General features: G+C 47.4%; 5 protein-coding genes, 1 long non-coding RNA gene and 2 other non-coding genes across 12 annotated transcripts; 2 read left to right on the forward strand and 6 right to left on the reverse strand.

Annotated features, from left to right (window-relative positions):
• Positions 1–13,973: 13,973 nt before the first annotated feature.
• Positions 13,974–32,554, reverse strand: LOC137750573 (uncharacterized). Its single transcript, XR_011070484.1, has 3 exons — positions 32,475–32,554; positions 18,468–18,566; positions 13,974–14,084 (listed from the first exon to the last, which is right to left on the reverse strand). It is a non-coding gene; the product is annotated as an uncharacterized lncRNA (long non-coding RNA).
• Positions 32,555–54,729: 22,175 nt separating this feature from the next.
• Positions 54,730–54,802, forward strand: TRNAQ-CUG (transfer RNA glutamine (anticodon CUG)). The gene has a single exon. It is a non-coding gene; the product is annotated as a tRNA-Gln (tRNA).
• A 7,481-nt stretch (positions 54,803–62,283) lies between these two features.
• SNAI1 (snail family transcriptional repressor 1) lies at positions 62,284–68,505 on the reverse strand. Its single transcript, XM_068524625.1, has 3 exons — positions 68,360–68,505; positions 67,088–67,615; positions 62,284–63,295 (listed from the first exon to the last, which is right to left on the reverse strand). Exons 1-3 carry the CDS (start codon positions 68,439–68,441, stop codon positions 63,111–63,113), a joined length of 795 nt encoding a protein of 264 aa, XP_068380726.1. The 5' UTR covers positions 68,442–68,505; the 3' UTR covers positions 62,284–63,110.
• Positions 68,506–82,650: 14,145 nt separating this feature from the next.
• Positions 82,651–98,631, reverse strand: RNF114 (ring finger protein 114). The gene is made up of 6 exons (XM_068566093.1): positions 98,468–98,631; positions 94,250–94,400; positions 92,080–92,186; positions 91,645–91,759; positions 86,002–86,109; positions 82,651–84,480 (listed from the first exon to the last, which is right to left on the reverse strand). The coding sequence occupies exons 1-6, from the start codon at positions 98,605–98,607 to the stop codon at positions 84,415–84,417; spliced, it is 687 nt and encodes a 228-aa protein (XP_068422194.1). The 5' UTR covers positions 98,608–98,631; the 3' UTR covers positions 82,651–84,414.
• Positions 87,506–87,640, reverse strand: LOC137750845 (small nucleolar RNA SNORA70). The gene has a single exon (XR_011070625.1). It is a non-coding gene; the product is annotated as a small nucleolar RNA SNORA70 (small nucleolar RNA).
• Positions 98,632–109,748: 11,117 nt separating the features above from the next.
• On the forward strand, positions 109,749–120,584 carry SPATA2 (spermatogenesis associated 2). Of its 2 annotated transcripts, none has more exons than XM_068524584.1 (3): positions 109,749–109,878; positions 115,797–116,244; positions 117,211–120,584. In XM_068524584.1, exons 2-3 carry the CDS (start codon positions 115,909–115,911, stop codon positions 118,435–118,437), a joined length of 1,563 nt encoding a protein of 520 aa, XP_068380685.1. In that variant the 5' UTR covers positions 109,749–109,878; positions 115,797–115,908; the 3' UTR covers positions 118,438–120,584. The 2 variants fall into 2 exon arrangements, with proteins under 2 accessions (XP_068380685.1, XP_068380686.1); XM_068524585.1 differs by lacking the exon at positions 109,749–109,878 and adding an exon at positions 110,024–110,196.
• A 2,766-nt stretch (positions 120,585–123,350) lies between these two features.
• LOC137750316 (interferon lambda-1-like) lies at positions 123,351–124,343 on the reverse strand. Its single transcript, XM_068524712.1, is given in 3 exon segments — positions 123,351–123,502; positions 123,505–123,938; positions 124,285–124,343. Coding segments are annotated over 3 exon segments (645 nt in total).
• Positions 124,344–136,975: 12,632 nt separating this feature from the next.
• On the reverse strand, positions 136,976–209,526 carry SLC9A8 (solute carrier family 9 member A8). 4 transcript variants are annotated; one of them, XR_011070537.1, is made up of 18 exons: positions 209,441–209,526; positions 208,848–209,002; positions 207,366–207,544; positions 201,612–201,692; positions 186,569–186,627; positions 181,110–181,193; positions 175,926–176,027; positions 174,774–174,808; positions 168,952–169,095; positions 163,453–163,591; positions 161,839–161,944; positions 154,307–154,423; positions 151,969–152,051; positions 149,094–149,205; positions 145,494–145,714; positions 143,240–143,386; positions 141,528–141,930; positions 136,976–140,211 (listed from the first exon to the last, which is right to left on the reverse strand). XR_011070537.1 is itself a non-coding variant. In XM_068525170.1 (17 exons), the coding sequence occupies exons 2-17, from the start codon at positions 208,880–208,882 to the stop codon at positions 141,823–141,825; spliced, it is 1,752 nt and encodes a 583-aa protein (XP_068381271.1). In that variant the 5' UTR covers positions 208,883–209,002; positions 209,441–209,526; the 3' UTR covers positions 136,976–141,822. The 4 variants fall into 4 exon arrangements, 3 of the variants coding, with proteins under 3 accessions (XP_068381271.1, XP_068381272.1, XP_068381273.1); XM_068525170.1 differs by having other exon boundaries at positions 136,976–141,930; XM_068525171.1 differs by lacking the exon at positions 208,848–209,002 and having other exon boundaries at positions 136,976–141,930; positions 209,441–209,522.
• Between the last annotated feature and the right edge of the window lie 71,096 nt (positions 209,527–280,622).

Below are 280,622 nucleotides of genomic sequence, written 5' to 3' on the forward strand. Positions count from 1 at the left end.
GAAGCACGTACCTGAAATACCCCAGTAAGAGCACGGGATGGGAAGGCAGCACTGGGCAGGGAGGGCCTTTCTGAGGAGGTAACTCCAAATGTGAAGAGGAGATTCTGTGCCCAGAACCTGGCAGGGTGGACAGTTCCCGGTGAAGGGAACCACAAGAGCAAAGGCCCTGGGGTGGGAAGATGCATGTCACCCCAGGATGGATCAGTGGACACATGGCTGTGCTGTGCCAGGCCCTGTGCTGGGCACTGGGGAGGCAACACCTGATGAATGAATAAACAGACCCAGGGCTTGCCCAAATCCAGCTGCCTCTGCTCTGGTTTCAGCAGCTTGGTCACAGGCCTCTCCCCATACACTCTGGCCTCATACACAGCCTGGCTGGAAATTTTCCAGTCCCATCTCTGGCTGGAAAGGCCCTTGCACAGCCCCAGATATCACCCCCCCAATCTGGCTTGAGCCCACTTTTTTTGTGGCTTAAACACTGGGCCAGAGTCCACGTGGCTTATCCAGGGGTGTGGGGTGGAGAGGGAAGCTGAGCTGATATCTGACTTCCCTGGGCCGGGGTGGGCAGGAGGTTCCAGGAATATCAGGCCTTTCCTCCGAGGAAGGCAGTGATCTGGGGGCTACAGAAGCCCCCACCCCACCTTTGCCCTGGGCTGGGGTCCAGCCTGGATGAAATGAGATCTTTCTTAAAGGGTGACAAGGTTGGCACATCCAGTCATGAACAGCACACAGAGTGAGGACACATCTGTCTTGTCTGTCTGACTCTTGCTCATCCAACAAATATTGTGAGGGCATCCTCTGTGCCAGGCACTGGGGATGCAGAAATGGACAGGACAGAAAAGTCTCTGCCGTCATTCCAGGCATGGGAGACAGAGAGTAAAGAAATAATGAATAAACAAGATAATTTCACAACTGGATCAGGACAATAAGAACAGTACAGTGATGGAATTCCCTGGCGGTCCAGTGGTTAGGACTTGGCACTTTCACTGCCGGGCCTGGGTTCGATCTCTGGTTGGGGAACTAAGATCCCACAAGCCGAGCGGTGTGGCCAAAAGAAAAGAAAAGAAAAGAACAGTACAGTGAGCTGATGTGGTAGACAGGAGAAAGGGTGGGAGCTGCTTTACATGGGTGGTCAGAGATGACCTCTAAGGAATGACATCTGAGCTGAGTGCTCATTGGAGAAAGAATTGGCAGAGGGAGCAGCTGGTGCAAAGGTCCTGAGGCAGGCATGAGCTCGGTGGGAGAAAGGAACATCAAGGAGGTCACTGTGGCTGGAGCAGAGTATGTGAGCGTGTTGGCGGTAGGAGTGAGGAGGATGAGATGGAGGGAGACCTCTCAGACCCTCAAGGAGAGCTGTGATGGGAAGAATGATAGTGGCCTCCTCATGGGGTGACGTGAGGGTTAAATGAGACAGTACAAGAAAGTGTCTAAAACACAATATGAGCGATTATTATTACTATTATTATCAATCACCAACATCCTCCCCAGGTCTGGGCCTTGGGACCATCCTAAGAAGGGCTGTCCAATCTTTCAGGTTCTATCTGTGGCTTGTAGCATAGCGGTTGCCCCTGTTGGCCCGGTTGCCCCCACCAGGGCCTGTGGGATGGGAATGAACACTGCCCGGCACAAAGTGATGGCTCAGCCAGCTCCAGGAGTCCCTGAGGGGCACCCCAGCCTAGAGCAGTGGTCTCCCCTCCCAAGGAGCCATACCCTGGCTGCCATGCCCCGGCCATTCACAATTTGGGGGTATCTCCCCGAGCCTGGTCTAAATCCTAGTACCCCTGGGTCACCCTGAGCTGATGATCTGACCTTTCTGAGCCTCAGGCGGGGCCACCACCTGCCCAGGCCAGCCCTGCGCCCCACCCTCAGCCCCCGCAGTGGCTCCGGCGCCCAAGCCATGGGTTCTTTGGAATGTGATTATTTTTCTTCCCAGATAATTCAGGCCAGAAGACGGGGCTGGCCACTTCCGGGCACACTGTTCTCACTGCCTTCCTGACCTTTCTCACTCCACAAACTTGACACTGTGGTCAGAAGCCTAAAGCCAGACCCAGGAGCCCCCATGCCTCCCCCTCTTGCCCAGGGCCCTGATCAGCACCCAGCTCTGGGAATCTGACTGTAAACACCCAGGACCCTCAGCTGCCCCTTTCTCACAAACCCCACCTGAGAACATGCTTACCCAGCCATGGATGTCAGGGAGCATTGCACTCTACAGTTTACGGGGTGATTCCAAACCGTAGAGCTCCCTGGAGCTTCCCAGTTAACCCAGGGACACTTCAGCATCCACGCTTCCACATTCATTCATTCAACAAGTATTTAATGAGCACCTACTGTGTGCCCAGTGGATACAGCAGGGAGAAGAACAGGCAGAAACACGTGCCCTCATGAAGTTGACATTCTGGGTGTGGTAATGGTGTACGGAGCAGGGAGAAACAATAAACAAGTGAAAATTCAATTATGTAGAATATTGGTTGGTGATCAATTCTATGGAGGAAACTAAAGCAGGGTGGGGAGCGCTGGTGATAGGAGTAGGGCAGGGAAGCCCTGATATTTGAGAAGGTGGTATTTGAATACAGACTTGAAAAAGGTAGGGAATTGAATCATGTGGACACCGGGGGGAAGAATCTTTCTGGCAGAAGAAACAGCCAGTGCAAAGGCCCTGAGGCAGAAGCATGCCTTATTTATTGGAGAAACAGCCAGGAGGCCAGTGTGGCTGTAACAGAATGAGTGAGGGGGAGGAGGGAGAGGATGAGGTCCAGGAGACAAGGGACAGATCATGCAGGGCATTGTAAAGATTCACCTTTTCCTCTGAGGGAGATGGGAGCTGTGTAGAGGAGAAACAGAAGTGACTCGGGTTTCCACGGAGTCCCTCTTGCTGCAGGCCGTGGTGCAAGGGTGGAACAGGGGACCAGGGAAGAGATGGAGACAGACCCCAGGTAGGGAGGTAGGGAGGAGAGGATGGGACCACCCTGGGCATACCCAGGAGAGCAAGTAAGAAGTGGGTGGATGCTGACACTGTGTGTCATTGATTAGAGGATGTGTGTTTTTTTCACATGGTGTCTCCACTGACCCCATCCTTCCCAAAGGCCCTGAGGTGGTGGGAGAGGCTAACAATGCTGGGTGACCTTGGGCTGTTTGCTGGCCCCTGAGCCTCAGTCCCCTCCGCCTGACCACAGGCCATGACTCAGAGCCCTGAGTCCCCCCCCAAAAACCCAGCCCCTGGAGGAATACTTTAACCCCCCTGCTCACTCGCAGCCCAGGACCGGATCCATTAAGCTGACGTCCTGTGACATTTTTACCCAAGGCCAGTGCTTCCTGTGAAACTATAGATATGTGACCCTCAAGCCTGGCAGGGCAGTGACCCTGGGGGGCTCTGAGCCAGGCCCAGGGAGGCAGACACCAGCCAGGCAGGGCTGGATCTGCAAGGGCTGTGTGTGGTGGTCTCTGCACCCACCACAGCTCTGTTCAGATTAATCACAAAAGCGGCACCCGTGACTGGACACTTGGTACAGCCAAGCACCTTCCTGGCCCGAGTTCCTGGAGGCCAGCACGGCCCTGGTGCGGGAGGAGGGGGGTGGGCAGGGACCCTGAGGCTCAGAGAGGGATGCCATTGGCCCAAGACACACAGCTGGTAGGTGGATGATGGGGGCTCGAATGGGCGTCTGAGCAACTCAGGATTATCTGCTCCATGGCCGGGCTGCAAGTCAGTTGCAGCTGCTGCAGTCCTGACCCCTGGGGGGCCCTAGAGACGGGTGCAGGGGTCCTTGAATCTGAGGAGCAGCCAAGAATGCCGTGTGTGTGTGTGTGTGTGTGTGTGTGTGTGTGTATGTGTGTGAATGTAGGAAAAAAAATCCAGAAGGAAACCCTCTAGTATTTTAACACCCTCACTCCAGCCAGTTCTCCACCAGGGGCTGCCCCCTCCCTGGGACGCTTGGCAGTGTCTGGAGACATTTTGGTTGTCACAACTGTAGGGGTGCTACTGGCATCCGATGGGTAGGGATCAGCGGTGCTAACCATCCTACAGGGCACAGGGCACCGCCAGACCAGACAGCCAGCCAATCCACAATGTCAGTGGTACCAGGGCGGAGAAACGCTGCTCCAGCCTGTGTGAACACTGGGGGTGGCGGGTGTATTTCTTCCCTTTAGCTTGTCCTATTCCTTAAAGAGAAGTGATTAAGAGTATGGACTGTGCAGCCAGGACTGGGGTTTATATCGCATCTCCCCAGCTGTGTACCCCTGGGCAAGTGTCTTTATCTCCCTGATCACTAGCTGTGCCGTGGGGAGCACACCCACCTCCAGCGGCTGTGGGAAGATTCAGTGAGACGATGTCTGTGGAGGGGCTGGCTCAGTAGACCCTCACTTCAGGAGAAGTTAATGTTTGTGTCGTTAGGAAAAAATAATAATAACATGCCCAGGGGCTGGGCCAGCACGCCACATAAAGTCACTCGGGTCGCCCTGACCCAACGCTTTGAGGGAAGGATCGTTTTTTATCCCTTATTTGGCAAATGAAGAAATTGAGGGGGCTTCCCTGGTGGTGCAGTGGTTAAGAATCCGCCTGCCAATGCAGGGGACACGAGTTCGAGCCCTGGTCCGGGAAGATCCCACATGCCGCGGAGCAACTAAGCCCGTGTGCCACAACTACTGAGCCTGCACTCTAGAGCCCGTGAGCCACAACTACTGAGCCCGTGTGCCATAACTACTGAAGCTTGTGCGCCCAGAGCCCATGCTCTGCAACAAGAGAAGCCACCGCAATGAGAAGCCCGCGCACCACAACGAAGAGTAGCCCCCGCTTGCAGCAACCAGAGAAAGCCCACGCGCAGCAACGAAGACCCAACACAGCCATAAATAAATAAATAAATACATACATAAATAAATAAATAAAAAGAAATTGAGGTACAGAGAGGTTAGGCAATTTGCCTGATGTCACACAGTAAGCGGCAGAGCAGGGACTGGAACGCTCGCTTCAGGACCCAAGTCCCCACCTGCCAACCACTGGCTCTCTCACTGCCTCTAACATCAAGTAAACGGGATTTTTCAGTTGAGTTTTCCCAATTGTCTTCTCTCGAACTTGGGATGATTAAGTCTTCGTTGGAATTCAGATCACTGCTAAAATGACAGGCGCCCCTTGTATCTGGCCACTACCCTCCTGCCTGGGCCCTAGACACCCTGCTTTATGGTGGATCCCAAGAGAAGGGCCAAGACCCCTGGGAATTTCACGCCCCCTCCTGTCCTGAGCCGACTTCAAAACCCTCCTTGTTGTGAGCCCTGCTTTGATTTCAGGCATTTTATGGGCATGAAATCCAAGCCTTGGTCCTTCTGAAGATATGGTGTTCCTCGGGGGTGTGGTGGTCTTGTAGGGCCGTTGGACAGGCCACGGGGCAGGGCTTGGGCTTTGAAAGGATCTGAGGGAAAGTCTAATCCCGCCTTTAGGATCTGGGGCCATGTTCTGGGAGAGCAGGACCACAGGCGCACTCCTCTTAGCGAGCACCTATGGGCCAGGTGCCCTGCCAGCCCGGGGCGGGCTTCATCTCATGCACTCTCCATAGCGGTTTCCACGAAGCCCGTGACGTTCCCCCAATTACAGATGGGGAAACTGAGGCTCAGGGAAGAGCAGCCACTCAACCATCACTCAGCACAGAGCCAGGTTCTAGGCTCTTTCCCTTGCATCCCGCCACCTCCCTCATTCCAGAGGCCACAGTGAGAGGGACTAAGGGCAGACAGGTGGAGAAATTCCCTCCCAGCGTCCTAGGCTCTGGGCTCTGACGGAAGGTGCTGAGAGTTATTTGGGTGGACAGTCTGCGGAGTGTCCAGGAAGTGGGGACAAGCGCTGGCTGCAGCATATCTGAAAGGCATCAGCATCATGGGTGGTGAGGTACCCAGAACCTCAGCCCCCGGTGTCCAAGCTGGGTGTGGACATGAGTTTCTGGAGATGGGGCGGGGGGTGGCACCTGCAGAAACTGATTTCCTTGTCACTTTAGCTGGACGACTTCAACGTCTCCTCACACCCACTCCCTCACTGGCTGGATGGCCTCTAGCTCCCTCCACCCCGAAGTCCAAGCAGGCACCCCAGTCTGCAAACCCAGTCATAAAGGATGAAGGCAAACAGCCATCTGGCCACACCCGACTGGCCCTGGACCGCCCACCAAAGCTGAGCTGCTCGTGGCTCATCCCTCTGTTCACTTGATCATCCATACAAGGAACCTGTACGTATTTCCTGCAGCTGCCGTAACAAATTGCTACAAACTTGGTGGCTTGAAACAAGAGAAATATATTCTCCCATGGTTCTGGAAAATTCCAAAATCAACGTGTCAGCAGGGCCATGCCCCCTCTGAAGGCACTAGGAAAGAAACTTCCCCTGCTGTTCCAGCTCATGGGGGCTCCCAGCGTTCCTTGGCCTGCAGACGCGGCCCTCCAGTCTTGGCCTCCATCTTCACGTGGCCTTCTGTGTGTCTGTGTCCTCTTCTCATAAGGACACAAGTTGCTGGCCTAAGGGCCCCCCAGTCCAGTATGATCTCATTTTAAGATCCTGGACTAATGATATCTGCAAAGATCCTGTTTCCAAATATGGTCACATACTGAGCTTCCGGGTGGACGTGAATTTGGGAGGGACACTATTCAACTCACTACAAGCGCCTACTGTGTGCTCCAGGCCCTGGGGACAGAGTAGTGAACCAGACAGGGCAGGCTCAGCCCTCATGGAGTTCCAGTTCAGAGGTGGGCTGGGGAGAGACAGAAGCAGATAATTACAGAAATGGTGGTGCAGTAAACTCCACCAGGAAATATTGGACTCGGGACACGCACGGCCAGAGGTGGAGCCTTCGGCTGGGCTGGGGCCAGACCATCAGCATCCCCCCAGCCGACTGGCTGCATCCCCCAGGTCTGTGCAGTGGCCTTCCTCCCCCTTCTTAGTCCCCTCATACTCGACCTGGGGGGCCTCAGCTCAGGACTCACCTCCTGGGAGCCTCCTTGACCCCACAGGTGCCCACTCTGGGCGCCCAAGGACCCCTAAACTTCTGCCCAGCATCAGTAGGTGGTAAGGTTGTATTTTTTTAACTTGGGATTCTTCAAGTCTATTTATTTACAAAAAGAATGCTTTCTGTAAACAAATAATAATAATAATTGAAAGCATTGATAGAAAAATGCAGTGACTTTCTCCCCTCCATAAGTCCGCTGTCTGGAAATTATCTGGTAGATGCACTCAGCATAGTCAATGGTACACAGTAGGTGCTCCATAATGTTTGAATACATGGATGGCCAATGCTAGGCCCTGGAGACAGTGAGATGATTAAGTGACCGCCCCTGGCCCCCAGGAATTCACTGGGGTACAATCTCTATGCTGCCCAGTCTAGACTGGGGCATACAGTTGGTGCTCCATGAATGCTGGTGGTGGCTGGGGAGTTGCTTGTGGGGTCTCCTCCATCTTTGCTGCTGTCCCTGGCGAGGGGACCCCTTAGTGCAATCAGGGCGAGGTGTGGCTGCAGGGATGTGGGAAATTCCAGCCCGTGGCCTCAGGGAATTTCCTTCTGGGCCTCCACTCCTCCAGGGGCCAGCTTTCAGCATCCGGGTCTTCTGTCCACAGCTGCTGCCCAGACATCAGGAACTTGCAAGGTAGGGTCCACTGGTCAATCCATGAGCACTTATTGAGCACCTACTGTGAGCTGGAGGCCATGCTACCTGCTCAGTGGTAAATAAGACCAGCCCTGTCTCTCCCTCATGGAGCTTGTGTTCTAGGTTGGGGGACAGACACAGACAAATCAGTAAGATATTGGGACCCAGTGCCAGGGAGAAAGAAGGCAGAAGGGTTCAGGGAGCGGCAGATATTAAATAAGGAGATCAGAGCAGCCTCCTGGAGGAGGTGACATTCGACAGAGAGTCAGAAGGGGAGGAGGGAAAGTTAGATGTCTGGGAAAGAACATTTGGGAAAAGCAGAGGAAAGGCCTGTGGTGTGAGGTTGCCTTCAGGTCCAAGGAAGAGGGAGGAGCTGATGTGGCTGGAGCTAAGGGTGGGAGGGCAGGAGGGCGGGAGGGAAGGGAGGCGATGGAGTATGTCCCATGGGGCCTTGTGGCCGCTGAGAGGACTCTGGCTGTTCTCTGGATGAGGTGGGTGGGAGCCGTGGAAGGTAAGAGCACAGAACAGACTTGATCTGGATCTCACACAGGGTCCTCATCCTCAGCCCTATTAATGTTGGGGTCAGATCGTTCTCAGTCGTGGGGCTGTCCAGGCACTGGAGGACGGTTTGGCAGCCCCCCGGCCTCCACCCTCCAGATGCCACTAGCATCCCCTCTGCCGGCTGTGACAACCAAAATGTCCCCAGACATGACCACACGTCCCCCGGGGGTGGGGGGCAAATCGCCCTGTTAGCCTGCAAGGAGAGATTATCAGGGAGCGAGGCGGGAAGTGAGGAGACCTGTGAGGGTGGGTCTGCGACAGTCCAGCCAGGGAAGCTGGTGGTGGGTGTTGGGGAGAAGCCGTTGGCTCTGGATCTAGTTTGAAGCAGGAGCAGACAGGAGGTGCTGACAGGTTGGATGGGGGTTTTCTGGCTGAGCCACTGGGTCCAGGAAGCACGGAGGCGGGAGCTGTGTGATCTGTGTCGGGTGGGAATGGAGCTGGGTCTGGACGTGTGGGTCCTGGGAGTCATCAGGCTGCGGGCCTTGGTGGAGCAGGAATAAAATACCAGAGCTCACTGAGGGGGAGGGTCAATGAGAAAGTCCTGGATTCGGGGACTTCCCTGGTGGTCCAGTGGTTAGGACTCTGTCCTTCCACTGCAGGGGGCACGGGTTCGATCCTTGGTCGGGGAACTAAGATCCTGCATGCCTTGAGGTGCAGCCAAAAAAAAAAAAAAAAAAAATCCGAATATAAAGAAAGTCCTGGATTTGGCTGCACGGGTGCAGGGAGAACTTGTCACAGCCTCCCCTTACGAAGCACTTTATGCTGGGCCACCCCTTACCCACGTGATCTCATCTGATTCTCACAGCAGCCTTTCAAGGCTGGAGCCCTTGGTAGCCCCAGTTACAGATGAGAACGCAGGGGCCCAGAGAGGCTGATTGACTTGCCTGAGGTCACACAGCAAGTCAGGCATAGGGATGGAGAGGAAGCCAGCCCACCCCGAGGCCCAAACCCTGGTCTGCATCCAGCCCCTGGTGGCGGGCTGGGTGGGGGCGGGGGTGGCTGTCGAGGGGAGGGAGGCTTTATTTTCTAACTTTGCGGTTTTCTTTATTTTCTAAAGTTTCTGCAGTGAACATGTTTCTCTTTTGCATTCAAAGGGAAACAAAACCAAGAAAGGGGTGTTTTGACTTGTCTTTTTTTAGGAGAGATTCCTTGTGAGGTTGTTCCCCCGCTCACCCCGCAGAACAGCTGACTGGCTCTGGGTCTCAGTTTCCTGTCGGCAGCATCGCTGGTGGGCTGACACAAGGAAACAAACTTCAGGGAGGGCAAATTAGCGCGACTGTCAGAAGAGTAAATAGGACTCCTCTGAGATTCTTCTAAGAGCTGATCATCTAGAAAATACTTGCCTAAAAAAAAAAAGGAAATACTTGCCTAAGTCCCCAAAGACATGGATGGGGGTGGGGTCCACCTCAGCGTGGTCTGTGGTAGCAAAAACAGGCAACAACCTAAAAGTTCATCAAGGGGAGCCTGGAGAATAAGCTGAGGTGCCTTCCCATGGTGGAATACTACGCAGCTGTGAAAAAGAACAAAGTTGCAGGGAGGTGCCCAGGATATATTGTGAAGAGCCTGGCGCTGTACAATGTATATCTTGATACTATTTGTAAAACAAAAACAACATAGGAAAACAACATAGGAATGAGAAGAGATGTGGACTTGTTTGTGGATTCTCAGACAACCCCTGGAAAGTACTGGAAGACGCTCTTAACAGGGGCAGGGCTAAGGGTCAGAAGCAGGAAGAAGTCTTGGTTTTATTCTTTTTTTTTTTCCCTCCAGTTATTATTATTTATTAATTCAAAATAGTTCAGGCCAACAAAGAAAACATAAAGACTAACACCCTCACCACACAACCCAAGAAAGACACTGTGGAGAGAACTGCACCCCAGTAACCGCTCCCAGTTACTTTCCTCCCGGCTCACAGGAACTGCTGTTCTGAACCTGCAATTTATCCTTCCCACGAGTGTCTTCACTTTGCTATGCACTTAGCACCCCTTGAATTTTAACTGAGTTTTGTACTTTGTTTTCTGTGTGGGTTACCTTTCCCCTCAGGGATGTAGAAAATTAATTTAAAAGAAGTTTTCTTGCATTGTCACCCCTCCAGATTGCTCCTGGAGCTTCGGTTTCCTGGAACAGAGGGCTGCACCCCTCGTCTGGGCCCCTAGAGGCCCGGAGCAGAGCAGAGGAGCTGGCGGTGGAGCACATCAAGTCCTGGGCACAGCAGCTCCAGCTCACTCGCCGGGCTTCTGCAGGCCCGGGGCGTGGAGCCAGCAGGCTGGAGCCAGGCGGCCTCCCGGGCCTCCTCACAGCCGCTTTTGATAAAGTCCCTCTGTGCACAGGGTGGGGGGGCCCGGCCGGCTGGAGCCAGCTCACATCTGGAGGCCAGCACAGGCCTGGGGCAGCCGGCGCGGCTGACAGCGGCGCCACCCCGAGCCACACGCCCGGCACTGGGTAAACAGCCCCGCGCCCACCCAGCAGCTCACCTTTCGCCCACAAGGCTGCCTTTCTTCTCGGACCCAGGACGAGGCCACCACGAACATTCCTCCCGGCACAGGGCAGAACGGGCCGCTGACCTCGAGGCTGGGCCGAAATCTGAATCCAGGTGCCGGGCAATGGAGATGGGGGGAGGGGGGAGCGTGGGAAAGCACCTACTATGTGCGGGGCACTGAACTCATTGCAGGCTCACTGCTGCCCTGGGAGGGGAAACAGGTGGCTGAGAGTGTGTGTACTGGAGCTAGAAGACCTGGGTTCAAATCCCAGCTCCAGCTGTGTGACCTTGGGCAAGGCACTCAACCTCTCTGAGCCTCTGTTTTGTCCTCTGTAAAATGGAAATTACAATAGTCCCTCCCTCAGCAGGTTATGTGAATATTAAAGAAGTTACCCTGGGAATTCCCTAGTGGTCCAGTGGTTAGGACTCTGCGCTTCCATTGCAGGGGGCCCAGGTTCGATCCCTGGTCAGGGAACTAAGATCCTGCATGCTGCATGGCACGGCCAAAAAATTAAATTAAATTTTATAAAAGGGAAGTTACCCTCAGTCAATTGCTCAGAAGAGTGCCTGGCTTATAAATGCTTGATACTATGACTTCTCAGTCACTCATTCAACAAAGCTGAACTCAGGGTGTTCTGTGCTGGGTATGAGGGTTAAGATGGTGAAAAACGGGGGATTCAGCCCTCACTCAAGGAGCTGCGTCCCTGCTCAGCTGTCGAGGCTACCGTCCAGCCACCCAAGGGACATCCAGGGCCAGCCTGGGCTCCAGGCCAGGGCTCCACACTCCTTTCCCTAGGGATCACAACCCATTGCCTGCCTGGGGGCAGCAGGCCGGGGTCCTCACCTCATGTGCCAAGAGGTTGGTGAGTGGGGGCAGGAAGCAGCCACATTACCTGACTTCAGACCAGGTGAAGCCTCTCCAGTCACAGCGAGTTCTGCATTTTCCTGGCAGTGAGGCCCTCACCGTGTCCTGCTGCCTCCATGACGGGGCAGGGACAACAGCACAGGTACCTCCTGACCCTCCATGTCCTCATCTGCCAGAGGGGCAATAGCACAGGTACCAGTCATGACGTGGAGCTGGGGAGGCTCTGTGAGTGAGGCCACGGGAAGGGCACAAAGCCTGGCACAAAGGAAGAGGTCTGAGTGGAAGCCAGGGTGGCTTCCTAGAGGAGGCTATCGTGCTCCCGGGGGGTGGGGGGGGGGGCGGGGGCGGGGAAGGAGAAGCAGGAATCAAAGGAGGCTCAGGGAGAGAGAAAGACAGAACTGAGCACCTGCAACGTACACAGCCCGCACTGCCCAGAAGTTCACGAGAGCCTGGTCACTGTTCCAGCAATCGGCAAGGTCTGTGCTCTAGCCATCCTCATTTCACAGATGAAGAAACTGAGGCCCAGAAAGCAAAACTAACTTATTCCCTCAGGGACTAAAAGCCAGAGTAGAATTTGAACCCAAGAGGCCATAATGCCTCCCTCCCTCCTGCTCTCCTTCCTCCCTTCCTTCCTTGGGTCTTTACTGCGCCCCCAACTGTGTGCTGGATTCACAGACACAAGCAAACCCAGGGTCAACCCTCAGGAGCCCCCGCCTCACATCTCTGTCAACCACCAACCTGGAACCGTCCCTTGCCCCTTCTGGGCCTCGGTTTCTCTCCTCCGAGCAATGGGTTCAACTGCTACAGCCCCTTCTGGCCCAGCATCCTGACTCAGGGCAGTGGGGATGAGCGGCAGCCAAGGCCGGCTGGCGGGGGCATCCCTGCCCCAACCAGGCAGGGTGGGGGTCCTCCACCTGCTGCCACCCCCCAGTCCCCCGTGAACCTGCTCGCCAGGCTGGAGCCAGCCGCCATCTGGAGCGACGGGCTGTTTATGGAGCCAGGCGGCGGCGGCCCTGGCCCTGACCCCGCCAATCTGGAAGCGATTAGCGGCCCAGGCTGGGGAGTATTCAGAGTTCCCGTCAGTGGGTCGGGAGCCCCCCCAACCCCACACCCTGCACCACCCGGAGCCAAGGCCGCTCTGGGGGTCTCCGAGGAGCCCCCTTTCTTGCAGGGCACTCCAGCTCGGACCTGCTCCAGGGCCTAGAGCTCTGAAAACCGGCAGCGGGGAGGCTGGGCCACACACAGGCCAGGATGCGGGGGTGGATGGAGAGCGTGGGCGGGGGGAGAGCTGGGGCCTTCCTGGAGGAAACCTCGAGCAGAATTGCTTTCTGGCATGTTTGGTTTTGAATATATATACAAGTGCACAGAGGAAACACACACACAGCTCAAACAGCACAGAGGGTGTAAAAAGCATAGAGCTAGAAGTCAGTGTCCCTCCCCTCCTCCCCGCAGGTCCCCACTCCCCAACCAGACAAATCGAATGTTTTCAGTGTCTAGGAGCTCCTTCTGAGGTGGTGTGAGCGTCTACACACACATCTATCTAGTTATTCTTCTTGCCTTTTTCTGCAACCGGCAGCCCACTTTACGTTCTGTCCTGCCACTTCTCCCTTGGATTAATCCATATTTCTACCACTACTGCTGCAAATAATCATAATGTTAATATGATTGCTGATTAATAATGGCAGCAGGGCTTCCCTGGTGGCGCAGTGGTTAAGAATCCGCCTGCCAGTGCAGGGGACACGGGTTCGAGCCCTGGTCCGGGAAGATCCCACATGCCGCGGAGCAACTAAGCCCGTGCGCCACAACTACTGAACCTGCGCTCTAGAGCCCGCGAACCACAACTACTGAAACTCGTGCGCCTGGAGCCCGTGCTCCGCAACAAGAGAAGCCACCGCAATGTGAAGCCCGCGCACGGCAATGAAGAGTAGCCCCTGCTCGTCGCAACTAGAGAAAGCCTACATGCAGCAACGAAGACCCAGCACAGCCAAAAAATAAAAAAAAAAAAAAAATAATAATAATAATAATAATAATAATGGCAGCAAAGGTTTCTAGAGGACTTATTATGTGCTGGGCACAGTTCCAGGTACTTTACATGGATTAATTAATGAATCATAAGAGTGAAGTGCTCCTATTGGGAAGTTCTATCACTCTCATCATCCCCATTTTGTAGATGGGGAAACTGAGGCGCAGAACGGCAAGGCACCTGCCCAGTGACACACAGCAGTGACTGGCAGAGCAGGGATTCAGGCCCAGGCAGTTGGGCTCCCAGGTCTGTGCTCCGAAACCCTTCACCGTCCAGCCTCTCCCGAGGCTCCAAAATAGTCCGCTGTCTGGATGGATCTGGTGGTTTTGACGGGGCCTTGGGTGATGCACCACTGGGTTGTTTCCATGTTGGGCTGGTGTTAAATGTGCCGTGAACACCCTCGTGTGAGGTCATGCCACATGGAACTGGGGGGAGGTCCATTCTCAGAAGGGCCTGGCCAGTCACAGGGGTGAGCAGTGCAAGGGCGGAGGGCCACTGCCCAATTGTCTTCTGTGGCGGACGGAGGTGATGCTGACCCCTGATCCAGTTCCCTGGAAGAAGGGAGGAAGCCTCAGCTGCCACATCCTGGGCCTGTTTCCAGGGAAACCCAGGCCCCACCCGGCACATCCAGGGTTCCTTGGTCTGCATGAAGCCTGCCCTCCTGTTCTCCTCTGATGGGTGGACAGGACTCCAGGCTCCCTTCCAGTCTTCCCGCCTCCAGCCTCACCCCTCCAGTCCCAGCTCCATGCTGCAGCTGGAGCAAACCTTGTAAAACCTAAATCAAGTCAGGCCTCTTCCAGCTCAACCCCCATCACCCTCCCTTTCCCTCCCCTCCATCCAGGCCAAGCCACAGGTAGGTCCCCAAATTGCCATGCCCACTCACCCGCAGGCTTTTGCACAGGCCGGTCCCTGCCCCTGGGATAGCCTCCTCACCCTTCATCTGGCTAACTTTCTCCTCATCCTTCTGGTCTGAGCTCACAGCCTTCCCCAAACCCCGAGACTGAGGTAGGCAGGGCCTCCCCTGATCCCTGCTGCCCGGGCCCCTGTGAATCTTCGCTTGAATCACACTGTTGTCTGATGGCTGTCTCTCCTGACAGAATATCAGCTCCAGGAAGACAGAGATTTTTACATGTTTTATTCGTTTCGGTATCCCCAGAGCCTAGAGCAGAGACTGGAGCACAGTAGGTGCTCAAAATATTTGTTGAAAGTGTGAAGGTATGAATGAATGAATGAGTCAGTGGGGAGCAATCTGTCAGCAGAATGCCTGTCCTGAAGTGAGTGGGGTCCAGGCCTAGCCCTGAGCGGAGGGGGAGGGGAGTACAGCTGGGAGGGGAGGAAATACAGAAGGGTTTATAAAGCACCTACACTACTCGGCACTTTCTCATTCCTTGGGCCTGCAAGACCCATCATACAGATGAGGAGACAGCCCCCTTCATTCGCTCCACAAACCCATCCTTCAGTCTCCAGACCCTGGGCTGTCACCCTCTGCAGGGTGACAGCAGAGAACAAGCCAGGCACAGGCTCCGGTTTTTCAAAGCTGGTGGGAAAGGCAAACCCAACAGGAAGTGGAACAGAATGAACCAGAATTAGTGCCTGGGCACCTGAGCGACACCACTCCAGAGCCAGCCGCTGATGTGAACCCTGGCACCACCCGAAGTGACCTTGACACAAGTGACGGCTCTCTGTCCCCTCTTCTGGGTGTTCAATGACAATAATGATCATAGCCAGCACTTACGTGGCGCTTCCTGTGTGCCAGGCCCTCATCTGAGCACTTTACGCAGATGGCTTGTTTATTCTCACCAGTCCTCCAAGGGAGGGACTGTTAGCTTTCCCATCTTACACGTGAGGAAACCAAGGCCCAGAGAGGTTAAGTGACTTGCCCAGGGACACACAGAGGTAGGCCCAGGAAGGTAACATTGTGAAGTCACACACAGGGTCACAGATGTCAAATTCAGGATGAAGTCACCTTTGGAGGGAGGGTGGGGTCTCCCACGGTCTCCGCATGTTTCATTTCTCTCTTGGAGGTGGGAATGTGGCTGCTCATGCATTATTTCTGGACTTTTTTCGCAAGCAATCCGCAACAGCACGTAGCCACACAGCCACATTACGTAGAGTGACTAACAGTGGACACGGGGCTGACCTTTGACCCAGCTCTGTCTGACTCGGGGCTGAAACCAGCCTGGGTGAGGGGGCCCCTCCCAGCCCCCCTCAGCCTCTGGGCCCTCCAGGCTCTCAGTGACGCAGCTGTGGCGGCGTTTGGCAACCCGAGCTGCCCGCAGTTACGACAGCCCCAGCATCTGCCAGCAGGGGCGGGGTGGGGGGAGCCCCAAGCCTACCCCTGCCTCTGCCAGTTCGGTTGACCCCTCCTCCCAGCAGCCCCTCTCCTGGCTCCACCTTTCCTCATAGTCTTCACCAGCTGATATCACAATTGCTGACAGCGACCAGAAAGTCAGCGAGCGCCTTGAGGGCAGGACACCTGTCTGTGCTGTCACCACTCTCTCCCCAGAACCAGCATACAGCTGGCCCTCAATAAGTACTTGCTGAACAAACAAATGCAAAACTGGATAAATGAATTGCAACCCCTCCCTCCCTTTCTTCTTTCCTTCCTTCCTGCCTTCTTTCCACAGATAGTTATTGAGCACCTACTATGTGCCAGGCTCTGTACTAGGCACTGGGAGACACAATGGTGAATGGAACAGGCAGAGATCTCTGTCCTCGAGGAGCTGATGTTCTAAAGAGGATGCTGGGACTTCCCTGGCAGTCCAGTGGTTAAGACTCCGCACTTCCAATGCAGGGGGCGCGGGTTTGATCCCTGGTTGGGGAACTAAAATCCCACGTGCTGCGTGGCGTGGCCAAAAAAAAAGAAAAAAAATTTAAAAATATATAGAGGATGCTAGTCACCAACGCAGTCATCCTGCAAACAAAGTGCAGAACTGCAGCTGGAGAAGGCGCAGGGGGATGAGGCTCTGGGTGCCGTGGGCACCTGTAGCAAGTGGCTGGACCTCTGGGGGGTGGGAGTGTCTCCTGGTGGAGGTGTGACCCTGCAGCGGCTCATTGGGCAACGCAAAGTTTGCATCTCCTCAGGAGGCTCAGCGAGGACAGCCGCGGGAGTGAGTGGGACACACGTTATACAAGAGGAAACCCTGGGGCGCTGACCCTGCCCTCCCATCCCGGAAGGGTCTCTGAGGAAGTGACGCCCTGAACACAGAGCCGGATCCGTGGCGACCGCGAAGACTCTTCCCTTCCCGGCAGAGGCACCAGCCATGCAAAGGCAGGAAGGCTGCCACACCCCTAGGAAGCTGGAGGCTTTGCACGGGATGCCCCCCTCTGGCCTGGCTTTCTCCTTTTGTGGAAAGGGAACAGTCCCCCGTCCACCCCCACAAGCAGGGATGCTGGTAGGTTCTCTGGGAGCCATTTATGGGCTGGGCAAGGCACTTGATCTAAATCCTACAGGGTGAGTTGTTTTCTCCCTGTCTTCCCCGCTAAGCTGTGAGCCCTGTGGGAGAGGGCCCAGCACAGCCTGCACACAGTAGGTGCTCAGGGTGCGTCTGTGGATTAAATGAGCCAGTGAGTCTCAGATTCCTCATCTGTGTGATGGGGTAATGCTGGTGTGGCCAGGGGGAAGGAATGAACTTCTCTTTACAGCTGGTATTGTTTCCTCTCCCCAGTTCCTGGTGGTGGGTCAGGCCTCTGTGGACCCCCTCGAGTCCTGGAAGATGACCGTGTCTGCGGGCTTGGGGAGACGGAGATGAGAGTGTAGACTGAACAGCTCTCCAACTCCAGACTTTGAGGCAGGATCCTGAGGTACTTAGAAGGAAATGACAAGCAGCCTCATTTACAATTGAAGGAAACTGAGGTACAACAACAAAATAATAAAATCTAATGCTTACTGAGCTCTTACTCCAAGCCAGGCACAGTGCTAAGCCCTTTGACCCAAGTTCTTTCATTTAATCCTCCCAACGATCATCACTGTCGGAAGCTAATACCGTGACCCCTATTTTACAAGTGTGGAAATGAAGACTCGGGAGGTAAGTCAAGACCATGCCTCCTGTTAATGGGGGATCTGGCTTCAGAACCCAGAATCATAAACCTGGCACTTCCTGAGGGGAGGTGGGGGTAGGAGGGAAGGGATGGGGGACACCTGGGAGAGATGGACGATAAGCCCTTGTCTGGGGTCTAAGGGCAGCGGAATAAATAATTGCAAGAGTGAGGGAACCAGGGTCAGTTCCATGTTCTTCCTACCCTGAATGGCCCAGGGCAGTTTGGAGAACCCCAATTCTAGCCCACCCCAGCAACCTAGAATTTACTCTGCTTCGTTCATTCATTTATTCATTCATTCCATCATTCCGTCAACAGAAAACAAAATACAGGATGACACAGATCAAACATATCCCTGTAAACAATAAATGTAAATGGGTTGAATGGGTCTATTAAAAAACAAAGACTCTTAAATTAGATCAAAAATCAAAATCTCTTCATTTATTCATGGGCCAAATATTTATTAAATGCCTAAAAGATTCAAGGTCCTGTTTTAGATTCTAATGATAGAACGTAAAAATAAAATTTCTGTTAAAGAAGGAAAAACACTGGGAAAAGGAGATCCAGGGAGAGAGATCTGAAGGTGCAAAAACTGTGAGGCTGCAATGAGTCGGAGGATGGAGGAGCCGAAAAGGGGCCGGTGTGGTTGGAGAAGAGCACTAGTGAGCAAGCGTGGTGGGGTGAGGCAGGCAAGGCCTGCCAGGTCAGGTCCGGAGAGCAGAGGCAGCACCAAGGGGGGCCAAGATGCAGAGGAGCCGGGTCCTGCTTACCTAGAGCTGTGGGGCAGTGACCACTCCTCACTCTCCCAGCAACCCCACCTGGGACTCTTGACCCTTCCCCCACTGAATACAGCCAAGATGACCTCGCCCAGCCTCCTCCCCGGGAAGAAGACTTACCATGAATTGAAGGCCTACTGGGTGCCAGGCTCTGCCATGGGTGGTTTACGTGCTTAATTAGCTCATTAAGTCCTGCCATCAGGTTAGTTTTCTCCCATTCTGCAGAAGAAAAAACTAAGCCTCAGAGAGGTAGAGTGACCTGCCTGAAGCCACACAGCCAGACAATAGCAGGCCTGAAGTTTGAACTTGGAGTATCCAACACTATGGTGTGCCTTCTTGGCGCTGTATAGCTGCCTCCCAGGAAATGGCAGTGGAGAGGTCTCAGCTGGCTGTGTCCTCACGTGGGTCCCCTGACCTCTACGACTTCAATTCTCCATCTGGGAACCCGCATGCCAGGTCAGTGTCGAGACCTGGATGACTCCCTCCCTCCGGGATGTGGAGTTCCAACGTGCTGAGCTGGCGCTTCTGATTCCACCCCCACAATGACTCCATTTGACAGAGGAGGAAACTGAGGCTCAGAGGGGGAAGTGATTCTTCAGGGTCACGGCCTTGGGACTCCCGAGGGCCTGGGACTTTTGCTGAGTCTATTCATTGGATGATAAGAATGGGGACCCCCCCAAGGATGCAGAGACTTTGGGATGGGATGGAGGGACAGGAACAAGGACACACAGGCAATAAGAGAGAGCAGGCCTGGAACCCAGCTCCCAGCCTCTGCCCCTCACTGCATCCTGGGGAAGGCGGGGGCCTGGCCCCTGGGTCCGGATTATTTCCTGAGAAGGGGGAGGGGCCACGGGAAGTCTCCCCCCATCACCCCACTCAGGTCCTGCCCAAACAGGAAATGCCAGGCAGTCCCCCCACCCACACCCCAGGGCCGTGGGAAAGCTTTGCCTGGGATCCAGTGCTTCCAGCTCTGGCCCAGCCTCACTGGGGATCTAGACCCTAACAGGGCCTGCGTGACCTTGGACAAGGTCCTTCTCCTCTCGGGGCCTCAGTCTCCCGCTCTGTAGTCACAGAACTCTGCCACCTCCCGGCTGTATGACCTCAGACAGGTGGCTGTGCCCTTCTGAAGCTCAGCTCCCTCTTCTGTAAAGTAGGGGACAGTACACACAGAGTGTGCTCCACCCACGAGCCATTATCACCCCAGGCAAGGGTGTGACAGGGGAGGCCTTTGGAAAGATCCCTATGGCCCTCTGGGAAAGATGAGGCGCTTCCTTGGACTCAGGACCACACCAGGTACCTCTCTGCACCTCACTTTCCCAATTTGTAGAAGAGGCAGAGCCATGGCACGGGCTGAATCACAGGGATTGAATGCCAGGAAGGGGGGGCAGGGGGGAGGGGGCGGTTTCAGGCCACAGGGGAAGGTGGAATGAGACAGATTCAGGAGAGGTGCAGATGCTGGCTTTGGGAAGCCTGGAGAATGCGGCCTCCTGATTATTTACTGCTCTTTCCCAGTGAGAAAAGGCAGCCAGAATAGTGGAGGATGGGATGGGGGACAGGGCTGGACCCCATTTCTTGGGGACTTGCAGAGCTCTAATAGGGGGCAGGGTGGGAAGGGAAACAGGCCTGGAGCAGGGTGGCTCTGTTGCTCCTCCTGGTCCTTCCAGGCAGGAAGCAGGTGCTCCCAGCTGCCAGGCCTTGGATGGGTAGTTCCCAGAGCCTCCTTCTGAGCAAACCATGACTCCATGGAGTCAGTTGAGGCTGGCAGCTCAGAGAGGCACAGCAACTTACCCTAGGTCACACAGTAGAGTTGCCACCACTTCTTCAGACCCTCCCTAGACAAGGTCAGGTCCGGAGAGCAGACCCAAGGTCAGGTCCGGAGAGTCCCAACTATGAACAGGAATGAAGACCCCTGCCAGTTCCATGCTGGGGGGCAGCCTGAGCCCCAGACCCTGAAAAGACTTAGGGAAACTAAGGCACCAGAGAGGTCCTCTGGCTCTGAGGCACCAAATGTGCAATGGGCTTCTGTATTTGGGCCTCTCCACCTTCCAGTGCCAGGTATGTCCTGGGGCAGAAGAACCTGGGAAACGGGCCCAAGCTCTCTCATACCATCTTACAACCAGTGCCAAATTACAGCACCTCTCAGAAGCTGGCTTCTCTGTTGTAAAGTACAGTAGAAGGTGTGGTAAAGAAGAGAGATACCGGATATGAAGCGTGCCCAGAGCATAGCTCAGTAAACTGGGGCTATAGTAGCTATTATTGTTAGAGATCTGTTACTTAATCCCTCTGAGCCTCAGTTTCCTCATCTGTAAAATGGGTTTAATAGTTCCTACTACAGAGTCCCACTGAGGATTCCAAGAGTTATCCCATGTAAAGCACTTACCGTGTGCCTGGCTCTTTTCTTCCACTTCTATTCCAACATCCCAGTGCCTGACACATGGTAGGAGCCCAATATGTCTTAGCTGTATTATTATTATTTACTGTTATTATTATTATCGCCCTGACTCCAGCTGTCTGAGATCTTGGGCAACTCACCAACTTCCTGCCTTGCTCAACTTCACTTTCCTCCTTCATAAAATCAAAATACAATAGCGCCTGCCTCCCAGAGCTGGACGAGGATGCATTCCTGCATTCCACAAACACTTATTAACCGTTTTTTTAGGAACTGGGGATATAGCTGGGAACAAAACAGAAAAAAAAAAAAAAAAAAAAAAAACCTGCCTTCATGGAGCTGACATGCACATGAGGCAGACAGACAACATAAATTGGTATTTTATATAGTGTGTTAGAAGCTGATAAGAGCAGGGAAAGGCAGTCTGAACACGGGCTTTAGTAGTTTTATGTGGTGAGGCTGGATGAGAACGATGGGGAGGGGTGGAGAGGGTGAGGGGAGGCCACGCTGGGCCTGTGGGCTGCATGGGGGTGGGGGGGGCTTTCTGTGTGGGGTGGGAGCCCTGGAGGGTTCTGAGCAGGGGAAGGATGTGGTCTGACCCAGGTTCTCCAGCAGAGAGTGTACTATAGGTGGATAAGGGGGGGTATGCAGGGGAATGAAGGGGGATCCCAGGAGATGGGGGGATGCAGGGGGATGGGGGATGCAGGGGGATGAGGAGGGATGCAGTGGGATGAGGGAGGATGTGGGGGGGGATGAGGGGGGATGAGGTGGGATGAGGGGGGATGCGGGGGGGGATGAGGGGGGATGGGGGGATGCAGGGGTATGAGGGGTGATGCAGGGGGATGGGGGATGCAGGGGGATGAGGAGGGATGAAGTGGGATGAGGGGGGATGCGGGGGGGGATGAGGGGGGATGGGGGATGCAGGGGGATGAGGGGTGATGCAGGGGGATGGGGATGCAGGGGGATGAGGAGGGATGAAGTGGGATGAGGGGGGATGCGGGGGGGGGATGAGGGGGGATGGGGGATGCAGGGGGATGAGGGGTGATGCAGGGGGATGGGGGATGCAGGGGGATGAGGAGGGATGCAGGGGGATGGGGGGGATGCAGGGAGCCCCAGAGGAGGTCGCTGCAATAAGAGGATGGGGCTGGACCAGAAGGGCAGCAGAGGAGGTGGGGAGACATGGTAGAATCCTGGGTCTGTTTTCAACCACAAATCTTCCTCAGGTGGATTTTCATCCCTCTTTGGCAGCTGAGGAAACAGAGCCTCAGAGAGAACTGGTGAGAACCCCAGGATTCCAAAGCCAGGCCAGGCCCCAGGAGGCCACGAGGCCTGGGAAGTGCTGCCCAGGGCCTTGGGCTGTGGCCCAGACAAGCTGGAAATCCTTGTCTCTGGGGCCACCCCTTGCCCAGACCTGCCCAGAAGGAGCAGTTGAGGGGCGCAGACCCTCACCCTCTGCTCCACAAACCTCTGTCAAACCTGCTGCCTGGGACATGGCTCCTCCACTAGGATGCCTGAGGATCGTTACCATTACCATTAGATAAGCAAGAAACTATCAGTACAAATTACATCAATAAACTCCATGTTCTAGGATGTTGAAGTAGATATTATCATGAACCCCAGCTGAAAACTGAGGACAGAGTTGGGGGGGCGTCACTGCCTGAGGTCACACAGTGGCAGGATTGGGACTCAGACTCCCAGATCTGCGGTTCCAGAAGCTGAGCTCTTGTCAAAGATGTAGAATGAAACAGGCTGTCCAGAGATTCCAGTCAGCCCCTCCTTGTGAGGTAAGTGGGGAAACTGAGGCCTGGACAAGCTCAGGGACCTGCCCTTAGCCACGCAGAGACCCCAAAGCAAGTCTGAGAGGCTGCTTCCCACAAGCTGGGCTGCTCTGGGCCCTGCAGGAAGTGGCCAGGGCTAGGACAGGCCCGCTGCTTTGATCAGCTTTACGAGCCATGGCTGTTTACGGAGGCCCAGGCCCCCACCCCCTGCCACCTGGGACTGGGTCTTGTCACCAGCACTCGGGATATTAGGAGTCCCAGGAGAGTCTGCCAGCCGGGGTCTTGGCCCCATTTCCTCCAGCCTGGCCCTTGCCCTGCCCCTTGGCCTCAGCCCCTGGGAACAGGGCAGGAGGGTCCCCTCAGGCCGGATCCCCTCTTGGAGGGGCCTCCTGGCAGTTCCTCTGCAAACGCAAAACGAGCTCTCAGTCCCACCTCAGGGCCTTTGCCCTTGCAGTGGTGCCGGCTGCCTGGAGCCCACCAGCCTTCCCCAGCCGCTCCTCCTCCAGGTCACCTCCCTGTCAGAGAGGCCTCGCTGACCCCTGTCTAAAGCAGCTCCCACCCGTCACCCTCTAACACAGCCTTCATTTAATTCTTCATCGCCTGTATCACCGTCTGGAGTTTTTTGTTTTGGGGTTTGTTTGGTTTTTTTTTGGCCACGCTGTGTGGCTTGCATGATCTCAGTTCCCCGACCAGGGATCGAACCCATAGCACCTGCACTGGAAGCGCAGAGTCCTAACTACTGGACGGCCAGGGAATTCCCTGGAAATTTTCTTGCTCGTTCTTCTGCCTATGGCTTTTCTGCCTTCTCCCCCCAGGACAGGGACCTCATCTGTCCCACTCACTCCTGTGTCCCCAGCACCCAGCATGGTTCTGGCACACAGTAGGTGCCCAGTAACCTTTTCTTGGGTGAAAGAATGATAAACTCTTTTAGGGGGCTGAGCTGTGGGCAGCCTGAGGCCCCAAAGCATTTCTCAGAGCCTCCCATCCCCTGCCCCTCACATGTGCCTGGAAGATTCACTGGCACAGACGCTGCACACAGAGGGGAGTTTTAGCCTTGCTTTACAGATGAGGAAACAGAGGCTCAGAGAAGTGACATGACTTGCCCAGTGTCCCCAGCCTGAAGGAGCAGGGCTGGGATTCTATGCCGGGTCCCTCTCCCCCAGCACCCCTCAGGCCCCTCCCACATTCTACCTCCCCATCCTCCCATCCCCCTCTACCCACCTCACCCTGGGCCTGGCTCACGTCTGTGATGGCTCCTGACAAAAGCATCAGAGGACAGATGTCCGACCAGCCAGGCCGGTTCTGGGGTGGGCATGGGGACACTCCCCGCCCCCTGGAGTGATGTCGAGAGATGACAGTGGACACCTGCTCCCACACCTGCCCCTGCCTCCTCACCCTCATTCAGGCCCTTCAAGTCCCCCAACACCCACAAGGCTACAATGGATGGTTTGTTCTCAGAGACCCCAGGACGCCCGATCCCCACCCCCTCGGCTCCCCGCCTGCGCTCTGTGACCTTGGACAGGTGGACCCCTGCCCTGGCCTAAGGAGAGAGCAGCAAGTGGGAGTTTTCCATCTTTCTGCGCACACACTCTGGCAGGCCGCCTCCCCGCTCACCCTGGCCAGCTGGGGAACCACAGGGCGCAGGGGTGGGGAGCGTGTGGGCATCTGCTGAAGGCAGGCTGGTTCCAGTTTTCACAGAGTTTGCTAGGCTTCCCAGCAACCCTGGAGGCAATCTGTGATCATCCCTTATTCCAGCTGGGACAACGGAGGCCCAGACTCAGAGAGGGCAAGGCACTTGCCCAAGATCACACAGCAAGCAAGACCAGAACCCCACTGTGTGTGTTTTTCCTGTTCTTCTAACTTGTCCCTCCTTGGTCCATCATTGTCACTATAGCTGAAAACTATACTTGCTTTCAGTTTGGCTGAAAACTTGGCTGAAAACCTACTATGCATCAGGCATTTAGCCAGGTCCAAATTCATTGAAAAATACTTATTCAGCAGATATGGATTTGTCAGGCACGGGGCTGGGTTTGGGGATAGAGCAGAATGAGACAGACAGGACGGTCCTCAGGGGCTGACCTTCCAGTGGGAAGACAGAGAATTAACAAGCAAGGGAAGAAACCAACCCGATGATTCAGACGTGATAAGGGTGACAAATGGAAGAGACTTTAGAGTGAGGTCGACTGCAGGGCGCTCTGAAGAGGAGAGTTTTGGGCTGAAACCTAGAAAAGGAGGAGTGGCCAAGTGAAGAGGAGAAAGTGGGTCCCAGGCAGCTGGACCCCTGAACGCCAGGACCCTGAGGTGAGGGAACAACTGGTGTGTTTGAGGCACAGCGAGGCAGGTGAGGGGGAGGGAACCAGGAGGGGGGATGTCTGAGAGTTGGAGGGGGTCATTCACGGCCTGGGAGACGGACGAGGGGAGAAGCGGCGCTCACTACCCAGAACAAGATGGGCCTCAGTTTTCTCATCTGAAAATTAGGTTCAGCTGCTCCTGTGGTTACAAAAAGACCCCGGGCCTTTAAAGAGGGTGGGGCCTGCCATTCCTGATGACTGTGGGGTCATGAGACCCCCTCCTGCTCTGGGGGGACCCTTCTTGTACCTCTCCCTCCCTGACTTAAGAAGGGTCAGGGGACTTCCCTGGTGGCGCAATGGTTAAGAATCCACCTGCCAATGCAGGGGACACGGGTTCGAGCCCTGGTCCGGGAAGATCCCACATGCCGTGGAGCAGCTAAGCCTGTGCGCCACAACTACTGAGCCTGCGCCCTAGAGCCCACGAGCCACAGCTACTGAAGCCCGCGTGCTCTAGGGCCCGTGCTCCGCAACAAGAGAAGCCACCGCAATGAGAAGCCCGTGCACCACAACAAAGAGTAGCCCCCGCTCGCCGCAACTAGAGAAAGCCCTCACGCCAACGCAGCCAAAATTTAATTAAATTAAAAAAAAAAAAAAAAAAAGAAGGGTCAGGCAGAGGAAAGAGCCTGGAGCAGGAGGTTCTGGGTTCTGAGATCTTGGGTGAATTGATGGCCCTCTGGGAAGCTCAGTTTCCCCATCTGTAAAATGGGCACAGCCCTGCTCCCCACTTCCCCAGGCCGGTGGCCAGGTTTCAGAGGATGGGCTCGGCACTCAGCAGGTGCTCCATTTAACAGGGCTCTGATCTCCTTCCTTGGGGGTGAGGTGGGGCATTGCTTAACCCAGTGGAAGCTCAAACCTGCTAGGCAGCTGGACCTGTGAGCTCAGGCCCTGTCCTGCTTTGAGCTGGCAGGTTCTTAGCCCTGCCTCAGGCCCAGAGAAGCAGCTCTTCCACCTGCCTGCTGGGGTGAGTTGCCAGGTTTGGGACCATCAGAGTGGTCACCCCTGAGATCCAGGGTTGGAGAGGCTCCAGGGCCAGTCATTGCCCAGCCAGACAGGGGCCTGGGAGAACCCAGATTCCCAGCATCCAAACTGCCCCATCACACAGACGAGGAAACTGGGGCTCAGAGAGAAGTGACTTGTCTGAGGACTCAAAGAGACAGGGCTTTTGTAACTTATTCCACAAATAATTATTGAGCTCCTACTATGTGCCAGGCCAAAATAAATGAGCAGGGATCAGACAAGCTTCACTTCTGTGGCCTTCACAGCCCCATGGGAGAGATAGACATTGAACCCTTCAAGAATGGTGTGCACCATGCTTTGCAGAAATGCCTGGGTTTGAACCCCGTGTTGTCACTTGACAGCTGTGTGACCTTTGGCAAATGACTTAACTGCTCTATGCCTGATTCCTCATATATAAAACGGGAGATTATAATAGCACATACCTCATAGGGTTGTTCACAGTTCTTACATAAGGAAAATGCTCTCTACAGCTATTGTTTTCTCTCTCTTTTTTTTTTTAATCTTTTGGCCATGCCGCACAGCATGCAGGATCTTAGTTCCCTGACCAGGGATCGAACCCGCACCCCCTGCATTGGAAGCGCAGACTCTTAACCACTGGACTGCCAGGGAAGTCCCAAGCTATTGTTTTCTGTTCTTTCATTTTACAGAAATTTATTGAGTGCCTACTACGTACCAGGCTCTGGTCTGGGAGCTGAGAACACAGATGTGACCAAGATGACATATTCACTGACCTTGTAGGGGTCTAGTCTGAGCCCAGGTGTCTGACTCCCAGGCCAGCAGCTTCCAGCCCCACCGCCTCCTCCAGGAAGCCTTCCATAATGACCCTGGCCTGCTGAGAGCTGCCTCGCTCTGGGATTCTGTAGGCCAACTCTGACACCGGCCCTGCCACCCACCGGTGCCCAGAGCCACTCATCCAGAGCTGGCGCCTATCTCAGGATGGAGGGGAGGGCCTAAGCACTGGCAGGATGTTTTATCCATCAAGGTCCTGACAGATGCCAGGAGACGGGTGGGGTGGAGGTGGTGGTGAGAAATGACTTTTGCAGGCAGGACAGTGCCTCCCCGTCCCGGTCTGGCTCTCCCCCAGGCAGTCCTAGCCCTCTATCACATGGGTCCTCCCCTAGGCCCGGCCACAGGGAACTGAACACAGAGAGGCCTGGGACTTTTCTAGGGCACATAACAAGCTCCCAGTCTCAGCCAACAGGCAGAGACCATAAACTGAGGGCCCTCGGACCAAGCCAGACCCACAGAGGGACAGAGGAGTCATTTCGGCTCCCACAGGGTTTGAAACAACTTCAATTCCTTGCCCCAGATTTCCATCAAAATCCAGACTTCCCATTTCCCATGGCAATGGGCCGACTTTCCCGCATGACAGTGAATCCTGCCCACCACAGTCCCCACCAAGCCCTATTGCCCCACTCTTCACTCATTTAAGTACCTGCCTGTGCACTTATGTGTCTATGTGTGCACGTGTGTCGTCACTGCACACACATTTGTCCCTACATACTCTTGTCTGTCTGTGCCCACATGTCTACCCTGGAGCACACACTTACCCTTTTGTACGTGTGTGTCATCTGTGCACACAACAGCACGCGGTCTCCTCCCATGCTCTGGTGTGAGCTAAGTGTGTGTAGTTGCCCTCACCACACATGTGCACTAACTCAGGTCTGCCTTGAGGTCCGAGGAGGCCAGAGCTCCCCATGGCCCCCAAGTTGCTCAAGTACTCCACTCCCAGGCCTGCAAGTGTCCACTGTACCCACTCCACACCTTCCATGGGGGCTTCTGACTCCACAGGGACCCTGTGAGGCCTAGAAAGGGTAGGTGAGCTGAGCCCTGACCCTCGTTCTGCGCCTGAGGCCTCCTTCTGCTGCTCTGGGGCTACTTGGGTGATGGCGAGGAGCGGGCTCGTGTTGGGGGGACTCAGCCTCCTGCCCTGGGGATCAGACTCAGCCCTCCCCACCCCGATCTGTCTGTTGTGATGCAGGGGCATTGCTGCTGCTCTGGGGTGTGTCTGCAGGCAGGGTCCTGCCCATGGCCTTGCACCCACAGGAACCCAGACACTTGTCACAGACCATAAAATGATCACAGGAACACAGACTCTCCTATACACTCATGCACACACATACCCCCAAATACACAGCAGACACACAACACTCAACACATACCTGACACCTGATCAAAAAAACAGACATGTGACACCCATACCCAATCACACAAAATCCCAGACACACAACACACATACACACTGCACACACCCACAGACACCTATGAATACAGAAGCACAAACAGCCCCAAATCAGACACACAATGCCAATGCACAGACACACATAGATACACAGAAATATACAACACCACACACAGACACACATCCCAGGCGCCCACATCACAGACACGCACTCACACGGGCACCTGCCATTCAAGGCCACCCCAGCTGACCCACACTGCCACCAGCACCATCGGGAGCTCTGTCCCTCTTGTTCCCTGCTGCCTGGCATCTGCCTCCTCCAGGAAGGCTCCCCGGATGGCACCCAGCCTGCCCATCTGACATAACCCCACATCCATCCCTCCCCTCTACTCCTCCAACAGTGGATTCCCAGGCTGTGCTTGCAACAATTTATCAATTAAACATTTTTTTTTCAGGAGCTCCCTGGTGATCCAGTGGTTAGGACTTGGAGCTTTCACTGCCAGGCCTGGGTTCAATCTCTGGTCAGGGAACTAAGATCCCACAAGCCATGCAGTGGGGCCAGAAAAGACAAAAAACATCTTTTTTCACACCTAACAACAGGATTAACTGGACAACAAGGGCCCTCTCTCCACACCCGATGACCAGCCCCAGTGGGATGCATTGAGAGGGCAGGGCTAGAACCAAGTACCCAAGGACAAAGCCTGGTTCTGCCCACCCTGCCCTTTATATCCCTGTGCCTTGGTTTCCCCAGCTGTGAAATGGGGACAGTAAGAGTTGCTGTAAGAATGAATGAGCTGATTCCCATAAAGGCTCTGAAAAAGGAAGGGATCTCGGTACTCATTGCTATTGTTGGAGTGGGTGTTACCTCCCTCTTCAGAGGCAGCCCGGGTTTGCAGCTTTTTCGGGGATCCTCCATCATGGCTTCCCCTTTTGGACTTCTGAGCTCCCCATGGGCAGGGATGGTGTCTATCTTGCTCCTCACTGTTTCAGCTAAGTAAATGCTGGTGGAACGAATTAATACATGAGGGAAGGAAGGAAGGAAGGAAGGAAGGAAGGAAGGAAGGAAGGAAGGAAGGAAGGAAGGAAGGAAGGAAGGAAGGAACCAGTCCCAGGCCCTGTTACAGCTGGCCCAGCTCTGGGAGGCAGCGGGAAGACCATTTGGCAAGATCAGGCCCCAGAGAGCAAAGGCTTGGACCAGAATACCGGCAGACGCATCTCAGGTGGTGGGGTTTGCTGCTATAAATCTGTTGGGAAAGACGAAAATATTCTTAGAAACACTTAAATTGCTTGAAATGCATGGAAGACTTGTTCTCCTACCCCATCTCTCCTACTGTCCCCTTGGTTATCTGCTCCAGCCACATTGGCCTCTTGGTTGTTCCTTGAACACACCAGCCAAGTTCCTACCTCAGGGCCTTTGCACTTGCTGTTCCCTCTGCCTGGAATGCTCTTCCTGACCCTCAGATAGGTGTGGGGCTCCCTCCCGCACCTCCTTCAGGTCTCTGCTCAAATGTCACCTTCTCAGTGAGGCCAGTCCTGACCCCCCTCCATCCCACTGCTGAAAGCAGCCCCTCCCTGTTCAGCTCTATTTTATGATCTGTCCTTTGGCTGCCACTCCTCTCCACTGCTCTCACCACTACCTGATGCTATTCTTTGGTTTGTTGCTGGTCTCCCTGTGAACTCCCTGGGGCAGGATCTTGCTTTATTCAAAGTTGTAACTCCAGCACCTAGAACACTGCCTGGCACATATTAGGTGCTCAATAAACATATGTTGCATGACTAAACAAATAAACACAATAGAATACAAAGGAATGGAAGGTCCTGGAACAGACTGGAACACGCAGTAGAACGGAAACTGCAATGAAATGGACCTGATACACCATGACAACTCAACACAACGCAGCAAAGCCAGGCTGACCCTCAAGGCCTCAACAGTACTGGACGGAAGAACCAAAACCACCTCTTCAAACTATTATCCAGACCCCAGTGGGAACCATCGGGGGCAGGTGGCTGAGAGCTGCATTTGGACTGGGGGGGGTCTTACCTCACTGCCTCTCCCCCCAGCTATCCTGCTCTGAGGGCTTTTCCGCCCACTAGGTCCCTGTTCCTGTCCAGCTGGACAGGTCAGGGGTGGTTTCTGGTCTGGGCACCAGGGTACTGGCTCCTGTCTGGGGTGATTCCTGCTGACTCACTGGTCACGGCTCTGGACAGGATCCCATGGGCCTGATCATGTTGGAGGTGGGGGGACCATGGCCAGAGGGATGAGACACCAAGTCTTTTGTGTGTGTGTGTGTGCGCGCGCGCGCCTGGGGAGTTGGGGGTTGGGCTGGCCACAGGCTGCTTCTCCCCCTCACTAGTGGTTTCTACTTCACCTCTCCTGCCTGCAAGGCTCTGAAAGGTCCTGGCCCCCTCCCCGCAAGCTACCTCCCAGACCCGACCAAGGCCCTGGTTAGCCTCCTGGTTATGAAAGAGAAAGAGAGAAGACTTAGGGTCGCCCCCTCTCCCCAAAAAGCCTCCATGGGGGAAGGCTGACTGGTGAGAAACTGCCCTCTGCCCAACACAGATTCAAGCCTGACCTTGAAAACCCCAATTCACTTGTGGGGCGGAGTCCTGGTCCAAGGCTTGGGCCTGTCAGGACAAGGGTGATCTAGGGGGACCCTGCCTGTCTGCCTGGAGGGTTGGAGGGGTCCTGATTCCAACTGAAGCATTTTCCTGGCAACTCCCTCTCCCTAGCCTTCTCCCTAATCTGTCTCTGAGACAGGACAGTTCTCCCCCTAAATCTACCTGTAATCTGGCCATGTCTCACCACTTCTGTTGCCCCTCTTCTTAAGATCCTCCAGGGGCTGCCACCTCGCTCAGAGCAAATGTCAAATCTTCACCACGGCCTGATTATCTGCCCACCCCGTGCCCTCACTGACCTCATCCCACCACGCCTACTCTGCTTCAGCCACACTGGCCTCCTTGTTGCTCCTTGATTATGTCAGCCATGTTCCTGCCTCAGGGCCTTTGCACCTGCTGTTCCCCCTGCCTAAAACTCTTTCCCCAGATACTCACATGGTCCCCTCCCTTATTTCCTTCAAGTCTCTGTGGCATCACTTTCTGAGAGAGAACTTCCTTCACCCCCCACCCAACGTGGAGACCGCTCCCTCTGGCATCCTGGCTCCACCACCTGTGCCTGATTCTTCCCTCCTGACCCTTACGACAGCCCATGTTACTGCATATTCATCAGTGCTGGTCTGTCTCACTTGGTGGCATGACAGCTCCATGAGGGCAGGGAGGTTGCTGCTCTGTTCATTATTATATCCCACGTGCCCAGAACAAGGCCTGGCCCACAGCAGGTGCTCAGTATCCTGGGGGCAGATAAATGAGTGAATGGATGAGCTCGAGGAATCGGGAGGGGAAGGAGGAAGAGGACACTTGAAAGCTCAGGTGGTCAGGGTGAGCCTCTCTGAGGAGGTGACATCTAAACTAAGCCTGGGGTTGAGAAAGAGCCGGTCCCTTGAAGTGTTTGAGGCAGAGGAAATAGCAAGTGCAAAGTCCCTGAGGCTGGAACCTGATCTACAAATTCAAGAAACAGAAAGAAGGTCATGAAGCCGAGTGTAGTACGTGTGTACATGGGGGACGGCGGTTAGGGTATTTAGGGACTGAGTTTGTTGCCTATAACCCAGGACGGGGGTGCAAGGATCCCACTCTGACACCGCAGGACCCCCTTCGTATCTGACTTGCTCCCGACAGATGGTTTTCTCTCCGTCCCGCCCAAAAACAGCCACAACTGGGATCTCAGCTCTCCGCCCACTCCCCAGGCTCCCCTCCCCTCCCCCTGTCCCCACCCACCTCCCCCCTTTCCCGTGGTGCTGGCAGCGCCGGGAAACTGTGACTCAGGAGTCTGGCGGGAGAGGGGCCTCCCTCCCCCAACGTCCGTCCGGCAGGCAGCCGGGCCGGAGCCAACCCTGGCCGACACCAAGGGCCCTCCCGCCTGACGTCCGACCGGGCTTGGGCCAGGGGTGTCCCCCCCAACCCCGGCCGCGCAGACACTCCACGTGGATTCTTGCTGGCAGCAAGAGCGGGAATAAGAGTGGCATCCCCAACCATGTATCCCTCCCAACTGCATGGGGGGGGGGGTTATCCCCACGTTCCAAGGGAGGAAACTGAGGCTCAGAGAGGCTGTTACGCTTACCCAGGTCACAAAGCAGAACTGGCAACCTGGGGAGGCAGTGCTGGCAGTGGCCGTGCCTAGTTGGCAAGTCTGGGGCAGGAGGCTGGGTGGAGTGTAGACAGACCGTGCACTTCCCCGGGCACCTCCCAGGCAGAAGGGACCTTGGGCTGCAGACCTGACCTTGGATCCCAACACCCCCCAGCACCAGAATCGGGGTCTCCCTTCTCTCACTAACCCTCCAACCCACACACACTCACCAAGAAACAGCCAGGCCAAGAGTCCAGGAAGGAAAATATCCAGCAAAAGGGACACTGGGCGCTTCCTGGGGTGCCTTTACGCCCCTCCCCATTTCCTCATCAGCAACCTCCCACCCATCAGCCAGTGACCTCAGCCGGACATGGTCACTTAATTTTGCAGAACACAAAACATTTTTCCCGGCCTTCCCCAAGGAAGGCTGTGGTGGGTCAGAGTGTGGGCTTCATCCAGTTCCTGACTGTCTGGGTTCAAACCCCAGCTCAGCCTCTTCTTAGCTGTTCGACCCTGGGCTGGTGCCTCTACCTCTCTGCACCTCAGTTTCCCCATCTGTACAGAGGGGCTTACAATAGAACCGCCTCCCAAGCCTGTTTTTCGTGTGGAATGAGTCGAGGCACACGGCGAGTGCTCAGTAATTGTTCCTGAGGTTCTCCGAGTCTGCAAGCCTGGGTCTGTGCCGAGCTCAGCAAAGAGGCTTGGGGACCCCCGCCCCCATGCTCGTATTGAAAGCTCATCTGTGAAACTTCTCAGTCACACTCTCCATCCCGTTAGAGTTATATGTCCAAGTTAGATTTTTATTCTCTGGCGTCCACGTAACAAGCCGAGTTATTATTATTTCTGGCCTAAAATGTGCTGTGGTTCTGGGGGAGTAATGGACCCAGGCTACGTTCTCTTCTGATGAGGTGGCGTCCAAGCATTTCTGGAAAACTGTGCACTGTTTTCCCATCCGAAACATTCAGCGTCACCATGGACGTGGGACTTGAAGGTAGACGCCGCTTCCACCCCTGGGCTGCCCAGCCCTTCCAGCCCCTCTGGAGAGGAGATTCTGGGAGTCCCTCACTCTCTTCTGCTCCCAGCCCCACCCAAACCAAGAGCATGGGATCTCAGGGTTGGAGAAACCTCTTCCCCTTCTGTCAGAAAATAACAACATTCATAATGATAACAGCAGGGGCAGGCTTCTTATTCCATCCTTAAAACTACCATCTGAGGGAATTTGTCTCCTTAGCACCCTTGAATGGGGAAGTGGAGGCCCAGAGAAGTGAACCGGCTTGCCCTAAGACACACAGCCAGGAATGAGCAAGGCGGATTGGAATCCAAGCAAGTCTGATAGAGAAACGCTGCCTTTTACGGCTTTCCTTAGCTTCCTCTGTAGAGGGACCGGAGACACAGCCCTGTTCTTGCTCTCCTTCTCCCTCCTGTTTCAGCTTGGGTTCAAGGTGGTTTGCAATCCAACGGGCCCAACTTCATCAATTCTTATCAGTGTGACCTTGGCTCATGAATTCCACTTTCTGCGCCTCAGTTTCCTCATCTGCAGAATGGGGGCAATGCACAGTCTCCCTCATTAGCATGCTGTGAGAATTCCCCAAGGTCATGGACACTAAAGAGTGCTGAGCTGGCAATTCCTCAATAAATTAAGCATAGAATTACCGTATGACCCCAGCAATTCCACTCCTAAGTATATACTCAAAAGAATTGAAAACAGGTGTTCAAACGAAGACTTGTACACAAACGCTCATAGTAACACTAGTCACAATAGACAAAAAGTGGAAGCAAATGTCCATCAGTTGAGGGATGAATAAACAAAATGTGGTATATCCATACAATAGACTACTATCCAGTAGTAAAAAGGAATGAAGTACTGATCCATGCTACAACATGAATGAACATGTGAAAGAGGCCAGACACAAAAGGCCTCATGTTGTATGAGTACATTCATATGAAAGACCCAGAGAAGGCAAAGCCATAGAGACAGAAAGTAGGTTAGTGGTTTCCAGAGGCTAGAGGGAGGGGGGGAACGGGGAGTGACTGTTTCATGGCTACAGAATTTCCTCTTGGAGTGATGGAAATGTTCTGGAACCAGATGGCGGTGATGGTTGCACAACAGCATGAATGCACTAAATGCCACTGAATTGCACACTTTTAAAAGGTTAAAATGGTAAATTTTATGTGTCTTTTACCACACACACACACACACACACACACACACACACACACAAAGTGCTTAGCCCAGTGCCTGGCGTACAGAAAGCATCCAGTGAAAGTTAGCCAGGATTATTATCTTATTTCAAGAGAATCTCGTTGTACTCAGGGCTTGGGTTCCAGAGTTGGCTTGTGAAGCTTAAATCAAGTCAAAACTACAATCCACAAAACCCAGGACCTGTTTTCCCTGCCATCCATCAACGGCTCCCATGCTTGGATCCTGTGGCCACATTTTCCATGCCATTTGGCAGCCAATAGGTAACTCTGGGTGATTCTGCCCAGCTGACATTGCAATTATGGGAAAAGAAAGACAGTACATCCCTATACACGGGATAAATAGAGACTCTGATGCCACATAGTGAAGAGTATTATAAGGAAGAATGAAATGAGGGCTAGTTTAGCCAAGGTCATCAAAGAAGGCTCCTTGGAGGAGGTGACTCAGGGAGCCAAGAGGATCTCTGTGATCTGCTCAGCCCTGCATGATTCACCCCCAACTCCCTCAGCCCCACCAGGCTGCCCCTGGTTCACCGCATTCTAGCAACACATTCTCTCAGTCACCTGGCTTGCTCTGTTCCCAGGACCTTTGCACGTGCTGATCACTTTGCCAGGAGCCCTTTCCCCACATCTGCCCCCGACCAGCTGCTTCTCACTCTCTGGATCTTTTCTCAAACGTCACCTCCTCCGAGGGGCCCTCCTGGACTGCCCTGCCTCAAGGGGTCCCCAGCAGTCATCTTCTGTCACTTCCCCCTGCTTTATTTCTAGCCTAGTACTCTTCCCACTTGAAATTATGTTTTTATGTGTCTATTATCTGTCTCCCCTGTTAAACTATCAGCTCCATGACAGCAAGGCTTTTGGTCTGTCTTGTTTTCTGGTGTATCCCCCTATGCCTCAAGCCTAGAACCATGCCTGGCACATAGTAGGTGTTCAAGAAATATCTGTGGAAGTAAAGCACAAATAAATGAATGAGTGAATGTGTGAGTGAATGAATGAAAGAATGCCTCTTTGCAGAGAGGATGGGGCTCTGTCCAGAAAAGGGCCAAGGGTTCCCCAAGGGCGTGCAGTGGGAAGAGAGGTGACTCTAGTGGTCCCCTCTTGGCTCAGGACTTAGCCAGGGTGTCAGTGAGGCCCTGCTTGTTGACGAGGGGCTGTGGCCAAGGTAGCTCTGGTGACCGCAGCCCCATCTGTCTTCCTCCCTCTGGACGCCCACTCTGCCCACACAGTGTGGGAGCTCTGCCCGCCCAGCTCCCCAGCCCACGTCCTGGCTGTGACAGCCTCCAGCCCTGGGTGACCCACAGGGACTTCCCCCAACAGGTGAAGTCTGGGGCAGGGAGAAAGTGCTAGGCAGTTACCAGTCTGACCTTGTGTTCCCGAAATTGCCATCCAGGAAGTGAGTAGCGGGTGAGAGAGTCAGTGCGGCTCTACTGAAGGCCCCCCCAGCACCCCGCCGCCCAGTGGCACTTGAGGCCCGGCCCTCAGTCAGGACGCCCAGTCCGAGTGACCCTGGGCGGGTGGGCACACTTCCCTGAGCCTCCAGTTCCTCATGAGTAAACGTGGGTGATAATTCTCACCTCACAGGGCTGTGTGAAAAAGAAATGGGGGCGTGTGAGCAAAATGCCTCCCACAGGTCCTGCCGTGGGGCTGCACGGGATATACTTACACTAATAGATATTGCATGGGATAAGCTTATACGAAAAATGTATTTGCTGTTTATCTGAAATTCAAATTTAGCTGGGCATCCTGGGCTTTTTGTTGTTGTTATGGATCTTGTTTTTGTTGGTGCTAAATCTGGCAACCTTAGCCAGGCACGAAATGTGTTCAGCGATATTCACTGAATGAACCAACGGAGCTAAAATATATTAGCTGAAAGCAGAAACAAATGAGGGAGCGGTTGAAAGCTCTGTTGTACAGGCATTATTATTATGGTTGTCATTGTTTTCTCACTTGTGGTTCAAAAGTTCCTGCCTCTGAGAACATTCCTGCTCCTGTCCCAGGCTCAGGCTGTTGGGGGAAGTTGGGACCTGCAGAGCAAAATGACTCACCCAAGGCCCTCAGGGCCTGTCGCTTCTGAGGCCAGGCCATCTGCACCCCCAGACAGCGATGAAAAAACCCACCCCAGCTGGGCACACGTGACCCCTCTGAATCTCAGAACAGCCCCACCAGGCTGGGACAGCTGCCCTCCCACGGTGCCGATGTGGAAAGTGAGGCTCCAAAAGGTGAAGGAATTCGTCCAAGCACACGGTGGCACCTCCTGGATGCTGCTTCTCATCCCGGGGCAGAACCTGGGGCCCAAGAACCACAGCTGGCAGAGCTCCAGGCTCGGCTAGAACTGTGAGTCCCACGGCCCCATGCCTGCCCTCCCAGCCGCCGCTGGACGAGGAATTACTCAGACCCGGCTTAACTTCATGAAGGAAATTCCTCCCCCTGGCAGCCTTCCCACAAATCCCCAGCTCCATGGCCGGGAACTGCCTCCCCCAAGGCCCACTCACCTCCTGGCAGCAGCAGCAGATGTGGAAACCCAGGCTTGGCTCTGAGCTGGCAGACAGTGGGTGGCGGGTGGGGCTTGAGCCAGACACGCTCCACCAACGCAGCCAGCTCTGCATTTCATTCAGTCATTCAACAGACAGAGGCCCAGGCACCAGGCCCCTTTCTTGTGTTGGCTGGGGGGAAAAGTGGGTCAGATGATGAATGTTTAAAAAGCCCAACACACAGCAAGTGCTCAGGTATCTATCCTTCTCCTCTGAGCACCTACTGTGTGCTTGGCACCAGCCATAGGCCTGTTTGGCCTGTGAGGGGGACAGGATCACACCAGGAAATCAGAGTGAAGACTAGGAAGCTGCTGGAAACAGCTAATGCCCTCAGAGCCTATTCTATGGGGCTTGGGGTCCCGGCGTTATCTCACAGGGTCCCCGTAGCAACCCTCAGTGGTAGGACTGTTACTATCCCTGACACTCAAAGCAGGGCGAGACGACCAAGGCTCACAACAAGGATTAGCACTCGCTTTGATATCTCCCACATTTAGGGAGAATGAGCCGTTACTGAGGTAATAGCCATTACCTATTGAGTCAACTCCCTTCAAGGGGTGATCATTTGTTCATTCCACAAATATTTAGTGACACCTACCATGGGTCAGGCCCTGGGGACACAACAGTGAATAACACAAACAAAGCGAAAATTTTATACAGTACTGGTAAGAGCACAGGGTCTGGAGCCAGATGCCTGGGCTTTAAGTCCCAGCTCTGCCACCTACCAGCTGTGTGACCTTTAGCAAGTAACTTGACCACTCTGAGCCTCAGTTTCATTTTCTGAAAAATTAACAAGAGTAACAGTACTCACCTCCTGGGGTTGTGAGGATTGAATGCATTTCTCCATGCAAAGTGCTGAACTCAGAGCCTTGTATACACTAACAGTTCAACACATATTGAGCCTTTTTCTTTTGAATCTCCTTTTTTCAGATGAGTAAACCAAGCCTCAGAGAAGTTACAGCACCTGCCCAGAGTGAAAAACTAGTTGAGGTGAAACTTGAATCCAAAGAGCCAAAGGACTTAGAGGCCCCCTCCTTCAGGTCCCCAGCCTCAGTCCACTCCAGTTCAGAGGGGTCCAGCTCCCTAGCACCCGCCCCACCCGAGGCACAACTTTTAACCGTGATCTTCAAGGCCCTCCAAGGACACCCTCGTGCAGTGTCCCATGAATCACCTGCATTTGAATCTCCACCGGGTGTTCATCTCCACCGGCCCCGCCCCCAGTGTGCAAACATGCCTGTGTCCATGCAGGGCCCTGGGGTCTGCATTTTAATAAGTGTTGCTGATGGTTGCTGTACTGGGGCCTAATGCAGCCAACTAGGCCAGGAGCAGGGCTGAGATGGAGGTCATCCAGGCAGAGGTGAAAGCATGAACCAGATGTGAGGTGGGCTGGAGTAAACAATGTTTTATTTCAGACAGGAGGGAGGGGGTGGGGAGGAAGGAAGGAAGGAAGGGAGTGAGGGAGGGAGGGAGGAAGGGAGGAAGGGAGGAAGGAAGGAAGGAAGGAAGAAAGGAAGCAAGCGAGGAAGAGGAAGGAAAGAAAGAAGGAAGGGAAAAGAAAGGAAGAAAGGAAGGAAGGAAGGGGGAAGAAAGAAAGAAAGAGAGAGAGAGAAAGAAAGAAAGGAAGAAAGAAAGAAAGAAAGAGAAAAAAGGAAAGGAAAGGAAAGAAAGACAGAAAAGGAACGAATTCTCATCTCGCCAAGCTTGCCCAAACTGAGTTTGAGGCCAGACCACAGGGCTCTCATTTCTCCCCTGATTTTTCTGCCAGAGGCAGGAAGTGTTCTCCCTCGGGATGATCAGAAATAGCTGAGTTCAAAAACTAGGCTGGGTGAGAGAATTCCAGGCTAGGGGGAGGGATTTACACCAAAGAGCTCTGTGGAGTCTAGAGGTTCAGGGCACAGCCGCTGGCGCCAGTCGGCCTGGGTTCAAATCCCTGTTCTGCTCCTGCCTGGCTGTGTGACCCTGGATTTGGCCTCAGTTTCTCACCCACAAAGCAGGAACCATAATGGTACCAGGATTGGCTGCATCTAGGTACTCAGATTTCATCCTCAGCACTTGCTTTCTCTCCATTTTTCCTGCCTCCATTCTCATTCAAACTCCCCGCTCATAGAAGCAAGATGAACTCCATGCTCCAAGCTTCCACTCAACCAGCAACCTGAATAAAAAGCACTTCATTCTTTTTGGTTCCAGCTAAAATCCCAGGCCTGCCTCTCATTGGCTGCGAGGAGGCAGTGCTCTGATTGGTCAGTGCTGGGTCACATGCCCTACCCCTAGGAGAAGCGTTGGCTCCACCCCAAATCCCTGGACTGGGGATCAGAGGAGGGGAGTAGGTGCTGGTTAGGAACCAACAAGAGACGTCCCCAATAGGGGCCCATAAGGGATAAGAATTCAAGAGAAGGAGGACTTAACACATGTTGAGTACCTAGCATGTGCCACTTTATTTACAAGATCCTGTTAAGCTTCCTGACAATCTCTTTTGGAAAATATCACCTTGGGAAGGCTTGGAGAGGTGAACAGACTGGGCCAAGGCTACCCAGAGCCGGCCTCAGCTCCTGATCCCTCCCCCTCCACCCCTGCCCCTCTCCCATCTCAGCCTCCAGGAGAGGAAAGGTAACAGGGATGACTCATGGGACATTTGCCTTGAGAAGAACAGTCCCGTCCATCTCCTCATCTCTGAGCCTGGGGGGGAGGGTAATCACCTGAGGCCCTGAGAGGTTCGGGCACTTGCCCAAGGTCACACAGAGGGAGAGGGGAGCCAGGGTCTGGACCTGGTGCTGCCTGAGTCTAGTCAGGGCCTGGAGGCAAGGCTGGCTCCTGCCAATGGGTTCAGGACAAGGGTTGGGGGAGCCAGGCCCCCTGAAGGTGGCCTGGGTTTGAACCCAGCTCTGCCCCTTAACCCTTGTGTGACCCCAGGTGAGGTGAGTGCTTTGGTTCTCTGGGTCTCACTTGCAAAATGGCCCTAAGCCCAGGAGACACTCCGTGGGGTTGTCAAGCTGATGCTTACAACTAGCACTTACTGAAAAGCTGTGTCCCGCGACTCTGGGGCCCCAAGCCTGGCTTACACAGTGTGGGACCGGCCGCTGCGGTGAGCACTTTACCCGGATTAAACTTCGTGACCGCCTGGAAAAAGGGAGGTGCTGCTGTTGTTGTTGTTATTATTACCTCCATTAAGAGAAACTGAGGCACAGAGAGACATGACTTGCCCGAGGTCACACAGCCAGAAAAGGGCAGAGCAGGGATTTGAACCCAGGCCACTCTGGTTCCAGAGCCCACCTCTTAACCATTATCCAGTGCCCTGCACGCAATCAAGGCTAGCTGCCATTACTGTTTTTGTCACTGTTACTGTTGGTATCTGCCTAGCTTTCTGCAGTTAGGGTCCTACCCTGAGAAGGAGGGTACGTCCAAACTTCCCAGGATCCCATCCCAAATGCCCACCCTGCTATGACCCTGCTGGGGAAACTGAGGCACAAAGCGGGCATGTATGGTGCCCAAGGTTGCACAGCCCTGGGGTCAGCTACAGCTTCTCAAGGCAGCCTCCCCCCGAGCCAGCATCTCCTGGACCACTCCGCATCTCTCTCTCTCTCTCTCTCTCTGTCACACTCACACACACACACACACACACACACTCCCCATGGGGCAGGGGCTGCCTCCCCCGCCTCCCTCGGCTCCACGCTGGCTGCGGGACATTTGTTACTGTGTCAGTTCCAGCTCCCGCCCTGATGGGGGGCCGACAGGCAGGGGGCTTCCTGGCGGCTCTGGGAGGGAGGAATGCGCCCCCGCCCCCAGCCCCATATGGCCTCCATCCCGGCCCATCTGCTTCCCATTGCCTGACGCGGCCACTGCGGGGCCGCCAGAGCCCGCCCGCAGGGGTGCGAAGTTTATGTGGCCGGGCCCGGAGCCGGCGGTGACAGGGCCACACACGCTCGCACAGACACACACCGGACACCCCCCACCAGCCCTGATGCGTGCACGCACACAAAATCCATCCTTCCCTCCGCCCCCAAACACACCCGTGTTCTCACGCTCACACCAGCTAACAGCAAAGACCCCCAACCTGAACACTCCAGAGACCTCCAAATCCCACACGAATACACCAGAGCCCCCCACCAAACCCTGACACACACACAACAATCCACTCCACTCCCAGAACTGACCCGCTGACAAATATACACACAGACTCACACATGCAACCACTCTACACTCCCCACTCACTGACACACACCCCCCACCCTCCCAAATGTGTCTCCCGCACAAAGACACACTCACACCTACACACACACACCCTGCCCTGACCCAGATGACACCCAGATGACAGCGACGCAAAACGGTGACTCACACACAGTCCCGGGTCCCAGAGAGGCCACCAGGCACAGAATGGCCGCTCCCCTCCGGCCCTGTCCCACCCTAGCATCTCCCAAACCTGGGAGGTGTTACAAGGGCCCAGACCCCTGTGCTGGCCATCTGACACCTACCGTCCTGCCCCATCTTCCCTCCTGGAAGCCTGCCGAAGTCGGACCCAGGGGACTCCGTATCCGGTTCCTTTTCTAGAACACCTGAGGCTGTTCCCACCAGACTCACCTGGGCTCCTGGGCACCTGGACCATCTCCAGGAGACCTCATCATTCACCACCACCTCCAGCGGCCCACGGTGGAATTCAGGGGTCCATGAACCTGGACTGGGAAAGAAAGGTACATCTTCACTAACCAACTGAAATTCAGCATTTCCTGCTCTTACAGGTGGACTTGGGAAATGAACCTCAGCAGGACCGTGGCTTTGTCCCTCAGAAATCACATGCTGTTCCACATCCCTCTACAGTGTCTCAGAAACAGCTTTTATCCTCTTTTCAACTTCAAAATTACCCTAGTTATTAGGCCCGATCTTATCATTAAATTCATTAGCAAAGAAGTACAGCTGTCCCCGTATCGAACATTCGACTAGTTCAATATAACTGGTTTCTTTTAATCCTATACACTTTAATTTATAAATTTAAATCTAAATTTACAAACATAAAAGGGGTCCATGGCATGAAAGCAGATAGGAGCCCCTGAACCAGGTTCAGGTACTGTATTATTTCACATTTTTAATATTATTATAGCTTTTTATGGTTAGGAACACAGTGCGTTTGGGTAGGTTGCCCAGGATCACACAGCTCCAAATGGCTGAGCTGGGATTTGAACCTGGGCAGCCTGACTCACCTTGAGCTCTATGCTATCGGGACTGTGAAAATGCAGGGTCCGTGCCCCGCCCCCAGGGAGAGGATCCCAGGGTCTAGGAGGCCCCACCAGATACACTGCCCAGCCTGGGGACCCTGGGAACGTCCTGGCCAGCCCAGGGCAGATCCAGCCGGCTGCCCCAGCCAGAAGGGAGCCTAGCTGCCTTTACAACGTGTGAGATTTCTCACCAGTGGCAATGACAGGAAGAGCAGGCTCCCAGGTCCCAGCCCGCATGCCACTGGGGCTGCTGCAGAAGTTGAAAATGAGCTTCCCTCTGCAGGGCCCCTGGAGGAGGGAACAGCCGGTGGGCCCTGGACCCCTCTGTCCCCTGTCCCTCTATTCACCTGACCCTCTCTCTGTCTGCCTGCCTGCAGCTCAGGAAACCTGTCCCCTACAAGCCAGAAACGGTCACCAGAAAGAAAAGGGAGGCTTTCTTTGTCCTCCACTGCTTGGCTCTGTCCATTCATTCATTCCTCAGTCATCTATTGAGCACCTACTCTGTGCCAGCCTGGGAGCAGAGGCTACAGCTGTGAACAAAATTCCCATCCTGGTCGAGCTCATGGGCAAGTGGAGGTCTCAGACAAGAAATACGTGAACAAAAAGATATATAATATAATAACAAGACATAAATCAGGGCCGGGGGCAAATAGAAAAGCCCGGGGTGGGAGTGTGTTTAGCTAGTGGTCTGAGGAGGCCTCGTTAAGGAGGTGACCTTTGAGTAGAGGCCTGGAGGAAGCGGTGGCGACAGCTGTGGAATATCCAGGTGGAGGAAGGAGCAGATGAAGGGCCGCTGCCATCTGGCTGCCCTGAGCTCTGCTTTCTGCCTTCTTCCAGTCTGACTCTGAAACTGGGCATTCAGGAGCTTGCCTTCTCGCCAATTCCCCCATCCTGGGGTCACCTCCCTTCATCCTCCCGTTCCTCCCTCCCTCCCTCTCTCTCCTTCCACCCTAAGGGCCCAGGGTGTTACATAAGCACCTATGTAACTATTTGTTTCCCTCTTTCAAGGGAATGCCTCGTCACCCCCACTGGAGTGGAAGCCCAGGAGTCCAGAGGCTGGGGGTCCTGCTCCTTGCTCTTCCCCAGCACCTGGTACAGTGCCTGGCCTGTGCCCATTTGACAGATGAGGAGACTGAGGTTCAGAGCAACACCTTGGCTGACTCAAGCTTCGCCACGGAGGCTCTGCAGCTGGGGACTCAGCTGTGTCAGACTCCAGGTCCTGGGCCCATAACCTTAATCTGATGGCCTCTTCTTCAGGGACTGCCCTGATTCCAAGCCTGTCTCCCGTCTCACCGCAGGCGGTGGGGAACAGCCCCCAAATCCAAATGTGCCGCGGTCTCCTGAATACCTCAGCCTCAACTTGTGGCTGATGAAATCATAAAGTTTATGGTACCCATAAATTACTAGTTTTGTCCAGGGCTTCCCATGTGCTGGACACCATTGCATCTATCAACGCATTTAATCCTCCCACCCACCCTAAGAGGGCAGGGCCCATTTTATGGAGGAGGAAGTCAAGGCACAGAGCAGCAAGGCGCCTGGAAGGGAGGAACAGCCGGCGCGGAAACGAGCAGAGCCCAGGCGCACGGCGCTCCCCGCTCCCTCCACCTGCCGACCACGGCCACGGGCAGCGCGGTCCCGGGGGGCCCGGGGAATGCGCGGGGGCGGAGGGCGCCCGCAGAGCCCGGCTCACGTTTCCGGCACGGCCGGCAGCCCCCTCCGCCCCCTCGCCGCCGCCGCTGCTGGCGGCCCCCTCATTAAGGCGCCTTGCCTTCCACCTCCGAATTTTCCACGCAGGGTTAGCCTGGCGACGCGCTGTCTGCGGGCCCCATGAAGGCCGCCGTGTGCTGCATTCGTCTCGCTGGGGGCCGGCGGGGGAGGGGGCCGCGGCCTGGAGGGGCGCCCGGCGGCCCGCGGGCGGGGACCTCGCCTGCTCCTTGCAGCAAGGGCCCCCTTCCCGGGACGGGACGCAGCCTCGAGAATTCCACATTCATAAATATCTATTTCCAAAAGGCAAACAACAACAAAAAAACCCAGCCGGCATTTATGGAGCCCTGCTAAAAGGACCAAGCGAGCTTCAGAACCAGCACGTCCCATGAGACCCTCCTAGCAAACTCAAGGTGGAAAGGCTTTTCTGAGCTTCGTTTTTGCAGGAGAGAAAACCGAGCCCAGGGAGTTGAAATAAACTGACCACGGTCACACAGGAGGGTGTGGGATCACTTGAATGAATCCGAGCACAGCTCAGGCTTCTCTATGGAGTACCTACTATGTGCCAGGCACTGTTCTAGAGATTGGGATATAGCTGTGAACAAAACACAAAACTTCCTACCCTCCTGTGGCTGATGTTCCAGTAGGGGAGCCAGACATTGGCAAATAAACTCCTAAAATAAAGTGTCAGATGGTGGTGAGTGCTGTGGGGAAAGATCAAGCAGGAAGGGGGGCTGGGGAGTGAATGTGGTGGGGAGGGGCTCTGTGAGGGGGGTGGGGAGTGCATGAAATGGTCCATAATAGGATGGTCAGGAGAGGTCTCTTTGAAGGTTGGAGTCATGTGGACTTCCATTAGATAATGGAAGGGTGTTCCAGGCAGGAGAAACAGCATGTGCAAAGGCCCTGAGGCAGGAGCATGCTTAGCCAGCATTTCTTGATCATTTACTATAGGTATCTCTCATGCATTATTGTTTTCCTTTCCTTTCAACCACTCTGGCCAGTCCAGGAATCTACATAATTCTCTTTTTCTAGCTGAGGAGATTGAGGCTCAAGAGATGTTAAGAGGCCTACCTAAGGTCCCTTAGCAGGTCAGTGGCCAAGGTGGGATTTGAACTAGGGTCTCTTGCACTCATAATGATGTGGCACATTGATGTGACATGGGCAAAGGCAAGTCTGATTCTCCATCTTTTAGCACAGGGACTGGCCAGGGCAGTAGGGGAGGGACAGAAGGGAGGAAGAATTTCAGAACAGTGTCCACCCTGCATCCATTAGTGGTGGGATTCCTCCTGGTGGCTCATTTCTGTGTGAAGATGCATGCAATAAATAATACCTAGATTGTCTCAGAGGAGGGCAGCATCTGGATGAGTTTGTCTGAGCCTCCTGCCCCTGGTGCTTACAGGGTCCTGCAACCTGCAAGGGAATTCAGAGGGCAGAAGGACAGAACACTTGGTAAGTGAATCTCTGTCCTTCTGCCTGCTTTGTTTATATCCACGTTTGTTTCAAGGGCATACACACACACACACACACACACACACACCCCACACTACCTTCCATTTCTGCTGTCAAGAGAGGGCTCGGGTATCCTGGGAGCTTTGGGTTTCTCAACCATGTCCACATCTGAGGAGAGTGGGGTCCTCCCATGAAGGGTCCCCCAGTCCTGACTCCCCAGACTACACGTCAGTCTCAGCCAGCTTCTCACTGGCTCTCCAAGCATCTCAGAACCAAGAGGCAACTCTTGACCAGTGACCCTGGCCTACTTTACATTCTCCCCCAGCGACACCAGCCTCCTCTGCATTATCACCTCCACTGCACAACTTCACTTTTCCCTCTCCATGCCAGCCAGGATGCCAGCGGAGTTATTTTGCTCTACCCGGACTTCCCCTGGGCATTCTTCAGAATCGCTGCGCTCATCAACAATATACCATGTTTTTTTTTTTTTTACTCCCATCACTTAGGAATTCATGCCCAGCTCTCCGAGAGTCACCTGTGTCACCCAGCTACTCTCCAGCCATCCCCAGATTTCTGTGTGAGTCAGTCCATCACTCAGGAAACCCCCGTCGGCTCAGACCTCGGGGGTTACTCCTTTTGCTCCCCCATTTATACAGCATTGCCTCCCCGACGTCCTCCAGTTCCCATGCTTATCTTTCCCACTTGACACACCCGGGACCTCACAGCCACGCTCCATGATTCTCCTTTTACTTCAAGATGTGACCAAGGTTTGGGCCGACATAAGCCAGTGTCATGCCTATTTCTCCATGTCCCCGTCACAGTCACACACCCACCTGCAGAAGGAACACTCCTGTATCCCGCCCTCACACACACTTGCTCTCAGAGGAGACCCAGCTAATGGCTGACTTCACCACCCTGGCCTTTGTCACCCTTTCTCTGTGCAGTGGGACCCTCCTGCCTGCCGACGTCCTAGCTTCTGGGGTCCATGCTAGCGTGACTCCCCAGCTTGCCTGTGTCCTTTTGGGTGACACTGCAGATGACGGGGACCCCGTATCCCCAGTGTACCTGCGTCACTGCTGCAATGATCCCCTAGCTTACATATGAGCAACTGGTAGAAAACAAGACCGTTACTGAATCACCCTCTTCCTTCACACCACCTCTCAGCCTCCCAGTGTCTCTCGACAATTTTAAACCATCTTTCCCTCCTCATTTGGTTTCTCGCTGTCTGGCCACTGCCCCCTCTTCTGTGCTCTGCCCTTTCCCCGCCTTTGCATCCCTCTGATGTCATCCATCACTGCTTTTGTTCTTCCTCTCCGGAGGCCAGGCTTTCCTCTGTGTTTTCCCAGGAAAAGGGCTACAAGCCCAGCTCTCTTTTAGTGGCCCCCTCTGCCCTGCCTTCCTCTTCCTCCCTCTTTCCCTCTGTGTCGGCATCTCCTCTCCATTCTTCCTACGGCTCCAGCCTCTCAGGGAACACGTTGTCTCTATTCATCTCTCTCTGAGTCCCTGTCTTAGGTTCATATCTCTTTCTTCTCTTTTCTCACGTTCTAGCAACTCTCTCATCATTTTACTCCCTTTCTACCCTCCCCTTCTCCAACCTCCCGAGGCCCCCTTCCTCCTCCCCGTTCTTGCTCCCTCCATCTCTTGCTCTTTAATCCTTTCCCCCATCTGTCACTCACCCACCCCATACCCCAGGTCTTCTAGTCCCCTGTGCTTCTTAGTCCCCTTTTCCAAGTCCCACCCCTTGTTCTTTCAATTAAGCCCATCACCTTATTTCCTTCCTCCACCCCCTGACTCTGATCCATCTCCAGATCCATAGATATCTTTATGCCCTTTATCTCGCAAATTTATATTCACCCTGGTCCTCCCTCCACCCATCTTTGGCCTTTATCCAACCCCACCCTGACTTTCATCTCTGCACCAGCTCTTTTCCCCATGAGCTCCATCCCCTCATGAGCCAACCATCCCACTCTGCCTCAACCTTGTAGGGTCTTCCCCCCACTGTATGGTCTGTCTCCCAGCCCTGCTCAGACCCCCTACTAATTCCACATCTTCTGCCACCTCCCCTTTTGCTCTCTGTCCCTGGGCCACCTTTCTGCCCTGTCCCTTTTATCTATCATACCAGCTACACACTCTCCTCTCCTAACCCCATGTATACATTTCAGCTCAGTACTAAAATTCCTGAGGGTTAAAATCTCTGTTTTCTGAACGCCGACTGAAGCTGAGTATCACCACCATGGAATGCATCTGAAAGGCAAGGGGGAATGTAAAATCCTATTGGACAATTTAAAACTGTCTGTCCATTTTATTATTACTATGATTAGTAGTCAATTTTAAACTTTGAGCTCATTGGGAAGATCAATTTCTCTCACGCTGTCAGCTGCTCGGGGACCCTTTCCCTGCGCCCAGGGCACAACACTGAAGAGATGGGCCCTCTCAGCAGACACATGGAAGGCTATCACTGGTCTCTGGGTCCAGGGCCATGAATTCCCAGACACACTTTTTCATAATGTGTTCTCAAGATGGAACTTTTTTACCCAGGATTCACGATTTGGGCAAATTTAAAACGTCCTTCCTTTTCAGCTACTGAAGTACTTGCATGAATAGCAATAACTATAGCACGTTGCTTGTACAGCGTTGTAGCCTGAAGACAGGAAATAGTATAGAAAGTATGTACCTAAAGCTCTTGCAGGATATCCATGGTTCTGCAGTTTGATCGGCAAGGACAAAGGATCATGTGGTTCCTCATTTTCTCTAAATCTTCCTTCATTTTCTAAATATGCCCAAATAAGATTTTTTCCTAAAAGAGGAAATGAAATAACTGAAAACTATTACATTCTTAAAGGTTATATTCTTATTATGAATTTTATGATTTGTTATGAAAGCTAGCAAACCACATAATGGTACAAGTAGTAGAATTAATGCTACTGCTCTGTTGCTATCGTTTAATTATTTATAATCATTTGCTCGAGAAAAAATGATGTTTCATCCAAAGTTATCACTTTTGTATTAACCATCTATTTATTTCCTTAGTTTTGATTTCTTTGAACCTTCTTGTTTTTAATACAGTTGACCATGTTCACAATAATTATTAAAATAGGACTGTGTTTTGCTCCTTTATAGTAAATATACATTTATATTTCAAGTGATTTATAGACTTTCAACCAATAGAGCCCACAAGAAGATATTCACTCAACTGTCCTGTAGTGACAACTTTTAAATTTTGCCAACTTTTAAATTTTTATTTTTCTAAGGCCTGTAGGCTTTTGCCAATGTTTCATGATGACTTTTAGAAGCAACCAGTAAAGTGAAATACAAGCCTTGTTCATATCCCTGATGAGGTGCGACACTGACAGCATGTTCACATATTGGCAGGTCAGGCCAAGTGTGGCTGAAAATAACCGAGAGAAAAGCGCTTGGTTCTTAGGACAAACAAGGCCATTGTAAGCGTTTGCTTATGAAGAAACAGGAGTTTCTTGAAATAATTCTCATCTTTAACACCAGAGGGACACAGCTATAGTTCTCTCTATTCTTTATTCTATTTTACTTATTTTATTTACTTATTTATTTATTTTTGGCCACGCCTCATGGCATGTGGGGTCTTAGCTCCCCGACCAGGGATCGAACCCACACCCCCTGCACTGGAAGCTCGAGTCTTAACCACTGGAACACCAGGGAAGTCCCCTATTTTACTTATTTTAAACAATGCTCGGTCTCATTTACCTTTGATCATCGACTCCCACCCTCATCCCCACTCTCACTAATATTTCGAGTCCCAGTGTGTCACCCCCTTTCAGAGCCTCCTCAGCCCCTAGACAGACATGGAGGAGACATGCACTTTCCCAGCACGCGCTCTACGGGCCAGGCTCTGGTGTGGGTCTCGGAGGAGGCAGGTGAGGCCATAACGGACCCTGCCCTTCAGCTCCTCCTCTGTCAAATGCAGTGATTAGTTCTGATCACTCAGAGCTGCCGTGAGGATTAAGAAAGATAATCCATGTGAGGGGACAGGGTGATGCTGGTACAGGGTCACCTAATCCCCACATTTGTTCAGACACAGACCTGCTCCCTCAGCTCCACTGCCACAACAAATCAAAAATCTGATATTCCATCGAACTTGTCTGAATTTCATTAAAATAATAATAGTAATAATAATACCTAATTTTTTTTTCCAGCCTTTATTCCATTTTACCTGCATTCGAGTATTCAACCGTCATATGAACCACCTTACAGATGGGGAAACTGGGACACAGACGGAAGTCCCTTGCCCAAGGTCGTGCAGCCAGGGAGTGGCAGAGCTGAGATTTGAATCCTAGCACTTGCACTCTAAACCACAGTGATGAAAATGATAGCAATAAAACTGCCAGCCAGTGTTTCCAGCGTATATTACAACTCTCTTCAGTCTATCTGCCAAACATATCTGATAAAGAACTTGTATCCAGAATTTATAAAAAACTCTCAAGATTCAATAATAAGAAAAGAAGCCAATTTAAAAACGGACAAAAGATTTGAATATTGTATATCTTCACTAATTAAGATCTATTGATTGTAAATAAGTGCGTGGAAAGAGGTTCAATGCAAACTAAAACCACAACGAGAAACCAGTAAACACCCAAGAGAATAGCTAAAATCTAAAAGACTGGCCGTACCAAGTGCTGGTGAAGCCATGGAGGCGCTGGAAGCCTCGTGCACTTCTGGTCGGAAGGCAAAAGGGTGCAGCCTCTTTGGAAAGTGGTTTGACAGTTTCTTAAGTTAAGCATATACTCATCATTCAGTCCAGCAATTGCACTCCTGTGTGTTTACCCAAGAGAAACAAAAACATATGCCCACACAAAGACTTGTCCATGTCTGTAGCAGTTTTATTTGTAATCCAGCCCTCAGGTCTCTTCCATAGAGGCCACCAAACACATGTCTGTATTAATGCCTGGAATGCTCTAGAAGGGCCTCTACCTAAAGGAATTCTTTCCTGCCCCAGGCCCCATTTTTTTTTTTTTTGCCAACTTTTAATTTTTAATTTTTCTAAAAAGTCTTTTTGAGGACAAAAAGATTAGATAAGGACCTATGCGGTTAGACAGGTCTGGGTTTGAATCCCTGCTCGGCCGTTATCACCTGAGGGGCACCTTGGGCAAATGCCTCCTTCCTCTGGGACTCAAGTCTCCTCATCTTTAAAATAAGGATGTGATAGTGAGCGCGTTTGCATCTCCCAAGGGCTGTTGTGATAACCTCATTCCTGGGCTCTAGAACCGGCTGCTCCACCTTGGTGAAGATCCCGGAGAGCCTCTGCCCTTCCACAGGCCTGGGAGAGGAGGGAGGGAGTGAGCGAGAGAACTCAGCCTCCCTTCCTCCGAACTCCTCTCTGGCTCCCTAGTACCATACTCTCCGCCAAGGTCATCCACAGCCTTCTTTAATTAATTCACCACATATTTACTGAGAGCCTGCTGTGTGCCAGGCACCGTACCAGGTGCCGCTCCTGCCCGCTCAGAGCTGCTGTCCGGTGAGAGAAGCTCACTGAGAAAGGAGGTGGGACCAGGGGAGGGAGTTGAGGGGGGAAGGTCCGTAGAGTGCAGGGGGCTGTCCATTTGGTTGCTGGTGTGAGGCATTGCATCGCAGGTCAGGACTCGGGCGAGGAACACCGAGGCGGGGTGGGGGCTGTAGCGGAGATGGCTGGGGGAGGGTCCGGCAAGAAGACAGTTCTAAAGACTTTCTCCATCTTCTCTCCACCGCCCTCTTTTCCAGCCAGTAGCGCTGGAATCCCTCCTCTGCTCATCGCCTCATTCAGTCGCTCTCCAACCCCACCCAACCCACGCACAAAGACACCTCCCACCCATTCTTCCTCAGCCGACTCTCCAGGCGGAAGCCACAGCCTGCAGGTGCCTCCTCTCTTGTCTCCCACTTCCTTTCAGTCCCCTCAGTCAATTTCCCACCCACAGCCAGGGGGAAGTCTCTCCTCCGCATAAAATCCCCCTGGCAGCTTCCCATGGCTTAGAATAAAACCCAAACACCTGGCCTACAAGGCCCTGCGGGGTCGGCCCCTGCCCACGTCTCCCACCCCCTCTCCCATCTCTCCCCTCCAGCCACACTGAGCTCCTTGTCACATCATGAAGACACCAAGCACATGCCCACACCAGGACCTTTGCACTTGCAGTTCCCTCTGCCCGCAGCTTCCTCATCCCCCTGAAGTTCTCTTTGCCTGGCTCGCTCCTGCTTTTTCACCGTCTTGGGACGGCCCCCCAAATACCTCCACAGCCCTGACTAAGCTGGCGCCCTCCTGCTGTCTCTCGGCACCCTGCACCCTTTCCAGGCAAAGTCACTCCCCTCCCTGGACTGTCAGCTCTCTGAGAACAGACCTCGACTATCTGTTCACTGCCTGGAATGGGGCCTGGCACACAGTAGGCGCTCCGTGTACGTGCTGAATGCAGACGGGACTGAGCTCCAGTCGCGGACGCTCACGTCTGGAGCCGCAGACCTTCTGTAGACCTGCCCTCTGCTCAGAGAGAAGACCCAGATGGCAGAGTCAGGGCTGAGGCCCACCGGGGGCACCCCAGCCTCCCCTTCCCAAGGCAGTGGGCCCCGCCAGCAGAAATCCCCCCCGCCTACGGGCAGGGCAGACCACCAGTTCAAATACCGGTGCCTGAACAGAGTTACCACATGACCCCAAACTCGTTTATTTCCCAAGAGACTAACTTATCAAAATGTGTACTTTATACCTGGCAGTTGATTGCATGTCAATTACATCTTGAGAAAACTCTTACACTCATACACACGCACACACACACCTTTATGCACTAAAATGGCTAAAATAAAAACTAAGAACCCATAATAACAAAACGTTGGCAAGGATGTAGTACAGCTTGAACTCTCCCATAGGTTGCTGTGGTCCACACAAGACCTGCACAGGGATGTTCACAGCAGCCCTCTTCATTAGAACCAAAAAGTGGAAACAACCCTCATGTTCGTCAACGGATGAAGGATAAACAATATGTGGTATATCCATCCGTGGAATATTACAGGGTCATAAAAAGAATGAAATACTGACACATGCTACAACATGGATGAACCTCAACAACCATCTGCTAAGTGAGAAAAGCTAGTCACAAAAGGACACGTGCTGAATTGTATGATCCATTTATATAACATGTTGAGAATAGGCCAATCCATAGAGACAGAAAACAGATTAGTGGTTGCCAGGGGCCAGGAGAGGAGGAAATGGGGAGTGGCTGCTCATAGACACGGGGTTTCTTTTTCCGGTGATGAAATGTTCTGGAATTAGATGGTGGCGTTGGTTGCACAACCTTGTGCATGTACAAAAAACCACTGAATTGTACCCTTTAAATGGATGAATTGCATGGTATGTGAATTATATCTCAATAAAGCCGTTGCAAAAAGAAAATCCTGGGGCCACCAATTATCTCACAGCTGTGTGCCCTTGGGAAAGTCCCCTGTGCTTTCTGAGCCCAGGCTCTGCCTCTCTCACTCAAAGGATTGACCAACTCACAGCCGGTAAACAGCCCTGCACGGTAACCATCCAGGCTCTCAGTGAATAACGGCCCCACCAGGGCTGGAGGATGGGCTGCTCATAGACACAGAGGCCGAGGATGAATTCAGCTCACGGGCAGTGCCCGGGGTGGGGGAGGCACCCGATGACACCCAGACATCACCCTGCAGCCCTCGAGAAAGTGACAGGGTGGCTGTGATCACCATGCGTGACTTCCTTCACCTGGGGACATTGCCAAGTCTTGAATGTCGTTCTTCTGTGTGTGGGTGTGTGTGTTTCTGTTTACAAAGAAAAACACACGCTCATTATAGAAAATTCTGAGATCTATGAAGAGTTCTTCTGTGTGTGGGTGTGTGTGTTTCTGTTTACAAAGAAAAACACACGCTCATTATAGAAAATTCTGAGATCTATGAAGAAGAGAATTGAAACCTCAGCAACTCCGCCCTCCAGACAGAACCACCGTTGACCCCCCAGGGCACACACATCCCTCTCGGTGAAGGCAAAGATGGATAAAGGTGGAGGAACTTTTTACCCAAATGGGACCGTACTTTTTTTTTTTCAGGCTGATCTGTGAGCCGCTTCTTGCACAGGTCGGCTCCTTTTCAAGTCAACCTGTGAGCATCAGGTTTATCCATGAAAATATTCATTGATTGACTGTAAATCAAGAGATGCTCACCGGGGGGAACAACAATAACACAGCAGTGGAAAAGGTTAAAAATTATGAATGAAATGCCCTCCTCTTCACCAGCACCTCAACCTACCCCCAGAGACAATCACGATGAGCAGTGGGTACACTTCTTACAGATCCTTCTTTTTCTTTTCTCTCCTCTCCTTTTTTTTAATAAATTTATTTATTTTATTTATTTATTTTTGGCTGCATTGGGTCTTCGTTGCTGCGTGCGGGCTTTCTCTAGTTGCGGCGAGCAGGGGCTACTCTTCGTTGCGGTGCGCGGGCTTCTCATTGTCATGCCTCTCGTTGCGGAGCACGGGATCTAGGCGTGTGGGCTCAGTAGTTGTGGTGCCCGGGCTTAGTTGCTCCGCGTCATGTGGGATCTTCCCGGACCAGGGCTCGAACCCGTGTTCCCTGCATTGGCAGGCGGATTCTCAACCACTGAGCCACCAGGGAAGCCCTTTTTTTTTCTTTTCTTTCCTTTCTCTCTTTCCTGTCAACAACTATTCAGTGAGGACTAACCACTCATGCATTCATTCATTTCATCATTCGAGAAACATTTGAAGTGCTTTTCGTGTGCCAGACATTTGTCTTTCTCCACTCACATGCTACCTACACAATATATATTTTAAAGATTGTATGGACATTTATAGTAGCTGCAAAGTTCTCAGGATACGCAAGGACCCCAGTTAACACATTCAGTCTCCTGGTGCTGGACATTTGTGTTGTTTACGGCATCCTGTTATTCTGAAAAGCTCAGGGTGGAATGTGTTTATGTACTTTTTATTTGATGATTGGGTCAAAAGTTGAACATGTTTTACTGATGTGCAAAATGAGGGCTAGAGAGGGCAGGGACTCATCCAGGGTCACAGAGTGAGGTATTGGTGGCACTTGGATCCACAAGGCAAGGACCGAGTTTCTTAGGAAATCCCCTGCCCAGCCCCAGCTCATCTCCCTAAGGTAAAAATGGGTTTCCTTGGGGGAGTCCCACCCTAAGCACCCTCCTGGGTGATACATGGCGCTCCTTTCTCCTTGCTGTCACCTTTTCAGCACATCTAAAATGTTTTTTCAGGCCACAGCACCAGCTAAATAGAATTGGGTTTGGGAGCACTGGTTCCCCTCACCTGAGGCCCTTCCAGCTTGTACCCACAGAGGGATGGGGGACATAGGACTTCACAGAGAGTCTTCAGCTCCCCTGGGCCCTGCCACCTGGCCACTCGAGGCTCCAGGGGAGGGATTTCCCTGGTGGTCCAGTGGCTAAGACTCTGCACTCTGAATGCAGGGGGCCCTGGTTCGATCCCTGGTCAGGGAACTAGATCCCACATGCTGCAACTAAGAGTTTGCATGTGGCAACTAAAGATCCTGCATGCTGCAACTAAAGATCCTGCATGCCGCAACTAAGACCTGGCGCAGCCAAATAAATAAATATATTTTAAAAAATAAATAAAAACTTTGCAATACCTTATTTATTTTATTTTTTAATTTTTTGGCTGCATTGGGTCTTCGTTGCTGTGCGTGGGCTTTCTCTAGTTGTGGCGACCGGGGGCTACTCTTTGTTGCGGTGTGCGGCCTTCTCATTGCGGTGGCTTCTCTTTGTTGTGGGGCACGGGCTCTAGGCACACGGGCTGCAGTAGTTGTGGCTCATGGGCTCTAGAGCGCAGGCTCAGTAGTTGTGGCTCGCGGGCTCTAGAGCGCAGGCTAAGTTGTTGTGGCACATGGGCTTAGTTGCTCCGCGGCATGTGGGGTCTTCCCGGCCCAGGGCTTGAACCCGTGTCCCCTGCATTGGCAGGCGGATTCTTAACCACTGAGCCACCAGGGAAGTCCCAATAATAGCCAATGTTTACAGAGGCTTTCCTCTATGCCAGGCCCGAGGCCAAGCAATTTATAAATATTCATTCATTTAATCTGTACAACAACCCCCAGAAGGAGGGGCTGTCCTTCAGATGAGGAAATGGACACAGAGAGGTTGAGCAACATGCTCTAGGTCACACAGCAGGTAGGCCATGGAGGAGAAATGTGAACCTAGGCAGTCTGGCTCCAGAGCCTTATACCTGTATGACCTAAGGTTGTTATGCGGATGAAATCAGGTAATCTGTGCAAAGCAGATAGTGAACTGTCGTGAGCTGTTTATTGTTGTTATTATTATCATTGTTATTATTATTATTTGCCTGACTGGTTGCTCTTTGCCTCACTGAGTCTTTATTTCCCTCAGTTGCTGAAAAATCCGGACGAGGCATTGTCCTTGCCCCCGCTCCCTCATTCCCAAATATCTCTCCACTGCATCCTTTCCTCTGCCTCATCTGACACCAAGAGGGTGGGGAGTCTGTACTGCTGGTTTTGCTCCCTACACAGCTGCCCATGGGATCTTCCCAAAGAATGTATTCATTCATGTTCCTCCCCTGCTCAAACCCTCCCGCCCCTCCTGAGTGCCCCCAGGGTACGTCCAAAATTGCCCCCCAGGGACTTCCCTGGTGGTCCAGTGGTTCAGAATCCGCCTTCCAATGCAGGGGACCAAGATCCCATATCCTGCGGGGCAACTAAGCCCAAGCGCCACAACTATTGAGCTTGCGTGCCCCAAAGAGAGAGAAGCCCGCGTGCTGCAACTGAAGACCCGACGCAGCCCCAAAATAAAAAATTAAATAAATTAATAAAAATAAATCTTAAAAAACAAAATTGCCCCCCAGGCCTACATGGCCCTGGTCCTAATCCCAGCAGACCTCTCTCACCTGGCTCCTATCCCCCTGCCCCTCTCACACAGTAACTTCTGAGATCTGGGGTGGGCAGAGATTTTGCCTAAAGACCTCTCTCTTCCAAGAACCACAGAGACAAAATCCGACTCCTCAGATCTCCTCCTAAGGGTCCCCCTCCTCCAGGCCAGCTTCCCAACTCTCCCTCAGGGTTTGTTGGGTGAATAATAAAAAGTTCCCAAATCCATTCCAGGCCCTGAGGAAGGCTTGTCACACCCTTGGCTGTAACCACCTGCAGGGGGTTAAATTGGGTCCCCCCCACCACCACCCGCTGTCACCAAAAAAAATATATGTTCAAGTCCTAACCCCCAGATGTGTAAATATGACCTTATTTGAAAATCATGCTCTTGTAGATGTAATCAAACTAAGATGAGGTCATACTGGATTAGGGTAGGCTTTAAATCCAGTGACTGGTGTCCTTATAAGAAGAGTGGGTACACACTCAGAGAAATAAAGGCACAGAAGAAGCCCACGTGAACATGGAGGCAGAGACCAGTGATGCAGCTACAAGCCAAGGCTACCGGGAGCCGCCAGAAGCTGGAAGAGGCAAAGAAGGAGTCGCCCCCTAGAGCCTTGGGAGGGGGTATGTCTCAGCTGACACTTGACTTTGGACTTCTAGCCTCCAGAACTGTGACAGAATAAATTTCTGTTGTTTTAAGCCACCCAACTTGCAGTAGTTTTTTATGGCAGCCACAGGAAACTAATTTTTCACCCAACTGTGGGCACCCAGAGTGGGTCTAAGGCCCTAGGTACAGAGGGAAGTCGGACCAAACAAGCTCTTGCCAGGTGGGTGGTCCTGCCCTCATGGAGCTCCTAGTCTGAAACTTCTCCTGGTCTTCAGGGGCCACACAGGATACCCCACCCCACTGGGTACCGTTGGGGACTGAACTCTCTTTTCCTGGTCCTACACCACCCCTCTATCTATGCACACCTTTGGCTGGCTACCTGGCTGAAGAAGGATGTGTGGTGTTTCTAGAAGACATGTTAAAGGACAGAACGGGCCCCTCTACGTGAGAGAGTCTAGGCAGGCGAGTGTAGTAGGTAGAGACCCAGATTCTGTTCTACTTCCATTTAAAAAGTTTTAATTACACCCACCCCAAAGGGAGAAGGAACAAAATGACAACAGTAATAAAAGAACTCAGGGTTTCAATCCCAGCTCTGCCACTTACTTGCTGTGTGACCCTGGACAAGTTACTTAACCCTCTTTGGGTCTTGGTTTCCTCTTTCTTGAGTCAGTTGTGAAGGTTTAATGAGTTAATCTATACGAGGCACTCAGCACAGGGCCTGGCACATAGAAAGTGCCCCATGAGAATGGTGACAACGTTGTACTTCCTAGGGGCACACATATATTCATTCATCATTCATTCAGCAAAGTTTTACGGAGTGTGCTCCTCCTGTGAGAGAGACGAGAGGCACCGCGAGACTGCGCTATGAACAAAGCAGACGAAGTTTCCACCTGCGTGGAGCTGCCATTCTAGTGGGGAAGAGAGTCAACAGAGAAACTGTGGATAGTGAAATACATGGATTGTCGGATGGTGACAAGTGCTATGGAGAAAACAAAACAAAACAAAACAGGGCAGGGCATGGGGGCTGGAATGTAAAGGGGAGAGGGATGGTGGGGGAGACCAGCCACGTGAGCTTCTCTGGGGGCTGAGTCTTCCTGGCAGAGGAACAGCAAGTGCAAAGGCCCTGAGGTGGCAGAGGACCTCTCGTGACTGGAGGAAGTGAGGGGGGTAGGGGAGGGGATGAGGCAGAGGTGACGGGGCCGGATCGTGCAGGCCCCTGTGGGCCAAGGTGAGGACTTTGGCTTTTCCTGTGAGTGAGATTGGAGCCATATGTGCATGTAAATATTTATTGTTTTAATCTAGAAGATATAAACTAAGCCCTTCACAGTGGCACGCTGGAGACAGTAAAGGCATCAGGATAGGGTGTGTTGATCACAGATCACTTGAGCCTCACATCTAATCTTTTCATTTTTTCTTTTTCAATGAAAGAATAAATTTCCCTAACATTTGTGAAATTGACAATTTGAAAGCAAAAAGGAGCAAGGAGGACCCAGACCCCTGCTCGCCAGAGTACCCCCCCATCCCAGCTCAAGGGACATCCATGAGTAAGCCACCGGATCACTAATGGGGCCCAGATGTGCCCAGAGGTGGCCCTGGCCGCAGACCTGCCTGCCTGGACACTTGCACGGAGACCAGCTTTACAGCCAGTTTATTTCCTGGACTCGTTTTAAAGAAAAACCCAGGGGAGGATCTAAGGGCCTGGCCAGACCCTGCTCCTCCCCACCCAATCTTTCCCAACCCACAGCTCTGAGCTGCTGCCCAGACAGAGGAGGGTAGTTCTTCCCTACGGTAGAAAGCAAACCAGTAAAAATAGAAGGAATGATGGAGCTAGAAAAATCACCATTTGGCAACCACCATAATAATAATTGATTTAGGCAGAAAACACCAGCGAGGGCTAAACCTCGTGGGCGGAAGTTTGAGGAGTAACGTGATATTCACATGGCCCTGGAAGGTCTCCCCACAAGATACGGATTAAGTACAAAAGGGGAAAAAGAGGGACTTTATCCAGGCGACACCTGGCAGACACCACCTTAACCAAGTGATCAAAGTTGACGTCACCAGGAATGGGACAAACTGACGTCATGTGCCCCATGATACGTTGCACTGAGAAGGATGCAGCCCCACCGCTGTGGTTCTGCCAAAAGTGCACAGCTCAGATCTCATCATGAGGAAGCATTGGGAAAATCCAAACTGAGGGACGTTCTATAAAATACCTGGCCTGAACTCTTCAAAAATATCAGAGTCACAGGGGCTTCCCTGGTGGTACAGTGGTTAAGAATCCGCCTGCCAATGCAGGGGACACAAGTTCGAGCCCTGGTCTGGGAGGATCCCACATGCTGTGGAGCAACTAAGCCCGTGCGCCACAACTACTGAACCCGTGAGCCACAGCTACTGAGCTCGCGTGCCACAACTACTGAAGCCCGCAGGCCCCAGAGCCTGGTCTCCGCAACAAGAGAAGCCACTGCAATGAGAAGCCCACGCACTGCAATGAAGAGTAGCCCCCGCTCGCCACAACTAGCGAAAGCCTGCGCACAGCAATGAAGACCCAATGCAGCCAAAAATAAATAAATAAATTTATTAAAAAAAAAAAAGTCAAACTCACAAAAGACCAAGGAAGGAGCTGTTCCAGAATAAGAGAGACTAAAGAGGACAAGTAAATGTAACGTGGGATCTGGATCTCTCCCCACCCCCTAAAGTGCTACGGAGGGCATCACTGGGGCAGTTGGGGAAACTTGATTATGACTGTGGATTGGATAATAGCATTGCACCAACGCTAAATTTCCCGATTTTGATCATTGAACTGTGGTCATATGAAAGAACGTTCTTATCCTTAAGAAATACCCGCTGAAATACTTCGTGGTAAAGGGGCATCATGCCTACAACTTACTCTCAAATGGTTCAGAAAAAAAAAAAGTGGGCATGTGCGTATACAGAGAGAGAAAATGCAGACTTGCATTTGATAAAATGCCAATCAAAAGATTCCAGTTTATTGTACTTTTCTTGCAACTTTTCTGTCAGGTTGAAACTATTGCAAAATCAAAAGTTTTAAAGAAATCTAAAAAGCCTGGCTCCCTGCTCTCTCCTGCCTGCCTCCATCCACCCCATTCTACCTCTGCACCCGCCTAGAGATGGATTTGATTGTTTTATTGTAAATCCTTCCAGAGTTTCTGTATGCAAATACAAACAAGAATGAATAACATGCTCAATTCCACCCTTCTTCCCACAAAAGGGAGCATGGTCTGCATGTTATTTTTTTCACTTAGCTAAATGTGGCTGAGTGGGGGCTTGTCCACATCAGAACACAGGAACCATCCTTCTTTTTATCCCCACCCCCGCTACCGGGTCCAACATCTCCTTTAAATAATCCCTAGTAACTCGCACCCACCAGCGCTCAGGTGTGCCTGGCACAGCGCTGGAGGCGCAGCTGCTACAGATTCTTCAATCCAACCATCCCCCGAGGCCTCCACCCCTCTGGGCCAGGACAGCAGTCATCCCTCTGCCTTGGGCCTTTCACTGGCTCCCAGCTCTGACTTGGCTAACTCCATTCTCCACCAGGATGGGGGGAATCAGTGTAAAAGTAAAGCAGGCCTCATGGCTCCCCTGCTTAAAATGTCCCCGTGGCTGCCCTCTGGGCTCAACAAAATCCAACTCCTCCTCACCACCTGCACAAGTGCTGCAGGAGCTGGACCAGCTCATCAATCCCACCTGGTCCCCCCCAGCCTCTCTGCCACCCTGGTGTTTTTCGGCATCGTGGCAAGCTTATTCCAGCCCCGGAGTCTTTGCACTTGCTGCTCCCTCGCGAGGCTGGAGCTCTCTTCTCCAGGTCTCCGCTGGAATGGGCGCTGGGCTGCAGCTCTCCTGCCTTATCGGAGGGTGCCCTACCCCATCACTCTCTAGTAGGCGCTCTCTTTAATTCCATCTTGGCACGTCACTGTAGGAAAGCGGCTTAATCACTTGTTTGTTTTCTGTCTCCCCTGCTAAAACATTAGTTCCCTGAGTGCAGGGACTGTCTCTCTGTTCAGGGCTGTAACCCTGGGGCCTAGAACAGGGCCTGGCACACACGGGGCTCATCAAAACCGATTGGATGGACATCCTTTTACAGTCTCCGGGGAGGAAGGCGCTGTCATCACCCTATTTTAGAGGCAGCAACTGGGGGTCCGAGAGGCGGAGAGCCTTGCTCCAAGGCCTTGCGAGTCAAGGGCATGAGCCTGGTACCTGACTCCCAGAATGATCAGAGCCTCGTGCACCCACGTTGAATGCCAGCTGGGAGTTTCCATGAGGCCCATCCCTCTGGGAGTGTGTGAAATCAATTATTCATTCACCATCAATGTCAGCACCTACTACGGGTGGATGTATGACACCCAGGGACGTGGGACACAGTAGGCCTTCAGCAAATTGACGCCCAAGCCCCCAGCCCCCCACCGACTCCCTAACTTCCCTTCAGGGAGGCCAGCTACAATTTGGCGATTGTTAGAGAACTTTTTTTTTTCTTTTGGGAGGAAAGCTGCAAGTCATTAAGGGCTGCTCCCGGCCTGCGGGTCACCATTTCCTGTTTAGAAGAAAGAATCATCTCTCCTTTGGAACACGAAGCTCCCCCGCCCCCGGCCTGACTCTGGGGCTCTGGGACGCCCGCTCAGCTCCCCGCAGGAAACTGGCACCTTCGGCACCTTTTGTGCTCAAAAAGGACACTCATTTTCTCCTGGCCCCAGGAGGGCCCCAGAGGTGAGGTCACCATGACAGCCTGCCGGGAGTGAATTATCTCAGCCCAGGACGCAAGCTGACCGTCTTCCCGTCCTGTCCTGTCCTGTCCTGTCCTCGAGCAGGAAGCAGAATGACCCCTACCCTTTGGCCCGGCTTCTCACCCTCCCGACTCCAGCCAGCCAATTTCCTTGCATCAAAGGCCATTTGGTACCCAGGGGCCAGACAGAGGTGTGGGTCTGACAGGGAGGCCGGAGCGGGGCCTGGAGCCCTTGGAAACAGGAAGGACGTCCTCTGTCCCCTTCTTGCTCATTGCATTCCACTCCCTCATCTGGGAGCAGCGCAGCTCCCTCCCCAAAAGACCTGCAGTGCTGGGGAAGGCCCCACAGCAGGCCTAGCTGCTAAGACCCAGGAGCCCGCTTCTCGCCCTGTGGGCCTGGTGGGCTTCAAAACGGGAGCACGAGAGGAGTAAGCGCCGCAGTGTAGAGACCACTAAGAAACCTGCACACACAGCCCTACTGCTCACTGGCCCACAGGTGTTTCCCAACCTCCGCATCGGACAGGACATCCAGGCTCGGAGGAAAACCCATCTGCACAAACAAGGTCCCTGACAAACCCAGAGGTCCAAAGCCATGTGATGTTTAAGAGGCCAAGATTTAAGGCTGTGTCAGGAGTATCTGAGCTCCACGAATCCCTGCCCCCTCCTCCCTCCCTAAAGGCCCTTTAAAATACCCACTCCACTATAAAACCAAGTAGACTTTTTTATATATAAATTAACCACTTTATTGAATATCAATAAACCATACATATAACTATACAAAACGTTTCCTTAGTACAAAATATCGCTTGCAATATAAATACCAGTGTACCTTTAAAAATGTAAACATCTTCCTCCCGGGCCCACCTGTCAGGCCCCCGAAAATAGTTCTGGGAGACACATCAGTGGAGCCGAAGCACCCCACTTGGGCCCCGGACAAGTGAAGGCAATTATTCACAGTCCCTTTGGAGACGTTGTTAAATTGCCCGTGAAACAGGTGCCACCATGACAAACAGGAGGCTGAAATAGCTGCCCAGGCCCTGGGGCATCCTGGGGTCTAGACGCTGTCCTAGTGTCAGGGACCACCCCCGCGAGTGCACCTGGGGGTGGATGTTTGCATAGTTAGTTGCACCTTCTGGAGGGGGTGGCCTGAGGGTTCCTGTAGGGGAGGCTGGGGTCCCCTGAGTGGGGTGGGAGCTTCTCATCAGTCTGCTGGCTTTTGTCCTGGAGCTCAAAGCAGCTGTATCCAAACAGCTCTGGATACACAAACCCACGCAGAAAGGCCAACTCCAGAACACTCTGGAGCAGCGGCTGCCAGGAGGGGGTCTCTGCTGCAAGCCACTCTCCCATCAGCCATCCACAGAAAGGCCCCCCTCAGAGCCCGGTGAGGCGCTCAGAGCAGAGGACTGGGAAATGGTCCTCAGAGTCCTGGGGGGCCAACGCAGCCAGAAGGCGGAGCTCAGGAGGGAACTCTGCGGCAGTGAGAAGGATGCCAGGTCCTTCCTTCTGGAGTTGGGGGAGGCCACTGCATGGTGGGGGGAGGGCCCGGAGAGGCGCAAGGAGCCTTGAGAGTCAGCGGGGCCCCCCTGAGCAGCCTGACTCTTGGTGCTTGTGGAGCAGGGACATTCGGGAGAAGGTTCTGGAGCACGTCTTGCACTGGTACTTTTTGACATCCGAGTGGGTCTGGAGATGGGCCCGCAGGTTGGAGCGGTCAGCGAAGGCGCGGCTGCAGTGGGGGCAGGAGAAGGGCTTTTCGCCTGGGGAGAGAAGACAGGAGGGAGCTGAGTGAGACTCAGCCACTTGGGAGAACAGCTGATGTCTACTGAAATCCCCACCCACCCCCGGCTCACCCCAACCTTGAGGAACTCCTGCGACCCAGAAAAGCCAGGCCATACAGTGTCCAAAGGCCTGGATTTGGCAGGGAGCGCTGCTGCTTCCCACCGTGTGGCCCTGAGCAAGTCAGCTGGCTTCTCTGAGCCTCCATTTGCTCATCTGTAAAATGGAGCTGTTCATCCCCCACTCACAGAGGCTGGTAATTGAGAGAAGGTTGAATCAAGTACTTTTCCTGCCCTGCCAGCAGGAAGTGCTCAACAATGACAGTGATGACAACTGTGTTTGCTGAACACTTTGTGCCAGGGACAGTGGAAGCATTTTACACTATCTCATTTAACCCCACCTTTGTCCTGAGTTTAGAGATGGTGAATCTGAGGCACAGGGAATATGCAGCGTCTCAGCAAGAACCAAATAGCCCGACTCCAGCGCCCTTGATTTTAACCACTACACAGACTGCCCCTCAGTTAAGGGGGCTGTAATGGGTGTTCCTTATTAACCCCTGGATTTACTTCCTCTTGAGGACAAAGCTTAGGAGTCAGCCTTAAAGCCCCACCCCACCCCCATCCCCCAGCAGGTCACTCCTTTATCCTGCTTCCCCATCAACTCGGATCACACTCAGGGTAGTTTCAAGTCTGTCCGTCCCCCAATCAGACTGAGTCCCATGAGGGCAGGATCCCACCGCCCGCCCGACCCCGAATCCATTCCAAGCTTCCAGCCCAAGGCCCAGAACCCCCAAGAGGCTACAGAAACCTTTTACCTTATGACTTATTTTTTTTAAAAAACCCCACCTGTGGCCCTCATTCACCTGCCCGGCCAGGCTGTATTGAGAAGAGTCTTGCACTCGGGGCTGGGTACACAGTGAGAGCTCAATAAATGCTTGTACAACAATAAGTCTTTTTTTATAAAGGTCTCAAAAGAGCCTGACTCCTCAATCACCACCAGAAAACACCATTCACCAACTTTTCATAATTCCTGCCCCAATCAAGAGACTGTAACTCACATTCCAGAAACGTCAAATGCTGTGTTTCGTTTTTTCCTGGGGCTGCAGCATTTCCCAAATAAAGTCAGAAGGGTAACGCATTAAACAAATACTAATCAGGCTCCTACCACAGGCCAGGCACTATTCTGTAATACTGAACAGTCTTTTCCAGAAGAAACTACATTCTCCTATCCTTCCATTCCCAGCCTTATATGCCCCTAGGCCAAGGCCCTCTAGTTGAATCCCAGTGCTGGAATTGAGAGCTGGGAATGAATGAATTCCAGCAGCCTTCTGGGTGCCTGGGGCGCTGCGCTGGGCAGGGAGGGCGGAGTCCAGAAGTCAGATGCCTGCGGCCCACTGTGGAACCACGTTCATGGGCTCAGTCTCCTGGGGCAGGTATACAAGGAAACAGGCCACCGGCAGAGGGCCGGGACCTAGCCAGAGGATTGGGGAAGGGACACCTGAGTAACCTGCTCTGCCGTTATTGAGCTGCCTCTGCATACCAGGCCGGAAGGGTTTGATGACTGCAGTCTACAAGGTCCAAGGGAAGTTCCTCCTCATTCACACACTCCTTTGTGAACTCAGGGCCCATGCTATGCAGGTCTGGAAAAGGGGAAGGAGTCCTGTAATCCCCACTGCCCCCTCACCCCCTTGGCCGAGGTGAAGGAGCCCTGGCTCCAGCCTATGGGCTGTGACTTGGGAAAGTGACTTCCTTCTCTAGGCCTCAGTTTCCACACCTGTAAGATGGGGTTTATGACGGCACCTCTCTCTTAGGACTGTTGGTGGATTTACTGCCTTGACACAGGTGAAGGAAGCCCTGAGCACCACGCCTTCCCCCACCTCCCGCACTGCCAAGTGCTCAGTGAACGTTATCTTTATGTTTCTTATGATTAGACACAAACCTGAACAAAGGGGCAGGCTTGATGGGATGTGAGGGGTGCAGCAGGAGGCAGTAGACCTCCACCCCTCGCGGATTCCCCCTCCCCAGCCCAGCCACGTCTTTATGGTGCTCCTGGAGTGTGAAATCGGCACCAGACCGGCGGGACAAAGGCCGCCGAGGGGGGCAGTGTACATGCGATACTCCCTGGATTAAAGCGGCCTGACACACTGCGGGCCAGCAGCTGCGGCCCGGAACAGGTGCTGGGCACCGCTGCCCCGTGCACCTGCTCCACCCCCCAGCCCCGCCTCCTGGGCGCACCATTAAGGCACACAATGGGAGTTGATGAGGATGGCACTGGTGCATTTCAACAGGCTTTTTGTGTCTGAGCCATGCCTTTACATTAAAATAATGTCCGAGTGGGAGGGGAAAGAAGCTGAGGGGCCCAGGGGAGCATCTGAGGGCTTCCACTCCTCCCAAATAGAGACCCCATCAGCTGGGCAGGCACCCAGGACAGAGGACAGGCAGTTGGACCCCTCCATGTTAAAATCAGGGCTGTTTGTGCACTAAGTAAGAGACATGGGTAGCAGCCACAGTCTGCAAGCTGTGGAGGATGCCTCCCCCCGCCCCCCCCGCCCCCCGTCAGAGTAATGATGACACCAGTAATGCCTGCAAAATGCCAGGCTTCACAAACCACCTCACTGACCCTCACGGCTCACTCAGAGGTCAGCCACCGGATGAGGAAATGCCACAACTGAGTCTCCAACCTGGCCAACCTGACCCCCAAAACCAACAGTCATGACCCTTGAACCCTCTTCTCCCTCAGCAGACACTCTCCAAAGAGCAGCCCCAAGCAGGGTTGCCTCCACCATTCATGTTCTGAAAAGGTGGAGTGGCTACCTTTTCTGTATTTCCAGAAAGCTAAAGACTAGAACAGGCTCCATTGCATAATTTTCTACACATTCAGCATTGCATTTTTTGAAACATCAAGACATAATTGTGTTTTCTGCCAGCAAAGGTGTTCCCGGGTCTGCATGATAGGATTAAGATTATGTCTTCAGCAGTGTGAGTCGGGGTGGGGAGAGCAGATCTGAGAACCATGATGATATTATAAAGCGATTAAGGAGCCACTGAATCTAGACAACCCCCTATGAAATGCTACCATAACCCACCCTGTAAGATTATATTATAATCGGAGAGGCTCAGAGCGTTAAATCACTTGCTCAAAGACACACAGCATGGAAGCAGAATGAATACCAACTATGATTTTTGTGTGTACTGATCATGTACCAAGCACTGTCCCAGGTGATTTCTGTATGCTTTCTTTCATTTAACCAGAGCAAAAACCCTACAAGGTGTTTCTATGCTCATTTCACAGAGGAGGGTACTGAGGCTAAGAGAGGTGAAACAGTAGCCCAAAGTTTGGGGAAGATCCCAAAGCAGGATTCAGAGGCAGGTGGGGAGTCTGACAACATCCTGTCTGGCTGTGGGGGGAGGCGGGTGGGGGAAGGTGGAGCAGGGTGAGCCCCTTCACACCTGGCCCCAACAGCAAGGTGTTGGTTACACCTTTCCCATACCCAGCTCCAACCCATTTGGCTGAGGAACTGAGCCTGCAGAGGGACTTGTAAAAGTTATCTCCTTAGCCCATCTGCTTAGCTGATGAATGAATGAATGTTTCTGCCAAACTTTTCAGAGCCAGGCCCCTGAACTCTTGAGCTAGGAGTCAGGAGACTGGGCGGGGGTGGGGGGTGGGGGGCTCAGTTTCCACAATCTGAAAATAACAGCAAACCCATCTTACAAGAGCTGGTAGCAAAGGCAGTGGGACAGTGAGAAGGGCAGCCAGCCTGCAGGGGTACTCACCAGTGTGGGTCCGGACGTGGCCCTGCAGCAGCCAGGGCCTGGAGAAGGCCTTCCCGCAGGTGCTACAGACGCAAGGCAGCGTGTGGCTTCTGATGTGCATCTTAAGGGCACCCAGACTGATGTACTCCTTGTTGCAGTATTTGCAGTTGAAGGCCTTGCGAGACTGGGGGTCCTTGGCCACGGAGAGCCCAGCCAGCTGCTTGGGCAACTGGCCCAAGCCTGGGAAGGCAGCATAACCCTCGGCCTCCAGGGAGGAGGCTGAGGTGGAAGAGAAGGACGAAGGAGCCGGTGAGGGTGGGCTGGGGGGCTGGGAGCCTTTCCCGCTGTCCTCGTCAGACAGGGAGGTCAGCTCGACGGCCTTGGGGATCTCCTGGGGCAGAAGAGAGGCCCAGCCAATCGGCTGGGCTTGGGGTGCCAGGAGAGAGTCCCAGATGAGCGTAGGCAGTGAGGCCGTGGGATTGAGGACCTCAGGCGGCGGGATGGCTGCCAGCAGGTGGGCCTGGTCGTAGGGCTGCTGAAAAGTGAACTCTGGGGGGAGACAGGGAAAAGGGCAAGGTCAGGGATTAGATTATTCAGTCAGTCAGCAAACATTAGCCTGATGTGGGCCAGGGGCTGAGTGGGGCTGGCACTCAATGCTTAGTAGATGAATAAAAAAGATTCATGACCAGGACAGACAGGTTCCTGCCCTGGCAGAGCCCCCTCCTCAGCCAGGTCACCTGGTTCTCCCATCTCAACCTCCAGATCTTACAGGAAGGACCCCCCCCTTCCCCAGCTCCAACTCAAGGAGGTCATTCTCAGGTCTCCTTCCTCCTGCGGTGCCCAAGTCCCCAGCCTGAGGCAAGACCCCCAGCTCCCTGGCCCCTAATCTCCCCAGCTGCCGAGGCACCACCCCGTCCCCCTTCCATACACATCTCTTCTCCCACCCCCTCCCCCAAATCCTCTGGACTCCGGACTCTTTCCAGCCCCTGGCCGGCGTCTATCCAGACACAAGCCGCCTCCTCTCACTTCTGTGCTCTCGAGGCGCCCGGCTTCTCGGCGGTTAATTAGTCCCCTCAGCCCAAGACCACCGGCCTCTAAAAGCCCTCTCCCAATCTCCCGGATCCACCTGCCCCGGCCTATTCACACCCAGACTGTTATCTTTTGACTCGACTTTGGCCCCTCGACTTTGGCCCCTCGATTTTGTCCCCAAGCGCCCTGCCTCTCAAGTGCCCCCCATGTAGCCTTCGCCTGCCTCCCCCAAACTCCCTGGGGTCCGGCACCCCGTCCACTCACCTGGAGAAGAGTCGTGGAGCTCGCTGTAATTGGGTCTCCGGCGGGAGCAGGCGGACTTCCTGACGAGGAAAGAGCGCGGCATGGTGGCCGAAGCACCGAGGGTAGCCGGGTCGTGCTGGGATGCCAAGACCCTCCAACCGCGAGGCCGTACAGCTGCGCTATACGTGGATACTGGCCGCCAACTCCCTTAAGTACGCCAGCCGCGGGTGGGCGGGGCCTCCTACGGCCGCGCCCCTTTGTCACCTCCGCGCCAATCGAGGCGCGCCTTCGCTGGAGGCCACGCCCCAAGCAGGTGCGCCGGGGTCTGGCGGGGCTCGCGCCGCGTGGCGCTGGGAGCCGGGAGGGGCCGCTCGGGCGCTGGGCCTAGGGGATGCACTCATCTCCCGGCTGCGGGCTGCCGGGGGCGGGGCGCCGGGAACCCCGGACTAGGCGGGACCCCCTTCGGGACCCGAGCTCCAGCCAGCCCGACGCGGCACGGTCGCCCGCCTCTGGCGCCCCCTGGCGCCGCGCGCCGCGGGTCTGGACACCTGACATTCCGATACTGCCACCGCCTCGGGTTTGGGAAGGGCGTGCCTTCGCCCGTAAAGTGACTCGCAAAGAGCGTGGGATTGACAAGGGACAATACACAGTTCGGGGACGGAGAAGAGCAGTGGACTTCTGCACGTGGTTGCTGACTGTGCAGTGCCACAGCCTTTTTTGCAAAGCAAACGGGCATCATCTAGGAAAATGCATTCGTTCCCTCAGTGTTTACTGAGTGCCCACTAACATGCCAGGCACTGTTACCGGAGCTGGGGGTACAGCCCTGAACAAAACACTCGGGGTCTCTGCTGAAGGGTAGCTCCCCGTCCGGCGGAGGAGACAGACGAAGTAAACAGACAATTCCAATGCAAAGGGAAGTGTGCTTTGATGAGGGGAGACCACAGGGCACTGTGACAGTCAAGAGGCGGGTCACTTGACAGGGGGTCGGGGGGGGGGGTTGCCACTTACCAGAGGAAGTGAAGAAATACCGAGGGGAAAGGCCTGAGGTTAGAATCAGTAACTATTTCAGAGCCACTGAGAGCAGCTCTCAGGGCTGGGGGTGGGGTGGGCAGGGCTGATGGGTCAGATCTGCCGGGCCTCCAGGGCCTGGAGGAGTTTGGACTTTGCCCCAAGGGCACTGGGGAGCCAAGGAAGAATTTTCAGCTGAGGAGGGACCTGTTTAGAATGGTTGAGAAAGAGTACTCTGGGCAGGTGGGAGAAAGAAGTGGGGAAGGGTGGGGCTGAGGTGGTCTCCTCACTTGTCTGGGGACATCAACACTGTGCCTAAAGGACCTAATGCTGGGCTCCAAGGGGGGCACTGACTGATTCATTGTGGGGTGGGCCCAGGGGAGGGACACTTCATCCTCAGCTCTCCTGTGAGCCCACCAACTTTGAGGGCCATGCCCCGCCTGGAGTGGGGTTGTGGCACAGAAATAAATCCACAGGTCTTGCCCACGGGTTTCCACCTGTGAAGCAAGGACGATGAAAACCTGTAAGTCCCTCCACTCACCACCTAGAATGAGGGCAGGGACAACTGTCTGTTTTGGTCATCAGGTACTGGGGATAACAGCTGTGAACAAGACAATCCTTACCATGTTCTAACTGGTGAGGGGAGGGTAAGGTAGGGGAGACAGGCCATGCACAGTCATTACGAAGAATATAGCCTCTTCTACATCTGTTTACTTTCAATCACGATTTTCCACATGCATCCAGAGGGAGGAGTAAGGCTGTGTCTCTCTGCTCAAAACCTCCCATGTTCCTATCTCACCCAGAGTAAAAACCAAAGTCTTCACCACGGCCCTCCACCCTGCTGATCTGACCTCTGCTGATCTTGTCTTGAGCCACCCTCCTCCTTCCCCCTGCACAATGATACCACCCTTCTTTCTGTTCCTCCGCATCCCAGCCCTTGCCTACCACAGGACCTTGGCACCTGCCGTTCATCTTCCCTGCCCCCTAAATCTCTCTCCCCAGATCTTCACCATGTTGGCTCCTTTTCTGTCTTTGTTTCAGCATTAACTTCACCAACTGCTCAGCCTCATTAGTAATGAGAGAAATGCAAATTAAAACCACAGTGAGATACCATTTCACACCATCAGAAAGATAAAAATTTAAAATTTGGTCACTAGCAAGTGTTGAGGGTGTGAGGACAGCAGGACTTTCGTTCCATGCTGGCGAGAGTGTCATAGGTACAAGCCACTTTGGAAAAGTTTGGCATCAGCTAATAACAGGTGACTCTCCTCCTAGCAATTCTACTTCCAGGCCAACTGCATCCCAGAGGTTCTCAGCCCTGGCCGCAGATTAGATTCCCTCAGGGAACACCCTAGCCTGGGCCCCACCCCCAGAGCCATCCTGATTTGATTAGTCTGGGTGGGACCCTCTGGTATTAGCATTTAAAAAAACTCCTCAGGTGATTCTAGTGAGCGGCCAAGGTTGAAAACTGCTGCCAGCCCTAATCCCAGAAGAAACGAGAATATTCATTGCACCGTTGTTCCTAATAGCAAAACAAAAACAAAAACAAAAAACAAAAAAAGTGGAAACAACCCTAATGTTCTAATGTTTATCAAAGGATTAATAAACTGCAGTTCATTCCCATAATGGAACATATACAGCAATAAAAACAAACTGCAACTCCATGCAACAACAGGGATAAATCTCAAAAACATAATGTTAAGCAAAAAGAACCAACTCACATGCATACAGTTAGTTGGATTTACATAAGGTTCAAAAGCAAGCAAACGAAACCCTTTATTGTCTAGGAATGTATATGGAGGCGGTAAAACTATAAAGAAAAGCAAGGAAATGTTTAATACAAAATTCTGGAGAGTGGTTAGCTGGGGGAGAAGGTGCTTCTAGAGAGTTCTTGATAAAGTTGTTTTAAGCACAGAAAGATATTTATTAGTAGTCTTGAAACTGTACAGTAGACAATTTAAACACTTTTGGTAAGAATGATATATTTAACACAAATTTTATGTCACCTCAAGGGAGGCTTGCCTGATCATCCCAGCCACACTGCCCCACTCACAACATCACTGTTTATTGCATTACCCTATTCAATTATCTTCAAAGCTCTTAGTAGGGGCTCAAGTACTTGGTGAATGACTGATTACTGGCTGTACCTCCTCCTGGGTCACCCTGTGCGAGTTACCCAGTCTGTCGGAGCCTCAATTTCCTCAACTGTGAAAGGTGGGTGTTCTGTCTCCTGGAGATGTCGGGATGGGCAGAGTCCAGAGGCTGGTACTCAAAACACCATTGCCTGGGCCTGCCTCTCTCCATTTTCCTTCTGTCGGTCACCTGCGCCCTGGAGGAGGTGTAAGGTGGGGGAGGGGCCTTTCTCAGATCTGGGCTGTCCCCTCCCTTCCTATTGAACTGTCCCGGCGGTTTCTCCTCCCGGGTCACCCTCACAACCCTCCCTCCAAGAGGCGGCGGAGACTGCGAGGTGGGAGGGGGCTTTGGGCGAGGCGAGGCCCTGGGCGGCGAGCCAGCTCCCGGAGGTGCGGTCCCGGCCTCCTTGCAGGTGAAGGCGAGGCGACACTTTTGATGCTGCGGTGTCAGGTCCTCCCGGAAATGGACTGGCTCTGCGGCTAGGCTGCAGCGGACCCGGCCGGCCCAGCCCTGCCCACGGCCCTACGCCCCGGGGCGCGGCCCTGCGGCGCCCTCTGCTGGCCGTCACGTGAGGCCGGGTGCACACGCCTTTAACGAGGATGAAAACTGGTACAGCTGCCTTGGAGAGCAGTTTGGGAATATCTAATACGGCCAGGAAAGGCCTCTGAGAGAAGATAAATTTGAATAAAGGCCTGCATTTTCCACGGGTGTCCATCCCCCACTAAAAGAACAATAACTAAAAATGTGATTTACAACCCAACCAAACAAAATAGCGTCCCTCCATCCCAGATCTCCATTTCCCTCTGCAAAGGTAACTAAATACTTTTACCAGTGTCTTGTATGACCTTCCAGAGATGGTTTTTATAGAGACAAGGAGATATATGCATATGTGAATATAATATGTACCTCCCTTTTTTATGTAACACAAATGGGAGCCTATACGCTAGCCTACTTGCTTTCCTCCCAAGTAACTATACTGCGTGTCTTGAAAGTTGTTCCAATCAAAGTTGTTCCATATCAAAGTTGTTCCACATCATCCACATGTAGCTCCCTTCATCTGTTGCAGGGCTGCAGACTTTTTCATTGCACGGATTATACCATAATCACACAATTTATCTAACAAGGGGACTTGTGATAGGCATTTAGATTAGAATATAATTTTTTGCTACTACAAACAAGGTGGCAATTTCAATGAATGTCTTGTACACACATCTTTGACCTGAAGTGTAAAGATATGTTATAAAAAATGTTGAGGGAATTCCCTGGCGGTCCAGTGGTTAGGACTCTGCGTTCTCACTGCCGAGGGCCCGGGTTCAATCCCTGGTCAGGGAGCTAAGATCCCAAAAGCCATGTGGTGTGGCCAAAAAAAAAAAAGGTTGATACATTTGTCCAAATGTCCTCTAACGAGGTTAAACTAAATTATACTTACCAGCAGGGAGGTGGGGGCCCTTCTCAAAACCTGGTGGAGGCAGGGTATTGTCAAATTTTTTTTATCTTTTCCCATCTGATAAGGGAAAGTGAGATATCCTAGTTACAATTTGCATGTACATGATTGAAGCATCTCTTACATACTCCAAAGCCATTTCCTTTTCTCCATGTCCTGAACTATCCCTGTGAGTCTGTCCTTTGGTCACTGAGTTGATGAACTTCCTAACTGATAAATACTCTTTGTATATTATGCCAACTGGCCCTGTTGATTATTAGATCATTCATCGGTGAGTGGATCAATCAGAGCGGATCAATCAGAGTGGATCAATCAGAGAGTTAATCTCGACCGGGAAGAAGACATTGTCCATGGGAATTTCAATGAATGAATCAAGGCTCAACCTCCACCCTTATCCTTGATTTAAAAAAACAAAACCTCTTGAGTGTCTCCCACTTGCCTGAATGCAAATAGTGATTCAGCCTCGGGCCTTGACTCAGAAGGCGCTCTGTCACCATCCCAGGATACAAAAGGCTTTCAAGGGAAGTTTTTGGGTCCAAGTCCATTGGGCGTGGCCGAGTTGGGGGCTCCAAGAAAAGATGGATAAGCCCTTTTTGTTCCCATTTACTGAGCACCTGCTGTGTGCCAGGCTCTGTGCAGGAGCCTCACCCACACAGGTGCCCCTTTAGCGTCCCCAAGTGGTATTTGACGCTCCTGCACTGGAGCCAAGGCCCACATAGGACCAGTTGATACATTACAGTGCAGGCAGATTAGCCACCTGTCAGAAAGAAGGAAACTCTAGATGTAATGGACGTGGAATCATATCTAGACATGAAGTGGTAAAAAGCAAGGTGCAGAACAGCATGCGCAATGTGATGCCATTTGCATATAAAGAGGGAGAAATATGTGGGTATTTCTTAGAGACACAGAAACAACCATTGGAGGGAGAACTAGAAACTGGTCACAGGGGATTGTCTCTGAGGAGGGGATCTGGGTGGCGGCCGGGCAGGAGTGGGAGGGAGGTTCTTTACTATCTGCCCTTTCCTGTGTCTTAAATTCTTTTTTAATCATTTGCAAGTATTAACCTCATTAATTATTTTTTTTGGGATGGCCATACCTCGCTGCATGTGGGATCTTAGTTCCCCGAAAAGGAGTAGCACCCGTGCCCCCTGAAGTGGAAGCGCAGAGTCTTACCCACTGGACCGCCAGGGAAGTCCCTAATCTCATTAATTCTTTTTTTTTTTTTTAATTTATTTAATTTTGGCTGCATTGGGTCTTCATTGCAGCGAGCAGGGGCTACTCTTCTTCGCTGCGGTGCGCAGGCTTCTCATTGCGGTGGCTTCTCGTTGTCGAGCACGGGCTCTAGGCGCGCAGGCTCAGTAGTTGCAGCGCATGGGCTTAGTTGCTCCGTGGCATGCGGAATCTTCCCGGACCAGGGCTCGAACCCGTGTCCCCTGCATTGGCAGGCGGGTTCCCAACCACTGCCACCAGGGAAGCCCTAACCTCATTAATTCTTAATAGGGTAGCAAAAGTTGTCCATCATGGAGGACCTGTTAAATATATAACAGTCCAATCAATGGAATATTTTGCAGCTGTTGAAATGTTGAAGCCTGTCTATGTACATATAAATGCTCCAAGGCTCCCATCTCTCTCATAGGAAAAGCCAAAATATTCACACCACCATGAGGCTCTGCGGGACTGGGCCCCCTGTGGCTCCTCTGAATTCACCTCCCCGACAGGGCTCCAGCCACAACGGACCACACCAGGCATGCGCCAGCCTCAGCACCTTTGCATGTGATGTTCCCTTTCTGTGGAATATCTCCCCCTCCCCCCACCCAGACGGCCACCAGGCTCAGCTCCTCACCTCAGGGAAGTCTCCTCCGGCACCACTTCATCCCCCACCCCCCCAGCCTCTCACACTCCTTACGCCCTCTCCTTGTCTGACTTTTCTCCCCAGCACTCAGCATATATCTGACATCATGTATATTTTACTTATTTTACTGACTGCCCTTCAGACCAGAGGTTAGCAAACTACAGCCCCCAGGCCAAATCCAACCTGTGGTTTGCTTTTGTATGACTCTTGAGCTAAGAACAGCTTTTAGAGACAAACAGTTGCTATCAATTTGAGGAAAGGGAGTTCTACCTGGGCAGGAAGTATCTGTCTCCTTCACTGCTGTGACCTAAGCCTGGTTTATAGTAGGTGCTCAACAAATATTAGCTGAATGGATGAAAGAACTCATATACTTTTTTTTTTTTTTTGGCCACGCTGCGCAGCTTGCAGGATCTTAGTTCCCCGACCAGGAATTGAACCTGGGCCCCCTGCAGTGGAAGCGCCGAGTCCTAACCACTGGACTGCCAGGGAATTCCCACTTTTAAGTGAAAAAAATTCAGGTGAACAGAATATCTCAGAGGCTGCCTGTTGTGCAGAACTTAATAAATTATAAGTTTAGGCCCAGACTGTACAATTAGACCCAAGAATCTGGTTACTTCTGAGGAGGGAAGCAGCCAGGGGTGGGAAGGAGATTTCTTTTTCTCCAAACCATTTCTGAAGGGTATGAATGTTTTATTTCAGATGCATGTGTCACCATTTCAAATAAAATAATTTTTCATGAAAAAAAACCCAACCACAAAACCCAAGCAAATACTGACTGCCTGCCGCTGAGACCCAGTTTCTTCATCTAGTAAATGGGGGTAAATAAGTAGGGTGACCAACCATCCTGGCTTGCCCAGGACCGAGCGAGTCCTGGGACGGTCCCAGGCAGCTGGGAAGAGGGGGTCTCCCTGGGTAAAAGGCAGTTGTCCAAGGCCTTGAGGGTGGTGGGTGGATGTGTGGGTGCTGAGTGGCGCCCTGAAGCTAGACCTCTCCACACCTGCTGGGCCGGCATCCCACCTGGAGGTCCACTGATGTTCCAGACCTGACGCAGGTCCCTGGATCTCGCTAAGGTGCAGAGCGCATCTTGCCTGGCTAATCATGCGTTTGCCAAAGGGGCTGACATCCGTTATCTCGCAGACTATCTCGAGCGCACTAATTTGCCTTGGCAGCCTCGCCCCTCGGACTGCACTGATATCGCCCTGTTATCTCCACTTCCTGACAGAAGGCTGAGCCTGTTTCCAGGTAAGGCCCCAGGGCCTCCTCTCTCCCCACCTGTGCCCACCTTTCGCACCTGGAGACCTTTGTGCATCTCTGGACCACTGAGTGTGGCAGATATTGCCAAGGAGGGGAAAGTGAGAACAAACTATTTCCTTAGGTCAAAGCTACCTTAGTCTCGGACTCAAAATAAAATCCAAACCCTGCTCTTGGCTCACAAGATGCTACCTAACCTGGGGCTCATCTCCTCCTCTGTCCCCGCTGTTCACCTGCTCCAGCCTCAGTGACCTTCCTGCTTCCTCTTCATACAGGTTCTTGCCCATAGCAGGGCCGCTGCCCTTGCCGTGCCCTCTGCCCACGATGGCCTTCCCCAGAGCTCTTCTCAGTTCATACAGCACCTCCCAGATGCTAATGTCATCTCCCTTGCCCACTGCCGCCACATTGGCCCATATGACCCCCACAGCAAGCCCTGAGTGGTAGGCAAGATTATCAGCCTCTTTTTATAGATAAGGAAACCGAGGCTCAGAGAGGTGACATGCTAACATGCCCAAGTCACAGTGAGCAAGCGATGGGATGTCCCTGGCCTAGCAGGCTAGGATATTGTAATAAATCAGCCAGACACAAACAAGCCCCGATGCTCAAGGAGCTCACAGGTGAGGGAGGAAGAGTGGTAACGGGCAATTCGCCAACCCCGAGGGACCCAGGTGAGTCAGAGGAGTGAGACTCTGACCAACTCCAGGCTGAGGTCACAAGGATGGGCAGGTGAGAAAGGGAAGTGAGAAGACATTCCAGGCGGCAGTGACCGCTGACCACCATGATTAAGAAGCCCAGGGGCAGACGAGTGTTCCAGGATGAGAAATGAGTTCAGATGGCAGAGGCTCCGGGGCCAAGAGAGCCCCAGGCCCCTTGAGCCCACCTCCCCCATGAGGCTCCAGCCACAACAGACCACACCAGGCATGCTCCGGTCTCAGCGACTTGGCATGTGGTGTTCCCATTCTGTAGAATATCTTCCCCCCAGATGGCCCTTGCAGTTTTTGAGATTGCCAGTCTTTTTTAAAATTAGAAATGTTCAAATGGAGTTTAGAAAACTATGGTTTGTTTTTAATATTTTTATTTAACACATTAACAGTTTTAAGACATATATGCACATTACTGCAAAGCACAAAGGTGGGGTCCCGCCTAGCCCTACCACCTGTGGTTGTGTGACCCTGGATAGGTCCCTTCCCTTGAACTACAACTACCACGTAGGTTGGGACCTAGAACCTGGAAAAGCCACCCCAGAAGCCCTCCTCACAGGCACGTGTACACAGACACAGACACAGATACACAGACACCCAGACACACACACACACACCCTCTATCTTGATTTCACCTGGCTGTTCTCACTGATCTTGGAGATAGGGTTGCCAAATAAAATACAGATACCCTATTAAACTAGAATTTCATATAAACAACAAGTAAGCTTTTAGTATCAGACTGCATGGAACAGAATTAATTCTTTACCTGAAATTCAAAATTAACTGTATCTCTTGTATTTTTATTTGCTAAGTCTGGCAGCCCTACTTGGAGACTGGCTCCGACCAGCACTTAGAGCACAATCTATATAACCAGTCCCCTGCTGATGATGGGCAATGAGGTTGCTTCTCATCTTCTGCTTACAATAGTAAGCAACAGTCCCATGATAATCCTTGCACAAAGGACACTGACCTCATCTACAATTGTATCTGTAGGGTGTGTTCCTAGAAGTCGCTTAGTCACTCTCTGCCTGAATTCCTGTGGCCAGGCTGTCAGGGCCTCCATGCCTCAGACCAGCTCCCTCTCAGTCTCCCCGGAGAGCAGCAACCCTTCTCTATCCCAGTCTCTCCCTCCACCTTGTTCTTTCTCCTTGTCTCTCTCCATCTCTGTCTCTTTCCCACTCTGCCTCTCTGGGAGTCTCTTTCTGACTCTGTCTCTCTCTCTCTCTCACTGTCTCACCTTGGGCATGTCTCTCTCTGTCTCCCCGGACTCTGCCTGCCTCTGTCTCTCTCAGTCTTTCTCCCTATTTCTGCCTCTCTCAACCTGTCTCCATTTGACCCGGCAGCTCTGTATATAAAATGCTTAGATGAGCAGGCAAGACATATTTGGAAGGATGCTCACTCTAGCACAGTCCATAACAGTTGTGAAAATTAATAAAGGGAAAGAAACCTCACTAAAATGGAGGTGGGAGGCCAGAAGGGGGAGCTCTCATGCATATGCCACTAGAAGTCAATACAAATCCCAACAGGGGATGTACCTTGCATCTCTGGCAGGAAGTGACGCTATTTTAGTAGTACCAGCAGGAGGAAGAAAGATTTTCTCCTTGCTTGACAATAGCTCGGCCATTGAGAGACTGTCACAATGCAGCCAATGACAAGGCACTATACTTTGAACTCCCAGTTTCCTCCAATGGACTTTTTGTTTATAACAGCCCCTCCCAACTTCCACTTCTCCTCTATAAAAGAGTTTCCTCTCCTTTGTTTTACCAGACTCGCATGTGGTTTGCCATAGCTGCATGTCCCGATTTGCAATTCTTTGCTGCTCCTGGATAAACTCATTTTGTTGGTAAAATAACTGGCTGTATTATTGTTTTAGGTTGACACAGTCAAACTGGAAACAACCTAAATACCCACTGATAAATGAAGAATGGTCCATCCTCACCAGGAGCATCATGCAGTCATTAAAAATGACACCACAATGACAGGAAGGATGTTGAGAGATAGATCGTGGCGTGAAAAATGCAGGTTATAGGCCAGAAGGAAAGCATTTGCCCATTGTAAGTTTCAATCAAAAATATGGTGATCCAAGGACATGTAAGTATTTCATTGAAGAAATGATCACTGGTTGTCTGTGGGGTGGGATGAGGAGTGGTTTCCACTTTCTTTTTCAGATTTTTCTGCTTTACCTGTCTTCTGTTATTTTTTAAAACAATAAGCATTATAATTCTTAACATTATGCATATTTGCTTTATCATTTTATTTATGTATTTATACACAGGCATGTATAATTTTCTTCTGAACCATTTGAGAGTAATTTGATATGCTCTTCTATGCATATCTCCTAAGAATAAGGACATTCTCTATGTGACTGTGGTGTAATTATCAAAATCAGGAAATCTAACACTGATAAAATACTATTACTTGTTCCACAATCCATAGTCAAATGTCAGCAATTGGCCCATTAACATCCTTTAGGGCAACCCCTATCCCATCAAGAATCCAACCCAGGATCATGCAGCATTGCAGTTGGTTGCTTGCCTCTTTAGTCTTCTTTAATCTGACCTTGACATTTTTCAAGAGTTTCGAAGAATGTCCCTCAGTTTGGATGACTTGCCTGATGTTTCCTTATAATTAGACTCAGGTTAAACGTTTTTCTGCCAGGAACCTCGGAAGTGCTGCGTCCTCGAGTGCATCCCATCAAGTCACCCACGGTTTGTCCCATTATCGGGGATACTAAGTCTGATCCCTCAGTAAAGAAGGTGTCTGCTAGGTTTCTCCACTACAAAGTTACTAATTTTCCCTTTGTAAATAATTTGTGGGGTCATCATGTGAGACCAAACAGATAGCCTAGATGATTTTTATAAGCAGAAGAGTTAGCACTAAAGTCTTGTAAGAACTGAGCTTGTCCGCCTGGTTCTAACCATCAACTGAGCGGCTGCCCCACCCCAGCTGCAATAGACGTGTTGTAACACTAGCCTGTGTACAGAATAGAATTTCCTACCCTAGCCTAAGGATGCGTTTTACCTGAGGCTCTTTTTAAAAGATACAGATTCCCAGGCCCCACCCACATCTGCCAATCAGAATCTCTAAGAGAAGAGCCTGAGAATCTATTTTGGAGCAACTGCCTCCCAGGTAATTCATGTCTTCAGGGCAAGTTTGGGAAACACTTCACTTAATAGTAGTACTTAGTCATCAAACATTTACAGCTGCTAGCTGCTTGGGTGAGGCTGAGCACTGCTGGGTGGTCTCAAGAATGGAGGAGAAAAACAGTAGTGGCACTGGTAGCTCACATTTATTAAGCACTTATTTTGTGCCAGGCCCCGTTCTAATGCTTGACGTGGATTATTTCAATAGATTTCCCACAACTCTGTGAGGAAGACATGTTTATTAACTCCATGTTACAGATGAGGAAACCAAGGCACAAAGAGATTAGAATAAGTTGTTAGAGGGAATTCCCTGGCGGTCCAGTGGTTAGGGCTCTGCGCTTTCACTGCCCAGGGCCCGAGTCTGATCCCTGGTCGGGGGACTAAGATCCCACAAGCTGCATGGCGCGGCCAAACCAAAAAAAAATTGTCCAAGGTCACACAACTAGTAGTGTAGATGCTGGGGACTGTGCAGTGTGCCTGAGACCATGCGTCTATTCACACCTCTATGCTGTACCACCGAGTCGCTCCTGTTCTGCTCGGGCAAATTACTCACCCTTTCCCTCCTCCACTCCATCATGTGTGTAATGGCAAGGCTGGTTAAGAGGATTCAGTCAGATTGACTTTTCTGGAGTATCCTGAATGACTGGTTTTGGTCACCTTTCAGGAGAGAAAGGAGGGAGGATTAAATAAAAATTATTTGAGGGCAGGCGCTGTGTCAGGAACCCGGGATGAGAATGATTATCTATTGTCGTTATTCCTGTACTCATTAACGCCCAGCTGAGCCTCATATGGGACATTCAGCAGATACCGCGGAAGGCCAGGGGATATTGAGAGAGGAAAAAAGGCAAGAGAGCTTCCAGGGATCACGTCGAGGGCCTGGGCAGGTCAGGTCCCCACCAGGCAGCAGCCATCTTACCTGCACCCGGTCTCGCCCCCTCTGCCCGGCAAGTCCTGGCTCCTGCGCTTCCGGTTTGAGGACCCGCCTCCCCGCGCTGGACAGCGGGGCCAGCTTCTTTCAGGCTCTTTTCGCCACCGTACCGGCCCCTAATTCCGGGCTGGAAGAGTCGCCATGGAAAGGAAGTATCATTGTAAAAGGGCTCCCTTTAGTTCCATTTCAATTCTAGGAATATTTACTGAGTATACTCGGGGTCAAGTATGGAGGACAGTGGTGCACGAGACAGGTATGGTCCTTGCCCTCAAGAGCTTTACTAGTGTGCGAGGCAGCCATTAAAACAAGTAACTGCGCAAATGATGATTTAATGACAAGGTGTGAGCTGCCTGGCATATAGCAGATGTTCAGGACATTATTCTGCTAATATACATTGACTGGGGTTTCCAGACTTAACGGATAAAAATACAGGACACCCAGTTAAATATGAATTTCAAACAAACAACAAATAATTTTTTAGTATGAATATTCCTGGTGTTCACTTCCTAACTTGGGGAAATTACACTCCCATGCAATATTACAGGAAAGGGAGAAGGCACAGGTGGAGAAGGGATAAAAGGTCTAGATGCTTCTGTAACCCTTTGGACTTCCAGCTTCTAGTTTCTTTATAACGTAGGAGGTATTCACTATTTATGAAATAGCTACCATTTATTAATCCCCTACCACGAGCACTTAACAGTCTGTAATTATACATGTGATTAGTGTATAAATCCCCAGTGGCTACCACAATCCTGGCTCATAATGGGTGCTTAGTAAACACCATATATGCCTGAATATAAGGAAATCAAAAAAGTCTTTTGGTCAAACTGAATGTGAGAGCTTTTACCACTGAAGATGAAATACTTCTAATGCCTACTTATTTTTAATTATACTATATTTAAAACAAGTGTAGAAATATATTGTCTAGTCATACATTTTAAGAAATAGTTTGATCCACATCCATCTTTGACATCAGAGTAATTGACAACATCAGAGTAACTTTTAGAGTCATTTAAGTGTCCCAGGCACGTCCTAGTCCTACTTGAGTTGCTTGAGAGCTGGCACTTCCTGTATCTTGTGCATGATGCTAGAAGTCTTACCCCAAGGCCTAGGTACCCATCCCTAAAACATCTGATTCCCCCACAGCTGCTCCTCTTGGAGTCTTCCCTTCAATTCAGAAAGATAACTCCACCCCCCAGTCATTCAGGCCCCAAACCTTGGTGTCATTCTCTCATGGCAACCCCTCTCTTGCTTTCACACCTTACCCTCAAAAAATATCTGACGGAATCAGACAACTTCAGCACCCATGGCTACACGGCCCCAAGCAGCCGCTGTCTCCTGCCCGGAACCGCCAACAGCAGCCTCCCTGGTCTCTGCTTTCCCTCTTTCCCCGCTGTTGTCCCTTCTCCACATGTAGGAGACAGATCCTATTAAAACCTATTTAAATTGGGAGGGGGAAGTATTTTCCAGATGTCCTACAGCCAGCGGCAGAGTGCAGCACAGAAACACGCCCATGACCTCAGATCTTCACGTGTGGAACCCTCTACTATGATGTCTCAGGGCTGCCGCTAAGGCACCTGAAGTCGTTTCATGGAACATGGCCACTTCTTGCCTCACGGGAGCTCCCAACATGGGGGGCGGGGTTCGGCGGGGAAGGGGGTTTGTTCTCCAGACAAGACAGGTCCGGTGAAGCCTGCCGGCGAAGTGTCAGAGCTGAGATCAGAGCCAGATGGGACTCACTCGTGACAGACAAGACCTTCCCCTTAAAAAGAGCAACAATCTTCCAGAGGCCCCCCCAGGCCCAGACTTCAGCAAATGGTGGTTAATGAAAACAGGCATTACAGCTTACCAGTTGGATAAATTATGAAATTTATTTATATTTCACCTTTTAAAAGCCAGAACATAACAAATGTCACTTTCTGGAAAGTCGTCTTATTAGAAATACATGAAGTGCACTTAATACAAGGAACTCAGTTTCTTGGTATCACCAGTGAGACCACCATCATCAGGTCCCGCAAATGAAGGTTTTGTCAAATTTCCCTCTAAACTTAGACTGAGATGAACTTCTTCCAGAAATTACAGTGAAGAAGCTGACCACAACATCGGGGCCCTCCCAAGCAACAGCACATTAGAAAAAGTTACTTTGCCCCCAAAGGGCCCATCTTTGCTGGGCCCTGGGCATGTGCAGCTCTCGCTGGCAGGCAGCGCGAGGCCCACAGCGCAGTGCACAGGCCCAGAGCCCCTTGTCATCTGAAACCTCAGCCACTGACCATAAACAATGTCCATATTCAGACAAGAGGTCTAACAAGGAAAAATGAACCTAAAACCCAGATGCCTTTTGGTGGATCAGAAGCTCTGCTCCTACAGATTAGACAGCGCTTAGCCTTGTATTTATTAACATTCGTGAAACAGTCGAACTTCAAGCTTCCGGAGCTATTAGCAAAGCAAGTTTCCAGTGGACAGTTTCCATTACCGACTGCTCCCAGGAAGTGTGCTGTGCCTTCTGAACAGCGTGTCTTGTCAGAGACAGCAGCGGCGATGCCAGACCTCCCCAACCCCTCTGCTTTAGAAGGCAGGTCTTCACACACCAACTTACGTGTTGAAACCAGTTTTATAAGGAAACCATTCGTGATAGAAAAGCAACACGCAGTTTAATCTAAATTACCAAATAAAAGAACTAGTATCCACTGGAGCGCCCAGACTTCTCATTCATTTGAGGACTCCTTTTTGTGCTTCAAGGACAGGAACATAAGCAGGCTCCCCAACAGAGAAGCAAACATAACCAAGTCATTGAAAAATACTTCATTAGTTTGAAAATCAGAACCAAAGAGCTATGGCCCTCCCACCTCACTCAGGTGACCCTCCTCCCCACTTATGGATAAATGGAGTTTAACTTCCCTAAGCCAGAAACACTTACTTTCACTAAAAATATGTGGTTACACCTTTATCCTAAAAAGGCACCATGCAGGCATTTAAGATTGAACCAGTTACTCCTAAGGGTGTGCAGGAATGGTAGGAAAATATCACTAAGCAAAACTTCCAGCACCAGAGCATGTTAAGTCCAGAACATTCACCCCAACAGGACGTGTGAAATGTCTCCCATGAGGTAACTCCAGCTTCTGGCAGCTGCTGCCAAGGACCAACTAACAGGAACTTGCACAGCACAGAAGGAGCTCCATCACTGATCAGATGCATTATTGCCAGAGCTCACACACCCCGGGGACAAGGAGAGGAGACGCTTGTCTCATCTGTGCTATTCATGACCCAGAAAAGGTCCTGGCTGGCTCAGAGGACCTGAGAGGTCAACTTCGAACACGAGGCTCAAATGTGAAACAAGGACAGGTGGAGAAGCTGGGTTCCCTTCCAAAAAGGAGGGAGAAGCTGCAGGACGTGGCTGAGGAGCAAGACCAGACATGTGACAAACAGGGTAAACAGTAGGGGAAGAGCCCAAAGGAAAGGAGGGCTCTGATCTGGGGACCTGTTCCCTGTCGGAAGTGACCCTGTCCTAATACCACGGCTCACTTCCAGGTCTGTTGTACGTTTAGGTGGAGGAGTCACACGTTTCCCGCTGAACACGTAATGGAAGCTCTGGAACACGAGCCCCAGCAGAGCCTGATCACTGGTCGATGATGGAGCGCTGCAGCACCTGGTTCATCATGTCCTCCTCATCCACGTCGTAATCCTACGGGCAAAAAAGACGCTCAGCCTCAGCCAACTGTGCGCAGCTGCAAGAACTCACTTTCAGTCAGAGAAGCAGGCCATGTGAGCGGTGGCTCTGGAGAGGGGCCAGAGGCCAGGGGCCAGCTCCATGGTCTGCGATGCCGGCTGCATGACTCTGGGAAAGTGCTTGATCTCTCTGTGCCTCGGCTGCCTCATCCTGACGATGACCATGATGACGGCTCCCTCAGACGGGAGGGTGGGGACCAGAGAGCACCTGAGTGAAGCCTGGCACAGACCAAGCGTTCAGACCTGGAGCGCTCCGAAGTGAAAGCAGCCTTTTTGATTCAATGAGGCAAAGCTATCTACTTGGGAACTGTATTCATCTTTAACAAAACGACAGTTATTTTGAAGTCTTGAGTTTCAGATACTCTGTTAAGCCGAGAGTAAAATACTCTTTATGACAACTCAGGAAAGAGTCATGCTTTCCTTCTCAGGTCCTGAAACACAGTCATTAAGACTGAATACTAGGGGCCTGACTGGCGGCGCAGTGGTTAAGAATCCGCCTGTTAATGCAGGGGCCCCAAGTTTGAGCCCTGGTCCGGGAAGATACCACATGCCGCAGAGCAACTAAGCCCGTGCGCCACAACTACTGAGCCTGCGCTCTAGAGCCCGCAAGTCTGAGCCCGCGTGCCACAACTACTGAAGCCTGCACGCCTAGGGCCCGTGCTCCTCAACAAGAGAAGCCACTGCAATGTGAAGCCCATGCACTGCAACGAAGAGTAGCCCCCGTCACCTCAACTAGAGGAAGCCCGAGTGCAGCGACGAAGACTCGATGCAGCAAAAAAACAAACAAAAAAACTGAATACTATTCTAAAATCCGAACTTGACATCTGTATATGCAAATAAAAGGTTTACTTTAAACAGCCGGCCGGATTTGTCTGCCACTACAATGCCAAGACAACAGTGTGCTCTTCAAAACCACTCAGTTCTAGAGAAAGGATGTAAACCTGATGACCACACTTGGCTAGTTGGTGTGTTTCGTTTGACCTGAAGTACTTTAAAATAAACTCGGGATACGTCATATGAAATTCTGCATTGCCAGCTTCCTGGGGTTGGGGCGGGGAGGAGCCTGGCAGTGCTGTGCCTGTCTTTCCACACAACAACAATCAGCTGGCGCTGCTGGCTGCCATCACCTGAGTCACACACCGCCCAGCTTGCCATTCCTCAGCAGAAGCACTTCCATTACTTGCCTGGTTCCCGTGGGCACCTGAGCTTAAGGATCCTAAACCAGGTTCCATAACAGGTAGAAACCACATACCGAAGTGGACAAAAGTTTTGGAAAACATAAAAGCAAGCTTACTATATCTCAGTCTAGATGACTGGCCAGTTCATCTTCTTAAATACCACACAGCTGTCATTCCAGGGAGCCCATCACATCAGTGACAAAACTCACCAAGGAGGCCCACAGTTCTCCAGGTAAGAGAAGGGAGGGAGCTGTGCCATCCCCCGGGGGAAGGAGTTACAGCCCAAGCTCCAGACTCACCACGAAAGTGTCGTAAGAAAACTGGTGCCGGCGCTGGATGTGCTCTATGAAGTTGGCGCTGCGGTAGTTAGGGTCTCCCCAGGGCATCGAGGCACATATCGGACAAACCTTTCAATAAAGAAGCACGGTATCAGGTACTGGATGTCTGAGCTGACATCAGCCCTCTGTGGCCTGTGTCCAGCCACCTTTCTTCCAGGACAGCTTTCCTGACCACCAGTCCAGGGCCTGGTCACATCTTTAAGTGCACATTCACATCCCAGAAGACACCGTCAGTCTCCTACTCGAGTCAGAAGGCTTAGGCCATGATACCACCCATTTTTGATCCCCTACTGAGGTGAGAACACTGTGTCAGCCTAGGAGGAGCCTAGACTACGACCTTCCAACCCAGCACACAAAATGATCTAAAAGCACAAAGAAAACCAAGGAAATGACAGATGAGCAACATCCCAAGGAAGTAAAACACAGCCTTACGTGCTGTTTTTATAAAGTAAATGCTCAGACGAGGGGGCTCAGGCTAAAGGGCCTTCACACAAGAGGTTGATTTGGGCTTTGAAGAGCGGGAGATATTTGGAAAGACAAAGAGTACGTGGCAAGCAGCCAATGAGTCTGGCTAGAATGGAAAATTCAAGGTGAGGGGCAGAGAGGGGGGTGGGGGGAGAAGTAGGCGTAAGTGGTCTGGCTTGACAATGGAACCCCACCATCTACAAGGAAGATATGTGACCAAGGGGGTTGACATGAGATAAATGCGAAATGGTGAAGGAGGCAGGCGGCTGGCGCTGTGGAGGAGAGCATGATCAGAACCAGAGTCTGGGGAGTAGGAGGCTTCCAAAGGGAAGGGCTGAAACACTGACGTTTAAGGAGTTCTGCAGAAGCAGAGGAGCAGAACAGAGGACCAAGGGCTGAAGGAAGTGAGGCTTCAACAGAGCCAAAATAATCAGAGGGATTTCAAGAAGCCAAAGGAGGGAAAAAAAGGACAAAAAATTAGGTTGCAGTACCAGATACCACAGAGTAGTTTAGCAATATCTATCAAAATTATGAGTGTACTTAACCTTTGACCAAATTAATCCATATCTAAGACTTTATTACTATTCTTTTTTTGTTAGGAAGTGGGATTCAGATGGGCCTCAGTGAGGAAGGGACAGGGCCAAGGTCTCATGAGTGCCTCTGTCCAGAGGCCACGATTAGGGATGTATTTGACCCCAGAGCCATCTGGGATGAGCCACTTCTCAGCCGCCACGGCTTCAGATTCATCTGCATTACACTTAGTAAATCCCCACTCCTTGGAGATGCAGATGTCCTGGCGGCCAGGGAACCTGAACTTGGCCCTGCACAGGGCCTCAACCACGTGCTCCTCGTTCTGCAGCTTGGTGTGGATGGGCATGATGACTTCGCCAACGTGGACTCTGGCTACTGTGCCCGAGGGCTTTCCCAAGGCACCCTGTGTACCTGTCTGGAGCCTAGACTGGGGACGGCCTGAGGCCAGACACGAATGTCCACTGGAAAGGGCTGTCTCCAAGGTCCCTTCGGGCAACCCGTACAGGCAACAGGCTGCATACACTACCAAGGAGGCTGCTCTTTGCAGCCATTGCACACCGGGCCCCCACGGAGAAAAGAGCACGGTCGGCTTAACTGGCTGCAGGCTAAGACTTTATTTTTCAGACATACGTAAATATAGGCAAAGGTATGTTAAAATCTATGACAGCCTTTAAAAATGTACTATGAAAAACTTCAGAACTATAGGAAAGTAGATAATAGTTTGATAAACCATCCCTTATCCCCAACACCTAGATTTAAGTTTGGCATACTTACTTCAGCAAAAAATGAAGCATTTAAAAATAAGACACAACAGTTCACCCTTAACTGTTTCAGAACAGTCCTAAAAATATGTTTCCCTTTACAAATACAGTACTATTTATTATCTCACCCATCGATCAACAATTTTTTTTAGTAGCATTTAATATCCAGTCTTTCATCAAATTTTCTGATACTGTCTGGAAGTAACCTTGACGTTTATCAATAAGGGACCAGTTAAATCATGGTACAGACAAGTAATGAAAACTGAGAAGCTCATTAAAAAAGAATCAGATCTACATGTACTGATGTGGACAGATGTCAACAACATTGGTTAGTGTGTAGAAATGAGCTGTCACTTGCATCCAAAGGGGGACAAAAGAGGACAGCATGAATCATACACTTGAAAGCTAGAAATGTCTCTGGATGACATAATTTTGTATTTTCCACACACACAGAGTGGAGCACTACTCAGAGGCCAATGAGCACTCCACAGAGGTGTCTCTGATGCTGTTAAGAGAGAACTGGTTTAGGAGCCAGGACACTGGGTTCCAGTACTGGTTCTGCACTAACCAGCTTCACAATGTGGGCAGTCCACTTAGCGTGCGTGGTACGCTGGTTTCTTCACTTATTCACTTCCAGAAATGAGTGCAGGGGAGACAGTGGTAGGAAATGAATTTGAGTAGCTCTATCATTTGACTTAACATCCGTTTTAGTTTTCATAATTACTAAAATAGTTGAGCTTATCTGGCTAACTTTAAAATGGAAAATGGGTAGTGGGGGCAGGTGGTGGTGTCTGTGTATCTCTGTGCCTAAGCTCATTTGCTCTTTCAATTAGTAATTGGTTATTAAGAACCATAACTGAAACATCTTGAAGAAGCAGTTGAAAACTTGGCTTTGGGGTGTTTTTCATAGAACATATCATGCTTAGCGCAGACAAAGAATGTGTACTGAGCAGCTATTCTGGAATCATAGGAAAAGAAAATGTCTGGCCTCAGGCCGTCCTCAGTCTAGGCTCCAGACAGGTACACAGGGTGCCTTGGGAAAGCCCTCGGGCACAGTAGCCAGAGTCCACGTTGGCGAAGTCATCATGCCCATCCACACCAAGCTGCAGAACGAGGAGCACGTGGTTGAGGCCCTGTGCAGGGCCAAGTTCAGGTTCCCTGGCCGCCAGGACATCTGCATCTCCAAGGAGTGGGGATTTACTAAGTGTAATGCAGATGAATCTGAAGCCGTGGCGGCTGAGAAGTGGCTCATCCCAGATGGCTCTGGGATGCGATGGCCATTCCAGATTGGCATCTGCCTCAGAAACCTCAACACTCATCTATGTAATAAAGATACAGATCTCAGAAGGACGGGTATTAGTATCAAATGATGGGGCTGTTTATTTTTGAGAGAAAATAATCAATTCTTTGTGACTGATCTCATGAAAGGCCGGCAGGCATGGTGTGGTGTTTTACTTTTACACTGGGTTTACTTCTATTATATAAAAATGACAAGTGGTAATATAATGCATTTATCACATCCAAACATAAACTAAATTGCAAGAATATAAAAAATACTTGAATAACTGATGGTATAGAGGGAACCAGGAGTCTAGGGGAAGAGGCCACAGTCCACTTCTTATACAAGGAACTGACTACATACAAAGAAACAAATTTTAAAAATTGTAGCGAGGTGACAGAAAACAAGGACTTAAGAAGACCAGCTGGGCCCATGGAGAATGTGATGCCAGCAGTGGACGCTGGACTCTAAAGGGATAAAGGAGAGAACACGGAAGAGACAGCAGCAGCTGACAAACCAAAGCTTGAAGGAAAAGAGAAACTGCAGGCTATATAGAGAAAACAGTGGATCAAATATTCCTCCCACCAATTAGACAGGGAAGATTGGGCATGTCTGAAGGAAAGCAAGTGTTAGGAGCGGGTAGAGAGGAAAGCTGAAGGTGACAGGAGAAACATGGTGGGGAGAGGAAGCCTCAGGAGCAGGGCAAGGCCCTAGTCTCAGTCCTCCGCCTGGATCTGAGGATGCGGGCAGAGAAGAGGCAGACTTGCAAAGGAGCCTTTTCCTCAGCACGAGGGAATGATAAGGACACAGAACGAGGGGTGCACACTCAAGTGTTCACAGGAACCCGGCGGGAAAGGCAAACAAGCAAAGCAGGATGTCTGTGAGCCATCCCATCTAGAGGGGCCAGCACTATTCAGAGCCAGCCAACTTTTGCCGGAACTTCTAATTTCTCAAATGTAGAGTATCAAGATTGAGAAATCTGCTGATTTTTAAAGTTTGGGGAAATGAAATTGTGTATGGGCCAGACAGGCTGCCAGTCTGTGACCTCAGAGATAGATCAGAGAGCTCCTGAGACAGAACGAACAGAGAAGAAAGGAACACACACCTGGTACTTGGAACTTAGTGAAAAGCGGGACTCACCATTATCTGTGGAAAAGATGGGGACAGTTCATGCCAGGAACTTAATGAAAAGAGAGTGCCCAGAATAGCCACCAGACAGTGTGTGTGTGCGCCAGCGGCAATAGGGCGTGGCTGAAAACAGCGTGCTCGCTGGGCCAAGCCAGCCCAGTTCCCTAGTTTGGGGAGTTGGGAAAAGCAGAGAGAGGGGGGATTCATCTGTGGAATCTGTCATAGCACAACATTAAGAGTCCAGGGAGCTCAGTGTAAAAAGTAGCTGTACTGACCAGAATTTGGACTTGGCAAGGAGTTCAATAAAGAGAAGATTCAAGGTATTCTCAAACAGACTAGCTGAATCTTAAGATTTAAGACAGAAAAACACAGAGTGCCATCAGGCCTAATTCTACTAGCAAAAGCTCATGCAAATTCTCAAGTCTGTGCACCATCTTTTACAGCAGTGGAGCTGAAGATCTGCTCATAAAACTTGCTACATAGTTCAACAGAAGCAGTGTGAGATAAATGGGAAAACAAACAAAACTATAGAGAAAGTTGTATTAAGACCTAGTCTGTCAATCACATTAAGAGGGAAGGATAACACTGCTGAGATGGACCAAATTCAAACTTTTTTTTTTTTTAAGAAAACTACATGTCAGCCTTGATATATAAATTAAATATCAAAGGACTGATAAGCACTTTCCTAATAATTTCATCTACATTCTCTTTCCCCACAACTATGAAGACGCTACTCAAATGGAAAATGGCAGCTTTATGCAGACACCATGGGATCCAAGTTAACATCACCAACAATGGGAACAACAAACATCACGTGACCCGCCTGATGTATACCCGGACGTGTAGCATCCCTGCACGTAATCATGAAGAAACAGACAAACCCAAATTGAAGGACGTTCTACAAAACAACTGGCCTGTCCTCTTTAAAAATGTCAAGGGCGTGAAAGACAAAGAAAAACTGAGGACTAAAGAGACATGACACCTAAATATAACTCACAGATCCAGGATTTGGGGGCCAGGGGAGATTGCTATGAAGGACACTACAATTGTTAAAATTTAAACATGAATTCCAAAGGAGGTATTAGATTGTATCAATGCTACAATTCCTCAATGTGAAAATCAAACTCACAAAAAAATGTGGTTTTCTAAGAAGACATTACTTCTTCTTAGGAGACATGTGCTGAAGTATTGAGGGACAAAGGGTCATGATATCTGTAACTTATTCTCAAATGGTTAGCATAAAATATGTATATAGAGTATGGTTAAGCAAATATGGTAAAATCTTATTAATCTGTGACTCTAGGTGAAGGGTACATAGAGTTCATTTAACTAACCCTGTAATTTTTGTTAAGTTTGACTTTCTTTCCCCATAAAAATTCAAAAAACAACAACAACAAAAACCCACATAACAAAACAAAAAACTCAAAGAGTTACTCTTACCACAGATTTAGTGTCCGTGCTATGGAACAACTTGCAGTGTTCTACAAGTCCTTCTTGATCAAAATTCTTCTCGGGACAGTAAGGACAAGGAAACGTATAACGGTTTGGGACATTTCTGGAAGATGAAAGGCAGGAAAAAAGAAGAAACCTCTCTGTGAGTACCTTTCCACACAATTTCAGTCACTGTACCCTCCCAAAAGGAGCAAAGTTCACTCAATGTGTTATGACAGGGGTTCTGATGATCACTTATGCATCAGGTCAAATGATTTGAAAGTAACAGCTCAGCTAATATTTGAAGTGAACATGAGAGTCCTTCTCCACACCCACCCCAAAACAAAACCTTAGGTCAGCTTTAGCCAGCATAACAATTATACCTCCACTTTCCAAAACTCATGAAGAAAGACGTCCACCTAAGAGAGTGACAGAGTCATTTACCTTGGCTGAAGGGACACATCCTTGGTGGTGGCCTTCACACCCTCCATGATGTAATTCTGGTATTTGGAACAGGTGGCCACATGTGCACGGATCTTGGATAGGAAGAACTTAAGTAGGAAGAATCAGAGCCCACAAGTTAGTCAGGATCTTGTACCCAGTCCAACATAGTCCCAAAGCGAAGGCAAGATGAAAACTAGACCTATATCACCCTGGCAAACAATCTCACCAGACTCCTGGCTATGCTGATGGGACTGAAACTCTGACTGTTGCAGGGTTTCTGTTAATACCAAGCCTGATGTTTTACTTGACCAAACAAGGATATCTGCTTCCACTCTAAAATCACTCTCAGAGAGGTTTGCTTTATTCATGATATGCTCTCTGCTCAGAGACACTCCAAACCCAGTGAAGTTTTTAAAGTTTTCCACACTAGCACTTAAACTAATCTCCTAACGCAAGCCAAGAACCACATTCCATTATAAGTGCGGCAGAGAAAAGTGATGATTTACGTAAAAGGGATAAAGGCTAGTAATCCTAGTTAAACAATTATATCCTATCACCAGATTGTGATAAATGATCTTACAAAAAAACCCCAGAATCTGAATTCTATTTCTCTAATAAAATCTAGTCTTTGCAAGATGGAAAGAGAAAAGAAAACCCACAGGAAGAGTGCTTCATCACAGGTGATCTAAAAAGAAAGAAAAAGTGTAAGGAATGAAGAAAGAGGAGGTAAAGGGAAGATAAACATTTTTGGAGGTATAATATAATACAATCACAAAGCATACAGAAATTTTTAAAAACTCATCATGCATACATAAAGAAAGATGAAGGTAACAGGAAACTTTATTTCAGTATACTGAGTTTCTAAATCAAAAGAAACTACAAGGAAAAATATGTTTCAGTATTTGAGCTCTGGCTTACCATGATGCTTCTTTCTGTCTTATCTCCAACTAAAGAACTTGACCTCAAGTTGTCTATCAAAGAGCTCCCAATTAAAAGGGATGGGAAAGAGCCCTACTCAGAACTTCAGCCACTGTGTACCCCTAGTGCTAAATCACTCTGAAAGGAAAGAAATGGTAAGGTATATCCATTTTATGGCTATCCGTATTAAGGTGTTAAAGTAATGAAACTAACATGCGAGGATGTCAAAGTCATTAAGTAAAAAAGTTTTCAAAAGTGAAAAGAACTTGCAGAAGTATATATTATAGTATGATCCTATTTTGTAGAAATCCCACACTTGTGTTCGTCAATGGGCAGAAAAACGTTTTGCAGCCTTCTAAATTTAAGCATTTTTAAAGAGGTAATCTCTGGAGTGGGGAACAAGCCTACATTAGTTTATATTTTTGTGTTGTCTGGAATTAATAAAATCATAATGATTTAAAAACCAATAATGCTGTGTATATCTCTTTGAAAATAAAATGTTGTAACCTGTGCAGTTACAACAGATGTTAAAATAAATATTCTTGACTCTAATATGGTCATACAAAAGAGTATGGATGCATTTCAAATGTTAGATATTGCTATTATAATCAAATGACTTCATATTGACCTTTGCACTACAATTCCTCCTTGCCAAGTGCTAAAAAGTTGAACAAGTTTTATATCTTTAGTAATATACATTATAAAATTTCCCCTCAGGACTTCCCTGGTGTTCCAGTGGTTAAGACTCCGCACTTCCACTGCAGGGGGCGCGGGTTCCATCCCTGGGGTTGGGGAACTAAGATCCTGCATGCCGGGTGGCATGGCCAAAAAAAAAAGAAAAAGAAAAAAATTCCCCTCAAACTCATTGCAGCAGGTAACTTTGAGTCACTGACTTCATTTTATATTTAAAAAAATTAAGAAATATCATTGTCATTATATTCTAATTAAAACTGTGCATGCTGCTTTGGGAAAATGGGTCTTCTGCAGGAAAAAACTGGGACAACTGATTTCTATGGCTTTCAAAGCTAAACTATGTAATATACTAAACCAATTTTTAAAGGAAAAAAAAACCCACCACAACCAATTAAGGTTACCAAAATGCAACAGCACAGCCACTGCCACAGATAACCAGCATGCACACGTGCTGTTAGTCACTTAGTCACGTTCTAACTTCAGAAACAACGTGGCAACAGATCTACATTTTACCCATCTTATAGAAAGACACTGACTCTTCCGTTTTACTTCCACATACATTTTTACGGCAGCCATGGCAAGAAGTCTCTGTGCTCTCAATCTGCCGCTCGAGCTCCACGGCTCGGACGCCAGGTGCCAGAGTGCTGCGACACACCCCACAGACAGGCTTCTTCGGCTTCAGACATTCCTGCAGGCATGCAGAGCAAAAGCTAGAACAAGACATACAGAGAACCTGCGTCATGCATCGTGGAGACAAGACAACAAAAATGGATAAACTTTTAAAATGACATCAATGAATAAAAAACAACTTGCTCCCTGCTCTTGATTCAAATACTGAGTCCTTCTGGGCAAGAAAAAGGGGGGGAGGGTGTTCCTTGCAATGAACACACAGGTCCAGCAACAGAAATAAATGCAAACTCTCACGACATGGCAGAAGGTGCTACGGCACAGTCTTCAGACCTCAGCCCCTGCCGCTGAGGGATCTTGGTGGGATCTCCTGAACTTCAGTTTCTCCTCTGTGAAGTGGAGATCATAGTACCTACTTCTAGGATTGTTGGGAGGGTGGATTATGCATAGCACACTCTTACTACAGTGCCTAGCACATATGAAATGCACCACAAACAGACGCGGCTATCATTAGAGGTGAATGCAAAGCACTATGGAAACACAAAGTCAAGAGCAACAGTTGTGATCCAAGAAGGACAGAGCTGGTAAGACTTCAGAGGCAGCATCTGCGAAAGAGCCTTAAAAGAAAGAGTTCAGTGGTACAGGAGGGGAAGAATATTCCAGGCCCTTAGACTTAGACTTTTATTTCCTCAGATGCATCGTGAGTGTTTAACAGCTTTCCTCATAAGCAGTAGGGAGCCAGGTGTTTAAAACAAGGTAGCAACCAGACCAAATTCAAGTTTAGAAAAATAACTCTGGCGTTATCATGAACAATAGAGTTGTCGGCTTTAAAAATTTTTTAGATGAGGAAAGACGAGAAAAGACTTGATGTAGAAACCAAACAGATGGCCAAAGGCAAGAAACCGCGAGGCAATAAAGAATTCAGGAAATGATTCAGGGGTAGAATCAGTAGGACCTGGTAATTTACTGAATTTGGAAAAGCAAAGAAGTCAAAGATGACCAACTTTGACCTAGACAGGTGGTGATACTCAGATACGGTACAGAGAAAGAAGGAATAATACGGCATGAAAATACCCTGGCTACATACTCAACCTGACAGACAAGATAACAAAATCTGCCAGGAAGAACTCAGGACATATAATCAAAGGTAATTTGTGCATCTGACCATTTTTTACTGTCTCTAAAAATTTTCTTCCTTTTTGTTATTTAGCTAGATGTTAAATGCTGCTAGACAAAATTCTAAACCAGGATGGGAGAAGGTGAGCGGGTCTAATGATTCACAACCGAGGGCACAGTGGTGAACTAAACAAAGTCCCTGTCATCATGATGCTTATATTCCAGAGTAGAGGAAAACACAAGTGTTAATTTCAGATAGTGATTAAATATATGAAGGAAATAAAACAAGGCAAAGAGATCAGCTGCGGGGGAAGGGGATCACAGAAAGCTTCTTTAAGGGGGTAACAGTTGAGCTGAGACCTAAAATTATGAGGAGAGCCGCACAGACGTGGATGAAAAGAGTTCCACAGAGATGACACCAAGTGCAAAGCGGGAACCAAAAGGTAGAAGGGAAGGTCTCTGAGGCCATGATGTGGTAGACCACGGGGAGAGGATAAGTGATGAGGTTAAAGAGGCAGATGGGGCCTTATGGCCATCATTTGTTGTACCTCTTCTCAAAGGCAGATCAATAGAGTAACCCAAGAGAGCACAGAAGATCCCAGAGAGCATAATGAAATCAAACCCAGCTTGTAGATAAAAGCGGCTCAAAGCCTCCCTTCAAGCATACACCGAGATTCAGCTCAGAGATCAATGTTCACAAGCCACTCTGTGACTGAGTCATGCCCGACGAACAAGCCTGCTTTTAAATGGCCCCTGTATCTTGGACTGGCTTTTAGTTTCCATTTCCTATTTATGGGCCTTTTTCTAGTTCAGCCTTCTAGATGCTCCACTTCCTGTTATAATGCTACTTAGAAAATCCTTCTCTTGGGCACCCAGCCACCTGCCATTCTCCAGCTGTACTCCACTAAGTTGGAGGGGGATGTAAAATTCAGGGCTTGAAATAAAGTTTTATAAAAATTCAATGCCCCACGCAGCCGGAGCTGCAGTGATGCTCACTTGCAAGCACGAAAGTTAGCAAAAATCAACCAGGCAGAGCAAAAAGCACTTGGCTGGAGCTAAGGGAGACTTGGCTGCCCTCACAGAGGTGTAGCCATCTGTCTTCAATCAGCATTGAACTGATGAACACACGGAGCTAGTATGGTGAGTATAGAAAAGAGCCAAGGTTTGAATCCCAGTACTGCCCCCTGACCTCTGACCTAGGAAAGGTCCATCTGGCTCAAGGAAACCTCAAATTTTGCTGCTCTTCAGTTGGCAAATTGTGCTGGGTCAATTCTCTTTATAAATGTTAATTGTAAATGAAATCCACTGAATTAATCCAAAATTAGGTAAACATAATAAGAAGGACTGATCCAAGGAAAAGAGGACTCAACGAGAAAGCTACCTAGGCTCCACTTCAACTTTCACAAAGTATGCTTCCACCACTAATTTCTTAGTTCATTCGTTCCTTACTTGATCACTCCCCCTGCCCCCACCCCAGGTTTGATCTCTATAATACCTTCCCATCGCACAATGAGTTTTGACAAAAGTTTGAGCATTAGTAGTACTTATTTATCATCAATTCACTGGACTGTGAACTCCATGGGCAGAATCACCTTGTTCCCTACTGTGCCCCCAAATCTGGCACATAGTGAGCACACAAATATTTTAGCCAGTTGAACATAAGATTGGAAGATGGTTGCTCAGACACTACGTTGGGCACCTGGGACAGAAAGAGGCGCAAAACAGACATGATCACTGCCCTCGTGATCTCTAAGTTTTGCTCTGTGCAAGGTAGGAGAAAGAAACCGCAGGAAAGAAGCAGAGGTAATTTAAATGGGGATGGTGACAAGGGAGGTAACTTAAACTGGGACTTGAAGTCTGGAAAGGATCTGGGATAGTGACGGGGGAGGTGCAAATGAGGCAAGAAGAGTTCCAGGCTAATTGAACTGCAAACAGGAACAGCCTGAAGCTAGAAAGAGCTTGGTGCACTTGAAGAAGCAAAAAGCAGTCAGTGTGCCTGAAGAGCCCTTGCCAGGTGCCAACTGTTCTCTGAACTGGCAAACAGACACCTGCAGTCCATCTGGGGAGAGTAGACAACGGTGAACCTGCCCTAAGCGAGCCTCAGTGCCCTCACCCGCAAGATGGCCTCCAACCCTCTTCCCCTGCAGGAGTGCTGCAGAAATAAGAATGCCCATGAGGTCCAGTAGGTGCCTACTGTGCCTACTGACCAACAGAGGGGTCCTAAGACCAATACCAAGATGATGCCCGTGACGAGCACTGGGGAAGGCCACAGAGGAAAATCCAACTCCCAGTAGCAAGAGGAAGGTAGCCACGTTCTCTACAGTTCTTTCAACTTAAGCGTCTGATGTGTGTCTGATGGAGCAAGGCTTAGATTCAAATCCAGCCAACCTCAAAGCACCTACCCCAGAACCTGTACTGGACATTTTCACACACATCTCCTTTAGTCGTTATAAGCAGTCTATTAGCAATATGGAGGCTTTATAATTTCAAATACAGTGCAACAAACCTCGTACCCAAGTAGGAATGCTAACAATCCCTATCTGCCAACTCCCCACCTCTTTCACAGTGAAGGGCAGACTGGTCAGATCTACATCAAGACTTCCCTTTTGTTCTTTTGGTCTAGTCCGGCGTTTCCCCAACTGTAGTGAACATTAGCATTACTTGGCACAGCTGGACACATGACGCCATACACAGTGTACTTCAGGGGCCACGTACAGACTATTTAAGGGAAACTGGCTCCCCAAGAGCCGACTTTAGACCCTACCAAACCCCCAGCAGGGTGCGACTCCACCATCGCGCGTGGGAAGGAGCCTGGCAGGCTGCCTGTAACACAGCAGGCGCTCAACAGAAGAGCGGGATACTTGGGTGTAAGCAGGGCGGAAGAGAAGACCACCCCGCCAACTTCCACGGGCCTCCAGGAACTCCATGTCCTCTCGCTCCCGCCTCGAGACCCTCCCTGCCGAGGCCTCGCTCCTCGGCTCCATTTTCCTCCCAGTCAGGCGCCCCCCCGACCGGCCCCTGACCCTCCACTTACACGTGTCCACAGGGCACCTGCACGGGCTTCTCGTACACCTCTAGGCAGACGGGACACGTGAAGCGGCCCAGGGGGTCGGCCTCCGCCGCGGGCCCTGCCAGCTGCGAACCACCATCACGGTCCTGCAGTTGCGCCGCCATCTTGCCGCCGCTGAGCGCAGGGCAACGGCGGCCTAGAAGGAGGAGCCCGAGGGGAGGAGCTAGGGGCGTGGTTTGTGGAACGTGCGTCGGGCTGGGGGCGGGGCTAGCGGGTGGGCCGCTCCTCCTGGCCTCTCTGACGGGAGGGAGGGACGGAGGGAAATCTGGAAAATGTGGAGCCAGATCCAGAGACTGGCTTTGTGGAACAGGCTTTGTGCTTCAGCCACTGTTTCCCAAATTTAAATAGTTATTACTATTACTTAATATTTACTTATGCACTATTACTGAATCTTTCTCTTCAATCGAGTTGTTCTTTCTTTAAACTTCAGCAAACAAATTTTAAAGGGAGATCTGTTATCACTCCCAAGCTACAAATAGAAAATCAGTATCACATTTCTACAGGACACTGGAAAAATACAATGGAAACAATACAATCTTATAAAGTCATGCTGGATACTGTTGCCGCTGAAAAGGGAGATTAAGCATGATTAGAGAGGTGCTGAAGACAGACTACCACCACACTGAGACTTCCTAGTGAAAGCAGAAGTAATCTCTATCTCCCTTAGAGTCAAACTATTTAAAATTGTGTCCACATGCCTCCTGGCCATGGGGTACAGCTCCAGCTCTGTATAAGATTGGGAGCCTCGGGTTTGAAGAGAGAGACTAAACCTCAGTCTTGAAAGGAACAGGCCTAGAACCCAGATGTTTTGAATCTCAAATTTCTCCACTTTTCACTGCACCAAATTGGCTCTTGTATATAGCCCACTTAACAAAAGCTACATCTTTTTAAAAGGCAGGCTCTGCTAACAAGTCTGTGTGGTTTTCTTAACCAGGAAAGTCAATGATCAATTAAACTCCACCCTGAAAGGCCACAAAGCCCTCACAGTAAGGAGTCTGCACAGGACAAATAAACCATGTTTACTAAGCCAGATAAATTGAATGCAAATTTGCGCCTCATTTGTCCCATTCTCAGTCCTCTGGGTTGATTTTGCTTGACCTGCTGGCAGGAGGAGGATTATTTTTAGCTTGCCATGTGGGCATCTTTTCACAAACGAATAACCTGGCGGGTAGGCAGCAACCCTAGAGGGCCAATGCTTTCGTTTTACCATTTCTTTTTCTTGTTCCTATGCCAGGCACCTGTGCATCTGACCTCTTCCCAGCCAAAAGTGCCCTTTCTCCTTTCCAGGGATGGGGGTGCTTTAGTGGGGGCAGAGGTGTGTTGTGGGTATTTATAAGCCTTTGTGTTGGCTTTGTAGCTGCCACCAGACCCTGTGCTGAGAGCGGGGAAGACGGTGAGGGCAGGGGAGTCCCAGACCCGGGCTTCAAATCCACTGAGTGCCTCCAGTTTGGGTTCTTGAAATGAACTTTCCATGAGCTCGTACACTTAGTCACAGAGACAGGAGGACAGGATTGAAATAATACTATATTAATAGTGAACTTTTTGTATGCTTATTATTCTAAGCACTTTACATGAATGAATCCTCAGAGCAAGCTATGACTTAGGTTCTACTACTCACATTTTACAACTATGCAAATCGAAGTACAGAGAGATTAAATTACCTTTTAACACAGATGGAAAACCGGAGTCAGGATTTGAACCCATGCAGTCTGGCTTTGGTACCTGTGCTTTTAAGAGTGCCAGTCGTTCTCAAACTCTTACGTGCATCAGAGTCACCCGGAGGGCTTCTGAAAATAAGAGTTGCTGGGGCAGACCCCCAGAGTTCCTGATTCAGCAGGTCAGTAAATCTAGGGTGTGGCCTGAGGATTTGCATTTCTAACATTTTTTCCAGGTGATGCAGCCACTGCTGGACAGGACTGTACTTTGAGAACCACTAACCTACATTATACGCCCCCCCTCCCCGGCCCCCAACCCCAGCCCCAGTCAATGCTGAGACTAGACTATATGTGCAATATCCCTTCCTATTTTTTCTGGGCATTCTCCGTGAAAATGTCCCCACTCTCCCTTTCTTAGCTTGCAAATGTATTGCCAGCCCTCCTCATTCCCCACAATCACACTGGCTGTTTTTCAAAAACAATCAACCTAATAATGTGTGTCAAATGAATGGATCTTTCTCCTCCCATTTTCCCTTAATGTTCTTGAGGAAAATGTTTCCCACAATCATCTCTTCCTCTTTAGTTTTTGGCAGCCTCTCTCAGATGGCCTACATCATCTAAGACCCTCTTGGGGTTCTGATGAGAGCCTGGAGTGGGGAAGGGTCCTGCTCAAAGGCTTCACAAACTTGATTTTTACTGCCAAGGGAGACTCATTCATTCAGGCAACAAAGAGTCCCTGTGGGCCTACTGTGTGCTGGGCCCTCCGGTGCCGGGGATATGGTGTGAGGGAGAAAGACATGGACTCTAATAGGCAGTGAGGTAGGTGGGTGGCGACAGATGGTTTAAAAAATTATTCAACTAAATAGTGATCCTAAGGAAAATCAATGGGAAATCTGCTCCTGTAATCTTCTGTTATGCCATGATCCAGTCCCGCCATGCCCACACTTCTTGCCCACAGAAACTGTGACATAGTGTGTGTTGCTTAAGCTGCTAAGCTTGTGGTCTTTTGTTATACAGCAACGGATAACTAATACAACCTCTTTGTGGGCGATTTGCCTATAATTATCCAATTTACAAGAGCACACATCTTTTGATTTATCTTTTCTATTTTTAGGACTTTCTCCCACAGACCTGCATCATCCAAAACTGTGGCTATTTACATTTAAAAATTTAAATTAAAAAACAAAATTAAAAATTCAATTCTTCAGGCTCACTAGTCATATTTTTAGAGCTCAATAGCCCACGTAGCTAGTGGTTACATACTGGACACAGCAGATAGAGGACATTTCCGTCATCACAGAAAGTTCTGTGGACGGTGCTGCTATAGACCAACTCACACTGACATGTAGGAAAGATACATACACACAAATGTCCAGGACGGCATTGGTCATAATAGCAAAGTGATTAATACAACAGATACAATTACTGGTATGTTAACTCCATGAGGAAAGGGATTTTTGCCCATTTTGTTTACTACTGTATATTCAGCTTCTAAAACAGTACCTAGAGCATGGTAGGTAACTCCATAAGTATTTGTTAAATGAATATACAGCTGATAAGGAATGATGTTTGAAATATAGTTTTGATTAAGATAACACCAGGATGCTGAGTAATGCAACTAATATGTGTATATGTTTGTGTATGATGAATAGATGTCTCTGGGAGGTAGGGTGACCAACTATCCCAGTTTGCCTGGGGCTGAGGGGTTTCCCAGGATGTGAGGCTTTCAGTGCTAAAGCTGGGAAAGTCCCAGGCAGAGCAGGATGAGTTGATTACCCTACTGGAAGGATTCCAGAGAATCCAGTACAAGTGGCTATTATCAGGAAGTGAAACTGAGGGCCTGGGGCCTAGGTTCTGGGCCTGGAGCAAGACTTACTTGTCATTCTCTTCCCTGTTGTATTGTCTAAACTATTCTATCAAGTTCATGCATTACTTTTTAAGTAAAAAAATAAACAATGGTGCATTAGGCCCTGTGGGAGAATAGTTGAGATGAATTAGACATGACAGCAGCCCTCAAATCAAGAAACCCTCAGAGTCCTCTCAGCCTCAGGTCACATTTAAAATTTATTACTATGCTTATCTAAAGTAGGAAGAATTTACACCATTATGCATTTCTACATTTATTAATTTATGGGTAGATAATTTCATCCAGTTCTTCAGGATTGCCAAACTGGGGACTTCCCAGGTGGCGCAGTGGTAAGAATCCGCCTGCCAATGCAGGGGACACAGGTTCGATCCCTGGTCCAGGAAGATGCCACATGCCGCGGAGCAACTAAGCCCGTGCGCCACAGCTACTGAGCCTGCGCTCTAGAGCCCGTGAGCCACAACTACTGAGCCCACGTGCCGCAACTACTGAAGCCCGTGAACCCTAGAGCCTGTGCTCCGCAACAAGAGAAGCCACTGCAATGAGAAGCCCCTGCACCGCAATGAAGAATAGCCCCCTCTCACCGCAACTAGAGAAAGCCCGTGTGCAGCGACGAAGGCCCAAAAATAAATAAAATTAAATCTTTAAAAAAAAAAAAAATTGCCAAACTTGTAAGAGAGCCAGGAGGAATTCCCATCTGCACCACTAGGGGGCGTAGGAGTATCTCACAGGCTCACCTGGCCTGGCTCAACTAGGTGATCATGGCTTCCCTTGCTCTTTACAGTTCCTTAAATGTTTACTGCCCCTACCTCTATGGCTTACTGTACTTAGCATGGAAGTAAAAACCAAAAAGAAAAAGAAAAAGACTGGGGAAAAAAAAAGGACATAGTCTCGGATTGCAAGGAGTTTTTATTTTTATTTTTTTTTGCAAGGAGTTTTAACATGAGTGACACTGACATGTAAATGTCTATTTAGGGACTTCCCTGGTAGCACGGTGGTTAAGAATCCGCGTGCCAATGCAGGGGACAGGGGTTCGAGCCTTGGTCCGGGAAGATCCCACATGCCGCGGAGCAACTAAGCCCGTGCGCCACAACTACTGAGCCTGCGCTCTAGAGCCCGCGTGCCACAACTACTGAAGCCTGTGCGCCTAGAACCCATGCTCCGCAACAAAAGAAGCCACTGCAGTGAGAAGCCCGCGCACCACAACGAAGAGTAGCCCCCGCTCGCCACAACTAGAGAAAGCCCGTGCACAGCGACGAAGACCCAACGCAGCCAAAAATAAATAAGTAAATTAATAATAAATAAATAAATGTCTATTTAACCAATAACTTCTAGGTGTCAGGTATCCTGATAGGTGTTGAAATTATGGCAGAGAATGATTTGGATATAAACAGGAAAGACGCAGGGGATGACCACGTAAAAAGGCTGCTTCCAGAAAATTGCAGTTCATCAGTTACTCCACCAGCTCGTTGCTTTTGCACAGCATTTTACAATTTGTATTATATCAAGGGTCAGCAAGATCCGATAAGAACTAAAACTGAAAAATGGATATTATGGTTGCTCCTGGTGATGTCTAATCTACTTTCTGTCCTTTGGTTGTTTTGTTTTGTTTTTTGTTTTTTGGCTGCGTTGGGTCTTCGTTGCTGTGCACGGGCTTTCTGTAGTTGCGGCGAGCAGGGGTTACTCTTCATTGTGGTACGCAGGCTTATTGCGGTGGCTTCTCTTGTTGCGGAGCACGGGCTCTAGGCACACGGGCTTCAGTAATTGCAGCACATGGCCTCAGGAGTTGCGGCACGCGGACTCTAGAGCGTGGGCTCAGTAGCTGTGGTGCACGGGCTTAGTTGCTCTGTGGCATGTGGGATCTTCCCAGACAAGGGATTGAACCCATGTCCCCTGCATTGGCAGGCAGACTCTCAACGACTGCGCCACCAGGGAAGTCCCTGTCTCTTTGAATTTGCCTATAATAGGCATTTCATGTAAGTGCAATCACATAATATTTGTCCTTTTGTGACTGGCTTCTTTCACTTAGCATAATATTTTCAAGGTTAATCCATGGTATAGCATGCGTCTAAACTTCATTCCTTTTTACGGCTGAATAATATTCCATTGTGTGGATATACCATATTTTGTATATCCACTCATCTGTTGATGGACACGGGTTGTTTTCACCTTTTGGCTATTGTGAATAACACTGCTATGAATATTGTTGTACAATATTCTGCTCAAGTCCATGTTTTCAATTATTTTGGGTATATACCTAGGACTAGAATTGCTAGGTCACATGGTAATTCTTTTTAACTTTTCAAGAACTACCAAACTGTTTTCCACAGCAGCTGCACCATTTTTTATTCCAACCAGCAATGTACAAGTTTTCCAGTTTCTCCACATCTTTGCCAACATTTGTTATTTTTTTCTTTTCTTTTCTTTTTAATTATAGCCATCCTAGTAGGTGTGAAGTTGTATCTCATTGTGGTTTTGATTTGCATTCCCTAATGGCTAATGATGTTGAGTGTCTTTTCATGTGCTTATTGGCCATTTGTCTGTCTTCTTTGGAGAAATATCTATTCCAAATATATATTCCAGTCTTTTATCCATTTTTAAATTGGGTTGTCTTTTTTTTTTTGTCCACGCCCTGCATCATGTGGGATCTTAGTTCCCCAACCAGGGATCAAACCTGTGCCCCCTGCAGTGGAAGCTCAGAGTCTTAACCACTGGACTGCCAGGGAAGTCCCTAAATTGAGTTGTCTTTTTGTTGTTGAATTGTAGGAGTTCTTTTTTTTTTAGGGGTTCTTTATATATTCTGGATATTATAAATTCTACTCTTCTGAGCAGCATAAATGCAAGGTGCCCAGGATTGAGCAGAAAGACATCAAGCACAACCCTGTTGCCCAAACATCTGAGGCCTACTGTACACCCCAGCCTAGCAAGCCCCATGAGTCTGAGTCAAAAATAATCCTAGCTAGCTTGTGTTGAACTATCACTCCGCAAGGTCACCTGTATTAGCTCATTCAATCCTTGGGGGTAGTTAGTTCTATTAACCCCATTTTGCTGATAAGGAAACTGAGGCCCAGCGAGGTAACTAGCTTGTCCAAAGTCACATATAGTTGGAAAGTGGCAGAACTGTGATCTGAACTCAGGCCTTTCGGCTTCTTTTCACAAGTCCCATCATTCTTTTGGCACTTCCTTACTTTCCGGCTCAATAAAATGTGCCAGCCTCACATTGTAATTTCCCTGCCCCAGCTCTGACAATCAGTTGTTTCTCCAAGGCTTGGTTCATTTTAGTGGAGAATGGTATTTAGAAAGCAAGATGTGGGTGCTCAGTGCTTATTGCCACAGCGGTGTCATTTTTTTCTTCTTTCTTTTTTTTTTTGCCATACTGCATGGCTTGTGGGATCTTAGCTCCCCAACCAGGGATGGAACCTGTGCCCCCTGCAGTGGGACCAGGGAGTCCTAATCCCTGGACCGCCAGGGAATTCCCCCCTCCCCCCCCCCTTTTTTTTTTCTAACAGCGGTGTCATTTCTCATAGGCTCCCTCAGTAGACAGAACTAGGAAATATATCTACATATAGTGTTTATAATTGCAAAATTTCACTTAAAAATCTGGACTTTCAGCTCCTCTTCAGAAACCTGAATATCTGATCATGATCATCTGGGAAATTGGCAACAATCAGCTGGAGGATGGTAGGGGTTCAATAATTTTTGTTTTCTCACTAAAGTATTTATTGAATGCCTACTGTGAGCCAGGTACTATGTTGTATTACATTACTACTAATTTCTGGTACTATATAGTATGAGATGATAGTACTCTAGTACAAGTTATGCCTACCTTATATGTTTGTAGGCAGTTGAGTTTTAATTTCCAGTCCTTACTTTTTATTGCTTTCTTCCCTCTAGCTGGAAGGAAAGCTGGACATGCTTACGTGTCCAAGTCACTCAAAGCCCAGTGCAAATGCCACCTCCTCCTTGAGGCTGTCCCCAATTTGCCGTCTCAGATGTCATTTCTCCATTCTCTAAGCTCTCTATCCCTCTCATAACGTTCACCACCTTCTATCCTGAATCACTGGTTTTTAGTTCATCCTACTCCTAATTTATTAATATTCTCTCTCTCTCTTTTTTTTTTTAAAGTATTTATTTATTGATTTATGGCTGTGTTGGGTCTTCGTTTCTGTGCAAGGGCTTTCTCTAGTTGTGGCAAGCGGGGCCACTCTTCATCGCGGTGCGCGGGCCTCTTACTGTCGCGGCCTCTCTTGTTGCGGAGCACGGGCTCCAGACGCGCAGGCTCAGTAGTTGTGGCTCACGGGCCCAGCTGCTCCGCGGCACGTGGGATCTTCCCAGACCAGGGCTCGAACCCGTGTCCCCTGCATTGGCAGGCAGATTCTCAACCACTGCGCCACCAGGGAAGCCCAATATTCTCTCTTTTTAAAAATAGTTATTTATTTTATTTATTTGGCTGTGCCAGGTCTTAGTCGCGGCAGGCGGGCTCCTTAGTTGTGGCATGCGAACTCTTAGTTGCGACATGCATGTGGGATCTAGTTCCCTGACCAGGGATCGAACCCGGGCCCCCTGCATTGGGAGTGTGGAGTCTTAACCACTGTGCCAGCAGGGAAGTCCCTTAATATTCTCTTTCTGATAAGGAGGCTGTATGCTCCTTGAGGGCAAGGGCTGTATCTGTCTTGCTTGTGTCTGTCTCTGCCCCTTAAATCGAACATCAATCCTGGCACATTGTAGGCATTCAATGAAAATTTCAGTTGGAAACAAATGCTGTTGAGCTCTCTAATGGGTGTGCTACTAGTAGTAGTGTAGTATGGCAGGTAGTAGCAATATAATTGTGAGCAAAACAGGTATACTAGTTTTGTCCTCACAGAGCTAACTGACTTCTAGGGGAGAAAGATATTAATAAAAATCATATAATATGTATTTGTAGAATGATGTAAAAAACATGATCTGTATTTGCATTATTGTCCACAGTTGGCTTCATACATGTGCATACATACATACGCACCCTTAGAAAATATATAGTATCAGTTGATGTTTTGTTTTCTATTTCAGGGTATGTCTCTTTTTTCCTTCCAAAATATGTCTTGCAGAGTTATGTAGGTTTACATTATCCTTTTTAAGTGATACATAGTAGTCATTAGTATGGCTACACCATTCCCTTATTGATGGACATTTAGAATGTTTCTGGGTTTTGTTTTTGCATTACAAACAATGATGCAACAGGTCTCTTTGTGCACTTATGCTTTTTCTCTGGTAGATTCCAAGAAATCAAATTGATGGGTCATAGGCTTGCTTTTTTTTTTTTCATTTTTTGCTCTACACGTCTGTGTCATTAGAATTCATTCATTACTTTTGTGATTTAAAAAAAAACACTAAAAAATAGAAAGAAGTAGGTAGATGGTTCATGTTGCTGGCTTTTAGAAAGTAGAGGTGCCTAATCACTGTTACATGACTGTTACATAATCTGCTAATCATTATGTAATAAAAGCTGAAAAGGATGCTCCCGTGATTCCATGTCACCAAGCAGAGAACTCTCAGCCCTCCAGCCCTGTCTAAAAGAAGAGAAACATGTCTCCCTTCAGAGACTTTGGTATTTTTCTGATATGAAATGTCACCGAGAATCAATGGCCAGGGTTTCCTACCGGTAAAACCTTCTTAAAAATCTGTTTTCTTTTTTGCTGTCACAGAACCACAGAGCTGGAAGGGACTTATTAGCAGCCTCATGCAGTCTTGTAACAGTTTCCAAAGGACAGTTTTGAGTTGTTGCAAAGGCAGAGGGTTTGGGTAGGACAGTTTTTCTCAGCTGGAATTCCTGTAAACACCATCACCTTACCGGTGATTAAGAGAGGAGCTTAAACATGAGCTGATAACAGCTGAAGTATACAAAGACCTTAAGTGATGCTCAGACAGCAACAGCTAAATATAGTAATTGCTGCTGTTTGAATAGCTGGTTGCTGGTTCTCCAAATGCTCTCCCATGTATTATGTCATTGACTCCTGAGACAAGACCCACTGACTTTAGCTGGGGACTCCAAGGCTGTGAGAGAATCCTGCAATCAAGCAACATCTGTTGGGTACCTCCTGATCATGTGCAGAGCTCACAGGAAACAGAGATAAATAAGAAGCTCCAGGTCTTGTGGGGGGTGTCAGGTTTAAGCATATATATATATATATGTATATATATGTATATATACTTATTTATGGTAAGAGCTGAGATAAAATTATGAAAGACAGTGTTATGGGGTGGGAAAACAGAGGAAGGTGGGTCTTTGCCTGGAGAAATCAGAGAAAGCTTCAGAAAGGATGTGAGGACTGAGCTGGGGCTGGAAGCCAAGAAAACAAGGAAGGGAAGAGGCGAAAGGAAGAACATTCAAACCCAGGGAACAGCATATAGAGGCATAGAGGCCAGAGGGGAAGAAGAGTATGGTAGGTACAGAGAGCCAAGACCATGTTGGAGAAAGAGAACTTGGCATGGAGTGGGCTCTGAGTCTTCAATAAATGTCTGGGGGTAAGATAGAGAGAATGAGTGGTTCAGTGGTAAATATGTTCAACAAAGTCTTGAGTATGTGCTAGACACTTTGCAAGCACTAGGGATTCAGTGAGTGGTGAATCACAAAAGCGGAGTTCACGGTCAATGTGGTGGGTGGGAGGCAAATCTATGAAGTGAAGTGACAAGCCACCAGAATTTATGCCAGTGTAGTTTACACTGCAGGTGTCTGGTGAGGTCACAAAGCAAGGAGGCAATATTTGGTTTGGTCTTCCCCAACCCTGGTTTCCATTCAAGGAAGTTGAGGGCTGAGAGAAGTCATTTCCTTTAACTTAACCAGGTTTTATTTTATTATTTATTTATTTATTTATTTATTTCTGGCCCCGCGGCAGGGCTTGCAGTATCTTAGTTCCCCCACCAGGGATTGAACCCCGGCCGACGGCAGTGAAAGCGCCAAGTCCTAACCACTAGACCGCCAGGTAATTCCCAACTTAACCAGATTTTAAAAACAAAGTGTATTTAGATTATTACTATAAGCCAACTACTGTAATAAGCTGTTTCCATACTCACTTCATTCTCACATGAATCTCAGGAGGCGGTATATTATTATTGCATTTTACGGGTGAAAAAGCTGAGGCTCAGAGAAGTTAACTAGCCTAAGGTCATGCAGCTGGTAAGTGGCAAAGGCAAAGCTGGAACCCTTACTAAACATAGCCTGTAACATCAACAGTCCTCTCAAGTCTGGATCCAGGCTCACGTGATACTGGGCACCTCACTTGCTCTTTTTAAGCCTCTGGTATTTCCACCTGTAAAATGGGGGTGAGGGAGCCAACTGTCAGCTTCTGGTCAGGCGCGGTCGGGAGCTCAGCCCGCAGATCATCTCGACAAGGGGAGGAGGAGGCCGCGGGTCGCTCAGTCTGAGATCGTAGCTCCGAGCTACGATCTCCAGACTACAGACCAGTTCCCATGACAACCCGGCCAGCCGCCATCCTGTGACCGAGGGCATGCGTCACTTCCGGCCCATTTATTTCCGGGTCCCAGCCCCGGCAGTGGCAGTGGGCCTTCAGGCCCCAAAGCGGGACTCCGCGGCCTCTCCGCTCACTCTTCTGCCTCCCGCTTCTTCCTTCGCCGCCGGCGAGCAACGGCCTCTCCCCAGCCCAGGGCGTAGCCGCGGCCCGGCCTCCCTTTGCACCCGCCTCCGAGAGACGTCACTTCCTGGTTGAGTGTTTCCGGGTCGCCGCGGCTCCGGGGTACTGGTCTCTGTCTCCTGCTGCCGGCCGGAGCTGTGAGAGCCCAGCGGGGCCTGGCTCCGGCGGCGGCCGCGGCTCCTTCTTGCTCCCCTCGGCCGGGGCGTCCTCGGCGGCAGTGCCGGGGTGAGTGCGGGGCGGCCGGGGGCGGAAAAGGCATCTGGGGCTTTCCCTGGCGGAGGGGGAGCCCCCGGTTCGGCGGGGCCCGGCCGGCCCGGGAGCGGGGTCCTTTCGCGGCCTGCGGGGGCGACGGGCGGGCCCGTCTTTTCGGCGCTCCGGGGGCCCATTTAATTTTCAGGATCCCCACTCCCCCAGGGTGGCTCAGGGCAGCTCAGGAGGAACACCCCCTCTACAGCGAGTAACACGGCAGGAGGACACCCCGATTCCACCGTGAGGCAGTTACCGCGCAGTGGTCCCCAGCTCACGCTCTGGCGGCATACTGGGGTTTGTACTCACTGTGTGACCTTGGGCAAGTCACTTCGTCTCTGAGCCTCAGTTGCCTGATTAGTTAAATGGGGAGTGAACCTGCCTACTGGGGCCGTGGTGGGGATGAGGTGAGACGCATGCGAAGCACAGTCTCTGGCATACAGCAGGCGTCCAATAAATGATAGCTGCTGTTAATTCATTTACGGACCCGTGGGGAGGGCCCGAGTTTGGGACTAGGGTGTTTTTCACAACTGATGTCGCACTCAGAGGCTGTTGGAATTATCAGGCTGGGAATAGCAGTCGCCAGTTTCTGTCCCCTGCAGGGACAGACCTCCTTGCTTCAGAGCCCCTCTGCGAGTCGCAGCTGCCACTGGGGAAGCCCAATTTCAGCATCGCTGAGGTTATTTTCAGAGGTTTGGAAACCCTCTCTCTGAATTTCTCTGGAACTGGGTTGGGGTGTGGGGACCCTCTGGCGCTTCACAGCCAGTGGAAGGTTGCCTAGGATGTGTCTCACGGGCCTCGGGCTGGGGATGAATGCAGAGGAGTGGGGTGCGGAGGTGGAGGGGGTTGATCTGCGCTCCCCTTGCTGCTGTTTGGAGGCCAGGGGAACTCTGAGCCGCTTGAAGCTAGACCAGGGATACATAAACCTGTGGACTGGGGCGATGCCGGGCCCAAAATAGCTTCTGTCTGTGCAGGGAGGGGGCGCCTTCAAATGCTGCTTGGGGAATGTTTCTGCTTGAATGGGCCAGCTGAGGTAAAGCCAAGCTCATGCTTTGCTATCCAGAATCATTTCAGTTCCGTTTAGTGAGGTTTTAAACAGATATAGCTTTCCTTTGAGATGTTTAAAAAATAATAATTAAAAAGCCACCACCTCCCTGACTGCAATATCTCTCTCTTCATTGCTTTGCTTTTCAAAGGGGGCCCAGATTGTGAGTGCAGGAAGTGCTGACCAGGCCTGTTGGCTCTGGGCACCCGTCTGATTCTGTTAGGGATGTTCACGGTGCCATTTTTTTTTTTTTTTTCTTTCCGCCACACTGGCACGTCTTGGCGTTCCAATCCTTGGGTTGCTTGGAGAAATTAACGGCTTCTGTTACCGGGCTGTCTTGGTCTCCTGTAACCACGCTGTTTTTGCAGAGAGCGTGTTTTTTGTTGTTTTTGCAGAGTGCTAGGAATAAATTGCTGGCTCTATGCTCAGAAGAGACACCAGCTACAATGCAGCCTGTATTCTCAGGAATGAATTCAGGAGGGATGATGTCAGCTGCTCTACCACTGGCCCGGCTCTGGTCAGCCTCTCCTCTTGGCCCTTGAGCTTACGTCATAAATAGATTTGTGGCTCTTCCAGCCCCATTCTGTGTGAGAAGATGTGAATTTTGCTACTACAGGAATTTTTAGAACTCAACTCTGCTGGCCCTGCCATAGGGCATTCTGACTTAGTTGAGCCCTTTCAAGAAGAGCTGTCCAGCAGCAGGACAGCTTTGCCTAAAAGCAGCACAGCTCAGAGCTTGAGTCAGGGTTTTGGCCTCAGACCTAGGTTCAGATCTCAGAGGCACTTCTTCCTAGCCTTGTGACGTAGGGCAAGCGACTTGGCCCCTCTGAGCCTCAGTTTTTTCTTTTTTAACCCTGGGGTTGTCGTGTGGATTTCGTTGATTTTCACGGAGCACTTAGCAAAGGGCCCTTATGTACTAATCCCTTGGTGAATGGTACTAATGGTAACAGTAAATGAGTGAGGTAAATGAGAAAAAGCACAGGCTGCAGGGCCGGTCAACCCAAGTTCAGATTCCAGCTCTGACCCATTCAAGCTGTGAGGGGCAGGTTGTTTAATGGCTGAGCCTTGGTTTGTTTCCTCGTAGAATTGTGAGGATTAAACTGGGTGATGCAGTTAAAGTGGAAAGCCCAATGCTTAGCACGTAGTAAGACTTCAATAATTGTTAGTTTCCTTCTCTCCTTGCCTTAATTATCTTTTAGCATTCATTTTTTTTCACCTGTTTCCTCATCTACCTAGGTTGGTTCAAGATTTTTCTTAGGTGGGTTTCCTATCCTTGACTTTGGGACTTTGAATACCAACTGGGCTATTTGGATCCCTTTTCCTTGTTTATCTGTCAGCCATAAACAAGAGTGTGGACTGTGGTGTGATTACAGAGCAGCAGACGCTGAGCTTGAGGGCGACTGACTTTGTTTAAAAAAAAAAATCAGTCTCTATTAGCTGAAGGCTGACGTCCTTGGAGAAAAATCACAGCAGTGTTTAGAAGACTTGATGTCCCTCTGTTTAAATTGTTCTCAGGTGTACTAAAAAACAGTCCCTGGGGCCAGAGGCTGGATGAAAGCTTCTTTTGGATAAAAAAAAAAAAATGGTATATGTATATGGGTTTTTTTTAGCAAGGACAGTGATGTCGTCTCTCAGGTTGCAATACAATTTTATTTTTTAAGAGAACATACATACTTTGATCCTGGGCAGTAAGCCCTTTCAAGTAGAATTCAGGGCAGAGCTATATCTTCTCAACTTCTGTTCCCTACTGTCCCCTACCCACCCCACATTCCCCCCACTGCACCCAGCCTAGGGCCCGGCATAGGGTAGGTGCTGCATACTTGTTGAGCTCAGGAATCATGGGGTGGTGGGAGGTACACAGGTTTCAAGTCATAAGGCCAGTGGAATCTGGGATCCACCTTTTCCTAACACTGAGCTATAGACAGCATGTCGTGTCATGGAGCCTCGGCTTCTTCTCGCTCCCGCTGGTCTCCCAGAATTGTGGGGAGAGCTAAATGAGAAACTGAAGCATCATTTCGCCTGTTTTATCAAACACCTACTATGTGCCAGGAGCTGTGTTAGGCATCTTGGTGAACAAAACAGACGCTGTCCTTGCCTTTGTGGAGCTTACTGGGTATTGGCGGGAGACAAAGAGAGGAAGCTAGTAAATGAATAAAGTTGATAATTTCAAATGGTGATTACCCCAGGGTAACGCAATAACGAGGGCCAGGGCAAGTGGGATTTACTGAGCTGAGGTTGTCAGGGAGAGCCTCGGAGGGATGACATTTGAGCTGAGACCTGAATGATGGGAGTGAGCCAGCGACGGGAGGAATCAAAGGAAGAACATGCAGAAGGAACAACATGTGCAGAGGTCCCGAGGTAGGGACTTCCCTGGTGGTGCAGTGGTTGAGAATCCACCTGCCAATGCAGGGGACACGGGTTCGAGCCCTGGTCTGGGAAGATCCCACATGCCGCGGAGCAACTAAGCCCGTGCGCCACAACTACTGAGCCTGCGCTCTAGAGCCAGCGAGCCACAACTACTGAAGCCTGCGCGCCTAGAGCCCGAGCTCTGCAACAAGAGAAGCCACCGTGATGAGAAACCCGTGCACCGCAACGAAGAGTAGCCCCTGCTCGCTGCAGCTAAAGGAAACTCGCGCGCAGCAACGAAGACCCAACGCAGCCAAAAATAAATGAATTAAAAAAAAAAAGAAAGGCTACCTGGCCCTTAAAAAAAAAAAAAAAGGTCTTGAGGTAGAAATGGGCTTGATGTGTTTGAGGAGCAGACAGAAGGGTCCTTGTGGGTGGACCTTAAGAGGGAAGCGAAAGACTGCTCTGAGGACCACAGAGACGGTCAGGAGGTAAAATTTGATCCCAAGTGGATTTGTTTGCCTTGTGTGCTCCTCAGGCCTGTTTGTTCTATTTGTTCCTGAAGCCTTGGGCTTCCTTGGCAGGGCAGTGGGTGGGAGAAGGTGACCTCTCTGTGTCCCTAATTCTCCTGCATGTCTTACCCCTCACCCCACAGTTAAGACCCCTGGGTGTCTCCCCAAAACTGTGGAGAAGCCAGAGGAGTGGCTCATTGAGACATGGGTGATTTTATTGACTTCCTGGTAGTTGCCAGGCTCGTAGGCCCTTAGAACTTCTGAGCTGAACTCAGATCTGCTAAAGGACTCCACAGCTCTGTCCCATCCCACTGTGGCTTCTTTTTGGTCCCTCATCATTTCCCACAGCCAGCAGGACCCCACCCTTCACTCAGGCAGCAGGTCTTTATGAAGCACGTAACCTGCTCTGGCATTGTGACCCTTATTGAGTCATTTGGTTGCAATCCCTGCGCCCATGAGCTTGTGGTCAGGAAAGGCAGGACAGGTGAGTGTGAAAATGCATGTCCACCCCCGAGTCGGAGTTATTTGCATCACTCTGATCTGACCTCCTTGAGGATGCTTGGAGGGTCTAGCACCTTCACACACCAGGAATGTCTGCTTGTGTGTATCAAGGGCTTACTTTGAGCTGGCATTCTGAAGAGCTTTCTATACTGATTGCATATAATCCTTCCACCAGCTCTGGACTATAAGTGCTATTATTAACCCCCTTTTTCAGATGAGAAAACCGAGGCCCAGGTTGAGTAGTTTGCCCAAGTAACCTAGAAAAGCAGATCCAGGGTTCACACCCAGGCAGTCCAGCTTTGCAATCTGTTTGTAACCCCGATGCTGTGTTGCCTACCCTGGCCTGGCAGGTCCCTCCATGAATCCAGATTTGCTCCCAGCATCGTAACACCAAGGATACTGATGGATCTGTGCATGTTCTACTAACAAGTGGCCAAGGAGACAGCAAGAGTGTATAAATTCTGTGTGTCCCAGCTCAGAATGTCCTTTCCTCTCCCAACAGTGGACTGTAAAAAAAAAACAAAGTCGGATATGGAATTCCCTGGTGGTCCATGGTTAGGATTCCACGCTTCCACTGCAGGGGGCATGGGTTCGATCCCTGGTCTGGGAATTAAGATCCCACATGTAGCGCGGACAAAAAAACCAAAGACGGATAAAGGCACTCTCCAGGACTCAGCAGCCAAAGTGGTCTTTTTTAAAAAATTGCAGATATGATCGTGTCCCTCTCCCCCTTGCTTTGAACTGTTCAGGGGCTTCACTTGGCTCTTTGAATAAAATGTACGACTCTTTGAGACCTTGGGGATCAGGATCCCGCTTATGCCGGCAGCTTCATCTCCTGTGACTCCCCTCCTCTCTCTGCTTCAGCCACACTACCCTTCTTTGTGTTCACATGCCAGGCTCCTTCCCGCCTCAGGAAAGCGGGGTGTGGTGGTTAAGGGGACGGACTTGGGAGCCAGCCTGCCTGGGCTCTGATCTCAGCTGTGCTTCTTAATAGTCCTGTAACTTTGGGCAAGTTTCTTGATGTCTCCATGTCTCAGTTTTCACATTTGTAAAATGGGGATAACAATAGTGCCTATCTCCTGGAGTTGTTTAAGAAGACGGAATGAGTTAGTCCATGTAAGCACCTGGCATGTAGTAAGTGCTGAAAGTGTTAGCTCAGGGCCTTCCTCCCTGCCGACGCCTCATCCTTTGGGTCTAACCGTCACTTTCTCAGGGGCTTTTTAACCATCCCCCATCCCCATGAAACCAGGTTAGGTGCCCCAATCGTATTTTTCATTTGTGAGCTCAGCAAAGTCAAGGACCTTATCTGTCTTGTTTCCACTTCAACGTGGTGCACCTATTCACTAAATGTGTTGAATGAGCAGAAAGGGCCAGGGGCTGGTGGTGCCCGGTGTAGCTCAGGACAGCTCTGTTTTTTGTTTGGCCTCAGCAGCTGCAAGCTGGGACGTGGACCATCTCAAGGAATGATGTGCTGCTTATTCTTCCTCTTCCAGAGCATTCTGCTGGTCCAGGCAGGCGACACGTCAATGCTTTTAGCAATGTCCCTGCCTCTAACTCAGAAGCCATGGAGGAAATAAGGTAGCCCCCGTCCCTGGATCGGATCGGATGGGGAAGCCCAGTTCAATGGATGCAAAATATAAGGATGACTTATTTCGGAAGTACGTGCAGTTCCATGAAGGCAAAGTGGACACCACCCCCAGCAAGCAGCGGCCTGGCAGTGATGAGTCCCTGCGGGTGGCAGCCTCGACCCTGCTCAGCCTGCACAAGGTGGATCCCTTTTATCGATTCCGGCTGATCCAGTTCTATGAGGTGGTGGAGAGCTCCCTGCGCTCGCTGAGCTCCTCCAGTCTGCGGGCTCTGCACTGTGCCTTCAGTGTGCTCGAAACGGTGGGTGTCAACCTTTTCCTCTACCCGTGGAAGAAGGAATTCAGAAGCATCAAGGTAAGGTCTCGGGACGGGCTCGCCACGCTGGTCTCCCTTCTCCCTTCTCGCCCCTTCCAGTCCATCTTGAGAGGTTTTGTGCCCATCTAATCACATCCTTCCTCTGCTCGCGGGCCCCCCCGGCTTCCCCACTGCCTTTGAGATAGCAACCAGAACTGCCCCCATGGCTCCCCACCTGGCCCCTCTGCCTGGTGTCATCTCTTAACTGGCTCCCCACCCCTGGCAGCTCACATCTGAAACTGAGGTTGGAAAGGTGGGCAGTACCTGGTTGTGCAGGGCCTTGGAGCCCAGGGCAGAGGGCTGGAATTTATCCTAAGGGGGCTGGGAAGCAGGCAGTGCCGGGATCAGGTTTACATTGGAAAAGAATACTCCTGCTTGCTGTACGGGAGATGGATTGTAGAGGGGCAAGAGTCGGCGGGGGAGACCATTAGGAGGCTGCTGAAGGTGTCCGCGCAAGCTGAGGAAAACAGAGAGGAGGGAGGAGGATGAATTCGAGACAGAGAATTCTGAATCATTCCAAAGGCAGTGATGGCTCAGGAGAGTTTCCACCAAGTCAGGCTAAGCCTAATGTATGCTTCACACCTTTGTAGAAATGCCAGAAAGGAGTATTCTCATTGCTCATGGCTGTTGTGCCTCTAATCCAATCCCCTTTCTTCACCCACGTTTGCCCTGCTCTTCCTCAAGGAGCAGAGCCACTGCACCCCATGTAGAAAGCTAGTGGCTTTGTTCCCTACGCTGAAGAAAGGAGCGCTGTGTCATTTCCCTCAGACCCGTGCGCTGAGCTGTTGGGAGGCATTAGCCTCTGCCTCCCGCAGTGAGACGCTACCCTGGAGATCACTCCCCCTTCCTCTCCCTGCGTGTTCCGGTTCAGACTTGATGGGATACGCTCTGATGCAGGCTCCGTGCGTTGTGTGCCTCAGAGAGAAAAACCTGCCTCTCTTTTTCTACCCCCCTTCCTTCCCCTAGACCTACACGGGCCCCTTTGTTTATTATGTCAAGTCCACCTTACTGGAAGAGGACATCCGAGCCATCCTGAATTACATGGGCTACGTGCCCGAGTTGGGGACTGTGTACAAGCTCAAAGAGCTGGTAGAGACCCTCCAAGTGAAGATGGTCTCCTTTGAGCTCTTTCTGGCCAAGGTGGAGTGTGAACAGATGCTGGAAATCCACTCCCAAGTCAAGGACAAAGGCTACTCTGAGCTGGACGTGGTGAGCGAGCGCAGGAGCAGCGCGGAGGATGTGCGTGGCTGCTCAGACGCCCTGCGGCGGCGGGCCGAGGGCCGGGAGCACCTGACGACCTCCATGGCCCGCGTGGTGCTCCAGAAGTCGGCCAGCGAGCGGGCAGCCAAGGACTACTACAAGCCCCGTGTGACCAAGCCCTCAAGGTCGGTGGACACCTACGACAATTACTGGGAGAGCCGGAAGCCGCCCCTGAAGGCCTCGTTGAGCCTGCGGAAGGAGCCTGTGGCAGCAGACTTGGGGGACGACCTCAAGGACGAGATCATCCGCCCGTCCCCCTCGCTCCTGGCCATGTCCAGCTCCCCCCACGGCAGCCCGGATGACCTGCCGTCCCCCTCCCCCAACAATGGCCTTGGCTTGCTGCGTGGCACGTACTTCTCCACTCAGGAGGATGTGGATCTGTACACAGACTCTGAGCCCAGGGCCACATACCGGAGGCAGGATGCCCTGCGGCCAGACGTCTGGCTGGTCAGAAGTGACGCCCACCCCATCTACCACAAGCGCTCGCCCCCCGCCAAAGAGTCCGCCCTCTCCAAGTGCCAAAACTGCGGTCTGTCCTGCAGCTCCTCCCTCTGCCAGCGCTGCGACAGCCTGCTCGTCTGCTCCCCGGCCTCCAAGCCCGGCGGCTTCCCCAGCAAGGCCTCCGCCCACGACAGCCTGGCCCACGGGTCATCTCTGCGGGAGAAGTATGCAGGCCAGACGCAGGGCCTCGACCGGCCGCCGCACCTCCACTCGAAATCCAAGCCCTCCCCTGCAGCCGCCTCCCGCTGTGGCTTCTGTGACCGCCCGGGGGCCGCCAACACCTGCACCCAGTGTTCAAAAGCCTCCTGCGACGCCTGCCTCAGCACCTACCATTACGACCCCTGCTGCAAAAAGAGCGAGCTGCACAAGTTCATGCCCAACAACCAGCTGAACTACAAGTCCGCCCAGTTCTCCCATCTCGTGTACAGATAGACTCGCCTTGCACCTCCCTGCTACAAGGGCTACACCACTGACCTTTCTGGTTTCCTGGGGAAGAAATGTTAACGCGTTGATCTCAGAAGCAGAGGCCTGCACTTGACCACGTGGTTGTGGCGGGGGGATCATGCGGCCGGCTGCCTCACGTGGGAGTTCCCCTATCGACTCAGATATGTCAGCTGATGGCTGCTTTGCCACCTGGCAAGAGATACGGTGGCACTTGCATTCAGATTCATTTTTGCTAATCACTCCCTGTTCCGTTCTTTTGTTTTTGTCTCTCAAAGAGGATTTCTATCTCTGGGACTCTTGCCATGCCGACCGCTCCCACGGCAAAGCCAACTTGGACTGGGAAGGGCCCTCCAGGTCCCCTCCAAACGCCCACCTGGAGTGGTGAGCTAGAGGCCTGTTGGCTTGTGAAATGAGCCCTCCTGCCACACCGGGCCTCATCCACTGGCTCATCCCTCCACCACCCTTTCCCAAACACGAGGATCCCCGGCGGCAGCCCCCCACCCAACTTCCCTGCCTCTCCACGTATCGAAGGTGACCCGAGTCCAGGATTTGCTTAATGTCATCCTGTTGCCTCCACAGCTCAGTTCAGCCTTGGGGTTTGTGAAGTTGGCTCTAGCGCTCTGAAGGGTGGACCTTCCACACTGGGACTGACTTTTCCCCCCTTTCTGTTGTTTGCACGTGCCTCTCTTACTCTACTGTAAATAGATATTTTTGAGATTTATTTTTAAATAAATATTCAACTTGCTGTGTGTTTCAAAGTGGTTAAAACATTAACGATGTAGCTATTTATAAAAATGCCCCGGGTTCTTTAGTCTTCCAAGGGAGGGGCTCATGCCCTTCCACCTTGTATCCTCCACTCGCCACAGCCCGAGGGTAGAGTGGAGATTGTAGGGGCAGAGGAGGAACAGAGACGATGTCCCCTGAGTTGGTGGAGGGTCACTGTCTTCCCTACAATAAATTTCTAACACCTACCTCCAGTGTGCACTTAGGGGGTTAGTCCGGACTGAGAGGTCTGTGCGCCTGCAGACTGTGACAACCTAGTGACAATTCAGGAACCTCACCCTGTGGATCTCCAGCCTGGTCTTTGCCGCTTGCTGAGCGTGAACCTCGCACTCCAAACTTCTTGAGTCTCAATTCAGAAGGAAAATCGTTTGGGATTCCCACCACCCCTCCATCTCAGTCCTCTTCTCTTCACCTGTTTCCAGGATTCCTCTGCAACATTTGTGACCTTTTTGCACTAAAAGGGGGCAGGAGCCGGCGTGCGCCCATCAGACAGATGTGTCCTGAGATTCTTAGCTGAGCCTCAGCGCTTCTAAACCCGAAGGCCTCTTAAACTCCTCATGTGAATTGCTGACCCTGGATTTCCTTTTGGGGTGCAGAGCAGGAGTGGGGCAAGAATTTGAAAATAAAACTGCTTCCTTGTGAACTAACAGTGTATTTTAGCCATAAGTGTTTGTGATGTACAGAATGTTGTAGGAATTTACATGCAGTGGGTTTTCTGATAGAAGGAGGTATTCAGCTCTTGAGCAAATTTAAATCTGGCTGAATCCTGAGGCCACTGTGAATTTGCTGATGTTCTTCCAACTCAGTTGCGTGATTTTAAGGTTTTCAAAATCTTCTATGGCTCTTTTTCTATATATCTAGTAGATCACATGCAGATATTCAATGTGTATATAAAGCTGAATTTCACCCAACTTCATTACTAAGACCCACCCATTCTGGGGCATTCATCTCTGATGTTCTTCCTTTTCACGTTTCAGAAGTGTCCGTGCCTGTCCCAGTCCTCTGAGTTTTCTAGTTTTCCATTTCCAGACTGCTCTAGCACTACACTAACTCTTTTAACCAACCGTGATGCCACGTAACTTACACAGCAGACAAAAGTAGGAATAACTAACTTGTCCTGGAAGAGAAAGGCCAGTGTGTGTATCATCACGGAAATACTGTGTTCGTGGACTGGAATAGGAAATGCTATGACCATGCTCCTCCTCGTTGTGTATCTTATTGTATGCGGTTGCTGTGACCGAGATAAATACACGCTAATTTAAAAAAGCAGATGTTTTGCATTTGATTTCTACCAAGAGTTGAAATGTTGAGAGATGATTTAAAAAAAAAATAAAGTGTCTTCCATTGTTAAATGAAGTGTTTGGGGTTTTATGTTCCTCCTCCCTGCTGCTTTGAAGTTTGGGTTGCTTGGGGGTTTTTGTTTTTTTTTTAAATTTAACTTCAAGAAAATTTTATTTATTTATTTATTTATTTATTTATTTATGGTTGTGTTGGGTCTTCGTTGCTGCGCCCGGGCTTTCTTTAGTTGCGGTGAGTGAGGGCTACTCTTCGTTGCAGTGCGCAGGCTTCTCGTTGCGGTGGCTTTTTTTGTTGCGGAACATGGGCTCTAGAGCACAGGCTCAGTATTTGTGGCACACGGGCCTAGCTGCTCCGTGGCATGTGGGATCTTCCTGGACCAGGGCTTGAACCCGTGTCCCCTGCATTCTTAACCAGGCAGGTGGATTCTTAACCACTGCGCCACCAGGGAATTCCAGTTGCTTGGGTGTTTTGGTGTTTGTTTTTTGGTTTTTTGTTTGTTTGTTTTTGCTCAAGCCATGTTCTTTAGTGACAGGACTCACATTTTCTCCTCCATGAAACTGACAAATAACAGCCAGCATTTGAGTGCTTATACTGTGAGCCAGGCATTTTATACGCTGAGACTTTACAGTCATGATCTCATATAATTGTCTCAATCCTCCTAGAAGATAACATAAATCCTGCTCTGATCCCCATCTTACCAATGGGGAAACCAAGGTGTTCCAAGTTCAGCCATGTTTCCTAGGAGTGAGACTGCAGACTCCAGGAGAAGTGATTGTTGGTGGTGACTGACAGGAATTAAATAACATTGAAGGGCGTTGTGAAAAAAATTAATCCCGTTTAAAATTTTTTTGACCCGTTTAAATTCCCTAAGGAGGATCCTGGTCAGTGTAATGCGAGTTTGTCTTTAACAAAGAGACAGCAGGAGTCAGGCTGAGAACCTCTGGCAGAGTCTTAGGTTTTCAGTTACCTTCTATTTAGGGCAGGCCATACTACTTTTCCAATGATTGGGGATTACTTTAAAAATCAATTCAAGGTGTTTTTAAAAATGAAGTTTCCTGAAACTAATATAACATTGTCAATCAACTCTACTTCAATAAAAATAAATAATAAATAAATAATGAAGGTTGACTTAAAAGCAAAATGTCTTGCAAAAATCTTAAGGGTGGTATAAGAGCAGCTGTGGTTTGGGACATCCTGTCTTTATGCACTGGTAGGGTGTCTGTGCCACCATGCTGACCACTCTGCAGGGTTGGACCCCACGAAGCCACTCAGCTGTCGGGGAAGAGACTGAACGGTTTTCTCCATCTCATTCACTGGCTGAGCAAATATCCAGGCCTTGGACCAGACCAAGGCCCAGGTGCTGGGTTTGGTTTTAGTGACAGCATAGGAAATGGCACTGCCATCGTGGCTCCCGGGAACAGCAGCTTCCTAGAGCTGAACACCCAGCCTGGGAGAGCAAAGGAAGCCAGACACTCACTGCTGTATCTAAAGCGGAGCAGAGACTCTGAGCAGATTGCTTAATTTGTATATGTAAATGACAAGCATATTTAAACATCCTCAGGCCCACCAGCTGTACAACATTAACATTAGCCTTGCTGCCAGCTCTGTACACCACACGACATTGCCAATTGAACCCCAATCTCTGCTCACCCTTTCTCCCTTGGTAATAGAAGCCTTGAGTTTTAGACATCTAGCCATCCAGAATAAAGACCGCCTTTCCCAGCCTCTCCTGCAGCTGGGCATGGTCATACGGTTATGTCTGGTCCCTAGGATGGAAAGATGCTGTGTGTGGCTTCTAAGACATGCCCTTCAAAGAAAGAAACTTGTTCTTCCCACCCTGGCTGCGCTGGCTGGAATGGAGCAGCCATGTGAGACACTGAAGCAGAGGCCAAGTGAAGGGGGGTGCAGTTAGTAGCTGGAAGAGGCTGGGTCCCTGATGCTTAGGAAGCCACCATCATACCTGGCCTGCCCAACCTACCTTCAGAGTTTTATATGCGAGAAGTAAACTTCTATCTTGCTTAAACCACATTTTTTCCATTTGCTCATTTTAGAAAACTTTTTATTTACAAAAGAAGTGAGACTAATGATGCCTCATGTACATCGAACGCAGGACTTCAACAGTTCAACGGTTAACAACTTCTGGCCAATCTGACTTTTTTCTGTACCTGTCCATCCACTTCCCCCACTCCTAAGTTCCTTAGAAGCAAATTCCAGACATCTGTTTCATTTGTGAACACTTCAGTACCTGTATCTAAAAGACAAGGACTTTTAAAACAATACCATGATCACATCTAAATTTTTATAACAGTTTCTTAATTGTAACAAATATCCAGTCACTGTTCGCAGGTCCAGTTGTCTTATAAGTGCATACTTTTAAAACTGTGTGTTTGCATTGGGGCCCAAATAAGGTCTCACGTTGTTGCAATGGATAGATCTTTAAATCACATTTATCCTAAAGGCTGTCCCTATAGAAAAGGACACTTTTCTCTTTCTCTTTTTTTCCCTTGAAATGTATTTGTTGAAGAAATCGGATTGTTTGTCCTTTAGTTTGCCCGAGTCTAAATTTTGCTGATTGCAGCCCCTGCTGTTGTTTATCAAGTTCCTCTGTTCTCTCAGCCTCCTGAAAATTGGCAGCTGGCTCTTCTTTTTTTTCCAGTTTCTTACTGTTTGTTTGAATATGTTGTACAAAAGTAGAAAAATAAACATTTCTTCTGCAGCTCCATAAATAAAGGGTGACAGGAAATAACTTAAGGCAGGGTTGGGGCTTAGTGCATAAGTAAGGTCTGGGTCCCAGACGGGGTGGGGCTGGGTCCAGGTTTTCAGGTATGCAGGTCTCCACTGGCAACAATTCTCAGGTCCCTTATGAGGAGGCGGAAGAGGTTGAATGTGACAGAGGCCTCGAGACAGCCTTGGGATTCCTCCTGTGTGGCCTCCTGGAGCTGGCACAGCCAGTGGTGGAGGCGGCCTGGGGCTGGGATTCTGCTGAGGGCCGAGCCGGGATGCAAGCCTGAAGCTTGGAGTGGATGTGGCGCAGCGTGTGCAGCGGCTGGTCCAGGATGACCCCCGAGGACGAGTCTGCCACAGCACCCAGGACCTTCAGTGTCAGGTCTAACTCCGCCTCCAAGGCCACAGGGCGCTCCCACACCTGCGGCTGCCTCAGGTCCTGGGTCCTGGGGAAGTGGTGAGAGCTGCAGCTCCAGTTCTTCAGCGAGAGCGACTCTTCTAAGGCATCCTTGGCTTTCTTGAAGCCCTCCAGCTCCCGTGGTGACAGAGATTGGAACCGGCCCATGTGGCAGCCCTTCCCAGTTGTGGTGGGCTTGGACGTGGGGACAGGGCCTGCTCTGGCCAATTCCAGCATCACAGTCACCAACACCAGGACCCAAGCTGCAGCCACGGCTAAATCCCAACTGCTTGTTTGGCCCCATGGCTCTGCTTTTAGCCAGGTTCACTGGGCAATCCCAGCCGATGTGTATAACGTGAAAAGGCAAATGGAAATAGGAATCTCCACTTTGATGGCAAAGGCACGAGTCGGGGGGCCAGTCGCCGAACCAGGTGAGCCCGGACTTGTGCCAGGAAGGAAAGAGATACTGAAATTCAGTCACAGGAGAGAACTTTGCTTCTGAGAAGTCCCTGTGCGTGGAGAATCTCCAGGTTAGGACTCCTGGGGGCAGCCCTTAGCTCGCTGACTTTGGGGAGCCTCCGAATGAGGCTGAGGCAGGTGGAGGGATGGGAAACTGGCTCGAGGACTCTCACAGTGGGGTAGGGACCTGGCGGGTGTGGGTGAGGCTGCCTGAGCGGCAGAGAAGGGGCATCCCTTGAATGTGCAGAAGTTTTAAAGTTTGCTGTGGTCCCCTTTTCTACTTTTGCTTTTGTTACCTATGCTTTTGGTGTTATATCCAAGAAATTGTTGCCAAATCCAATGTCATGAAACTTATCTCTGTTTTCTTCTAGGAGTTTTTTAGTTTTAGGTCTTACATTTGAACCTTTAATCTGTTTTCAGTTTTGTGTATGATGTAAGGTAGGGGTCTAACTTCGTTCTTTTGCATTTGGATATCCAGTTTTCCCAGTACCATTTGAGGAGACTGTCCTTTCCCCATTGAGTGGTCTTGGCATCCTTGTTGAAGATCTTTTGACTACATACGTGAGGGTTTATTTCTGGCCTCTCTGTTCTGTTCCATTGGACCATATGTCTATCTTTATGCCAGTACCACACTATTTTGATTACTGTAGCTTTGTATGTAATGTGTTTTGAAATCAGGAAGTGTGAGGCCTCCAACGTTGTTCTTCTTTTTCAAGATTGTTCTGGCTATTCAGGGTCCCTTGAGATCCCATATAAATTTTAGGATTTTTTTCCCATCTGTGCAAATATGCCATTGGGATTTTGATAGGGATTACATTGAATCAGTAGACTGCTTTGGGTAGTGTGGACATTTTAATGCTATTCAGTCTTCTAACTCATGAGTACAGGATGTCTTTCCATTAATTTGTCTCTTTAACTTCTTTCAGCAGTGTTTTGTAGTTTTTGGTGTACAAGTCCTTCACCTCCTTGGTTAAGTTTACTCCTAAATATTTTATTCTTTTTGATGCTATTGTAAGTGGAATTGTTTTTGTAATTTTCTCTTCAGATTGTTCATTATTCGTGTATAGAAATGCAACTGATTTTTGTGTGTTGATTTTGTATCCTGCAACTTGGCTGAATTCATTTCTTAGTTCTAACAGGTGTGTGTATTTGTGTAATCTTTAGGGTTTTCTACATAAGATCATGTCATCTGAGAACAGATATGATTTCACTTCTTTCCAGTTTGGATGCTATTTATTTATTTATTTATTTTTGTTTAATTGCTCTGGTTAAGACTACTAGTACTATGTTTAATAGAAGAGGCAAGAGTGGGCATTGTGGCCTCTTCTAAAGGAAAAACTCAGTCTTTCATCACTGAGTATGAAGTTAGCTGTGGTGTATGTGTTTTCATATGTGGCTTTTATTATGTTGAGATAGTTTCCTTCTATTCCTAGTTTGTTGAGTGTTTTTATCATGAAAGTATGTTGAATTTTGTCAAATGCTTTTCATGCATTAATTGAGATGATCTTGTAGTCTTTGTTCTTCATCCTATTGTGCTATATCACATGGTAGTTGACTTTTGAGGCTTGCTCAGATGTGGGTATGATTTTTTTTGTTGTTGTAAGAATACTTCATAGATGTTATCTTCTTTCATCAGGAGGCACATGATGTCGAGTTCTCTCCCTTTGGGATATTAATAGCCGTTAAGGCTGTTACTCAGTACTTAGAACCATTATTTCATCAGAGCATGCAAAATGGAGATATTCCAATTCTAGTCTTCCTTGTTTGGCAACTGGAATACTTCTATAAAAAGAAACTTTTCTGTGGTGGTGTGACTCTATACCTGGGACAAAACTGCATGGAACTAAACACACAGACATACACACACACACAGAGGACAGCATGTAAAACTGGTGTAATCTGAACAAGGTCTATGGATTGTACCAATGTCAGTTTCCTGGTTGTGATACTGCTTTATAGTTGTGCAAAATGTTACCCCTGGGAGAAACATGGGTACATGGGACCTTTCTGTACTATTTTTGCAACTTCCTATAAATCTATGAATTAAAAAAAAAGTTAAAGACAAAGAAACTTCCCTTATCTACTATTTGACTACCAGTGATATAGTTTAAGAAAAGCAGGATAGGGACTTCCCTGGTGGTCCAGTGGTTAAGACTCCGTGCTTCCACTGCAGGGGGCACAGGTCCGATCCCTGATCGGGGAACTAAGATCCCGCATGCCGCACGGCCAAAAAAAAGGTGGGGGGGATAGATGCTTACTTCTTTGCATGCATGCATGCATGCATTTATTTATTTATTTATTTATTTATTTATTTATTTATTTATTTATTTATTTATTTTATTTATTTATTTATGGCTGCGTTGGGTCTTCGCTGCTGCGCACGGGCTTTCTCTAGTTGCGGCGAGCGTGGGCTACTCTTCGTTGGAGTGCGTGGGCTTCTCATTGCGGTGGCTTCTCATTGCAGAGCATGGGCTCTAGGCACATGGGCTTCAGTAGTTGCGGCACGTGGGCTCACTAGTTGTGGCTCACGGGCTGTAGAGCACAGGCTCAGTAGTTGTGGTGCACGGGCTTAGTTGCTCTGCGGCGTGTGGGATCTTCCCAGACCAGGGATCGAACCCGTGTCTCCTGCATTGGCAGGCGGATTCTCAACCACTGCACCACCAGGGAAGCCCTGCCTTTATTTTTTAAATTTATTTTATTTATTTATTTATTTTTGGCTGCATTGGGTCTTCGTTGCTGCGTGCGGGCTTTCTCTAGTTGCGGGGAGCGGGGTCTACTCTTTGTTGTGGTGCATGGGCTTCTCATTGTGGTGGCTTCTCGTTGTGGAGCATGGGCTCTAGGCACACGGGCTCAGTAGTTGTGGCTCGCGGGCTCTAGAGCGCAGGCTCAGTAGTTGCGGCGCACGGGCTTATTTGCTTTGCGGCATGTTGGATCTTCCCGGACCAGGGCTCGAACCCATGTCCCCTGAGTTGGCAGGTGCATTCTTAACCACTGTGCCACCAGGGAAGCCCTCTTTGCCTTTATTTTTACTTAGAATAATGAATTGGTGCCTTAGAATTCCCCAGCAGTGACTGATTTTTTACAAGCATATTATTATGAACTTATTGATTTCAGTATATTTTAAGTATTTCAATCCATTACATTATTACTGTCATTGATGCTCAAATTCCCGTCTTTATTCAGTCAGAACCTCTTCAAGCTGGCTCCTGAGTCCTGACCTGACCCTGAAACCTCTGATTGCTTCCTCTCTGTTTGGTATGACAAGGGGTTCCATGTTCATCTTTGTACATCTCCTGCCCAACTCCTGGACTCAGACGTTTCTCCAAAGAGCCCTGGGTCCTTTTGCTGTGAAATGACATTTGGATACCAAAGTCTGAGAGCTAAGGGTGCTCACTGCCACTGGGTTGGTCATTGTTTCCAGGTCTTTTCAGTGAGCAGAGCTAGCAATAGGTTTATATCTCTAAAAATACAAACCATGTTGTAAGTTCATACTTATACTTAAATAAAAATTCAGGACCACAGGATTTTTGCTCAACCTCATTCCTCTTTTATTCCCATGCTGAGGATCCTGGTTCTCAAGGGGTCCAGGGAAGCCACTACTAGTTTTGATTTTGTCGCCATAGCTACACCTGATCCTGAAAGGAGGGAGTCACCTGGGACAACCCTTGGAGAGCATCTCAGTTACTCACCACAGAGCGGGGAGAAGGACTAAGGCTCAGAGAGCATGAGGAGCCTTTGCAAGTTTGCACATATGATTAACTCCTGGTTGCCCATGGCTCTGTTAGGAAATGAAACATCAGGGATACAAGTGAAGCCAGGGTAGGTGTCATGTGGTTCAAATGCAGTTCCTCACCTTCCTTCCCCTACCCCAGAGGAGCCCTGGATCCTGGGGTTAACTTTTCCAGCCTTTCTTCACACTCCGCTACACTTGGCTGCATCCCTAAGCACTACTGTTTCACAACATCATTTTGCCTGGTTTTATATGTACTTATTCATCTGCAGCTTTCTTTCTCCCCTCCTTTCAATATTTTGAGATTTATCCATGTTGATATGTTATTCTAGTTTCATTCATTCATCCATCCATCCATTCTTGCTGCTGTATACTGTTCCTTACATGACCGCGCCGCTGTTTATCCATTCTCCTAGTGGGAAACAGCTCGTTTCCAATAATTTGCTATTACAAATATTCTTGTAGGTGTCTCCTGAGTATGCATGACTATGTAAGAGTTTCAGTAGGGCAGCGTGGGCAAACTTTTTCTGTAAATGGTGATAGTGAATATTTTTGGCTTTGGGAGACAAGAGGCAAAAAAAAAAAAATGTATATATATATACTATATATATATTTATTTATATATTATTATATAGATAATATAGAACAAAGAGAGAAAACAAACTTCCACGGATTTTTTATTAAAACATTCAAAACTTTATGGACATTAAACTTTGAATTTCATATAATTTTCACGCCATGAAGTACTGTTCTTTTGAATTTTTTTTCAACCATTTGAACACGTTAAAATCCCAGGCTCAGCTCGCTGGTGGTACAGAACAGGAGACAGGCTGGGCTTGGGCCTCAGGCAGTAGTTTGCCTCTCCTCGCTCTCTAGGGCTTAAACCGAGGAGAGGACTCGCTGGATTGAAGGGTCCCAGGCGTCTTTAACTTTACTAGGCACTGCCAGGTGCTCTTCAAAGTGATTCTATCAATTTAGACCCTCACCAGAGCATGATGAGACTTCCTATTTCCTTAGCGCTCTTTTTTTTTTTTTTCACTTTTTAAAAATCTTTTTAAAATTTATTTTTAAATTCTTAAAAATTTTATTGAAATATAGTTGATTTACAATGTTGTGTTAGTTTGAGGTGTCCAGCAAAGTGATTCAGTTGTGCATATATATATATTTTAGATTCTTTTCCATTATAGGTATACTGAAGATATTGAGTATAGTTCTGTGTGCTTATACAGTAGGATTTTGTTGGTTATCTATTTTATATATAGTAGCGTGTATATTTTACTCCCAAACTCCTAATTTATCACCCCCTTTCCCCTTTTTGGTAACCATAAGTTTGTTTTCTATGTCTGTGAGTCTGTTTTTTTTTTTTTTTTTAATTTTATTTATTTTTTTAAGGAACTCCTTTATTTATTTATTACTTATTTTTGGCTTTGTTGGGTCTTCGTTTCTGTGCGAGGGCTTTCTCTAGTTGCGGCAAGCGGGGGCCACTCTTCATCGCGGTGTGCGGGCCTCTCACTATCGCGGCCTCTCTTGTTGCGGAGCACAGGCTCCAGACGCGCAGGCTCAGTAGTTGTGGCTCACGGGCCTAGTCGCTCCACGGCATGTGGGATCTTCCCAGACCAGGGCCCGAACCCGCGTCCCCTGCATTGGCAGGCAGATTCTCAACCACTGCGCCACCAGGGAAGCCCTGTGAGTCTGTTTTGTAAATAAGTTCATTTGTAGCATCCCTAGCCCTCTTGAAATCACATCAGATCTCTCCATTTAATGCATTGCTCCTCTAGTTCTGGTTTCATTTATAATCACATTTTGAAAAGTGAAGATTGCACGCTGTATGTTCCTTATTATTGAATGAAAGTTCTTTTTTTTTTTGAATTTTATTTACTTTTTATACAGCAGGTTCTTATTAGTTATCCATTTTACACATATTAGTGTATATATGTCAATCCCAATCTCCCAATTCATTCCACCACTACCAACCCCCTGCCACTTTACCCCCTTGGTGTCCATACGTTTGTTTTCTACATCTGTGTCTCTATTTCTGCCTTGCAAACCGGTTCATCTGTACCATTTTTCTGGATTCCACATATCTGTGTTAATATACGATGTTTGTTTTTCTCTTTCTGACTTACTTCACTCTATATGACAGTCTCTAGATCCATCCACGTCTCTACAAACGACCCAGTTTCGTTCCTTTTTATGGCTAATATTCCATTGTATATATGTACCACATCTTCTTTATCCATTCATCTGTCGATGGGCATTTAGGTTGCTTCCATGACCTGGCTATTGTAAATAGTGCTGCAGTGAACATTACGGTGCATGTGTCTTTGTGAATTATGGCTTTCTCTCGGTATATGCCCGGTAGTGGGATTGCTGGGTCATATGGTAATTCTATTTTTAGTTTTTTAAGGAACCTCCATACTGTTCTCCATAGTGGCTGTATCAATTTACATTCCCACCAACAGTGCAAGAGGGTTCCCTTTTCTCCACACCCTCTCCAGCATCTGTTGTTTGTAGATTTTCTGATGATGCCCATTATAACAGGTGTGAGGTGATACCTCATTGCAGTTTTGATTTGCATTTCTCTAATAATTAGTGACATTGAGCAGCTTTTCATGTGCTTCCTGGCCATCTGTATGTCTTCTTTGGAGAGATGTCTATTTAGTTCTTCTGCCCATTTTTTGATTGGGTTGTTTGTTTTTCTAATATTGAGCTGCATGAGCTGTTTATATATTTTGGAGATTAATCCTTTGCCATTGATTCATTTGCAAATATTTTCTCCCATTCTGAGAGTTGCCTTTTTGTCTTGTTTGTAGTTTCCTTTGCTGTGCAAAAGCTTTTAAGTTTCATTAGGTCCCATTTGTTTATTTTTGTTTTTATTTCCATTACTCTAGGAGGTGGATCAAAAAAGATCTTGCTGTGATTTATGTCAAAGAGTGTTCTTCCTATGTTTTCCTCTAAGAGTTTTATAGTGTCCGGTCTTACATTTAGGTCTTTAATCCATTTTGAGTTTATTTTTGTGTGTGGTGTTAGGGAGTGTTCTAATTTCATTCTCTTACATGTAGCTGTCCAGTTTTCCAGCACCACTTACTGAAGAGATTTGTCTTTTCTCCATTGTATATCCTTGCCTCCTTTGTCAAAGATTAGTTGACCATAGGTGCGTGGGTTTATCTCTGGGCTTTCTATCCTGTTCCATTGATCTATATTTCTGTTTTTGTGCCAGTACCATGTTGTCTTGATTACTGTAGCTTCGTAGTATAGTCTGAAGTCAGGGAGTCTGATTCTTCCAGCTCCGTTTTTTCCCCTAAGATCGCTTTGGCTATTCGGGGTCTTTTGTGTCTCCATACAAATTTTAAGATTTTTTTGTTCTAGTTCTGTAAAAAATGCCATTGGTAATTTGATAGGGATTGCATTGAATCTGTAGATTGCTTTGGGTGGTATAGTCATTTTCACAATATCGATTCTTCCAATCCAACAACGTGGTGTATCTCTCCATCTGTTTGTGTCATCTTTGATTTCTTTCATCAGTGTCTTATAGTTTTCTGAGTACAGGTCTTTTACCTCCTTAGGTAGGTTTATTCCTAGGTATTTTATTCTTTTTGTTGCAATGGTGAATGGGGTTGTTCCCTTAATTTCTCTTTCTGGTCTTTTGTTGTTAATGTATAGGAATGCAAGAGATTTCTCTGTGTTAATTTTGTATCCTGCAACTTTAGCAAATTCATTGATTGGCTCTAGTAGTTTTCTGGTGGCATCTTTAGGACTCTCTATGTATAGTATCATGTCATCTGCAAACAGTGACAGTTTTACTTCTTCTTTTCCAATTTGTATTCCTTTTATTTCTTTTTCTTCTCTGATTGCCGTGGCTAGGACTTTCAAAACTAAGTTGAATAATAGTGGCGAGAGTGGACCTCCTTGTCTTGTTCCTGATCTTAGAGGAAATGGTTTGTTTTTCACCATTGAGAATGATGTTTGCTGTGGGTTTGTCATATATGGCCTTTATTATGTTGAGGTAGTTCCCCTCTATGCCCACTTTCTGGAGAGTTTTTATCATAAATGGGTGTTGAATTTTGTCAAAAGCTTTTTCTGCATCTATTGAGATGATCATATGGTTTTTATTCTTCAGTTTGTTAATGTGGTGTATCACATTGATTGATTTGCATATATTGAAGAATCCTTGCATCCCTGGGATAAATCCCACTTGATCATGGTGTATGATCCTTTTAATGTGTTGTTGGATTCTGTTTGCTAGTATTTTGTTCAGGATTTTTTCATCTATATTCATCAGTGATATTGGTCTGTAATTTTCTTTTTCTGTAGTATCTCTGTCTGGTTTTGGTATCAGGGTGATGGCCTCGTGGAATGAGTTTGGGAGTGTTCCTTCCTCTGCAATTTTTTGGAAGAGTTTGAGAAGGATGGGTGTTAACTCTTCTGTAAATGTTTGATAGAATTCACCTGTGAAGCCATCTGGTCCTGGACTTTTGTTTGTTGGAAGATTTTAAATCACAGTTTCAATTTCATTACTTGTGATTGGTCTGTTCATATTTTCTGTTTCTTCCTGGTTCAGTCTTGGAAGGTTATACCTTCCTAAGAATTTGTCCATTTCTTCCAGGTTGTCCATTTTATTGGCATAGAGTTGCTTGTAGTAGTCTCTTAGGATGCTTTGTATTTCTGTGGTGTCCATTGTAACTTCTCCTTTTTCATTTCTAATTTTATTGATTTGAGTCCTCTCCCTCTTTTTCTTGATGAGTCTGGCTAAAGGTTTATCAATTTGTTTATCTTCTCAAAGAACCAGCTTTTAGTTTTATTGATCTTTGCTATTGTTTTCTTAGTTTCTATTTCATTTATTTCTGCTCTGATCTTTATGATTTCTTTCCTTCTACTAACTTTGGGTTTTGTTTGTTCTCCTTTCTCTAGTTCCTTTAGGTGTAAGGTTAGATTGTTTATTTGAGATTTTTCTTGTTTCTTGAGGTAGGATTGTATTGCTATAAACTTCCCTCTTAGAACTGCTTTTGCTGCATCCCATAGGTTTTAGATTGTCATGTTTTCGTTGTAATTTGTCTCTAGGTATGTTTTGATTTCCTCTTTGATTTCTTCAGTGATCTCTTGGTTATTTAGTAACGTATTGTTTAGCTTCCATGTGTTTGTGTTTTTTATGGTTTTTTTCCCCTGTGATTGATTTCTAATCTCATAGTGTTGTGGTCAGAAAAGATGTTTGATATGATTTCAATGTTTCTTAAATTTACTGAGGCTTGATTTGTGACCCAAGATGTGATCTATCCTGGAGAATGTTCTGTGTGCACTTGAGAAGAAAGTGTAATCTGCTGTTTTTGGATGGAACATCCTCTAAATATCAATTAAATCTATCTGGTCTATTGTGTCATTTAAAGCTTGTGTTTCCTTATTAATTATCTGTCTGGATGATCTGTCCATTGGTGTAAGTGAGGTGTTAAAGTCCCCCACCATTATTGTATTACTGTCGATTTCCTCTTTTATAGCTGTTAGCAGTTGCCTTATGTATTGAGGTGCTCCTATGTTGGGTGCATATATATTTATAATTATTATATTTTCTTGGATTGATCCCTTGATCATTATGTAGTGTCCTTGTCTCTTGTAACATTCTTTATTTTAAAGTCTATTTTATCTGATATGAGTATTGCTACTCCAGCTTTCTTTTGATTTCCATTTGCATGGAATATCTTTTTCCATCCTCTCACTTTCAGTCTGTAAGTGTCCCTAGGTCTGAAGTGGGTCTCTTGTAGACAGCATATATATGGGTCTTGTTTTTGTATCCATTTAGCGAGCCTGTGTCCTTTGGTTGGAGCATTAGTCCATTCATGTTTAAGGTAATTATCGATATGTATGTTCCTATTACCATTTTCTTAATTGTTATGGGTTTGTTTTCGTAGGTCCTTTTCTTCTCTTGCGTTTCCCACTTACAGAAGTTCCTTTAGCATTTGTTGTAGAGCTGGTTTTGTGGTGCTGAATTCTCTTAGCTTTTGCTTGTCTGTAAAGCTTTTGATTTCTCTGTCGAATCTGAATGAGATCCTTGCTAGGTAGAATAATCTTGGTTGTAGGTTCTTCCCTTTCATCACTTTAAATATAGCGTGCCAATCCCTTTTGGCTTGTAGAGTTTCTGCTGAGAAATCAGCTGTTAACCTTATGGGAGTTCCCTTGTATGTTATTTGTCATTTTTCCCTTGTTGCTTTCAATAATATTTTGTCTTTAATTTTTGTCAGTTTGATTACTGTGTGTCTCAGCATGTTTCTCCTTGGGTTTATCCTGCCTGGGACTCTCTGCGCTTCCTGGACTTGGGTGGCTAGTTCCTTTCCCATGTTAGGGAAGTTTTTGACTATAATCTCTTCAAATATTTTCTCGGGTCCTTTCTCTCTCTTCTCCTTCTGGGACCCCTATAATGCAAATGTTGTTGCATTTAATGTTGTCCCAGAGGTCTCTTAGGCTGTCTTCATTTCCTTTCATTCTTTTTTCTTTATTCTGTTCCACGGCAGTGAATTCCACTATTCTGTCTTCCAGGTCACTTATCTGTTCTTCTGCCTCAGTTATTCTGCTGTTGATTCCTTCTAGTGTATTTTTCATTTCAGTTATTGTATTGTTCATCTCTGTTTGTTGTTCTTTAGTTCTTCTAGGTCTTTGTTAAACATTTCTTGCATCTTCTTGATCTTTACCTCCATTCTTTTTCCAAGGTCCCGGATCATCTTCACTATCATTATTCTGAATTCTTTTTCTGGAAGGTTGCCTATCTCCACTTCATTTAGTTGTTTTCTGGGGTTTTCTCTTGTTCCTTCATCTGGTACACAGTCCTCTGCCTTTTCGTTTTGTCTGCCTTTCTGTGAATGTGGTTTTCCTTCCACAGGCTGCAGAACTGTGTAGTTCTTCTTGCTTCTGCTGTCTGCCCTCTGGTCTGAATAAAAGTTCTTTGTGAAAGAAATAGAAAATACCTTCAGACGAGATCTTAAAAGTTACCCATTATCCTTCCACTCAGAGAGGACCAAAGTTCTCTCAAACTTCGTACCTATCCTTGCACATTTTTTCCTATATACACACACATCACTTTAATTTTTGGAGGCTGATGCTATGTATGTTGTTTTGGAATCTGCTCATCTGACTTCATGAAGTTCTTTCGGTTAGGATTGTTTTTGTTGTAACATAAAACCCAACCCAAATAGCATCAGCAGCAAGAACACGTATTGTCTCCCGCAGTGAGCTCTGGAGAGAGGTCGGTTCCAGGACTGGTTAATTCACTGGTCCGACAGGGTTGTTAACAACTCAGGGCCTCTGTCTTTCTGCACAGCAGGTTGGTGAGGCCTTCCCTTGTCTCCGAATTGCTGCAGCAGGTCCGAGCACTGCAGCCTCACATAATGGGAGGCAAAGGCCAGACCGTGGGGAAGAGGGTGCTTCCCTTCTTTCAGTGACTGTTTGAGTGTGAGGAAACAGTCCTGGAAATTCCCTGAGATGTTGCTTCATTCTCCTGCCGGAATTTGGTCAGAGGCCCATTCCTCAGCATTCTCAGGCGAGGGGAGTGGAATGACCATAAATGGCTTCATCTCCCCTCAGCTCCCCTGGGGGTCAAGTGGAGGTCATGGGGCCCTCAACTTTGTGTGTGACCCTCCCCTGCAGCTTTCTGGCCTTTAAGGAAAATACTTCTTCCCTGGTTTGCTCCCCTTCACCCTGAGTGCTTTTTCTAGACATTGAGAAGGTTGAAATGTGAATGAAAATACCCAGTCCCACTCAGGCTCTGCTCACCTTTACTACCAGGGTTCCATTTCGTCCAGGCTGACACTCTGCTCGTTTCCCAGCCTCCCCTGCAGCCATCGGTGGCCTGGGAAGATTCTGCTTTATATGTGCCAGAGGCCCATCACTCCAGTGCCGCCTGTTATCACACCTGCACGGTTTCATTAGGGTGGAGGAATCCTTCTCTGAACCCAGGTCTCCGTCACAGGGGGAAGGGAGCTGAGGGCCACGTGCGCCTCCTACCAGCCCTGCTCCCTGACCGGGTTCCCTGCCTGACACCAGCAGGCATTCGTTTGGGCGTGCAGTTGGCAGTCCAGGTAGAGGAAGGGTCCAGCATATGATTTATTCTCCCCCCACCCTTCCTCCTTTGGCCTGGGGGTGGGGGTAGGGGGTGGGGATGCATTGCAGGGTGGAGAGGAACTAGAGTTCCGGTTCTGGCCTCCCTGTCAGGAGGCTCGTGCCTGGGGTCAGGACAGGTTCTTCTGCCTGGTTTCGTTTATGTCACGTGTATGTTTTGTTTGCACCTGTTACCGTAAGTAGCTTCAGCTGCCTTCTGGAAGCATGAGAGAGTATAAACAAACGGAGCCTCCAGACTCCCCATAGATACCGCCACCAGCTTCCATCTGACTCGCACGGCCGTGTGGGTTCAGAGCCTGGTTTCAGTCAAAGGCCTATCAGGGGCCAGTCTGCAACCCCAGCAGGGAGGAGGGCGGCTAGCCCAGCGAACCCCAGGGAGGACAAGTCCCTCGCACCTGTGAGGAAGCAGCTGTGGCTGGAGGCTGGAGGCTGGGCCCGAGCTGAGCCCTCCTGCTTGGCCTCACGTCCTCCTCACTGAGGGACTGTGTGCTTAGGCCATTCAAGATGGCTGTCTCCTGCTCTCTGCACATCCCCTGCTCGAGCAGCCCCTGCTTCCCTCACGTGACTATCCAGTCCTCTTAATCATAGGGCTCAATTAGTTCCTGGTAACCGAGCCCACCTGACATCAATCCCCCCTGTAAATGGCAGCCTCCTTCTCCCGATGTGGTGAGGACTGCTGCCGTGTCCTGGTGTCCCGTCCGACGGCTGCTGCACGCCGTGGGGTTTCGCTCCAGGACCGTTTGTTAAGATCCCTCTATCCAGCAAACCGTTCACGTCTCTGTTGCTGTGTCTAGGCTCTTTCTCTGGTCTCAAGGCTGGGCAACTACAAGGCTTGTGGGCCCGCGGGGTCCAGCCCAACAGGGACAGGGGCAGGAATTGGGCCCCAAAGCCCGCACTCCTGCCCACTAACCACTGCGTTCTGCCAGGCTTCTGGCCGCAAGAGCCGGGCAGGCGTGGACAGAGCCGAGTCTAGGGGGGCGAGACCCAGGCCTCTGCAAAGCCACGGAACACAAACACAGAAAGTGGGTCTGATTCAGCAGCATTCATTTTTATTTCTAAATAAGAATCCAGTGACATTACTGTTTTCCATCCATTTCTGAATTCTTTAAAGAGTCCAGTGAGACGAGGTAGAGGCTCCAGCAGAGCAGCTGCAGGTCCCTCCACCTCCGACCCACCTTCCCCTCCGCAACCCGCAGCCCCACCAAGAAGAGCAGCAAATCATTTCTCAGGAACCAGGACCTAACAACTGCCTCTCACATCTTACTTGGGGGAGGGCAAAAGAACAAGCCTGACCTTCCCAATAGTCCTTATATCAAAAAGCTGTACTTAAAAAATCCTTCATTTTTACAAAGAAAATTACTCAAAAGAATACAAGATTCTGATTAATCTTGAGAACAAATCAAGCTTTGCAGGAGCTGTACTGGAGAAAATGTTAAAGCCTTTGGTAGCCACGAACCTAACCTTCGGTAGTCAGCCGAGCGAGTAGAGGAGCCTTCCCTGGCCCATGGGCCTCCGCGGCTCCTTAGAGCAGCGCTGGGGCCTGGAGAAGTGGCTCTTCCGCGTGGCTGACCAGCTCCTTGGACAGGGTCCCATAGCGCTGACGGGTGACCTTTCTCTCTTGACCACCGCACTGCACAATCCCCATCGATCCCATGGCTACGGGGCCCACGGCTGCGCTCCGAGCACTCAGCTCTCTTGCCCTGAAGCCAGGACGCTCACGCAGAGCAGCTGGGCAAAGACCAGCTCCTGGGTAGGAAAAGCCACACATTTTTTTTCCCTCTAGGATTAGGGACTGTGTCGGCTGGGGTGAGAAAGGGTGAAACGGGGTGGGGGAAATTAGAAAGTCTTCTTTCGTAACATGGGCGATGACGGTGAAGTCCCTGAACATCCAACTCCATTTGTGTGAGAAATGGCAGGAGACTAAGTGGACGGGAGTATGGCTGCTTATCCGAAGCCGTCACTCTGACCGTGGTGTTTTCATTTAAAACATATCGCCTGCCTGGGGCTTTGGAGACTGCGTTCCTGGTAGAACAACTTCTTAATGATTCTGGCTGCTCTACTGGGAACGTTTCAGATAATTTCCTACCCACCACCCAGCAGGAGAATCACATGCCTGCATTCTGGAGGGAATGGGGAAGGAGCAAAGGATCTTTCCTCTTTTTTTGGCATTTGAAGTCCTAACTGACAGTCAATCATTGCTGTTGAGAGAGATTCCTCCTCCCACTAGAATCAGGGGTCAGTTCTAAGGCCAGAGCCCCCCTAAGCCACGCCTGCACCTTCCCGCACCTTTGGTGGCCCGGACCTGGCTGAGGAGAAGACAGTCTCCGCCCGGCCCCACCCTCACTCCCCCCACCGAAGCAGAAGAGGGATTCTGGCTGTGGCCTCCCCGCTGGGGACTTTGCCACATGTGTGGACCCCCGTGGGAGTGCAGACCTGAGACCCCGGAAGGCCACCTTAGGCAAGGGCTTGAAGGAGAAGGCTCCCCACTCACCAGCCTTTCCACACTCCACTGCACACAGAGGAATCTGCAGGCAAATCAGGGCCTCCCTAGGCTGACTTGGGGTACTCAGGGGCTGCCAACATTCTGGGCCCCCAGCCTCACGTCAGCCGGGGCCCAGCCAGCATTCCCAGTGTGTGGCCTGGGGGAGAGGGTCTGCCCCTGGGCTGAGTGAGCACCAGACGATGGAACTGAGCCACCTTCCGCCTGGCTCTGTTCCAGCTCAGCCCAAACTTGGTCTCCGGGTACCTAGGAAAAGCCAGCTTCTTCTCCTGGGAGGCCTCACACGCCAAGCCTCTGAGCATGGTTACTCCCAGAGGTCCTACAACCACAGGGCTGCAGAACACGTGATATATTCCAAGTCCCCAATCGTAGGGCCTGCTGCGGAGGGGCTGCTGGGGGAGCCTTGGGGTGGGGCCTTAGTGCTACAGAACACCCCAGCTCCCCAAGACGGCACGTCTTCAGAGTTCACTGGCTAGCCAACCAGCTTCCCCAGAGGCACGCACTGACCTTACAGCCTTCACCTCCTCCTAAAGTATTACCTTCTCTCTGTGCTATACTTCTCCTGTCCCGTGGCCTAGACCTAAAAGAAAACGTGTGTGAAGTTATAGTTATGCTGGATTTTTTTAATCTTCTAGGCATTTATTGCCCCAAACAATAGAATTATTAGGAATGCTAAAGGTAGACAGCAGCAATTTTTGATTCTCAGGCAAAGACATCTGAAAAAAGTCCACCAGAGGTGAACAGACAGATGGCTGAGGCACACGGGGCGCCCTCCTCGACGGGGGAATGCCCTCCCACGCTGCTAAGCCACTACTTGGCCAGCAGAGGGCAGGAGCAGCTCACGGGACACCCAGGTTGGCGCTGCTCCAGGCCGGGCAAGACTCCCCCAGCCACCTGCACACAGCCAAGCCTTGGGGACCTCGCCCCGCCCCCGCGTGCTTCTCTACTTAGTGTCACTCTCAGGTCTCAGCTAAAAGTGGGAGGACAGGTGGGACCTGGTGACAAAGGGCAGTCTGAACTGAGAAGATCCTGTTTTCATTATTTAACCTGTGAACTCACAGCCAAAAAAATTTTTTTCCGGCAAGCAATTGAGTTTACAATGCAACTTACACCTCGGAGATCAGACTCTGAATTTCAGGGGGAAAAGTCAGTGACTTATGAATTGGAGAATGAGAGAACAATCTGGCCTCTGATCCCTGCCCCCTCCCCCATCCCCTTATGGACAAAGGTCCCCTCCCTTTGACCTCTTCTCTTTTCCACTAAAAAGAAACAGGAAATGATGGAGCCTGGAATTATGCATGGCATTAATCTTCCAGTGGGGATATTAGGTGAAGTAAAGTAATCCTATTTGGCTCAAATTATGGGGTTAAGGTGGGAGATTACAAAAAGAAATGATCATATTTTAGCTCTATCAAGTACAAATTTACTGTTCATGCATAAAAAGGAAGCCATGTGCCCTCCTGCCTGACTGGCTTTACGCTTACACTTCTGGGGCAAGGGAAGGGGTTAGGGCAGGGGTCTGGCCTTGTGGGCTGGGTACATGGGTCCTGGAGGGTCCTGAGGTCAGTCCTTCCTCACATCCAGAGCCACGCTGCCTGAGACTGAGAAGATGGAAACATATTTGCCGCCAGCCCAAGGTCCACGCTGGCCCACTGTGTCCGAAACAGAACCAAGGACATGCGCATGATGAATTAAACCACGCCAGAGGGTGCTGAGTCCCGAGGCTCCAGCTGAGACCCTGAGCCACATATGGAAACTGCCAGAGGCCTGTAGATGGGCACAAGCAAGCAGGTAAAGACTTGTTAAAGGGCCGGTGAAGGGGGTGGATGCGGGGAAGTCAGAAACTCCATGTCCTCTGGACATGACTGGCAGCTCCTCACCTTGAGATGGCCCGGGGGCCCGGACCATGGGGCTGGGGCAGGTGTGTGTGTGTGTGTGCATGCGCGTGTGGCTGGGGCAGGTGTGTGTGTGTGTGTGTGCGCGCACGCGTGTGGGTGTGTGGCCAGGGCAGGGGTGTGTGTGTATGCGCACGCGCGTGTGCGTGTGTGGCCAGGGCAGGGGTGTGTGTGTGTGTGTGTATGGTGTGTGTGCGTGTGTGGCCGGGGCAGGGGTGTGCGTGTGTGTGGTGTGTGTGTGCGCGCGCACGCGCAAGCACTCTGTGAGCGAGTCCTGAGGTAGCAGTGGCTGCTCAGGGATTGCAGGTGAGACTCAGATGCATCTGGCTGCAGGCCACTGGGGTCCTGGAGAGGGGTGGCAGAGGAGGAGCATGGGGACAAATGGGACCCAAGATGGTAGAGAACTGGGAGAGGGAAAAAAAAAAGATGCCGATGAGCACTGAAGGTGCAGCAGGTAAACGGTGGGCAGAGCCCAGGAAAAGGGGCCTCTGAACAAACAAGGACCACTGAGTAAGGAATCGAGGTCAGGGAAGGGACTGCTAGGCTCTCACCACTTTATAAAAGTGCATGAATTTAAACTGAATTCTAAGACAGCAGCTGCTGGCCAGCATAAACCCTGTAGACTTTCCCTCTAGAGGGTGCTCTGACCCCACAGAATAGGGTCGCTCACCCCCTAAAAAACCCAGGGATACGGCTTCCATTGGGGCTCTAGAGAGGTGCCTGTGCCCTCGTGCTCGGTTCCAGTGTAAACATTCACAGTATTCCCAGAGAAGGGCAGTAGCTGCCTGCTGCCCAGGGAGACAGCCTGTGAGGTGCCAATCAGAGGTAAAGAGAAAAAGGTCACTCAGTTTCTCTTTCTCAGGGAGTGCAAGCGACATCACGAAGGGGAGTGTGAGGTTTTCAAGGTTTCTGAGCCTGCCGCTTAGGTGAGAACCGCTGCTGCTGAGGGCGGAGGCGCCTTGATGACGCACAGGGAAGCGGCGGCCGGCTCCTCGCCCTGCTGGTACCGACACCCGTCCAGCAGGGAAGGGCCCCTGTAATGAAGGCCGTGGCCAGGGATGGCGGCAACGGCACACCACGCTCCCGGGACGCCCTGCACAGTGGGTCCACAGCAGGATTTCTCCTCTCAGGCACCTCGGCGTGACAGATGACTATTCCCCGGCTACAGAAGCAGAAGGAAACATTTACCTGCAAAGGTGGTCCCTCCAATCCGCGGGCTGGGAAACCACCCTGAGGGAGAGGTCCAGCCCAGTGAGGAGCGGGGAGAGGGTGCTTCAGGGCAGCCGGCTGGCTCCAAAGGCCTGGGAGGTCCCGGGTTAAGACGACAGTGGCCTGTGCGTCACCCTGCTTCCATCCACCCTAAAGAACTGCCAAATGCACACGCCTCGGGGGCCCTTGCTGGGTGTTCGTCCTGGGAGCTGTGGGGAGGCTGGATGGCACTGCTGCGGCCCCGGTTGCCCGGGAGCCACGGCGTCCCACTCGGTCACAGCAGCTCCTGCTCGTCGTCCTCGGAGCCTGAGGGGCCTTGGCGCACCTCTTCGTACCACTTGTTGGTGAGGGTTTTCATCTGGATGCGCCCGTGGTGGAGGTCCTGGGGCGGGAGACACAGCAAGCCCTTGTCAGTGGGTCTGGCTCAGGGTCAGGGTTGAGGAAGGGAGGAGACGGGAGGCAGGGTGCACGGCCACAAGCAATTTCAAAGTGTTAACTGACTAACCGCAAGCTGGGATCATTCTTTGTGGGGGAGGAGATAACGGGAGGTGTCACCCTGGAACAGGAGTAGGAGGCAGGATGGCATGATGTTAAAAAACCTGGCCTCTGGAATCAGACACACTTGGGCTCTGCTTCCAGCTTTGCCACGTACTGGCTGTGTGACCTCGGGGGGTTACTTCACCTCTCTGGGCCTCAGTCTCCCCGGCTATCAAGTGAGACAACCCGCTGCATCTACTGCATGGGTTGCTGGGAGAATGAAACGAAGCAATCATGAAAAACGTCTGGTGCAGCGCCTGGCTCACAGTAAGAACTCACGTGCTGACAGCGGTCCTGACTGCTGAAGGAGGGAAAACGGGGCTCAGAACCAAAGCGGGGCAGCAGCCAGGAGAACCCCTCCCCCACCCTGCACGGTGCAGGATGACGGTTTCAGCAAAGCAGGCCCAAGCTGGTCCCTGAGTGTGTCACTCACTGTCAGGCCAGTGGTGCCTGGAGGGATGGAGCGAGAGCCCTGAGCCTTGGGCCACTGTCCGAGGCCCTGGCAGGCCTGAAATTCCTCAGCTCAGATTCAGTAGCCGATCAATGTCCCAAGTCTATCATCCAGGAAAACCAAACTGGGTCAACAAGTCTATTATTAAACTAGCACCAGAGACTTCCCTGGTGGCGCAGTGGTTAAGAACCCACCTGTCAATGCAGGGGACACGGTTCGAGCCCTGGTCCAGGAAGATCCCACATGCCGCGGAGCAACTAAGCCCGTGCGCCACAACTACTGAGCCTGCGCTCTAGAGCCCGCGAGCCACAACTCCTTAGCCCACGTGTCACAACTACTGAAGCCCGCACACCTAGAGCCCGTGCTCCACAACAAGAGAAGCCACCGCGATGAGAAGCCCACGCACCGCAACAAAGAGTAGCCCCCGCTCGCCGCCACTAGAGAAAGCCCGCGCGGAGCAATGAAGACCCAACGCAGCCAAAAATAAACAAACAAACAAACCAGCATTAAATACGGCAGGAAGGAAAAACAGCAGATGCAGAGTGCCGCAAGCATATCCAGCCCGCGAGGCTGGGAAGGAGAGAAAGCTGAGTGGGGAGAGGCCCCCACCCAACCCGGCATGTGGGTCTTCCCTGCCCACCCTGCTCTTGGCCACTGCAGGCCCTGAGGGAGGAAGGCAAGGGACCCCTGGCCTGCGTCCCACCTCCTGGGTCAGCCGCCGCGTGAAGAAGGGGTTCAGGTACTTGGCGTCCAGCCACAGGAAGCCTTTGAGGTCCTGCCGCCTGATGTAGTGGGCTTCGTACTCCTCCTCGGTGAGCTCCGACAAGTGCTCCGACTCGATGGTGTTGCCCTGCGGCGGCGGGGTGGGGAAGGCAGCCGAAGGCTCGTCAGCTGACACCTGCCTGGAAGCCCTCACACCACCCAGCCTACCTCCTCGCAGCTCTTCACCCCGGCCCCCGTGTCCCCAACCCTAACGGTGGCAGCAAGAGGCCTCCTGGGAGCCTGCAGGGAGGCGGGAAGGTGTGTAAGAACACGATGGACATCCAGGAAAATCAGAATTGTGAATAAGTTGGAAGCTCAGGGCTGGGGCTTGGTCTGTAAGTGCTCCAGGTGGCTGGCTGTGCGGCCAGGACTGGGAGCTGTTCTAGGCTGTCTCTTTACCAGTGAACTGAACGAGGGAGGCCGCTCTTGTCGTTTTTTGCCTGCAGAGGCCCACTCTGGGTGCATTTGCTGGTCATGTGGATGCAGCGGGGAGGGATGTGGAGAGGGAGGGAGGGAAGGACCACCCACCCTCTGCAGGGGCGACCAAAGGCAGTTTTGCATTGCCGCCCCCAAGCGCAGGTGTACCCCGGGTGTAGGAGGTGGGAGAGAGGGAGGGGCAGGGAGGGCATTTCCCTGCCATGGAGCAGTGCTTCTCAAACTCTGGCCGGCATCGGAATCATCTGGAGCTTGGGGAGCCACAAAATGCTGGGCCCACTAGGCCCACCTGCAGTTCCTGATTCAGCAGGTCTGGGAGGGGGCCCAAGAATGTGCATTTCTAACACGCGCCCACCGATGCTGCTGGTCCCGGAACCCCACCTTGACAACCAGTGATGGAAAGTGGGGTGGTTAAGAGTCTGTGTGACCACAGCTGTGTGATTTGGTCTCTCTGTGCCTCAGTGCTCTCATCTGCAAAATGGGGATCATGAGACCATCTGCTTCCTGCAGGTTATCAGGGACAGTCCAAGGGGAGCGCAGGCACCACAGAAAACATGCCCTAAACAGCTGCTGCTCCCCGCTGAGCACACATCCTGGTTCTACCAGAGCTGTGCTTGGCCAAGTGTGGCTGCACCTCCCGGCAATTCATCAGAAATGCAAATTCTCTGGGCGCCCACCCCAGACCTGTAAGACCCTGGAGCCCTCCACCAATCCTGACACCCACTAAAAGCTTTGAGAACCTATACTTGAGCTTTGGTTAAAAACAGACAAGAAGGCTGGTGGATGGGGGTGGGGGGAGAAGGGCTACGGAGAGTGAGGAAAGTTCTGTGAGCCAGCCCTGCCTGAGGTCATCTGAAGGTTCTCCCAGCAGCACAACTCTGGCTGGAGAGGCCGCGGGCAGAGACTGGAGGCCAAGATCCACCCAGACTGGACTTTCCAGAGTGAGAAGTGGGCCACATCCCCTTTCCCCACCTCTGGTTGAGGATTTCTGTGCCTTCCATGGCTGAGTAAAGTTACTGATGGCCTTGACAAAGGGAACTAGAAAAAGATGCATTTCTGCAAACGTGTGTGCATGGAGCAGGGGGTGGTGCAGGAAGGCAGGACAAGAGGCCAGGGCTCCACGGCCAGGGCCCAAGGGAACACAGGGTAGGAAAGGCACAATCACAGTGACTCAGGGCAGGAGGGTGGCTTGGAGGAGGCAGAGGTGGGCAGGGGTCCGGGGGCCTCAGGCTCGCAGCAGCTGGCCCTGGGCACCTCCACCCCCAAATCATGCCCTCGCCTGTCCTCAGTGGAGGGCCCTCTCCCGTGACCCTCCAAGCCTCTGTGAGCACTTTCTCCTTCTCCAGCCCCAACAGGAGGCTTTTAGTAGATGCTAGGGAATGATATGATTTTGTCATTTTGTGATTTTGAAACCCTCCTTCCAGTCCCGGCCTGATGGGGTGGTGTGGTTACTGGCAGGGGAGGAGCGTTACTGGAAGAGTCTGCTAGGGGTCCATGTTCCTACGCCACTGCCTCCATGGCTTCATGAGGCCGGCAGACAACCCACCCCAAAGAGCCACGCTTCAGACCCTGAGTCCAACCTCCTTGTCACTTTGGGAAGCTGGTGCGTACGTGTGCGCATGTGCCGTGCGCCCATGCGTGCGTGCCCAGGGACGAATCATCCTCAGATCGTGTCTCGTTTCCCCATTTTCTGGCGGCGAGTGGGGACCCACCCTCTGCCCCTGCCCGCCCGCCTGCCTGCCCGCCCGGCCGGCACTCACCATCTTCTCGGTCTTGCTGAGGTTGACGTCCTTCTTGTTCCTGCGGCGCGCCCTGGCGTCCTCGATGTCCGCAAAGCGGATGAGGGGCATGGTGCTACCGCCCAGCAGCAGGATGGTGAAGAGCACGATGCTGATGGTGGTGGTGCCGATGAGCTGCCGCTTCTCCATGGGCTCCAGGTCCAGGTGCAGGCTCAGGGCGTAGGGGATGGCCCCCCGCAGGCCTGGGCGACAGTGAAGGGAGTAAGAGGGACGGAGGCAGGCGGGAGGGGGCAGCGGTTCTCGGGGGATCTGGGCCCAGGCCGGCACCACGGCTGCTCGACATTCTAATGCACCCACTGGAGAGTGCGAACTCAGCCTGTGCGGCTCTGGGGTGTGAGAAAAGCAGGCGCAAGGAACGGAGGCTCACCTCCGTTCCCACTTCTCAGGGCGGCAGAGGGGATCGGGTGAGGTGACCTGCCCGGGCTGTGACGCGCCGGGCGTGTGCGTGTTGAGGATTTATCAAGCCCAGCGCTTACGTTTTAGAAACACGACAGCTGGTGCAGACGAGCCCTCCCTGTGCGTGCCCGGCCCTGTGCTACGTGCTCCGCGGGCACGACCTCATCCGATTGTCACAGGAAGCCCTGTAGAGCTGGTCCTGTTATTCTCACAGTGCACAGATGAGGCGCCGAGACTGAGAATGAGGTGTCCTCCCAGGGCCACACGCTTTACTGGCATCGGCACAGAATGCCATTTGCCCAATGCCCACTGTAGTGGAGGATGCCAGCCCTGCGGTGGCCAGCGGCTCAGGGGACCGCATCACGGCCTCTCCCTTACTTCCTGTTTTGGTTCCCTGGGAGGCTGCTGGCTGGACTGAGGGGTGTGGACTGAGCTGGGAAATGGCACTTTCTCTCTAAAAAACTTCCTGGCTTGCCTGGTGCCATACAGGGGGGACAGGACCTCCCAGAGCAGCAGGGAGGAGAGACGTCAAACGAGGACTCGTGAGGGTGAGGGCCTGAAGGAGAAGGGAGGGCGGGCTGAGCACACAGTGACAGGATCTGACCCAGACGTGGAGGCCAGCACATCACAGCATGATGAGGGGCTGGCTGCTGCAGCCCAGACCCTACATGGGGACACAGCGGAGCGGAGGGAAGGGGGTGGAATTAAAAGAGACACGGGGAGCAGAAGTAACAGGTCACAGGAGCGAGGGGAAGGTGGGGTGACCAGGGAAGGGAAGGGCCTGGAGGATGCCCGGGTCCTAGGAGGCTTGCTGCGCGATGGTCTGGGCACGGGGTCGGGAGTCTGGCTCCTGGGTCCACCCCCTGGCCCCCTGCTTTCCCTGGGGCCTCCCAGGCTGGCACGAGGAACTAGACACAGGGCCTGCCATGACGGTGGCCCGAGGATGAAACGCCTTGGCATAGGACAGCATGTGCACACAGTAAACACTTTGTAAGAGGCAGCCACGTGTTATTGTTTCCTGTGGAAGGAAGGGGGATGCTGGCAAACAAGCAGGTTGGGCAGGAAGGTAAGTTCCGTCCTAGACAATGAGATTGCAATAGCGCCACAACATCCAAGGAGGATTCAGACGCTGGAGTCTGGATCTCAGAGGGAAGGCCTGGTCAGAGGAAACAGCTTTGGGAGGGTGGGAACCAGATGGAAGTTGAGGCCACAGGACAGGTGAGCTTGTGAGAGCGCAAGAGATGAAGCAGGTCTGAGGCTGAGTCCTGAGGAAGCCAATATTTACTGAGGTGCCGGTAAAGGCAGATGGGGACCTGGACAGGAGCCTGAGGAGATCCCAAGGGAAAAGAGGGGAACCAGAGCATGGCCTGGAGGCCAAGGGAAGAGGAGAAGAGGGTATCCTCCCAGTCAGAGGGCACGTCGGTGGGAGGAAGGAGCCCCAAGCCGAGGCGGCGGGGGGGATGAGGGCTAACCGGTGCCCGCCAGGCCTGCCTGCGGGAGGCTGCTGGTGACCCAGGCGAGGCCAAGTCCAGCCCTGAGGACAGGAGGTGAGGAAGTGGAGAAAATGGGCAAGAAAAGCTCGCTCAAGAGGTCTGGCCACGATAGGAAGAGATGGGGAAGCAGCTGGAGGGGATGAGGAGCAGGGGTTTTGGCTGAAGTTGTTGGTTTTCTGCGGGGAAAAGGAGAATCTTCCACTGTTGAATGATGGAGGGGCCAGTGAGACAGGGTGAGGATCCAGGAAAGAGGGCGGGAATGGACGGAGGGAGGCCTGGACAGCCTGAGGACACCCGGAACCAAGAGCCCTCCCTGTTTAAAACCACCAACCACTTCCCTGTAGAGTCTCTCACGACACCCCCCAACCCCCAAAGAGCTCACATACTTTGTAAAATGCCCGATACATTGCTTAGATTTTCTTCCAGATTTTCAAGACCTTGGATCAACTACTTTACGATTTTTTTCCCTCACTGGCAAAAAAGATTAAGAAAAAAGTTTCTCTCACTGTACACACATATATACACGCCTACCTACCTATATCAGTCACACACACACCTATGTATATATTTTAAACAAGGTCTTTTGAAAAAGAAGAGAAATCTGCGAGAAATTTACAGATATGCTGTTGGAGAGAAAACAGCTTACAAAGCATGTTGCTATACCCTGACCCACACAGAAATATTTTAATTATAATATTTAAACAAGAAAGCACAAAGAACTGGATGTATTGCTCCCAAGTAAATTTAAAGATGTCTACGGATCCAGTTCTTTAGGAGTCAAAGATTTATGGAATCATTTCCATCCTTTAAAAAGTAGAGGAGGGCTTCCCTGGTGGCACAGTGGTTGAGAGTCTGCCTGCCAGTGCAGGGGACATGGGTTCGAGCCCTGGTCTGGGGGGATCCCATGTGCCGCGGAGCAGCTGGGCCCGTGAGCCACAATTACTGAGCCTGCGTGTCTGGAGCCTGTGCTCCGCAACAAGAGAGGCCGTGACAGTGAGAGGCCCGCACACCGTGATGAAGAGTGGCCCCCGCCTGCCACAACTACAGAAAGCCCTCGCACAGACACGAAGACCCAACACAGCCGTAAATAAATAAATAAATACTTTTAAAAAATCTATAAAAAGTAGAGGAATATGGGATTGAACAGCAACTGAAATGGCCAAATAAACTATCAGAACTTAGTAACTGAATGAAAAAAAAATCCAAATCTAGCCTGTAGTACAAAAAAGTTTGAACTTTAACCTTTTTATTCTGAGCCCCTTGTTACTTCAGCCTAGAAAGCGCTCAGGTGGGAGTGGCGCCGTGCACACCTTGCCCTGGGCTGCCCGTCTGTCCAGGAAAGAGTGGAGGGAAGGAGGGCAAATCCTGGCTCTGCTTCCCGGGGCCCCTCGTCCCGAGCAAGTCCTTTACCCTTGAGCCTGAGCTTCCTCACCTGTAGAGCAGACACGCACCACCCACTTCCTGCGCTGTGGGGAGGGGTACCGCCTGCGAAGGGCCTCGCTCAGGGCCCGTGTTATAACAGGCGCCCCTAAATGGGAGCACATGCAACTTGGGGTTGATGAGGCAGGCTCGTTTTGCAAGGGCTCCGGGGACACGCACGTGCATTCTCCGCAGGGCCTGTGCCTTTATAACACGCACTTTCCCTCCACCATTCATTCAAGATTGGGCTTACCGCTGAACCACATGATGAACATCATCTTTGGTGTGATTTTATGATCACGGAAGAAATTCAGGAGGTAGGAGAGAGGGAAAATGTTCACCGCTCTGCCAAACAGCACAAGCACCTGTTAACAGCAACAAACTAAGTCTTAACATGGAAACCTCTGGTTCTTCAAGTTGAAGCTTGTTGAGGCTAACACAGACCTGGTAACACACCCATTATAAAGGCAGCATCCCCTTGTCATCAAAGACATGAACTCAGTGCTAGGCAGAGACCCAGGAGATGCCAGTTTCTATGTGTCTGGGAAAGGATTAAAGCTTTGTAGGTTACGTTTCCACTGTCAGAAAGAGAGGACTATCAATGACAGCTTTAGTAATGCCAAGAGGCCGCGCAGAAGTACCCAGAGATTAATTTAAGGGTAATCTGGCTCCTCCAAATGTGCTCCACTGTGGGACGGGCCTGCACTAATCATTCCCAATGGGCTAGCTCTGGAGGAACAGACAAGGTATTCCTGCCTCTCCCATGGGGGCCCCACTCCTCAGGGAAAGGAGCGAAGACTGAGAAGCGCCTACCTATGTCCGTAAATGCTGCTCCCTGAGCAAGAGGAATGCACAGGTGGGTTCTAACTGGAGGTCACACACACCCTGTCTAGCCAGTTGCTTCATGGCTTTTGGTTCCTAGCCATCTCCAAAGGCATGTCGATTTTAACAAAATATAGCTTTACGTAAAGTCTAAATCTTATCTAAGTGGCTTCTTAGAACTACTTATTAATTTACTTCCATTTTCTTCATCTTGGTTCTCACCATAACTAACTTGAACAGAATAATATATATATAGACATTCTAAGGCTCTAAGTTTATTCTTTTAACCAGCATGAATTGAGTGTGCTTTGGACTGTTGTGCCTTGGAAGGTCAAGTTAATAATTACCCACAATCATCTAACATTTATATGCCAGACAATGCTCTAATCATTTTATATGCATTATCTTGTTCAATTTACATCCTTCCAAAGGTCTTATGAGGTAGGTATTACTGTCTCTATTTTAGAGACAAGTAAACTGAGACAGCGAGAGGTTAAGTATTAAGTAACTGGTCTAAGCTGACCCAGGCAGGAAGTGGTGGAGCCAAGTCCCAAACCTGGCTCAGTCCCCAGAGCCCATGCCCTTGACCACTGAGTGAGTCTAAGGTAATCCATCTGAACAGCACAGGCCGTCCCTAGGAGTGCCAGGGCCAGACTGACCAGTTGCTCAGCGGAAAGTGAGTCACCACCCCAGGCATCGCCTCATTTTTCTTTCCCTCCCAGCTCATGGCTGAGATCGCCACCTCCCTGTTTCACCCACTGAAATCTAATCCTCCATTCCCACATGTGTGTTTCAGCGTTGACCAAATGTGGCCCCTTTCACCCAGTGACCACACTAAAGGCTACTATACTTTCTATAAAAGACTTTTGCTGCTGTTTTCTTGTCCTAAAACCTGAGTTTGGAGGACACATAACAGTGACAAAAGCAATGAGCTTGTGCCGACTAAGGTAGAAGCACCCAGATTGCAAGGAGAAACATCTTTTTCTTTAGGGTTCCTTATCTTCTCTGTCTCAGGTTCCCCATATGCCAAATAGGTAGGCCTCACTGGTTTGCACATGGTAGGTGACAGTGATTTAAAAGAAAAAGACTGCCTCTCAATAGCTGTGTTTTGTTTAGTGGAGCTGGTAATAAAAGTTAACTCAAGATGAATTATGGTAACTCAACAAGGTGTGCTTTGTAAGTGCCTTAAATTAATAGAGGATCTAAAAAGACAACAAACAGATCAAATTAGGGACAGGAGTATAAATCAGCAGGAGGACCTATGGGAGATGGGTTCACACTGACAGGACAGAGACACAGGAGGGACACAGACGAGGGACCTGGCAACACCAGGCTAATGCCCAAATGTTAGCCATTCCCGGCACTTTGATCAGATGCCTGAGGGAGCTGGACCTTTCTTTTAAATGCTTAAACATTTATTTTTTTCCTATTCCATTCCCAAGATCTGATTTGAATGCAAATGATTAAACTTCTATTTTCCTTTTTTAAAGGTACATTTTAATTTGTCTCCTACTGCCACCACCCCTCTCTCGTCCAGTTACAACACTGTTTCCCAAATCTTCTCAATGGTAAGAATCACCTGGGATGATGATTCCTCCAGATGAATCTCTAAAGGAGGTAAGGGCCTCGTAATCTTTACCTTGAACAAGTGTCCAAGGTCATGCTTATAAATGGACACATTTGAAGGAAACCACAGCAAGAATTAGGTATATTCATTATAATCATCCAGAAAAAGTAGAAAAGAAAAAGAAATCATCCCCAGTTCTACAACCAGTGAACATTTGGCTGCATTTTCTTACATATTTTCTTTTTTCTATGCATGCTGTTTTTACATGGTTATGATCAATTACACATTCAATTCTGAAATCTGCTTTTACTACCTAACGTTAAAAACTGGTAAATTTTTTTTTTTTTATGGCTGCGCCGTGCAGCCTGCAGGATCTTAGTTCCCTGCTGACCAGGGATCAAACCTGTGCCCCCTGCAGTGGAAGCTCGGAAGTCTTAACCACTGGACTGCCAGGGAAGTCCTGAAAAAAATGGTAATTTTTAAAGAAGACTATAACAATTCAAGGCCACTTAAAATTAAAACCAAGCAAAAATTCTTTTCTAGGGATATTTATTTACTTAATTCCATACCTTCCCATTTATTGTATGTTCATGAATTTTTAACAAAAAGAAACTTTAAACAGAAGGTTGTCTATGTAGCTGTTGACTTTGACCAGTTAACAGCTACATAAATGAATCCAGAATACATGGTTATCGACCTACAAATAAGTAGTTAAATAAAAAACAAGGAAAATACTTACTATGCACCAGATGACAAAGGAAATTTCAAACTTGTGAGGGAAACTAAAAATGGACAGGCCAAGAAATGCAAACACACATGTTTCTGAAACAAACCAAAGAATGGATTATTCAGCCTCAACTATTTTCTTCCAATACAGCACGGGATTGTTATGCAGGCAAACATTCAGAAGTTAATCAGAATCCAGTATACCACTTTGCTTATTTTCTGGAAAATCCTGCAACCAGTACCTTGGCAAACTTGTCCTTTGATTCTCTCATTCTTTTCTATCACATAAGCAACAAGTGCTTGCTATTCAGAATCTCCTAATTTAATAAGCCAGCTGTCAAATACCCATGCAAATAAATACTCTCCCGCCTGGGGACGATGATAAATATATGAATCTGTCCATTTGCTGAACACTGCGATTAGCAAGGATCCCAACTGCGGCAAAGTGGCAAAAATTCAGAGCAAATGACTGCAGACGCCATGTGACTAGTGTGAAAGGGCCCTTTGTTAACTTCCTTGCCAGAGCGGACAAAGCCAAATGACTGACTTCACATATTTAACGTTGCCACAAAGTTTAGAAGAAGGCTTACACCCTGCAGGATTTGCAGGAAGAAATACATTTCAACTCTTGGCTCCACTCCACAAGTCAAAGAGAGTCTGACATTTACTCTTGCTGTACAAGCAGTCACTTGTGTATCCTAAGAAAAAGCACCTTAGAAATTCCTAGCACTAGGCTCCCTGCTTAGACTGTGACATCCTCCAGAATAACCGTACAGCCAGGGAGACAAAGACTATTTTAAAAGTTGAGCATCATAAAACATCAAAACATTTAAACATTTCAGCAATGTTAAAACATTTCAGCAATGTTTTTTTTCTTCAAATGTGTATCCTTTTAGAATAAGTCCACAAGCTGGACAGTATACTTACCCTTCTACTCCTTGAATGTTTTTATCAAATATTTTCGTCATCTTTCGAAATCAGCTTATTTAGAACACATTCAGATCTATGTAATGCTCTTCCCTGGCGGCATGAATACTATTATGTGGATACGTCATGGTTAATTTAATGAATCCTTGATGGGTATTTAGACTGTTTCTATTTCTGATATTGAAAAAGCAACAACAAACATCCCTGTGCACAGACTAAATTCCTGATGGTAGAATCGCTGGGTCAAAGAGTATGTGCCTTTTAAATTCAGACTGATGCTACAAATGACTCTCCAAAAAAGATGGCATCAATGTATATGCCCATCAACAGGGCCTATTTTCTATACGTTTGTGCCAGAAGTGGGGAATCACCAAACTTAAAATCTGATGGGTACAAAATAGAATTTGATGGATGTTTTGCTTCACATTTCCTTATGGTGAGAGAGTCTTCCGCCATGACTTTCTGAGAAGGGTGCTGTGGAAACAATACCCACTGGGCCAGGAAGAGACAGACCGCTTCTAGACGCACTTCTTAGCCATGAGACGGTGCTCGGGTCATGTGACCTGAGACTCCCTGTTTGTGGAATGAAGTCTCTGCACAGCTTGCGCCCGACTCCCAGCACGTGACAGTGTGGAACTGGTGCTGCGAAATGAGACAGCCCACAGAAATGCCAGGGGAGGTGCTGATGATGACAGGCAGAGCACAGCCACTTGGGGGCTGGCGTGAAGGGACAGTGTGGGAGTGGTTCCTTCACTCCCAGGTGTAAACTAGGGGCAGGTACATGACGGGTTCATCAGACTGTGATGCATAACTGAAACTGCTTAAGAGAAACAGTCCTCACGGTGTGGCCCAGGCCAGCGATGACACCTCTAATTCAGGATTTGCCTGAGACACGTCCTTCAAGATGCTCTTGTGAACAAAGGATCCTGTGGACAAGTTTGGGAAATGCTGTCACTCTGTCTCTCTCTTAGAAATTCCCAATGCACGTTGGCGGAAAAGTCTCACAAGTTCAGAAACTTGTTAAACTTTATTTACCCCAGGATTTCCCAAACTGTTTTTTGACTATGGAGTCTTTTTTCACTTAATTCTCATCAATATCAGTTCCAAGGAACCTATTTTTTAGAAATGTCACTTTCATATATTGCGAATACATGAGTCTCAAAATGTTCGTTATTAGCAGTTCTCATTATTTTTTGGTCTTAAAATTATAGGCATCGAAAGTTCCATTTGTTAGGTCTTAGGCTTACTTTATGGATGTGAAAGCCAGAGTAACAAACAAAAGCTAAGGGAGTGCAGTATCTGGCTCTGAGGAATTCTGCGGCCTCCTCTGTCAGGGAAAATCTCAACGGACTCCTGGAACAGGCTGAGGGAGAACAAGTAGCTCTGGGTAGGCCCACGTGGGACCACACAGAGGCAGAACTCACCGCACAAGAAGGCCACAGTCCGGAGGGTTTGCTGCATGAGGATCTGGGTGACTGGGGACAGGTTATGGTGTGTGTAGTGAGACATCACGATGCCTGAGAACAGGATGGCCATAATGCCTAGAGAGGGACAAAGGGGCAAAGTGCACAGACATGAAGAGAACAGAAAAGCACCTTCCATGTGATAGGCAATAATGCCTCAAACCTCCTACAAGACCCTGGAGCCTATAGTAGTAGGTGTTTTAAGAAAAAGGACGGGAAAATAACACCTGAGGCCTCCCAGAGGCTGCAGAGAACTGCTAAGGGCCCGTCTCTCTGGTAGCTTCATTACCGGCTGGGTGACTTTGGGCCAAGTTTCTTCCCCTCACCAAGCCTCAGTTTTCTCAACTGTACAGTGGGACTAATAGTACCCATGCTCATGGAAATGTTAGGAGGGTAATGCAGAGAAGCCATGAAAAGTGCCCTTCACAAGACCAGGGCAGAACAGGTGTGAGCCGTCACTATATCCATGTCATTCATGGATATAAGAGGGGCAGGTGAACCACTCTTGGGGCAGAAAGGGAACATAAGAATCTGGGTATGGAGAATGGGTGGATTTTTATTTACTTTGTCATACTTTAATTTTGAATTTTCCCCTAATCGCCATGAATTAACCTTATAATATGAAAAGAGAGATGTGTTATTAAAAAAAAAAAGTGATGTCTTTTCTTTAAAGGTCACCATGAGAGAGTCTACAACTTTTGTTGTGTACTCAGGATTTGAGTTTCAACTTTCGTCCACTGCCCCTAATCACTGCTGAAGCCACTTCCATGGGTTTCCTCTCAGTGTCTCCCTGGCGAGGCAGAAGCTGAGATTTTTACAAAGCCATTAAACAAGCTGCCAAGATACATGAATTCCAAGTCAAACTTTATAAGCAAAAATTTAACTCACTTCTGCCATTTTGTAGAAACAGATTACTGGCTAACTTTCCATTTAAAAATGAGTGAAGCAGGGCTTCCCTGGTGGCGCAGTGGTTGAGAGTCTGCCTGCCAATGCAGGGGACATGGGTTTGGGCCCTGGTCTGGAAGGATCCCACATGCCACGGAGCAACTGGGCCCGTGAGCCACAACTACTGAGCCTGTGCGACTGGAGCCTGTGCTCCGCAACAAGAGAGGCCGCGATAGTGAGAGGCCTGCGCACCGCGATGAAGAGCAGCCCCCGCTTGCCACAACTAGAGAAAGCCCTCGCACAGAAACGAAGACCCAACACAGCCATAAATAAATAAATTAAAAAAAAAAAAAAAAAGAGTGAAGCAAAGGAGAATGTCCTACTTGGGAGGGCAGAAGCAAAGGAACTAGACAGGAAGTGCGCTTGGGGGACAGAAGTTTAGCTTTGATACCTGAAGGCTGGGTCTCTGCACAAGGAGACTCAAAAGGGGGCCCTGCTTCCAATTTCCCTCTTCCATTCCCAGAGCTGGTACAAGGCTTGGAAGAACGCCCTTGGTCTTTTGGTCCAGTGTTACCTGTCATCCATTTAAGTGCTCCCACTTTCAAGTGACAATCCTCTCCTTGGTCCTGCCATGGGCAGCGCATGTCTGGCGTACTAGCCTGACTTTTACACCCTAATCTTGAGTTGAGGAAATATATGCACAGGAGTCAAAGAGATGTCTTTATATCTGACTGTACATAAATGAAGTTTTTTTTTTCTTTTTGGTGCAACAAAGTTTGTTTTGGCAGAAAACAAAATGACTGAAAAACGCAGAATTGCGTTGGAGACATTTCAACTGCTAAGCCTGCTGTGTAAACAATACCTTACAAAACAGAGGAAAACCCTGCTCTTTGTGGTGCCCAACAGGTATTGGCTGGCCGGAGAGATAGCAGTAGCTGGAACGTGTTATCTCCTAGCCCTCTTGGGAAACAGCAAATTCCTTTGCTCTTTCATTTTTCCCAAAAAGGAGGCCAGACAGGGAAATTCCAGCAACGCTGCCCACGAGCCACACCCGACGAGCCTGGAGAAGGGAAAGGAGAGGGCAGGAGACTTCTTTACTTGCTACTTTAGAGCAGTGGGAAGACTCTGGAAGTCACGAGTCGCTCTGAGCCTCTGAGCCTCTGCTCCGCTAGATAAAACACACGATAACAACACCTCCGCTGTCCCCTCAATTCAAACACACGATAACAACACCTCCGCTGTCCCCTCAATTCATCTGCTCTTCTCAGTAAGTTCCTGCAGGCGACCACCCGAGAGCTTCTCCTTCCTGACTCTGCACCTAGACCACAGACGCCACAGGGAACGTGAGGGGAAACAGAGGGAGAGACCAGAACCGTGGAGGTCGGGGGAGGAGCACGCGGCACAGCACACTTCAGTTTCTATGGACTTGCTCCTCAGCCTCTCTCTGCCTTCTGTGCAGTCCAATGCTAGAGACGGCTCTGGCTTCTGGGCTCTCAAAGGGCTTTGTTTCACCAGCCTGCTTCAAGAAGGGTTATCAATTCACTGCAAAGCTGAGGCTTTGGAGTTCTTACCCTGAAGGGAAAGTCAACCCCAGAGAAGCCTGAACCACTTAAGCTGTGAATCACAACCGCTTAAGTTGTGACAGGAGTGGCCTTCTGCCCACGTCATCATTCTGCCCACAGAACGAGGTCGTCATAGCTCACGGGAGTCCCGGCATTGAACAGCCACTCCAGAAAGCCAAAGGTTCTGGGAAGTCAGCTCTGACACTGAAACGTGGAACTTCTCGTGGGACTGAGCGTCAGGAGAGGCCACTGCCAGAGCGCCAGCAAGCCTTCCTCCACAGAAAACAAGGAGACAGGCTCAAGGCAGAAGGGGTCTGGCTGGCCGCTTTAGTCTGGTGCACTACAGGCCAGGGGTTGGAAACCCAAACTCCTCAGGGGACAGACAATAAAAATAAAGATAAAAACAATAAGTGGGTGAGTGGCACATGGGCAAAGAAGGCACAAGCCCATCTATAAAGGGCTGATGGCAGCCCTGTGGATGGGGGCCTAGTGCTGACCAGTCTTCCTTCTGGTTTTTGAGAAACTCCAGAAATCTGTTTCTTATGGGAAATCTTCCAACTTTTTGTTTTTTTTTGGCCGTGCCGCACAGCTTGCTGGATTTTAGTTCGCTGACCAGGGATCGAACCCCGGGCCCCTGGCAGTGAAAGCAGCGAGTCCTAACCACTGGACCGCCAGGGAATTCCCGGAAATCTTCTGACTTTTAACGACAGCAACTAATTCAAATGTTTAAACATTTTCTGTAGAGATAAACAAATCCCATTTGGGGGCTGAATTTGGACCATATAGAAACGGGCCCTCTGGCCAACAAAAGAGTGACCAGCCAGCCACGACCCTCATGCCAGTCTAGTCTGGGGTCGGGGGAACTCTCAAATCCCGGGGGCTAAAGGAAAGAGTCAGGGTCAGCAGTGGGTACAAAAGCCGCAGGGACAGCTTAAGTGTTTGCCCTACGTGCCCTCCCTAAGCCCAGGTGACTTTACCACCCAGACGACCCTCACCCACTGCAGCTGCCCCCGGCATAGGCTGCAAAGACACTGAAGGGGAAACCGGTCCAGCAGGCTCGCTCCTGGAGATAAAAGGCCTGGGGATTTAAAACATGCCCTGGAATGAAGAATCCTCATATATTTACTTCTTTCAGAAGGCAAAATCATTTAAGGAAGTAGACAGCAGTGCAGCAAACGGTCAGCCTCTTAGAAGGAAGGCAGGAAGAGAAGAGAGGGAGGGAGGAGGGAGGAAATCCATTTCTAGTCTCAGTTAAATCCATTGTTTCAAATGTAATTAAGGAATAAAGGGATTCAAATCCAAAAGGCAGGAGTTGAAAGGGCATTGTGTACAATTTCTATTGCACTGAACTTTACTGTGGGTAAAACACGATGTACTTCTTGAAGGCTGAGTCAGGCCATAGTCAGTTTTCTTTGTTAATTACCCAATAAGGAACATATTTTGCTATAAAACATCTGAACTCAGAGGTAAAGAGTAAAACAAGACTCTCCATTCACACCGCCTGCCCAGAGGTGACTACTATTAACAGTTCAACATGCAGATTGCCAGCTCTTTTACTATGCCATTATAAAGTTTATCTGTCTTTAAAAAAGTAATAAACAGGGTCTTCCCTTGTGGCGCAGTGCAGGGGACACGGGTTCGAGCCCTGGTCCGGGATGCCGCAGAATGACTGGGCCCGTGTGCCACAACTACGGAGCCTGCGCTCTAGAGCCCGAGAGCCACAACTGCTGAGGCCCGCGCGCCTAGAGCCCAAGCTCCGCAGCAAGGGAGGCCACCGCAATGAGGGGCCCGCACACCGCGGCGAAGGGTAGCCCCCGCTTGCCGCAAGTAGAGAAAGCCGCGTGCAGCAGCGAAGACCCAACGCAGCCCAAAAAAGAAATAAATAATAAATAAATTTATTTTTAAAAAGTGATAAATGGTATCATATTACAGATATGACACGTATTACTGGCACGGTGATTTTTAAAAAGTCCTCCGACACTTGGCTTTGCATGTGTAACAGAACGCCAACTCCTTCCCAGGCCTACAGAGCCCTGCGGGACGGGGGGTCCTCGCCCCTGTGTCAGCCACGCCATCTTCCTGCTCTTCCTGGAGCAAGCCAAGCTCCCTCAGGTCTATCTGGGACTCTCGGCACCTGCTGCTCCCGCTGCCAATCGCTCCCTCCCCAGAGCCTCCAGCGCTGGCTCCTGTTCACCACACAGGTCTTAGCCCCAGTGCCACCCCTTTGAGGACGCCTTCCTGACTCGCTACCTCATAAGGTTCCTGCCCCCGTGACACTCCATCACATTACTCTGATTTCTTTTTTTCACGTCACTTTTTTTTTTAAAATTAATTAATTAACTTATTTATTTTTGGCTGTGTTGGGTCTTCGCTTCTGTGCGAGGGCTTTCTCTAGTTGCGGCGAGCGGGGGCCACCCTTCATCGCGGTGTGCGGGCCTCTCACTGTCGCGGCCTCTCTTGTTGCGGGGCACAGGCTCCAGACGCACAGGCTCAGTAGCCGTGGCTCACGGGCCCAGTTGCTCCGCGGCATGTGGGATCTTCCCAGACCAGGGCTCGAACCCGTGTCCCCTGCATTGGCAGGCAGATTCTCAACCACTGCGCCACCAGGGAAGCCCTCACATCACTTCTTACTACCTGAAATTACCCTATGTGTTTGCTTACTTGCTTATTATCTCGCTTCTGCAGGCAGAAACCTGATCTTGTCTTGTTTATTACTGTACCTCTGAAACCAAGGAGTGTTCTCGGCACAGGGTAGGCATTGAATAAATATTTGCTGAATGGATGAGTGAAAGGAGGTTTTTCTTTTTCTTTTTTAAATTTAATTAATTAATTAATTAATTAATTTTTGTCTGCTTTGGGTCTTCGTTGCTGCACGCGGGCTTCCTCTAGTTGCGGCGAGCGGGGGCTACTCTTCATTGCAGTGCGCAGGTTTCTCATTGTGGTGGCTTCTCTTTTTGCGGAGCACAGGCTCTAGGTGTGTGGGCTTCAGTAGTTGTGGCACGTGGGCTCAGTAGTTGTGGCTCGCGGGCTCTAGAGCACAGGCTCAGTAGTTGTGGCGCACGGGCTTAGCTGCTCCGCGGCATGTGGGATCTTCCCAGATCAGGGATCGAACCCGTGTCCCCTGCATTGGCAGGCAGATTCTCAACCACCGCGCCACTAGGGAAGCCCCAGAGTGGCACTTTTATTATGTCTACTTCATATGAAGAAGTGGAAGCTCAGAGTGGTTAAGTCTGCTCTCAGAGGTTACACAGCTAATGAGAGGTGGAGTTGGGATTCAAACCGAGTCTGTCCAGTGCCCTTAACCGCTGTGTTCTAGACACACAGATTTAGGTAAATGATTCTTAGGGAGAGTGTCCTGTTTGGTGGTCCTGGTAACCACTTAGTCCTTTGTGACAGTCAGGAAAAGCAGAGCACAAAGAGGAAGGAGGGGACAGCACCAAAGTCACCTTTTCTGTTTGTACCCTTACAGTAACAGGGTGAGCCTCCCCTTCTCTGAAAACCCTGCGTGACAAACATCCCACCGGCAGAGTGTGGGCAGAGCCAGCCCGTCACCCAGAGGTGGACGCGTGTGTTCTTGGCTTGCATGTGCTCTTTTTGGCCCCATTAGCGTGCACGGCAGAGGTCCCTAAGGAAACGAAACCCCTACAAATAGAAAACACTGCCTCTCTGAAGAAAAGACAAGAAAAACACTCCCTGGTTTTAATCACAAATTTCAAATGGATGCATGAAATATATCTTTGCCACCAGGTACTCAGTGTTCATCTCAAAGGGGTGGGGAATGATCTAGAAAAACAGACGTAAAAATAGCTAGGCTAGAGCCAAATGACTTACAGGTAGTGGTAAGTGCCAAAATTCAGGAAAGATAAGAGAGGGAACAGGATGGCAGATACTGGGATGAAATTATCCAAGAGAACTGGCTTGGGATTAAAAACAAACGAGACCTTGAGGTTTACAAAGTTCTCCAGAGAAAATGGCCAGAGTCCTCTCTGCCTCCTCCTTGGCAAGACCTGCTCACAGAGAACCCATGTGTGACGCCAGACAGTGACCTGAGGGAAGGAGAATTCTGCTCAGCAGCAGAGGAGGAACAGAAAAAAATATTGCAAGAAACTGATAAAAACGTACTACATTTGATAAAAGCCATAAACTTACACAAACTATAAACCCACGAAGTTCAACAAATCCCAAGAGGAATATAAGGAGAACCACACCAAGGCACATCAAAATCAGACTGCCACAGGCCTGTCAAAATGGCTAGTTTTTAAAATTAAAATAAGTGTTGATGAGGATGTGAAGCAGCTGAAACTCTCTCATACATTCTGGTGGGAACGCAAATGGCCCAGTCACTCTGTAAAACACTCGGCAGTTTCTGATTAAGCAAAATATACACCTACCGTAAGACCCAGCAACCTTACTTACTCCTAGGTATTTATCCAAGATAAATGAAAATACGCATATTAATAGCCAAAATCTGGAAAAGTCCAAATGTCCTTCAAAGGGTGAATGGAAAAACCGGCTCAATAAGAAGGTAAAACTACTGATACAGCAAAAATGTGGTGTCTCTCAAGAACATTATGAAAACTGAAAGAAACAAGTCACAAAAGACTAAAAACTACATGATTCCCTTTATATGACATTTATATTCTGGAAAAGGCAAAACTATAGTGGAAGAATGCAGGTCAGTGGGTGCCGGGGCCCAGGGACGGGCTAAGGGATTGACTGCCCTTGGCAGTCTGACCCCATCCTTTGACTGAAGGCCCTTCAGAGGGCTTGTTTTGAGAGAGAGGCAACACTGGAAGAGATGTTTTGATCTCTGCTACAGGATGGCGGGTAAAGAGAACAGGCGACCGTGACAACACTGAGTTCCTGGATCCAGGCAGGTCTGAATTCAGATGCATCCCTAGAGAGCCAGTTAGTCCCCTTTATTGCTTAAGCTCTTCTGAGTTGTGACTGTCTCTTATGATTGAAAGTGACCCAATCGACATAACCTTTCACCAGGCAGGACAACAGACCATCAAGCCCAGCATTTCAACACTCTCCGTCACTTACCTGAGAGTGAGATTCCTTCTGCGAGCCCATATGGAAGATAAGCGAAAATGATCATCATGCCAAACTCCAAGGAAGGCGTTTTCCTCAAGTCAATATGCTTTAGCACGTAAATGACAATTGTCAAGGAAAAAGAATCAAAGGACACTTACGGGTGATCTAGAGAAGTCACAAAACTGCTGCCTTCCAAATAGAGAAGGTAAACAATGGATACAAAGATTTGGGAACATCTCAAGGTAACAGGTGAAAATTTGTCATGATGGATTTTTTTCTTTGCTGGGAGACTCTTGTTTTAAGGAAGGGAATCTGACAAAATACTAAGAGATGTAAATTCCTGAGACAAACGGTAGGGGAAAACTAAAGTCACCCTAAGTCATTTCATTTGGAAATGCTGACTTGGAGGGCTGGGAGCCACGGGGTGCGGGGGGCGGGCGGGCTGTGGGGAGCTGGGGCTGCAGACAGACTGAGGACAGCCCACACTGCCAGGCCCCTTCCAGGGCCGTGTCCCTCTTCCACTCCTCTGACGACATCAGCTGAGGTCACTAACGGGGTTTCCAGAATCCTGGGGATCAATGCCCCATTGAAGGACCTTCTCTCCTATTCCTGGACATTTATAAACTCATGTTCCTGTGAAAGGAGAATCTTCCACGTATTCAAATGTTGTTCACATGCCTGTGCTGGAGCCCACAGCACCCATTTACTGGGGCTTCATTAAAGAAGATGCTCTCCCCACCCCTCCGCTCTTTTAAAGAAAGAGATAAATAAAGAGGAAAATACTGAACTAGAAAAAGTTTTCTTTTCCATTCCGTTTATTGATACAATATGAGAAGCTGTCATCTGGCTCAATAGCGCCTTGAGACTTCTGGACATAGGGACTGAAGGGAAAATTCAACAGGATGGCAGACAAACACGCCTGTCTCAGGCAGAAGAGGCTTTCCTGGCCGGCCATCTGTGAAACAAACTGCTGGCGGAGGAGGGCCAGGTGGCCATCTCCCCAAGATGCATGCAGGCTTACGCTCACACAGAAATGGTCTGGTGCCTATTCCTGTTTTAAACGTGACAAATTTTCTACAGCAATAAAGGTGTCGGCGGCCTTAACAAGTCTCTTGGCTTCTGTGGCTGGAAAAGCTTATGGGTTGTTAAGCCACAAAATCAGTGTGAATAACTTAGATGGAGCTCACTTTGAAAGTCTCTTTTCTGGTTCTTCCAGATAAATACTTTCAGTGGCATAGAGATTTTCTCAATTTGACATTTTCTAAGGAAATTAATTTCCGATTTTCTTAATGTGAAAAGTGAGACAGCAGAAAAGGAAATTCATCTGAATGCAGTTATCACACTCTGGGAACTGAGAAGACCCCAAAGTCAGATCTGATATTCAACAGTGTACATGTTTTTTAAGCTTTGAAAAGTGATATCCTAAATTTCACATGTTAAATTTTAAAATCCTTGAGTTTAAATTAAAGTGTTCTTCAAACCAGAACTAAGCATAAAAATCCTCCTTAAATACGACTTTAGACTAAAATTGGTCCCCTTAAGGAACCGGAGAAAATGACGAGAGATGGATGTAATTAGGAATAATCTTCTCAGCCACGTGTGTTCATCATATTAAAAGGATATTAATGCAGAGATTAAGCCAGTGAGAGTGCCGAGTGCTGCTGAGCCAAAGAACATTTTGAGGAAGTAGCCAAGGGCTTGTAAAAATGTTTGCCACCCACTGACATCTGACATATTTTTTCTTGTTAAACCTTCAGCTGTGCTAGGAAATAAAAGAAAAAAAAAGAAAGAAGTTAAAATGTTATAGACAAAGTTATTAGAAATTAACTTAGAACTCAAAACTTATTTCTGGCTTATTCTCTCATTCATTCATTCATCATTCAACCCGTTAGTCAAACACTTATTTGTTCACCTACTTTGTTCCAGGCACTGTGTTAGTTTCTGGGGGTTCAGAGATGAGAGCAGGTGCCTGCCCTTAGGGAACTCTATAGTCTAATGAGGGAGGAAAACAAGATGGAGGGCTTCCCTGGTGGCGCAGTGGTTGAGAATCCACCTGCCAATGCAGGGGACACGGGTTCGAGCCCTGGTCCGGGAAGATCCCACATGCTGCGGAGCAACTAAGCCCGTGCGCCACAACTACTGAGCCTGTGCTCTAGAGCCTGTGAGTCACAACTACTGAGCCCGCGTGCCGCAACTACTGAAGCCCACGCGCCTAGAGCCCGTGCTCCGCAACAAGAGAAACCACCGCAACGAGAAGCCCGCGCACCACAACGAAGAGTAGCCCCCGCTCACCGCAACTAGAGAAAGCCCACACGCAGCAACGAAGACCCAACACAGCCAAAAAGAAAAAGAAAAAAAAAAAGAAAGAAAAAGAAAAAAAAAAACCCCACAAGATGGAAACTAGGACCATCTCAGGAAAGAGCAAAGAGCTGTAGGAAATACACGGTGGGCATCTAACTCAGACTGGTGGGGGTCAAGGAAGGTTCTTTATGACACATAGGCTGGGTTTCAATTTAGGACAGAGAAGAGTTAACCAGGTGAAGAAATAAGGGAATGCACCCAAGGCAGAGGGAAGAGCATGTGGGGAGGTAGGGAGCCCCAAAATACTAGCAGCGTATCTAGGAGCAGGAGATTACACCGATGACTGTGGACAGAACACAGGAACTGGCTGTTGGGGGAGGGGGCTGGTGGGGAGGACAGTGGTAGAGTAAGGCAGGAGCAGCAGGCAGGGCCAGGCCCCATGAAAGGCTTTCGATGAACCAAGCTAAGGAGTTGGTGTTTCATCCTGAAGGCCCTGGGGAGTCACAGGGAGTGTTTTCAGTGCAGGGTGGGCGTGGGGGAGTGGGGATCCTGTGGGATAAAACCCGAAACTGAGGCTGTGGCACGAAGTCAGACTAGAATGGAGCCTCCTAAAGAAGAAATATCAGTGGGTAAGGCCCAGAGTGGGGATTTGGGAGGAGACATCAAGAGGAAGAATTGAAAGGACTTTCCTTTCACTGCTACAGAGCAAAGAAAAATGTCAGCAGCCATTAAATTCAACTGTTGGTTTTATCCCCAAAGGTAAAACCATTACACCATTAAAATAGTTATTCTCATTCAATATCCTCCTCCTGCTGATTCCACCTTCTCTCAAATCCATCCACTTCTCTCCCTCCCTCCCCGACTATCCTCCAGCTCAGGGCTTCTGCCTCGCGGATCTCTCTCTATATACATCCTGCTCTTCCTAGGAGAACCCATTCTCTACTCAGGGGCCTGAACGATCCCTTGAAAATGCACATCTGATCGAGTTATTGGCCTGTTCAAAACCCCCCGTCAGTCTCCTGCTGCTTTCTGGGGGAAGCTCAGCCTTCTGAGCCTGACCGACTCCTCCCACCACACCTCCCACCCCACCTCCTCCTCATTCGGGCCGGCCTCCACTGTCACCGACACCTCCCCGTAGGTCGTAGGTCATAGGTCACTCTTTCTGGGCTCCAGCTGACTCTGGCTTGTTCTCAGAACCCAGGGTCAGTGACACTCCCTCAGGGACACCTGCCTTCACATGGGCCAGCCCATTTACAGGCTCTCCTGGTGCCTGACTTCTCCACAGCACGTGGAACTAGTGAATCATTCCATGAGAACCATGCCTGTGTCCACCTTGTTCACTGCCATATGTCCAGGGCCTAAGCAGAGCCCAGCACACAGAAGATACTCAACAAATTTTTGCTGAATCAGTAAACAAAACAAAGAATTGTCAATAGTAATGTTCAGCTTCATTAATCTGCGTTTCATGAACTGGTATAATTTTAAAGCAGGATAATTTGTGATAAAAGGGTGGCTTGGTCAGATAACCTCAGCCTTTTGTGGTGATTTACAGCATAATATAACATAATAAAGGTTCTGAGAAGTCCCGCAAAAAAAGAAAACCAACTTTTTTCACATAAAAGTTTTCTAAACTCACCCCAATAGCCCCATTCCCTTTCTTTCCCAGCAGATCCCATGTTAACATCCCAGCTTGGGGAAAGCTGGGAACCAACAAGGTTCTTACTGGGAAAGTACTTTTGAAGGCTAAGATCACCTCTAGGTCCCAAAGGGATCCGTGGGCCACAAGCATAGCATCCAGCCCCCACCTCATTTCATTACCACAGCTGGGACACTGGCTGGTGTCACTGCTTTCTTTTCATGCAAAGGAGACTGAGGCCTAAAGAAACTGGCTAACTGGGTGAGGTCACACCAATGGTTAACAGCAGACCCAGGGGCGCGGCCAGTGGTTTCTGAACTCAAGATAAATGAAGGTATATTTCGGACTCTTTCTAGCCTGGAAATGTTGTGCATTTTATTTTTTCAGGTCACGTTTCTCACACCTTAAAGAATAAAAGACAATGTTGCTTCAGGATCCATTTCATGAGCTTTAGCTGCAGCTGCAGAGAACAAAAGGTTTCCTCTACCACAATTATTGTAAGAATAGATTGTCACAGTAACAAATCAAAGCTAAAAATAATTTAATTAAGGTTAATGAAGAAACAGAAGATACTCAGCTTTCTGGCACTTACGAAAGTGAAAACATTAAAAAAGAGGTAATTCATTCACACATTCAGTTACAAAGATCAATGTATCATCATCAGATCACTCTGAAAAACAAGATGTGATTCTTCCCTGTAACCAAGGAAAGCTGACAACACCTCCCCCTACACTGCAAAAACAAGGCAGTCCTACCACATCCCCTTTCTCCCCCATCTCCCGCTTTTACCTGAAAATGCCTATGGACTCACAGGACAACCCATCTGAGTCAGAGACTTAGGTCAGTGACTCCCACCCCAGCCTGTGTACCGGTAAGTAGTGGAGGTGAAGGCTGGAAACCATATATGCATGTGGCCCACTGATTCAATTTTGGAAACTGTCATCACAGGTGAGCTTGGCCTTCAAAAGCAGTATTCCAGGAAGAATGTATGGCTAGTTACAATGACTCCATCCTTTCTCATTTTAAAAAGAAAGTATCTCCTAACCTTTGGCCTTTTTGTGGCAAAGGAGACCTGGGAAAGCTCAGAAAAGATCCTACTTCTGACAGATTTAAGAAAAAAATAAATTAGAGACAAGGCAGTTGAGTTTAGCTCCTCATGTATAAGAATAACTCATGATGTCACCTCCAATTTGGGCACAATTCCTTATCACAAATGTTCAAATGCACAACCAGGACACAAGATAAAGGTAAAAACCAGAAAACTGAGACGCTTTCAAAGTAGATCTTAAGAAAAAATATCAGATTTTTTAAAAGCTCTTACAGCATGATATATGATAATTTCCTAATAAAGCTATAGAAATTTTTGCTAAGAGAAACATGAAAAAGCCAACAATAGGGAACTGGTCAAATAGATCACAGTAAATCCATAAATAGATCACAGTAAATCCATAGAAAGAATACTCTGCAACTAGTTAAATGATGTTATGAATATAAATGATGTTTATCAACTCCATTCAATGGAAAAGTTACAATACAGTATATACCCATCTAAATAAATTACATGTACCTTCTACCAAATTGTTAACTGTAATTATCTCTTGGGAGTTACAATGCTCGTATTTTTTTTTCTTTTCTTTCTTTGTGAGTTTTCTAAATTTTATATGCAGAATATATGTATTATTTTAGAATATATACATATGTTTTTGTTTTGTTTAAGGGTCTGCTGAGCACCTCTTTCAATTAAGCAACATTTGGTAAGTTCTTCCTGCAAAAGCAGGACAAAAACAGGACAAACAATAGCTGGGGGACAGGAGCAGAAGAGGAAAGGATCTCACATTAACCGATGGCAGATGCTTTTCACATAGTATATTTAACTACTCAATCCTCAAATCCAATTCTAGGCTGAGGCATTATCACCCTCACTTTACTGTTGAGACACCTGTGGCTCAGAGAGGTTAAGGAGCTGACCCAGGGTGTCACACAGCTATGAGTGGCCATCACTGGGACTTGAACCCAGGTCAGCCTGACCCCAAGACCTGGGCTCTTTCCATGATAAAATGTTCTTTTATTCCAACATAAGAATGCTGAATATAGTCTATAGTAAGGCTTTTAAGAAAACCACAGAGTGGTTATGCTTTGCAAGGAATCCCACAACAAAGGAAACAAGTCCAAAATCAAAACGGAAAAACTATTCTTTAACAGAACACATAATGGCCCCTAAAATTCTCTTAGCTCATCTCTGATACATTGTCCAGGGCTCTTTTCTCCAACTGCTTTGACTGTCTATACCTTCTTGTTTTTTGGTAAAACTGTCTGGGTCTCCTGCCCATACATGAACACCACAAACCTGGCCAAGAAAATAGCAAGGAAATAGCCCCGCATCCGACAAATGGATTTGAGATGAACTTAGACTCATTTGCTTTTCCCAATGACTTCTTGACATTTTATGGCTCGTCTTTAACTTCTCAGATCCTATCAACAAGGGCAGTATACCAATGAACAACTGAAAAAGAGCTGCAATTTCCAAAGTAGCTTTCACATAATAGCATCTTAAGGCAGGATGCCTGTGAATATCACTACCGTACCTTACAGCTGCGGAAAGGAAGGTGACGTGCACCAGCTCACAAGTGGGAGAATAGGGCCTCTGTCACATGCTTTCATCTGGAACAATGCTGCCCAAATACTGATCCCTCAACTGGCTGCTCCATCATCATCTGGGGACTCACCCCAGACCTACTGAATCGGAAGCTCTCAGGGTGGCGCCTGGGAATGCTACATTTAATAAGCACCCCCGGTGATGCTGATGAGAAGCTGGGCTTTATTTATTTATTTAGGCCACACCCCATGGCATGGGGGATCGTAGTTCCCCGACCAGGGATCGAACCCACACCCCCTGCACTGGAAGAGTGGATGGAGTCTTAACCACTGGACCGCCAGCGAAGTCCAAGCTGGGTTTAGTTTAAAAGCACTGCTAAAAGGTAGATCCTAAAAGGCAGATTCTCCTCTAATCACCCTGGGCCTTGACAATATTCCTGGGGCACATCAAGGCTTGTCAGGCCAGAAAGATGGAGAAGCAGTGAACCAATCACCCAGAGGATAAGCAAGTGTACACGCAGCTGCATGGAAATATCTGCCCCTCTGATACAAGGCCCTTTAGTTCCGTCACTTGAAGAAAGCACACTTACTTGGTCAGGACAATGGAGACTGCATCGTTGAGGATGCTCTCTCCAAAAACCAGCATGTTGAGCACCGGGTCCACATGAAGTGCATTGAAAATAGCAATAGTAGCCACTGGATCAACAGCAGAAATTAGGGAGCCAAACGCAAAACTGTCAAAGAGAAAAGGAAGGGGTAATTCTGTAATGCTTAACCCCTGGTCCACACAGTAAAACATTAAAGTCAAAGACTGTATGTAGTATAACATAACAGTACACACTGTAGCTGAAGGAACCACAGAAGATGGTGTTTTTTCTCCACTTAAAATACCTGCTAATTGACATTGTGGGTGGAGAAGTGAAAGTCCCACTCTACAAGTTGTTGTTATGAATGGCCTGGTTCTCCACTGAGAATACCAAGATTTTATTTTGACCAATGTCAGAGGGAAGACTTCTGCTTAAAAACATGACAGCCATCCCAGCCTTCTTGGTCAGAGCAGCTGGAACCATGGTGGCCCGGAGGGCCTCCCCTAAACGGCCCATGTGCTCCTGGGTCTGACCTCTGCTTTGCCCCTTGCCACCAGGCCACTGGAGTGCCATCTGTGACCGATGCCAGCCTCCACTCAGATCTGCAACATCGAGGAAAGTGCCAAAAGTCAGCAGCAACTCCAGCCTGCTTCAGGAGCTGCGCAGCCTGGGAGGCAGACAGCGACACCAGTGCTGCCTACCGCCAGGCCAGCAGCTCTCGCCCCAGTACCCACGAGGGTCTAACTACCTCCGACAAGTGGCCATTAACTGCCTAATATGTTTCAAGCACTAAGGCTTTTTTTTTTTAAAAAACATTTATTTATTTGGCTGTGTCGGGTCTTAGTTGTGGCATGCAGGATCTTTGCTGCAGCGCGCAGGCTCCAGAGTGTGCGGGCTCAGTAGTTGCGGTGAGGGCTGAGTTGCCCCACGGCGTGTGGGATCTTCATTCCCTGACCAGGGATTGAACCTGAGTCCCCTGCATTGGAAGGTGGATTCTTAACCACTGGACCACCAGGGAAGTCCCAAGCCTTATAATAATAGCAAATATTTATGTGGCACTTACCACGTGCCAGGCACTGCTCTGAGCACTTTACATATAGTAACTCAATAATCCACAAAGCAACCGTATGAAATGGTACTAGTATTGCTCTGATTACATAGGAGAAACCTGAGGGACAATGAGGTTAAGGAACTTGCCCAAGGTCAGACAGCTAAGAGGTGGCAGAGCCCGGATCCAAACACAGGCCTTCTGGCTCAGGGTGGGTGCTCTTAGCCGCTACACTGGACACAGCAAAACCCGGAGGCCAAGGCCAATTTAGAAAAGGCGAGTGTTACACAGGAAGTCAGGGTGATGAGAGAAAGAGTAACATGGCGGGGTGGCGTGGAGGCATGGGAGTGGGGCCCACTTAGATCGGGGGTTCAGGAAAGGGGGGGGTCTTCTCTCTGAAGAAATGAGGCTTATTTAAACGAGGGCTTACCTGACAAGAAGCAGGTAGACAAGCCAAGACCTGGGGGCAGCGACCAGAGCAAGCTACCTCTGAGGTGGAGCAAGCTTGGCTGCCTGAGAAACAAAACAGTGAGCCTGGCAGCAGTGCAGGGAGGGCGAGTGGCTGGAAATGTTGGCGTCTGGGAGGGAGGCAGGGCCAGGTCACCCCGCGGGGCCTTGGGGGCCGCCTAAGGATCAGGACGATTCTTCTCGCAGCCCATTTGTCTTCTTCCCCTTAGAGTTCTTGCAAGCCCTTGTTGGTTCCCTCAGAAGGCCTCGCCTGGCACTGCTTTCCTTCCAGCTCAGCAGAATGGTTAGGTCTGCCCCCTTCCGCAACACAAGGAGCCACGACGGGACAGCCTCGGGTAGAGACGTGAGCCAGAGACCATCCACCTGCTTCCCGCCCTCACCAAGCCTGCGGTCTGGGAGGGGTGAGGCGCTAGCTGGCCTGGGGACTGGAGCGTGCTCTGTCCACCGTATGTCACCAGCAGCCTTCCACGAGCATCTGGCTCCGGGCTCAGTGAGGGGAGTGCTGGTGGCAAGGGACGCGTGGCTGCCCTGCCAGTTCCAGTTCTCTTCATAAATCGATAATCTGGCATACTGGTTTCCATGGTGGCACCCTGAGTTCGCTTAATGTGAATTCCTGCAGGAGAGCCTGCTCACTTCAAAGACGGCCTCAGCTCAGACTTCAGTTCCCGGACTTGCCCTGTCCTCACAGAGCTTGTCGCGTGCATTATGAGCTGTGACTTCACCTGCCTCTCACCTCACTGTGAGTGCCCAGAGATACCTGGGGAAGGCAGGCAGGAGGGAGGGATCGGGGAGGGAAGAAAAGGTAACTCCACCGAACAGCTGCCAACCCGGGAGGCCACGATTTGTTGGCAGCTGGCCTAGAGGTCCTTGCTCTGCAACCCACAGAGACTCCTCTCTCTCCTCTCCTTCTTTTACTCCCACTCTCATCACCCACAGCGACATAACAGAGGCCTCGAAGGAAGAAGAACGTCTAAAAAGTACATCTTGGGGACTTCCCTGGTGGTTCATTGGCTAGGACTCTGCGCTTTCACTGCCAAGGCCTTGGTTCGATCCCTGGTCAGGGAACTGAGATCCCGCAAGCTGTGCGGCAAGGCCTAAGTAAGTAAAAAAAAAAAAAAAAAAAAAAAAAAAGAAGTACATCCCAAAGCAGGGTGGGAGGAGCCTGGGAGTGTGCAGCGGGTTGTGTGCTGGGCTTGTGTGCTGGGCGACGACTCTGCGCGGCTCGCGGGCCCCTCCCTCCATCCCTCAGCAAGCACAGGGTGGACAGCACCCATGGCCCCAGTGGGTGTTACCAGCTCTGGTAACAGCACTCCAATTTCCCCTTGTGGAGCCAGGCCTCCTCCACTCTCCATCCCTGTATTGCGTGGGGCTCTAGGGGTAGGCAGGGGACCCAGGCCTGGTCGGAGGTCCATCGCCAGGCATTTTACCAGGACACCAGGAATTAGGTTGGCCCTTTTGGCAGGGACGGCGAGGGTGATGGTGAGCCAAAAGCCACTGGTGCTGCCACGTGGGGTGAGCGCGCCGGAGGATGACGTCGACCAGCGAATAGCTAAGACAGAGAGAGGAGAGGTTCCTGACATCACAGGCCCCCAGAGGCTGCCATGCAGGAAGCCATCACTCCGGGGACACTTCTGTTCTACAAGTCAACAAACTTCTTTTTTGCTAAAACGAGTTCGTGTTGGGTTTCAGTTGCACTGAAAGAGCCCTGACTGATGTTCTTTGTCATAGTTCCTGTGGCATCCTGAACTGAAAATCAAACAGCAGGAACTAGAAGATGGAGTGATGAATGGACAGAGGGATGGAGAGATGGAAAGATCTGTGGTTAAAGCAAATCCAGTGAAAACAGTGATTGTAGAATCTAGGTGGTCATGTGCGTGTCCACTGTACAGTGCTTCACCTTTTCTGTGTGTTTGAAATTTCCATAATAAAAAGTTGGGGGAGAAGTGCTTTGCATAAATTATGTAACACATTTAGCTTTGGCTGAGACTCTAAATTGGGGCACAATGTTTCTGACAGTGAACACGGAAAGTCTGAAATATGAACTGCCTGAATCATGGAGAGGTCTGAATATAAGCAGTCATTGAATCTTGCCCGCAGCTCTTCCACTTCACACCTTATGACCCAGTATTTTAAAAGGCCAGAAGCCAGAAGTTCAACTGAACAATGTGTTTTCTTTATTCCATCATTTCAAAAGACAGCAACGTCAACAAAACAAAAAGAAAACGGACTGGGGGACTTCCCTGGTGGCGCAGTGGTTGAGAATCCACCTGCCAATGCAGGGGACACGGGTTTGAGCCCTGATCTGGGAAGATCCCACAGGCCGTGGAGCAACTAAGCCCCTGCACCACAACTACTGAGCCTGCGCTCTAGAGCCCATGAGCCACAACTACTGAGCGCACGTGCCACAACTACTGAAGCCCATGCACCTAGAGCCCATGCTCTGCAACAAGAGAAGCCACCGCAATGAGAAGCCCCACTCGCCGCAACTAGAGAAAGCCTGTGTGCAGCAACGAAGACCCAACGCAGCCAAAAATAAATAAAATTTAAAAATTAAAAAAAAAAAAAAAGAAAAAGAAAATGGACTGGGATGGTGAAATAATTTAGGGTGTATCTATGAGTGGATTAGCTCTCCAGAGGAAACACCAATGAAGTAAAACCTTCTGTGCAAAAAAGTTATTTTTATGTTTCCTACTGTGCAGAGGTCCATGGGCCTCATGTTTGACCTGCATGGTGTTTTGAAAAATGGATTAAGTTGGCAACATTTAAAACAGGAAAATTCCCTATTAAAATCCAGAAACTTGGCCTCTTTTGGAAAAAAAACAATTAAGTATCTGGCAATCCTGGGCCCATGTTCCCACGTGGTAATTAGCAGGTGGAGCTAAGAGGTGGCTGTCCCCTTCAGACGATGGGCTCTCTGGCTCACCACTGTCACCACCTCCAGACACACACCTGGCCAGCTCCCCTCTGTGAAGGGTTCTGCCAGGCCCTGCAGCTGTGTGGGTTTGCGACCGCTGGCTAATTTCCCCCAGAGCACCCCCCATCTGTGGGACAGTCACTTTCTAACAGGAAAGGAAGCGTCTGGCCCACAGAGAGAAACTCCACCTGGTTCTTACTCTGCTTGTCTAAGGGCCAGTTCTTTCATTCCTCTCCTCCTGAACATCCCAACCTCCGGTTCAATTCAATTTCACAAGGATTTATCAAGCGTTTTTTGTATCTCTAAGCAGTTGCCCCCAAACAGGTTGAAGGAACGAATGCTGTGACATCTTCCTTTTACATCCACTGGGTTTTGAGCACTTCTTTTCAGTTGCAAAATACCTACAAAATGCAGGGCATCAGTTCTGCTCGGCTTCATGCTCCTTATGGAACAGGAATGTGACTTTCGATACTTGTTTGTATAGCAAGACTATCTTACAACAAAGGCTTTGAAATTTATGTCCCTGGAGAGAAAATGAGATTGGACTTGATGCTATCAAAGGCACATTTCTCACGAAAAGGGCTCCAAGATTCTAATCTCCAAGTTGCTGCTGAAGGCTGTAAGCTCTGGCTGGCCCCGTGAAAGGGACCCCGGGGCCGAGCACTGGGCCCCACTTCCGAGCTCCCCAGCGAAGCCACAAGACAGAGCCCAGTGCTCGGGGGAGAAACACAGAGCGAGGCTGCATTCTCACTGCGCTTCTCAGAGAGGGGAAACCAGGTCACGCTGTGTGTTGGCACTTTTTTAGCACTAGGCTTCCTAGGTTGCTTCTTGCTACGCCAATTATGGAAATTTCTGGATTGGGCTCCTAGACAGCAGGTCTGAGGGCCCAATGGAGTAGCTGCAGCCTGAGAAGGATGCCCACAACAGAGCACCTGCTTCCCCCTCCCCATCCCCACCGCCTTGGTGGGAATCCCAGAGTAAAGATTCACACCTCACCCCCAACTCCATCCCCAATCTATCAAGAAGACAACTTTTCATTATGGCCATTGCAAAGCCTTAGAAATGAGTTGAAGATGATTCTTAATAATAAAAGGACAATGGTGCAGTGTGCGGTGTGTGTGAGGTGGCAGTTAACTAACCAAGAGTTATTCCCTTCAAAGCTGAAACTAAATCATTTCCATCAGCAACCCTCTGACTGGAGATCTTCAAAATTCCTCAATATAGTTTTGATTCATTTCAGAGACACAAATTAATTCAGAGTAGATTCTACAGCAGAAATAGCCAGCAAAACGAAAAGACAGAATAAAGAAGTACCACAGCCAGGAATCAATGTGGAGAAAACTTGGCCCCAGTCTGAAAAGTAGCCACATGGGTGTTAGAGTATGAAAGGTTTACCTGTCTGTCATGTTGAGTTTAGAGATTACATCAGCCTGTAAAATAAAACACACAAACACACAGACACAAAAAAAAACCCCTGGAGAACAGCCAAGAAGATTAAAATGTCCATTAGTGCTTTATTACAAACTAATAAGGACATTAATCTTCAGTCCCCAAACCACTTGAAAAATACAGAAAACTCCTAAGTTTTAGTTTAGGCATGCATTCAATCATCATACATAGGAAGTATGAAAATGAACACTAATACTTGCAAGCCAAATTAACTAGTTTTCTTCTCTGAAGTTTATTCCCATTTGATGCTGGAAGCTGAGCAATGAAGAAGGTTGCATGACAGACAGATTTATTCTGGTGCCATCGAGGCAGCAGTAAAGGTGAAAATCAGATGGAATGGGCTTTTACCGATAGCCATCAAAAGAAGCAAACACATCTGACACATGTAAGAGAAATCTGCCAGTCACCCCAAGGCCTGAATCTCAAACTGCGTTTGCAGAACTAGGGCGGACAAACTTTCTGCAACTGACCATATTGGAAAAGAACTGTGACATGCATAGACGTGCATAATGCAAAGCTACAGATACTACCTTCCTAGGTAGGTCTGGTTTAAATTAATTCAAATTAATTTGAATTCAAAGTACAAAACACTCAATTGATGACACCGGGAATTGGTTTAGCAATGGTGGAAAATCCAGGGAAAATAATTCTACAGGAGGACAGCTTAGAATTGAGTGAAGACATTCAGAATCATCTTTGATTTTTAAAATGCAAATTTTTATTAAAGAAACAGTGTTTAACCTTGATTCAGTCTGATAATAGAATTGATACTGTTATAATTTGAAGATCTTGATGTATATATTCTGCTTTATTTTTAGGTATTCCAACTTAAGACAATATTGGTTTGCAAATAAGATCAAATACTTTTGGGGATTATGGAAAAGATTCACTCAATTCCAGACACTAAAGCTTCTCGAGGACACTGAGAGACAACTTCAGCATGCCTTTACTGTGCCTTGCTTGAGTCTGGATTTCTTTGCAGGAGAGCATTTACCTTGACTGTAAAACCCAGGCCCCATGAGGTGTCTCTACCCCACTTCCCTGCATGAGCTCTAAGAATGTAAGCTTTTCAAAGTTTCTCAAAGATGTTTTCCTTACCTGACCCAGAAAGTAAATTCCTCCACCTACTACAAAAGCGGAAATTGCCGTACCAAAAACAGCAAATAGGGTGATGGAACCAATATTTTGAAAGAAGTTACCCTGTTTGAGAGAACAGAAATGAGAGGAATGATTAGAAAGGCTGGTCTGCTCAGTGAAGACAAGGACCCCACAGCTGGCCCTCCTCACACGCTTGATTCTCTGTAAAGGGCACCATCACCCACCTTGGTTGGCAAGCTGGAAACCTGGGCATCTTCCCTCACCCCCACATGCAATGCAGAGCCAAGTCCTGTGGCTTTTGCGTTCCCCGACGCGGGGAACACATCTCCCTGCTTCTCACATCTCCCTGCTTCGCTCCATCACCAGCCCCACCGCCCTTGCCCAACTGCCATCATCTCTCCCCTGGACCACTGCAATAGCTTCTAACAAGTCTCAACCATCCCTGGCCCTTGCCCTCTGCTCTCCAAGTGCTTCCAGAATGATCTCTGCAAAAGATAAATCTGACTGTGCTGCCTACACTCTGACCCCCACTTCCACTCAAAACGCAGTTAAAACCCAACCAAAGCCTCGATGGTTTGACCCCTCGAAGGCCTCTAACCTCCCCTTTGTTCTCTGGGTTCCAGTCACACTGGTAGCTTTTTGTTTTTCAAACACATCATGCTCCCTGGGCTTGGACCACTCTTCCTTCCCCTTCGCTTAGTGAACTTTAATCGTCCCAAGATCTCAGGACATTTGGACTCTTCCTGAGGGAAGCCTTCTCTGATCCCTTACCCAAGTCAGATCCCAGTCTATGCTCTCAATGCACAGCGACTCTCCCCTGGTAGCACTTGACATAGCTGAAACGTTACATTTATTTATGTAATTATTTGGTATCTGTCTTTCCCACTAGGCTGCAGGCTCAATGGGGGCAATGACCACATCTGCTTTTGTACAACACAGTCACTGGCATACTGCCTGTCAGATACAAGATGCCCCATGAATAGGTACTGAAGGAATTAACTGTGTTTCATGTCTGATTAAAGTCCAAAGTTTATATTATTATAATTTTTCAATTAATTAAGAAAAGGTACATTACTACAAAGAATGTCAGGATAATAGGTTATACTATCAGAAGCTCCTTTTTGTAGTCCACATCTTTTAAGCAATTTTATTTCACTCTATTAGTATCATCAAATATGACAGATAAAATATATTCCCATCTATACAGCATTTAAGAGAAAATATTTGAGTCCAAGCAGTATGGTAACATCTTTCAAATTTCCATAAAATTTAAAAAATTAAGCTATTTATTAGAATCCTGTGGACTCTGTTTAGGAATAAGGGCAGGGAAACTTGATGGTCTGTGATTGTGGGTCTGGACAAGGAAAACCATTTTTTCGCTCAGAAACTGTCGAGCCATAGACAACAGGAACTGATACTTTTTTTTTTTTTTGGCCACGTCACGCGGCTTGTGGGATCTTAGTTCCCTGACCAGGGACTGAAACCTGGGCCCTCGGCAGTAAAAGTGCTGAGGTCCTAACCACTGGACCACGAGGGAATTCCCAGGAACTGATACTTTAAAGCTCACTTCAGAAGACTGCCCTCAGCTCAGCACTGACAACCCACTAAGCCTATCTCCTTCAGGAAGTTTCTTTGCTTCATTTTTTGCAATTTTGATTTGGCTGACCATAATCCGACATTCAATTACTTTGTTCGGCATATCAATCTTTAGCACACAAAGAACTTTAAAATAGCTCAAGGCAAACACAATGATTTGGTTTTTTCCTAAACAAAAGGCTTTTCATCTATGACTTTTTCTTTGCAGAGAGCTGCTTAATTTTGTTATTTAAAAATAGATTACACTAAGTCTTGGTCTGTTTATAGGGATCTAATTCTGATATAATTTACGTAGTTGGCTAATATTAATCTGGATGTTGAAAAGTTACCCACATTCAAGTTGCCCCACTATAAGAACTTCCCTTTGCTACATAAAGCAAATTTATCTGCTTCTCTCAGACATAATTTTAAAAATGTTCTATTCTTGGGCTTCCCTGGTGGTGCAGCGGTTAAGAATCCGCCTGCCAATACAGGGAACATGGGTTCAAGCCCTGGTCCGGGAAGATCCCACATGCTGCGGAGCAACTAAGCCCGCGCACCACAACTACTGAGCCTGCGCTCTAGAGCACGTGAGCCACAGCTACTGAGGCCCATGTGCCTAGAGCCCGTGCTCTGCAACAAGAGAAGCCACCGCAATGAGAAGCCCGCTCACCGGAATGAAGAGTAGCCCCCGCTCGCCGCAACTAGAGAAAGCCTGCGCGCAGCAATGAAGACCCAACGCAGCCAAAAAAAAATAAATAAATAAATAAATCTATTTTTAAAAAAAGTTCTATTCTTTATATGATATTAATAATTTAAAGAACCAAATAGCTGCCTACCTAATGCATACCAACTGATGATAACTGTACTGAAATTTTTATTCCAAGTCCAAATTTACATCAGCAAATACAGCAATATTAAAATAAAGTCAACTTCCTATCTTCTTTGGGGGTGGGTAGGCAGTGGACAGAAATCTCTGAATTCCCATTCCAACTCACACTAGTCCCACATAAATCGTCACAGTTTCTGCTATAAAGCCATCTTCAAAAATATGTTCTCTTAAGAAACTACTATTTTCCTCAAATTTTGAATGAGTTTATTTCCCCTCCCTCCAAAAAATTAGAAAATAAAAACTTTACATGTGCTAATATAATAACCAGTCTTATGTTTTTAAGTCAAAATCGAATCATTTTTTGGGAGTTCCCTGGCAGTCCAGTGGTTAGGACTCTGTGCTCTCACTGCCGAGGGCCCAGGTTCAATCCCTGGTCGAGGAACTAAGATCTCACAAGCCGAGTGGCAGCCAAAGGGGGGAAAAAAAAAAAAAAATCAATCCATTTTCTTCAGCACTATTTTGAAATACTTTCATAATCTGCTCTCAGTTCTTTCAAGATTTGTTCACAAAATTAAAGAGTAAGAGATACTGACCTTCAAATCCTTCTTGCTTGTTTTCTTTTTAACAATTATCTGATGTCAGTAATGGTTTATAAGATATGGGATTTTTTTTAATATTAAGCTTCCTTTTCACTTTTTCTTTTGATTAATGCACAATAAAATAATAACTTAAAAAACAATCTGGCCTGAACATCTTAGAATAATTTTGCTTCAATATCCAGGAGGAAAATTAAAAATTTAATTTGTATGTTTTTACCAAAACTCTCATGATAAATTTAACTCAAGTTTATTACATTATTATTAATAATAACACTAGTCATGTTATAATAGATAATGACAAGAAGCACTACCAATTATTTAATGTGGTGAGTGGTGCTTTGCATACATTCTTTCATCTAATGTAAATCTCAAAGCAACCTAGGAGGTAGGGTTTTGGGGATCTTTTTGTTCTCTGTTTTTAATTTCTACTCTACTCAAAAGGAACCTATAGGGGGCAGCGCATGATTAGGCCTAGGTCTCTCTGGCTCTAAAGTCCAGGCTCTTTCCTCTCTCCAAAGATAGGCCGAACCTTAGTCCTTCCAACCTTCACAGTTTTTTAAAATCACATTTACAAAATAACTGTTGTATTACTAGTATTTTAAGTTGAATCACCTTTTTATTTTAAAACTTAAATACACTTATATTTAAAAAGAACGCATATGGACTTCCCTAGTGGCGCAGTGGTTTAGAATCCGCCTGCCAATACAGGGGACACGGGTTCGAGCCCTGGTCCGGGAAGATCCCACATGCCATGGAGCAACTAAGCCCATGTGCCACAACTACTGAGCCTGCGCTCTAGAGCCCGTGAGCCACAACTACTGAGCCCACGTGCCACAACTACTGAAACCCGCGCACCTAGAGCCCATGCTCTGCAACAAGAGAAGCCACCACAACGAGAAGCCGGCGCACCGCAATGAAGAGTAGCCCCCGCTCGATGCAACTAGAGAAAGCCCGCAGGCAGCAACAAAGACCCAATGCAGCCAAAAATAAATAAATAGGGCTTCCCTGGTGGCGCAGTGGTTGAGAATCTGCCTGCCAGTGCAGGGGACACAGGTTCGAGCCCTGGTCTGGGAAGATCCCACATGCTGCGGGGTAACTGGGCCCGTGAGCCACAACTACTGAGCCTGCGCGTCTGGAGCTTGTGCTCCGCAACAAGAGAAGCCGTGATAGTGAGAGGCCCGTGCACTGCGATGAAGAGTGGCCCCCACTCGCCGCAACTAGAGAAAGCCCTCACACAGAAACGAAGACCCAACACAGCCAAAAATAAATAAATAAATAAAAAATAAAAATAAAGGAATTCCTTAAAAAAAAATTTCAAAAATAAATAAATACATAAATAAATTTATGAAAAAAAAGAGTTTGCTATACAAATTTAAAAAAAAAAAAAAAAGGAACTCATAGACAAGGAAAAGACTCAGGTACACACACAAACTGGCTTAAAAGTGAGAAGCTCCTGCCCAGGCAGAAAGAGCCCCAGTGGAAGCTGAAGACAGAGACCAGAAATGCCAGAGCAAAGCAGAGAACTGAGCAGGGGCCAGTGACGCTGCTCTCCGGGGTCAGGGAGCCAAGAATGAGCGGAGCAACTGTGGGAGTAGGTGAATGGGCCAGAAGGAGGTGGAAGACTAGGGGGAAGGATGGGGCTCCAGTTTGGTGAGGAAAAGCAGGGCCAGGGAGAGGGTGGGAAGGAATGGAGACTGGGGCTTAAAGGGCATAATGGCTGGGAGTTGAGGCCCAGGGCAGTGCCCTGAGAGGGGAGACACTGAAGGATGGATGGGTGCAAGGCAGGAGAAAGGCCCGATATGGTGACATGAGAACCAGTAGGCCTGGGGCACCTGTCCCTGTCATCCCAGGACACAGTCTGTCCTCTTAACATGGGTCAGTCTGTGTCCAAGAGGAGTCAATGTAACACCTGTGTACCATCAAAATCACTTTGGCTATTTCTTTCTAGGCAAAGTACCCCTCTATGGAAAACACTAGTAAGCCACACTGCCTGAAACCATGAAAGCAGCCCACTGACCCTCTGCAAGTCAGGCATGACAGTCCAGCTTCTACCACACACGCCAAGGTGTTCACACAGAGCCACCACTGCTAAATTAACACCCGAGCTTTTAAGGAACTTGCCCTACAAACACACGGAGCCACCCAGACCAAAAGCACTAATGTGTGCCTGAGTCTTACCTTGTGTAATGAATATCCTGACTCAAATATAATAGGTGGAAGCAAAAGGAGGAAAAACATATTTGGACGAAACATTTCTTCCTCCTGTAAATATAAAATGGATATTTTCAGAGGCATGAAATCTGTGTAATTAAGAAATAAATCCATCAATGATGAGCCAAAGTAACTGTTCTCTTAGAACCTGGCCCAGTGGAAAAATACAATGCTTAAACCACAACCTGATAATAAAACCAAACAAAAGGAGCGACAAAAACAAACAAACAAAAGGAGACAAAAACAAACAAATATACAAAAACCTCAAAACCTGCATTTAAAAATGTAGGACAAATGATTTTAAAAGGTGACCAGCAAAATAAATAGCAGAATGAACCACTTCCAAACATAAAGCGGTATGCTTTTTATTCTTTACTAAGGAAAGAAAGCTAATTTTAATATAGAAGACATTTCAATTCAAATAGAACACTTCCAAAAACAAGTCCACAAATTGGATTCCTCCAGGAAAAAGGTTAACGGTAAGCCCTAAAACAATCCACTCAGAGGAAGAGTAAACCCTACTCATGTTTAAAACAGCCCTGCCTTTTCTCTGCATGTCATAGACAACTATGCTATTTTCCTAAATCTGATGTGATGAAACAGTCCTCACCTGATGCCCTTGCAACCTGGGACATGGCTATAAAGCGAGCCCCTTGCCATGCTTTCAGATTCAAATATTAAGTACCATTATGAAAGGTGTTTTTAGAATATGGCCACCTTTGGGGGGAATGGAATAATAATTTCATCTTCTAAGGTAATACAGCTCTCTAGTTGTTGGTGGATTGGGGGAAAATACATACTGGTTCTCAAACCCAAAATGACTACAGGTAATACGCAGTTTATTTAATACTGCAAAATCAGGCCCTTTTCATATGAAAACTTCTATGTCACAATCTTGACAGTCTGACTTCTTGTCAAAATCCCTATTCAAAAGAATGATAAATGTATCCTTACAAATGTACGGCTGTTACCATAAAGACTAAAATAACATTCAAAAAAGGCTCAAAATAGAAGCAAATGATGACTTCTGAAAATGCCTTATTAAGTCTTAAAATAACTGCCTGTATCACAAGCTCATGACTCAGACTGGGGCCATGTGAAAAGAAATGGGCCGATCCCTGTGCTTTGTGGGGCAACCTATTCGCAGGATCTGTGCAGCTGGGCCACTGCAGAGACTCTGGGAGTTTCAGAAACAAAACCTCCCCTGGGAAAAAGGAGAACCCACCTGCAGTGGGTTCACAGTGTCCTCTATTCCCAATTCATGTCCACCTGGAACCTCAGAATGCGACCTGATTTGAAAATAGGGTCTTTGCAGATGGAATTAAGGGAAGAATCCAGCTGAGATCATACTGGATTAGGGTGGGCCCTAAACCCAATGACAGTGTCCTTAAAAGAGACAGAAAGGGACACACAGACACAGAGATGAAGGCACATGAGGACAGACTGAAGCAGAGACAGGAGTTAGGCTGCCATCACCAAGGAATGCCTGGGACCACCCGAAACCAGAAGAGGCAGAGAAGGATTCTCCCTTAGGGCCTGGATTCGCTCCCCTGAGGGAGCGTGGCCCTGCCAACACCTTGATTTCAGACTTCTGGCCTCTAGAACGATGAGAGAACAAATCTCTGCTGTTTTAAGCCACCCAATTTGTGGTAATTCGTTACAGAAGCCACAGGAAATGCACACACCACCTTACAGTGAATAGTGTTACAGAAAGATCCCAGGTTCCTTTGGGCAGTATCTCCCCTAAAGTGGTCTGATGTGGTTTTAGGTGGTACTTGAGCAATGTGTGTCGAATACCACCGACCCCACGGATTGAGAAAGTCAGCCCTTTTTGATTCTTTTTCAATCCCGATTAAGTCAGACGCGTCAGTTTGGTGCTACCGTGTTAAGCCTCTCTCCAATATGTTGATCCCCCTTTTTGACAAAGAGGACAGGCTTGACCTCAGAGGCTTCAGCAAGCAAATGTACCACTTTGTTTTTATCGTATTTATTTATAAAAACAATATTGGTTTCCCACTTAAAACAGTATTATAATGTTTCCTTTAAAATAAATGTATATAGTACACCAACGTTCATAGCAGCATTATTCACGACAGTCAAAAGGTGGAAACAACCCCAGGGCCCATCAACAGATGAATGGATAAACAAAGTGTGGTATACACCGACCATGGAATAATATTCAGCCATAAAAAGGAAAGAAGTTATGACACAGGCTACAAAGTGGATGAACCTTAAAAACATCATGCTAAGTATAGATAAAATAAGCCAGATAAAAAAGGACAACTATTGTATGATTCCACCCATTTGAGGTACCTAGAATAGGTAAATTCATAAACACAGAAAGTAAAATAGGGGCTACTAAAAAAATAGAAAAAAATAGAAAAATAGAAAAAAAAGAAAAATAGAAAGTGGAAAAGAAAGTAGGGAGAGAGGAATAGGGAATTGTATAATGGGTAGAGTTTCTGTCTGGGATGATGAAAAAATTCTGGAAATAGATAGTGGTGATGATTAAACAACATTGTAAATGTATTTAATGCCACTGAATTGTACACTTAAAAATGGCTAAAATGCTAAATTTTATGTTACGTATATTTTACCATAATAAAAGCTTTTAAAAAACTGTTACAAAGACATATACATAAAAAAGCAAGTTGACTTAAAGAAACACATTAAGCATAAGACAATATAGGTTGAAGGCAGGCCCAGCAGGACAGTTTGGAAACAGACCTACATGGAAAGAAAACACCCAGCAACTTCATTGTTTTTCTTACCTCCCCTGTTCCCTGCAGCACCCAGTTTCCAAACAGATCCTGCTTCCTGCTTTGGCTTCCACAAACACCTGCTCCTCCAGAAAGCCTGCCCAGCTGTCTTAGCCTAAAAACCTCACCCTATTCTGAGGTCAAGCACTGGTTGTCTAGATGGCTCTTCAGGGCACTTAATTACAGTCACCACCCAACTGTGGTTCACTCATCTATACTACTGAATATATTATTATTATTTAACTTGAAAACTAACATCTGTTGAAAAATAAATTTAATAATACCGAAGCATATAAAACTGAAAGTAAAAGATAACCTTTCCTCCTCCTGCTCGGAGCAGGGATCATACAGCATTCCCCAGGGGAGCAGCTGCACTCAGTGCCTCGGATCTCTGCTGTGGGGAATGTGGGCTTGGTGTTGAGAGAGCTTCTGCTTCTTCGAGAGAAGCTAGAAGTTCAAATTTTTATGTGAGGACTTCCCTGGTGGCGCAGTGGTTAAGAATCTGCCTGCCAATGCAGGGGACACAGGCTTGAGCCCTGGTCCGGGAAGATCCCACGTGCCTTGTGGCAACTAACCCCGTGAGCCACAACTACTGAGCCCGCATGCCACAGCTACTGAAGCCTGCGTGCCTAGAGCCCGTGCTCCACAACAAGAGAAGCCTGCTCACGACACCGAAGAGTAGCCCCCACTCGCAACTAGAGAAAGCCCACACGCAGCAACGAAGACCCAATGCAGCCAAAAATAAATACATTAATTAATTTTAAAAAAAGATTACAAATTAAGCAGTTTAAAATATTTTTAAAAATCTATGTGAAATTTCTATAATTTTGTATAGATTAATAACATTTAAAATAAAACTGGGGGCACAGTTCTTGAGGTGCTAGCCTACTGTGTTCCCCCTTTGCCTGGCAAAGAAATAAAGCCACTCCTTCTTTCTCCCCCATGAAAAACAAAATAAAACAAAACAAAAAACTTAATGATTTTTTAATTGTTTTAAAATCGATTCCAATTTTGATCAATTGATTTTAAATCAAACAAAATGTGTTAGTGGGCGGTATTTACACATCAGGCTCTATCTAGTCTAAGAGTTGAGAAAGGGTGTACGGTCAGTTGCTCCTGCCCTAGAATGAGCCACTGAGAGGGGGGTTAAACTGAACCAGCTGCAGAAGCCACTGAGAGGGGGGTTAAACTGAACCAGCTGCAGAAGCCACTGTGAGGGGGGTTAAACTGAACCAGTTGAGCTTCATACACAGCATGCTCCAGTGGGGTCTGCCTAGCCCCTTCCTCAGCTGAGGGTAGCTCTAGAAATATTCCAAGCTCAATGTACATTTTGAGAATTCATTTAATACATACAATATATCCTGAATATTATTTATAACAGCTTCAAATTGTGTTTTACGTCAGACCATGAGGCTTGTTTTGCAAATTTTTTTTTTTTAAATTTACTTATTTCTTTATATTTGGCTGCATTGGGTCTTCATTGCCGTGTGTGGGCTTTCTCTAGTTGCAGTGAGCCGGGGCTACTCTTCATTGCTGTGCGCGGGCTTCTCATTGTGGTGGGCTTCTCTTGTTGCGAGCACAGGCTCTAGGTGCACAGGCTTCAGTAATTGTGGCTCACAGGCTCTAGAGCGTAGTCTCAGCAGTTGTGGCACATGGGCTTAGTTGCTCCACGGCATGTGGGATCTTCCTGGACCAGGGCTCGAACCCGTGTCCCCTGCACTGGCAGGCGGGTTCTTAACCACTGCGCCACCAGGGAAGCCCTGTTTTGCAAATTTATACGCTACAGTTCCACAGGTAAATTAATCCTCACACCTAGGAGCTGCGTCAAAGTAGGAAGGGCTCAAATGTGACACATTTTAACCATACAATTCTTTTAATATTTTGAAATGGACCTTATTTCCTTCCACAAAATCAGTTTTGTTACACACTTGTTAAACTCCCTACTCGATATAGATGCTCAAAGTTCAAGCTGAAACTTGAGTTTCAATTAGTCCTTGGACCTCACGCTCTAATGACCATTGTGTGAACGTAAGGGTGGGAACATCCACAAGTGAGGACAGCATGGTGTGGCGGAGAAAATATAGAACACATAGGACTAGATGGTCTGGACACAAGAGCCAACTCAACCGTTCTCTAGCTCTGTGATGTTAGACATGTCCCAACCTCTCAGAGGTCACTTTCTTCATCTGTAAAAATGGGGATAATATGTGGTCAATCTACCTCCATGGTTGTCATGAGGATGACAGAAGCTACAGTATATAAAGCATTCTGTAAGGTCTACAGTGCTGGGCAGATAGATATGTCTTATTGGGCTCAGCTGTCAGAATGGAATTAGGAGCAATAAACATTGTTTAATGTTAAATGCTAATTAGAGCCTTGTATGCAGCAAGTTAGTCTAAGATTATAAAAATGCAAATAAATAACAAAACATGGCATTGAATGCTCCTATGTTAATTTGAAACAGTGTGAGATTTATGCTTTTTCAAAAAACTCAGATGTAAAGATATCAACCCTAATCTACCAGAATGTTAAAAAATTAATGGGACAATATAAACTTCACTGACAGTCGAGGAATGATAAGAAAGCCACCATAATCAGTGTTACTAAACTTAAGAACCAATAAAAATTATAATTATGTTAAAAAAAAGAACAGTTGGGGAAACCTACCTTCCAATTTGCCAGTTTTTTAAACTCTATAATTTTTATAACTGCTCCCATGAGAATACCTAGAAGAGAAAATACAAAGTTTAACAAAAATTAAGATATAAGAAAGATTACTCAGGTTTATTATTCTAAAGAAACTGATTATTATTACGTCTCTAAATGGCATCTGTGAATTTCTGCAAGTTTTACGTCTGAAAACATAAGAATGGAAATTAGTGTGGAGTTTTACGAATCACATGAGTTTCTCACTTGCATCTCAGGCAAACATACTATAATGAAGTCTACAGAAATCTGGGGGTGGGGGTGGGGGGAAGGGTGAAAAAGCTTTACAAAACAAGACCTAGGGATAGTTTGCCTGGCATGGAAGATTTAAGCATCTGTCATTCTTGCTATATCCACCCATTTTCGATTTGAAATGGCAGAAAGCTAAGTTTGCCCTGTACTACTTATTCCTACCGTTTTCAAAAAGGAATCCAAGATCACTTTCTCAGGCTCAGATGGTATAGCTCTATGTAGAGTATTTAGTTAGAGTTAAAGCCCCAATGCTGAAAATAACCTAAAGTGAAAATTCTGTGAAATTCCTGGAACAAAACAGACCATCTAAGTTCAGGCATGTTTCCACAAAGCTGACAGGCTCATTATTATCTCATAAAGAACCTACCAAAAATAATTCTCAAAGAAGCATCATGGGTACAATTTATGATTGCTCTGTTACTCACTAGATTAATGATTCTTAACCCTGTGGGCTCATCAGAATCATCATGGGAGCTTTTTATGAAATAGACACCTGAGCAGAACTTGGGATCTGCAAAATAACAATCTCTGGTAGGGGGTGATACAAAGCAAGGCTGAAGAGCACTGTTACAGATGCTTAAACATAAAGACTTCCCTTTCGGACTTCCCTGGTGGCACAGTGCTTAAGAATCCGCCTGCCAATGCAGGGGACACAGGTTCGATCCTTGGTCCGGGAAGATCCCACATGCCACGGAGCAACTAAGCCCGTGTGCCGTAACTACTGAGCCTGTGCTCTAGAGCCCACGAGCCACAACTACTGAAGCCCACGTGCCTAGAGCCCGTGCTCCGCAACAAGAGAAGCCACTGCAATGACAAGTCCGTGCACCGCAACGAAGAGTAGCCCCCGCTTGCTGCAACTAGAGAAAAGCCCGCACGCAGCAATGAAGACCCAACGCAGCCAAAAAAAAGACTTCCCTTTCCCCTAGAGGGGAAGGAGCTTTTTCCCATCAACAACAGAAAGCTGAAGAAACACACCTTATTGGGTGGGGTGAGGAGAAAACACAAGAACACAGAGGTTTATTAGGAAAAGAAGGTGCACTAACACTAATTGTCATGGGGAAGGAGGGGTTTGAGGTGAAGAGAGGATCAGTTGATTTTAACTTTATAAACCTCCGTACTATTTGTATTGTTATATATTAGTAAAAGACCAACAAAACTGTTTTGATAAAAAGGACATAAGACGAAATAGGTCTGAGCTATAAAGGGAATCAATGACATTTTCAGAACAGTAATTGTACATTCACTTCCACGTGGCATGAAAGCACTGATTCTAACCCCTCTCTAGAGTTCCCCAGTTGCTTCCTTTTTCTTATATTTTTAAATTGTGCATATATTTTAAGGAGTATTCATACAATTTTTTATTAACCAAATAGTTCATGAATACTTTGTAAAATGTTATAAATAAGACAAAAGTCCCTTTTGATGAAATCCCACCCCCACTAGTTCTCTCTCTCCCTGCCCCAAGGTAACCAACCATCTTGATAAGTCTGGGGAATATTCTACCAGACCCTTCTCTATGCCCTTACATATTTATATTTACCATACAGTACTAGGGTGCATGTGTATGTAACACATGGCACACCTGTGTGTATTTATATAAAATTTATGGTACTATAATGCATCTTTTTTTTCTTTTTCTTGGCTGCCTGGCACGCGGGATCTTAGTTCCCAGACCTGGGATTGAACCCGTGCCCCCTGCAATGGAAGCACACGGTACCTCCAGAGAAGTCCTATAGCAGGTAGTTTCTACTACCTGCTATTTTGCTCAGTGTTATGATCAGGGGTGACTACATATAGATCTGCCTCATTCCTTTTTAACAGCTCTACAGCACAGCATAAAGATGCCACAGACTGAATAGACATTTCTCCAAAGATATACAAATGGCCAATAAGCACAAGAAAAGACGCTCCACATCATTAGTCATTAGGGAAATGGAAATCAAAACCACAATGAGACACCAGTTCATACCCACTAGGATAGCTATAACTTTTTTAAAATGGAAAATAAGTGTTGGCAAGGATATAGAGAAACTGGAACCCTTAATACATCAATGATGGAAAAGTAAAATGGCACACCTGCTGTAGAAAAGTTTGGCAATTCCTCAAAAAGTAAAACAGAGTTACCATATGAGCCAGCAATTCTACACAGGAGAATAGAAAACCTATGTTCGTACAGAAACTTGTACATGGATGTTCATAACAGCATTATTAGCCCAAAGGTGGAAACAACGCAAATGTCCACCAACTGATGAATGGATCAACAAAATGTGGTATATCCACACAATGGAATGTTATCCGGCAGTAAAAAAGAATGGAGTACTGATACATATTGCAATGTGGATGAATCTTGAAAACATGCTACGTAAAAGAAGCCAGACACAAAAGACATCTTTTATGATCCATTGATATGAAATATTCAGAACTGGCAAATCTATAGATTGCCTTTGTCTCTATAGAGACAGAAATGGTTTCCCGGGGCTGGGGAGGAGAGTTTCAGGGATGATAGCTAAAGGGTATGCGGCTTCTTTTCGGGGTGATGAAATGTTCTAAAATTGTTGTCATGGTTGCACAACTGTGAATATACTAAAACCCTGAACTGTACGTTTAAAATGAGTAACTTGCATGGTATGTGAATTATATCACAATAAAACGGTCACCCCACCCCCACCCCCGAAAGGCCAGATCGTATGGTTCCATTCATATGAAATGTCCAGAACAGACAAATCTAGAGACAGGAGGTAGGTTAGTGGTTGCCAGCGGAAAGGGGAGGGGGAAAATGTGCAGTGACTGCTAATGTGCAGAGAGTATCTTTTTGAGGTGATAAAAATGTTCTGGAATTAAGACAGTGGTGATAGTTGCACAACCCTGTAAATATACTAAAAAGCACTGAATTCTACACTTTAAAATTATAAAGTCTATGTTATGTAAATTCTGCTTTACTGTTTAAAAAATTTTATTGAGGGGGTCTTCCCTGGTGGTGCAGTGGTTGAGAATCTGCCTGCCAATGCAGGGGACGCGGGTTCGAGCCCTGGTCTGGGAAGATCCCACATGCCGCGGAGCAACTGGGCCCGTAAGCCACAACTACTGAGCCTGCACGTCTGGAGCCTGTGCTCCGCAACGAGAGAGGCCGTGACGGTGGGAGGCCCGCGCACCGCGAGGAAGAGTGGCCCCCGCTCGCCGCAGCTGGAGAAAGCCCTCGCACAGAAACGAAGACCCAACACAGCTAAAAAAATAAAAAAAAAAAAAAAAAAAAAAATTTATTGAAGTATAGTTGATTTTCACTGTCATGTTAGTTTCAGGTAAACATATATATATATATATTTTTTTTTTTTCCAGATTATTTTCCCTTACAGATTATAAAATATTGAGTATAGTTCCCTATGCTATACAGTAGGTCCTTGTTGGTTATCTATTTTATATATAGTAGTGTGTATGTGTTAGTCCCAACCTCCTAATTTATCCCTCCCCTCCATTTTAATTTTTTTAAAAGTCACTATCTTTTTAATGTTCCCCCAATGATGGCTGTCTCCAACTGTTTGCCATTAACAGCTGCAGTGAACGTGCTTGTATGTGCCTCTTTGTGTAAGAGTGTCTCCCTAGGGCAGATCTAGAGACAGTGAATGGCATGAGCATTTTTATCTCTGAAAACGTTGCCAAACTGTCCTCCAAAGTGGCTGTGCCGATTTACACCCCTTGCACCAAAGCATCCTCACCAACCCTGGAAAATCATCAGACTTTAACACTTCTGCCAGTATGAGGGGCAAGAAATCGTACTTTAAGGTTTCGATTTGCATTTACAGTCAATCTGCACTCAGTAATCATTCCTGATTACTAGGGAAGCTGGAACTTTTTTCATGATTTCAGATTTAATTTTTAAAGCTAGTGTTTTTCTGTGCTACTAAACCTCAACTTTCTTTTTCCTTTGTAAATGTACACTAAAAACTTTAATACTATGATCAATGCTTTTGTAATTAATATACATGAAGCAATTACATTTGAGAATCAGTGATTATTCTATTGCCTAAGCTTGTTCCTATATTATTATTAATGAGGCATTAGAAAGCTTTGTAAAATACAATATGATATTATTACTACTATTACTATTATTACTATTACATGAGGAATCCTTTTGAAATGTCCTAGGACTGAACTATGGTACAACATTAAATTGGCCAACTCCTTTACCTTTTGAGATTGAGGTTCAAAGTTAGGTCAAATCAACCTAGTGTCCAGGAGAAATTAATTTATACCATACAACCAGACACCCTGGAAATAATACCCTAGATACAATTTTGTATCTTCCTATCAGTAAAAAGAATTTGACCATGCACCTTCAAGTTACAAATTTTTATTTTATTATTATAAGAAAAGTGCTACTACATTAATGTATTTTAAAATAACACAGGGATTTGGCTGTCCAGTGGTTAGGACTCCACACTTTCACTGCCGAGGGCCCAGGTTCAATCCCTGGTCGGGGAACTAAGATCCCACAAGCTGTGCGGCACAGCCAAAAATTAATAAAATAAATAACACAAAAAACAGAGATTGTAAAGGAGATTCAAATTAAATAGAAACATAAGTTCTAACATTTCCTTTTGCCTCCTATGGATCTTCGTACACACACCTCATTATGGAGACCGCTGGATTCACTCAAAGGATCAGGAGTAATCCATAATTATTTGCTGAGGCCCTTCTCCCAGGATTTGTCAGGTTAAATCATTCTTACTCCTCAAGAGAATGCTCCAGGTAGGAAGGCTCAGAGAGCCTCTTCTGACAGCTCAGGGCCAGCAAGTGACAGTGGACTGCTGGCTCCTGGGTGCCGTCTACCACCTCTGGACGAGGAGACACAGGGAGACTGCACTACTGCTACGAACTGCTAACACGCTTCCCACTCCCAGGGTGCACTGCTGGTCTACCATTATCGCTGTAAAATACGAGTATTCCTGAATACGAACAGTACAGGAAAGTGCCTAAAATGTATTAAGTATAACAATCAGTACAAAACAGTATGTAGAACATGATCCTAGTTCCCTTAAAAATATACGTATATATGTATATGCACACACATTTATTAATTTGCATTGTGTTAAAAAGAAACACACACACACACACTATGGTGCTAGGCACTGTGCTACCGTATACAATATACGTTACTTAAGCTCATTCTCATGATTACCCTACAAGGTAATAAACCATAATAATATAAATGATAATAATATTGATAGCAGCAGCTAACAGTTATTGATTACTTAGCAGGTAGGCATTATACTAAGTGATTTCTATGCATTGCCCTGTTTAATATCTGCACTCCTATGAAGTGAAGGCTTTGTCGCCTGCATTTTACAGGTAAGGAAACCGAGGCTAAGGACAAGCATCACTGAGCTAGTAAATAGCAGATCCAGAATTGTTTTAAAAATGAATTACTCGGGCTTCCCTGGTGGCGCAGTGGTTGAGAATCTGCCTGCCAATGCAGGGGATACGGGTTCGAGCCCTGGTCTGGGAAGATCCCACATGCCGCGGAGCAACTAGGCCCGTGAGCCACAACTACTGAGCCTGAGCGTCTGGAGCCTGTGCTCCGCAACGAGAGGCCGCAATAGTGAGAGGCCCACGCACTGCGATGAAGAGTGGCCCCCGCTCGCCGCAACTGGAGAAAGCCCTCGCACAGCAACGAAGACCCAACACAGCCAAAAATAAATAAATTAAAAAAAAAAAAAAGTGAAAAAATGAATTACTTTATTTTTTACTTGATTATGTAACAGATGCCTATGGTACAAAATTTGAAAGGTATAAGAGAGTATGCAGTGAAAACTTAAGTCTCTGTCCCATTCTTGTTTTTTTTCTCCTTCCCGGAGACCACCAACGTTACCAGTTTCTTGGTTATACTGCACATTTCTGCTGAGAGTGTCTGTACGTTTAAAATTATATACATGCATATGCATGCACATATAAAATAAATTTTAAAACAAATGGTAATACAGTATTTACACTATTCTGAATTTTTTTTTTTACTTACCACTACCTCTTAGAAACTATTCCATATCAACACATAAAGAGCTTCCTCACACTTTTTGTTTTGTTAGTGGCTGCAGTGTATTCCACTGTGCCATCCAATATGTCCTCTTGTAATGAGCGCTCAGGTGTTCTCCAGGCTTCTGCTATCACTGCCATTGCCATCTGAGTAAATACATCATTCCACATGTGTGAGCGTATCCACAGACAAAACTCCTGACAGAGGGGCTGCTGGGTCAAGGGTACAGGCATTTTTAATTTTGTAAAGAGCTCGTCAGCTGCCTTCTGTGGTAGATGCTGTGAGGCTCGCCCCCTCCCCTTCCCTGGGCCCATCTGTGTGAGCTGCTGTGCGTGTTGGCTGCTAGGCACTCACGGCTGTCCCCTTCTCCAGAAAACTGCCCTTAGCCGCCGAGAGGCACCTCATCATGGAAGCTGTGCCCGCCCCACACCAGCTCATAGCCACTGACTAACTGATGGGGGTCCAGAAGTCCCACTCCCTTGATTTAAGGAGAGACAGACTCTGCTTGGCGTTCTTGCCCCAGAGCCCTCCTACTGAGGCTAGGCTAGGCCTACCCTGAGATCACACCCACCGTTTGGCTTTCTCCTTCCCTGGTCTTGTTGATTCCCTCCGTTACAGATTTGCTCTTGAAGAGCACCCCTCAATACATTACCTGTCCCCAAACCCCTGTCTCAGATTCTGCTTTTAGGGAGCCAACCTAAGACCACTGGTTCCAGGAGTGGAGTGGTCAAAGGAAGCAAACTCGAGGATGGGGTTCTGGAGTTGGACCACTCAGCAGCTTCCGGGCAAAGAGGATCCCAACACTGGAGGTAAAATACTGCTAGCCCCTCCCCGGGGGTAGCAGTGCCACTGCTAAGACTTTCACTTGTGGCAGACTGGGTCGGGACACTGGTGGAGGAGGCAAGGGCTCATGCAGTATCTCTGTTGTTAAAGAGGTTATGACGGAAATAATAACTGTAAGAAAAGTGGAATTGTGGTTGTTGCTGAGTGCCACCAATGCTCTGAAAAAAGAAAACAAAAGGCCCGAACAGCCACCAACTTAAAGCAAACGGTGAGAGTCAGAGGGCCTCCTTGGCAGCAGTGAAACAGACTGTCATCTCCTGCAGCTGGCGGGCCTCTAGAGCTGAAGACCGGGCACGGGTCTTAACCGCACAAGTGGCAGATCTTCAGAGAATGCTGAACTCAAGATGATAAATTTCCTATGCCTTCTCCTAGCAGGGCCCTGATAAGGAAGAAGTGGGGCTCAGACATGGGATAGGGGTGCCTAGGGAGATGCACATGAGCACCTTTAACCCTCAGGTTCCCGTGGACCTTCTAGGCCTGCAGAAGTGGTCCCTACCACCCCGTTGGAATACAGAGCTCCCAGGTTATTTCAAGATTACACAGATGCCCCAAATGAGGCAAGTGCCTTAGGTTAACTACTGCTTCCTGCATAATACAGTCCCCAAGGACACAGACCATATGGACGTTCCACAGGACAATACACTGCTCCACTACTGACATCATGCTAATGTATAGCGACAAGCATGAAGTGGCGAGGAGACGTCTTGGTAAGACACGTATGCTTCAGAGGATAGAGTTTCAGGGGCCTGCCCATCTGGGAAGTATTCAGGGGTCAAGTGGTCTGAAGCACACCAAGACACTGCCTCCAAGTAATGGAAAAGGTCTGCCCCTTCTACTGTAATAAAGAAGCACAATGCTTGGTAGGCCTTCTCCAGGTTTTGGAGGCAATATATTCCATACTTGAGAAAACTATTCAACACTTCAACCCATTTATTGGATTTTGAGAGACTGATGGTTTTGAGTGAGGCCCAAAACAGTTAGCTGCAATTCAAGCAGCTCTGCTGTTTTCGCCATACGATCTGGCGGACCCCATGGAACTGGAAGTATCTGGTAGGAAGGGAGGCTGGCAAGCCCCAATAGGAGGGTATAGATAGAGGGCTCTGGAGCAAGGTCGTGCCATTTGCAGAAGAGACACATATACCACTCAAAAAACTCCCAAGGGAAAAACACGAAAAAGCTCCTGGCATGTTATTGGGCCGTGGTAGAGACAGAGCATCTGAGCATGGAACGTCAAGTGCCCAGGTGGCCAGAATCATCTTTCATAAGTTGGGTTGCCATACCTACTGTCAGGCTGGGTGGGCCCAGGAGCAATCCATTTTAAGATGGAAGTGTTACATTAGCGATCAGACTTGTGCCGATCTAAAAGGCACAAGTATGCTTTACTTGTGGCCCAGACCTCTATGTCATCTTCAGCTGTTACAGCAACATCTCTCTCTCAGCTCAGCTCCTACATACGGCCTCATGGGGAGCTCTTTAAGACCAGCTGACAGAGGAGAAAAAAAAAACCCACGCGTGGTTCATGAAACACTCGGCCAGCCTCTGATGTTGGCCACTTCAGTGTCTATGCACTGGGCTCATGAGCACAGTAGCCATGATGGCAGACATGGAAGCTGTGCAGGGCCCCTACGGCATGAACTCCCTCTCACCAAGGCTGCTCTGTAGCCATGGCCACTGCTGAATGTATGACTGGAGAGCCACAGAGATCAACACTCATCACCTGGTGTGGTACCATCCCTTGAGAAGACCAGCCAGCTGCATGATGGCAACTCAATTACATCAGATCCCTTCCATCCTGGAAAGGGCAGCAATTCATTCTGACTGAGGCTGACACGTATGCTAGCACCACCATCCCAGGCAGGGTCCATAAGTGTCTGAGCCACCAAAGTGGGATACTGCATAACAATATGTCAACAACATGTCAAACCAAGAGACTCACTTTATGGCAAAGGAGGTGCAGAAGTGGGCATGAGACATGGACACCACACCGTCCTATCCAGAAACTGCCAGCCAGCCAGAGTGGTAAATGGCCTCTTAAAAATGGAGCTGAGGGGCTTCCCCGGTGGCGCAGTGGTTAAGAATCCGCCTGCCAATGCAGGGGACACGGGTTCGAGCCCCGGTCCGGGAAGATCCCACATGCTGCGGAGCAACTGAGCCCGCGCACCCTAGAGCCCGTGCTCTGCAACAAGAGGAGCCACCACAATGAGAAGCCCGCGCGCTGCAACGAAGAGCAGCCCCCGCTCGCCGCAACTAGAGAAAGCCCGCGCGCGGCAACGAAGACCCAACGCAGCCAAAAATAAATAAAAAAAAAAAAAAAAAAAAATGGAGCTGATGCACCAGCTTGGAGGTGACATATTGTGAGGAACGGCGCGCTCCTCCAGGGTGCGGTATACTCCTGAAACCAGTGGCCATTATAGGGTGGTACATCCCCAACAGGCAAGCATGGGTACAGCACACAATGGGTACACCACTCACCATCACTCTCAGGGACTCACTTAAGAGTGGGGATTCCTGCTTGGAGGATTTCTGCTTCCTTAGCCTGAAACTTTAGGCTCGGTGGGTTGAAAGAACCTGGCCCCCAGAAGGGGACATTTCCACCACAGTTCACATAGTAAGAGTTACAACGGCTGCCGCCTGGTCACTTTGGGCTCTTTGTGCCAACAGACCAGCAGGCCTAGAAACAGGTTACCACGTTGGCAGGGGTGACTAACCCTGATTACCATGAGGAGACAGCCCTGCTACTACATGATAGGGCAGAAAGGAATATAATTACTTATGTAATATGTTTTTAACCACAAATGATTTTTTGAAAATACTTTAAAATATTGTTAGCACGTTTTCTTAGCTATAATCATAGAATCACTTATGCTATAATAAGGTGATTTTGAAGTTCCAGTCCTTGATGCTGCTACCTATACTAAAATAGATACTCCAAAGATAGTATTCTGAAAGACAGAAGAGCTTCCAGGAAGATGAGAATCAGGACCTCAGAGCTGTCTGTCTGTTTTCTGGGGAAATGTTGTTCATATATTTTGTTTTTAAGTGGCTTACTTTTTCAGTGGAATGTTATTCCTTTCTATTCTGTTGAGAACATTTATGTGGCGAAAGAGGAAATTTATAGAAATCAGCCCAGATGTAGCAAGTTTCCAAATGCAAATCCTTTAACAACCTTTCTTCCTTGAAAGTTTAGACTACTTCACTATTCTGACATAGCTAAAAGATTTAAGTATAAAATACAACTTTAAGATGAAAAAATGCTGAGCCAAGAGCAGATGACCATAAAACTAAGGAGAATCAGAGCAAGACTCCAGGCAAAAGCATGCACTATTACACACAGAGCACACATTTAGCTAATGGCAGCTAAAGAGCAACAAGACGTTCCAAGAATAAATTGTCACCTCTGAGCCATGTTTCCAGAAACACAGAGGCTAAAAGTCTGCGCTAGCACTCTTCCTTGGAATGCGACAGCCCGGAAAATCCTTAGAGTCTAATGTGATCATTTTGTCAATGTGACAACCAATTTTGGCCTCTACCTCTGAGACAGCTACTCTAATGCCAACAAATGAATGCCTGTTTCTTCTCTAATAAAAATCAAAGTACCTGAGATTCAGGGAGAGTTACCCGTGGGACAGCTCAAGCTGCATCACAATTGGACTCTCACAGTCTAAAACGTCAGGAAAGCTGTTAGTTACAGTCAGGATTCTTGCTTTAGGTTTTCTCTAAAAAAACCGTTTTTAGAACTTAAGTACAATTAGAATATAATCACTATATATGCTTTTTTCCAGAATTACCTTCAGTCAACAACTCAGGAACTGAGTGATTTTTTTTCATTGTCTTCCACTCAAAACCCCCATTGACAAAAAGAGCCCTACTCTTAAAAAAAAAATTTTTAATCCTTTAGTCAAAACAAGGAGTTAATATAACTAAAAGCACAAACATAGTTAAGCAGGTTATGACAAGGAAGCACATTTGTATATTCCTATTTATTCAATGATTCAATCAAATCCAGTTACAAGTTAAAATACGGTTTTTCTAACTATCAGCAGTATTCAGGCTAAACCCTGGCATTTGTAGTCAAATTCCATTCTTAACCCCATTCAGGCCTTTCCTCACTCTACGATAAAGTATGACTATGAAAAAAAAATTTACTCCTATTTTTGCTATATACAACAGAGGACAGTAGGCAGTACAACTATTTCATTTTCACTCCTTACCAATTTCAGCCCAAAATATATGAACAGTGAATCAGCACTATATGGCCAATAAAAATAAATATGTGAACTTTACTAATACATGGAAAGAACAGTAAAAAGTGAAGAACACAAAAAATGATTCAAACTCAAACCAAGTCAAGTCATCTGATGGACATTTGTGCATCTACACATGGTTTGGAAGAGAAGGAAGCATGATAAAAAGAGCTGGTTGTCAATGAAAAGGGTTTTTCTTCTTTATAGCTAAGTGTGAAAAAATATATATACATATTTTTAAAAGGCCCGAACTACAGAATTCCCTAAGTATAGAAAGTATCTGAAAGCTTTGAACAAGGGCCAAGGAAATAGCTTTAGAACTTCATGTTGATACTATGTTTTTATAAAGAATGAAAAAAGTCTCGATTCATTTGAAAATACAGTAAAACAGAAGCGCGGAAATGTGCTTTTTGAGTACAGATAGTGCTCTTCTATACCTACGATTTCTTAGGAACTCTGAATGCTTAACACAAAAGGCCAACAGTATCTCTAAATGACTGTGGACTAAAAAGTAACTTCTGGTTAGAAAAAGTAGGCTAGGAAAACTTACCCCTGAAAGAATGAAAACCCCATTTTCTCTGGCAGCTTCATCTAGATTCTTTTTTGGCACAAAAGTTGGAAATTCTTGAAACGGTGGATATCTCAATATTTTGTTACACTTCACTCCAGTAGGAGAAAAAAGTTTTCCTTCCATTTACATAGCTTTATGACATACAGAACTACTTTGATAGCTTTGTCAGCGTTTCTAAATTCTAACCAAGTGTCCTCTAATATACCAAAAAATCCATTCTGGACCCCAGTACTCTCCCTAGAAGTGCTCTTAGTATTCCAATCACCTGAGTTAGCAAATAAGTACTGAAAGCAAGACTGACTTTCCATCACCCACTCCCAAGCCCTAGCTGTATAGGCTACAGTTATTTGTGCAACATCAGCGAAGAAAGAAACCTTGTGGACCGACAGCCTTTGCTGACCCCCAGCATTGCTCCACTCCATGTCCAGTTCTGGGGTGGCCATTTGGTCAGACTTCATCCTACAACTTCTGGTGGAACCAGGGAGAAGAGGAGGCCACCTTTCCCACCGTGACTGCTACTGTAAGGAGAGCAAGCCTGAAGCTGTCAAGTCTTACCATGTGGAGAGAGCCCGCCTGAGAGTGAAGCCAAAACAAAGGGAAGCACTGTTGAGAATGGAGAAAAACTTGAGTCCAGGAGACTTGATCCAGCGAAGTCTGAAGCTGGCACCACCTGTAGCTTTTTTGGTGCCATGAGCCAATGGGTGTGCAACTCCACCCACACCAATATCTGTTTTCTTTGAATCATTTTGAATTGATTTTGTCCATTGAATGGAAAGAGTCCTATATCAGTTAAGATGTTTTCCTCTGCAAGTAAAAGAACACCTGACTAAAAACGGCTTAAACAATGGATGTTTATTATCTCATGTAACAGGCAGCTCTGAGATAGGTAGTTTCAGGGCTATCAATTCTACAAAACAACAGTGCAGTCAAGAATCTGGGCTTCCCATCTGTCCCCTTGGCAAGCCTCAGCATTCTGGCTTTTGTCTTTGAGCCACAGTGATTGCAAGATGGCTACCAGTGCTCCTGGCATCACATCCTCATACAACAGCATCAAAGGAAGGGGAAATTTCTCTTTTTATCAGAGAGGAAAAATGTTTCCAAAACTCCTCACCCCAGCAACTTCCCCTTGGTCTCACTGGCCAGACCTGGGTTTCACACTGCCTGCTGCCTCCACCCCTTTGAAACAATTATCACGATAGCGAAAACCAATCTTGACCTGGAGGAGGGGCCCACCTTCCTTGAGCACACTGTGGCAAGACACTGGGTCAAAGCGAGGGTTCTGTTTTCATGGAGGGGGAAATGGCTCTTAGGTATGCATACAACAATGTCGCTCTAAGTCCTTGTACAAGCACTGGTGTTCAGTGACCCGCAGTTACTGAAACATTCAAGAGATAGTGAGGAACCTGACATTCCAAACCAAATTAACCACCACTTAAATTTCCATGTGCACAATACCTAAATACACACCAACTATAGGTCTTATTCTTAAGAAACTAGGTAAACTGACAACAAAACTGTAACTTCCTTGCAGTGGCTTTTTAAGTCTTTACTGAATGCCCCAGAATAATAGGTATTAGCTATATAGGTTATTTTCGAGGTGCCTAATATCAGGAAAGGAATGTTAACAAATGATCCTCCTCTTCTTAGAGCTCTAAGGCTCTTGTAAACTAAGTTTGTTAGAATCTGCCAGGATGTGTAGCTGAAGAGCCTGCTCAACAGAGAGCAGGAACTCTGAGTAAAATCGATTTCTAACTCTTTACTGAAGATCAAAATTATCCAGTGGTACATCTTCCTTAAAATATGGCATCACCTGGGGGTTACGGGACTCAAATGAGATGGCAATGTGAAAGCTCATAGGCCAGAACCTGGCACTTAGTAGTACTGGGAAGTCCAGGGAAAATATAGGAGGGGTTGAAACAGAGTAGTAGGAATGCTGGTACTGGTAGGGGAAGGAGAATGAACAGAGTCTGATCATTCATTTCTAAAGCTAACCTAAACCATTGCTATACTGCGAAAAATACTAAATACTATACTAAACCAGATCTAAGGCAAAGAAAATTAACTTATAAAGCACCAGTGGTGATAAGGAAAATTAAATATCATCAGTAGGCAAGTGGAAACTAGTAAAAGTAACTACAATATAATAAGCTGATGAAAGCTTTGGCTGACCTTAGTGAAACCCTATTTACTATCCCTTAAGCTTCCCCACCGATCTGGATTTTAATACTTACTGAAAAGTACGGTCCCTGCTTCATTAACCACTTCAATGAACTTACATGTGAGGTCAGCTGTGATTACAGTGATTCATACATTCTAAATAGAGGCTAATTATCTTAACAGTTAATTGCCACAGGAAACAAAAGAGGGAAATGTAAGTGAGGTAGAATGGAATGCTCTCTGAAGACCTTAGATCTGACTGACATTAAAGTGAGCCATTCCTCCATCCTAAACCTTAAAGTGAGAGCCTCTTCCGGCTGTAAAATTCAGTGATTCTATGAATTAACTGTCAATTATTCGCCTTAGTCGAGTGACAGCACAGCCTAGTAGGAGACCTTAGAATGAACAGTGTGAATGTTCATTTATAAAGCTAACCTAAACCATCGCTATATTGGGAAAGAATTTCTAAATATACTAAATCAGATCTACAAGGCAAAGAAAACTTATAAACTATATATAATTTTATATATAAAATTAACTTATAAAGCAGTGGTGATAAGAAAAAAAAATATATCGTTGGTAGGCAGCTTGAAACTAGAAATAAAGTAACTACAATATAATAAACGGATAAAAGCTTTGGATGTGCCCTGAGGGTGGTTCTAGAAGTAGAAAGGGCTCTCAAGTTGGATAGAGGGGCTTCTATATGACCTTTAGGAGGTCATCACCCCTCTCTGAGCCCCCAGTGTCCTCATCTGTAAAATGGGATCATAACACCCTCATGGCAGCTTGCAGTGACAATGAAATGAGATCAGGTATACACCACGTCTCTTGTGGTTCCTAGCACGTTGGAGGCACTCAAAAAGTGGTATAGTTAGTGCTTTTATTATAGGATCATCAATAAGCACTTACCTAAAGAGACAACAGCAACGCTCTCTGGCAGGAAATGTAATCTGTATCGGATCAGTAGATGCACCAATATGATGCAGATAGCTGTGGGAAAAAATAAGACATTGTTAAAACAGCCCAACTTTGTTTTTTTATTTTATTTATTAGTTTTTTAACATCTTTATTGGAGTATAATTGCTTTACAATGGTGTGTTAGTTCCTGCTTTATAACAAAGTGAATCAGCTATACGTATACATATATCCCCATATCTCCTCCCTCGTGTGTCTCCCTCCCACCCTCCCTATTCCACCCCTCTAGGTGGTCACAAAGCACCGAGCTGATCTCCCTATGCTATGCAGCTGCTTCCCACTAGCTATCTATTTTACATTTGGTAGTTTACATAAGTCCATGCCACTCTCTCACTTCGCCCCAGCTTACCTTTCCCCCTCCCCATGTCCTCAAGTCCATTCTCTACGTCTGCGTCTTTATTCCTGTCCTGCCCCTAGAAAACAGCCCAACTTTGAATGATAAACACCAAGTCCAAGGCAGGGGTTATTTCTAGGAGGCTGTCAGGGAAATGCACAACTGACAATGACACAGTAAACTTCAGCTGTATTTTCAATTTCTTATTTCTTAACCTGGAGGTAGATGCATGGTGTTCATTACATTTTCTCCGTTATTTCTTTACATGCCTGAACTAGTTTGTTTTCCAGTTGTTGAAAGAGCAACAGACATCCACCTCTATTCTAAGCTGTAAACCTTATACAACCATTTAAAATTATTCAAATTTCCCTGATTCTGAGAAATGATCCTCAGTGGTGAGGAGGAAGTCAATGAAATCAATCACTTTTATGCAACTAGAGCTGCAACAGAATATATGTTGACACAAAGTATCTTGCCACCACAGGATCTCTTTTAAGGCAGAAGGAAGTGAGGGTGTTTTTAAAAAACAGAACAAAGGTAATATTGGTTTGGTGATAAGAGCATCAGAGACCTGAAGATGGGGTGCTTGCTCCCCAGATGGGTACTGGGGCTCCCACTGGTTGAGGGCTTCCCATGAGCCAGGCACTGCCCCGAGCACTTCCCCAATGCTGTCTCATTTGACCCTCAACACCCCCTTTGAATGAACTGTTATCACCACTACCTCCTCTGATTAAAGATAAAAGCCGAGGCTTAGAGAGGTCCCACCGCTGGTAGGCGCGGCAGGGTTGAGCTTAATTCCAACCCTGTGCCCTTAATCCTGGGCACCCACCACCTCCCTCCCTGCGGTCTTCATTCTTCAACCAGCAAAATAAGAATAACATCTGACTTTCCTCACAGGGGCATTGTCATGAAAGAAAAGAAACAAGAAGATGTAAAACTATTTGAAAGGAATACATATTTCTGAACCAAAATAAAAAAGCACACTTTTGCATAAATAACTCCTAAATGTAATTTCAAGACCCAAATGTTAGTATGCATGTCTTTTTCTCTTACTAGGCACCTAGGTGGTATGCCATCTCATCAATCAAAGTATTACCTTGATAGTACTAAAAATAAATGTGTTGCCTTTTTTTTTTTTTTTTTTTTTTTGTAAAAGGAAATGTTTAAACAATCTGCACGGCTGTGAACTGGCCACCCTCAGAGCCCACACTGACAAATTAGATTATCTTTAGTCCCACCAAGAAGCACCAGGTGGCCAGAGAAAGGAAACAGCTGTAAATACAGAAATTTTGTCGTCCTTTCATTCTGTGCTCTAAGCTATCAATCTGTGGTGTTATTTTATTATAAATATTTAGCCTAGTTAGAAAAATCCTACATTAAATACTAAGAGCAAGAAAAAAGTTCCAATGCATTAGTACATGAAAACAATGAGAACGCCTATTGCCTAAAAAGGCAGGCAGGTAAGCACATAAGTAGACAGAAAATTGATCTAAGGAGTGGAATCAGTTTCTGCTTTCTTTGCACCAAGCTGGATGAAAAAAGTTTACAGTTTATTCTCATAAATCACACAATTTGCAGCTTTAAGAGCAAAAGAGAAAACTCTATCAATGGAGAGAGCTACATATAAGAATGATCAATGCCAGGGAATGGTCTTCAGCTATAAAAAGAAGGAGATCTGCAAAGACAACCCATAGAATCGGAGAAAATATTTTTAAGTCATATGTCTGATAAAGGTCTAGTGTCCAGAGTATACATAGAACTCTGACAACTCAACAACAAAAAGACAACACAATTTTAAAATGGGCAAAAGACTTAAACTGACATTTCTCTAAAGAGATGCAAATGGCCAACAAGCACATGAAAAGATGCTCATCAGCATTAATCATTAGAAAAATGCAAATCAAAACCACAATGAGATAAAACTTCATACCCACTAGGATGGCTATAATCAATGTAACAAGTGTTGTTGACAAGGATGGAGAGAAACTGGAACCCTTGTGCATTGCTGGTGGGAATGTAAAATGGTGCAGCCTCTGTGGAAAAGTCTGGCAGTTCCTGAGAAAGTTACACATACAGTAACCACTTAACCCAGCAATTCCACTCCTAAGTATGTACCCAAGAGAAATAAAAACATATGCCCACATAAAAACCTGTACAAAAATGTTCATAGCAGCACTATTCACAATAGCCAAAAGGTGGAAACAACCCAAATGCCCATCAAGTGATGAATGGATAAATATAATGTGGAATATTATTCGGCCATAAAAAAAGGAAGGGAATTCTGACACATGCCACAACATGGATGAAGCTTGAAGACATTATGCCAAGTGAAAGAAGCCAGACATAAAAGGCCACATATTGTATGGTTCCAATTGTATGAGATATTCTGAGTAGGCAAATTCCTAGAGACAGCAGAAAAGTGTTTACCAGAGACTGAGGGGACGGAATGGGGAGGGACTGCTTTTAATAGGAACTGGGTTTCCTTTTGGGGTGATGAAAATATTCTAGAACTAGATAATGGTGATGGTTGCCCAGTACTGTGAATGTACTAAATGCCACTAAATTGTGCACTTTGAAATGGTAAATTTTATGTTATGTTTATTTTACCACATACACATCCTTTTTCTTAAAAAAAGAATGAGGTAGATACAAAAAGACTAACATGGAAAGAGCTCCAAGACATTCTGTGAGATGAAAAGGCAAGTTATAGGACCCCACTTATATTAAAACAAACTCCAAACTATATGTGCCTGTTGGTGTGTATGTGCTTACGAATGTACACATGTATGTATACACATACAAGTGCATGTTTTCAAGTACACTTGGGAAAAAACAGAGCAAGAAGGGACAAAAACTTCTGTGTCATACGGAGGGTATGAGTAACACAAGTTAATGTGTTTCCAATTTTTCATGCCTGAAGTTTTAATTACAGAAAATATATTGAAACATAGGCATGTCAATTTTAACAACTCCATTAAATTTAATGGCCCATAAAATGTGTCAAATGATGCTAATAGTTAACTCTAAGTCAATAATAATGACTCACTATTGTCTCTGTGGGGTCAAAGATCAGCAAGGGTTAAGTGTAACTCAACGGATTTCAAGCTTCTAAAAGTCAAAAGTAACAAGAGTTTTGGCATCCTTTCCACACAAAAGTTACAATTTCATTTGACTTGACTAAAATAGTAAACAAAAGTGGTTAAATCCGTTCCAGGTTATGAGTTCCTGAAGTCTAGAATAATCTATGGACTATTTCCCTCAATTCACTAGTGAATATTTAGTGAGCTGGCAAGTTACCTATTAACAGCCTTTTTTTTTTTCTTTATCAGATTTACACTGTTTGGACATATAATCACAAATAAATATACAAGATACTTAATAATTTGTTGATATACAAGAACAGAGGAAAAAAATGCCTTCAAATTTACTTAGAAAGCATTCCACTCTGCTAATGCATGCTGACCTACACATAAAAAGTGGAGATACCAACTCATCAACTGATTAGGTGAAAACAGAAACCATCTGACATCAGTATGACTCTAAAGTGTAGGTTTATGATCTGTTTGAAGAGAAGACAATCCAATAGAAATATGCAGCACTACTAAATACAGTTCAGCCCTTTTTGGCCTCAAAGAGGCCAAAAGTGGGCAGGATTCTGTCTGGATTAAAAAGCACATTATAAAAACCTGTTTTGTGATCTCAAGCACAAGCTAATCCTAGACGCTCCACACCCTGAAAGTTACTTTGAAAGTCTTATCTTTTTCACCCTCCTGTGAAAAAAGTGATTACAAAACAGAAGTTTTTTCCCCCAAGGCTTGCCTTTTGTATTCCCTAACATATCATGCTGACAACAATGTAAATAGACTAATAATACTCTTTCAGGTTTAAGGATTCAGGTACTAAAGACTTCTTGATCAAGGAAAGAACTGCTTTTCTTCTCTGTATTCAACTACTGTAACAAAAGGAAGAGAAAAGAAAAGAAACCAAGATTCCTTGATTGTTAAAGTAATCCCCAAGAAATAGAATTCAATTACGCTGAAAGAGTAAAAAATTATTTGGGCATATCAAATCTAAATGGACATTGTACACTTGTGGTTTGTGTACTTTTTCAGTATACAACTTAGAAGTTTTTTAAAAACTATGAAAGACAAGGATGAGTCCTGGGATTTTAAATAAAATTAGTATCTTATTAAAATTATTTAATTAACAGAGTCTGAATAGAAATGTGAAAGAAGTTACACTTTTCCTCAAAAAAACAGTCCTAATAGCCATCTATTATGGCTATGGAAATACTCTGCACTTTTCCATTTTTTTGTACTTTCCTTTCTTCTGAAAAGATCTAATCAGAAATATGACTCAGTATCATTAAAGAGAAGCAGAAAATGTAAACCTTCTAACTTCACTCTTCAAACAAGAGTTTGGAGGGTCATATTTGAAGCTATTTCTTCCTTAGCTGATCCAAAGTGGTTGTGTAGTTTCAACTGGGTCTTCTGGTCTAAAACAGGTATCTACCGTCCATAGTCTCTGGGAGGCAGCTAAGTTATTGCCTTTTATCTAAACTTCTTGACCGATGTCTGGCAACCTGGATATTAGCCTCTAGTCTCCCCCAAACCAGGTCTGTCAATAACTTAACCTCTCTGGGCCTAAATTTCTTCACCTGTTAAAGGAGGAAGTTGAATAAAATGAGATTTTCAGTTTGAGAGAGTGAAATCTGTTTAAAGAAAAACATTATATAGGTAAATAACAGCACAGGTGGTACACAGATATGGCAAAAGTCATGACCATTTGTAAATGGGAACGACAGAAGTTAAGGAAAACAGGGTTCTAGGGCAAGGGTGTCTCATCTTTTACTCACAGCAAACCTCTTCACTAAGTAAAATTTTACGTGGAGGCCTAATGGGTACAAGGGACAAAATGCTGCTCTGGTCAGAAAGCTGGATGCTCTTCCATTTCACGCCCCACCTCACCTCCTGCTCCCACCACCACCTACACAGAAACACACACACACACACCCAGACTCTCATGAGCAGAGTCTGAAATACACTAAACTAGATGTTCAAGGTTCTCTCTAGAGCAAGAATTCTTTACTTCTTCCTTTCAAAGGATGTCTAAGATATATAAAGGGCTCTTCAGAATTGCTCAGCCCAATGATTTTATAAAATCATTATGATTTATGATGTTATGAACCGACTGATCGCTGACCCTCAGCGTTTGAAGTGCAAACCAAACAGGAGGGAGACTTGACAAAGTCAACAGGGGCTGACACGGGGTTAACCACACAGAGAGCACACACAGACACTCAAAGTGCCAGATGACGGCGTTTCCGCACGCATTCACCGCGGACCCGCGTTCACCTAGGACGAGGAGGCTGAAGAAAATGGTCATGCCGCTCGACTGCTCCTCCTGCTGGGCCTGCTCCCCCGTCTGCACCGGGAGGATGGGCTTGGCAGGGGTCGGGCGCACCAGTTTCGTAGTGACCACCAGGGTGGTGTGAAGGGTGACGTTGAAACCTTCATGAGTTGTATTGGGGAACCTGTTGGAGAACATAAAAAGCAGCGGAATTAGACAAAGGAAAAAGGGCCCCGAATTATCAACACATGCACAAACCAGACAAGAAAACTTTGGCACAGAGCTTTATGGGATTCACAACTCTTGCAACCAAGAGGCAGGCCTCGGAGAGAAACTGATTAGGAAGATTCCTGCCTGCTGCAGCACGAGGGCACCAGTGGCCTCAGGTACTCTGAACACAAACACTTAGAGGACAGGGACAAGGGGAAATCAGGACCGGTGTAGAATCAAATGCTGCCTGCTCTTTGGCACTTAATGGGGGATTTAAAGGGAGGCAAACTGGAGTCTCATCATATTCCAAGGTCCAACATTATTTACTAAGTGCCTTATTTCTCCAGTTTACGTTCTTTTCCTTGGATGGTACCTGCAAGTTGAAGAAGCCACTGAATTTGCCCAGTTGTTGATCTGGTCGGAATGCTCTACCCTACTTTACAAAAACCTTCTCTGAGTTCAAAAGGCCCAAATGTAATCCCCTCTGTAATACCCTCTTCCACGCTACTGCTGTGTTCCTCACACTATCTCCTCACACTGTGCTGGGACTGTAAACTAGCATGATATTGACATAATGATCATTGTAACTGTGATTATAACAGCTAATGTTTTTTTGAGTACTGCTTCAATCCAGGAACCAGGTAACATACCAACTCTCATTTAATAGGCATAATAAGCCTGAGGTGGACACTACTACTTTCTCTTTTTTACCCATGAATAACAAGCTCGGAGAGGTTGCATAACTTGGCGAATATCAGTCAGTGGCAGAATCAAGCTTTGAGTCCAAACTTGAAATCACTGAGTCATACCACCTCTTTTGCTTTGTACTGCTGAGGCCCTATTTAGTGTCTGGGACAGAGAAGATGCTCAATAAGTAATGTGACCAAATGAAATGACCACCAGGCCAAAAGACATACATGAAAAGTTGTCAGGTGAGGAAGTCAAATTTCAACCATGGGGTTGGTTCCTTGTTCATTTTCACATACTCATTCCACAAACACAGATGGGGCACCTATAACACGCAACAGACTGTGCCTGGCAGGTATGTAGATGGACTAAGAGTGGTCCTTCCCCAGCAGCACCAGGACAGAGACACCTTCACCCACTTTATCTCATCTTGTACAGTTAGCTCCCTTGCTCTCCACACTCCAGCCATCCTGCCGTTCTTTCTGTCCCTCAAAAAGGCACTAGGCTCTTTCTTGCTCCTGGCATTTTGCACCTGCTCTTTCCTCTCCTATCCCTCCTTCTGGTCACTAAAGTTTCATGTGGCACATCACCTCTTCCCGAGAAGCCTCCCACACGCCAACACCATTCCGCTTCCTCCAGAGCAATGAAATCATCTCGTCTATTTATGGTCTTCTTTTTCCACTAGAATGGAAGCTCCCTGAGAGCGGCTCCTGGTCGGCCTCCTTCACTACCATGTGACCAGGGCCTGAAATAGAGTAGATGGCCACCAGTTAACGAATAAATGAAACTCACTGAAGGAGACATGTGAAAAATAGTCGTTACAATGGAGGAGGTGACTGGCTACGTAAGGGATGCGGCTGGGGGACTTTCTGGGGGCGGCGAAGCGCTGCGTAATCAGCGGATGCGAAAACTGGGAAAGTGAAATTTGACTTGCGGTTTCCGCAAGACGGCTTTCGAGACCTACGCTGGGCAGCCGATCCCTAGCCAGAGGGTCCAACCTCAAGGAGGCTGCACGGCCCAGGCCCGTCCCTCCAGCCCTCCTCGCAGGCGCCGGCATGGTCAGTCCTGGCCAACCAGCACAAGGAGCTCCGCCTTCTGGGGCCGGAGGGCGGCCTGAGGTGCTCGCAGTCACCCGATGGGGCCCAGCCCTGCCGCCTCCGCCGCCCAGGAAAAGCCCACTCACTCCTCTTCCGCCATCTTCTCCCCAATCCTGCGGAGCCTCCGAGACCACCGAGCCGCGGGGCTAGCAGGGCCCGCTTTTGCTTCCGGCTTCCGCTGGAGGCGCGGAACGGGGGGCGGAATCTCGGCTGCGCAAGGGCGGCACTTCTGCCCTTTCGTCTCTATGGCCCGAGGGTGGGAGGTCCTCCGAGAACGTTCCGAGCATCGCTCTGGCCTGAGTCTTTTGACCTTACGGCCCTACGAGGTTCCGGTTTTTCCCTTCCACAGGGTAGGGACGTTTTGGGGGAAACTCCTGTGAGGTCCCTGTGACTCACCCTGAAAGCAAGCTCTTTCTTCTCAGTGTCCAGGAATTCGCCATGGTAAAATTGGAAGGGAAGCGTCTAGCGTAAGCTGTGCAGAGGGACCCCAGGAGTATACTTCCTCAGTCTCAGTTTTCCCCAGCTGTGAAGAGGCCTAGCCACCTGGGTTTTGCAGAATCGTGCGGTATTCTGTCTGTAAACATTTATTGAGTTCTGACCATATGCCTATCGTTAAAATAGGTGATGATGATCTAGGGATAGATCATTCATTAATTTGTTCATTGTCTCAACAAATCATTAGACGCCTATATGAGCTTAGCAGTGGTCTGTGGGGTTGGGGATACAGGAAAGAACAAGGTGAGCTTGGAGGGGTAGGAAGAACCCCATCGGGAGAGCTGGTACCCTGTTATGAGGCCTTTGGGTTTGACACCACCTCTGCTGCTACCTCCCTTCCTGGTGGAAACCATCGTATCTCAGCAGCTGTGATAGCTGCTTAAACCCTCTTTCTGACTCTGCTATTGTTCTTTAAGCTTTTCCACACATTGGCCTCAGTGATCCTTTTGAACTGCAGTCACGCCGCTGCTCAAAATGTACACTGGCTTCCAATCTCAACCTGAGGAAAAAAAAAACTTAGAGAATCTCCAAGACTGAACCCTGTCCCCTTACTCCCGTGAGGTCAATCCCCTCTTCTCCTTATGCACACTTTCCACTATGGTCACAGTGGCTTCCTCGGGGTACCTAAAACACACCAGGAACACTTCCACCCATGTATTTGCTGAGCCCTTAGTCAAGGATGCTCTGCTCCTAGGTTGCCCCTTGGCTCCCACCTTTCCCACTTTCGGGCTTTTTGTTTACCCTTTTTTTGTGCATTATACCTTCTCTGACCACCTTGTCTAAAACCCAAGCCCTCTTCCCCTCCCTCTGTTATTCCCCTCCAGAACACTGAACATATTAATAGTACATGTTTTACTTATATATTCGTTTATTGTCCTTCTCCCCATGAGAATGTAAACTTCTGAATGCAGAAGTCTTGTTCTCTGTTTTATCTCCAGTGCCTGGAATAGTATCTGGCATATAGTAGGTACTCAAGAAAAAATGATCCTTGAATAAATAATCCATTTTGAGTTTATTTTTGTGTATGGTGTTAGGGAGTGTTCTAATTTCATTCTCAGAATAGGGGAAAATATTTGCAAATGAAGCAACCGACAAGGGATTAATCTCATGCAGCTCATGCAGCTCAATACCAAAAAAACAAATAACGCAGATAAAAAATGGGCAGAAGGGCTTCCGTGGTGGCGCAGTGGTTGAGAATCTGCCTGCCAATGCAGGGGACACGGGTTTGAGCCCTGGTCTGGGAAGATCCCACATGCCGTGGAGCAACTAAGCCCGCGTGCCACAAACTACTGAAGCCCACGCGCCTAGAGCCCAAGCTCTGCAACAAGAGAAGCCACCGCCATGAGAGGCCCGCGCACCGCAACCAAAAGTAGCCCCCGCTCGCGGCAACTGGAGAAAGCCCGTGGGCAGCAACGAAGACCCAATGCAGCCAAAAATAAACAAATAAAATAAATTAAAAAATGGGCAGAAGATCTAAATAGACATTTCTCCAAAGAAGACATGCAGATGGCCAAAAAACACATGAAAATATGCTCAATATCACTAATTATTAGAGAATTGCAAATCAAAACTGCAATGAGGTATCGCCTCACATCAGTCAGAATGGCCATCATCAAAAAAATCTATAAACAGTAAATGCTGGAGAGGGTGCGGAAAAAAGGGAACTCTCCTACACTGTTGGTAGGAATGTAAATTAGCACAGCCACTGCGGAGAACAGTATGGAGTTTCCTTAAAAAACTAAAAATGAAACTACCTATGACCCAGCAATCCCACTCCTGAGTATATACCCAGAGAAAACCATAATTCAAAAAGATACATGCACCCCAATGTTCACTGAAGCACTGTTTACAGTGGCCAGGACATGGAAGCAACCTAAATGTCCATCGACAGAGGAATGCATAAAGAAGATGTGGTACATATACACGATGGAATATTACTCAGCCATAAAAAAGAACAAAATAATGCCATTTGCAGCATGATGGACCTAGAGATTGTCATACTGAGTGAAGTAAGTCAGACACAGAAAAACAAATATCATACGATATCGCTTATACGTGGAATCTTAAAAAAAGGATACAAATGTACTTATTTACAAAACAGAAGTAGAGTCACAGATGAAGAAGACAAACTTATGGTGACCAGGGGATAAGAGGGGGAGGGATAAATTGGGAGACTGGAATTGACATACACACTACTATATATAAAATAGATAACTAATAAGAACCTGCTGTGTAGCACAGGGAACTCTACTCAATACTCTGTAATGGCTTATATGGGAAAAGAATCTTAAAGAAAAAAAAGTGGATATATGTATATGTATAACTGATTCACTTTGCTGTACACCTGAAACTAACACAACATTGTAAATCAACTATACTCCAATAAAAATTAAAAATAAAAAGTTGTTAGTTAACTCCAGAAGTGTTAGGAAACAGAAGGGTTTTGAAAAGAGGAGTGCTGTGGAGAGCCGGGGGTGGAGGCAAGGATGGAAGATCTCAGACCAGCTAAGAGGCCTTTGCAATAATCTGGGCGAGAGGTGACTGCACTTTGGATTAAGTTGATACCATGGGTATGGCAGGAATGGTTGGATTGTGGGTGGGTATTGAAGGCAGGATTTGCTGATGGACTGTGGCCCGTAAAAGAAAGAGAGGAGTCAAGGATGATGTCAAGGTTTTGGCCCTTGAGGAGAAGAGCTCTGTCTGGCTCAAAGCCAGAGTCCTCTGCCACGCCAAGACCTCTAAGCCTGTTGTCAAAGCTAACTGAGAGAGTGGGCTCTGTGGGTGTGGTGCTGGGCTATTGTTTCCTTAATTCTTTACATTTCCTTCAGGCAGAGATTATCATCAGTGGTAAACTGAAGCACAGAGAAGTCAAGCCACTTGCCTGAAGTCACACAGCTGGCAAATACTGAGTCTGGGATTCAGGTACAGAGTCTTTGGTTTTAACCAGTACCCTCTGTTGCTCCTCACTGCCTTAATTTCTCTGGCTCTAAAATGGGACTAACATTTCCTCCATTAGCACAGAGCCTGGCAGGAATGAACTGGCCCATAAAGGATTGAGAACTGGGTTCTCTCTGAGCCACATTTATTAACTGAGAACTTGAGACTGTCACTCTTCTTCCAGCCTCAGAAAACCCCACCTGGCTGGAGTCAGGCCCCCCTGGGCTGGAGGTAGTCTTCCTTGCATTGGGCCACAAGCTGTGAGCCAGTCAGGATGAAAGCAGGGCCCTGAATTCATCGAGGGCTGTCCCATTCTCCTTGCCATGCCACAGATCCTGCTATCAGGGCCAGATCTGGGCTTTGTGCCTGTCCTGGACCTGCTGCCAACAGGGGGGCCGTAGAACACCTGCTCTCAGGACTGTGAGCCAATCCCAGCCCTTCTCACCTATTCCTGGGAACGAATCTAAACTCCCCGGTCACTGTCCCCAGCAAGGCAAATAAAGCCTTTCAACATGCAGTTCCTGGGTTCATGTGCCATGCCAGGCTGAGAAGGGGCAGGCTCTGGTGCCAGGCAGTTCTGGCTCTCTACCCCGATTCAGGACCTGTGGGCTCTGACCCTGGGACACCACAGCACCCTCAGAGCCTCAGGGCCCCATCATAGTTTTGACAGAGCCCCTCTTTGGAAGGCTGTTGTAAGATTAGAGAGAAAGCTTTTGCCTTGGTTCTCTGTTCTCTGCCCTCTTACCCCTAATCTTCCTCTTTCCTGCCATTCAGGTCTCAGTTTAAATGTCACCTCCTCAGAGAGGCTCTCCCTGACCACTCAGTCTAAAGCAGGGGTCAGCAAACTTTTTTTGCAAAGAGCTAGACAGTAAATATTTTAGGATCTGTGGGCATTCTGATCTGTGGCAACAACTCAACTCTGCCATTGCAGTGGGAAAGCAGCCATCGAAGATTTAAATAGGCATGGCTGTGTTCCAGTAAAACTCTATGGATATTGAAGTTTGAATTTCTTATGATTTTCACGTGGCACACAGTGTTCTTTTTATTTATTTTTTCAACCATTTAAAAATGTAGAAACCATTCTTAGCTCACGGGCCATATGAAAACAGGTGGCAGTCTGGATCTGGCCTGCTGTGGGCTGCCAACCCCTGGTCTAGTCTTAAACGTAAGTGTTTCTGAGACACTTATAACTATCAGATATTTTTTCCCTTCTTCCCTCCCTCCTTCCTTTCCTTCCTTCCTGAGTTTATCATCCATTTCCCCCTCTAGGATATAATCTCCTTGAAAGCAGGCAGCTTGTCTCCCTCTCTCTCCTTTTTTCTGTCCTTTATCTCTTCCAACATTTTTTGAACACTTTGTACCAGACATTATTCCAAGTGCATTATGCTCAGTAATTTATTTAATCCTTTTAATAACCCTATGGGGTACACTGATTAGCCCAATTTCACACATGTGGAAACTTGAAGTCTTGATCATCATTCTGTTGTTCCCAGAGTTTAGAAAATGCTGAAGCTGTCAACAGAACAGAGGTACCAATGAAAACTTTTGAACAAATATGATATTTCATATTTTTTAAAAAAGGGAATCAAAGTGGTTACCATCAAGTGGTTATTAGTCAAGGTTCAATCAGAGAAGCAGAACCAATAGGAGATATTTATTAAGGGATTTATTGCAAGGAATTTTCCCAAAACAACACAAATTTATTATAATTCTATAGGTTAGAAGTGTCATGGGGCTAAACTCAAGGTGTCAGCAGGGCTACGTTCTTTTGGAGGCTCTAGGGGAGAATGTGTTTCCTTGCCTTTTCCAGCTTCTAGAGGCTGCCCACATTCCATGGCTTTTGGTCCCATCATGTATCTTCAAAGCCAGCAATGGCATCACTCCAACCTCTGCTTTGGTCATCACTTCATTTCTGACTCTGACTGTCCTGCCTTCTTTCCTTTATAAGGAGCATTGTGATTACCTTGAACCCACCCAGAAGGATCTCCCCATCTCCAGATTAACTGATTAACAACCTTAATTGCCCCTTGTCATGTGACATAATATATTTACAGGGTCCAGGGATTAGCATGTGGACATCTTTGGGAGGTATTACTCTGCCTCCCATGCCATGGAAAAATAAGTTCTGTGTTGGCTTTCCCTGTATTTTTTCTTACCATTTAGCATTGTGTCATATTCATTTACACATGGGGGAGATTTGGGAATAATGTTTTAAAGCCTGTTGACATTAGTGTTTTAATCTGGCCCTGGCCGCTTAGCAGGTAATAGGCACTAGAATTACCAGGCACAAATGAAAAAATTGGGCTTGTAGAAATCAGTGGAGTCAGGTGCAGTAGGTACTCCTGAGAGATTTTGTGAAAAAGTACAGATTCCAGTCCTATCACAGACCTACTGGATCGCGGGCATGGGGCCTTAGAATCTGAATTTCTTCTTGGCTCTCCCCTACCCTTACCATACTCTGCTAGTGCCTGCTCATAACGTCTTGGAGGGTCTTACTGCTGCCTAAGGGCTTCCCCTCAGCACAGTACAAGCCAGCTGTGCTGGGGAGTTGATGCTGTCAGAGCACCCCTCAACCAGTAACTCAAAAGAGTTGGAGGATAAACACCCCCAATCCTTTGCCCCTTGGGTGGGGCAATTCTGCGGTCATATTCTAGTTTCCTGGAACCCCTCAGTGGGAGTAAGCTTCAGCTGCCCTCAGTGGTGACCCACTTGAACACACACACACACACACACACACACACAAACACACACACACACACACACACACACACACACAGCCAGCCCTCCTTCATATCCTTGGGTTCTGCATCCTCTGATTCAACCAACTGCAGATCAAAACTATTTGAAAAAATATTCCGGAAAGTTTCAAAAAGCAAAACTTGAATTTGCTGTGCCCTGGCAACTATTTACATAGCATTTACATTATGTTATGTATTAAAGTAATCTACAGATGATTTAAAGTATACCAGAGGATATGCTTGGTTATATGCAGATGGTACACCATTTTATATAAGGGACTTGAGCCTCTATGGATTTTGGTATCTATGAGGGGTCCTGGAACCAATCCCCCCAAGGATACCAAGGGAGGACTGTGTGTGTGTGTGTGTGTGTGTGTGTGTGTGTGTGTGTGTGTGTTATGTATTTATGCTTGGATGATATAAACATTCAGGAGTTTAACTTTGTTTTGAAAATCTGCTTTGAGGATATCTCATGAGTTTTCACCCATGATACTCTCATTGTAGTTTCTTCTTTGAGACAAGATTTACTTAGGGAGTGTTTTAGAATTTCCTACTTATTGAGTGTTAAATGTAACTTTTGTTATTCGTTTCCAATTTTATTATATTTTTACTCAGTATATACTAAACATTTTCTGCTTTTTGACTTCACAGAGACTTACTTCACTGTTTAATTCATAAATAATTTTTGTGAAGTACACAGAGAATTGGAAAAGTTTATTTTTTATTTTTAGAGTATAAATAGTGCTGTTTAGTAACTCATTATTTAAATTCTATAAACATTTAATTTGTTTTTTAGATTGTAGAAGGCTTTGAATACATAGGAAATGAAAGAATATCTTTGATAAACATTAACATTCTGTACAGTAGACAATGCCAAAAATAACTTTCTTCCTAATTGTATTTTATTTATTTATTTATTTATTTATTTATTTATTTATTTAATTTTGGCTGCATTGGGTCTTCATTGCTGAGCGCGGGCTTTCTCTAGTTGTGGCAAGCAGGGGGCTACCCTTTGTTGTGGTGCACGGGCTTCTCATTGCGGTGGCTTCTCTTGTTGCAGAGCACAGGCTCTAGGCTCGCGGGCTTCAGTAGTTGTGGCACGCGGGCTCAGTAGTTGTGGCTCACGGGCTCTAGAGCTCAGGCTCAGTAGTTGTGGTGCAGGGGCTTAGTTGCTCCGTGGCATGTGGGATCTTCCCAGACCAGGGCTCGAACCTGTGTTCCCTGCATTGGCAGGCGGATTCTTAACCACTGCACCACCAGGGAAGTCCCCTAATTGTATTTTAATAAAAAATACATACTCTCAAAATACAGTTTATAAATGAAACTCTGAACAAGTTTACAATCATATTTTAATTGACGTGTAGTTGATATACAATATTGTGTTAGTTTCAGGTGTACAGCAAAGTGATTCAGTTATACATATTTTTTTCAGATTATTCTCCATTATAGGTTATTACAAGATATTGAATATAGTTCCCTGTGCTATACAATAAATCCTTGCTGCTTATCTATTTTATATATAGTGGTGTGTATCTGTTAATGCCACACTCCTAATATATCCCTCACCCCCTTGCCCCTTTGGTAACCACAAGTTTGTTTTCTATGTCTGTGAGGTTTACAATCATATTAATTTCAGAATCCTGAAATTAAGACTGTTTATGTTCTCCCTATAGACTTTAAATATATATATATATATATATTTTAAACTGAGATATAATTGACAAACAACATACCCTATACTGACTTCTCTGTCCTCCCTGTCTTAATTCTCCACTTCTGCATCTGGGCAAACTAAGACACTCCCTTCAAGAGTTTTTATGTCAATATCAAAAACAAACAAACAAACAAACAAAAACCAACCAACCCAATCCAAAAATGGGCAGAAGACCTAAATAGACATTTCTCCAAAGAAGATACACAGATTGCCAACAAACACATGAAAGAATGCTCAACATCACTAATCATTAGAGAAATGTAAATCAAAACTACAGTGAGGTATCACCTCACACCAGTCAGAATGGCCATCATCAAAAAATCTACTAACAATAAAGGCGGGAGAGGGTGTGGAGAAAAGGGAACCCTCTTGCACTGTTGGTGGGAATGTAAATTGATACAGCCACTATGGAGAACAGTATGGACGTTCCTTAAAAAACTAAAAATAGAACTACCATACAACCCAGCAATCCCACTACTGGGCATATACCCTGAGAAAACCATAATTCAAAAAGAGTCATGTACCACAATGTTCATTGCAGCTCTATTTACAATAGCCAGGACGTGGAAGCAACCTAAGTGTCCATTGACAGATGAATGGATAAAGAAGATGTGGCACATATATACAATGGAATACTCAGCCATAGAAAAACCCAAAATTGAGTTATTTGTAGTGAGGTGGATGGACCTAGAGTCTGTCATGCAGAGTGAAGTAAGTCAGAAAGAAAAACAAATACTATATGCTAACACCTATATATGGAATCTAAAAAAAAAAAAAAGGTCATGAAGAACCTAGGGGCAGGATGGGAATAAAGACACAGACCTATTAGAGAATGGACTTGAGGACACGGGGAGGGGGAAGGGTAAGCTGGGACGAAGTGAGAGAGTGGCATGGACTTATATATACTACCAAATGTAAAATAGATAGCTAGTGGGAAGCAGCCGCATGGCACAGGGAGATCAGCTCGGTGCTTTGTGACCACCTAGAGGGGTGGGATAGGGAGGGTGGGAGGGAGACGCAAGAGGGAGGAGATACGGGGATATGTGTATATGTATAGCTGATTCACTTTGTTATAAAGCAGAAACTAACACACCATTGTAAAGCAATTATACTCCAATAAAGATGTTAAAAAAAATTTTTTTTTATGGTAGGGACTTCCCTGGAGGTCCAGTGGTTAAGACTCCACACTTCCACTACAGGGGGCATGGGTTCAATCCCTGGTCAGGGAACTAAGGTCCTGCATGCCACGCGGTGAGGCCAAAAAAAAAAAAAGAATTTCTTATGGTAATCACACTTGGTAACAACTGCTGAGGATGATCCTGTTAAAAAAAATCATCTCCATGCTTACCATGTGGCAGGCCCCATTCTTGGCACAGGGAATGGAGAGATGAGTTAGGCATGGACCCCTGGGGAAGGAGGAAGTGGGATTTCAGCAGATGTACAGAGCATCATTTTAGATTAGCCCATTGAGACTTTTGGGAAAACAGCCAACTGAATGCACACTTCTACTTTTGCTACATCCCTTGGCTCCACTAGGTTGACAGTAAAGGGATTTATTATTTTTTTAAAGGCATAAACCGTTAAGGACTGGAGAACGGGAGAGGAGACAATAGTGAGAACATTTTGGAGAACAGAAAGCAGATGGGTTAATCGGCAGAACTGAGAAAACCCAATCCTCAGGCAGCAGAGGGGAAAGTCAAAGCCAACCTGATTTATCCCCCAAAATCCCTCCCAAAGGCTCGGGAATTGGTGGTACCAATTCCTGAAAGTAAAATTGGGGAGAGGAGTGGGCAGCAGAGAGGAGGATGTGAAATAAAGGAAATTCCCTAGAAGTCTGTTTGAGGAGCAGTCAGATTTGCAGATCCTCCCAGCCCCCGCCCGACTCTAGGTAACTGGCCACCTACCTATGCAAAAGGCTGGAGGTTTATTCTTTGGAGACAGTAAAACAGAGTATCTGGACTTGGGGACCCCAGCACATTTTCAGGCAGAGGTACTGTATTGAAAACAGGAGGATTAAGTGAAATCTTGTGTTTAGTTTGCTGGGACTGCTGTAACAAATTACCACAAACTGTGTGGCTTCAAACAATAGAAGCATATTCTTTCATAGTTCTGGAGGCCAGAAGGCTGAAATCAAAGTGTCAGCAGGGCCATCCTCCTTCCAGAGGCTCTGGGAGAGAATCCATCCCTTGTCTCTTCCAGCTTTTGGTGTCTGTTGGCATTCCTTGGCTTGTGGACATATCTCTTTCTGCTCTGTTTTCACATTGTCTTCTCCTCCAAGCTTCTCATCTCTCTCTGCCTCTCTCTTATAAGGATACTTTTGATGGCACTTAGGGCCCACCTGAATAACCCAGGAAACAGAAACACAGCACAGGGGAGAAGCAGATGGAATCCCCAGATGATGGTGAACGGACATCCTAGGATGACAGCTGTGCACCAGAGTGGGTAACAGGTTAGATTCCAGCAGGTCTGAAGGCTACAGGGAGATTTCTTTAAGAAGGTGAACACATAGAGTTTCTGAGGCATTAGAAGGAGTTGAGAGGATACTTGCACCACTGACAAAGAGTTTAGAGTTGAACTGATAACAAATACTGAGAAAATTAGGTCAGCTTGAGCGGGGTCAGAGAACAAGACAATAATCAACTTTAAAAAAAAACAAAACTAGGACTTCCCTGGTGGCGCAGTGGTTAAGAATCTGCCTGGGGCTTCCCTGGTGATGCACTGGTTGAGAATCTGCCTGCCAATGCAGGGGACACGGGTTCGAGCCCTGGTCTGGGAAGATCCCACATGCCGCGGAGCAACTAGGCCCGTGCACCACAACTACTGAGCCTGTGCTCTAGAGCCCGTGCTCCGCAACAAGAGAGGCCGCGATAGTGAGAGGCCCACACACCGCAATGAAGAGTGGCCCCTGCTTGCCGCAACTAGAGAAAGCCCTTGCACAGAAAAGAAGACCCAACACAGCTAAAAATAAGTAAATAATAAAAATAATAAAAATAAAGGAATTCCTTTAAAAAAAAAAAAAGAATCTGCCTGCCAATGCAGGGGACACGGGTTCGAGCCGTGGTCCAGGAAGATCCCACATGTCGTGGAGCAACTAAGTCCAGGTGCCACAACTACTGAGCCTGCGCTCTAGAGCCCGCGCTCCTCAACAAGAGAAGCAACCGCAGTGAGAAGCCCGTGCACCGCAACGAAGAGTAGCCCCCGCTCGCAACTGGAAGAAGCCTGCGTGCAGCAGCAAAGACCCAACGCAGCCAAAAACAAAATAAATAAACTAAAAAAGCAAAACAAAACAAACAAACAACAACACAAAAAAACGCTGTGGGGAAAAGCAAAAGGACATCATAGTTTACCACGGTGCTCAGTGGTGAATGTCACAATTATGTAATTAGTAAATATTGATCTCACCAAAATTACCATATACCTATCATGAGAGGATGGGGGAGTGGGAAGGGTATACACATATGTGCTGGGGCCAAGTGTAGGGAAGGAAAGAGAGCAGAACCCTCATATCCTAGAGTAGGAAAGCAGATTATTCTGAAAACTGAAAAATTTAGAAGTGGCAATCAATAGAAGCATGTTATTTAGAGACATGGAATTAAATATAAAAAATTTAGCTTAAAGTAGTCGAAGTCGTTGCCTTTGGGGAGGGGGAAATGGGAGGAAGAAGTGAAGTGGGGACTTCTGCTTTTAGAAAATTTGACTTTTCAATTCATGTGCATGTATAACCTTGATAAAATAAAATCTAAAACCAAAAAATAAAAAAGGACAGGCATACCATATATTAAAATGTTGTTTTGATAATAGCTATCTCTGCATTGTGGACCATGGATAATTTTCCCCCTTTTTCTTACTTGTCATTATTTTAATAATTTTTGTCTGCAAATAACATATGGCATAAAGTGAGAAAAAAAATATTTTTTAAAGGGAGAAAGAAAAAAAGGTCTGCCCAGGGGCAGCCTGGAAACCAGTGTTTCCATCTGTCACCAGGTCTCAAAGTGGGGACAGTGAAAAGGATACAAAGGTGAAGCAGGGTGGGCGGGGAAGGAAGAATTGACAGAGCTTGGTGACTCACAGAATAGGGAGGTGAGACAGTGTCACAGAGAGAGATATCAAAATAACCATGGCCTTGACTTCCTGTTTTTAAATAAATATGACAAGCTGGCATATTTCTAAGTTGTGAAAGATGACTGAATGTTCCTAGTCACCGCACAGTGTCAAAGGGTGTTACTTATCAATACATTTTATGCTTCTACTTTTACTCACCTGCTATTTACTTTACATGGCAGTCCAAGTGATCCTTTTTAAGCATTCATCGGATCACGTTATTCTTTTGCTCAAAACCATCCCATGGCCGCTCATTTTACTGTGAACAAAACCCAAGGTCCTCTTAGTTATCTACAGTGCCCAGTTTGGTCTGCTTCTTGCCCCTGCAGTGGTCTCTGACCTTCTCTTGTACCTTTTCCTCTGCACCCCAACTCAGTGGGCTTCAACTCATTGAATGTGGCAAGCTCATCCCCAGGTCAGCACCTTTGCACATGCTGATCCTTCATCTCCCTTCCTCTAGATATTTATATAGTACCTCCTAGTCATAATTCAGGTTCCATCACAAATGTCACTTCCTCAGAGGGGCCTTCAGGAACCACTCTGCCCACTTACCCCAGCCAGCTACTATCTCTTGTAACATTTTACTTTCTTGTCTTCAATGCACATATCACCATGTGAAATTATCCTGGTTTTCTCTTTTTAAAATGTTTTAAAATTATTGTTGAGATATAATTCATTTAACATAAAATTCAGCATTCAAAAGCATACAATTCAATGGCTTTTAATCTATTTATTATGTCGTACAACCAGCACCACTGTCTGATTCCCAAACGTTTCCATCACCCCAACAAGAAACCCTGTACCTGTTAGCAGTCATTCTCCCCTCCCCCCATCCCTGGCAGTAGAAACCAACCTACTTTCTGTCTCTATGGATTAACTATTCTGAACATTTCATATAAATAGAATCATATATGTGGCCTTTTTGTGTCTAGCTTCTTTCACTTGGCATAATATTCTGTTTCTTATAAAAATTTTCTTCCTTATTATCTATCATCCCCTTTAGACTCTCAGAAGCTCTAATACCTAGAATAGTGCCAGTATAAGTCATTAAATTTGGATTAAGCACCTATCATGTGTTATGCACACAGTAGCACAAAAAATCCTCTCCAAGGAAACTCTCTCTAATCTTTATTTTTTCCTAAGTAGTCTTCAAGTCTCCCCTCATGCATCCCCAAGGAGGGTGATGGGCCAAGACTTAGTGGGCTGGTTTGGGAAAGTCTCCCCCTTCTTGGCCCAGCAGACATGATCCAGCTCTCTCCAGAAAGGGACACCTCACCCCAGCACAGAGGCCCCAATCAAGACTGAAACAAAAGATAAGTCCCAACTGAGCACCAGTTACTAAGGGGTTTCCCTGTCCCTTTGGTTCTTATTCAAGACAAATCTGTGTGACAGTTAAGATATTCACCTTAAATAAAAAGTGGAAGGGACCATGGGACAAGGAATATGGGAAGCATCTAATTCCACAGAGAATAGCCTCCATGACCAACAACCAAGGAAATCAGGACCTCAGTCCTACAACCACAAGGAACTGAATTCTGCCAACAACCTAAATGAGCCTGGAAGTGGATTCTTCCCAGAGCCTCCAGATAAGGATTTAGACAGACTGCTGTCTAGACTTCAGCCTGTGAGACCCTGAGCATGCAACACAGCAGAGCCTGCATGGACTTAGGACCTAAGAACTCTGAGCTGGATGTAGTTTAAAAGAAAAAAAAAAAAAAAAATTCACCTTGCTGCCTGCAGTCCGCCACTAAATGCAGGCTTGCTCTGAGGACCCAGGGCTGGTTGGATCACTTGGGCCAGCTGGTAGACCGAGAGGCCCATTGGAATAGGAGTTAAGAAACCAGATGCTGGAGTCAAATTTCCAGAGTCCAAACCCCAGCACCGTCACTTACTACCTCTGTCACCTTGGGCAAGTTACCCTCCCCATGCCTCAGTTTCCCCAGTATGCATTTCAGATTATTATTTTTAGATTAAATGAACTAATATTCATGAAGTCTTAGAATGACGCCAGGTACATATTTAGATGTTTCTCAAATTAAAGTAACCCCTCCCCAGATAATATATGCATGCCTAATGGGGCGACTGCTTCCAAGTGATGCTGCACTACTTTTTTTGCTTCTCCTGGGTTGGAAATACTGGTTGTTGTGACATCTAACCACAGTTTTGTTTTTTGTGTTTTTTGTTTGTTTGTTTTTAACCTCAGTTAAAGACCAAAAAGGTAATTCCTCTCTGTTTTCCTAAGAAGAGAAAAGTAGAAACATTCCAATTATTCGTTAATGGAAGAGTAAATGCAGACACTGAAAATGACTCACATGTATGGATATTAACTTAGGAAAGGGCCTGTGCTCTGCCTTGGTGATGTAGTATAGTGGTTAAGGTCATGGACCTTGAAGGCAGACCACCTATGTCTGAATCCCAGCTTGACTACCTATGGCTGTATGACGCTGGCTAAAACACTTAACCTCTCTGGTTCTCAGTTTCCCCATCTGTAAGGCAGGGTTAATAATAGTGCTTATCATACAGAACTATTGTTAGGATAAAATGAAGTACTACATCGAGAGCAACTAGCACAAGCATTGTAAGTATTCATTAAGCCTTAGCTGTTACTGTTTAATTAAAAAAAAAAAAAAAGCACAAATGGACTTTAGGATTTAAACATACTTCTATGCATTGAAAAAAATCTGAGATATTTTATAAACTGCTCTAAAATTATAACTGTTTTTCACTCTCTTCTTCATGCTTTTCTGTATTGTTTGAAAACAATTTTTCATAATAATAAGCCAATACTACTTTTGCAACCAGAAAAAAAAATTTTAAGTTAATTCCATTTGGGGGTGGGGGAATTAATAAACAACTCCACCCTCCACTGCAGAGGCAATCAATGAGTTATTTGCCTGTCCTTGCCTTTTGTGTTTGAGGACTGTTTTTGCCTGGGAAATTCTTGCTAGAACACGAAGTTACCCTTGTTTGCTTAACTTCTCTCTCTGTGAATCAGCCTGTTAAAGGCTGGGGGGGCTCTCCTTCCCCCTGCCTGACTTTGTTGCAGGGGAGGAGGTACTGACTCACGAAACCCCCGGTTCATCTGGCCGTTTACTTCACTCACAGTCATTCAACAGGGTTGGGAAACAAACATGGCCCATCCAATCAACAGAATTCCATGGTTCGTCTCAAAGATCGAGACAGATTCATATCTATTACCCTGGAAAGATGTTTGTGATCACACCACTCAGTGAAAATAAACAAACCAACTACAAAATGATATTTATTCAACAAGTAGGTATTGAATTCTTAGCCACTCTGTTCGAGGCACTAGGGACACAGCAGTGGTGAGCGGAGAAAAACCCCTGCCCTGGTAGAGCAGAAATTCTGGAAGAAGAGAAAGAGAGCACAAGAAAACAAAGTTAATTTAGGTAATGAAAATTGCTGTGATGCTGAAACAGGAGGGAAGGGGGAAGGGCACAACATTGTAAAGAATAACATAGCCTGAGGACAGGACAGAAACTGATTAGAACCAAACAGGTCCAAGATGGCAGATGAATCAACTTCCACTAGACCTTGAGCCTCAGTATATGCTCATTGCAACACATCAGCAAGCGAAATGATACACCCACGGGCGCCATGACAGTTCCAAGGCCGACCATAAAGGTCAAAAAGTGGGCAGTGACCCAATTCCTGGGAATCTCCACTCCCTTCCCCAAAATAGCTGGAATAATCCTCCCACTCATTAGCCTATGAAATTACCCACCCCTATAAAAACTGACAACCCCATACTCTGGTGCCACTCTTGCCTTCTGAGATGGGCCACACTCTGTCTGTGGAGTGTGTTTCTCTCTAAATAAATCCACTTCTTATCTATCACTTTGTCTCTCACTGAATTTTTTCTGTGATGAGACATCAAGAACCTGAACTTCATTAAGTCCTGAAAAGAGGTGTGTGATCTCAATTAAAAGACCGTGGGTTTTGGCTGGGTTCGAGTCCCAGCGTGTGGGTTCAAGTCCCAATCTGAGGTCCATGGTTTTAATGCAAGAGAGTGGGAGGGAGGCAGAGCTACTTAGATAGGGTGGTCATGGAGGGCCTCTCTAAGGAGGTGGTGTTTGAGTTGAAAACATACAGTGTGATTCCACTTTTGTAAAACATATTCCTCTATGTGTGTGTATATGCCTGTTTACTATAAGCATAGAGGAAAAGTCCAGAGAGATACTCATCAGAATATTTCTGCTTTTAACTCCAGATATTTCTGGAGTTCTGTTCTATGCATTGGCCTGGGAAAAATTCTCAAGACACTAAGCTGATTCAGGCAGGTATGGTCCTGCCCTCAGAGGACTATCTCCTTTTCTGATTCCCCACATCAGCCGAACTGGGCTGGACTCCAAACTCATCATTGCAAGTAACAGAACCTCAAACTAGTTTAAAGGAGAATTTATTGGCTCACATAAGGAAAAGTCCAGCGATATAATTGGTTCAGGCATGGCTGTATTCAGGAGCTCAACAGTGTCAACAGGCCTGTGTCTCTCTTCAGCTCCCATCTCTGCTTTCCCTTCTGTTGGCTTCACTCTCAGGCAGGCCCTTCCCATGAGGTGACCAAGACATCTTCAGCTTCTGTCCTCCCAGCTCAGCGATACTAGGGAGAAAAGAGCACCCCTTTCCCTGGCAACACCAGCAGAGTTCCAGAGCTGCCTGTCATTGGTTCACTTTGGATCACATGCTTTCCCTGAGCCAGTCACATTGGCTTGAGGGATGCAGGAATGCAGGTGAGGATAATGCATCCACTCCCGGAGCCAAAAGGGAGTCTCTCTCACCTGGACCACATCTACTGAGGAGGGGAAAAGACCACCCAAGTTGCTACTGGGAAGGCCAAAAAAAAAAAAAAAAAAAAAAGCATGATTAACTTTTTGCCACACAGTAATGACGCGGGATAGGAACACTTACCATTTCCATTTTACAGAGTAGATTTGAAGCTTAGCAGCTTTCATAAGACCACACAGCTAAGAAGTGGAGGAACTGGTGTTTACGAAGTCTGTCTGATACCAAAGCCCCCAAATGAGGATCATGATGTTGATAATTATTGTAATAAGAACTACTATTAGTTGAGCACCTATGGAGTGCTAGGTTTTGCAAGCACGATCTCATTTCATTCCCCCTGCAACCCTTTGAGGCAGGTGTAGTGGACAGTTGTAGTTGACTCCTTGATATCCATTCCAGCTCAGCCACAGGCCTGGGACCCATTTAACGTAAGCCAATCATGGGAATTGCATCCCCTTGCCAGAGATTGGGTTGGGAATGGGCATGTGACCCAAGTCTGGCCAATGAGAAGTGAGGAGACGTTTGCCAGAGGCTTCTTGGAAAGTTCTTCCTCACTTTCAGGAGAGGGTCTGGAAGTGACCCTCTTTTCCTGTTGGACATGAAAGAGAATGCCTGTAGCCCTGATAGCTCTTGACAGTCATCCTACGATGACGAGGAGAACCAGCCTTAGGCGGAAACCGACACTGTGGATGGAAGAACAGAGAGACGGAAAGAACCTGAATCCTTGATGATATCATTAGGTTGCTAGAACTACCTCTGTCCTACAGGTGGCCTGACCTGGACGTCCTGTGAGGGAAGCAGGATAGCCTGTTCTAGTTAAGCCAGTTTGTGTTTTATTGGCTCCTTTTTTCTAGCAAAAGACATGCTAATGGACTTAGTATGGATTTTTAAATCTTTATTTCACGGATGGGGAAACTGAAGCTCAGAGAGATCAAGTGAGTTGCTCAAGGTCACACAGCAAGCCAGGCTTTAATCCAGGGTTTGTCTGATTCCATACTCATCTCACAGTGTGGTTTCCCCACAGTAGTAGCCGTCCTTCTGCTAGATATTCTTTGAGCACCATGACGCTGAATCCTCCTAACTACCCTGTGAAATAAGTGCTTTTATTATCCCCCCCTTTTTTAAAATTATTTGCTTTATTTTTTAATTAAATTAAATTAATTAATTTATTTATTTATGGCTGTGTTGGGTCTTCGTTTCTGTGCGAGGGCTTTCTCTAGTTGCGGCAAGCGGGGGCCACTCTTCATCGCGATGCGCGGGCCTCTCACTATCGCGGCCTCTCTTGTTGCGGAGCACAGGCTCCAGACACTCAGGCTCAGTAGTTGTGGCTCACGGGCCTAGTTGCTCCGCGGCATGTGGGATCTTCCCAGACCAGGGCTCGAACCCGTGTCCCCTGCATTGGCAGGCAGATTCTCAACCACTGCACCACCGGGGAAGCCCCTATTATCCCCATTTTGCAGATCAGAAACATTCACAAGGGAGGGGAGGTTGTTTAGCAGAGAGGCTTTTGGATCTGAGGCTTTGCTTTCGGGTTTATGATTCAGAGCCAAGGGCAGATAATAGTCAAGTGGAAGGGGACAGGAGTGGGATTGGGGAGTAAGGAAATCCTGAAGGTTGCAAAATGCTAGGGTCTTATTTCAACCCTGCTGAGGTATTGAGCCAGGAGGATTGGGAAATAGAACCCCAGAAACTCATTTGTCCTCTCAGGATTGGCTCTTAATTAATTTTAAATTTGGGTTAAAAAAATTCATGTAGGGAATACATCACCATTTTAGAAAAAAATTGGAAATATAGGCACATAGTAAGATACCATAATTTTAAAATCTTACCAATACTCCAGCTGTATAGTTGTTGAGAATTATGCTTAATCCCTTCATGCCTCTATTTCCTCTACATGGGGAGTCAGGAAAGCCTTTCTGAGGTGGTAGCATTTGAGCCAAGGCAGGAAGGATGAGATGGAGCCACCACTGGAAGAGTGTTCCTGGCAGAGGGAATGGCATATGCAAAGGCCCTGAGGTGGGAGTGAAGTTGGCTGACTGAAGGGATGGGACGATGGCCAGTGGGGTTCATGAGAAACAAGGGAAGGGGGAGTCGAAGGAGATGAGGTCAGGGAGGTAGACTAGAGTCAGATCACAAGAGGGGGAAATGGTTTTGGGGACAGGGAGCTGCTCATGTGCCCAAAACACAGATGATCAGCCAGTAATCCAAGCAGAAGTTTTATTAATTAGCATCAGGCTTCTGAGAGGAAGGGCAGGTGAGAGACACTACCAGTTAGTCGGTACATTTTTACCAAGTGTCTACTCTGTGCCAGGCCCTGCCTGGAGTTCTGGCTTCCAGGAACATTTGCTTTGAAGATCAGAAATTCAGGGGCAGCCAAGTCTATAAAGAGTCATTTTTCCAAAGAGGACAACTGACTGGCCAACAAATGGATGGCAAGAGCCTCAAGATCCCTCCAAAGCAGGCAATGCAGGTTAAAACATTTAGAGACATTTCACAGCTGTGGACTGGCAACAATTTGAAAATCAAAACCCAGCAAACTGTAGAGGAGTGGTTAACAGCTCAGGCTCTGGAACCAGCTTCCTCGGGTTGGTACCATGCTCTGCCATTCCTAGCTGGGTGATTTGGAACTAGTTACTTCACCTCTCTGTGCCTCCATTTCTCTATCTGTCGAATGGGGATGAGAATTGTCTTTAACTCAAAGTTTCTTAGGAGGATTACATGAGCTATTTCATGTTAAATGTTGAGAAAGGTGCTTGGCACAGACTTAGCGCCATATGTGATGGTGGTATTATTATTGGTGAGGAAGTGGGAAACAGAAACTTTCATACACAGCAGTTTGGCATTTGAAAGGCATGCACCCTGTGACCAGCAATCCCACTTCCAGGTATTCACCGTAGAGAAGCTCTCACACCTGTAAGGATGGATAGCTTCACCCATAATAGGCCAAAAGTGGTATCGACAGTATAGGTGTCAGCGGGTGAGTGGATATTATAAACTGTGACATATCCCCATAAAGGAATATCATTGAGCAGCAAAAATGAATAAACTAGATCTAAAGAGGTCTTAAAAATATAATGTCGAATGAAAAAAGAAACTTTCAGAAGTAAACTCTTAGTATGATAGCATTTATGTAAATATTAAAGTCACAAAACAACATTATGTGTATAGTAATACCAGGGGTGATATTGAAATATGACCTGGGCACCAACCGATTAGAGCAGAGGCTGACCATGTGGACCCCAGCGGGTGGTCCAGAAGTGGCTTCTCCATGCTCACTAGCACCTCCCAGCCTCCCCACCCCTGTTCCGTCCATTCTATTGCTTATTAGCTCTGTGATGTCAGGCAAGTTGATTAATCTCTCTGGGCATCAGCTTTTTCATCTGTAACATGGGAACAATAGTTGCAAAAGCTAATACATACACAGTTCCCCATGTGCCAAACCCTCATTACAATCCTCATAGTAACTGTTTGTGGTAAATTCTATTATTACTCCCATTGTGTATAAATGGAAACTGAGGCATAGAGAGGCAGAGAAACTTATGGTCATGGTCCATAGAACTTAACCTATAGGATTATTGCAAATATATAGTAAATAATACATGTTAAGAGCTTAGGAAAAGGTTTAGCACTGAATAAGTGCTCAGTAAATATTAACAGTTATTTTTATGTCACTGCCCTGCTCAAAAGTCTTCAGTGGTTCACCATTGCCCTTAGGAGACAGTTTGAACTCCTCAACATGGGCTACAAGGTCATGGCCTTTTCCCTTCCCACCTCTCTATCTCATTCCCCTGTTTCCCCCTGTTCTCAATTCTCCAGTCAACTTTCCTTCTCTCAATTCCACCCATACCCCTCACCTTCCCTGCCACTGGGCCTTTGCACATCTTTTCCCTTGCCTGAAATGCTGTTTCCTCCTGCTCTTATTTTACCTGGTTAGCCTCTAAACACCTTCACAGTCATATACAGTGACACCTCTTTCAGGAGACCCTGTAGGAATCAGGTCCTCCTGGTCTGTGTTCTCATAACTTTAAAAAAATGTCCCTTAAGTAAGGCTTATCCCTCCTGGAATTAACTCTTTAGTGTTGGTCTCCCCCTCTCAACAGTGAGCTCTTGGAAAGCAGGGAACTTCTCTGACTTTGTCACTGTTTGTGGCCTGTGGCAGGCATTACAGACTGGCTCACTCAACACTTGTCCCAATCCCCTTGTAATGTGGCTTCTTGTACTGTAACAGCTAGAAAGTGAAAAACTAGATTTCCCAGACTTCCTTGAAGCAGGAGTGATTCATGTGGTCCAGTTTCCCCTGGTAAGCCTTAGAGGCAAAAACAAGCTGTGGGGATGCCAAGTGGTAGAATCTTCTGGCAAGCACAACGGTGGAGATATCTGGTCCTTCTAGGGAATAGTAGTGGAGTTGTAGCTGCCAGCCCCTAGCTCCCTAAGTCCTGAGCAGGTGGCAGAGGCAGCAGAGATGTTTCTGTTGGAATAGTTCAGCAGTGAAGTGTTTTATTTCTCCTGGCTTTGATGCTCCTGGCTACAGTGGGGTTATTTAGCATCTGTGGTACCGCCTAATACCTTTAATAAATCCTTTGTTCCTTAAGCTGGCTCTAGTTGATTCTGTTGTTTGCAATTTAAAATGCCTTGTGCACGCACGCAATAAATTTCGGTTGAATGAATGATGACCTCTTAGGAACCTCCCTGTTCCCACTGCTTTTATCCCCAAGTGGTAACATCACAAGCCCTAGACGGTTACCTTTCTTTCAAAGGTCAGGGACGGGAAGATGACGTGGAATGTCTTATCACTGGCAGGCCTTGTAGATGAAAGAGAGTCCTAGGGAGGAACTGGGGCTGTCTCCTAGGGCTGCCGGGGGAGCTGGCTGGGGCCTCGGAATGATTGGGCTTGGAGAAAGGATGTTGTGTGAGGGAGAGGGAGCAGGCAGGGTGGGTCACCGAGCTGTCCCGGGGCCATCGGGGCAGGGATTCTCTTATTGGGGCCCACCATATGTCAGTGCACGTACTGCTTTTCAGCTGAAAAGCATGTTAGAAAAATATAGTTATGAGCCAAAGATTTTCTAAGGAAGCTTAAACTGCATGTCAGCCAGAGCACTTTTGGCTGTGAGTGACAGAAAAACCGATCTTAGGAAATGCTTAGGTTGGGTTCCTGCAGAAGCAGATCTGAGACAAGGATTTGTGAGCAAGTAGTTCATTTGGGAGATGATTCTGGGAAGCGCTGGTGGAGGAAGTGGTAAGTGAGATGGGGAAGGGAAAGAAGCCAATATAAGGGGGGTCACTGAGCAGGTAGTCACTTTGGGCGACTGAGGCTCAGCCCCATCATGGGGCTCTGGGACACAGAGCAGAACACAATTCAGAACTGCCCACTCAGTGGGCAAGGGAGTCGGGGTATTTATCCACCGACTCCTGTCAGTCATTGGGGAGGGTGAACCCCCCCACCCCAGTATTCTCAGTCTGTTTGTACTAAATGCTCATGGGGGACAAAGCCCTCAGACAGAGAGCACAGGGGCTGGGAATTGGCAGCCATAAGGTCGTTGAGCATCAAAACAATGATTGCCAAGGGGGTATGGGCAGAGGATCAACATCATCTGCTACAGTGACTTAAGCCAAAAAAAAAAAAAAAAAAAAATAGAACATTTGGCTCATGGAGAATAACATGTCCTGGGATATGCTGGCTTCACATACAGCTAAATTCAGGGGCTCATAAGTTATCAGGACTGTCTCTCTCTTACTCTCTCAATAGTGGCCACCTTTGAGCTTCAGGCTCTCTTCATACTGGTCTAGCTCAGCAGAAAGTAAACAATGCTTTCCCAATGACTCCAGAAAAAACCTGAGGGTTGACTCATTGGTCCACTTGGGGCCCATGCCTATCCCTGAACCAGTCCCTGTGGGCAGAGGGATGAGGTATTGATTGCCTGCTTTAGGGCATTTGTACTCCCTTGGAGCCAAGGATGGAATTAGCCCCATATGTTTCATACGGACAGGGAGTAAGGAAGGGGGCTCCCAGGGAAATCGGGGTGCTGATACCAGAGGATGGGGAATTGGATACCGAGTAGATAAAACCAAGAGGACAGATGTAGTCCAAGCTCTCCATGTGTAGATGAGAACCAGCACCCCAGATAGGGGAAGGGACTTGCCCAAGGTAATTCAGTTAGACAACAGCAACCTAGCTTCCTGTCTTAACCCAGCATCTTTCCACCAGGAGCCGGTGGCCTCTCAGTAAATCGGGTTGGTTTATCCAGTGCAAACCCTTTATATCCTCCCATCCTAGCTTCTTCTCTCGATCCATGAGAGCCGTGTGTGACTCTAACACATATCTTCCTGCTTTTATTAAATAAATATTTAATCCCCCATTTCCCAGGCAGAGAAACTGAGCGTTTTAAAAAAATAGTGTTAATTCAGCAGTTAGCAAGCTTTTTCTGTAGAGGGTCAAAGAGTAAATCTTTTAGACTTTGTAGGCCACTTAAGTCCTCTGTTGCATATTCCTTTCCTCCTCCTCTTTTTTCTTCTCTACCTATTCCTTCTCATTTCTTCAGCCCTTTAAAAATGTTAAAACCATTTTCAGCTGCAAGGGCCAACAGGCCACAGTTTGCCAATTCCCAGTACAATGAAAGAACATAAGACTTGGTGTCCCAGAGGGTGGACTCTGGTGCTGATTTAGAGCAAATCCCTTCGGCTCTGAGCCTCAGCCCCTCAACCATGGAGGAGAGACCATACTCCCTCTCTCTTGATGCTGATCTAAGAAATAAAGATTATGAACATAAGGTACTATATATTAAAGTACAAACTAGAGACCCAAACTAACCATGGCTTAACAAGGGAAAAGTTGTTTTTGTAACTGAGATAAAATACACATAACGCAAAATTCACCGTTTTAACCACTCAAAAATGTATACTTCAGTGAAGAGAGCAGTTTTTAATTTCTTTTTTAAATCTGTCTTGGATCTGAGGGGGTATGAGTGATCCAGGGCCAGGATGGCGCCATGGAGTGGGGGCCTAGGCTCCTACCTTGTTGCTCCTCCATCCCTAGAGAGGCATCCTTGTCCACATGGTCCAAGAAGGCTCCCCAACACCATGTCTGTCATTTCAGCCAGCTGGAAGGGAACAGTGAGGGGAAGAACATTGCCCATTCCTTGTGAAGGCCAGGACCCAGAAGTGGGTCCAGGGGATATGTAGGGGAGGAGCTTTCCATTAGCTACAACTTAGTCGCATGACTCCACCTTGCTGCGAAGAAGCCTGGGATATGTGGTAAAGCTGTGGGAAGCTGTGTGTCCAGCTAAGAATCAGGTGTTCTCTTACTAGGAAAGAGGGGCAGGAACAGATATTGGGGGGAATCATTCATAATCTTTGCCCAAAGCATCTGGCTCAGAGAGGCTCTACAAAAGATAACTGCTATTGTTGTTGTCTCTTCTTTGAAACACTCTGTAGGTGTATTTGAAAGATATACATAAATACTGAATACTGATACCACCCTGCATTGGATTTTGGAATCAGTACAGTAGGGTTTAAGTCTCTATTTTCATGCATTCCTAGGCTATGTGATCTCTCCGAATCCTGTTTTCATCAGTCAAGCAGGGATAAAGGCATATTATTCATGCAGGGGCTGGGAAAATCAATGGACGTAAAGCTCATGCACAATGTCCAGCCCAAAGGGGGTGCTCAGTAAAGGGTCATTTTATTGATAAGAAATGTGTATGATAGGTAAGAACATGAGCTCAGAGATCAAACAGACCTGGGTTTAAATGTAGACTCTTCTAGGGGGCTTCCGGGGCTTCCCTGGTGGCGCAGTGGTTGAGAATCTGCCTGCCAATGCAGAGGACACGGCTTCGAGCCCTGGTCTGGGAAGATCCCATATGCCACGGAGCAACTGGGCCCGTGAGCCACAACTACTGAGCCTGCGCATCTGGAGCCTGTGCTCCGCAACAAGAGAGGCCGCGACAGTGAGAGGCCCGCGCGCTGCGATGAAGAGTGGCCCCCACTCGCCGCAACTAGAGAAAGCCCTCGCACAGAAACGAAGACCCAACACAGCCAAAAATAAATAAATAAATTAATTAATTAAAAAAAAAAAAATGGAGCTCAGTGGCACTGCAATTCACAAAGCTGCAGAGTTATAAATGATCACTCTCGTCCACAAATATATTGAGGGAAGGCAACGAAGAGGATTTGAAAGCAAGGCAGAATTGCAGGAAACAGATTTCAGGAGGTAGATTCGAATCGCCTTTAAAGCACATGAAAAAAAAAAAATGTAGACTCTTCTACTTCCTAGCTGGGCAAACTATTTAACCTGGCTGTGCCTCAGTGCCCTCATCTGTGAAATGGGAGCAGTAACAGCTCCAGCCCACTAGATGTGTTTCAGGCTCCAAGGAATTGCTGGCACATTGAAACCAGCAGCAAGGTGAGTTATTATTAGGTCCCCTTTCCCAGTTTGAGCTTGTGGAGGAAGAGGCAGGGTCAAAAAGCTGATGCTGCAAGCTTAATGTTGTGCAAAGAAGTCATACATGAAAGAATTAATGCTGTATTGTGCCAACACACGAAGTTCAAAACAGGTAAAAATAACCATTGGTGTTGGAAATCAGGGTAATGGTTACCATTCAGGGTGTCAATAGAGGCTGGAAGGAGGCTTCTAGGGGACTGGAAAAGTTCTGTTCCTTGGTCTGGGGGCTAGTTACCCTAGTGTGTTGCCTCTGTGAAAATGTATTGAGCTGTCACTTGTGTATGTGCACTTTTCTGTATGTATGTTACACTTCAATAAAAATTTCCCTCCAAAAAATAGTTGTAGTCTATTAGAAAGCCGGCAGTGGCTGAGGGGCCGAGGGGCACAGGTCGGGGCATCCTTCCTTGTCAGCCACCACAGTTTCTGTTTCAGCTCGAGGTACAGGCATCAGCTTCCCCTCCAAATGCTAAGCTTGGTGTCTACCACTGGAGCCTCTGGCCACAAAGTTCCCCTTGCCCTGTGATGTGGCCTGATTACCACATCCGGGTCCAGTCTGGTGCCAGCCAGCCTGACTGCCCATGTTATCAGCTCCTGGACCGTGAGAGAGACTTGTTTAGACAGGGGAACTTCCATAAGTCACCGGAACAGCAGCCTCATTTCATTGATCTTACAGCTGGGATTAGTGCTGTTCAGTCTTCATTTCATTAACCCAGACACTGTGTATGTAGCTCTCAACAAGGTTTGTGGTTGGTACAAAGATGTTTCATTCATTCATACAATAAATATTAATTAAGCACCTATGAGGCACTGTGCTGGGTACTGGGGATGCCTCTGTGTAGAAAACAGACATGGTCCCTGCTTTCCTGGAGCTGACTTATTAGTGGAGGGAGATAGACAATAAATAAACAAATAAATATATAGTATGTTAGATGGTGATGGACGCTATGGAGAAAAATTAAGCAGAGATGGAGACACAGAGTGTAAGACAAGTTTGGGGGCGGGGTTTGCAATTTTTAACAGTGTTCAGGGAATGCCTCCCTGAGAAGGTGACGTTTAAGCAAAGACTTGAAGAAGAGGGAGTGGGCCAGGTGAGGATGTAAGGAAAGAACGTTCCAGCCAGAAAGGAGAGTAGGGCGCTGAGGTCAGAGAAATTGCAGGGAACCAGATCCCCTGCCTTGAGGGTCAGGGTAAGGACTTTGACTTTTACTCTAAGTGAGAAGGAAGCCATGGGGGGATTTGAGCAGAGAAGGGACATGATCTGATTCTACCTTAATGCTGGCTGCTGTTTTGAGAGTAAGTTATTGAGAAAAAAGGTGAAAGCAAGGAGACCAGTGAGGAGGCTGCTGCAGTAATCTGGGTGAGAGATGATAGTAGCTTGGCCCAAGATGGTATCAACAGAGGAGTATGGATGCTGGATGTATTTTGAAAGTAGTGCCAAAAAAATTGCTGATGATTGAATGAAGGGGGCGGTGAGAGGCAGAAAGGAATCCAAGATGGAGCTCACATTTTTGGCCTGAGCAAATAGAGAGATGAAGGAGACATTAACTAAGATGGTTAGAAACATGATGGGGCAGTTTGGGTGGGGAGAAAGTCAGGAGCTGGATTTGGGGCATATCCATTTTGAGATGGCTGTCAGATCTCTAAGTGGATATGTGGAAGGGGCAGGTAGAGATCTGGCCCTGAGGTTCAGGACGGAGGTCTGGGCTGAAGCCATCCATTCAGGGAAGTCAGTGTTTAGATAGTATTTCAAGGCAGGAGATTAGATTGGAGAAGGTATCCGAGGACTAAGCTGTGGGGCACATCCAACACGATCAAGGTCAGAGAGACAGGGAGAAAACCAGCAAAGGAATTGAGCAGGAGCAACCATCATTAAAATAAAATTGATTCACCATTATTAAAATAATAACTACCCTTGGAAAAGATTGTATCAAGGTGGAATGCACTCCAAGATAAATTTTTACAAAAAAAAAAACAAATCCAAAGTGCAGAAATGTATATACTTACATGAGTAAAAATATATATAGTATTTTAAAACCATCATAGATTGGTTTAGGCAAAAATCATCAATGAATGCTAATCTGAGGGCTTGGAGAAATTTATGAGGAACAAAATATTTCGTTGGTCTTCACTTGTCCCCCCAGTAGATTCCTTATTAATTTCAAGGAGAACTAGTATACCTTCACCAGGAAATCAAAATCGACATCAGCAAGGAGGGGCAGATGGACATCCTGTTTCTCCAAATGTGATCCCCTGAGAAAGATACATCACTTAAGCCATATTTCAGCCAGGGATGCATAACTTAAATCACACTGGGGCAGACTGTATTTTCCAAAGATGGTCACACCAGTATGTGTCCCATCTCAAATACTTTTCTAATGAAGTGACATCAACATGTCTTGTCTAGAGGTGGAGTCCAGGTTCCTTGGCCTTGATCCTGGGCAGAACATTGTAACTTCTTCAACTAATAGAATTCAGTGAAGGTGCCACTACATGACCTCCAAGCCTAGGTCATAAAAGGCAATATGGCTTCCTCCATTCTCTCTGTCTCTCACTTGGATGCTTGCCCTTCTGTCCCAGGCAGCATATTGTGAGGAAGCTCAGGGCACATGGAGAGGCCTGGTATAGGTGTTCTAACCAGCAGCCCCAGCTAAACCCCAGCCAGCAGCCAGCATCAACTGCCAGATATAGGAATGAATGAGCCTTCAGATAATTCCAGCCCCTAACCTTTGAGTGTTCCAGCTGAGGGCCCAGATGTAAGTCTTCTTTACTACCCCCTTTCTGAATTTCCGTCCTTTCAGAATTTGGGGTAATCTGTTACACAGCAATGTTAAGAGAACAAATCTCAAGTGAGGAACATTCTATGCAAAAACTGGCCTGCTTTCTTCAAAAGTGTTAATGTCATAAAAGACAAAGAAAAGCTAAGGAATCATTCCAGATGAAAGAAAACTAAAGAGACATAATAACTAAATGCAAACCATGGTCTTGAACTGGATCCTGTACTTGAGGGGAAAAAAAGTGCTGTAAAGGATGTTATTGTAACAACTGACAAAATTGGAATATGGATGGTAGATTAAAGTATTATATTAAGGTAAATTTCGTGAATTTGGTAACCGTGCTTAGTTATACAAAATAATATCCTGTTCTTAGGAAAGATATGTTGAAATATTAAGGGGTACATGGAGCATGATGTTTGTATTCTATTCTCAAATGGTTTCAAAAAATAAATATTAGTAATCCATAAATATATTCACATGAAGAAAGAGAAGATGATAAAACAAATGTGGCAAAATATTAAAAATTGGTGAATCTGGGTAAAGGGCGTACTGGAATTCTCTGAATTATTCTTACAGCATTTCTATAAATTTGAAACTGTCTCGCAACCTGTAATTGTGGTTGCGTCTGGGGTGGAAAAAGGAACATGGAGGAAGGAGCCCCACTTTTTTAACCCTTCTGTAGTTTTTGGAAGTATTACCTGGTTAAATAAATAACTAAAAAGTGAAAAGTAACTAAAGTTCATTTATTAGACACATGTTCTAGGCACTGTGTTACTACTTACGTGCTCCAGACCATTCTCATTTATTCCTCACAACTATGCCCATTGCACGGAGGAGAAAACTTAGTCTCCAAGAAGGGAGGTGATTCACCCAAGGCAGAACTCAGAACCAGGAGTTAACCCAGGTCAGTCTCATCTCAGAGGCGTCAGTTGGGCAGGATCTTCATTGTTTAAAGGAAGAAAAAAAAAGCATCTGGCTCTTACTGTGTGGGTGTGGATTGTCCATTGTGAAGATTAATAAGGGGTGTAGCCATTTGACCAATTAGTCATTCAACAAACATTTATTGAAAAATCTTTATTGGGCTCAAAGGCAGATTGACTATGATTTACGAGTACTGGGCGGTATTAGGAGTTCTAGAGTGTTCTGGGGTGAGTGAGGGGCAGCCAGGGTACAATCGGGAAGTATTTCTGTGTAAACTGCCTGAAGAGATTCCAGAGGAAGGGGTCTTGACTCTCCAAGTATCCAATAATTTGAGGTGAGTTATATTTTTTCCTTGTCAATAAATACTTCCTTACCTATTTCATATTTATAGTTTGTGTTCTTTTTCTAAAATTGCATGAACTTCAAAACCCATAACCACTAAGAATCGAAGAGCGATCTCACAGTCTCGGGGGGTTGAGCAGTTACAACACAGTGGCAGGTACACTGCTGGGGGAAGTAGAGGTACCATAAGTAGCCCTGATCCAGTCACTCAGAAGTGCCCAGGCTGTCCTTCCCATTTCCTCACAGTTGCCCCCAAACTCCTGTTTGACCAGCAATTGATATTTTTATCATCTACTTTCTTGCTGTCCCAAAAGTGACACGGGTAACTGGCGATGGCTCTGTAGCACGTGTGTGATAGTATCAGATAATATACTGAATACTTGTCTGCTAGGCACCCCCCGGTCTGAATTTACTGAATTCATCTCATTTAAGCCTCAGAATAGTCCTATGAGGTACACACTATTATTATCTCCATTTTACAGACGAAGACATTGAGGCATGGAAAGGTTAAGTACTTTGCCCAGGTCACAGTGGCATGTGGAGGAAACAGGAATCAAACTTGGGCAGTGTAGTGTTGCCCAACACTGGGGGCATCTGCGGCTCATACCCGCCCAGAATCCCAACTTTCCTTTGGGGATTCACCCACTTCCACTTTGGACCATGTGGTTTGGGTGAAGCTGACCATGCCCCTTGGCTCTGGGGTAGGTCATGTCATCAGTCCTGGCCCATCAAAGCTAGCCATGGAGATTAATTCAAAGGCGACCCCAGCCAGGTCAATGGGAACCCTCCCTCAAAACCTTTATTAAAACTAGGTGAAAAAAAGTACTCCCCAGGGTGGCGGGGATGGTAAGAGAGAAGCAGCCTAGAGCTACTGAGACCTTCTTTGTCACCTGCTTGAGAAGGAAGGCAATACAGGCAAATCTGAGCATGACAAAGCCCCACTGACATTGCTTGAGTCCTGGATCCAGCCATACCTGAAATGCCTGTGGGCTTTTCCATAAAGTGAGCTAATATATTCTGTCCCCCTCCCCCCTTTTGTTGGCTCAGTTAAGCACATAGTAGGAGCAGATGTTCAAACAGCAGTAGTGGTTGCTGTCATAGTCACAGGTCCATCCCCTTACTTCTTTTTTAAAACTTTCTTTAACAGCTTTATTGAGATATAATTCACATACCACATAATTCACCCATTTATGGTATCCAGTTCAATGGTTTTTAATATATTCAGAGCCATGCTGCCATCTCCATAATTTTAGAATATTTTTATCACCCTAAAAAGAAATCTCGTATCCATTATTAGTCACTACCCATTTCCTTCCAATCCCCCCACACCACCCCAGACCTACGCAACCACTAATCTAACTTCTGTTTCTATACATTTGCCTATTCTGGACATTTCATATAAACGAAATCATATACTATGTGCTCCTTTGGGTCTTTCCCTTAGCACATTTTCAGGGTTCATCCATGCTGTAGCATGTGCCATTACTTCATTCCTTTTTATTGCTGAGTAAGATTCCCTTGTAAGGGTATATCACATTTTTTTTTTAACATCTTTATTGGAGTATAATTGCTTTATAATGGTGTGTTAGTTTCTGCTGTATAACAAAGTGAATCAGCTATACGTATACATATATCTCCATATCTCTTCTCTCTTGCGTCTCCCTCCCTCCCACCCTCCCAATCCCACCCCTCTAGGTGGTCACAAAGCACTGAGCTGATCTCCCTGTGCTATGTGGCTACTTCCCACTAGCTATCTATTTTACATTTGGTAGTGTAGATATGTCCATGCCACTCTCTCACTTTGTCCCAGCTTACCCTTCCCCTTCCCTGTGTCCTCAAGTCCATTCTCTAATAGGTCTGTGTCTTTATTCCCATCCTGCCCCTAGGTTCTTCATGACCATTTTTTTTTTTTTAGATTCCATATATATGTGTTAGCATACGGTATTTATTTTTCTCTTTCTGACTTACTTCACTCTGTATGACAGTCTCTAGGTCCATCCACCTCACTATAAATAACTCAATTTCGTTTCTTTTTATGGCTGAGTAATATTCCATTGTACACATGTGCCACATCTTCTATATCCATTCGTCTGTTGATGGGCATTTAGGTTGCTTCCATGTCCTGGCTATTGTAAATAGAGCTGCAATGAACATTGTGGTACATGACTCTTTTTGAATTATGGTTTTCTCAGGGTATATGCCCAGTAGTGGGCTTGCTGGGTTGTATGGTAGTTCTATTTTTAGTTTTTTAAGGAACCTCCATACTGTTCTGCATAGTGGCTGTGTCAATTTACATTCCCACCAACAGTGCAAGAGGGTTCTCTTTTCTCCACACCCTCTCCAGCCTTTGTTGTTTGTAGATTTTTTGATGATGACCAATCTGACTGGTCTGAGGTGATACCTCATTGTAGTTTTGATTTGCATTTCTCTAATGATTAATGATGTTGAGCATTCTTTCATGTGTTTGTTGGCAATCTGTATATCTTCTTTGGAGAAATGTCTATTTAAGTCTTCTGCCCATTTTTGGATTGGGTTGTTTGTTTTTTTGATATTGAGTTGCATGAGCTACTTGTAAATTTTGGAGATTAATCCTTTGTCAGTTTCTTCATTTGCAAATATTTTCTCCCATTCTGAGGGTTGTCGTTTCGTCTTGTTTATGGTTTCCTTTGCTGTGCAAAAGCTTTTAAGTTTCATTAGGTCCCATTTGTTTATTTTTGTTTTTATTTCCATTTCTCTAGGTGGTGGGCCAAAAAGGACCTTGCTGTGATTTATGTCATAGAGTGTTCTGCCTATGTTTTCCTCTAAGAGTTTTATAGTGTCTGGCCTTACATTTAGATCTTTAATCCATTTTGAGTTTATTTTTGTGTATGGTGTTAGGGAGTGTTCTAATTTCATTCTTTTACATGTAGCTGTCCAGTTTTCCCAGCACCACTTATTGAAGAGGCTGTCTTTTCTCCATTGTATATTCTTGCCTCCTTTATCAAAAATAAGGTGACCATACGTGCATGGGTTTATCTCTGGGCTTTCTATCCTGTTCCATTGATCTATATTTCTGTTTTTGTGCCAGTACCATACTGTCTTGATTACTGTAGCTTTGTAGTATAGTCTGAAGCCAGGGAGCCTAATTCCTCCAGCTCCGTTTTTCTTTCTCAAGATTGCTTTGGCTGTTCGGGGTCTTTTGTGTTTCCATACAAATTGTGAAATTTTTTTGTTCTAGTTCTGTGAAAAAGGTATATCACATTTTATTTATCCATTCATCAGTTGTTGAGCATTTGGGTTGCTTCTACTCTTGGCTATAATAATAATGCTGCTAGGAACCTATGTGTACACGTTTTTGTGTGGGTGTATGTTTTCCGTTCTTGGGCATATTCCTGGGAGTGGAATGGCTGGGTGATACGGTAATGCTATGTTTAACCTTTATTATTATTAGTTTTTATTGGAGTATAGTTGCTTTACAATGTTGTGTTAGTTTCTGCTGTACAGCAAAAAGAATCAGTTATACATGTACATATAGCCACTCTTTTTTAGATTCCCTTCCCATTTAGGTCACCACAGAGCACTGAGTAGAGTTCCCTGTGCTATACAGTAGGTTCTCATTAGTTATCCATTTTGTATAAGGTAGTGTATATATGTCAATCCCAATCTCCCAATTCATCCCATCCCCCTTCCCCCCCTTGGTAACCATAAATTTGTTTTCTACATTTGTGACTCTATTTCTGCTTTGCAAATAAGTTCATCTGTGCCATTTTTCTAGATTCCACATATAAGCGATATTATACAATATTTGTCTTTCTCTTTCTGACTTACTTCACTCTGTATGACAATCTCTAGGTCCATCCGTGTCGCTGCAAATGGCATTACTTCCTTCTTTTTATATGTTTAACATTTTGAGGAACTGCCAAACTGTTTTTTGAAAGTGGCTGTACCATTTAACATTCCCACCAGCAATGTATGAGCCCCCCTCCCCCACCTTACTTTTGCTGTGTAACTCTGGCAAGTTGTTTCAATTCTCTGGGCCTCAGTTTTCCATATTTGAAATGGGGACACACCATTGTGAGGATTAAAAAGAGATCATGCATATGAGATTTAGGGCAAATCTCTTAAGTTCTGGGCCTCAGTTCTCATCTGTGAAATGGGGATAGCAAAAGCATTTCCTTCATAGGGTTTTTCTGAGGAGGAAAGGAGACAGCTGCTAGAGAACAGGACACAATCAATAAAAGGTGGCTGTACCCCTAGTTACAATGTGATTCCCTCTTTCCAGTTGAGCAAAACTCGCCTGCACATCTGTGTGCTATGCACTGGACTGTGTATGTATCAATGCTCCCTTGATTTTCTTTCTTTCTTTTTTTTAAAATTAATTAATTAATTAATTTGTTTGTTTGTTTTTATTTTTGGCTGCGTTGGGTCTTCGTTGCTGCGCGCAGGCTTTCTCTAGTTGAGGCGAGCAGGGGCTACTCTTCGTTGCGGTGCATGGGCTTCTCATTGCGGTGGCTTCTCTTGTTGAGCAGCACGGGCTCTAGGCACGCGGGCTTCAGTAGTTTTGGCACGCGAGCTCAGTAGTTGTGACGCATGGGCTTAGTTGCTCCGCGGCATGTGGGATATTCCCGGGCCAGGGCTTGAACCCGTTTTCCCTGCACTGGCAGGTGGATTCTTAACCACTGAGCCACCAGGGAAGCCCCTCCCTTGATTTTCCAGTTGGAATTCCTTTGCCTTGTGCAACCCTGGAAGATCTGTGGTCTAATCGTTGATAATTGGCTGACATTCCGGAACCCACAGAGTGTTTCAGTGGGGTGACATGATCTGCTGATGAATGACACATCCCCTTAGATATAGAAGCTGCCAAGCTTGAAGCAGGAAAGTGTGAAAACCCCATGACTGAGTCATGATCCCTGGAGTGGGATGGGGGTGGGGAGGTGGGGGAAGGAGTGGGAGGGGGCTGGATAAAATCTCAGTTCCCTAAAGGCATCCGGCCTTTCTCTCTGATCTCATCTCTTCCTCTCCCTCCTCCTACAGTAGCCATCAGTCAGAGTAAATCCCTCACATTTTCTGGAAGAAGCAGTGCTCTCCAGACCTTCGCGCATGCTGTTCCCTCTGCCAGGAGCACCCTTTCTGCTCCTTACCTCCCCGTCACCTCTCATAGTCCAGTTCATCCTTGGGTTTTCAGATTAGAGGTCAACTTCTCCAGGAAGCTTTCTGCAGTGGGGATCTTTTATCTTGCCTATGCAACGTTTGTTTCCTCTGGATCAGAAAACAGCATCTCAATTTTCCTTTGGGGAGCCACTGCCTCCCCAGCTCTTATCCATGGGGTTCAGATATGGGCCCCTGGCTCCGCGGGTGAGCCTGGCCAATGAGCATATCCCATTCCCCTGGCCACAGTGATTGGCTCCTGGATGGGCACGTCATTCCAGTGAGGCCAATGAGACTCACTGGAGTTTTGTTGGAATTGTTGGGAGAGAGGATCTCCCTTCCCACTGGGGTTGCCAGTTACAAGAATTAAGCAAGCTTGGAGTTGCTTCTGGCCATCTTTGGCACCATGTGCAGAAAGCCTGTCTGAAAGCAAATCCAAAACGGAGGAAAGCAGAGCTGAAAGGTGGAGAGAGAGATGAAAGAAGAGACAGAGACATATATTTTTTGACATTGTTTGAGTCCCTGGAGTCATGCCTCAAGGCAGTTTTACATCTTGATTTCTTATAACTCAGTAAGTCATCCTCCCCCACTTTTATTTCACTAGTTTGGTGGGTATTCTTTCACTTGCAACATAAATACACCTGACTAATACTCCCTGATTCCATACACACCCTTGAGCTGGGATGGATACCCTTTCTGGGCTCTCCCACAGCTCCGTTTCTTCCATTTTCATTGCATTTAATAGATTGTATTATAATGATCTCTTTGTTCGGTTGTATCCCCCACGAGACTCAAGGAGCAGTTGTGCCTTGTTTACTGCGGTATCTCTAGCACCTAGCCACACCCAGCACATAATAGCACCTCAATAGATTCAATTTTCATTCCTTTTTTAAAAATTACAGACTAATTCATAGTAGCATATATACACATACACAAAATGATTCTATAATTTTCTATGGGTCTGTATGGAAATGCACAAAAGAAGTTTGGAAAGCTACCACCCGTGCATCATGGTGTAAGTTACCTTGCATCATGGTGGTCACAGGGAGAATGTACTTATGTATCACTCATTATTAAAAATTAACTAAAAACGAAGCTTAAACAAAAGCGGCACAGGCTCTTTGTAATAACGAATGCAAACAATTCAAAAGTGTATAGTTAAAAGTGAGAGTTACCTAGCCTCTCCCAATTAATATTTGTTGAATGCAGGAATAAATGTCACAACTATAAATAGTTGATGAATGAATGATTAAATAAGAAAACATTTCCTTCCAGAGAGACCTCAATTCAAGGTGACCTCCCTGCCGCCGCCCCCCGCCCAGCCCCTAAGAGGCCGGCTGGTTTCCCTGAAAGTCTGGGCCTTGGGCCAAGGTTTTATTTCTTTCTGGACTGGGCCCCTGTCTGGGAGTCCTTTTTCCCCGGAGCCTTGTAGAATGACTCACAGGGTTTTTTGTGGACAGAGTCCCCTAGTGACCAGAGGGTCACCTCCTATTCTTCAAGCAGGTGGGTTCTGTGTAGACTTCCCAGGGACTGGGTTGGTGAAGGACAGGGGGTTCCTGAGTAACTGTGTGACCAGTGGCTGAATGCTGTTCCCTAGGAAACAGCCCCCAGTAGACAGTCTCCAGTTGTAACAGGCTGTGTGGAGAGACTGACGGCCCAGGCAGTGGGCCCGAGGTCCAGTCCTGCCAGCTGACTTGTGGTGGGCCCTTTCCCGTCCATGAAGTGAGGGAGGTATGCGGTGGACACTGGTGGTGCCCAGCTAATAACAGTCCTGCGCCTTCTTTCCTGCTCGCAGACCCTCAGTGCGGGCAGTGGGGGAAGGGACTGGATTGCCATGTGTTTAAGGGGAAGGTTGGGCCTCTCCCCGTCCCCAATCCCCAATGTTTCTGTGTCCAAGTGAGTGTGCACACACACGTGTATCTTCGTGTACACACACACACACACGAATCTTAAATAGTCCAAGAGAATCATTTTAAGGCCGTAACATCCACTTGCTAGTAATGGGTTTAGCGTGTCATAACACCTTCGGTGTGGTTTTGGACAAGTCACTTATTCTCTTTGTGCCTCAGTTTCTTCTTTAAAATGGGAAGAGTTCTTACTTTCCAATGTTTGTTGTGGGCCTTAAAATTAAGCCAGCTAAAGGACCCAACGTCCAGCAGGAGTTAGAGTAACAGTTCTTAGACAAACACTGTTGGCTTAATTCCCCGTTTGAGGACTTTTTGTTCTTTTCGTAGGTGACAGCTAGTGACAATGACTTTATTAACTCCATTTGCTAGTCCTACTTGGAATATGTATGAATTATTATGTTAAAGGCGCATTTTGTTCAATGAGCAAGGTGATCTCATAACATTGGCGGTGCATATGAGGAGAAATCTCTAAGGACAGAGGATGTAGGCGGTGAAATATGGAGATTTACTTGTGTCTGGAAATTTCTGATGTCTGGAAAGCCATCCTGTGGGAAATACGGAACGCTGGCCCCTTCTCTACAGGTCCAGATGCAGTGGGGCCTCTTAACAAGAATTTTATCAGTTGAAGAATTTGGGAAACCGTGGTTTTAGAGATTCATTCTAATCCCTGATTTTGCCCTTTACCATCTGGGCAAGTCATCCTATTTCCATAAGCCCTGGATTCCTCATCTGTAAAATGGTAATGATATAACCAACCTCAGTGGTTTGTAGTAAGAGTTAACAGTGGTTCCCAGCTGGGGGTGATTTTGTCCCCCAGAGGACATGTGGCTGTCTAGAGACATTTTTGGTTGTCATAACTGGATTGGTGAAAGGAGGGTGCCACTGGCATCTAGTGGGTAGAGGCCAGGGGTGCTGCTAAACGTCCTACAGTGCACAGTATAGCCTCCGCTACAGATAATTATCTGGTCCCAAATGTCAACAGTGCTGAGGCTGAGAAGCTCCAGGTTAAGTGTGTTAATGGGCCTACAGAGGGTGTAGGCCAAGAAGACTTTTTTAATTGCCTTAGAACAAACAAAGCTGCCCATAACATGAAGGCCTTCCCCCAGTCCGGTAAAGCAGAGTTAAGTGCGGGGTGTAGATAAGGTTGGAGAGCCAGAGAGAGCTCCACTGTTCCGGGTGAGCTGTGGTGGGGAGAGTGGCAGCAGTGCCAGAATCTCTGTGTGTGACCCACTGGGAGAAGCCAACTGGCTGCCAGAGGTTGCCAGGGCCTTTACTCCAAGCTGCATTGTGTGACAAGTTGGAGGTTTTTACATAGATGGTATCTACAGCTCAATGAATGTGACTCTGTTTTCTAAAGTTGCTTGTTGTTACATTTTATATAATATTAAGAAAATATCAATGGTCCATATCAGTGGTTCTCAACCAGGAGTGACTTTTGTCTCCTGGGGGCCTTTGGCAATGTCTGGAGACAATTCTGATCGTCACAACAGTGGAGGAGGCTGCTGGCATGTAGTGGGCAGAAGCCAGGGGTGCTGCCAAACATCCTGCAGCACAGGGGACAGTCCCTTCCTCCCTGCAAAGAATTATTTGGTCCCAAATGTCAATAGTGTGGATATTGAGAAACGCTGGGTTATATCAGGATGTTGTTGTTATTGTGTACTGGGGTCTAAAAGCCACCCCAGCTGTCAGAGGATGGGGGAGGGGCAGGTTTGATGGAGTGGAAATGATAAATTCTGTTTGGACAGGTCAGGTAGTTCCTGAGATCATTTGGGAGCCAGAGGGGGACCCTAGGGGGTATTTCACAGGGCGCTTCTTGAGTGTTTCTTTTACATGCCATGTCCTCTGCCCTCTGCTGACCACAGGGACATCTTAGAGAGAGTTCATCTCGGCTCTGGAGAAATGTCTGGTCAGTTGAATGACAGGCACTAAGGATTTTGAGGATACAGAAGGAAGAGCCCTGGGCTGGGAGTTCAAGTCCTGACTTTGTTTCAGTGAGACCAGCAAGAGCCTCTCTCCTGTCGAGCTCTGCAAGCCCTGGACTCTCAGGGGCTGAGATGATAGGGAAACAAGATGGCGGGGACAAGGGGAACTTGGGAGCAGGACTGGCACCCCTGGGGTTCCCAGGAGACAGGACACAGTTGAGGGCCAAGGAGGTCCAATAGTAAGGACTAAGTGTAAGCAGATGCAGGGCAGGGCAGAGGCCTGGCCACCTTTTAGCCAGAGAGGAAGTGATGAAGGGAAAGAGAAGGTTGTCAGGGGGAGGAGACGGTGCAGAGGATACACCTCTCGAACTGGAGTTAGGGTCTCAAGTCACATAGGGGTGGCTGTAGTTCCTGAAGTGGCTTTTAACACTGTGTCCCCAGAACCCCCTTAGTCCTAGGCAAACTGGGACAGTTGGGCACCCTGCTCAAACTGCCCATTCCCACTCCTCCTTCCTCTTGCCTTCCTCTACTAGAGAAGCCAGGAAGCTAAATATTTCATTTTCCTAGCCACCTTCTGGCCAGCGGAGACCATGAGACACAGTTCAGGCCAAGCAGAAGTAAGCTGAAGTCCACTGGGAAGGCTTTCCTTCTGGAAAATAAAGACAAAGCCTTGCCAGGACAGGACGTTTGGACTTTCTGTTTCTTTTAGTAGCAAAATCCCTGAATTTTAGCTGGGTGGCCAAAGACTGCATTTCCCAGAACTCCTTGCAGATAGGAATGTCTGTGTGACTATGTCCTGGCCAATGGGATGTGAACAAAAGTGACACGCACAAACTCTGCTGAAGTTCCAGCATTCACTCTGATTGGACTAATTTAGGTCATGGCCTATCTCAGAACCAATCACTGTCACTCAAGGGAGGTAATGCTTTGATTGTCCAGGTCTGGTCACTTGTCTGTTGGGGTAGGGACAGTCTCACCTGAACCTCAGGGACTAGACATGGGGGAGGGGAAGTTCCCCAAAGAAATACTGGGTGCTGTGAGCAAACGATAGGGGGATGAATGCTGGACAGGCAAGAGGAATTGTTTTCTGTGTAGAATTCCTGTTCTAGGCCATATATCTCCCCTACGTGCTCAGGGGCTCTGGACTTCTTGGCACTCTTGTGGGTCCAAGCTGCCTTTTTGTCCAGATAACAAAAGGAGAACTAAGACACTGACTTAGGAGACCATCAAAACCAAGAAGCAGACTTTGTGGATTGCTTTATTCCCCTTCTTCCTTGCCAACAGAACCTAATTTTGTTGTTGAAGAGCAACATGCCAGGTCCAGAGAATGAATTCTGATTGGTCTAAGCCAGCCATAGCAATCCTGTCTCCCTTTGTCTTAGTCTTGGGGTAAACTTGGGACCCAGTCCTGGCCAATGAGGCAGCAGGGAAAGTCTGCCGGGGGCTTCTGGGAAGGATTTTCCTTCTTGTTAAAAGAAAGAGAAGTTTTCTCCCCCAACCCCTTTTCTTTCACAGATATCTTCTTATAGCCTTTGGATGTTGTTGTGACATTTGGAGCTGTAGCAGTCATTCTGAGACCATGAGGGAAAGACCAAGGGAATCCTCCAGAAGCTGACTCACTGCCCTAATACTGAGATGCTGAACTATCCAACCCTGAAACATTCCACCTGTTGGTTTATTGTTACCTGAGATTAAAAATGTCCTCATCATTTAAGGCCCTCTTAACTGAGTATACAGTTATCTTCAGCCCAAAGCACCCCAGCGGATTTACCTCCAGCCTATAAATTTTAAGGCAAGGAGGCTGCCACTTCTCAGAGATTATTTGGTTCTAAAGCTGGTCAGGCCTCTCCTACTTTGCTCTCTGAATGTTCTATTATGAAACTCTTGCATGTGATAAACATTAATTATTCAGGCTTCCCTGGTGGCTCAGTGGTTAAGAATCTGCCTGCCAATGCAGGGGACACGGGTTCAAGCCCTGGTCCGGGAAGATCCCACATGCTGCGGAGCAACAAAGCCCATGCGCCACAACTACTGAGCCTGCACTCTACAGCCTGTGAGCCACAACTACTGAGCCCATGTGCCACAACTACTGAAGCCCACGGGCCTAGAGCCCGTGCTTCGCAACAAGAGAAGCCACCACAATGAGAAGCCTGCATACCACAATGAGGAGTAGCCCCCGCTTGCTGCAACTAGAGAAAGCCCACGCACAGCAATGAAGACCCAACGCAGCCAGAAGTAAATGAATAAATAAATTTATTTAAAAAAAAACATTAATAATTCATCAGGACCCTACCGCCATGGACTGAGTTTTGTACCTTCCTTGTAAGTCTCAAAGTTGCCTGAAGCTCTTTACAAGCATTCACAACACAGAGAGTAAGAGTGGGCTGGCCTAGGAGTCTGGTCTCTAACATTTTAATTTTTGTTTCTAATTTTTAAATTTGTTAATAATATCAAACCTACAGGAAAGTTAAATGAATAAAAATAGAACAAAGTATATCTATATACCCTTTACCCCAATGCACTTATTGTTAATATTTCTATAATTTCTTTATCATTTGTGTTCTCTCTCTTTCTGTCTCTCTCTGTGTTTACATAATTTTTTGAACCTTTTGATTGTAACTCCTAAGAGCAATGGTGAGTCATGGGAGGATTTGAAGCAAGGGAGAAGTAAGTGTCATATTTAGGCGTTGGCATTTGGCGATGGGAGGATTTTCTAAACATCTTTCCAGGAAAAGTCCAAATACCTCAGCTGGAACTCTGAGCTCTGTACCTTCAAGGGTTTGCTAGCTTTGGTTTCCGTCCTTGCAATTTGGGCAACAGGGCAGGGGTCCCCAACCACCAGGCCATAGACCAGTACCGGTTGGTGGCTTGTTAGGAACAGGGCCGTACAGCAGGAGGTGAGCGGCAGGCGAGTGAAGCTTCATCTGTATTTACAGCCACTCCCCATCACTCGCATTACCGCCTGAGCTCTGCCTCCAGTCAGATCAGTGGCGGCATTAGATTCTCATAGGAGCACGAACCCTACTGTGAACTGTGCGTGCGAGGGATCTAGGTTACGTGCTCTTTATGAGAATCTAATGCCTGATGATCTGAGGTGGAGCTGAGGCGGTGATGCTAGTGCTGGGGAGTGGCTGCAAATACAGATTGTCATTAGCAGAGAGGTTTGACTGCACCGAGACCATAAAAAATCAACTGCTTGCAGACCCATCAAAACCCTATCAGCGGGGGCTTCCCTGGTGGCGCAGTGGTTGGGAATCTGCCTGCCAATGCAGGGGACACGGGTTCGAGCCCTGGTCTGGGAGGATCCCACATGCTGCGGAGCAACTAAGCCCGTGAGCCACAACTACTGAGCCTGCGCGTCTGGAGCCTGTGCTCCGCAACGGGAGAGGCCGCGACAGTGGGAGGCCCGTGCACCGCAATGAAGAGTGGCCCCAGCTCGCTGCAACTGGAGAAAGCCCTCACACAGAAACGAAGACCCAACATAGCCATAAATAAATAAATAAATAAATTTATAAAAAAAAAAAAAAAAAAACCCTATCAGCGGGACTTCCCTGGTGGCGCAGTGGTTGAGAATCCGCCTGCTAATGCAGGGGACATGGTTCAATCTCTGGTCCGGGAAGATCCCACATGCCACGGAGCAACTAAGCCCGTGCGCCACAACTACTGAGCCTGTGCTCTAGAGTCCGTGAGCCACAACTACTGAGTCTGTGTGCTGCAACTACTAAAGCCCGTGCGCCTAGAGCCCGTGCTCCACAACGAGAGAAGCCAGCGCAACGAGAAGCCCGCGCACTGCAACGAACAGTAGCCCCCGCTCGCCACAACTAGAGAAAGCCCACGCATGGCAACGAAGACCCAACATAGCCAAAAATAAATGAAGAAAATAAAGAAGAAATAAATAAAAACCTATCAGTGAGTGGCAAGGAAAACAAGCTCAGGGCTCCCACTGATTCTGCATAATGGTGAGTTGTATAATTATTCACTATATATTACAATGTAATAATAATAGAAACACACGATAAATGTAATGGCCATTTAAATGTAAGTGCATATTAAATGTAATGAGCTTGAATCATCCCGAAACCATCTCCCCACCCCGCCCCTCCCTGGTCCGTGGAGCAATTGTCTTCCACCAAACCGGTCCCTGGCGCCAAAAAGGTTGAGGACCGCTGCAATAGGGCATTGGGAAGGTGACTGCATTGGTTATGATATTTTCAACTGCAAGTGACAGCATGCCTGACTCATAGTGGCTTAAGCAAAGAAAAAATGTTGTTACCTTTTATAACAAAATGTCTGGAGGTTGGCAGCTCCAAAGATGTTGCAGTGGCTTGATGGTGTTCTCAAGGACCCAGGCTCTTCTCATCTTTCTTCTCTGTCATCTCCAGCAGTTGGCTTTAGTTCTCAGACTCATCACCCACGACAGCTGCTTCCAGTGCCCCACATCATGTGATCACAAGACACTGATCAAAGCAGGAAGGAAGGGGCAGGGGCAAAAGGCTCTCACCTCCTGAAGTTCTATGTTATTAATGAAGTTAATCCCCAGATTTCCCCTGACTTTCCATTGGGGCAAAGAGCTGGATCATGTGCCCATCCTGGACCAATCATTGCTGAAGGGGAATAGGATTACTGCTCTTACTTAAGATGGATCATGATTTATCAGCTGGGGCTGGAGAGCAACCTATCTTTCAAAGATCAAGGGATTTCTGCCTCTTAGCTGAGCCTCAAATCAAGGTTCTTTGGTGAGGGAAGATGTGGAAGTGGAATGGGAATGCCTGTGGGGTAGCAAAGGGTGGTGTGTCAGTTCGGGTGCTCTGTGAAGCAGATGCTAAAGTGGAGTTAGGAATGCAAGAGGTTTATAGTGGGTGGGAGGAGTGTTATACTTATGAAATATAAAATATGGGAGAAAGCAGAATTGATCAAGGGAGCTTCAGACTTCAATACAGATCTGATGAAGTCTTCATCAACAGTGTGGGGAGCTCCAGAGCAAAGGCCGTTGGTTAGAGGAGCCCCATGTTGGGCGGAAATGGCTGGCCCAAGTTCCCCACTATACTCAGTCATTGCCTGGGGGCTACTAAGGAAGAGGCTGGCCTTGGCTTGAAGTTTAGACAGATCCCAAAGATGCTGCAGCTGGAGGCTGTCAGCTAACTGCGCTCTTCACAGGAGAATAGCAAGTTCTTTCTTGAAGCTGTGCCCCTCCAGGACTGTTGTAGGGCGCCCAGCATCTGGCCTGGCTGTGTCCAAGGAAGTCAACTTTGAGGTGACAAATCTATTTCTGCCCAGATCAGCATCAGCTTTTACAGAAGAAGTGAGAACAATTGAGAGATTAGGCTCAATTCAGAAATTGAGTTTCATTTTTAGAAAAACATTTTTTCCCACACATAGGCTATTTTCATTATAGTAAAATTAGAAATTGCACATATGCACAAAGAAGAAGACAAAAATCAGTCATAATTCTTGCACCATTGATGAGGATAATATTAATAAGATAATAATAGCTAACATTTATGGAGTGAGGATTATGTGCCAGGTGCTGTGATAAACAATTCATATTCATTACTTCATTTAATCCCAACTCTGCTGCTTGAGTGAGTTGCTTAGCCCCTCTATGCCTCAGTGTGCTCATCTGCCTAATGGGGATATATGATAATATCAACCACATGGGGTTGTTCTGTGGATTCAACGAAGTTAATCCATGTGAAGTGCTTGGAACATGGCCCGGCTCAAAAAATGCTCAATAAATATTAGCTATTATTTTCATTACAAGTCCTCATTCTTTTATCCACAATTCTGAATTTTTTTAAGTTATGAAAACCAACAGTTTCCCAAAAGTCTGGTGCCAAAGCTCATCTGGGAACAAACCCTGACCTGATCTGAGGTTATGTATAGGCTTGTTGAACCCACTTAGTGTGAGTTTTCATGTGTTTCATATCAATGAGTTTGATTACTTTTCTGAAATGTAAAAATTTCTAAATTTTGAAGCACTGATTTCTGATAATGGATTGTAGACTTGTGCTATCAATCCTCGTGACAACTCTGTGAGGTGGGTACTAGTAATATCCTCATTTTATTTTTATTTATTTTTTTTTTTGGGGGTGTGTGCACAGCATGGCTTGTGGGATCTTAGTTTCCTGACCAGGGATCGAACCCGTGCCCCCTGCAGTGGAAGCGTGGAGTCCTAACCACTGGACCATCAGGGAAGTCCCAATATCCTCATTTTACAGACAAGGAAGCTGAGGGTCAGGGTCATTATGTGCGTTGCCCAACCCACCTGGCTAGTAGGTGAAACAGTGAGATTTGAACACAGACAGACTGACTCCAGAGCTTCTGTTTGGGGGAAATTTTTTTTTATAGTTTCCTTTACTGCAAGACTCTCCAGAGGCTTTAATCTGCTAACATGCTCTATAAATCTCCAGGAGGGGCCTACAGAAAGTGGGAATCCCCAAACTCATAGACTGTGGATGTCAAGGTCACTTTTTCACAGGGGATTTCCCAGTGCTAACACTGAGAACGAGGGAGTCCCTCGGAGCAGATAAGGAACCTGGGCTGACCAGGATCATCAAGGGGCCAAAGCAAGTGAACATGGGCAAGCAGGGGAATCCTTGGCAACTCCCACCCTGTCACCAATTGACTGTATGTGACCTTGAAAAATAATCCTACTTCCTGACTTGTAAAACAGATGAGGGTTTTGTCCAGTCTTTGAAGGAGAGGAGGCAGACTAATGCATTTGAAGTATACCTTCAAAAAGAACTTCAAGGAGGTGCAGCTCATGCCAGCCTCCTGGAAATCCTCTGAAACACTAGGCTGGGCTGGTTGAGCTGCTCAATGGCAGGAAAGCAGGCAGGAGAAATTCCGAACGTCCCTCGAGTTCTGCAGTGCTGAGTCCCAGATCACCTTCCAACCCCTTAACAACTGAATTTTTTTGTTTTGTTTTGTTTATTTTTGGCTGCCTTGGGTCTTCGTTGCTGCGCGTGGGCTTTCTCTAGTTGCGGCGAGTGGGGGCCACTCTGCGTTGCGGTGCGCGGGCTTCTCATTGCGGTGGCTTCTCATTGCGGTGGCTTCTCTTGTTGCGGAGCACGGGCTCTAGAGCGCAGACTCAGTAGTTGTGGCGCACGGGCTTAGTTGCTCCGCGGCATGTGGGATCTTCCCGGATCAGGGCTTGAACCCGTGTCACCTGCGTTGACAGGCGGATTCTTAACCACTGCGCCACCAGGGAAGCCCTTAACAACTGAATTTGTCAACATTTCTGTTTTGGCTGTCCTACCAGCCTCTCTCAGATTACATCGGTAAGGACCAGGCTTGCCAGATTAAATTTATTTATTTCATGCCTTTAAAAGAAATGTAAAACTCAATTGTTCCACTGGCTTTTGAAGTTTTATTTTCTAGTTTTTGAAATGGTAAAAAGCTGACCTGAGATAAACAAAATTTAAGCAGAATGAAAATATCCAGAAAAAGTAAGTCTTCCTCTCATCCTCTTCCCACTGCCTCCTGCCCCCTTCCCCAGAGCCATTCACTGTCACCACTTCTACGTATCTCCTTCCAGGTAAACTGGAGACATACACAAGCATATATTGTTGTATCTATTGAGATGCTTTGGGCTGCAAAACACCCAACCTACAAACATATGATTTACTTATAAGACGTCTGGATGTAGAAACGTTTTAAAGTTGGTTCATTTAAGGGACCAATGATATCATCAAGGGTCCAGGTTCTTTCCTTCTTACTGCTCGGGCCTCGGCAGTATGACCTCTGGCCCTGCACCTCTGAGTCTTGATACTGGGTGAGTCAGAGTGTGGGCAGCCAGAATATTCTGGAAGCTACTCCTATGCCAGGACAGCAGGCAGTACTTTCACAATGCATGGAAGAGCATGTGAGCTCCGTGATCACATCCACTGAACACAGACTGAATGTATCCCCAGTTCAGCTTCTCTTTAGCTGGTCCCCCCAGTGCCTCTGCTTCCCCAGTGCCACCTGATGCCAGGGCAGGAAATGGGGGGAGGTGGAGAGACAGCAGTCTTGATGATTACAGTTAAAATTCCTTACTTTGCAGATGTTACAGAACCACATGACCCTGTGGACACATTGAAAGGGCTGTGCAGCTGAGGGACCCTGAACTTTTCCTTCATTCTCTTCATGGTAGAGCTACCTCTAGATTTACAGGAAAGCCAGACAGGACTGAGTGATGGATTGGATGTAAAAAGTGAATGAAAGGCAAAAGTTGAGAGTGATTCTAATGAGCTTCTTAGCTTGAGCAACCAGATGTTCAGTAAGGGAGAAGTAGGTTTTGGAGGATCAGAAATCAAAAGTTCAATTTTGACCATATAATGCTTGAAATTTCTATTAGACATCAATAAGTAACAGTTGCACACATGTGACAGGCCTTTATTATCTCCAGACTTCTTGATAAGTAAATCATACATTTGTAGGCTATTATTTTGTACTTGCAGCCAAAAGCATCCCAACGGATACAATATATGCATATATATGTGTGTGTGTATGTATATTAGGTTATAGGTATACATATATACATCTAAATATATATACATCAATCTATTTCTTTCTCTCTCTCTCAAATTTACCTGGAAGGTGATATATGAACCTAGTAACAGTGCATGCATTCTGGGGATGGGGAGACTGGGGGCAGCAGGTTGGGCATGGGAGAGAGCCTGAGAGACTTACTTCTCCTGACTGAACAAGGTAATGGAGGCTCAGATGTAACTTGCCTGAGGTCCCACAGCAAGTGGGTGACAGAGCTGCCATTTGAAATGAGCTTGGCCTGTCCCTGGAGTCTAAGCTCTTTCTATGCTGACAGACTCACTCTTTTTTTTTTGGCCATGCCTCGTGGCATGTGGGATCTTAGTTCCACTACCAGGGATCGAACCTGCGTCCCCTGCAGAGGAAGCGTGGAGTCTTAACCTCTGGACCGCCAGGGAAGTCCAGACTCACTCTTAATGGAAAGGGAAGTGAGTTACTTCAGGACACACGCTGGTCTTCTCACCTGCCTCTCCCAGGGCTGGCTCCTTTGTATGTCTCACTATGGCACCTCCTGTGGTTGAACATCAGTAACTGACTGCCTGAAAGGATTCCTGTCTGTGACCAGGAAAGGCTTTGTGCTCTCTTCTCCCCTCTTTTATGGAAACCACAAAGCCTGTGGCTACAGATGCAAGTGAAAATAATCCTGGAAGGCCCCCAGACTACACACCTTCCCCAAATGGATGAATTTCTCCTGCCTTCCTTTACTTAAGGATTAGAGCTGCTTGGGATTCTGGTTGGAGAGGTCTAACATCAGTTCTACCACTGCTGGTGGAGCTGTGTGTCCTTGGGCAAGTTACTTATCTTCTCTGTGCCTCAGTTTCCTCATCTGCAAAATGATACTGAAAATAGTAGCTACCTCATAGGATTGTTGTAAGGGTTCACTGAGTCAGCAGATGTATTATAAATTGAATGGTTCTCCGCCTGCCTGGGTCACCATTAGTCCACCTACATCACTCCTGCCTCACCTACTCCCTTCCCTACAGGGCCTTAGCACATGCTGTTCCCTCTGCCTGGAATGCTTTTCCCTTTCCTTTTTGCCTAATTAATGGCTATTTGTCCTTCAGATCCTCCAACATTTGACCATAACCTTCTTGAGGGCAGGATCATTTTTGCCCTCCACTGTGGTCCCAACACTCAGGACACACATATTTGGCATATAGTCGGCATTCATTAAATATTTGTTCAGAGACTGAGTGAGTGACTAAACGAATAAATGAGGCAAATGATCTGTTAATGCTAATTCAGTCAACAAATGTTCTGTAAATGAGGAAAATAAGTACCTACCTCATTGTATCACTGTGAGGATTAACAACATTTTGCATGGGACTTCCCTACTGGTTCAGTGGGTAAGACTTCGCCTTCTAATGCAGGGGGTGCGGGTTCGATCCCTGGTCGGGGAGCTAAGATCCCACATGCCTCGTGGCCAAAAAACCAAAACATAAAATAGAAGCAATATTGTAACAAATTCAATAAAGACTTAAAAAATGGTCCACATCAAAAAAATCTTTAAAAAAAATAGTTAGGCATTTAAAGTACCTAGAGTGATGCCTGGTAGTGGTGCTGAAGATGGATTACTAGTAGCACTATTTTGTGTTGTTGTCATGATTATTATTTCCTGCAGGTATTCTTGCGACTTCCTGGTGGGATCAGGCTCACTTGGTCCTGTTCTGATTGGATGCTCCTCTGGGGATCCTGTGGAGCTCCACCCCAACACCTGGGTCCACTAGTCCATCCAGGCAGCTTCATCCATTCCCCAGAGGCAAGAATTTGTCCTGTCCTAAGGAAACACATTCTTGGTTTCCGCACTGCTTCTGCAACTTGGCTTCAATCTCTTTGTAGATCACCTCGTCTGGATACAGAGTGTCATGGACACATTATGTGGTACCTGCCCAGTCCATTGGTGACCTCGCTCTTTGAAACAGGTGTGGGCACCCCAGGAAGCCATGCTTACAACTACATGACCCTGTCCTCCAGCCAGAGTTGACTGGATAAAAATGGGCGCCTGATTACATGAGCCAATCAGATCCTCTCTCCTGTGAATCTGGGATTATGACCTAGTGATTTTTGTGGGTAGTTGTTTAAAGGAAGGGGTCATGCACTCAGGTGCTGTGAGGCAGCCATGTTTGGTCATGGGTTTGGGGAAGAGGAGGAGAGAGAGAGGGGGAAAAGGGAAACAGAGGTCAAGGAATGTGTGGGCAGGGTGATAAAGGGATGCAGAATATTGCTCCCACAATTCCTGGTGGTTTTTCAGACGCTATTTCCAGAAATGTCTGAAGCCACTGCTCTTCCTGCCCTCGTGTTTGATATGATAACAGTGGTTCTCACATAAGGATAGCTGGGTGATGTAGTGGACACCTATTGTCTTAGCTTTTCAGGTCTTGATATTCCCCCTTCTTCCAGAAATAGCACATTGATTTTCCCAGGGGAACTACCCCCCTTTTACTTCCTGTCCATGGTGTTCAGCAAAGCTGATTCCATCTTCACCTGACTCTAAGCTGGCCCAGTCATAGCATTTTATCCCCTGAGGGTGATAAGTGGTTCAGAAATGGACACATGACCCAGTTAGAACTGATGAGGACTCCATTCTGGGAGTGAGAAGACAGACTCTCTTGGCCCCATAGTTGCTGAGAGGGCTGGAGCCACTGGTGCTATATTGTTCCCGGGAGGAGAGGCTCACTGCTGAGATGGAGAGAATGTACCCAGAGCATCATGTAAGCCTTAGATCCAGCTGTGCCTGAAGCTGGCACTCATCCTGGTCTTTTAAATTAAGTGAGCCAAATGACTTCTCTTTTTGCTTAACCCAATTTTAGTTGGTTTCTTCTGTCACTTACAAAGGAAATGCTCCTCACTAATACTCCACACAGTAAGCTCCTCCTTTTCACTTGAGCTAGTTTGTGTGGGTTCTGTTACTTACGATCTAAAGATGTTGGACTAGGATTAGGATTGAGTTTCTATTCTGATGACCATGCTTCTACTCCTTTCCCAATGACTCTGTTGGTTCTTTTTCCTTTCTCTTTTGAGAACCTGCCTGGGAAAAAGAGAAGTGGGAACGCCCATTCATCAAATGATTACAATTTTAATGGTAACTCTGAAGAAGGGATTGTAATCAGCCAGAAGTGAGCTGAGGATCAATGAAGGCAGGGCTGTACAGATGAGGAAACTGAAGCTCAAACAGGTGAAGTGACTTGCCCCAAATTAGCCACGTAGTAAATAGCTGATCTGGGATTTGAATCCTGATCTATATGACTTCAAAGCCTGGCCTTTAACCACCACCTGTTGCTGCTCAGCAACAAGAACACGCCCATGTACCACCACCTGCCAACATTATATGCATGGAAAGTCTCCAAGTTTATGCTCTTTGACCTGCAAATCCCATGTCAAAGTTTTATTTTAAAAACTGAAGATGTGCTTCACAACTGAGAGTTGTGAGTCAAAACTGAAGACAACCTAAATGTCCCCGAGTGGGGATTCCATCAAGTATGATATAATAAATTATGCTAGGAAAAGCTATATTTACATATATTACAGGGTTATGGTTAAGGTCATAGGCTCTGGAATCAGACTTCCTTGAGTTCAGATCCTAACTCTGCTGTTTACTAACCATACACTCTTATTTAATTTACTTGATAACTATGAGCTTCACTTTCCTCTTCTATAAAATGGGTATAATAATAGTCCCCACCACAGAGCATTCTCAGGAAAGATTAAATGAGTTAAAACAGAGACTGCCTAGAAATATCACTGAGTGTAAGTAAATGTGGGCTCTGGAACTAGACTCTCTGGGTGAGGGTTCTAGCCCTGCTGTTTACTTAACCTCTCTTCTTTCCCCATCTGTAAAATGGGCCTAAGAATAGGATTATTGTGAAAAGTGAACACATACATAAAAGTGAAGTGCTTTGGACAAGGCCTGGCATATAGCAAGGACTTAATAAATGTTAGCTGTCTGGTGGGGCAGGGTCCTGGCTCCTCCTCAAGGGATACACATAACAATCTGGTACATATCTCTGAGTTCTACAGGAACTAAGGCCCCCACCCAGGTGGAGGATGGTAGCTTCAGGCTGAGCACAAGCACTGGACCCCAGACTGGTTGGAACCAGAAGGCTGATGATTCAGATTCCTGGAACACCGCCCTGTTACTTCACCACCAACCAATCAGAGGAAGGTCACACACCCTGCAGACCTCCCCTCAAATTTTGCCTATAAACACTCTTCCCTGAGAAACCATCGGGGAGTTCAGGTCTTTTGAGCACAAGCCACCTGTACTCCTTGCATGGCCCTTGCAATAAACCTTTCTCTGCTCCAAAAAAAATTTTTTTTAAAAATAAATGTTAACTATTATTATTTTACCTGTTAAAGTCTTATAGAGTCACCTGTATCTACTTTTTACAAATTCTATGTGTTACTCTCAATATGATAATTGCTAATGTTCTGGAGCACTTATATGTGCCAGATACTGTGTTAAGCTCTGTCCTAAGCCCACTGCCTGTTTGTTTGTTTGTTTTCCTAGATGGGCAATTCATATTTTGTTTCTCCAGTGACATGTTTATAGTTGAATATAAATTAAAGGCCTCCTTGCACACCAAAGCCAGGTCCTTTGGGTGGACCTCACCTGTTTTTGTGCACCCATAGAGCTCAGATTTGTATTTTACATTTTTTAATGGTTTTAAAAAATCAAAAACTGGGAGTTCCCTGGTGCCCTAGTGGTTAGGATTCCAGACTTTCACTGCTGTGGCCCAGGTTCAATCCCTGGTTGGTTAACTGAGATCCTGCAAGCCACTACATGAGGCCAAAAAAACAATCAAAAGCTGAACAATATTTGGTGCCACATGAAAATTATATGAAATTCAAATTTCAGTGTACAAAAATAAAGTTTTGTTGGCACACAGCCGTACCCATTTGTTTTCTTGTTGTCTATGGATGCTTTGGCCTCTGATGGCAGAGTTGAGCAGTTGTAGCAGAGACTGTATGGCCCTCAGAGCTTAAGATATTTACTAAGTGACTTTTACCTAAAAGTTTTGTGGACCTCTGTCTTATTTGAGTCTTATAATGTTTTTATCCCCTTTGTACTAATCCCATTTTAATCTACTATCCCATTTTTATTCCCTTTCTATTAAGGAGAAGAATGAGAGGTTATGCCATGCCCAGGGTTATGCAGCAGGAAAAGCTCGTCTTGGAACCCAGGTATGCTGGCTTCTGAGTTCTGGGCCTGCCCATTAGCCTAGAATCCTCCTCATTAGCTGTGCCTGAGACTCACCCTGGGGAACCCCCAGCCTGTGGCCTATCATCCTGGTTACAGCAGAGGCTGGTCCAGCATGAGAGACTGCAGTGTCTCCTCAGATGGCCTCACGGGGCACCTCGCCAGGCCCTTTTTCCCTCTGGAGCCCGGCCTAGCTCACACAGGCTGCTCTGTGAGGCTGTGGGCAGGAGACCTCTCTTGCCAGCTGTGTGCAGTTACCCCAGTGACATTCAATTGTTCCTAGGGGAGGAGGCCCATTTTTGGCAGCTCCTAGACCTGGATTCCAGGAAGTTCTGCCCGACTCCTTTTCTGTTTGTTTCCAATCAGCAAGTCGGCCTGTATCACTTTCCACTGGGTTGCGTATGTCCGCCTGCCGCTCTCACTCTCTCTCTCGCTGTCATCTTTATTTATGCCACTCTGAGCTCACTGCCGGTCAGGGAGGAAGACCTGGGGCCTATAAGGGGAGGGGACAAGATGCAGGGTGCCTCATCAGGAGTTTATTGCTGCCCAGATAGACCCAAATGGCAGCTTGGCCGAGCCCCAACATTTCCAGGGATGCATGTCTTATCCTAGACAGAGGAGGCCAGGCTCTCAGCGCTGAGAAGAGATCCCTGAGGTGGCAGCTCAGCCCTGCAGGTGAAGAACCCATGTCTGTGTGTACACTGATATAGCCCCTCTACCCTCTGCATGGTAGTGTGGCAGGAGCTTAGAAAACTCCAGGTTGAACACGCAACCCCAGAGGTAACTGCCCAAGTACAGATTCTAGCTCTGCCACTCATTGGCTGTGTGACTTTGGGCAAATTACTGAGCTTCTCTGTGCCTCAGTTGCTGTATCTGTACTATGGAGATAATAAGAAAACCTCCCTTATTAGACTGTAATAAGAATTGAATCAGTTAATACATGTAAAGGACTTAGTACTATGCCTTGCACATAATAAAGGCTCAATAAATGTAAGTGATTTTACTATAATTACAATAATAATAATTATTATTGCTATTCACCAGAGAGAAAAGGTCATATTTGTGCCCAAGGAGATATGAACAGTAACATTTATTGAAGCACTGTTTTTAATAATGGTAAATTGAAAGTCATCTAAATACCTCCTCAGTAGGGAATGGCTAAACAAACTATGGTACACCCACACTATGGATTTCTGTGCAGCAGTTAAAGAGAAAGGGGCAGATTAATATGGCCTGAGGTGTTTTCACTTCCAAAATATAGCATTCAGTGACAAAAAGCAAGAAGCTGAAGGATTTACAGACTTGAACACTGATGTAAAACACAAAAATGCAAAACAGTGTGTGAGTAATATATGTATGTAAATGCACAGGGAACAATGCCTGGGACAGCACCGTCTGATATGGTCGTCGCTAGCCACACATAGCTATTTACATTTAAAGGTAAAAGTTTACTTATTTATTTATTTTTGAATTTTATTTTCCTTATTTATTCAAATGTAAAAGTTTATTTAAAATTAAATAAACAATTCAGTTTCTCAGTGGCATCAGCCATACTTCAAGTGCTCAGTAGCCACATGTGGCTACTGGCTAGCGTATTGGACAGTGCAGATACAGCCTACCTCCATTACTGTAGAACGTTCTATGGGGTGGTACTGGTCTAAATGGTTGAAAAAGCCAAACTGATAATAATGGTTAACTTGGCATGGAGGGGGCAAGGATGGCAGGGTATCACTTATTCTTTTAACAGGTATTTACTGAGCACTAACTCTGTGCCAGGCACTGTCCTTACACAGGGACCACGGCTATGAGTAAATCACTGAACTCCCTGCCCTCTTGGCGTTTTCGTTCCAGTGGGTGGTATGTCAAGTGGAAACTGGTGCTTTGGTGAAAAATAGAGCAGGCTCGTGGATAAAGAATGTTGGCAGATGGCACAGGGTGGTCATTAAAGACATATTTTACATTCACCTGCATTTTTTAAAAAGGAGGAGACTGCCTTACTTGTGTAATTAAAAACTGATAAAAGGAAACAAAAGTACCTCAGCCCTGGAGAGAGGAAGCCTGGATTCCTGCCCCAGTTCTGTCCCTAACCCTTGCGCCCTGTGCCTAGTGGCTTCAGTGTTCTGGTCCCCCAGTTCTGTATCTCAATGTGCATTAGACGAGGGCTTTGAGGCCCCACCGGCCCCTCCATCCTGTGGTTGGATGTTTGCACGAGTCTCTTCATCTGTCCAGGAAGCCCATGATCACTGGAGTCCTTTGGAAGTGTTAACATGTAAAGACTCTGCGGGAACCTGTTGCAAGAATCATAACAGACCAAGGAGGAAAAGGACAGAGAAGAGGAGGAGGATGGGAGGGGTAGGGGGAGAGACAGGAAAGCGGGGAGACCTCCTGCCATCAGCAGAGGCTTGGATTTCCAGCAAACTCAGCCTGAGAGCTGCTTCTGCATGGCCAGGTTAAATTAACACAGAGTTCTTCTTATAGTAGTGCAGACAGACACTTTATAATCATAGCTAATGTTTATTGAGCTTGATCATGCTGCAGGCACACTTTACGTGGATTAACTCCTTTAAGCCTCACTACAGCTCTGTGGAGGTCAGTACAATTTATCAACTGCATTTTACAGATGAAAAACCTGAGGTTCCAACAAACTAAATAACACCCGATTGTTAGGTGGAGAGGGATGGACTTCAACCCAGAGGTCTTATCCACTGTGCTCCAGCGCCTGTGGCTTATAGTCAACTAGAATATGAAAGAGAAGTAAAGGCTTTTGCTTGTTGAAAGCAGTCCGTGAATGTGTTCTGGGGGCATAGGCCAAGTGGGGATTAATTCTGATTGAGGGTGTTGGGTCTTCTTGTTTCTGCCCTTGCCAGCCACTCCCCAAAAGCTAAAGGAATCTTAAGTCAAATCCTGTCCCTCTGCACAAAATCTCCCACGGCTCCCAACTCGTTCAGAGTAAAAGCCTTTCTTTGATCAGCAAGGCCTTCTGTGATGGCCCCCACCCATGCTACCTCTGACCTCGGCCCTCCTGCTCCCCCCAGCCCACTCCAGCCACACCGGCTGTCTCCCTGCTGTTCCGCCTGGCAGGGTGTGTTAGGTGTATTTAGCCTCAGAGAGGGGAAAGGGAGGGGAGGTTTTCAGGGAAAAGGGGTGTGTGTGGGGGGGAGAAGGGGGGCAGGGCTCATGCAAGGGACATAAAGAAAACCAGTGAGGTCCATGTTCCTGAGAAAAGAGACTGAGCGGAAAAGGTGGAGGAGGAGTGACAGGTGCCCAGAGATCAGTTCATGCAGGTCTTGGCAAATGTTGGATTCTCTCTTGAGGGCAATGGGGAGCTATGGAAAAGGGTTTGAGCAGAGGAAGGACACATTTGAATTTGCTTTTCCCCAGTTCACTCAGTCCTTCCTGGGGGCACGTTGCTGCTCATGGTTGGCTACAGGTGACCCTCAGTTTCACCTCCATCAGTAACTCAAACAATATATATATTTTAAAATTATGTCTTTTTCCCCCTTGAGGAATGTGTTTGTGTGCGTGTTAATTGTTTGTTTTATTTTATTTTTTTAGTGCAGTTTTAGGTTTACAACTAAATTGAAAGGGAGGTACAGAGATTTCCAAAACCTCCCCCCTCCACCGTGCATAACCTTGCCCATTGTCAATATCACTCACCAGAATGGTACATTTTTTTAAAATCAAAGATGAACCTACATGGACACATCATAATCACCCAAAGTCTACAGTTTACCTTAGGCTTGTATGTTCACTCTTGTACATTCCATGACTTTGGAGAAATGTGTAATGACGTATATACACCATTATAATATCATAAAGATTATTTTCACTGCTCTAAAACTCCTCTGCACTCCGCCTATTCATCTTTCCCCCTGCCCGCATCCCTGGAAACTACTGATCCTTATCTTGTCTCCATAGTTTTGCCTTTTCCAGAATGTCATATAACTGGGATCATACAGTATGCAGTCCTTTCAAATTTGTTTCTTTCACTTAGTAATATGCATTTAAGGTTTCCGCTTTGGGGCTTTTATGACTAATGCTGCTATGACCACTCATGTACAAATTTTTGTGTGGACACATATTTTCATACATTTTTTGTGTATACCTCAGAGTAAAACTTCTGGGTTATGTGGTAACTCTATGTTTAACTGCTTGAGGAACTACCAGATTGTTTTCCAAAGTGGCTGCGCCATTCTGCATTCCCACCAGCAGTGTATGAGGGTTCCAGTTTTTTGATACCTTTTTATACTTTTTTTTCAGTCACACAACCATATGAACATATAGAGAAAGAGGTGAAGAAAGGTGAGGATAGGGTGACCAGAGGGGGTTAGAGAGGATGGCTGGTGGGTACCTGATCCTTCTGGATCCGTAGGCCTCAGTGACATGTTGACTTTTATTATTATTTCAGGGCATGGCTCTTGGAAGTTTTTAAGCAGGGAAGAAGCATAAACTGATTTGTATGTGTGTGTATATATATGTGCACTTTCATTGTTTCAACATTTAATCCCTAAATGGGTAATGAATGATTCATATGGTTCCCTCCCCCTGCAACAGGTAATTACTGTTTTATTTTTGTATGTGTTCATTTAGAGTATCTTTTTGAATACATGTGCAAATACAAACATACAGTCTTGTTTTCCTACAGTTTTTATACAAGGTAGGTATCATCACACTTATTTTTTCCCATAACAATGTGTTTTAGAGACTTTTCCATATCAGTACGTAGAGAACTTCATCATTCTTTTTTTTTTTTTTAACTGCTGCGTCGTATTCTGTTATTTGATGGATCACAGTTTACTTTACCAGTCTCCTCTCAATGGACAATCGGTTTTTGTTTTCTTTCTTTTTTTTTTGCTATTATGGCCCACGTTTTTGTTAAATAATTTCATACAAATGTCATCTTACACATATGCGGGGTTATTTGTAGGACAAAGTCCTAGAAATGAACTTGCTGGATCAAAATGTATATGCATTTATCATTTTGATAGATTTTGCCAAATTGCCCTTCAGAGAGGTTGGGCCAATTTATACCCCACCAGGAATTGAAGGTTCCTGTTGCCTCAAACTCTTATCACTCAGCATGTTATCAAGCTTCTGGAACTTTGCCAAAGTGATAGATGGAATGTGGTGATTCCTATAGTTTTAATTTGCATTTCTTAGAATGAGAGAGGCTAAGCAGCTTTTCATATGTTTAACAGCCATTCGAATTTCCTTTTCTATGAACTGTATGTTTATATCCTTTGTTCGTTTTTCTATTGGGTTTTGTCTATTTTTCTTGTCTGTCTCTGTGAGCTCTTCTTACATGAGGGAGAGTAGCTCTTTGTGGGATGAGTCGCAAGAATTTTTCTCTGGCTTGTCATTTGTGTGGTTTTTTTTGTTTGTTTGTTTGTTTTTTGTTGGCCACTTTGGGTCTTCATTGCTGCGCAGGGGCTTTCTCTAGTTGAGGCGAGCGGGGGGCTACTCTTCATTGTGGTGCACAGACCTCTCATCGCGGTGGCTTCTCTTGTTTTGGAGCACGGGTTCTAGGCGTGTGGGCTTCAGTAGTTGTGGCACGTGGACTCAGTATTTGTGGCTTGCGGGCTCTAGAGGGCAGGCTCAGTAGTTGTGGTGCACGGGCTTAGTTGCTCCGTGGCATGTGGGATCTTCCCGGACCAGGGATCAAACCCGTGTCCCCTGCATTGGCAGGGGGATTCTTAACCACTGCGCCACCAGGGATGTCCCATCATTTGTGGGTTTTCTATCTTTCTCTCTCTTTTTTTGCCATAAGTTTTTTTTTTAACATAATCAGATTTATCAGTCTTTTATGGCTTCTGGTCGTTGAATCATAATTAGAAACCCTCTTTCATATTTTCTTTTAGTATTTATAGTTTCATTGTTTATATGTTTTAAATTCAGCCAAATGTTATCCCCCTGTATGTCTCATTTTGTAGCTTGCTGTTCTCACATTATTGATATGTAGAGAAGCTTTAGTTCATTCATTTTAACTGTTGCATGGTATGCCATCATGTGACTAATAAAACCACTTTTTCCCCCGTTCCCCTAATAACGGCTTTAGGTTGCCTGTAATTTTTCACTGTTACACTCTATGCTGCAATGAACACCCTTGTATATATCCCCTTATGCTCACTTGCCAGAATTTCTTTGGAGTACATATCTAGAAGTAGAATTTCTGTCAATCTCTGGATGTAAAACAGTATCTGATTCTGGTTTTAGTTTGTATTTCCCTGATTAATCCTGACACTGAGCACCTTTTCATATGTTTACTGGTCCCTTGGGTTACCTCTTCTCACAGAAATGCCTTTTAAAACTCTCTAGTCCTTTTTCATTGGGGTGATTGTCTTTTTTCTTATTGATCTGTAAGAGTTCTTTATAAATTCTGGATATAATCTCTTTGTTATATTGGTTGTGAGTATCTTCTCTGGCTTGTCGCTTGTCTTTTCCCTTTGAGAGGTCTTTTGTCATTGAGGGATATTCAATTTTGATGTAGTCTAATTGGTTAATCTTTTCCTTTATACTTCGTGCTTTTCATGCTTGGTTTAGGAAATCCTTTTCTCTCGAAGGTCATAAAGATATTCTTCTGTATGTTCTTGAATCATTTTAGAGTTAGAGGGAAAAAATTTCTTTTGAAATCGAAATGATGCCAAAGGAGACTGAGGTGCTTTTATGTTCATTGAAAGAGGGGTATGGGTTAAGAAAATGGAAGAACAGAACTCTAACCTCTGCCCATCCTGTGGCCTCTAGCTCAGGGCAATATTACATTTGCTGTCATATGGGCTGATTGATTATGGCCGGGCTCTGGGATGTTTAGACCCTAGCCTCAGATGTTCACTCACTGCCTTTGGTCAACACTCCTCATTCCTGCCTGTGACCCTGGGGCTTAGCTGCCGCCACAGCTCCTCCCTCTGACCCCCATTACTCTGCTCAGAGTCATGCTGCTGGCTCAGAGGATGGGAGGGGGAGAAGCAGACACAGCTGTTTTTCCTTTCTGATACCATGACAATATCTGATTTCTCCAGACACCTGCCACAACATAATGTCCTTGGCTCACTGGCTTTCCCTGTTGCGGACATGGGCAGCCTTTCCTGCAATCAGTGAGTGGTATTTGGAGCCCTGTCCGTCTCCTGGGAGTTGGGATATTTTCTCACCCCAGCAGAGAATGAACTGAGCCCAGCTCTGGAATGTCAGTGTTCTGTTCAGGAGCTGGGCTGGCAGGGGCAGCAAGTGGCTTGGAGATGAGAGTCCTCTGACCTTCCCACGGGAACTTTCCAGCAACTTTCCCATCTAGGGTCATTTTAGGATATTCCTGGGCCTCTGGCACTGTTACTTTGTAAGGCCGCATCCACATCATATTAAGCATAACAAAATGCATCCCCATGGCTCAGTAGATACAATTAGATGCAATCGTGTGAGTTCAGAGGTAGATGACTAGTTGACCTAACATTATAGTTTGTAGACATTTTTATTAAACCTAGACTAATTTCAATTTTTGCAGTTTCCTTTTTATATTTTGGAGTCAGTATTGGTCTCAAACATCTTTATGTGCACTTGAAACATTTAGAGACTCTGGGCTCTGGCCTTTGGGGTCCATTGATAAAACTGCCCATCCCCCAGCTTTCCTTCGTAAGATCAGATTTGCCAAGCCCACTACAGCCCACAGAATTCCCAAGCACTTGCCAAGCACTCTTCTGCGTGTTAAATAATGAACTGCTTCCAAATCCTCTTCCTGTATGTAACATTGAGGGACATTTATAGAGATTCTTTGTCTTCTCAGCAGAATCAAGGAGTGTTTGCTGGACTCCCTTCATCTGCGTAAAATCTTGGAATGTGTTCTGAACCCTCTCCTACATATAAAATCATGAGATATTTGCAGACTGCCCTCCCCTCTGTGTGAAATCAAGGAATATTTACAGAATACCCTCCTATCTGTAGTATCATTAACTGCACACAGAGTTTCCTATGTTTGGTACCATGGAATCTTTACAGAGCATCCCTGTTCTCGGTAGAATCAGGGAAATGAACACCCTCTTCCGAGTAGAATCATTAATTATTTGCAGATCCCTCTCCAGGATCACCAACTGTTTGCAAAACACCTTGGAAAATCAAGGAAGACTCACACAGCCCTTTTCTATCTAAAGAATTATGTAATATTTGTAAGTCTCTTCCTAGGTATAAAATCATAAAATGTTTACAGAGCACTCCCTGAGTATAGAATTTTAGGGTGTTTGATCAACTTTTCCTTCCTGTATATAGAATTATGAACTATTTTTGAGGAACGCTCTTTTTTTCTTTTTTTAATTTACTTATTTTTATTATTTATTTATTTTTGGCTGTGTTGGGTCTTCGTTTCTGTGCGAGGGCTTTCTCTAGTTGTGGCGAGCGGGGGCCGCCCTTCATTGCGGTGCGCGGGCCTCTCACTATCGCGGCCTCTCTTGTTGCGGAGCACAGGCTCCAGACGCACAGGCTCAGTAGTTGTGGCTCACGGGCCTAGTTGCTCCGCAGCATGCGGGATCTTCCCAGACCAGGGCTCGAACCCATGTCCCCTGCATTAGCAGGCAGATTCTCAACCACTGCGCCACCAGGGAAGCCTGGAACACTCTTATATATACAGAATCATGGAATGTTTGCAGAACCCTTTTTGTGGCTTAAATCTTGTACTGTTTGCAGAACACTTGCTTCTATAAAATCATTGAATGTTTGCAGAACCTCTTTGCTTATCATTATGGAATGTCTACAGAGCTTCCTCGTCTGTATAGACCCAAGGAATGTTAGCTGAACCCACTTCTTCTTCTTTTTTTTTTTTTGGCTGTGTTGCGTCTTTGTTGCTGTGTGCGGGCTTTCTCTAGTTGTGGCGAGTGGGGGCTACTCTTCGTTGCGGTGCGTGGGCTTCTCATTGCGGAGGCTTCTCTTGTTGTGGAGCATGGGCTCTAGGCATGCGGGCTTCAGTAGTTGCAGCACGTGGGCTCAGTAGTTGCGGCGCACGGTCTTTAGTAGTTGTGGCTCATGGCCTCTAGAGTGCAGGCTCAGTAGTTGTGGTGCACGGGCTTAGTTGCTCTGTGGCATGTGGGATCTTCCTGGACCAGGGATTGAACCCGTGTCCCCTACATTGTCAGGATTCTTAACCACTGTGCCACCAGGAAAGCCCTGAACCCCCTTCTTCTGTGTAGAGTCATGGAATGTTACTAAGCACACTCCTCAGTATAGAACCTGAAATACTTATTCTCCATCCCCACTTACATGTTGGAGAGAAGTAAGAGATACAAAGGGTCACGGCCAGGTCATGGAGGGTCGTGAAGGTCAAATGAAGATTATGCTTTCTTCTATAAGCTATAGAGAGCCACCAAAGTTTTTGATAAGAAGAGTGACATGATGAAAATTATGTGCCAGGAAGTTTAATATACCGAAGGAAGTAAATGGGATAAGCTGAAGGGTGGTAGCTTAAAAAATAATTTTTCAAAACAAAGTAAAAATTAAGGTACTGATGGATTTTACTAAGTGCAGTAATCTGTAGTAAATACTTTGATATAATAGAGACTCATTCTCTAGTGCAGGGGTTAGCAAACTACAACTCATGGGCCAAATCTGGCCTACTGCCTATCTTTGAAAATAAAATTTTATTGGAACACAGCTGCATGTCTATAGCTGTTTTTGTGCTACACTAGCAGAATTAGGTGGTTGTGACAGAGATTGTATGGCCTGCAAAACTAAAAATAGTTGCTATCTGGCCCTTTACAAAAGAAGTTTACTTACCCATGCTCTAGTGGGAAAAGAAATACCTTGAGGGGCTTCCCTGGTGGCGCAGTGGTTGAGAATCTGCCTGCCAATGCAGGGGACACGGGTTCGAGCCCTGGTCTGGGAAGATCCCACATGCCACGGAGCGACTAGGCCCGTGAGCCACAATTGCTGAGCCTGCGCGTCTGGAGCCTGTGCTCCACAACAAGAGAGGCCGCGATAGTGAGAGGCCCGCGCACCGCGATGAAGAGTGGCCCCCGCTTGCCGCAACTAGAGAAAGCCCTCGCACAGAAACGAAGACCCAACACAGCCATAAATTAATTAATTAATTAATTAATTAAAAATTAAAAAAAAAGAAAAGAAAAGAAATACCTTGAAACATTTTTTAATGATTGGATTTTGAGGGGGAATTTTTTTGTTTTTTTACAGCAGACTCAGATGAATTCATAAACATTTTATTCATGCATTCGTTTAACCAATATTTGCCAGATATCTACCATGTGCCAGGCCTTGATTTAGACACAAAGGGTGCAAAGATGAAAAGGAGACATTTTCTTGCCCTCAAGGAAATGTATAATCTAGCCATAACTGTCGCATAATTTATATTAAAAAAAAAAACCCAGCTGTGTGACTTTGGGCAAGTTCCTTAATCCTTCTACACTTCAGTTTCTTCATCTGTGAATGAGGGTGGTGATAATACCTCCCTCAAGATGTTGCTGTAAGGCTTAAGTAAAGCGCTTAGAACAGTGCCTGATGCAGCGTAAGTGCTATTTAATTGCTTGTTTTATTATGTACACACGTGAAAATACACCCACATGTATGTATGTACACATAAAGCAGTGTAATTGGTGCTCTCGCAGAGGTGTCTATGATCATTCTACATCAGAGAATTTTATGTCAGGATGTAGTTCAGGAAATAGAAACCACTCCAGGTACTTTAGTCAAAACAGGATTTGATACAGGATTTAGGTGCTTGCAAAGTCACCGGAAGGGGTGGAAGATTGATCGCGGTGACCATTCTGGACTTCTCTCTTTTTTTTTTTTTTTTTTTGGCCACGCTGCGCGGCATGTGGGATCTTAGTTCCCTGATCAGGGATCAAAACTGAGCTCCCTGCAGTGGAAGTGCAGAGTCCTAACCACTGGACTGCCAGGAAAGTCCCCATTTTGGACTTTTGATTTTAAGGTTCCTCCACTTTAAGGTTCCTTCTGGCCATGCTTCAGAAGTCACCAAACTGCTGCTGCTCCTGCCATCACCACTGCCACATCCTCCTGCCTCACACCCTTCAAACTGGGGACTAGATGGAGGGCTCCACTGCCCACGCTCCTCCCATCTTCCAGGACTGGCTAGTCAGGGGCCACAGCCACAGGAAGAGGACCACTACCTCCCTCCCACCCTTCAGATCTCATGCAAATGCATCTAGTTGACAGAACATAATTTACCACTGGCCTCCTTGCTGCAAGGGAGCCTGGGGAATGTCATTTTAAGCTTTTGAGCCTCTTCCAGTAGAAGGAGAGTGAAATGGAGGTCAAGAGCACCCATCTGAGTATCCAGACCAAGAATTCTGGGAGATATCACACTGGGGAAAAATATTTGAGCTGGGTCTTAAAGGATGAAGAGAAATGAGAACCCAGGGTTTCCAGGTAGCAGAAACAGAGTATGTAAAGTCATGAAAGCATAAAAAAAGCTTGGTATGGTCCACTAACGTCTATTGTTTTTGCCTACCCAGCATCTATTCCACTGGAGTAACTGCACCTTGGTCTCCCTTTGGGGAGTCACCCTTTCCACTGTCAGTCAGGGAGTTCATATGAAGTTCCTCTTGCCCCCTGGCTCTGGGGGTAGGCATGTGACCAGGTCCAGCCAATCAGCACACTCCATTCCCTTAGTCCCTGATTGGTTCAGGGATGGCCATGTGACCGAAACCAAGCCAATGGGACTTGATCATAAACACTTTTTTTGGCAGGGATTCCTTAGCTGTGGGGACCACCTCCTCAGGGGGAGCAGGTGAATCTGATGAAGCCAACCCAAAGGAAAGCAGAGCTAAGATATGGAGAGAAATTGTGTGCTGATGATATTACATGAGCCCTTGGATTCAGCTATGCCTGAAGCCATGTAACCTTGCTTCAGGCCATTATAGTCATTTAAGGCAATAAATTTCTTTTTTGTTTAAGCCAGTTTGAGTTGAAAGTCCTGACTAATACATTATGTCAAGAGAGTAGTTTACTAGTAGGAGAGCCACTACACTAAGGACTTTACAGCAGCATTATTCATAGCAGCCTCCAGCTAAAAACTGCACAAATGCCTGATAACAGTTGACTGGAAAATAAAATGTGGTATAGTCACACAATGGAATACTATTCACCAATTAAAATGAGTGACTTACAACTTCACTCCTCAATATGATTGAATCTCACAAACATAATGCTGAACAAAAGAAGTCAGACATTAAAAAAAAAAAAAAAAAAGAAGTCAGACATAAAAGAATATACCCTATGATTGATTCTATTTGTACAAAGTGAGTGCCAGTGATGTTCTTCTTCTTGATGTGAGTGCTTGTTAAATGGGTATATTCAGTTTTAAATATTCAGTGAGCTATACACTTGTGATATGTGTATGTTTCTGTATGTATGTTATACTTCAATTAAAAATAAAACAAAACAAAACAGAAAAAGTTCAGCAGGTAGAAAACTTGGTGTGTGTGTGGGGGGGGGGGCGGAAAGAATGGCAGGCTAGGACTAGATGGATTCAGGACTCAAATTATGTCATCGGGACTCGATTTCTCTTTGTTGCTTGCATCAGTTTCTCTCCATATGCCGGCTTCATCCCCAGGCTCCACATGTGGATCAAATGGCTGCCATTGCGTCAGCCTCACAACCTTTCATAGTTATATCTAGCATGAAAGAGAAAGTTGGCTTCTCCAAAAGAACAAATTTAAATGTTTGGGAATTTAGTCTCATTGGCTCTGACTGGTCTACCCAACCCTGAACCAATTACTATTACCAGAGGAATACAATGTTCTGACTCGCCAGGCTGCCTCACCTAACAAGTCTGGAGGCAGAAGTGGAGTCAACAACCTCAGAGAACCCCACAGACTGAAAGCAGAGGAGGAGGAAATTGGAACTATTGCAGAAGTGAATGGAAGTTAAATACCTAAAAAAGTTCAATAAATATCTGGTACCTATACTTCTTCTCCTCCTCCTCTTCTTTCTTTTCTTAATATTTGGGAAAATGCCTGGCACCCACTTTGGTAGATATAAATACTTGCTGAATGAGAGAATCACTTCCATCAGTTGAGATTCCCTAGGAGCCACCTGGTCATGCCCTAGGCCTTCCTGTCCAGGACAGAAAAGATAGTGTCAGAATTTAGAAAAGGGATATAAATCAGTCTTTTGACTGCAAAGCCATAGCTCTCTATAGAATCGATGCTCTTGAAGGACTTTTGCTAACTTTTTATGCCAGTTCCTCATATCTTACTCTCTTTCTTCAGAGGGGCTTCGTGGCAGAGGGACAGAGCCCTGGAAAAGTCTCATCATAGCAGCCATGGTTGAGGCAGGAAGTCCTTGTTCACTGCTGCAGAGAGTGTAAATTGGCACACCCATTTCAGAGAACAATTGGGAAACAGTCAGTTAAACAGAAGATGTGCATCTCCTACTGCTCAGCAAGTGCACTCCTGTATGTTTGTGCTCTGGAGAAACTTTTGCCCTGGTGCGCAGGAGACATACAAAAGAGCACTGTTGTAGGTACTATTGCTGCATAGCAAACCACCCCAGACTTAGTGGTGTAAACAAGAACCATTTTATTACGCTCATGGATTTGGAAAGGGCACAGTGAGGACTGCTTGCCTGGGGCTTCAGCTAGGAAAGCTTGAAGGTGGAGGATGACTTGACAGCTGGGGGCTAGACTGTCTAAAGCTTTGCTGTCTCACGTGTCTGGTGATTGATGCTGGCTGTCAGCTGGGCCTTGACCAGAGCACCTGGACGTGGCCTCTCCACGGACGTGGCCTGGGCTTCCTCACGGTGTGGTGGCTAAAGGCTCTTAAGGTGGATGGTCCAACCAACAAGTCAGAAGCTGCATTTCCTCACAAGTTGTGCATTGGCATTTCCACTACTTTTTATTGGCTATAAGTGATTCACAATCCCACCCAGGTTCAAAGGGAGAAGAATTAAAGTCAGTTCCAGAAAAACATGGGAATGGGAAATATTGCTGAGGCCATCTTTGTAAATGACATTCTTCAAGAGATGTTCAATGCAGCAACGTTTGTACTGGGCCACCATCCCTCATCCAAACCCCTTTGGGGCCGGATATGTTTTGAAATTAAAAAAAAAAATCTCAGAATTTTGAAAGGTAACATGGTACATACACTGAATATTTATATAACACCCCTTGAGAGGAATGGGTCACCCTGTAAGTAAAAATCTAAATATTTTCTCAGTGGAACATATGATTATTCATATTAAGTGTGATAAAGATTATAGATAGCTTTCTGTCTATTGAGGTCAAGTTTTGCCACCAAAGAAGTTCAGGTCAGGTCAGGTCTTACTGCCAAATAAATTATGAAAAAACGTTTAGGTTTCAGATTTTTTAGATTTTGAATTGTAGCTAAGGATCTATGGACCAGTAATAGCAAAAAAAAAAAAAAAAAGGAAACAACTTAAATTAACATCATCAAGAAATGAATAAACCTCAGTTACATGTTTCATTGTGGCTACACCTTATAAAAATATGTTGAGAGAAAGTATGACGCACAAGAGTATATTTGTGATCAGTTAGGATAAGCCAGGTTATGTTGTAGTAAAATAAACAGCCCCTGTATCTCAGATGCTTAAAACCAAGTTTTATTTCTTGCTCATGCTATATGTTCATCACTGGCCTGATGGGCTCGGGGGAATTTTCTCCTCTCTTTGGGACTCAGCTGGTGGGGCAGCTGGTCTGTGGAACATTGATGGTCACTGTGATAGAGGGATAAGAAGACGCACTGGCTCTTAAAGCTGCTGGCAGGAAATGGTGTCTGTCACTTCTGCTCTGAGCCTCAGTTTCCTCTGAAAGGGTTGATTAAGGACTGCCTGGCTGGAGTTTACCAGGGTGAACCTCACAGTCAATACTCAGTCAACAGGAGTTTCTGGCACCAGAAGTAATCAATGCCAAGTCTCCTGGGGCCTGGAAAGCAGTTATGACATGTCAACGACCTTTATCTACTCACTGCCTCTGGGAGTTTGAACTCAGATAGTCACTGCTTTGTAATATTATCACAATACTGGTGATGGGCATTTATGGATTGTGCAATGGCTTCCTCAGGGCAGGTGCCTGGAACAGGAGAGTTTGAGGGGTTGGGGAGGGCATAGTGTTATTTCTGACTTACTTCAGGCTCTGGATCCTTTTCTTGTGTTTTACTTGGGCTAGTCTGTAAGTGAATGTTGACAAGCATGTGAGGCCCAATTCATGCTCTCCTGGAATTTCTCAAGGGACCACCCCTACCCCGACGTTTCTTTAGGCCACTCTTCTCCTCTAAAGCCTTCAAGGGCTCCCTATGGCCCACAGGAGAAAGTGTAAGAATAGGACAGCTCCCATTGACTGAGCGCCTGCTACATGCCAGACACTTTATAGGTACTATCTCTAGTCCTCACAGCAACCCCAGGAGGAAAAACTATGATCCCCATTTTACAGATGTGGAAATGGAGGCTCAGAGAGGTGAAATGACTTGCCAAGGTCACAGAGCGAGAGTGAGGAAGAGGCAGGACTGTTTGGTCATGATATCTTTCTGACTCTGGGGCCCCTACTGAGCTATAGGGTTAAGGCCCCTCTGATCTCACCCCATCCCTTTTCCTTTTCCTTGGAGGCACCAGCTGCTCCAGGCAGGCTGGCCTCCTCTCACTGCCCCTTGAGCAAGCATGTCTCAGCTCCCTTTCAAAGGCCATCTAGAGGGCTTCCCTGGTGGCGCAGAGGTTAAGAATCCGCCTGCCGGGGCTTCCCAGGTGGCGCAGTGGTTGAGAGTCTGCCTGCCAATGCAGGGGACACAGGTTCGGGCCCTGGTCTGGGAGGATCCCACATGCCGCGGGGCAACTAGGCCCGTGAGCCACAACTACTGAGCCTGCGCGTCTGGAGCCTGTGCTCCGCAACAAGAGAGGCCACGATAGTGAGAGGCCCGCGCACTGCAATGAAGAGTGGCCCCCGCTTGCCGCAACTGGAGAAAGCCCTCGCACGGAAACTAAGACCCAACACAGCTAAAAATAAATAAATAAATAAATTAAAAAAAAAAAAAAAAGAATCCGCCTGCCAATGCAGGGGACACGGGTTCGAGCCCTGGTCCGGGAAGATCCCACATGCCACGGAGCAACTAAGCCCGTGCGCCACAACTACTGAGCCTGCGCTCTAGAGCCCACGAGCCGCAACTACTGAGCCCTCGTGCCACAACTACTGAGCCCATGCGCCTAGAGCCCGTGCTCCGCAATGAGAACCCACCGCAGTGACAAGCCTGCTCACCACAACAAAGAGTAGCCCCTGCGCACCGCAACTAGAGAAAGCCCACATGGAGCAACGAAGACCCAACACAGCCAAAAAATAAATAAATTAAATAAAATAAATAAATTTATAAAAAAAAAAAAAAAAAGGCCATCTAGAATCTCACAGGACACTTCCCCAGACTGCTGGTCATATGAGTCTTGCCCTCATCGCATTGTACCACAGTTACTCACTTTCCTGTCAGTCCTGCCAGCGGGCTGCAGGCACCTCCTCTTAGTCACCTCTGCATTTGTCATGCCCAGATGTGCTCAATGCACATCTGTTATTCATTCAGCATTCCTTCAATAATTATTGAGCACCTGCTGTATGCCAGGCACTGTGCTAGATGCAAGGATTCAGCAGAGAATGAAACAAAATCCCTGACTGCATGGAGCTTACGTTCGATACAGGAGACAGAAAAGGAACAAATAAACACATACATGTATAATACGATGTCAGGGATGAAAAGTGACCTTGGTCTTGTTCAAAAAGGCAGAGGCGCCTCTTCCCTCAGCTTCCAGAGCCCTCTGTTTCCTTGGCAGAGTCATAGTTTTTAGCTCTGCCATTCAAGGTGGACTTCCTCCAGGCTCGGCTCTAGGCACTCCCTGTTATCCTCTGAATCAGCAGCCCACAGATGGTATTGAGGTGTGGTTTTAATTTGCATTTTTCAGAAGACAAATGAACGCAAGCACCTTTACGTGTGCTTATTGACCGCTTGCATATCTTCTTCTATGAAATGTCTGTTCAAGTCTTTCCTTTTTTTTCCTTATTGGTTTGTTGGTCTTTATAAATCTGTGTGTGTTTTAAACAATATTCTGGATATGAATTCTTTATCAGCTACATATTTCTATTTCTTCTACTGTGCAGCCTATGCTTTCCCTTAAAGGTGTCTTTGGATGAAGAGAAATTCTTATTTTAATGTAGTCCAACTTATCAAAATTTTCCTTTTTGACTGGTGTCTGATGAATCTTTGCCTACCCCAAGGACAGGAAGATATTCTTCTATGTTTTCGTCTAAAAGCTTTTGTTTTTTTGTTTTATCGTTCATATTTAGATTTACAATCCATCTTAAACTGATTTCGTGGATAGTGTGAGGTAGGAGTGATGTCTTTTTTTTTTTTTCCCCCATATGGAAGTCCAATTGACCCAGCACCAATTGTTTTGTTTCAATTAAACAAAACATTGTATGGTGGTGTATGGGTGTTTACGGTACCATTCTTTCAACTTCCCAATGGGTTTAAAAGTGTTTTAAATAACATATTGGGGGAGGGATGATGAAAAAAAAGGTAGAGGGACTACGGTAGATAAACAAATACTATGGAAATAATTTCAAATGCAATGTGTAAACCCTGATTTGATACTGTTAAAAAAAAAAAGCTATAAAAGGCATTTTTTAAAGCAAAGGGTAAATTTGGGAATGGACTGGGTATTACAGGTCATTGTGGTGTGATTGTTCATTTTCTTAGGTGTGGTAATGTTATTGTGGTTATGTAGGAGAATGTACTTTTTCTTAGGATTTCTGTGGAAGTATTGAAGCATGAAGTACCAATAAGGCAGCAACTAATTTAAATAATTCAGAAAAAAACTGTACATATGAATATAGATAGATAAATCTGAAAAAATAAGGGGAGGGGCAATATAGGGATGAGGGAGTGAGAGGTACAACCTATTAGATGTAAGATAGGCTCAAGGATGTATTGTATGACACAGGGAATATAGCCTATATTTTGTAATAACTGTAAATGGAAAGTAACATTTAAAAATTGTATAAAAAATTTAAAAATCTGGAAAAATAACAATCCAAGTGGAGAGTGTACAGGTGCTCCTTGTACTAGTCTTTGAACTTTTCTGTATGTTTGAAAATATTTGTTAAAGACAGAGCTGGGCGGGAGGTGGGGGCCATTGTATGGTCCAAACAAAAGTAGTGGCAGGTCAGATTATTCCAGCTAGTTTGAGATTTCTGGTCTAAGGCCTCACCTCTGCTATCTCACTTACTCTGCATCACATCCCTATGGGGTAGGCAACACTGGGCCCATTTCACAGGTAATGAATAGAAGCTCAGAGGGTGAAGTGACTTGCCCAAGGTCACACAGCCAGTTGAGACCAAGCTAAGATTTGAACTCACATCTGTCTGAGTCAAAATTATTTGCTTTTCTTTTTTGTTGTTTAAGCCTCTTCTCTCCCATTCCATTTCCCAGGGGTGTCGGTCAGCTGAGAGCCTGTGTGCATGTATTACTCAAATTCTCACAACAACCCGATGCAGTCATTACTAATAATACATGCCATTTTACTGAGAGGCCGAGAGGTTAAGTAACTTGCTTAAGGTCACTCAGCTAAGAATGGAAGAGACAGGAGTCAAGGAACCAGGATAGTCTGGCTCTAGAGCCCTAATTTAAAGAGTCAAAGAAACACCATAAAAAGTATAAATCATTTCAGAAACACAAAGCAGGATTATTGCTGGCTCTCACAGAATCCCTGCAAAGTCCTTTCTTCTCCTGACTGCTATGGCATTCCAAGGGGACACTTGCCTCCCCAGTTCAGCTGGTAACTTCTTGAGTTGAGGCTGAGGCAGGTTTTATTGGCCCTCACCTGAGTCTCTAGTTACTGCCTAATGCCATCAGAGGTCTTCTGGCCTGGGGCTGATCTTAAAGCATTATTTTGGATATGGCCGCACACTATCCTACAGAGCAGGGTACCGATTTGTCTGCAGGATGGATATTAGGGTTCAGATGGAATGCTGAAGCACTTACAACCTAGTGGTCAAGGGTGCCTTGGGAGACAGGTCATTTTTTATTTAAGCCCTTATTGCAAGGCTTGGGTGGATTACTTCTCCATCTAGGAGCCTCAGTTTCCTCATCTGTACAATAGGAATAATAAGAGCACACATCTCAGGCCTGTTGGGGTGATTTAATGAGGTAGGTAAAGCCCAGTGTCTCTCAAGGGCAAGTCTTCATATTGATAACTGTTATCATTAAGCTCCTTAGGAGTCTTTGGGATATGGAACCTGCCCAGAGCTACAACCTCATCCCAGTCACTCTCCCTGCCCCACTGGATTGTATCCATGCTGGCCTTGAGTTAAGCTGGGGTCAGATCAGGCTTT

The sequence above is a fragment of the Eschrichtius robustus genome, chromosome 16 (genome assembly GCF_028021215.1).
Source record: "Eschrichtius robustus isolate mEscRob2 chromosome 16, mEscRob2.pri, whole genome shotgun sequence".
In the NCBI taxonomy this organism is placed as follows: domain Eukaryota; kingdom Metazoa; phylum Chordata; class Mammalia; order Artiodactyla; family Eschrichtiidae; genus Eschrichtius; species Eschrichtius robustus.

Bases quoted from the DNA above. Each gene is read 5' to 3' on its own strand.
- SPATA2 (XM_068524584.1), top strand. From the start codon at position 115,909: ATGGGGAAGCCCAGTTCAATGGATGCAAAATATAAGGATGACTTATTT. The intron at 116,245-117,210 runs GTAAGGTCTCGG...TCCTTCCCCTAG, and splicing joins AGGAATTCAGAAGCATCAAG to ACCTACACGGGCCCCTTTGT.
- SLC9A8 (XM_068525170.1), bottom strand. From the start codon at position 208,882: ATGGTGTTGGCGTGTGGGAGGCTTCTCGGGAAGAG. The intron at 186,628-201,611 runs GTAAGTGCTTAT...TTTCTCTTCTAG, and splicing joins CGTTGCTGTTGTCTCTTTAG to GTATTCTCATGGGAGCAGTT. The intron at 145,715-149,093 runs GTAAGCCCAATC...ACTGTCGCCCAG, and splicing joins GTTCATCATGTGGTTCAGCG to GCCTGCGGGGGGCCATCCCC.
- SNAI1 (XM_068524625.1), bottom strand. From the start codon at position 68,441: ATGCCGCGCTCTTTCCTCGTCAGGAAGTCCGCCTGCTCCCGCCGGAGA. The intron at 67,616-68,359 runs GTGAGTGGACGG...GTCTCCCCCCAG, and splicing joins GCTCCACGACTCTTCTCCAG to AGTTCACTTTTCAGCAGCCC. The intron at 63,296-67,087 runs GTGAGTACCCCT...TTCTCTCCCCAG, and splicing joins CCACGTCCGGACCCACACTG to GCGAAAAGCCCTTCTCCTGC.
- RNF114 (XM_068566093.1), bottom strand. From the start codon at position 98,607: ATGGCGGCGCAACTGCAGGACCGTGATGGTGGTTCGCAGCTGGCAGGG. The intron at 94,401-98,467 runs GTAAGTGGAGGG...GTCTTGTTCTAG, and splicing joins CAGGTGCCCTGTGGACACGT to CTTTTGCTCTGCATGCCTGC. The intron at 84,481-86,001 runs GTGAGTCTGGAG...TTTTGCCCGTAG, and splicing joins TTTCTTACGACACTTTCGTG to GATTACGACGTGGATGAGGA.